This window comes from Pelobates fuscus, chromosome 7, assembly GCF_036172605.1.
Source record: "Pelobates fuscus isolate aPelFus1 chromosome 7, aPelFus1.pri, whole genome shotgun sequence".
NCBI lineage: Eukaryota > Metazoa > Chordata > Amphibia > Anura > Pelobatidae > Pelobates > Pelobates fuscus.
Window position 1 is genome coordinate 142,642,307 of NC_086323.1, and position 235,558 is coordinate 142,877,864.

The following is a 235,558-nucleotide window of genomic DNA, read 5'->3' on the forward strand; positions in this document are numbered from 1 at the left end:
CTTCCGGGTTGGTGCACGTAGTGCTCGGCAGTGTATAGAAGAGCATCGGAAGCCTTCAGGCAGGTTTCTGATGCTCTGCTTGTACTGAGTGCCTCGAGGGGTTGAGGCACTCAGTAATAGTAAAAAAATAAAATATGTTTAAAATATTAACCCCCTACCCTCCCTCCCTCTCCCTGCCCATGTACTTACCGATTGCCGCCGTTCCCCCGCGGCTATCGGTCGTCTTCTGAGCTCAGACAGTCCCCCCTCTACTCTGTAGGAGCTGCCAGCAGGGGAACTATCTGAGCTGTCAAGCAGTCCCCCACACTGCTAAAAAGTAAAATAAATAAATTATATATATATATATATATATATATATATGAAAAAACAATACATGTAGCTGCACTCACGGTTGGAGATTAAAATCTTCAATGCTTTATTTCTTTCATTTAAAAATAGATCGACGATTCAGTCCAGCTTGTGGACTTTCCTCAGGTTCAAGACACATCGTGTCTTGATCCTGAGGAAAGTCCACAAGCTGGACTGAAACGTCGATCTATTTTTAGATGAAAGAAATAAAGCATTGAAGATTTTAATCTCCAACCGTGAGTGCAGCTACATGTATTGTTTTTTCCTGGATAATTGAACCTTGGCTGGCACCCGGCAAAGTATTTTTTAGGGGTGCTGTGTGTGTGTTGGGGGTAGGGGTGCTGTGTGTGGGGAGGTAGGGGTGCTCTGTGTGGGTAAGAGTGCTGTGGGGGGGTAGGGGTGCTATGTTGGGGATAGGGGTGCTGTGTGTGGGGGGGTAGGGGTGCTGTGTGTGTATTGGGGGTAGGGGTGCACTGTGTGGGTAGGGGTGCTGTGTGTGGGGAGGTAGGGGTGCTGTGTTGGAGGTAGGGGTGCTGTGTGTGTGTGTTGGGGGTAGGGGTGCTGTGTGTGTGTGTTGGGGGTAGGGGTGCTCTGTGTGGGAAGGGGTTCTGTGGGGGGGTAGGGGTGCTGTGTGTGGGGGGGTAGGGGTGCTGTGTAGGTAGGGGTGCTGTGTAGGTAGGGGTACTGTGTGGGAGAGGGGGTGGTTAAAAAAAAGTATGCTAAATCTGTATCCCCCCTCCCTCCTGCTTACCTTTAATGAGGGGGGGGGGGGGCACAGCCATCCCTGGTGGTCCGGTGGTGGTAAGTACTGCTTCCGGGTCGGGAGGCAGGGGGAGGGATCTGTGAAGTAGCTCCCCTGTCGTCCTGCGCGATGCTGTGTGGTGCGTTGACATGGTAATGCGCGGCAACGCTCCACACAGATTGCTCGCGGGAGGACAGGGGAGCTGCTTCACAGAGCCCTCCCCTTGCCTCCCGACCCGGAAGCAGAGTAGGCGCCTGACGTTTTGGGCAGGCAGGTGCCTACTCTGCATTGATGGCAAACCTATGGCCACGTGCCCACAGAGAGGGCCCGACGTGCCATAGGTTTGCCATCACTGCCCTAGGGTGTCTACTTTTCAAATATATATGGTTTGATGGGGGTAAATTACATTGGCCGGCTTCAAAAATGTCCCAAATAGGACATGGGTGCATGATGACCAGCTGTGAAAATTCCAAGTTGGGAAACGGGAATGCACACCCTCCAAATAAGGTATTTTAGCCCCCAGAGAACCCGACACACCTATACATGGGTGCTATCACTGTACTCAGGAGGTGTTGCTGAACACATATTGGGGTGTTCTTTGGCAGTAACCCTTAAAGTCCTCCTTACATGCATTCTTAAATTGCTGGGTTTGTCAAAAAAATCACCAATTATTATTTTATTATTTTTAATTTGGCATAGATTGGTGGTAAAATGGTTGCATGAAAAGGGTCAAAATACCCCAAGTTAGATTCTCTTCTTTTAAAAAAATATATCCATGTGAAGGGTTATTCAGGGATTCCTGACAGATATCAGTGTTACAATGTAACTTGCGTTAATTTGAAAATAAATGTTTTCAAAATAGCAAAGTGCTACTTGTACTTATAGCCCTAGAACTTTCCAAAAAAAAAAGAACATGTTAACATTGTGAATTTCTAAACTCGGGAAAAATTTAGAGACTATTTAGCATGGGTGTTTTTTTGCGGTTGTAGATTCGTAACAGATTTCGGGGGTCATAGTTCGAAAAAGTGTTTTTTTTTACATTTTTTCATCACATTTTATAATTGATTTTTAAAGTAAGATATATGTTATGATGAAAATAATGGTATCTTTAGAAATACCATTTAATGGGGAGAAAAACGGTATATAATATGTGTGGGTACAGTAAATGAGTAAGAGGAAAATTACAGCTAAACACAAACACAGCAGAAATGTCCTAAACGGTAAGAAAATTATAAAGTGGCCTGGTCACTAGAGGGTTAATGCCATCTCTGTATAAACATCTAGTAATCACTAGACTTTCTATCTTGTGGTTTATAATGATGCCTCCATGTCTTCACGATGGCTTTATTTTCCCTTTTCCCATAATAAACATTATACCTCTTTTATATAGACATTATATGTTTTTTATTATACAATATGTATGTTATTTCAGTAGTCAGCGCATGTTTCCTATTGTTGCACTGCATGGTGCAATGTCACACGATCAATATTAAGACAGACATTCTTGTCCCAGGCTGACTGAGAATAATGGGGGTCATACTGTTTCATGCTATTGTCATTTGGCCCCCACCCAGAACTCATGATTCTATAGAATTCCTTAATTTCATAATTTGATTATATTTGGTTCATCATCATGCATCCTATGTATATGTTCATATAGATATATACTATATCTCATTCCACTTTGTCCAGCATGCCACAACTTAGTTCCCATTAGTGGAATTAGAGCTAAAACGTATACAAACTACCTCTACACCCCCTATATTTGATTTCTGCATACCTACCACTAGCAAATGCTTCTACACAGCTCTTACTATTCTCCTGGTAATATTTGGCAGTCTCATGGTGTAATTACACCAGACATTATGGGAGACAGCCCTCTATACACCCCATTATGTTGCTGCCTGTACTGTATTATATATACACATTTGCCACTTACTCTGTGTATCCTGCAAGCTCCCTTTATATATACATATATACAGCAGTCTCATGCTTAATCCATGAAAATTACCCCCTTATCTTCCTGTAGACACCTACCTACCTGCCTCCCTCCCTACCTACCACACCTTGCAGGCTCTCACACAGCTGCCATTATGTTTGCTCACAGCTCACTCTGTGAATGGCAGTCTTATTATTAAATCTATTTTAGGCTCTATTTAATTTTCTGTCAGTGGTGTATCCCCTGCCCCCTCCCCAGAGCCAGCCTGACCCCCCCGACCAGCTCTCTCCAGCCCCAGGGTAAGGTGCCAGCTTCTGTGATTATGAATGACCACAATGCATTTCCCAGCAGAGCCATGTTACCTCGAAGCCACGCCCATTTTGCGAGAGACACTCCCACTCTCCGCTCTCCCTATGGCTCCATGCTGCCCTGTAGCCACGCCTCCCTCGCTCTAGCCCCTCCCAGGTAGTGCTGACATCAGCCCTGGGCAGGGAAGGATGGAGAGGCTGGGCTGCCACTGACTGATACACACAAAGGGCTCAAGGCTGTGCAGACGTGTCCCTCCAGCCAGGATCCCAGCCAGGTAAGCCATGTGCATGCCCATTACCACCTCTGCCGGGTGTCCCAGCCCTGCTATGCCATCCATGGCAAGCTTCTGACTCTGTGCCCTTGCCTGGCTTGCTTACAGGTGTCAGTCACCACTTCCCAGGCTGGCTTCTTAAGGGATGTCCCTTTAATCTGGGGATTTAATAGGCTGGGACCTCTGGGTGTCCCTGCTGCACCTGTAATCCACACTCAGTGCTGTCCTCCTGTCACTCACTCCTCTGGCACTGTGGCTGGAGGATTGTGTTTCTTTTTGGTGAAAAGAGGTTGTCACATGGGCAGACAGATTTGTGACTGGCTAGAAATTAATCCAATTGGCCCATTTATATTGCAACCCCTGTAGCTTTAACATATTATAAAGCATATCTTATTATGCATGGGGGGGGATGAGAAGGCAGCTGCAGAACCTCTTTGCTGATCCAGTCTGCCTGTCAATGTGCTTTATTTAATAATGAATAGGATCCAGTAAGCAGATCAGCCATTAATAGCTGTACTGTATCTTTTCCTGTACTGTTCTAAGTGATGAACAAGTGGTATTCTATGGTGGGAAGGGAGGGGGATGAATAAATCATTAAAATCAAAGCAGCCCAGAGGTCAGTTGTCTCCCTGCCAGCAAGTCTGCAATGGCTATTACTGCTGACAGTTGAACCCATAGTGCATCCATAGCCTCAGGCTACATTATCCTAATTTCCTGAATTAACTCTTTGTTAAGATCAGTGTTGCTCACAGCAACACTACATATGTACAAAATATACCTCTTCATAGGGCTCTGCCACTTTAAACCCCAGAACGGCAATCGATCCTGTTTTGTTTCATTTTCTTTTTTTGTTTTTTTTTTACTTTGGCACAGTACATTCACAGCCTTCTTTTAGTTGTTTTAAAACACAGAATTATCAATATTGTTAAATGACACATATATTGTGTATGCCCTTTAACAGTAGTATACATTATTATATATGCTGTATTGTAATGTATCTTGTTTTAACTGGTACAGGAGAAGAATAGAGCTACCTGCAAATTTGTAGTTAAAACATGAAATAATAATATCTGAAGGAATGTAACATGACTAACTAGGTTTTTTTTTTGTTTTATTTGTTTATTTTGTAACAGAAATGGTAGCTAGAATAGGAGTTAATTCAAAATTGAATTTACCTATTTTTTTTGCTGAACGAGTTGTAGATGCACGGAATAGCATTCTTGCAGAGTTGGTAGTGGTGACTAAATGCAAAAGTTTAATTTCTAAGAATAGAAACAATCCTGTCTTGAGCAGAAACCGAAATCAAGCATAAAACTTGTTTTTGATATGTTGTTCATAGCCCAAATTGGCCAACAGGTTTTTGATTTGTCATCCAGATCTGTGTCTGTATATTTGTCAAGTCTGCCGCTGCCCAGAAGTATTAATGACTATGCTATAGATCTGGAATGTGGGTTAAGACAGCCTGTTGTTAACGCAGTCTGATGTCTTTAACCCCTTAAGGACCAAACTTCATGTGTCCTTAAGGGGTTAAAAAAAGCTTGTCTCAGGGCAATAATTGAGTATGTTCTGCCATTTCTACTGTAGTAGCATGGCTAGCTGTCTAATTTTACACAAAGTTGATTCTGCTCATGCATTGACAATATTGGCTTGGTTTGGGGTCAGTGGTACTCAAGGGGTTGGTGTGGTTGGATTGCCCTGTGTGTGTGTGTGTGTGTGTGTGTGTGTGTGTGTGTGTGTGTGTGTGTGTGTGTGAATCTTGTATATAATTTTCCTCCTTTTCCGTGAGCTTGTCGTGTGATGCTATGCTACCCAGTCTATAATAATCACCACTAATTGGCAACTACTGCACAGATGTCTTCCACAGCTGTTTTTATCTTTGCGATCCAAAGAATAATTTGTTTTGAGATGTCATTAAAGGTAGTTTTATTTATTTTTATATAATTTTTTTTTTTCTACTTTATTTGATCTGGAAACAGTTTACTGTAAATATACATTGGCTCAGACTGTTCTTTTAAACTGTTCATGTAAAGTCATTTAAAAAAAAAATACTAATTAGCTAGTTTAGTTTTTGTTAATGGAGGGATCAAATTTGTTTTTCTGAGAAATTAAGATAAAGGTGTGACGCTTTTTAAATAGCCAAGCATTCGTTATCGTTGGTGGTTTTTTATTTTTACGATGGAAACTGCAGAGAATTAATAAGGGAGTTTAAGATTTGTGGCCAAAATATCGGTGCCTAAAATATCCAATTCTTCTGTCAGCCACTCACAATTCCCAGGTTAGGGAATAAATCTCATAATTACTTCTGAATGGGGTTAACTAAATCCTGAGAATTTTTTTTTTTTTTTTTTTTTTTTTTTCCAGTAGACAACATCTCCGTGTTCATAACCCACACAGTAATTTTCATTCTACTGGAACTGGTGCTGATGTTTTGTCTCCTGCTATTTTATGTTGTCTGTCAAAAGCACTTATATCCCAAGGTATGCCAGCTAGTTAACTATTTATCCATGAAGCCTAAGTCAAACTGTGGGGATCAATCTTTCAGGGTAAAAAGAAAACTAGTTAAGTGCGCTCATAAAAGTTTCAAATTATTTCTTGATTTGACTTGAAAAGCATGACCCATGGAATCTATTTACTAAACTTTTTTTTTATATATATTGAAGCACAATAAATAGAATTTAAACATTTTGACTAAAATATAGCCAGACTATACATTTTGCAGTAAGTCCGTTACGTTTTTAATTTCTTTAATTACCAAAGATTAGACCACCTCTAGGTCTAGTTTTAAACAAAAACCAGAAACCCACGTAAAAAGTTTACCAACATGAACAAGGACAAAAATCTTAAATTCTCACTCCCATAGAGACTGCAAGTGCTTTTGATCTCCCTTTTTGAAATGTTATGTGCTTTGTGGCTCCAGTTACACCATTTAAACATTTTACGACTGGCTGCAGTAAAGTCCAGAATCTAGGCAACTATGTAACTGGACAAAAACATTTTATGTCCAAACCGAGGAGTTAAGGCGTCTCTGTCACCGCCTGAGGTAATTTGCAAGGCCTCCGGACTTTGATTTAGCTCTTAGGTGTCTGGTTGCCATGGGGTGCAAGGCAAGGTGCGTTATATTTGCCTGAACCTGTCCCTCGTGACCGCATCCATGCTTTTCCTGCTGGTCCTCTTCAACTCCTAGTACTCTTGCGCATGGCAGGTGAAGCGCAACACTGAGGTCTGTGTAGGATCCAGCGATGCCGCAGTCTTTTCCCCCTAAGCTATTACTAGAGATGGCTGGGGCTTGACAAGGTTTGAAGGAAAAAAAAAATTTGCTCCGCCTTTTTGTCAAGTGTAGTAAAAATACGAATTCAAATTAGTACATGCTTTGTCTTAATATATCTTTTGACTGCGTCTAAATTTTAGTGTCGCAGGCGTCTCCCTTCCTATGGAATAGCCTGCCTGCCGCTATCAGACTCTCCCCTGGTCTTCAATCCTTTTAAGAAGTGCCTTAAAACCCATATCTTATGCTCTTAAAGCTTATGGCTTCCCAGAGTGACCTTTACCTTACATCTGTCTCTTGCTCTATCCTAAAGGGCAGCACTCTACTCTCTCCTCCAGCTCTGCTTCACTCCCACCTTATTTGATTGCTATTTCCTGTCCTAATGTGTTTTATACCCCACCTCCTATAGCAGGCTTCCCCAAACTCCGGCCCTCCAGATGTTGCTGTACTACAACTCCCATGATTCTATGAATGAAATAGACTGAGAATCATAGGAGTTGTAGTTCAGCAGCGTCTGGAGGGCCAGAGTTTGGGGAAGCCTGTCCTATAGACTGTAAGCTCGTTTGAGCAGGGTCCTCTTCAACCTATCGTTCCTGTAAGTTTTCTTGTAATTATCCTATTTATAGTTAAATCCCCCTTCTCATAATATTGTAAAGCGCTACGGAATCTGTTGGCACTAAATAAATGTCCATAATAACAATAATGTGAATTTTATCTTTACGAAATACTAATTTTGGAGGGGGTGCCGCTTTAATGTAATATTGACAGGCAGGGTTTTCACTAAACCTAAAAGAACAAAGTAAGCTTTGCTAAAAATGTCAATATCAAAAAGGTTAACTCACAATCTTTATAACCATATAGAAGTAATTGTGGTATAAAGCAAAAATTAAAACCAATTTTTTTTTTTTTTTAGTCAGATTAACGATTGGCTGTCAGATATCTGTTTGTAAAGGTCACTTTTTTAGCATGCGAACTGTAACAGCCTTAAAGGACCACTATAGTCACCCAGACTACTTCAGCTCAATTAAGTGGTCTGGGTGCCAGGTCCCTCAGTTTTTAACCCTTCACATGGAAACCTAGCAGTTTCAGAGAAACTGCTATGTTTACATTTGGAGCTAATCCAATCTCTAGTGGCTGTCTTCCGGACAGCCACTAGAGGCGCATCTGCGACGCTGGAGGCATATTATGCCTCCATTGCGCAGAGCGTCCATAGGAAAGCATTGAGAAATGCTTTCCTGTGGACACTTTGAATGCGTGCGTGGCACTTGCCGCGCATTCGGCTCAGCTGACGTCGGACGGGGGAGCTGACGTCGGCGGAGGAGGAATGGTCACCAGCGCCGATGGAGCCTGGTGCTGGATTAAGGTAAACTGCTGAAGGGGTTTTAACCCCTTCAGCGCCACGGGTGGGGCAACCTCAGGGCACTAGAGTGTCTGGAAAACCGCTTTGTTTTCCTGACACTATAGTGATCCTTTAAAAGTAAAATATCTTAATGATGTTGGTCTTGTTATGAAAAGTTCTGCCCAGTAATGCGTTCTGAAATTTACCGTGTAAACAATAACTTTGATCATGAGAAGTTTTACATGTGTATGACTTGATAAATAATAGACACCCTGTAATACAGGTTGTGCTTACTTGTTGAGTGCACTTGGGACAATCACACTGATAAGAGTTCCTCTCCTTTTCCTCTGTTAGGATGTTGCAAGGTAAATAAATATTCTAACCGCATATGTGCAAATCTGTCAGGCATGTCCACTGCTCTTTTCAAGCATTCCTAGGGATAGGACACAGATTGGTTAGGTCAGTGTCCACCCTGGAGTGGGTGTGGAAAGCCTAAAAAAAGAACAAGCAGTTAAATAGGACAATAATCATATTTACCTATATTATTATTATTATTATTATTATTATTTATTATTATTATTATTTTATTTTATCTCTCCAACCTGCAGGGTGAGGATGCCTTTGAGTGAGACAGTTGTCTGAAAGTGATGCATGTAAATCTGGGACAGTTCACACATTACTGCATAGACTTACAGCTGTTGCTGAATTACAACTCCCTTGATGTTTTGCCAATTCTGCAATAGTTGGGGTTGAGCTTATTGAAGTGGTGTAGGTGCAATGTACCTGTCCCCCTTACCCTTTGTAATGTAAATATTTGCAGTTTTTGAGAAACTAAGGCTGCTCTAGGAACTATCAATTAGACAGACACTAGAGGCACTTCCTGCTTACTTGACCACGTTTGGTCGCCTAACTGATGCTGGACGTCCTCACGCTCTGCATGAGGACATCCAGCATCTGTTAAATCTCCATATGAAAGCATTGCAGCAATGCTTTTCTTATGGGGAAGGTCTATGAGCTCACATCACTTGATGTGCATGCGCATTAGCCCCCCTGTCGGGTGATCTCGAAGGAGACGGAGCGCCGAGTGAGATCGATTTTATACTCTAAACACCCAATTGTAGAGCATTCCAAAACTTAGGTAGAAAGTACTTCATTGGAAAAATGAACTGGAGTTTGAGTGAATAAACCTCATAGTAAAATGTGAAATGTTATCCTGCAGAGTTTTAAGATAAATCTTTCCTGTTTAAACCGCTAAGTAGCAATTGAGAACCACACACACATAATAGGGAGGGTGTGTGGTGTTTTATTTAATAGTTTTCTATTTTAAGTCAAGGCTGAGAAATGGAGAATAAAAACCCTGCATTCTATCTCTAAAAATAGAAAAACTTTAGCTGTTTGCACAGTAGCAAAGATGTCCAACAGACCAAACATCCACTTTACAAATTTACTGTGTCTCCCAGATGGGAGAGGTATTATTATTGTTGCATACCAATATGACATACATAGGGATTTATATTTTAACCCTTGCATACCTTGGGATATAAACACTGTTTGCAGGAATACATGATCCAAAAATGAGTGAGATTTAAAAAAAAAAAAAAAAATTATTTTGTTTTTAGCTTTACAATAAGTCATGTATGAATCCTAAACCAGAAGGGTTTCCTTCTTGGTAAAACTCTGCACATACCGAGATTAACTCCTCAGCTGCTGTAGGTGTAACTCCACCTACAGCAGCATCATAGGCGTGTACTCAGCCAGCTCGGAACTAGTCAGCTGAACCTCTCAGCAAGTGATTGCTGACGCTCACGACTACCGGAAACATGTCACTGGACCCCTAGGGAGCATTGGAACTATGCAAGCACCTAGGTAAGTGGTCAAACTGTTCTAAAGTTACTCCTGGCATCATAACCATTACACCAGGCTATGATACTTGGAATAACCCTTTATTCTGCAGCACCAACATTCTACCTCAAACTGAAGGTAGAAAAGCAAATGGAGGACACTCCAGTGGTGTTGGGTATGTTTTAAAAGTGATCTGTCTTTTGATTGAGGGTAAACTCCTGTTTGTAAATTAAGATGGTTGGGTTTTTTTGTGTGTGTTTTTTATAAAATGCTATATTCCAATGTGACTTTTCTGGCACTTTTCCTATTTATGTCCTTATTTGCACCAAATTCTTCCCAACTGTATCTCTTCATCACACTTTCACATTTTATTCCATTCCATGTTAATGCTTTTCTCCCACAAATTTGTCTTTTCCAAGGTAAAAAAAAGTGTAAGTCCGTCTGGTTTTGGGTGGTGGTAGTTTTATTTTTTTGTTTGTTTGTTTGACATCTTACCACTGCTGTCAAAGTGTTTGGTTTTCCATGGCCTGTAAGCAGCTCTAATATTCTTCCTTCTTGTTTAATGTATAAATAATGTTTACATTTAAAATGTGTTAAAAATACAAACTGTATTTCTAACATTAGAGGGATCTAGAGGGGATTTCGATTACAGGGGTTTTTCCAACGCTTTCTCCCCCGTTTGACGTCAAGGAAACCCATGCAGAGATCCAGTCAAAGGCCTCTCATAGAGAAGCATTCTTAGAGCACGTGCACACGTTCTGATCTGGTGACAGGGAATAGGGAGGGCGGCAGTGTAAGTGCTTTATAAATTCTGCCTTTTGCTATTTAAAGTCAGCAGGGACAGATGATTTGCCCCAGAACCTCTACATCAACCAGTAGTAGTTCTAGTGCTTAGTGTCCCTTTTAAAGAACCACTCCATTCTGGGGGGAGGGGGAAATAAAAAGAATCCCCCCCACAGTTTAGTAGATATACCCCAATTAATAAATGTATGTATTCATTGAGTGTTCAGTCTAAAACAGCTTGCAAAAGCTGCAGTACTTCTGACTGCAGCCTTTGTAAGCCCCTCCCCTTTTTCACAGGAAGTGACTTTCAGTCACTTAAGAAAATTGTCCAATCAGAGTCCTCCCTGCGTCAAAGCCCCCTCTTCTCCCTGTGTCAAAGCTCTTTTCCTTCCCCTCCCCTCCATGTCAAAGCCTCCCTGTGGGAAATCCTCCCTCCCCCCCCGTCCCTTCCTTTCTCTGTGGCAAAGCCTACCCCATGCCTCCCCTACCTGTGTAAAAGCCTCCCTTCTCTACCCAGACTGACGAGAAGTGTCCCAGTTCTCGCAGGCACGCTCTGTTAGAACGTGCCTGCTACTTCCATTGGCTCAGTGGAGCTAACGGAAGTAGGAAAAGGCATTTCTTTTTTCAGATGTAAAAGTGAAAATAAAATTGGCACGTTTGATAAATTTCTGATTTTATAGTGATACTCCACAGCCATATAGTAATTCAGCAAGCTGAAGTGCTCTATGGGTGTGGTGTGCTCCTTAGGTATCAGTTTTTATATTTAAAAGGACACTATGAGCACCAAAACAACTTTAGCTTAATGCAGGGCTCGACAAATCCCAGGTGCCAGGTCGCCAAACTTTGTCCTGGCGCCTGGGATTGGTCAGCCCGTTACCTCCTCCTCCTGTCTCAATCCCTGTGTACCTCTCTGGGTGCGGGTGTACCGGAAGGAAGTGAAGGGAACTGTAATTGAGACAACTGAGACAGCGCTCTGGAATGAAAAGCTGGCAGGGCACCAGATAAAGAGTGCTCTGCTCTGCTCTGCTTGCTGCCTGCTCCAGCCCACCCCATTCTGCAGAGCCGGCTGCCTGCCCTTTTCTCTGCTCGGTCTCAGCGCCGGGAGGAAGTAATTACAGTTCCCTTTACTTCCTCCTGGTGCACTAAAAGCTGCACAGGGCTGGAGAGACAGGAGGAGTTCAAGTATGTAACAGCAGAGCCAGCCATGGCGAGACCGGGAAAAATGGTGAGCAAAACGCCTTTTCCATGCTACTGGAGGTAACGCAGTTTTTGTTCTAATTTTTTTTTTTTCCAATTTATAATTTTTGAGTTATCATATGTGATATACATAATTTCCATTGTATAGGTAATCAGTATGCATATGTCCATTAATCAGTCACTTTCCTGGGGCAATTTTGCGGGGAGCTCGCTATGGGGTCTACCGGTGGCTATTGGGCAGGGGCGTGTGTCTGTGTGGACACAGACGGCTACCTGGGCTCAAGCTGGCCTAGGGGATGTTGTGGTCTCTTTGTCTGTGGTTCGGGCAGGACTGGTTCGAATTGTATGCTGTAGTGTCTGGGGTCCAGCGCCCTGAGGCTCTTCCTCGTTCTGGTCTTTTCAGACTCTGTACTTTACTGGGGCCGGTCTTTGATCCGCCCACTTGGTGTTGCTTGGAGGGTGGCTCTGTTGCGTGCCGGGGTGGCAGTCCCAGGGTTTTGTAGAACGCCTCGGGATCGTCTGTTGACGTCAAGGTGTGGGATGTGTCCCCCACTGTCACTTCTAGGGACCCCTCCATTCCCCATCGGTACTTTATGGAACAGTCTCTAAGTTTCCTGGCCACCAGTGCCAGTTTCCGTTTCTCCACCAGTACGGAGAATGGTATGTCTCCATAGATGGCTATGTTGCTGCCCTGGAATACCATAGCCCCTTGCGCTCTGGAACGGCTCATGATTGCGTTTTTGACCCTTACGTTGCGTGTTACCGCTATGACATCCCTGGTGGTCCCTTCTGGTGCTGCTGGGGATTTGCGGACTCTGAATGCCGAGGTTATTAGCGGTGGTATAGCACCCCCCTCAACACCCAGGGTGTCTATGAAGCTCTGAGTGTATAGTAATAGCCTCTCGCTTCCAATCTCCTCCGGGATCCCCCTGAGGCGAATATTTCTGCGCCTATGTCGAGCTTCCATCACTGTCACAGTGCGATTTAGACTCTGTACCTGTGTGATTAGGTCCCCCATTTTTGTCACGGTCTCTTGTAGCTGTGCATCTCTGGCATTCTCTTTCTCTTCCAGAGCTCGGACTTTGGAGTGGACTGTTCCCACCTCGGCCTGTACTACTTTCAGGTCCTCTCTCCACACTCTCCTAAGATCCAGCAGGAGTTTCTTTATGTCCCCCTTCGTGGAGGGTGCTGAGTCTTCGTCAGACTCTGATGCAGTTTAATCTCCGCCTGACCGTTGCGGCGTGGAGGGATCCTCTTCCTCTGGAGACTCTTCCGACAGTATGTTTTCCTCTCTGGCCTCGGGCGCCATCTTAGCTGGCATCCGCGGTATGGGCCTTTCAAAGGAGAGTCGGATGTCGGGTAAGCGGGTTGTCTCTGTGTTCGGAGCTTTCCTGTGTTTGCGCCCCATTGTTTCCTCTGGTGGGGGGTAGTGTTTCTGTCCGGTTGTTTTTAGTTTTAACGGCCGAAATTGCGGTTTTGCTATAGTTCGATCCGGAGCCTCTCACTTAGGCGTCCGCTCAGTCTCTTGGTCGGCCACGCCCCCGTTTTTGTTCTAATTTAAGTCCACCCAACCTCCCTACCTTTGGGAGAGTTGGATTGGATCCTTTCCCTGGGGTCCATTGGGACTGCTCTCTACAGTAATCTTTGTTCCCTTACGTGCTGTTTAGTGATGCCGGGACCAGAGTGACGTCATATTCCAGATCCCGGTATCACTAAGCAGCGTGGGGGGCTGATTTAAAACTGCAGGAAGATTACCACTCACTCGCCGCCTCCTTGCAACGTCTCTCGGCCAGCCGGCTCTGCTGAACAGGCTGTTAACCATCCTGCAATTTGTCAAGCCCTGACTTAAATCACTTTATGAAGCTCTAGTCACACCTGCCCTGCATCTGACCTACAGTCTCATACACATTTCCGGTGAAGTGATATCTCAGGTTCACACTTTCTTTATTGCACATTTTGTTTAATTTAGAATTTATTGTCTCTGTTAATAGCCTGTCAGAGCCTGCAGTAGTCTACTTTGTGCACCATGGTATTTTATGTTGCCTAAATCACTGAAACCTTTTAGGAAGACTTATTGCTGGTGTTGGAAAGAAGAACCTTGAATTGTAGCCAAAGTTGAGATGGATACACTTTTTTTTTTTTTTTTTTTTTTTTAAGAACCTTTTCCACCTTCACATTTAATATCATCTCAGTTGAGTTCTGTGATGGACCAATCAGAATGCAGCCAGTTTTGACATCCCTGGTGGTCCCTTCTGGTGCTGCTGGGGATTTGCGGACTCTGAATGCCGAGGTTATTAGCGGTGGTATAGCACCCCCCTCAACACCCAGGGTGTCTATGAAGCTCTGAGTGTATAGTAATAGCCTCTCGCTTCCAATCTCCTCCGGGATCCCCCTGAGGCGAATATTTCTGCGCCTATGTCGAGCTTCCATCACTGTCACAGTGCGATTTAGACTCTGTACCTGTGTGATTAGGTCCCCCATTTTTGTCACGGTCTCTTGTAGCTGTGCATCTCTGGCATTCTCTTTCTCTTCCAGAGCTCGGATCTTAGCTGGCATCCGCGGTATGGGCCTTTCAAAGGAGAGTCGGATGTCGGGTAAGCGGGTTGTCTCTGTGTTCGGAGCTTTCCTGTGTTTGCGCCCCATTGTTTCCTCTGGTGGGGGGTAGTGTTTCTGTCCGGTTGTTTTTAGTTTTAACGGCCGAAATTGCGGTTTTGCTATAGTTCGATCCGGAGCCTCTCACTTAGGCGTCCGCTCAGTCTCTTGGTCGGCCACGCCCCCGTTTTTGTTCTAATTTAAGTCCACCCAACCTCCCTACCTTTGGGAGAGTTGGATTGGATCCTTTCCCTGGGGTCCATTGGGACTGCTCTCTACAGTAATCTTTGTTCCCTTACGTGCTGTTTAGTGATGCCGGGACCAGAGTGACGTCATATTCCAGATCCCGGTATCACTAAGCAGCGTGGGGGGCTGATTTAAAACTGCAGGAAGATTACCACTCACTCGCCGCCTCCTTGCAACGTCTCTCGGCCGGCCGGCTCTGCTGAACAGGCTGTTAACCATCCTGCAATTTGTCAAGCCCTGACTTAAATCACTTTATGAAGCTCTAGTCACACCTGCCCTGCATCTGACCTACAGTCTCATACACATTTCCGGTGAAGTGATATCTCAGGTTCACACTTTCTTTATTGCACATTTTGTTTAATTTAGAATTTATTGTCTCTGTTAATAGCCTGTCAGAGCCTGTAGTAGTCTACTTTGTGCACCATGGTATTTTATGTTGCCTAAATCACTGAAACCTTTTAGGAAGACTTATTGCTGGTGTTGGAAAGAAGAACCTTGAATTGTAGCCAAAGTTGAGATGGATACACTTTTTTTTTTATTTTTTTTTAAGAACCTTTTCCACCTTCACATTTAATATCATCTCAGTTGAGTTCTGTGATGGACCAATCAGAATGCAGCCAGTTTTACAGCCATGGTCAAATAACCACAACATGTAAACATATGAAATTTTAATTGTTTCTCTCGTCTTTAAGTTATTCTGAAATACAAATCTCTTGAATAAATAAAATGTAAAAATAGGCAACTTCTTTAACTTTTTTTTTTTATATATACATACATTTTTTTAACTGCTGCCTGTCTCTTTAATTGTATCAGATTGTGATTGGACAGGCTGTCTTTCTTCAAGACATGTGTCATATGTCTTTGTTCACATATGGTGTTTATCTTTACACTGAAATTATGAGCCATTTTACTATTAGTAAATGTAACTAAGTGAATTTCTAGCACCCCAGCTGCCATATTGGCAGGATCTCCGGAATCTCTAAGGGCAAATGCTACCGTGTAACAACAACAGGTACAATTCCTTCTGACTAATAATGTACTTTTATTCAAGAAAAATCAAGGATGTTTATTTATTATACTTAGAACTGGCAAGTGGATTACAAATTGTGCCAAAATATCTTCTACAATGGAAATATAACAGATGAAGCAAGAGAGATTATCTAAAAGAGTTGTCTGTGAATTAAAAACATTTAAATAAAACTACCCAATCTGTGACTATATAGCTGACTTTTAATTAATTTATTTTTGCATGTTTTCATTTCACAAAAAATGCTATTTAGTGCATACATCCCAGTGTTTGGGTATTTATATTTTTTTGTGTTTTATTTTTAAATTTTTTCTGAATGTTCAATGATGATCAGTTCATGATCAGTTCAATGATCATTTGCGAGTAAGGAAGCAGACCATGATCTAGTAATTTCCAAATTCCTGTCAGAGTTCTTAGGTGGCACTATATTGATCAACTTCTGAGTGTAGACTGAAGCGGGATTGAATTTTTATAGGCATTTTAATGTTGCTTTGTTTGTTTGTCCTTAAGTGGACTGTAGTCTCGGATGATGACTGAGGGAGGGTGGGTGACAGTATACAGGAAGTTTTTAAGACTGAGATGTTGCTTCAAGGTCATTAAAAGTAGCCAGACTTCTTTATTACAAGTGTTGTTTTTAAAGGAAAACTGTCATATTTTATGATAAAAGGCTAGATGTAATATAGGTATATTATCATCTTCTAGTGCATCTCCTGGCTTACACAGGTGTCCCGATTTCAGTGGGACAGTACCGATTTTTTTTTTTTTTTTGATCCTGTCTCAACTGGGTTCCCTGGTGTCTCGCTTTTAGGGACACAAGGGAACTTTCCCCGACAAGAACATCCATAGACGTGTTGGACGTGCTCACCCTCTGTTCAGGGAACTGAAACTGTAGGGTCTGCCCTGCGCTTGCTTTAGATATGTGTTTCTCATCCTCTTACAGAGAAGTACCAAAAAGTCAAAAACATTTTCCAAAGTAACTTCTATGGACTTAAATAATATCAGTGTCTACACGTTTCATTTGGAATTTATGTTAATCTCCTGTTGGAGAACAAACCTGATTTAAAGGTAATGAAGAATATTTTTCAAAATAATATCTGAATCTGTATGGTGTGTGCGTACACTGTATGTAGTGTGGTGTGTGCTGGATCTCCTACTCTCACCAACCCCTAAATCAAATCGGGCTATTTCAGTTTCAGTTCACAAATGGAACTTTTAAAAAAACTATTTTTTTTAAAAATAGACTATTGCTGCATGTATTTTGCACTATTGCTTAACCCCTTAAGGACAGACGACGGATATATTCCGTCATGATTCCCTTTTATTCCAGAAGTTGTGTCATTAAGGGGTTAAAGACTTTTTTTTGTTAAAAGTGCCTTGCCTTTGACATTTCAGTTTTTGAAAAGCGTTCCCATCACAAAGTCATGAAACAAAAAGCCTCATAAATTCAGTGGGGAGCTAGCCCAGCACCATAATATATGGCCCAAATGGAATGTGGGTAAATCCTGTTGGCGTTTACTTGTTCCTCCTCCTTCACAACCCAAACCTAGTTTCTAGTCCTCTTTCCATCACAAACGGTCAGTTATGTAAAATAACAAATAGGCCACCCTATACTAATCCAGTTCAGGATGTAGAAGTCCATGGTTTCTGTAGTACTTCACTACTTTTTAAGACCAGGAACAAAATCCATGTTGATGCTGTTATGAACCAACTGTACCCAGAGTCGTACGCTCGTCTGAAAATCTCCAGATTCCTGTAGGTTTCCAGTGAATATAGCGCTCGCTCTCTCGCATACCCAAACATCAGTCAAGGCTTGATGAAGGGTACAAAATAACTGGTTTTATTGAGGCCAGAAATTATATGGCTGCCAATATGGTGTTCAGATGTAAAATTCCCAGCTTCCTGGCCACACCCCCAAAATAATTAAACTTTTTTGACCATTTGAAATATTGGAAGTTGCTCAGTGAGAAAATGGTTAAAAAATAATTTACCGTGGGTAAATAAGGAATTATTTACAGTCTACACTTACTAAAGTGATATTCCGGTTTGGAGCGCTTACAATGAAGCTACTGTTTTGATTGCAATATTTTCCTGTGACATTTGCCAGGAATAGATGAGTTGTACCTCTTATCTGCATGGCTCATTCTGCCATGTTCACAGCGTCTATTCACTTTGTAGCAGTAAATAGATTTCAGCAGAAGTGCTTTATTTTAAGATGCTTTGTGTTAAATCAGTTGTTTTGTGTAAACCACTTTAAAAGAATCTGACAACAATTTAACCCATTTTCAAACCCGAAATACACATTTTCACTTCCCATTACGTGAAATACATACTGGCTTAGAGCCATTTAGACCCTATGCATTGGTTCCATCCTGTCTCTCAATTCCCTTTTCCCAACCAAACTTAACCCCTTAAGGACCAAACTTCTGGAATAAAAGGGAATCATGACATGTCAGGCACGTCATGTGTCCTTAAGGGGTTAAAGGGGAAGATTTATAAAAAAATGATTGTGCATGTTTTGGGTCAAACATGAATGCTTTTGTGTACAGTAAGATCTGGTTTTATATTTTATCTGTGTTAACCCAATATTTCACAGCTCACATTCATTTAGCCCCATTTGTCTTTGATTCCTGGATATTCCTGATTTGGAACCCCATTACACATTCTTGGACCATCATAGAAATGTCCTACAAAATGTTAATTGTTAAAGGAACACCACAACAGCCTGCTGAGGCTAGCGATGGGTAAACCCCATGTAAGTTGTCATACTGTGTGCAGGTGGTACCGCTACTTACCTGGGAGATGGCCAGGGCACTCCTGCTACCATAACTACTAAAGAAGGCTTTAATGTTTATGGCGCTTAGTGTTACTTTAAATACAAGCATAGCTGCTTGAGGCATGCAGTTTCTTCTACATTGTTGCTCTTTAATTGGGCATCCCTTATTGACTAGCTGTCTTTCCATTTTTCAGGTGTGCCTGCGGCCACACACCTACGATGACACGTTACACTTTACTAATGCCTAGATAAGTTAAATCTGCAGCTAACCTCTTAATGTTTCACAGTCTGTTATTATATCAACATTATCTTATGTCACTGAGGGCTCTATTGATCAGTATTGTTAAGTCCCTGACAGTATGGTATGTATTCTGCTGTGCATCATTGCAAATGGCTGGCTAATGTAGGAATAGCTGACTTTAATCGCTGTAGAGTGCAACAGACTGGCAGCATTAGTTTCATCAAAGCTGGGTGCTGTTAATGTCTCTAGCAAGGTAGCTTGGGTGAAGTGCTTGAGAGGTCTCGAAGCCTTGCTGTGTCCCATTACTAATCTGTTGTATCTTGAACTAGATTATTGGTTATTTAACCTCGGACCTACATTAAAATAAACAAAATATAAAACCCTTGTATTGTTTTACAGTTTAGACACTGTCTCTTTAAATTGAATAATGCCATTACAGATTGACTTTAAAGGAGCACTATAGGGTCAGGGAGACAAACATGCATTCCTAAACCCTATAGTGTTAAAACCACCATCTTGCCCTCCTAAATATAGTAAAATTTTTCTTGTGTACAAATCTGCAACTGCTGGCTCTGCCTCTGATCTGCCTGCTTGGCTGACCTCATTAGAAGTGTTGTTCTGAGCCAGTCACAATGCTTCTCCATAGGATTGGCTGAGACTGTTAAGGAGGCAGATCAGGGGCAGAGCCCAACACAGCCCTGGCCAGCATCTCCTCATAGAGCTGTATTGAGTCAATGCATCTCTATGGGAAATGTTCACGGTCTCCAATGCAGAGGGTGAAGACACTGAATGGCAGTAAAACACAGTGTGCAACACTGCCCCAGGAAGCACCTCTAGCAGCCATCTGAGGAGTGGCCAGCGGAGGTATCACTAGGCTGTAATGTAAACACTGCATTTTCTCTGAAAAGACCGTGTTTACAGCAAAAAGCCTGAAGGGAACGATTCTACTCTCCAGAACAAATACAATAAGCTGTAGTTGTTCTGGTGACTGTAATTTCCATTTAAGTAATACAATCTCCTTAAGCAGTTATCATACAAATAAATGAGTACGATAGTAAATCGCTTTAGCTTTTTAATTTTTTTATTTTTTTGCTTTAGATATTCACTTAATGCAATTTGCTCTTCTACAGCACCACAGACCTGATCACAAGTTTATGGATTCAAATGTAATGCCTGATTCTGCCTATGTCCAACTGGCATATTATTCTATCCAGCTCCCCCCAATATGCTGACTTCATTGTTCTGATGCTAATGACATACTCATCATAGGAATCATCACCGTGACGACTACTATGCATTTTCTGTAGCTGCTGCATTGGAAAGCAGGAGAACCACTGGTATGAGGGTTCTCCTGCTCTTCTGTCTCTCAATTCCCAGCCTTGAGGGCTTTATGTTTAAAAAGGCTGTACATTCGCTAGCACATTTAAAATAATGGACCAGTATATTTTAAAGTATAGTCTTTGTACAATGGCCGATGCATTTTAAAACCTGCCGTATCTGATACAAGTAGAGCCACTTGCATCCTTTTTAGTGGAAAATTAATGCGAAATGTTTGCATTAGTGAATAGAGACAGATGATGGCTTCCATTCACTTACACAAATGCTGCTCATTCATTATTTTCCATGCTTAAGCTGCAGGTATCTCTGTTTACACAAGTGTGTGGTACTGTATTTTCCCTATCAATCCTTTAAATAAGGGGCATTCAGAGGTGAGTGACGTGTGTTTTTTGTTTGTTTATTTTTTGTGTTTGAATTTTCTAAAAATAATGTGTAATTAACCTATAATGTTGCGTATGGATATTGCAGTGTGTGTTTTTGTCTCTGAATGGACATGTATTGTGCATGTGCAATTGTAAACCTCCTCCCTACAAGAGGTTTGCAAACAAATACATCCAGAATTTATATATTTTTTGTGTTTTCTGGAAAGTCATATTTTCATTTCAGTATATTTTGGGTAGTACAAAAAAAACACAAATTTTAATTTGACAGAAAAACTTTAAAGGAACACTGTCTTGCCCCCCCTACCCCCTAAATATAGGGAAATCTTACCTTTTATTCCAGTCTGCTGGTGCTGGCTCTGCCCCAGGAAGCACCTCTAGTAGCCATCTGAGTGGCAACTGGAGGTGTCCCTAGGCCAGGAGTCGGCAACCAATGGCATGTGTGCCATACATAGCACTCGAGGTGCCTTTGCACGGCACTCAAGGCTGCCAGAGCCAAACAGGCTCTGGCCTATCTTGAGTCCCAGTGAGACTTCAGATATCTGATAATTCAAAAAGGTGGTGAAGAACAATCCTCAATTTATGCATTGCAGCACGTAGAGGAAGTGATCTTACTACCACACTGTAGTACAGCAGCCCGCAGCTGCTGTTGCAGCTCCTGTCATTGAGCTGTGCCGGGTCCCCACTGGACCCCAGGGAAGCCACCCATACTGCTAGATATACACAGAGCTGCAGATTAACCCTCCCCTCATACAAAAAATACGAACAGCCCACACACAAACATACACAAACCACCATCTTGCCCTCCTAAACCCACACAAACTCAACACCACTAACAATCCACATATCCAGCCCCACACATACACAATGTGACATATCCATCCATACACAGACCACATTCAGGTACACAATACCACAAACTACTCATGAACATATACAATATAATAGCTCAAATATGATACAAAGCAACTGCAGTATAAAGAACACAAGCAGCAACATACACACCTCAATAAAAAAAAATAGGACCTGCACACTACAGGACATCGCAATCTTATTTCGGCACAGTGCTGCTAAAAGGTTGCCTACCCCTGCCTTAGGCTGTAATGTAAGCAATGCCTTTTCTCTGAAAAAAACTGTTTATTGCAAAAACCATGGAATGAGTATACTCCTCAGAACAAATACAATACGCTGTAGTTGTTTTTGTGTCTCCTTTTAAATAATGTACTAAATAATAAAGTTACAGGCAAGGAAACTGTGTGTAAACAAATATAAATGTATTGCATTGCTGGCCTGAGTGAGTGGCAGGAAAACTAGTGTGATTTCAAGCCAGGTTTGCCTGCCTATTCTTTGGGCAGTACTAGTAATTTGATTCACGGGGTGGTGATGATGGGTGGGGGGGGGGGGGGGGGGGGGAGGTGGTGTATGTTTTAGGCATGTTTCATTGAGATGTGCACGTATGTACATACTCTGACACACGCTCAGACTCTCACAGATACAACTGCCAGAAAAACATGCACACAAAGAAACACATACATGCTGACACTTACTGCTCTTGCCCTACTTTCTGCCAGTCCCCCATGAGCCACTTTCTGATTACCTTCTTCTCTGCGGCAAGAAGGGAAGATGAACACTCTGCTCAGAACCTGCAACAAGGATCCCACTCCCTAATATCATGTCGCATCATCTCAGCACTCTGTGAACACAGTACACAATGAGTAGAGGAGCTGTTGCAGCTCTCTTTATCACCACCTCCTTCGCAACACCAGCTCTGTGTAGCGCTACATACAATCTCTTTAATCTCTCTCTGTAAACAGCTCTCTGATGCTCCCAGCATCGTGGCTCCTGGTGCCGAAGATCTGTGAGCTGTAAAGTAACTATTTCCAGGTTTGTGTGCAGCTGACCTCGTGTACACAATGCCTGGGTATAGATACATGTATGGGGAAATTGTGTATACACTGTTCCTTTAGTGAAGAGGTTAAAAGAACACTCCAAGCACCATAATCACTACAGAACACTTTATTGGTTATGGATCCAGGAGTGCCATCCCAATGCAAATAGTCTAAATTTTTAACGGTTTTACTTCTTACCTGGGGTCTGAATACAGTATCATAACTATTGCATTTCAACAGTAGTTGGAAATAATTCTGTGTAATATATTGCTGCATGTGTACTGATATAACTTTATTAGTGTATGTACATTTTGTACCTGTTTTGGATACACTTTGATTTCTGTGGTATATGGCTTGTGTTCATTTTATTTTTCTGTGTACCAACAATAGCTAGACTAGGCTATACTGCTACCCCATAAAAGAGACTGTTGTGTTTAGAAGGGGGGAAGGGGGCGGGAGAGACTCCTGACACCATACCTAGTGGTATGCCGGTGGTACTATAGGAAATGGGGGCACAGAGTTTGATCCCCAAAGAGCATCTGTCTGTTTTTTTTTCTTTCTTTCCCATTTTTTTTCTACTTTGGTTTTCTCACAGCACAGCTGTAAATTCTCAGTTCCAGTTTTTGTCCATTTATATTTGTTTTACATTTGCAGTACACTTGCTTATTGCCCTTCAATACATTTATTTTTATTTTTTTTTTCTCCGAGCAATTCCACTAACTGGGGGTCCTTCCAGAGTACCTGACTGCACCACTTGGAGCGAGCTTTTTTTCTTCACATACATAGACCAATTCTGTGTTGCTGACCGCACACCTAGAAAAGGCTTTCTCTCATCCTACAGGATAAGTAGGATGGAGCTAAATGACTTATCCCAGCAAGTCCAGGTTTATGAGATAAAAGCAGACCCCACCGGCTAGATGAGAGGTTCCTGATTGATGTTGACATTACATTTTATGTAGGAGAAAAAGGTTACTCATGTTTGATGTTGCAACTTTAGTACAATGTTCCCAAGTTTGACACATTATTTTATTGCAAGGGTGTTGGCTGATACATGGCCAGCAGGTGGGCATGTTGGTGACACAGCATTATGTCTGCCCACAAAGGGGGTACATCATCATGGCGCATTGTCAGTGCAAGATAACCCATTGCCTGGCACAGAAGCCAGTCAAGGCTGCCCATCAGGGCCGTCTTTAATATTGAGTGGACCCTTTGCAAGAATTTACTTGGACACCCTGAATCCCGCCCTTCTTCTCCCTAGTATGCAATCACGCCCTCCACCCCAACATACACACACAAAAAAGCGCACACACCTTGTGGACCAGTAAACTTAAATAACGTAAATGTAAACCTTGCTCCACAGCAATACAACTCACAGTAATGTGTAGCATATCGGTGTATCATATGGCTCCACATCGATACAACTCACAGTGATGTGCAAGTACATCACAGATCACCTCAGCATAAAACACATAGGAATGTGCAGCGTGTGAGTGTATCACAAGCTCTACAGCAACTTAACTAACAGTAACGTGCAGTTTGTGAGTGTATTACAGATCACCTCATCAATACAATGCACATGAATGCGCAGTGTGTGAGGATATCTCAGCCAATCCACCACTTTCCCATAGGAAAGCATTGGGAGGCTATTGTGCATGTGTGGCAAAACACTGTGCTACACCAATCCGCATCTCCTCATAGAGATGCATTGAATCAATGTATTTCAGCGTGGATGCCAGTGCTGCACGTTGTGCAACACTGGACTAGGAAGCACCTCTAATGGCTATCTGATGAGTGACCACTAGAGGTATTCCTCGGCAGTAATTTTCTGTGAAAAGGCAGTGCTTACATTAAAAAGCCTACAGGGACATATTATAGAAACCAGAACTACTACCTTAAGCTGTAGTGGTTCTGGTGACTATAGTGTCCCTTGCATATTCCTGTGTACATAAGTTAAACAGTAGCAGGGATCAGTATTTCTAAATCTACATGGCTCACTTCTTAAGTAAAAAAAAAATAGCTGCTAAACAAGTGTCACTTGCTTGAAAATCCTTAAAATGATGGTGCTTAGAGAAAAAAAAAAAGAGAAATCTGCACAAATGTATGAAATAAAATAGCTGTATACTTATTCGAGAAATAAAAAAAAGACTAGATGAGATATATATATATATATATATATAATTTTTTTTTTTTATTTATATATATATATATATATATTTTTTTTTTTTTTTTTTTTTAAAGCCTAGCTAGATTTTTGGCACTTCTGACACAAAAATATTTTTTTTTTTTATGCAGATTGTACTGTACTAACCCCCCACGCCCCCTAGCACCCTCAAGCAAGTAATAACTCCCCTTATTCTAGTTAATATGAATTGCATACTTACAGTTGTAAAGAGACCAGCAGTTCGCTCTGCCGTTCTGGGAGGAGACTAATGCCGTTGTGCTATGACCCGGACCTCACCCTAGCGGTGCCATGACTCCGCCTTCGCGTGACATCACAGGGTGCTCGTATGCTGCAGGGGAGGTCAGGAGGAGGAGCAGGTCTGTCCTACACTATGCGGTGATGCCGCTTGCATGGTAAAGGATCGGGAGGCAAAATATTTAGCAAATTGTTGTGGCCAGTGGCCACAGGGCTGAAGAGGCAGCTTCCTTGCGCCCCCTAGGAGCAACTGGGCCCGGTGCAGCTGCCCCATTTGCCCCGCGTTAAAGACGGCCCTGCTGCCCTTATGGTGAGCACTGCTACAGCACTCGAGTGTGGGCATAAATGCCCTGAGACTGACTAAAAGTGCAGTGTGAGTGTTGTCATTGGGTCACAAAGCCAGTCTGTTGGGCAGGCTAAATGACTGAGAGAAATCAGATGTCCACCCTCCCCTGGCGAAAAATTGAATACCCACATTGGCTGTGTTGGAATTTTCGTGATAGTCCAACGTAGTAAAAAAGTATCATGAGACATAGTAGGGACTTCTTTTATCTAATGCTTTTTTTCCTACGCTTGACAAAAGGCAGAGCTCCTGCTGTCAAGTTTTTGTTAATTTCTTCAGCCGTCACTAGTGACCACTATGAGGAAAGGGCATTTTCTATGGCGGCTTCAGCCAACTTGTGAGATCCTACCTAAACATGCACGAGAGTCCAGCACTGACCTGGGCTCCTGGCAAATGAAATGCTCTGAGCCGAAGAGAATGTTCCTGGTGGATATGGTGGCATCCTCAAGGGACTGCTCAGGTAAGTAAACCATACTTTTCCCTGCACTCCGTATCAACTGCACACCAGTCGGCGATGCCAACATCCATATGCAAAGACTGTAGAAATTGACAAAGCCGCTTTAATAGGTCTGAGTTCACAATAATCTGCAGTACCAATGTTGGCTTCAAGTGTAATCATTTTGGAGAACCCGGTGTACTTTGTAGTGTGTGATATTTGTATATATTATATATATATTTTTCTTTCTTTTCATTTTGGAGTCCTTCTCTTAGACCTGCATTATCACTGCTGTTGTCATGGTTACCTGCGAGATGTAGTTATTTAAAACAAAATATAGCTGATTAAATCTATTCTGGAGAAAATGAGAAGTCAGATCCTGAATTAGCTGAAATGGAGATTTATATGTATATAGTGAGTGTGCATTGTACAATATAAAGCAGCATTGTATTTTTAATTTGTAAAAAATCTTTCTAGAATTAAAGGGACTGTCCGAGCACCATAGCTACTACACCTCATTGTAGTGGTTATGTTGCCTGGAGGCTTTAGATACAAATCTCTGTATTGGTACATTTCACATCTTTTATTCTTCATATTTGTACAGATTGGCAGGATTGAACACTGTTAAACCCATCAGTGCTGCCGGACATTCAAAGTGTCCCTTATAAGGATGGGCAGTCCCTATTTTTGGCCCAAACCCCTCTGTCCATTTTTCTTAGGAGCCCCATATTGTTGCTGTGTCTGAGTGTATAACAGAGCTCCACAGCAATAATACTCCCAGTAATGTGTCTTTTTTGAACTACAATAAATCTGCTTGGAAATCAGTCTGTGTAAATAAGACACACTCCTATTCTGTAGCCACCTAATATTTCTCAGAAAAGCTTGCCCCTCCCCACTCACATGCCTAAAAAGACAGTGTCACTCTTTCGCCATAAGAAATATTGTTGGGTACGTAATGATTAATCTCCAGACAGATCTTACCATTAATTTGGCAAAAAACTCTTGTCTCCGACATCACATTAATCTTTTTAAATTCACGTTAAAAAGACCAGGGTAGGCTGAAGCCTATGAACTTTACCAGAAAATAGTTGTAGATTTTTTTAGACTATTGCAAATTTATTTATCCCCCACCCCAACCAGTTCAGCCATTTTAGCTGAATAATTGCAGTTACCTGGTTAATTATCCACAATGCTTAGCTTTGTAAACAAAACCAAAGAGTGAGTTGTGAGTAAAGGTCTTGGGTGTAGGATCAACATTCTCCCTAATTTACCATAACAAAAAGCTTTGAACAGGAGAGAATACTACTAAAATTTGAATACTCATGAGAAGCATGAAAGGCCGTGTCGACGTCACTAATGCCTTCTTTCACGTAGAGTCTATAGCTTGAAAGAATTAGGTCTAGTAATGAAGCCGCAGGTATAAAGAGAATTCTTTACCCAAACGTGATTGTCATAGACAATAATTTGCGCATGCAGAACCTCTAGCATTTTTTTCTAGAAAGGTTATCCTTCTAGTTGTAGTCAAAAGTTGTTGCTGCCAAAGTATATTATGAGTTCTATGATTATTCTCTTATATGGTGTAGATCAGGGCTTGACAAATCCCAGGTCGCCACGGCGACTAGGATTTTTGTTCTGGCGCTCGGGATTTGCTGGCCTATTCAACCCCCGAGGTGGTCGGCTACCTGTGAGTAGAGTCGGGCGGCCAGCCGGCGCAGAAAGCGCTGGCTCGCTCAGGAAAATGTGCGAGCAGTCGGCCTGGTGAGTGAGAGCATGTGCACAGGCGGGAGGCTCCTGCAGCATTGAGACAGATGGGCAGGAGCTCGAGGGAGCTGTAACCTCCTTGCTCTGCTCCCTTGCGCCATCCAGTAATGCTGGGAGCCGGAATATGACGTAATTCCAGCCCGGCATCACTAAACAGCGCTCGCTCTATGAAGCAGAGCAGGTAGATGACCGAAGCCTCACTAGACCACAGGTAAAGCCAAACCACTCCAGCTCTCCCAAAGGTAGGGAGCTTGGGGTGTGTGTGTGTGTGTGTGTGTGTGTGTTTAGATGACTGGTCCCCCTCCAATCACATGGGAAAGGGTTTTTTACCACACTGTGCTGGTCTAGCCGAAGCTGGCCTTGCCTCCTTGACTGCGATCATCATTCTTGATTATTTCAGCCAATCCAATGCTTTCCCATAGGAAAGCATTGGGAGGCTATTGCACATGTGCGTCAATCAACATCTCCTCATAGAGATGCATTGCATCAATGCATCTCTCTATGGGGAACGTTCAGTGACTCCATGGAGACGTTAAACGTAGGTGCTGTGCAACAGTGGCCAAGGATGCACTCTAGAGGCCGTCTGAGTGATTGCCACTAAGTGTTGCTATGCAACAATATAAATACTTCCTTTTCTCTGAAAGGCAGGGTTTACATTGAAAAGTGCACAGGGACAGGCTATATATACTAGAACAACTACATTAATCTGTAGTAGTTCTGGTTACTATAGTGTCCTTGTTAAGAATTGCATTTTTGTTTACATTGAAAAACCTGGTCTGGCTCCTAGATTCCAAGCAAAATTGTCAACCTGGTGTAGATCATAGGTGGAACCAAGAAGCGGGGAGATACATACATGTACACAGGCCTCCCAACTTTTCTGAATCTGGAATGATGTAAGTGGTTTCAATGGGGAGACTTATCGCCACCACATTTACCCCGCCCCCAAGGACTTCCGAGCCAAGTTGCATCAGGAATCTATTTGTTTTTTTTCCATTTGTGCCCATTTTATTTTAGTTTGTAAGCCAACCAATCGGCGTGCAATGATGGTCAAGTCTCCCTTATTTGAGAATATTCTCTATTAATCTTTTTAGAGCCCCCTACTGCTGTGCATAGGTGAGGGATAGGGGGGCAATATTACAATTCGACCATCCATCTGCTGACCACCAGTTAAGCCCGGAAGCATTTTCCCACCCGCACTCATTTATTTTAATTTGATCCTGTACCCAATGACTAGGAGCTGCCAGTGGACATGCCCACACTCGCAGCATGGGGACATGGGGCAGGTGTTAAACCTCTCTTGTACCAATGTAGTGTGTTTTTTTTATTTTTTTTTTTATAATTTGATAAAAGGCTTATCAGGAGCTGATAAACTGAAAGTATAATGTATCAGGTGGATTGTAATTGAAGCTTGAATGAGCGATTTGACAAAGGACCTAGTTTGCATCTTGGGGAACAATGTATGACCACAATCAAATTAGAACCTATTTTATGTTTGCGTCCTGCCATGTTAAGGTATCTGCTACTTTTAAGCTTTTATGATGAGCCATTTTAAAGGCACAGTGAAGTTTACCGTTTTTGGTACGTAGCTGAAAATCCTTACATTGTAATTTGGACCTTGGTCTAATAATTGTTTTTAATATCTGCCAGTCACAGTGTGTGTGTCTTTAAGAACTACTGTGGGTATGGGTTGATCAGAACTGGTGAAGATAGTGTCTTTTTATAGTTTTCCTGTGAAATGTGAAAGCCAGACGTGAAGAAACTTGCTGAACTTGTTTTGTAGGCAATGCAAACATGGAAGTAAATATTGTTAAAGACTCTCTCAAAGCAATATCCACTTCACGGTGAGCAGCTTCAGTCTTGGAGTATACGGTTTTGTGTGATCGTTAGCTGAATACCTCTGAACTAAACGTGTTCCTGCAATGCCTTAATATATTATTTACTAGGAGGGGCAATTTATCAGTTAGAATCAGAACCTCTAGGAGAAGTACAGTTCTGGAGAAAATTACCTTTAGAGACAGCGAATTTATTCTCCAAGATCTGAAGGTTGATTTATTTTATTATTATTATTATATATTATATATAGTTTTTAAAGTTGTTTTTTTTTTTTTTTTGCACTGAATATATTAATAACAAAGTGTTAGACATCCTTATGTGTGATGTGTGTGTATGTGTGTGTATGTGTGTATATATATATATATATATATATATATATATATATATATATATATATATATATATATATATATATATATATATATATATATAATCTAATTGAGGGTTGTGGTTTTTCTTTTTTTTTTTTTTTTTTATTATCTATGTATATATGTGTGCATCAATGTGGTTTTATTTATTTATTTTTTTGTTGTATATGTTGAACATGCAGTTTGGAAACAGAAAACCAAAACCTACCTAATTGGATTAGATTTTCCATTAAAGGGACAAAATACAGAAGCACATTATATAATCCTGTCTTTATTATTTATTTATTTTTGTTGATGTTGCATGCTAGAGCAATGTCATAGTTATTTTGTAAACGGTAAAGCGTTGGCATATAGCCTTTTTTTTTTTTTTTTTTTAAATGTAGGTCTCCGCCTCACCTCGGATAGACAGAAGTGTTTAAGTGAGATGAGTTGGGTATGACTTGAAATGCATGCTAATTTACATGAAATGCACTTTTTCTGAAGGCAGGAATCTAACAATGTAGAACAAGTGTGTGTGTGTGTGTGTGTATATATATATGTATATGGAATAGATTACGCCATTAATAGCTGTGTTTTGTCTTTTATGTACATTTTTAAAAAACCTTTTTTTTTTTTTTTTAAGAGAAAAATGTAGACTCTTTCCTACAAATATCCAACTTATGTGCCATTTATTTTTTCATTATTAATTTATATAGGTTTGAAGTCCTATTACATCTTTCCAAAAAGTGTAAGGAATACCTTGCAAGATGCCTCTTGGAGATGATGGGCCAAGCTGGAAGAAGAGGGCTGAAGACATAAGAGATACTTATAATTTTCGTGATGTGTTGGGAACGTGAGTATGCTGAAGTGAGGAAAGTTTTGGGCTTGTTTTCGTGTTGGTTATTAGACCAGCATTCAGGTCTCTGCTAAAGAATGTAATAATGTGCTTCTGGGCAAATTCTTTCCTACAGTTTGATTGTATTGAGACAAACTATTTTATATACACACTGGTTAGCATATGGTCTTTCAATATATTGACCGCACCTCTTTGTTTGAACAGAATTTAGCATTCTGTATTTGGAAGGCTGGATGTTGTCACAGTTGTATAACTTTAATCATTTGCACATCAGATGGTTACCACCTCCCTAAGCAAATAGATTATAATACAGGTTTGATGATATCCCGTTAGGAAAGCCAACAGTGTTGGTTTTACTGTTATTTACGTTGCAATGCTGTTATCATTTATTGATTACAATTTTTCTAAACGGTGGTTTTTTTTTTTTTTTTTTTATAGTGTGTGTTTGTTTGTGAAAATTGCTTATTTTGGCAGCACTACTGGACAATAAAAGATATGTGATGTGCCAACTTCCCCACCCCCCTTTCTGCAGCATTGCATATGTTATGTTTTGGGCAGGGTTCGACAAATGCCATGTCGCCATGGCGACCAGGATATTTTGTCCTGGCTCCTGGGATTTGTTGGCCCATTCAGCCCCTGAGGTGGTCAGCTGTCTTTGAGTGGAGGCAGACGGCCGACTCAGAGCATGTGCGTGCGGTTAGCCTGCTAAAGAGGGAGTAGGCTTGTGGGCGGTCGTTCATCCTGCTTGGGGATAGAGTGGGGAGTGTGCACGGGTGGGAGGCTCCTGGAGGATTAAGGCAGGCACGCAAGGGAGCTGTAATCTCCCTCCCTCCCCTACCCACCCTGCTCCCTCGCGCGCCCTCCAGTAATGCTGGGAGCCGGAATATGATGTCATTCCGGCCCTGGCATCACTAAAGAGCGCTCTATGGAGCAGAGCAGGGAAATGACTGAAGCCCCACTCGACCCCCGGGAAAGCCTAACCACTAAAACGCCATGTAGGGAGGCTGGGTGGTCCCCTTAATGTGTGTCATTATTGCAGTGACAGTGAATATTAGTGAGTGAATGTGTGTGTTTGTGTCAGTGTGTGTTTAGGTGACCCTTCCTCCTCCAATCACAAGGGAAGGCGGATTTCCCCCCCCCCCCCCCCCACGCCCTTCCCTGACTGCGATCATCAATCTAGGAATCCTAGGAAAGCATTGGGAGGCTATTGGCGTGTGTGGCAAAACGCCATGCTGCACCAATCAGCGTCCCATCACAGAGCTGCATTGAATCAATGCATTTCTATGGGGAACATCTAGCACCTCCATGCAGAGCGTGGAGACGCTAAACATAGGTGCTGCGTACTGTGCAGCACTGACCCAGGATGCACTCTATAGGCCGTCTGAGTGACTGTTACTAGAAGTGTTACTAGGGGTCACGAACGCACCCTACTGTTTGTGTTCCTGACCTTATAGTGATCCTTTAACATATTAACAAAATCAACTCCTCAAGTAGGAGGTACATGCCATATGGCTGAAGTAAGCTAGTTTACATTGGAACTAGACATCCAGGCATCGTAAGTGTAGAATCTCACTCCCTGCAGAGCCTTTGATTAATCAAAGGATCAGTCCATGTTATAAAACATGATTTTGGGTATATACCACTTAGGTGGAACACGTTAATGGGTTGTGTTGGCAGTGCAGCTAGCTGTATGATCATGTTCACCCTGTTGTGCCCATATATTTTGGGAAACCAAGAGTGAAGTTCTGGCACATTTGTTTCATTTTATGTATATCAATATGAACCAGAACGTTCGTTTTTGAAATGAGGAAGTTTGAGACATATGATGCTGTTATCTTGAAATGTCCTGTTGTCTGATAAGCGGTCAAACTTTGCGGATCATCAGACCCTACTGTGTGGCTTTTTCTTTCCTTCTATTTTTCTTAAATCGTATGTGTTTAGATTACTGTGGTTTTCTCTCTCTACTGTATATATGAGGAGCACAGCTGTTTCCTATAAATAATGTTATAGCGTCCTGCAGAGTTTGGGGGAAGTCACAGTGTAACTCCTTGAAGACTGTCATGTCTAGAAATGTTGGTGATTTTTCTTAAATCAAGCTTTTCTAGGAAGACACCAAAGGCAGAACTGTGGCGACAGGATCTCCTTCAATGATTTGTCCTACTTCCTGCCCGGTTGCATGTGCAGCTGTTTAAAGATAGTGGAAAGTTTGTAAGGGAATGTGTGATTTGAGATCGCGTGCTTGTTTTGTTTAAAAAAAAAAAAAAAAAAAAAAAAAAATGGAAACAATAGCAGAAGTTCAAATCCGATTGTGACATATTTTTAATCTTTATATTATCCCTTTCTTTGTGTGAGCATCTTGGTAAATTGCGTTTTCTGTATCCGTGGTGCCATGGTTACATAATATTGGAATATCTGTAGGCGGTTTAGTGGACTCGTAGGAAAATCAATGAACCAAAAATTCTGTGGTTTTTATAGAAAATCTAACACTTTTTACAATAATAGAATAAAATTTAGAGATGGTAACTAATTTTAAATGTTCGTTGTGAAGGAAATGGAACAGTTTTTACAATATAAAGAAATTGTAGCATGTCCAAGAGCTTCAGAACTGGAAATGCTGGAATCGGAAATGTCCCAAATTCAGGATGACGCAACCCTGTTTCTTCCATACCCCAGGGAGCAGTGGGCGAGCATTGGACCCTGCTCTGCCAAATGAATTTGCGGTTCAACAGCTGGAGTGCAACAGACTAACTAACTTTTAGTAATTAGCAAGTAAGAAGTAAGAAAATAGATGAGTTGAAACATTTTTTTTATAAATTTTTTTTTCTTTCAATTTGCTTAGTTAAATTTGCAATTCCATTGTTCATTATAAACAGGGCCTCATTTAATCCTCCAAATAGTCTTAGTGTACACTGTCATGGTTATTCACCAGTGTGAAATGTCGGGAATTCATCATAAATTCAAGGTGAATAAAGTTGAATAGAAAGAATTATGGTCGTTTTAGTCCAAAATTAACTAGAGGCAAAACTGAACTCACTTGCTACATTACATGTGCTACTCCCTTTGTTCAGCTGACTGCCTGTAACATCTAGTATACGTATGTTAAAGGAATACTCTAAGCATTATAGCCAGTACAGCACACTGTAGTGGTTATGGTGCCGAGTGCATTGGCGCTTCCCCAAACAGTCAAACCATTTGCTAACAGGCAACTTATCTGTGGTAGCAAATGCAATGATCTGGTATTAGCAATATTAAAATATATAGAAATATGAAAATAGCAGAAAAATAAGGGAGAATAAGAACAGTATACACTTTAGCTCTAAAACTGGAAAGAAAGGATTTCACCAAATCCTACAGAGTATAGAAGAAAAATAGACACTAAAAAGTAAATGTCTCTATCGGTGCTGCCTTCAGGGACTCATGCTGCACTGGACGCTTAACAACCTGGACAAGACCCACTTCATATCACCGACGCCTTGATTCCTGGACTGGGGTGCTCCCAACATACACGCACAATAGAGACGACCACCCATGACATAGACGATCAGGTGACCCCACTATATGTGGGTGATTCAACGAGGTGGAGGTGGCTAGTGAACATATCTCAAGCTCTGCTATGGATGATTGTCGCGGGGGAAGGGTCGGCGCCCGCATTAGGACTTGGGTCCCTACCATAGGTCCTGCACGTGAACACATTGGGTGGAGGCTTCGAGACGTGGGAGTGTTGAGTGATGGGCCTATAACTTAACTTAATCAGTTCGGGGTACCTAAGCACCATTGAATAGATGCTAGTTCCTTACACGCGCACCCCGGAACGTAGATAGGATCCCACTCTTGACACTACCACATATATAGACGACTCGATGGGGTCATCGGCCGTAACCTACCACCCAATTCTCGCTGGCCCGACTTTACATGAAGCTACCTTCGAGACTCGCTGGTCTCATTTTCCTTTACTATATTATTTGACCTGATCCCTATCCTCTAAGGTGGTGACTGTTCATCTGATACATTTAACCCTGTTCTCCACGGGTGGGCCCCGGATATAGACTATGTCCAACCAAAAGCAGCAGCACGCTATGAGTAAACACTCATACATACTGTCAGGGTACCTGAAGCCTCTACCTCTGAGAGAGGTAGAGACTTAGAAGTTTATCCGTCCGGACGGCATGTCTCCTCGGCCCCTCGCGGTTCACTCGGTCTTGCTAACGCCGGCCGCGAGGGAGTCACTTCCTTTTATAGCAGGAGGACCGGAGGTCGACGTCATGACGCCAACCCGGAACGTCCTGTCACTCAAATCTCGGGAGACGAATCAGGACTCGCCGGAGGCGTGTCTTCTCTCCCTAGCCAGGATACTTAACAGTGGCTCTCTCATTTACTCATTGCCCTGTCGTGGTTCTAGTCCGCCTAGTCACACAGTGCTTTGTTATTCTCTTGCCTTTTGGTTCTGACCCGGCTTTGGTATTTACTCTCCTGTCTTTCTGTTATCCTTGACCCGGCTTGTCTCTCGCTTACCTGTCGTCTCGTTCCCTCGACCTCGGCTTGTCTCTGACCATTCTATTGTAGTTATACGTTAAGTCCGGCCATTCTAAGGACCGGTATACGTATCTGCTACTCTTTGTACTCTGCGTGTTGGATCCCTGACCCGATCCTGACACATACACACATACATTACTAAGGCACTCTAAGATGATGCTCGTTCCCTGCACCCACACCTAGCGGAAGGGAAGCACGGGACTCGTCAATTGATCAATACTCAGAACTCCAGATCTTAAAACGTTTAATTGTATTAGTCCTGTTTAAATTGTATTATATTGGTTATCGAAAATCTTATGCTCGCTTTGCCATATTTCGGAAATGTTGTCTCTTTGTCTGGCCTGCGAGCCAATTCTCCCCTGATTATTATGCCTTAATAAACAGATTTTATAAAAAAAAAAAAAAAAAAAGCGAATGTCTCCAGGAGCTAAAAAGTAATTTCTAAATAAATAAAGATAAAGATAAAAATAAAAATAAAATACCTTTTATAGGACAGAAAACTAAAATATAACCTAATAGGACCGACTAGAATTATAAGCAATAAAAAACACTAAAAGATAAATTATTGATCAAAATTAAACAGCATATAAATGAAAACTTATGGCATAGCATATGGATGGATCACTTATAAAGTTGTGACCAATAGGTTTATGACTATTGATTAGTGTATCTGTGGTACCTGTGGGTCCACTGGTCATCTCTCACCTCCTCTATCAGAGCCGAAAGGTCCCTAAGCTTGTTAGCTGAGGGTGATTAGCCAATGCTGTCCGCTAATGAACTGGCCATGTGTGGCAGGGTTTAGCCCAGGATAACCAACAAGCTCCATACAGGAGCTTGTAGTTCTACATAAAGGAAGAGACTGGCACTAAGCAGACCTTGGGTAAAAAAAAATCAAACCATTAGTAAACAGTTTGACTACTTACATTGGGGGAGCAGTTCACTCCTGGCACCATAACCACTTCAGTGTGATTTTTTTTTTTTTTTTTCTTGATGTGTGATAGAAAAGGGTTTAGCAATAAACGGTGGATGACTCCAGGCACCATAACTACTTAAATGGTTATCGTGCACGAAGGTTCCCGGGTGCACTCTTTCCTTAAGGGTTGAAGAGCTGTTTAACCTCAGTGTGCCTCCAGCGCCGATCTGCAGATTCTCTAGGTGGCACCTGGCTTTTGAATATTTGTTTCAGGAATCGCGAGTGCTGACGGGCATGGGTGCCGCTGATTGGCTTAGAGTGGTCAGCTGACGCACTAAGACAATCGGTAGTTTCTAATTGCTAAAAAGGAAACGTACCTGACAGAAGCTCATAGGAAAGCATTGAACTCACTCCTTTCCTATAGGGGAACTTAAATGTGTGCGTGACACATGGATGCGTGCACAGCGTATGCATCAGGTCCCCAATGCTTCTCTGAGGAGCATTGGATTGGACCATCACCAGAGGAGGCCATGCCTAATTAAAGATGTTGCAGGAGGAGGAGAGGTGAGCAGCGCTGAGCAGTTTAGGTGCAAAAAAAAAAAAGAGCGTGAAACCTTGTTTATTTTATAAATTAGAATGGGGAAAAATTGGATGTGGACAGTGGCGTACATACCAGGGTCGTGGCTGCGACCGGGCCTGGCCCACCATGGGGCACGGCCGCCCTGCAACCCGGTATGTATGCCAATGTGGCCAGCCTCTTCTCCTGGCCCTGCCGCCAGGTGTTGCGGCCCTGGCCCGCGCGGGGGGGCCCACGGATCAGTTTTCGCACCGCGGCCTCATGGGTTGTGTGTACGCCACTGGGTGTCGACCATATATACCTATAGACAGGGGCATTATAGCATTCCTAGTGGTATAGTGTTCTTTTTAATAATTTTCTCTCTGGTCATAGAACCTATCCCTGAAATTTTACATAAGCAGTGTAGGTATTGTGTGGGATTTTGGGATACAGTCTAATTCTTTCTCCTAGTTTTCCCAAGTCTGCATTCGGTGCCAAGTTTGTAAAACATTAAGCCACAAACTAAGATTTTTATTTTGTTTCCTCTCTAATTGCCAGCGCATAGTTGAGACCAGCTTTCATGAATCATGAGTCACTGGAGGCTTTGCTTGTTATTTTTATGGTTGGCCAATGAAACTTGGATAAGCGTCAGAAAATGAATTTATAAACGTGGATTAAACGCGAAGTTATTTTATCAACTGAAGGAAACTTGATCTAATATTGTGATAACTACGTGCACTTGACTTTGAATGAGTCATCTTATTTTATGTAATAAAAACCATACATAACAAGTGGAGTGCTGATATAAAACGTGATATACTGTATATATAATATGCACTGAAACAATATTTAATGTGCTAACAGTGTAAATGTTGCCATTTCCAAAAATAAATAAATACTGTTTTTAAAGGGACACAATAGGCACCCAGACCACATCATCTTAATGAATAAAGTTGGGTGCAGTGTAACTGTACTTTTCACCCAGCAATGTAAACCATTCTTCTATGATCATGTTAAAGCAGAAGCTTCCATTTTACCATGGCTACATCATTTTCGTTCAACTTTAAACATCATTTATTCACAGTGGCAGCAGAGGCCCTCCCAGAGTAAGTAATTAAACCTTTAAAGAACAGTTTGACAACTTAACGGCGATTCGCTGGGCAACTGCCACTGCCTCCAAGCTGGCGGAAGCTCCTGTCACAGAGGGCTGCACTGACTGCCTGAGCATCCCAGCAAATGTTCCAAACCTGCATGCCCGGGCTTGGCTCAATGGAGCTAATGGCAGCTCCTTGCAAGAGCTTCCAGCATCAAGAGAGGCAGCAACGTCGGTACCCACGTAAATTGTGAAGCCATTATTAAATTGTGTGACTATTTACACTGGGAGGGCACCAGTGTATTCCTGGTACCATAACCACTGCAGCGAGCTATGTTGGTATTATTGAAGTCAGAACTCTCAGGAGCTTATTTCTTTTCACTGTACTATGTGTAGCTCCATATTGATTTCTAATAGTTGAAAACCAGCAGCATGTTTCTCTAGCAATATTCGTGTAGGTAAACACGCACGCACGCGCGCACAAAAAAAACTCCCAGCATTCACTTGACTTATTCTTTCTGTTTGTATTTGTGCTGATGAATAATGTGATTAACCTGTTTCTGATTTGTGAGCTTTTCATTGCTAAAGCTGACAGATTAATGAATCTCAGATAACTACCCCCTACATGTTAGGACAAGAGATACAAAAAGGTTGAGTGTCATAATTGCATGATTTATTTACAGAGAGTTACACTAAAACACACAATGTGTGGCATGCATCAAGAGCCCCACAACCCTTAAATTCTCCATACTATAGAGTGCATACCTCAGATCTCCAAAGCAATACAACTTTCAGTAATATATTGTGTATGTATGGTTGTATCCCAGAGCTCCATGTAAAACTCCCTATGTGTGTAAATGTGCTTATACATAGTTTGTGTGAATACACTGTTTTGTTCTAAATACACAAATCTTGAATTCTTGTAATCACAGAATTATGACATCTCACGTTCCCGTGCTAGAAGCCACTTCATTGTTACTATCTAGAATGCTAGGGAAAGAGCGAATCTACTATTAAAGGGACACTATAGTAGCAGTATAGAGCATACCCCTGCTGTTTCACTGCTCAATTCTCTGCCATTTAAGAGTTAAATCACTTTGTTTATGAAGCCCTAGGCACACTTCCCTGCATGTGTCTTACACAGAATTCCTAAGTACTTCATGTAAAGAGTCATCTAATGTTTACACTTCCTTTATTGCAAATTCTGCTTAACTTAGAATTTCTTACCTGCTCAGATAATGGCTTTCTAGACCCTGCAGGAGCCTCCTGATTAAAGTGATTAAATTTACAGAGCTTTACCTTATAAAGCAAGTTAACATCTGACTGGAAATTAAACCCTTTTTTTTATGTTCTCTGTGTGAGTCAGACAGGGGAGGTGTGGCTAGGGCTGCATAAACCGACACACAAGGCCCAGAGGAGGCGGGCTGAAAGCTAGCCGGATAGGAGGCATGTGTGGGTGTGGTGGGTGTGGGTGTAAAATGGGTGTGGCATTTAGGTTAAGGGTTTGGGTGGGGCTGTATAAATAACGGACATTTTGTCCCCTTCACCTCAGCCATCTTAAAATAACGGCAAGGTGACAATCTCTCCCCCTGTTTCCTATCATTGTGTTGCTTTTGCTTACCCCACGGCCAGAAGCATGGATATTGACGGAATCCTTGCTGCTCTTCGGGCTGAGGCCCTCCAGGACGGTGGCCGGCACCTGCAGGCCCAGCTGGTAAGGCTGCAGGGTGCCTCCCTGGTAGCTGCTCCCTCTGTCGGCAGCCAGGGTACTCCGCGCCGCCGGGCGCGTCCTCCTACCCGTTATAGCCCCTCGCGGGAGGGTCGGGTGAGGGGTAGGAGCAGGAGCCCCGTTGCCGGCCCGCGCGCCAGGTCCCCCGCGGCCGCGGGCGGCAGCGTGTCAGTGCAGCCTGTCGCCTCCTCCCCGAGGCGGTCTAGAGCTACCCGTGCGGCTGCCGCTTCTCGGGGAGGTGATGGCCATCCCGCGCCGGTTCCTGCTCCTGTGATCTCGCGGGCCTCCAGGAGGTCGTCCGCGAGATCACTTTCCAGCACAACGATGGCGACAACCCGAGCACCTGACAGGCGCTCGGCTCATGGTGGATCCCAGGCGGAGCGCGAGCAAGTGAGGTCGGCGGCCGGCTCTTCTTCAGGAGTGGTGAGTAGGCCGCGAGGCGGCAGGGCAACCAGTAGGGGGTTGGGGGGTTCGGGGGGTCGGGGTATGGAGCCAGGTCCGGCTACTCGTGGGCACAGCCCCCCCCCTTCTCATCCTCCCCGCTCTGTCTCCCCTGGCCCGGCCACTACCACACTCCCATCAGCCTCATCCGTTCAACAGGCACTTCCATCAGCTTCATCCGGCCAGCATGCACTCCCATCATCCTCAGCCGGACAGCATGCACTCCCATCAACCTCATCCGTTCATCCTGCATTCTCATCATCCTCAGCCGCCCATCAAGCTCTTCCAACACTATCTCCTACCCATCCTACCCCCCTTGGCCCCCTCCCTATGGGTCTGATGCCCTCTGCATCTGCCCCGCCATTACCCACGGTCCATGCTGCCCCCTCTGGGGCTCTTTCTGCCATGCCAGTTTCACACACAGTCTTTACCACTTCTGCGGGTCCCCAGTTACCTGGGTTGGGTGGGCAGGGTTCTTTTTCACCTGTCCTGTCTTCACAGGTCACCCCTGGTCGGCTGACAAGTCGGTTCCCTGATGCTGTGACTGGTGCAGTGCTTCCTGCGGTCGCAGTTCCCTTGGGGCCGTTGCAGCCTGGTGGGCATGGTGAAGTCCCGCTACTACCTGCCAATTCAGCTCCTGCAGGTGAGTACTCCGGTATAACGGGGTCGGGTTTGGGGGGCGCTGGCGCAGGGGAAGTGCAAGAATTGGGTTCTGTACTCCAGGCTATGAAGCAGGTTTTGCTAACCCTTGAGCGGGGTTATCGCCCCGGGGCTTCCCCCCCGGTGGCGTTAGATAACCAACTTCGGGCGGGTTGGGCAGGTTCCGCAGGGTCTGATCCTTCTGCAGTCGCGGCGCCAATGCCCGCTAATATGACACAGGCCCCCATCCCCTCAACCTCGGCGTTACTGCCGGTGACGCCGGAAACTGCAGTGGGCACGGCCGGGGACGCCGCTGCTCTCTCGGGTTTGGGGGTTGCTCCGGCTGCGCACGGTGCGGCGTACATGTGCTGGTCAGGTCCTCTGGGCCTCCATCTCACGCTGGAATTGCGCGCCAAAATAGACAAGGGGGAATTTGTTGAAATTTTTTCTCTCCTCCCTATGGAAGATCTTCCCCGGGTTGACGCTGACGCTAAAGAGTCCGAAAAGGACAAAGAAAAGTTTCGGTACCGGAAGATTCCGAAAACTTTCGGAAACTGGATCCGAGCCTTTTCGATCTTAGCCAGCGTGATAGGTGAGAAGACTCCCGCCAAATGTTCTTCCCTATTCTGCTACCAGGACGTCATATGGACCGCTTGTCGGGTGTACGGCGGTTTAGGTTGGTGGCGGTATGATGAGCAGTTCCGCCAACGTTTAGCGGTTCGGCCTTCCATGGGCTGGGATCAAATGGACATTGGCTTGTGGTTAGCTATCATGACCCGCCCAGCCTCACATCAAGGGGGCCTGTCGTCCTTTCTTGGGGGGGCCGGCGCGGGTTCTTCAACCGCAGCGTCGGCCGGGCAACGTAAAACAGGCTGCTGTTGGCAATATAACGATGGCCAATGCAAATTCGGGTCTAGTTGTCGCTTCAAGCATGAGTGTTCGGGGTGCGGTGGGTCCCACCCCGCTTCGAAATGCTTCAAACGAGCCAAAACTGGCGACAAAGGGGACTCCGTGGGCGCTAAGAGCGAAGACGCCGGTGGACGTCGACGCGATGCGCCCATGGCTAAATCGTTATAAGAATAAGAAGGCGGCTGCCTTATTGCTGGAGGGATTTGGGCAGGGGTTTTGGATCCCTCACCGGCCTCGGCAGGTCTCCGGTTTTTGCAGAAACCTGAGATCTGTTTCTGAATATCCAGGGGTGGTCAGGGAAAAACTGTCGAAGGAAGTGGCGCTGGGCCGAATGGCGGGCCCATTTCGGGATTCGCCACTCCCCGATCTAAGGGTTTCACCGTTGGGCGTGGTGCCCAAACGGGAACCGGGAAAGTTCCGGCTGATTCATCACCTGTCGCACCCTCATGGGTGCTCGGTAAACGATGACATTGCAGCTGAATTATGCCGCGTTTCCTATGCGTCCTTTGACGCTGCTGTGGGCATAGTCAGGGCCGCTGGCCCCGGGGCACTCATGGCAAAAACTGATATCGAGTCTGCTTTTCGCCTCCTACCAGTTCACCCAGAGTGTCATCATCTCTTGGGATGTGCATTTGAAGGTCATTATTACGTGGATATGTGTCTCCCCATGGGTTGTGCAATATCCTGTTTCTATTTTGAATGCTTCAGCTCTTTTCTAGAATGGGTAGTGAGAATGGAGTCCGGTTACGATTCCCTGCTTCACTACTTAGATGACTTTCTGTGTGTGGGCCCCGCGCATTCCCCGATATGCTCCCAGATCTTACAAGCAGTGTCGGATGTGGCCTGTATGTTCGGCGTGCCGCTGGCACCTGACAAAACGATTGGCCCTTCCACGTGCTTGTGCTTCCTCGGGATCGAGATTGATTCGGTCGTCGGGGAATGTCGGCTTCCGTTGGACAAGTTGGCTGATCTACGTGGGGTGGTCCAGGAGGCGAGCTCCTTGCGGAAGATCACGCTGCAACGACTTCAGTCCTTGTTGGGCAAATTAAACTTTGCCTGTCGGATTATGCCCATGGGTAGAGTATTTAACCGACGCCTGGCGGCTGCCACGTCAGGGATACTGAAGCCGTTCCACTTCGTCCGCCTGACCAAACCGCTCAGGGAGGATTTAGCGGTTTGGGCGGTCTTTCTGGAAGAGTACAATGGTAGGTCTTACTGGCAGCAGCCCGAGGTAGCAAACTCAGAGCTGCACCTGTTTACGGATGCCGCGGGTTCGTCGGGTTTTGGGGCTATCATGGGAAAACAATGGTGCGCAGAACCTTGGCCAAGATCGTGGTTCGACTCGGGCCTGACCAAGAACATGGCGTTCTTGGAGCTTTTTCCCATTGTGGTGGCTCTCCATCTTTGGGGGCCGGAGATCAAGGACAGGCGTGTCGTGTTCCACTGTGACAATTTGGGCGTTGTCCAGGCCATTAATCGGTTGACAGCCTCCTCTCCTCCGGTGGTCAGGCTCCTGCGGAGCTTGGTTCTGCGTTGCCTGTCTTTGAACGTTACATGTCGCGCTGTGCATATTCCCGGTGTAGAGAATACCACGGCTGACGCCCTTTCTCGTTTCCAATGGCAGGTGTTTCGTCAGATCGCGCCCGAAGCAGATACGATGGGCCTTCCCTGTCCCAGAGAGCTATGGTCCCTTGGCCTGAGCGAATAAGGGAATGGATTCGGTCTTCAGTGTCGGATGCTACTTGGGCCCGGTACGGTAAGGCATGGGGTGACTGGGTCGCTCTGGAGCAGGACCAAGGTGGGTTTTCTTCATCTGCGGAGAGGGTTCAGGGGGTTTTACGGTTGCTCTGGTTTTGGGAGGCTAGTGGTTGTTCCCCAGCCACGGTAGCAGGGAAGCTATCGGGTCTGAGCTTCTGGTTCAACCTGACTCGCGTGCCGGATGTGACCAAAGATTTCATGGTCCGGCTCGCTATGCGTGGCTGGCGTAGAGGTCCGCAGCCTCGGGATTCCAGGAGACCGGTTTCTGGCGCACTGCTACTTGGTATCGCGTCGGTCTTATCCAGGGTCTGTTTGTCCGATTTCGAAGCGCGTTTGTTTCGGGTGGCTTTCTCTTTCGCCTTCTTTGGTGCTCTGCGGATTGGGGAACTTGTGAGCCCTAGCAAGCGGATTCCAGGCGGCTTGTTGTTCCATGATGTGTCGGTCGTGGATGATACGGTGCGTTTTTTGGTGCGAAAGTCGAAAACTGACATTTTTGGTAGGGGGGCATGGGTGTCCCTTCGCGCCATTCCCGGCTCGGCTGTCTGTCCCGTCGCAGCTTTTCAATCTTACCTTCTGTGTCGCCCGGATGTTGTAGGCCCATTGTTAATCCATGGGGATGGGTCTTTTCTTTCTCGCTTCCAATTTCTCCGGGTTTTCCGTCTGGCACTCGAACATCTGGGTATTTCGAGCACAGACTTTGGGGGTCACTCTTTTCGGATTGGGGCCGCTACGGAAGCCTCTCGTTTAGGTTTCTCGGACCAGGCCATTCAAAGGATTGGTAGATGGGAATCGGGGAGGTTTCGGTCCTATGTTCGGCCCACTCGGTTGATCGGTATTCCCCTTGTGTTTTCTCCACAGGGCCCGGCCGACGGATCTGGATAATCGGTCATTCCTACATCTACTGGGCCCACCTGCGGGCTGGGGTTCGCCCGGGTGGGACAAGGCTTGGAATACCTCGGGAGCTGGCGGAGGTCTGGTGGTTCGGGTTCCGGGGCATGAAATGGGGTCAGCTGTTGCCTGAGGTCGTGCAGTTATCCACGTTATTAGGAATCCCGGATATCTTGGTGGTGCATCTGGGAGGGAACGATTTAGGTTCGCTGCCCGCGTGGGGCTTAGGGGAGCTGATCAGGCGAGACTTGGCGCGCTTGCGAGTACTTTTTCCAAAAATTTGCTTAATATGGTCAGGAATAGTTTCCAGGAACTATTGGAAGTGCGCACGCGATCAGGGTGCTATGGAGCGCTGTCGCATAAAGATTAATAAGCGGGTTTCCAAGTTTGTGCTAGGTATCGGGGGCTTGGCAGTTCGACACCGTACTTTTGAGCGGGAGGCGGCTATCTTTTTCCGCCCGGATGGGGTCCATCTCACTGATGTCGGTTTGGACTTGTTTAACCTAGAGCTGCAGGATGCGTTGGAGCAGGCCATGGCGTTGCTTGGGGGTCGCGCCCGCTGATTTAGGCGTAAATGCAGCGGGGCTAGTGGCGGGTATGGTCCTTGCCGAACCAATTGGGAAGAGGAGTACAAGAAAAAGAAGGATGCTGGGTCGGGCCCCCTCCCCTAACCTCGGGAAAGGTTTGGGTATTTGCGCGTGCCCTCTGTGCCAGGAATGGTGGCCAGGGGTTGGCATGTGGTATTGGAAGGCCAAGGTGAAGGCCAGGTATCATGGACGAGGGGGGAGGGCTGATGCCTCGGTAGGGCGTGTACCCTAGAGGGTTGGTGGTACGGTTGGCAAGGACTAGTTCAAGTTAAATAATGCTTATACCTTGTTTTATTTATGGTTGGTTTTATAAATATGTTTGATAAATTATAAATAAAAGCTGTGGCCTTTTTTATACCACACATTTATGTTTCCTAGTTTTGATTGGGTTATGGGTTTGAATGGGGGTGATGTATTGTGTCGCACCACACGTAACCGCTACCTACACACAAGGCCCAGAGGAGGCGGGCTGAAAGCTAGCCGGATAGGAGGCATGTGTGGGTGTGGTGGGTGTGGGTGTAAAATGGGTGTGGCATTTAGGTTAAGGGTTTGGGTGGGGCTGTATAAATAACGGACATTTTGTCCCCTTCACCTCAGCCATCTTAAAATAACGGCAAGGTGACAATCTCCCTCCCTCCCTCCCCTTTTTGCTGTTTTTGTTTCCTTTCTCTGTAGGTGTTCAATATCTTGTCACAGCCGGCGGGTATGGTCCTTGCCGAACCAATTGGGAAGAGGAGTACAAGAAAAAGAAGGATGCTGGGTCGGGCCCCCTCCCCTAACCTCGGGAAAGGTTTGGGTATTTGCGCGTGCCCTCTGTGCCAGGAATGGTGGCCAGGGGTTGGCATGTGGTATTGGAAGGCCAAGGTGAAGGCCAGGTATCATGGACGAGGGGGGAGGGCTGATGCCTCGGTAGGGCGTGTACCCTAGAGGGTTGGTGGTACGGTTGGCAAGGACTAGTTCAAGTTAAATAATGCTTATACCTTGTTTTATTTATGGTTGGTTTTATAAATATGTTTGATAAATTATAAATAAAAGCTGTGGCCTTTTTTATACCACACATTTATGTTTCCTAGTTTTGATTGGGTTATGGGTTTGAATGGGGGTGATGTATTGTGTCGCACCACACGTAACCGCTACCTACACACAAGTGATTTCACTCCTAAATGGCAAAAATTGAGCAGTTAGACTGCACAGACATGATCTGTACACCAAAACTGCTTAATTAAAAGGACACTGTAGGCACCCAGACCACTTCAGCTAATTGAAGTAGTCTGGGTGCTGTGACCCTTTTGCACTTAGTGCTGCAATGTTTAACATCGCAGTTCCAGAGAATTGCAATGTTTACATTGCAGCTCTAAGTCTGCCCTCACGAACCTCCAGCACCAGATTTTTCCCATAGGAAAGCATTGAATAATGCTTTCCTTTGGGGAGGTCTAATGCGCATGCGGTCATTGCCGCGCATGCACATTAGATTGCTGACTGGGGGGGTAAGCATGGGCGGAGCCTGACTCAGTGCCGAGGGCTGTATTTAGGTAAGGGGTTTTAACCCCTTCAGTCCCACGGGAGGGGGTGACCTATTAACCCTATAGTTCCAGGAAAACGGATTTGTTTACTGGCACTGTAGGATCCCTTTAAGCTAAAGTTATTTTGTTGCCTATAGTGTCCCTTTAACCCCTTCACGACGGGTGACGGACGAGGTCCGTCATCCTGGGGATGCCCTTAACGACGGGTGACGGACCTCGTCCGTCACGCGGTAAAATTAACCCCAGATCGCCGCAATCGCGGCGATCGTGGGGTTAATGGTGCTCCGGTCTGCCTCTGCATTAGAGGCAGACCGGGAGCACCGGATCGGGCTGTCAGAGTACATGTGCCCGCTCTGACAGCATGCCAGAGCGGGCACATGTGCTCTCTATACTCACCTCCGCCTCCCTGCACTTCCGGGTTCAGTGTGAAGTGCAGGGAGACGGATCTTCAGTGATCCTGCCCCCTGCTGTTAAAAAAAAAAGTTAAATTAAAATCCCACCCCCCCCTTTACCCATATTAATAAAAAATTAACCCCTTCCCTGCCAATTGATCACTGACTACAGTGATCAATTGGCAGGGATTACATTTTAATATGATCTGATTTTTTTTTTTAACCCCTCAGGGTTAATTCTTTTTTTTTTTAACCCTCAGGGGTTACATTTATTTTATTAATTAATTTAAATATTTTAAAATTATAAATTTAGCTAGCTGGGGAGGGTGGAAGTTAGTGGGGAATTGGGGGATTTAGTGTTAGGCTAACTAGGGGTTAACGTTAAAAAAAGTTTTAAAATAAGCTTTAAAAAGTTAAAAAATTAAGTAAAAAAAAAGTTTTAATAACGTTTAAGTAAAAAAAAAAAAAAAAAATAAACCCTTTACCCAGTCCAAATAAAAATTAACCCCTTGCCTGCCAGTCTATCACTGCCTACAGTGATCAAAATACAGATCACAGTATTATACTGTGATCTAATTTTTTTTTAACCCCTGACGATTAACTTTTATTTATTTTTTAACCCTCAGGGGGTAAATTAATTTAATTAACTAATTTAAATATTGTATAATTCAATATTTTGCTAGCTGGGGTGGGTGGGAGTTATGGGAAAATGGGGAATTTACTGTTAGTGCTGCTTACTGCTAGTTAGGGGTTAACGGTAAAAGAAAAAGCTTAGAAAAATGTTAAATCTGTAAAAAAAAGTTTTACGAAAGTTTAGGAAACTTTAAAAAAATGAATAAGCAAAACAAAAGTTTAAAAAATAGTTTTAAAAAGTAAAAAAAGTTTTAAAAAGTAAAAAAATACATTTAATAACGCTCATTACCACTACACCTGGTACAAGCTAGCGGAAAAATTATCCCACACTAATTTTCAAAATATGCCTTTTGAAATACCCTGGGATGTCTTCTTTAAGAAATGGTATGGCTTTATGGAGTATTTGGATTATATAGCCTGGTAAAATACTCTAAAATGGGACATGGGCACAGCGTAAAAATGTAAAGTTTGAAAAAAAATGGAATGGCTGTGTCCCAAATGTGCCCCTCCGATGTCCACATATACCTGGCAAAGGTACATACGGGGGTATTTTTGTACTCAGTCGACATAGCTGAGCAACATATAAAGTATTATAGACAGGGCCGGATTAAGAGCACACTGGGCCTGGTGCTGACAATTATGATGGGCCTAATTACGGAATCTTATTGACCAAAAACATTAAAACAATCATACCTCCCAAGCGTCATGTATCTGATGGAGATGGTGCTGGAGGGAAACTCATAGGATGCAGCTATAAGAAAACACATACTCTATGCTAATCTCTCTCTAATTTATATCTTTCATCTTTCAATTAAATCCATAACCCTTAACAGCAGTGTCCAGTGAAGCAGGCAGTCAATGGGCAGGGTAAAAGGGTGGCCACTGGTGCGAATCACGTGACCAGACCTGCCAAAAGGCGAGGACATGCCCAAAAAGGGGGCATGTCTGTCCAAAGAATTTGAAGGACAGCCTGACATGAATGCATGTCAGGCTGCCCGCTAATCATGCAGGCTGTCCAACTAAGGGCATACTATGCAGGCAGCACCCTGAGCTTAACATAAATGCGTCTAATGATGCGCTCACTCAATGCTTTCTAAGGACTGTCCCCTAGCACTCGCTGGTCCACTTGTCTCCTTACCTTCTTACTAGCAGGCAGAAGTTCCTGGTATATAGTCTGAGACAGAGAAAAGGTGTATGTAGTGAGTGTAGATGAATGGGGACATGCCAAAGTGTTAGAGAGACCAATGTCTGCATTACCTAAACTAATTGTATTGTCAGCCAGTCCACACAAGTTTTGTTCCCACACATCCCTCTTAAGCTTCCAAACTTAAAGGGACACTATAGTCACCAGAACAACTACAGCTTATTGTATTTGTTCTGGTTAGTAGAATCATTCCATTCAGGCCTTTTGCAGTAAACACTGTCTTTTCAGAGAAAATAACTCCACTGGCCACTCCTTAGATGGCAGGTAGAGGTGCTTCCTGGGGCAGTACTGCCTAGTGTGCAGCACTGCCATTCAGTGTTTCCACCCTCGGCATGCAGACACTGAACTTTCCTCATAGAGATGCATTGATTAAATTTATCTTTATGTGGAGATGCTGATTGGCCAGGGCTATGACTTGTGCTGGCTCTGCCCCTGATCTGCCTAGTTGACAGTCTCAGACAATCCTATGGGGAAGTATTGTAATTTGCTCAGACCACCACTTCTGATGATGTCAGCAGACAGTCAGTTCAGAGGCAGAGCTAGCAGCTGCAGACTTGAATACAAGTTATATTTTACTATACTTAGGGAGGCAAGAAGGGGGCAGGGTGGTGGTTTTAACATAATTGGGTCAGAAATACATGATTGCGTTCCTGACCCTATAGTGCTACTTTAAGCAAGAGTATGTGAAGAGTAGTTAAGGTTGCCACCTTTCTTGGAACAAAATACCAGCCTTAATCCTTTGTATAATCACAAGGAGTGACATCAGAGAAAATTCTGTAAAATCACCAACAAACTACTCACAGTTTGATTCTGCTGTATAGATGGATTGCTCCCAGTGTCTCAGTCTCGCAAGTCTCTCAGTGTCCCTATGTATCACAGTGTCAGTTTCCCCATGTCGCCCAGTCCCCTAGTCTCCCAGTGTCTCAGTGTCCCAATTTATCCCAGTTTCTCAGTGGGTCCCCATGTCACTAGGACACTGAGAGACATGGGGACACTGAGAGACATGGGGACACTGAGAGACCCGGGGACACTGAGAGACCCGGGGACACTGGGAGACATGGGGACACAGACATTTAGGGAAACTGGGAGAAATGGGGACACAGACACTAGGGACACAGACACTGGGAGACATGGGGACATTGAAACATTTGGGGACACTAAGACACTAGGGACACAGAGACATGGGAACACAGACACTGGGAGACTATGGGACACTGGGAGACTATGGGACACTGGGAGACTATGGGACACTGGGAGACTAGGGGACACTGGCTGGGAGACAGACACTTGGGGACACTGGGAGACATGGGGACAGTTGTGGACTTAGACATGGTGACACTAGGCACACAGAGACATGGGACACAGACACTGGGAAACTTGGGGACACTGAGACACTGGATGGGGGACACTGGGAGAAACAGCGTCCCCATGTGTCTCAGCATCCCCATGTGTCTCAGTGTCCCCAAGTGTCTCAGTGTTCCCAGGTCTCCCAGTGTCTGTGTCCCCATGTGTCCTAGTGTCTGTGTCCCCATGTGTCTCCTAGTGTCTCAGTGTCCCCATATGTTCCCTAGTGTCTCAGTGTCCACATGTGTCTCAGTGTCCACATGTGTCCCCTAGTGTCTCAGTGTCCCCATGTGTCCCTGCTGCCTTTCCCCCCCGTCCCTCACTTATCTGAGCTGCAGAGCTGCTTTCTGGACTCTGTGCTGTGTTGCTGGTCCCCACAGATCAGTGAGTAGTACAGAGAGGCAGGGATATGCATGGACATAAAATACTAGACGCCGCATTGACTGCTACTTCCTATTAGCGCTGATGAGCTGCAGGGCCGCCATCTTGGATCGGTCACAGTGTGATCTGTAGCATAGACATATATAGAATATATATGTCTATGATCTGCAGAGCAAGGTCCTCAAAGTAAACATGGTTAGTCTTAAAATCCACCTGGAGGGTGTATAGATCCAGTAGCATGATGTTTAATCCTGGGATATTAAATAAAATTAACTGACATTTGCTGCTTTAAGACCTCTGTGGTTATTTACGTTATCGACTAAGTTTACTCAATACATTGAAATTATTTGAATTTCCAGATTGAAACTATGCGTTGCATTTGGATTTAGGTTTGCTAAAATTATAAGTTTAGTGAACTAACCCCACAATCTATCATCTTAATATACATGTTTTAAACTGGGACTGGATCTTTGCCTGATTTGTAATGTATTTACTTTTCACCTATTTTTAACTAATATGGATTTTGGAACTGTGCAAAATAAAATGTAGATATCTACAACTCTTTATTATTGTGAGCTCTGTCTTTTGCACTTTGAAGTCCGCATGGAGATAGCATAAAGAGAATAGGAGAAATCAAACAATCACATCACTATTTACTAAAGTGAGATTTGTCACTAAGGCAAAGTAAATTAAAAAAATTAGGGACAGAAGTCCTAATATATAGACATATAATACCACACCGGGTGCCCGCATTTCATGGCCCCCCGAGGTCAATGCGGCGTCTAGGTATTATATGTCTATGGGGATATGCTGTAACTTCCTATCCCTGCCTCTCTCCACACACAGTGACCCCTACTGGCCGGTGCTGGTATTGCAGAGTAATCTCCACTTATTCTGAGAAAAATACCTGCATTTGTATTGCCAGTATTACTGCAATACCGGCACGGCCAGGCAGTCTCAAATACCGGCTGTGCCAGTAAAATACCAGTCAGGTGGCAAACCTAAGAGTAGTGTGTGTAAAAAAAAAAAAAAAAATGTAAAAAAAAAATTTTTTTTTTTTTTTTTTTTTTCAATGGGCCTATTCCATGGGCCTGGGCCTGGAGCTGCAGCTCCATCAGCCCCTATGTTAATCCGGCCCTGATTATAGAGTGGTGGTACACATAAGGTTTGCTAAATATACTGTGCAAACTCACTTTGTGTGTCAAAAAGGCAGAAAAAACGCTTATTACCACTACACCTGGTACAAGCTAGCGGAAAAATTATCCCACGCTAAGGTTCAAAATATGCCTTTTGAAATACCCTGGGGTGTCTACTTTAAGAAATGGTAGGCCTTTGTGGGGTAGTTTGAATTTAAAACTTACGAAGATGCTTGGAAATTGCACATAGGTCCAGCGTCAAAATTCAAAGTTCTGTAAAAACTGATATGGCTTGGTCTCCAATATGCCACTGTAGCTTCACAAAATAGTGCCAAAGACATTCATTGGGGATGTCTTTTTACTCAGAAGACTTAGCTGAGCATAATTTGGAGGTTTTGAACTTAGTGGCACATATGAAATATACAAAATGCCCAGCAAAAATGCAATCCGTATGTCAAAAAATGCACAAAATTATTTTTTACCACATACTTTGGCATATATTGGTGAATAAATGGGGGCATGCTAAGGCACAATATGCACCTTATGATATACCCTGGAGTGTCTACTTTTACAAATGGTAGGCCTTTGTGGTTTTTTTTGAACAGTCAAACTGTTATAATACCCCAAATGGAAGCATAGGCTCATTAAATCCGTCTCTCAAAATTCTACTGTGAATACTGAAAAGGACAGGTCTCCTGTATGGCACTGTAGCTTCACGAAATAGTGCCATAGACATACAATGGGGGTGTCCTTTTACTCAGAAGACTTAGCTGAGCATAATTTGGAGGTTTTGAACTTAGTGGCACATATGAAATATACAAAATGCCCAGCAAAAATGCAATCCGTATGTCAAAAAATGCACAAAATTATTTTTTACCACATACTTTGGCATATATTGGTGAATAAATGGGGGCATGTTAAGGCACAATATGCACCTTATGAGATACCCTGGAGTGTCTACTTTTACAAATGGTAGGCCTTTGTGGGGGTTTTTGAACAGTCAAACTGTTATAATACCCCAAATGGAAGCATAGGCTCATTATATCCGTCTCTCAAAATTCTACTGTGAATACTGAAAAGGACAGGTCTCCTATATGGCACTGTAGCTTCACAAAATAGTGCCAAAGACATACAATGGGGGTACCGTTGTACTCAGCAGAAGTAACTGAACACATAATAAAACTTTGTACAGGAATAGCACACAACAACTTTACAAAATACACATGAGAAGTTCTTTGTTATACGTTTGTGTGCGAAAACCCCCCAAAAACACAATTTTACTCCAATATTTAGCAGAGGTTGGCGGTAAAATGGCTACGTAGAAAGTGTCAAAACAACCTTAGGTAAATAGCCTGTGATGTCTACTTTATATAAATATATACTTTTGTGTGGCAATTTTGTTTTATTTTATGGCTATTAGGCTTACAAGACAAACATACCAAATTCTAAAATCGCTCCATATTAAAATTGTATTTTACTCCTTGTGCTTTGTGACCTGTAACTACCAAAAAAAACTTAAAATCCCAGACACATTATATATTCTGTAAATCAGAACAAATAAATGAATTTATTTTTAATTACTTTCCTTAACCTGCACTAATTATGCACACATTATGATTGCAAAAACTGTAAAAAAAACAATATTTTTCATTTTTTTTTGCATTTTTCTGTATTTTTTTTATAATAAGTAAGCATTTATATATTTATATGTTATATCAAATTATAGCCCTTTCTGTCCTTTAAAAAACAGTATATAATATGTGTCGGTGCAATAAATGAGAGAGATGCAAATTGCAGTTGAACGCAAACAGCAAGAAAATGCAAAAATTGCTTGTGTCATTAAGCGTAAGTCAAGCTTCTGAAGCTCTGTCCTTAAGGGGTTAAGGATCTTAGTAAACATTTATAGGTGATCAAGATTTGAATTAATATTTGAGTTCGCTGTTGAAAAAAAACCCCGTATATCATATTCCCAACTCGCAAAAAAAATCTTCAATTTTTTACCATGTACTATGATTTATTGCAGGATCTACTACTTGACACCAGTAGTAACTAGAATTCTCGTCTGTGACTGTCAAGCCATCCGTGGCGTCATAAGTTCATGCAGTAACGCTGCTTCTGTTGAGACTCCAAACATTTACTTAACAGTTTAAAACAGTTTATCCTGATCTCAAAAACAGATTCTTTCTCATTTTCTTTTCCAAATGCTCATTACAAAAAGATGCCATTTGCTGGCTGCTAACATTCTGACTTTACTGCCCCAACATGTTTTCGGGTTTATCTTTCATCTGTTTTAAAGCTGCTACCAGCCATAATATTCAACGAGGACACGTGCTTTACATTTGGTATTTATTTTGGTAAGAATTGGAGAGATTTCTTAATCACCCTTAACATGCCTGTGGTAAAAAATAGAATAACTCAACAGCCATAATCTGTTCCTTAAAGGGATACTATAGTGTCAGGAATACAAAGCTGTAATCCTGGCATCCCTTTCCCATCCCAATATTTTCTTACCTGATCTCAGCACAGATGTTACTCGGCGCTGGGTCACGGCACCGCCTTTCTCGACGAGTGACCGCTAATGCACATGCCGCGCACTCTTTAACCCTCTCCATAGGAAAGCATTGAATCAATACTATCCACCTGGAAGTAGCTGACACTGGAGACAGACTTAGTGCTGCAATGTAAGCATTGCAGTTTTTCTGGAACTGCAGTGTTGTACAGTGCAGCACCAGTTGAAATGGGGACCGTGTATTCAGACCACTTCAGTGAGCTGAAGCGATCTGGGTGCCTATAGTGTCCTTTTAAATTGTATGCACCGCAACAAACAAATGTCTAAATTTGTCTGATCTGTTGCTGGGTTTTTGCCATAATCCTTGATACAGTAGTTTGAGCACACTGACTCCTGCTAAACCCCTTTGGATATGAAACTGTATCCTAAAGTTACTCAAGGCACCATGACTACTTCAGTGAAATGCTGCGAATACTGCAACTAACTCCTAGGATGCCAGCAGTCCGTGTAATGGGGTGTCCTACACCAGCACCGAACTAGAGTTCTGGGCTGGCTAGTGTCAGATCTGTAGAGTTTTTTTTTATTATTTTATTTATTTTGCAGTATGCCATTTTTTGAGAGCAGTCAGCTGACACTCTTAGCCGATGAATGCCGGAATCTTGTCATCAACGAAGAGACGACCTGGGGAAGGTGGGGGCAAACCAGGGCCGGACTGGAAATGAAAAGCAGCCCTGGAAAAATATTCTGTACCAGTCCCGTAATGCAGTGTGCCAGCATAGTGTGCAGATATGAAAGCGGAAAAAAAACAACAACTTAAAACTGAAAACTACCACTCAAATGTGAAAGAAAGCACTCATAGGGCTTCAAAATAAACAAAAAGGCGGATTTATTGTAAGCAGACGTGCATTTGCATATAATCAATGTTTCAGTCCAACTGCCTTGACATATTAAGGAAAGTTTCGTAATTGGACTGAAATTGTGAATGTATGCTATTGCACAGCAGTAAAAAAAAAAATTTCTTGCTCATTTTGAAGTAACAAGAGTGTGCTCTTCACTTTGGCTTACAACTGGATGATCTCAGTCAACGCCAATTTAATTCCCATAGGAAAGCATTGAGAGGCTATTGCGCATGTGTGGCAAAACGCTGTGCTTCACTGCACCAATCCGCATCTCCTCATAGAGATGCACTGCAGCGTTCAGTATTCAGCACCTCCATGCAGAGCGTGGAGATGTTCAACATAGGTGCAGCACTTGACTAGGAAGCCGCTCTAGTGGCTGTCTGAGTGACTGTCACTGGAGATGTCCTAGGCAGCAATGTAAACATTGCCTTTTCTCTTAAAAGGTAGCATTTACAGTGCTCAGCCTACAGGGACAGGCTGTAGACACCAGAACCACTACATTAAACTAGAGAAGTTCTGGTCACTATAGTGTACGAAGTCTTTCTCTCACCGGTCGACTCTGAGTTACAGGGAAAGCAGGAGACACAAGTGAAGATGCATTTTGTTTGTGTTTTTCCCAGGCCGCAGCACCTCTATGTGTCTCTTTCCACACCGCTCCTGTGTGTGTCTCATTCTCCCCTTCCCCAGTCCCTCCGTGTGTCTTTTGTTCGGCTTTCTTAGCCCCCCTCTTTCTCCCCAGACCCCCCCCCCATGTCTTTTTATTTTATTTATTTATTTTTTTTCTATCTCCACAGACTCAGTGTGTCTTATTACTTCCCTGCCCCTCCATGTGTCTCATTAGCCCCCAGCCCTTCCATGCATCTCATTAGTCCCCCATTTGTCCCATTCACTCCCTCCCAGCCTTGTATGTGTCTCAGTAGCCCCCCAGCCCTCCATGTCTTATTAGCCCTCCCTCTCAGCTCTGCATGCTTCCCATTAGCCCCCTCCCAGCCCTGTATGTCTTATTAGCCATCCCATGTGTCCCATGAGCACCCTCATGTGTCTCATTCGCACCCAGCCCTCCATGTGTCCTATTAGCCCTCCCTCCCAGCCCTTCATGTGTCCCACAATCCCCCCCCCCCCCCCCACCAGCCCTTCATGTGTCCCATTATAGCCCCCCTCCCCTCTCTGTAACTTGCTGTAGCGTGGCCGAGCAGGCAGACTGCGGTAGATGAGTTACTGTTCCCCACCCGGTCTGACAGGAAGCAGTCATGGGCTCTCTGTGAGCCCTTCCTGTCAGACCGGGTAGGGGAACAGAAGCTCCTCTACCCCGCGGTCTGCCTGCTCGGGTACACTACACTCTGTGACCAGCAGGAGGGGAGCGCATCCCCTCCTGCCGGTTACTGTGTAATTGCGCCGTGCGACACGCGTTGCGATTTCCCGGTATCCCAGTGGGCCAGTCCAGCTCTGGGGCAAACTGTACTAAATGGTTTGCGCCATTACTGTGGAACCAGGCCAGACATTTTAACCACTACCCTTTAACTGCTGCAGGACCAGGGTTTGGCAAATGCCTATCAAGGCATCCCTAGCACATCATCTGTCATAGGTTCTAAAAATAAATTCCTTGATGATCTCAACAGTTTATTTTTTTATTTTTTTTATTCTGTTAATGAAATGTCTGTAAGAAAAATGTTATAACTGTTTTTTCAGCTCTAGGATTATAAGTGGTTCCCACAGGGAAAGGAAATGGGGGAAATCTTTGGACGAAAAGGAACATGGACAGTTTTAAAAAGAATGAGGCTAGGCAGTACCATGGAGGCTTGCTCAAGTGATCAATTTTGGTTTCAGACCCTGAAAATATGACTTTCCTTTGTTTGATTTCCTTCCAGCTTGTAACAAGAACCTATTTTCCAAAATGGAACATTATGCATGCATTCCTATTGGATATATGCATTTTATTTTAATGTAACTGATTTTAAAATTAGTATTGAAAAAACTATATTAAAGTGACTTAAATAGCCAAATTAAAAAAATGATGTAACTTTTTTTTTCTCCCCAACCACTAGAATACTATATAGTCCACTACTACTACTATAGTCCTCTTATACCCCTGACGTTATTACACTATTAGTCCTCCCCCCCCCCCCCCCCCTCCATTTTACAGCTTAATCCCTACATCCCAACAAAGGGTAGGTGTATCTATAGTACACCTTACACGTTCCACTTCTCTGGTTGGTGTATTGTACACCTTCCTTTTTTTTGATTGTTTTCTCTCGCATGTGGGGTGGAATGGGGGGATATCCACCTGAGTGTAGTAGCGTGTGAACTTGTTATATTTTTAGAACTGTACCTAAGCGCCTATGTATTCACAGAGCACATTGTGTTTTTACCAGAACACTGCTTGTTTACTGTGACTGTTTATCTTTAGTTGTTTTTTGGAGGTTTTTTTTTTCTTCTTCACCAATTCATGCATGCACAATGACTTGTGACTTAAAGAATTTTCCATTCTGAAGAAGCAATTGCTGTTAGACTGACCAGGAACAGAACAATAATCCTTTCAGTTTTCATATTCTGGTATCATCGCAATGACTGGAGGGCAATTTGATAGCGAAAGTCACTCTTGCTCCAGCACACAATGCCAGTGACTGGCTAAGAGTCTTATAATGGATTATTGTGTTAATTAAAGATCATGGATCAGTCTGGAACGATTAGCGGAATGCAGATCAATGCAGAGCTACAGCTGTGTTATTCAACTCTGAATTCTGGTCTCTGTATCCGCTTCTGCCTGGAATATAGCCCTGGAATATTTTATTACTAGGTGATTTTATTTCCATGGCAACCAGTTGAGATAGCCAGGAATGTCTTTATTAAGAGTTGTGGGTAAATAATACGAAGTTTGTGGTTCTTCTGTAACTGCTGATCTTCTGCCAGACATTAGTGACTAACGAAAATAATGACCTGTTGTTACATAATCCAAGTAAAGTTTTTCCTGGCTGGGTCTCCGAGCGAGAGCACAGTTTATGCGTCCGTTATGTAAAAAAAAAAAAAAAATGCATGACTGATTCATCTTTATCCCTTTAATTTCACCATTCGTTTGACTGGTTTTATTCATCTATCATGGCATTATTGCCCATGTGAGAGTTTAGTTCCCAATTTCGATTGTTTCACATCAAGCTAAAGGGAACTTGGTGGTGTTTAATGTAAACTCATTCGAGAGAGATGTAATGTCGGATTACGCATACCTCCCAAGTGTCCCTATTTAGGAGGGGCAGTCCCTATTTTGGGAACAATTCCTTATGTCCCTTTTTATATCCAAATTTTCCTCTTTTCATATTGTTGGTGTGTCTGAGTGTATAACAAAGCTTCACCAGTGTCTTTAAACTATGATAAATGCGTTTAAAAATTAGTCTGTGTACATAAGATACATTGTTCTTGTTCTAAATTACATATTCGTTGCATAAATTGTTACCAAGTCATACAGAAGTTGTCACAACAGCCCTGCCCTCAGCCACACCCCCACTCACCCACTAAAATTAAAGGGTCTCTCTTTGTCTATTTGAAATTTTGGCAGCTGTGTTGTAGAGAGATGTGGGTGACCAAGCACCATGAGGGAGAGGTGTATAGTCTACGGCAAACTGAGTCCGCTTACCCAGCACTGATCTAGAAGTACAGGGTATTAAATTACCTTTATGTATATTGTGCTATCCTAAAAAATACAGCTTCCCAACTAAAGCTGAAACATCAAAGTACTATGCTAAAGTGCAGGGATGGATATTTATTTATGGTAGTGGATCAAAATCCAAATGACAAAAAGTCAACTAAAGTAGCCAACCTGGGACTATAATTAAAGGGACACTATAGCCACCAAAACAACTTTAGCTGTATGAAGCAGTTTTGGTGTATAGATCTCACAGTCTCACTGCTCAATTCCCTGCCATTTAAGAGTTAAATCTTTTTTTCTTCTTCTATTATTAGAATGCCCTAGGCACACCTCCCTGTTTGTGACTTACACAGCCTTCCAAATTACTTCCTGTAAAGAGGCATCTAATGTTTATACTTCCTATATTGCAAATTCTGTTTTAATTTAGAAATTATCGTTCCCCGCGAATAACTTGCCAGACCCTACAGGAGCCTCCTGTGTGTAATAAAAGCTTTACAAAACAGGAGGTCAAAACTTTTAAAGTAAGTTACATCTGATTTGAAGAAGAAATCTGTTTTGTGTTCATGCAGGCTGTCAGTCAAAGCCAGGGGAGGTGTAGCTAGGGCTGCATAACCACAATCAAAAGTTATTTAACTCCTAAATTGCAGCGAATTGAGCAGTGCAACTTCATATGCATGATGTACACACAGAAACTGCTTCATAAGACTAAAGTTGTTTTGGTGACTATAGTGTCTCTTTAACCCCTTAAGGACCAAACTTCTGGAATAAAAGGGAATCATGACATGTCACACATGTCATGTGTCCTTAAGGGGTTAAGTTGGGAAGTCTTTCTAATTGGTTATTGCTGCCTACATTTAGCCATTCTGATTTCCAGTTCCCGTGATTTAGAGTGTAGTTAAGAACCCCTGTTGTTCTTTAGAGCCTTTCAGTCACTAACAGCATGGCAGAGTATAAGCGGGACAAGACTATGGATGTTGTGGACTCTACTATGTACAAAGATATGACACACAGGAAAATAAAATCCGTCTTTGTCATTATGTTGCTAGGATACATTTCTCAACTTTCATTTTTTAGCAGACCCATCCCCTCTAGAACATCTGGTGGGGGATAGATTTTCAAGCAATGGATTGAAATCTATTTTGCCAGAAACTGCTCCCTCCACTATGTACCAAGCCATCTGTGACCCTAGGGACATTTCAGGAAAAAATGGTACAAAATAACCCTAGCATTGAACAGAGAGTTTGACGTAAGATGTATCTGCTACCATAGCAACTGCTGTTAAGTGTATCCATATGTAGGGATTCCTCTCTGAAGTCCAACCCATCTTCAGCTGCAGGAGATACATAAACAGAATATTTTTAACAGCTGTTGTTTGCACCAAAGCAGTGCAACTCCTAGCATTCGAGTCTTGTCAGTATTGGTCCATCATACTTCTACTTCGACATACTTCTAATTGTTATGTTTTGGTTATTTGTGTTGGTTATATGTTTAGTTTTTTTTTTTCTTCTCTACCTTTTTAGTGTTTTTGGCCACTGTTTTTAAAGGACCACTATAGGCACCCAGACCACGTCAGCTTAATGAAGTGGTCTGGGTGCCAGGTCCAGCTAGGATTAACCCTTTCTTCTATAAACATAGCAGTTTCAGAGAAACTGCTATGTTTACCTATAGGTTAATCCAGCCTCTAGTGGCTCTCATTGACAGTCGCTAGAGGTGCTTTCGCACTTCTCACTGTGATTTTCACAGTGAGTAGACGCCAGCGTCCATAGGAAAGCATTGAGAATGCTTTCCTATGGACTGGCTGAATGCGTGCGCGGCTCATGCTGCGCATGCGCATTCAGCCGATGACGAGGAGAGTCCCCCGCCCGGCGCTGGAGAAAGAGGTAAATTTAACCCCTTCCACTCCCTAGAGCCCGGTGGGAGGGGGGCCCTGAGGGTGGGGGCACCCTCAGGGCACAATAGTGCCAGGAAACGAGTATGTTTTCGTGGTCCTTTAACGTACTTGGCCTCCTATAATGCAATACTGGTAATGCCTTAATTATACACATTCCAACTGATTCTGCAGCTTTGTATACCCAGGATAGCTCTTATTTAATTTTATTTTTAATTTATTAACTTTTTGTTTTTGTTTTTGTTTTTTTTAACACTTCTCTTATTCACTTCTTATTCCGTCTGTAGATATAAGAATATATTTATTGAAATAAGTTAAAATAAATTTGTTTGTATCTTCAGAACACTTGATGCTTATTTTCACCCAGCTGGCATGAACCTGGGACTGTGATGGGACGTCAAGTCTTATGCTTTTCCGCTATCCTACTATAAGAAGAGTAGTGTGCCTTTGGGTTGCTGAGCATCATGGGAGCTATACTTTCAGAACATTCTGTATAATGTCCTATTTAGTCCTGTGTAAAATCAGAACGTTATATTTGCCTATATTAAAGGCTAAGATTGCAATACTTTGAAATTGGGTCATGTGAAACCGCACACCATAACTCAAAGTGAGTTGAATATTATCAGGGACAGACATTCCACAATGAGCTAGAAATTATGCTACGTCTGTAAAGAATATAGAAAAGGGGGGTCCAGCCAGACATGCCGAGTCTGGATCACAATATCTGCATGGCGGGGAAACCATAACATGCACTTCTCTGGCCATTCCACCATTGAATAAAACTATTGAAGATCTGCTGTGGCTTTGAAAGTAGAGGTTAATAAACGTTTATAGTTGGGTTTTCAAACTTTTATTTAGTGGCAAAAAATGTGGTTCTGCTTAAAGCACGTAAGTCCATTTTTGATGTGTTGAGAGCAAGGGAGGGAGAAAGGAAAATGGCTCAGCGAGTCAGGGATTTTAGTTGAGTAGTTTGTTTCTATATGCCAAGCTGCGCCCCCAATATGTTGTTGGGGCAACGTGCATATCCCATACGTACATAAGACATGTCAGCAGAACGTTACTGGTCGCTATAGCTGAATTCTGAAATGTAAGGAATTGCTAGATACATTCATGTGAACACCCCACAAATTGCAAGCCCTGGTAAATGTCCCCTCATTTTTACTGGTCGAAGACTGCAAAACTGCAACTGGCCCCTCTTTAAAATTGTGTTTATGCTCCTAAAATATTCAGTGTACCTATATAAAACCCAGTGTTTCTGTCTTGATTGTTACCTGTGATGATAGATACATGGTTTATGGGATTTGAAAATTAAAAAAGGGAAAGTAATCAAATTTGCTGTTGGGGAATTTTTATTTCAAGTTTGGTTCAGTGAAATGACTACCATAAAAAAGTGAATATATAATGATTACCACAAAAGCCTTATATCAGTTGCCTAACTGTTATCCCAATGAGTTTTGTGTTATCTGCTGTAAATTGCCATGTTACACATTTCAAATTGCTCTTTCTGGCAAGCAACATATAAAGGGGTTTGGGTGGCAACCTCACAACATTCTTCTGCATATTAAAGGCAAAGGTTGTTGGGTTGGAAGGTTTGTCTTTACAACCTGCAGTAGTGAGGCAGCAGGCTGGATTATACATTTGCCAGCACATCACGGTGTGAGTCATGGGCTGACCTCCTGCAGTCTGTGTTCCTCTGGTCTGCACTCGCCCACTGGAATATTTCCTGATGGTCTGCAGAATCTTATGTTTACTAGACTTCCTGAATATGATGAGTTTGTAGGATCCACCTAGAGATGTTTACTAGTGTTAGAGTGAGAGAAGACTGCTCATAACATTCTTAGCAAACAGTCATTGGTGGCAGTGGAGTTGCAGGAAACAGTCTTTGTCTACACAGGTCTCTGTGATTACTCTGTTATGCTGCGTAGGTCATACCGATAGACGTTGCAGGGCTATATGATGTCACACCTCGCGACTCCAGCAGCCTCCATCTGTCAAATTTGTTTATTGCATTCTCAACACAAGTCCCAGTGTTCTATAGGTGGATGGATGTTCCTACTTGTGTGCAAAATGGGACCATTCATTTGTACTTGTCAACCAATAAGCCAAAAGTTGTCAATCATCTGCTGTATACTGCTCTGCCACTATAAAATTAGTGGTGCATTCAATGTTCATAGAGGTCCTTTCAAAGGCTGACCTGTTATGACCTAATACATCCGCATCTGAGCCAAAAGACCTTTTTAATCTTTAAAGTCTTACTACTCCTTGCTCCGTAAGCTGACACCTTATATTAACAAATTTCACTTAACCAGCAGTTATTTTATGTGACTACTTTTGTCACATTTTTTTTTCCCCAATTTTTTCTTGCATTTAACTGACGAGGATTTGGCAAGGTACAGAAGGCAGAAACATCACCCATCACTTGTGATGGCTGATGGGAATTGCCATATTTTCACATGAGGCACAGTAAGGCCTATGGCATCCCATTGGGAATACCAGAGTTCTATGCAAGTTCCAGCATCTCTGTTTTCCATAAACTCATATTTTGTGCACCAGTGATGCAACTCTTGTTGTCCTTATTCTTCCGGACCTGGGCATAGAGCTGAACTGGCTTGAAGATGGCCTGGCGGAAGTGAGATCTTCAAGTAAGGGTGGGAAGGGTTGTCAATCCAAAAAAAATAAAGTGACCACTCTGCTTTAATGAGGGGATCATTAACCGCGTTCTTTAAGCGAAGATGTTTTTCCAGAAGGCACATATTTGACGTAGTGATCGTCCTTTCACTGTGGAAAATATGCGTTGATATGTTTTGTGCTGCTTTGTTTATGGGATGGTTAGGATGTTGTTCTTTTTAGTAGACTTGGCCAACATGACAAAGTTAATGAATTCTGGCTTGTGTTATAGCTTCCCGTTTACAGAATTAGGATTAACTGTTGCATTAGTTGTGGTGTCTAAAGACACTTAAATAAAAACATTTTTAAATTATCTTCCCAAAAAGATTTTACTTTTACGAAAATTCTCCTGTTGGGAGTATGTTCACATAAATATGAATTGGGCCTTGGATATCTATGGCTGTTTAAAAAAAAAAAAAAGTATTTATTCTCCCTTTCCTTTAACCCACGATCTCATAGGAATATGGGCCTCCTGGGAGCTCCTTGACCGTTGACCTATACAAAGGATGTAGTTTGAGATGGAATGTCCCAATAACTTCCTTAAAGGGGAAATTTCACTTGTGAAATGTATATCATTGAATAAAACTTTAAAGGATCACTATAGTCACCAGAACTACAGCTTATTGTATTTGTTCTGGTGAGTAGAATTCTTTTCAGGCTTTTTGCAGCCTAGGAAGACCTCCACTGGCCGATCTTCCGATAACTGCTTGAGGTGCTTCCTGGGGCAGTGCTGCACACTGTGCAGCACTGCCATTCAGTGTCTCCACCCTCTGCATGGAGACACTGAACTTTCCTCATAGAGATGCATTGATTCAATGCTTCTCTAGGAGGAGATGCTGATTGACCAGGACTGTTTGCCTCCTTGACAGTCTCGGCTTATACAATGCTTTCCTATGTGAAGTTCTCACCTATAACTTATAGTTATCATCTATAACTTGTGTTACCCCTTTTTGTTAGATTCTCCATTTTCTTTGAAATGTATATTAAAGATCTAGCAAATTGCATCACAATCCAGTTTGGACAAAGCAAAGCCAGGTCGAATAAGTAGGAGAAATAGAAACCTTGTTTACTTCATCATTTTCTCTGTAGACTTTCTCTATACTAACTGCCAGGTGCAAGGGCAGAACTTATACCCATCTCTGACCGAACTGGAGGCACCCAGTTGCTGAAAAAGAGTTGTGGATTTTTTTACATTCAATTTTGTTTTTTCACACCTCACAATTACATATTAAACACTCGGATTAAAAAAAGTTTGAAAGGTTTCCCTTTCCCTTTTAAACTTTATTCAGTGCCAGGACCGGTTTCTCCCTGCAGCCCAAGTCGCCTCTTGTGGTGCACTCATACTGATGACTTGTGTTCAATCAGATGCTTCTCATAGAGAAGAATTGTGACACACAGCTCATGCACTACAATCACCGCAGTCCACCAAAAGAGCTTCTTGGCTGTTAGAGATCCTTCCTGGGTCATGGCTGCCTAAAATGCATCCAAACATTCAGTATCTCCTCCCTCTGCATGCAGACACTGAACTTTCCTCATAGAGATACATTGATTCAATTCATCTCTATGAAGAGATACTGATTAGCCAGGGCTGTGTTTGAATCATGCTGGCTCTGCCCCTGATCTGCCTTTTTGTCAGTCTCAGCCAATCCTATGGGGAAGCATTGTGATTGGATCAGGCTACCACTTCTGCTGATGTCAGCAGGCAGTGGGCAGGTCTAAAGGAAACGGAGCCAGAGCTAGCAGCTCCAGATTTGAATACCAGGTGAGCTAGATGGTGGTTTTAACCCAATAGGGTCAGGAATACATGTTTGTGTTCCTGACCCTATAGTGCTCCATTAAGATTCATCAATAGGAACACGCAAGTAACCCCTAAAACAATTTGTTGTAGTGGTTATGTTGACAGGAGTTTAATGGAGTGTGCCCCATCCGCATGGAAGTAGTCAAACAATTAGTAAATGGGTTTACTACTTAAATGGGTTTTGCCACAGCAATCCTGGCAGAACTGTAGTGGTTATGGTGCTTGTAGTGCTTCTTTAAGAACCAAATGTGTAACCCCTTTCTAGAGTTAATGAAACCTCCAAGCAAAATTTGTGGCAGATAAACTGGTCTATGACCTAGTTTGTTTATGATGAATGGGATGGGTTCTCACATTCTTAGCCTTTTATCTGGATGTTCTACAGAAATGTTGCTCTTTTTTTCTTTTTTTTTGCTTTTTTTTTTTCCAATGACTTTGTTTTGAGAGTTGAACATTTAAGGGATAACACATGTAACTTTTTTTTGTTTATTTTCTTGTACTGGGTACATAGCAGAGCTGCCAACCTATGTAATACCATATTAAGGTCTTCCAAAATTGTTAACACTTTTTTAATTGATCAGAGCAATTTTCTCTCCTTTTGAGAGAAAATGACTGACAAATTCTAGAAATCAATTGATTGATTTAATCTATGTACATCCAAAATGCAATTCTTCGTGCAAACATAGTTCCCTTTCAAAATGATTTACTTATTGAGACCTGCCATTCTCCATTGGTTTACCCATGTCTAATTGCTGACTTGCTGTAATTTTGTATGTCATGTTCCTATAAGCTATTGCCTCCATGCCTGTCCAAAACAAGAAGCCAGAGGGAGCAACCACGAAGGCAACTCTGAGGAGTTCACTTCCTCTTCAAATTTGGGTGGACTCCCTGTTGCTGTCAAATCCAGAGAGAATAGTAGCCTGGATTCATCCTCCGTTCGATTTCCAATCCAGCATAAAATAAATCTATACTTTAGGTCCTTAATGCTACAGCTGTTAATTTAAAACACGCTTTTACCTTTTCACCGATACCATAGTGCCAGTCCATCACCAGGAGGTGGCGTCCAAATTATCTTGCTAGAAAATGATGTCCAAACGTAAGCATGTCCTTTGATACCCGTGTGACCAAAACGGCATTGGAATCCGGTTGGACTTGTTAAATCCTTAAACCTGCTGTCACTGAATGACACCGATGCTTACATGCAGGAGGCTTTGGCCTTGCTAAGGTGAACAAGTTATGAACAATATTCGGCCCCTTGAACAGCACATATTTCATAATATAGTTGCAACACATATTGGACTTATTTTACTAATCAGAATTCTAGAATGCTGAATAAATTGTTGTTCAAGTAATTTACATATTTAAAGGGAACACTCAAAGCACTATAACTTCAGAACATCATTTTTTATGGAAATGTTATGGACTGTGTGCTCTCCTGGCACATATAGACCAGTACCTATACTGCCACTGAGAAAAAACAGCACTTAAAATCCAAAACTATTCCTGTATTATCTTGGTGGTAGCAGAATGCCAGACTGTGGTTGCTGGAAGAGCCACCTTTTTCTGTCAAACTGACTGATTTCACAAACACTAGAAGTACTTGACTCAAAGACTCTGTGGGTTAGAGCTTTGGTGATGTTACTGCCTTACAACCAGGAAACCCAGGTTTGACCACCTCATAAGTAACTGTCCTTGGGCAAGACACAGAAATAAATAGATTCGCCTGCATCACTCTAAATATCCTGTTTCTATAATTATAAAGCGCTGCTGAGTATGCTTGCCCTATATTAATGCTAATCATTATTACTATAAACTGCTTAGCATCAATTTAAATATGGCTAGATTTTTTTTTTTTAAAACATGTAAGTATTTTTAAATCTCCTTCCTCATTGTATACATATACCCCTTCCGCTTTACTTTACTTTTCATCACGTGCCATTCTTGAAGGATGCCAAGAGGACAGTTTACGGAACAACTTTTGGATCTGCACTAAGAAATATATTTGAGAATAACCTGAAGGACTTGCCCAACTACCTATCCGTGTATTTGTGACGATTTCATATTCTGCATATTTTCTATGAATTCTTGGAATTTAGCTTATTTTTATTTTTGAGGTTTAACTTGTTTTTACTGAAGAACTTCCTCTTTGTCATTACTCGTTGCACCAGCTATGATTTTATTATTTGTATACTTCCTCTTTTTAACTCCTTTTTGTTATTGTGGGGAAGGAGTGAGCGCTTTATTTATGTAAACCTTTTTAATGAATATTAGCATGGCGCCCTGTAAGTAGATGGTAATTGACTTTCTCGGACCCCCGAACTTTCAAAAATAGACCAAGGTTATTTATTACTGCATGACTTTGGTCAAAACAGAGTCCTTTATACAGTAAAATGTATAAATTTGTAAGTTATCCCAGCTTCACTATTGTATCTTCTGGATCAACCGTGTGTACGGTTTTGTACTTTGGCATGTGTGAACCAGACTCCAAGCAGGTTGTAACAAATATTTAAAGGCACCCAAACTACTTAATCTCAATTATGAGGTCTGGGTGCAGTACCCATTTGTTTTAACCCTGCTATGCAAAATGTTTTGTAGAAACTACTGTACACACATCTAGTGTCTGTCTTCCTGATCGCAACTAGAGGTGCTTCTGCTGTGAGAACTTAGTCAGACTCTGGTCTCAATCAAATTCTGCTCATAGAGTGTTGAGCCAAAGTATGCCCTTGTTCTCCGGGCAAAGTTCCCCACCTCCACTAGAAGTAAGAAGACAAACCATTCTAACGATTAAACTACTTACAATGGTAGTGCACGCTAGGCTATAATCCTTGTTTACCTTTAAGCAAATATTTAATCCATACTCTGCTACATTCCACAGTTAGCCAGTCATATCATTGGCATAGCCATGATGTCCCTAGAATCTGCAGGAGAGCGGAAAAATAAACCTAGATACCTAAGAAAACTGCCCCAGATGAAAATACTCTTTAAAGGTGCCGTGTGCACACCTTTTTCCTTTCCTTTCCTTTTTATTTATAAACATTTTCTTGGGGCTCAGAGGTAGGCATATGTTGTCAATGTACGTATTTCTTTTAATCTGTTCATTTTCTGCCTTCTTGCCTGGACAATGCATAGGTTAAAATGTATGCATGCTTTGAGGGGAACTACAACATCCACATATTTTATGGATGAGTGTCTCTTTAAATTGCTCAGAGTGTGCATTGTAAAATCATGTTAATTGTTGAAGTATACTGTACAAGTGTACAATAATTTCCAGTATCGCTTACACTGGTGAAACTGTGAAACTCTACGGTTTGTTTCTACTTCTGCTTTCTGTGAGCCTCACAGGAAATTGGGGGGGGGGGGGGGGGGGGTACTACGTGGAGAGAGAGAATAATTTTAAGTTATGTTTTTTAGACAATGATGACAAAACTGTCTTGAAAGAAGAGCATAAGTAATTGATGTACAAAGGAGATGGTGATGAGTTGGGACTGTCACAGTAATCCTTTTATACCTGGAGCAATTGGTTATTGTGGACTTCAATATATGTGTGTAAAACGCATGACCGCTTTTGCTTGGTTTTTGCAGTTGTTTTTTATGTAGGACCATGCTCATTTAAAGAGAAACTGTCACTTCTCTGGAATTTACAACATCTCTAACATGTATTAACCTTTTTCATGAGATGCTTCCTCTGTACTAGAAGGGTGGAACGCAGATGCTTTATCAAATTGTCAATTTCTCTTGAAATCTTCTAAAAAAAAAAATAAAAAAAAAAATGAGAAAGCGATGGGTTGGAAGTGGTGATGTGATAATCTCTGAATCGTGGGCTCATGCCTGTGGAGTAAAGATGAAGGATGCAGAGGGGTGGTCTGCTCCAGTGACCAGCTGTAGGGGAGTGACATGGCATCACCATGAGAGGCCAAGGTTTAGTCTACAAATGGCTTGTCCCGCATATGCCCCATTGTAAAACTGATATTCAATTTTTAATTAATATTGCCAGAGAGGTAGTCTGCAGCACCGACACATTAATAAGCACAGGACCGAAAAGAGCCTTAACTGTGGTCTAAACTGATTGTTAAAGTTATTATTAAAGGGACGCTATAGTCACCAGAACAACTACAGCTTAATGTAGTTGTTCTGGTGAGTATAATCATTATATGCAGGCATTTTCATGCAAACACTGCCTTATCTCTCACACACACACACACACACACGACAAATCGACTGACACACACCAGACAAATCCACTGACACACACACACACTCACAAGCTTACTACAAACAAGCTCAGTGACCCACACACTCGCAAGCTCACTGACACACAAGATCATGGAAACCACACTCACTACAGACACAGTACATAAACCGTACCTGGCACTGGAGGCTGTGGGAGAAAGTTTTCACTGGGAGGCCATTTTCAGGCCTGTTCCTGCAGCAAGATCCGCTGCTTGAGTACAAGGGGCAGGGCTTCCAAACGAGGCGGAGCTTACATGCTGGGCCGGGGCATACATGCTGAGGAAGGTGCTGGGAATTAGGAATGGAAACTCTGTGCTCCCTCCGGCTGTCAGCAGCCTAAATGTGGCCGCACCAGCCTTCTGAATTTCTTTGGACTGAGGGAAGCTCTCACAGTCCAAGGGGAAAAATAATTTAAATAAAATATTAGGGCTTCCTGCCAGCCCCAGGTGCCGCGGCTCACCGGGAAAACTCCCGGTGGGCTAATCAAGCCCTGGTGTGTACACCAACATAAACCCTTTTACCTGGAGTTACCTCCAGTAGGAAGGTGGTTTCTCTCCAGCAGTACTATTGAAAGGATTTGAAAGGTGACATTATTGCATTAGACTGTGGTTTGCATAGGAAACTGGTTCAAAGGTGTGGGTTTATCTTATCTTTTAGATCAGAAAGCATGTGGCTCAGAAGTCAGGAGTCCTCATCACTTTTAGACTGGGGCATGTGAATGTGCTTGAAGTTGATATCGTGAACGGAAGGATCTTTGTAACTCAAGCTCTTTCTGTTCTGTGTTCTGTTTATGAAGCAAAAATAACTTTTCTTTATTTATTTTCTTTCTTTAATTGTTATTTTAAAAGACCAGACTTGGACAATTACCCTGCCACTGGTCCTACTATAGTAAACGTGAAATGCCTAACAAATTGTCTTTCAATTCAATCCTCTACAACACCGTTGCAGGTTTAATGTATAATAAGACTGTCAAGCTGATCTACTAAAGTGTGAATTTCAAATTTAAAGGGACACTATTGTCACCAGAACTATAGCTTATTGTATTTGTTCTGGTGAGTAGAACCAATCCCTTCAGGCTTTTTGCAGTAAACCCTATATTTCCAGAAAAAATTCAGTGTTTACATTACAGCCTAGTGATGCCTCCACTGGCCACTCCTTAGATGGCTGCTAGAGGTGCTTCCTGCGTCTCCACCCTCTGCATGCAGACACTGAACTTTCCTCATTGAGATGCATTGATTCAATGTTTCTCTATGAGGAGATGCTGATTGGCCAGTGCTGTGTTTGGCTTGTGCTGGCTCTGCCTCTGCCAATCCACTGTGATTGGCTCAGACCACTACTTCTGATGTCTGGGGCAGAGGCAGCAGCTGCAGACTTGAAGAAAAGTAAGATTTTACTATATTTAGAGAGGCAAGGGGAACCAGGGGGGCTTGGTGGTGGTTTTAACACCATTGGGTTAGGAATACATGTTTGTGTTCCTGACTCTATAATGGTTCCTTTAAGGCCAAAGTAAATAATCTGAGAGCACAACTGAATTGAAGAGTTTTTTTTTTTTTTTAATTTCAGCTACTTTATTTTAATATATGTATACTTCAGATTTTTATGGAGGTGAGTGCGCAAAAATAGTGTCAAGCAAATGTTAGTCATAATACAAATGTACAAAAAGGATTAAGGCAACTCTCGTCAAGTGCACAAATAGTAATCTAGTGGTTACTTAAAGACATGAGTAAAACCAATTGAACAGTGAGCCCTATTATCAGTGTTGAACTAACGGTGCTTAGTAATGAGTATTGCAGAAATGGGGTCAACTGATCTAGAGATGCACCTATGTCTAGGAGTTGATGGCTCTACTGAGGTAAAATAATCTCTAACCAAGTGGATTTGCAGCGGGGAGGGTAAATTGTAGCTAATATGCACTTACGGCTGTAGTGACAGCTGTTATTGGGGTGTAAGTATGAAAAGTAAAGAACAATATTGAGAAAAACAAACAAATAATGTGATTATTAGATAAAAGAGTAAAAAAATTGGCAATGTAAGTGTACAGGTAACTGAAGACTGTTCTTCTCCTCCTCCTCCTCCTCCTCCTCTTGGAACTCTTCCAGGATCCCAATCATGTGAATTAGAAGAGAACTCTGTACATCTGATGGGGAGGCCCAGTGCCTGGAGGAAAGTCGTGGCCTCAAAGGGTGAGGACAATTGCAATAGGAACTGTCCATGTTTATGGTCAAGGATATTCCACCTTTGCTTCTCGGAGTTGATGGGTGATTGGGCCAAGAGATCTCCTGCACTGCGGCGTGGACTGATGCAGGTCTTGGAAAAAGGAAAGTTGAGGATGCTGTGAGAGATTTGTTGATGGAATAGAATCCAGTCAAACACTATTCTTCTCACCAGTGTAGCGAGTAGAAGAGACTCGAAAAGATGCCTTGGATAGTGGAGCAATTTATCTGATGTGACAGTCCGGTATTCTTCAGATTTTGGTATTTGCCCTCTGCTGTGATCATCATGGTGTCATATGTCACTAATGTCCTACTCAGTTGCCTGAAGGCTAACCGTTGATGCTTGGACGTCAACTTTTTACCACCTCTAGGTCTGCTGCAAAGAGATTTTTAGCAGGTTTTGGATGTCCTGCGTTGTAGTCGGTACTTGTGTATCCCCTTTTGCCAGTACTACAAGGGTCTGCATCTCCATAATCTGGTTCTCTGAGTTAATCTCCAAGCTGGAGCAATAGGTCTCCTGTTCTGCCTGGGTGGGGGGTGGGAGGTGGAGGGTGGGGGCAAGGTCAGCCTGGCTTGTATGCACGCCACGCTGCCTGCCAATCATGAAAGGCCAGCACACTGAGGGCAGACCATTCAGGGGGCAGTGTTTTGGAACATAGTGTTGGCGTTTATAATGATGTGCTCGCCTGTTGTGGACAGTTCCCTGGTGTCACAAAAAGTGAAACACCAGGAAGATGAGTTGGAACAGTGGGAGAGCAACTGAAAATCGGGTCTGTTACCCAAAACTGAATGCTTTGGAGAACTAATGTTGTAGATCTGTAAATGGGATTCTAGTTTTTTTTTTTGGGAGGGGGGGGTTCTTCCTGGCTCAAAAGTAGCCATTTGCTGACACATTGTTTTGAAAAGTGCTGTGTGAAGCTAGCTATCAAAGTATTAGGTGTTCTCTTTAACTCAATGATAATGGATGCCAAACAATTATGTAACAAACAAATGATATGGCAAATTGCCATTTAGTAGCTCCTGTGGATCACTGTTGTGTCTTGGTTTTGGTTTCCTCCTTGATCATTATTTTTATTTATTTTTATCTTAAATTGTTCACCCCGGGTAAGAACCCTCCTCTCCCTCTCCCCCCTGCTATAGCAGGTACCTGACAACTGCAGGGGATTCCACGTGGCAGGTGTCTGCTCTGTGGTTGTTAAATGGGGGTTTTGGGAAGCGTGGGAGCTGATGGGTTCTATCTGCACTATTTCTTTCAGCATCTCTTGTGCCCTAAGCTAATGCTGGCACTGGGATATGACATCACCTCGGCCCTGGCATCAGTACCATAAGAAATTGGAGGCTGGGTGACCTTCACTGTAAAAATAAATAAAAATATTATGCATATGAAAATGCCTGACAACACTCACTCAAAATGTTACAACAACCCTTTGTTATCGTTGCTGTAATTTTCTTGATAGTTCCCTATTGAGTACTGGTCAATAGACCCCCACCTCTTTGTTCTTTTATAGTGGATTTTGATAGAAATAGTTACCTGGAACCCAGAGTCTGGCAAGGGTCTTCCACGCCCAGGGCTGGTGCCAGGATTTCTGCCGCCCTAGGCAAAGATCCATTTTGCCGCCCCCCCCCCCCCCTCATGTCACACACTCACTGACACGGACACTCACTGACACGGACACTCACTGACACGGACACTCACTGACACGGACACTCACTGACACGGACACTCACTGACACGGACACTCACTGACATACGGACACATACACACACAGGCAAACACACACACTTTTACTGTCAGTCAAACACTCACCTCCCTGGGGGTCCAGTGTAGAGCAGCTCCTCACTCCAGCATGCTGTTTAGTATGCCAGGGCTAGATTGACGTCATATTCTGGCTGCCGGCATCGCAGATGGCGCGCAAGTGAGGAGTAAGAGACAGCAGCCTCCCTCGCCGCCTTCCTTCTCCTCCGGATACTGGGATTTGTTGGCAGAGCAGGCACCTGCCAATAAGGTAAGCAGGTGCCTGCTCTGCCTTGCCTAGCGCACAGCTTTGGGGGCAACCTAAGGTGGCCAGATGGCCACCTCCTTGCCCCCCCTGTGACAGGGATCCTCTTGGCGTCCCCACCTTTGGGTGCCTTGAGGAACGGCCTGGTGCTGGGGAGGGCGGCTCGAGAGCCGCTCGCCCAGCGCTGCGGACCCAGACAGGGGCAGGCAGCCCACCAGGAAGCGAATGCCTAGCGGTGGCATCGGCCCTGTCCACGCCGCATCTGACATCAAATGCTTCTCACAACACATGGAGAGAATAAGTTTAACAAAATTACAAATACAGGGAGAGAGGGGCGGGGTTCTGAAGCTTCCCCTTGCAGGTGCTCTGGCGACAGTATTGCTATAGGGCATCCCAAAACAGAATTCCGGGATGACTCAGATTCCGGAACTGTAACTAGCCCACGGCACAAAAGTGCAAATTTTCTTTGAATGTGCATCGTTTCAAGCAGAAACTCTGCATGTGAAGATTCTTACCTCCATGACCACTTCTAAAAGCCAAAGTGAACATGGGGATCAGAGTAACCCTTTCAGCTATAACCCAGTAAGTGTACTACCTTACGGCATGCCTGGGATTATTAAATGCCCATTTAGAAATGTGTGCTGTCTGTTCTTTTGTTTTTGGAATTCTAGGGCTCAAAACAGCTCCCCTGGCAGCTTGAACCCTACCCTAGGCAGTTGCCTACCACATTAGTCAATTTACAGGCCTTCCGGGCCTGTTATTTCAGATTCAGCCAGCACTCTTTATCCCTATACTATATTTTATGAGGTAAACAAATATATATATATATATATATATATATATAACAATTGGTATATCACCATATTGAATAATAGTTCACATATATTTGATAATTGGATATTTTATCCTTGTTAATTCACAAATTTTAATAGAATTATTAAAAGTTATATTTTATTGATAGGACACTCATTTCTTGTTTGTTTATCGCTCTTGTCTATGGGTTAACCCCATAGAGTGTTCCTTTAGCTTCCTTTCTCTTTCCTTTTTTTTTGTTCTTTTATTTTATGAGGTTTTTAAGATTTGGAAACCCATTGCTGAGGGATAAAATGCAAAAGGATAGTTGTTGTGGAGAGGGACGTTTTATTTAATTTATCACAGGACAAAGACTCAAGGAACCAACCAAATAAATAAACTTAAAAAATGACATTGCCTTCTGTTTTTTTTCGGTTTACGGCTTCTTCCTAATAGCAGAGATGTCTATGCATTTCTGAAAAACACCTCATCCATGTGTCTCCTGGGCCATATCCATGACATGACCCCTTGTAAGAACAGCTTGTTTTGAGAAAAAAATTTCCTTCTGCAGTTTATCAAGCTTTAGGTATGTGAGAATTTTGACACCCTTCACCTCTATACCTCATTGCTTTATTTATTTTTGTGTGTGTGACTTTAGCAGCTAAGAGATGCTCTTATGAAATCTGCATTAACCCTTTTCTAGCTTACTAACTATTTTTAATCCACCAAGTGACGGGCAGATCTTCTGTAGACAGATTTTTTAAAAAAATGTATTTATATTTTTGGCTTAATATGCCACATGTTCTAAGACGATGACAAGAAATTCCTTTAAATACATTGGAAATTAGATTTTAAAATATTTATACGTTGGCCAGACTTTAAGCTTGCCAAAAAAATATGTGGTATGAAAACACAGTGTACCCTAGAATAAATATATTGCTTAACACTTCATTAAGGCCTCCCACCCAAACACACTGTTCTTCTAAACGCACGTCTTAAGATATGCGAAGCTGCCATCACGCAGAAACTGAGAAATTGAGGGGTAGGATTTAGCAAAGCGTCTGCGTCTTGGCATGTAAACGGAACTGTAGGTGTTTAGATTTTTTTTTTCTTCTCATTTATTTAATGGGACAAATTGGGTAATATATAAATATATATTTATTTTTTTTCCTCCCTGATTTTAATCTCCTTATGCACATGTGATGTAGTTGTTTAAATTGGAATAATTATGCAACTTTTAAAAATTTTTTTTACTGGGATAGCTATTCTGAGCTTCAATTTACAATTCACTTGTCAATACCGGAGAACTTCAATTTAATCATATCTATACAATCTGGACGGGTGGAGGACCACCAGCAATGCCCACAATGGATGGACCTGCCCGTTGAAGGCAACTGTCAGCCCGTCATCAACCAAGGCCTGACCCAAAATCAAGACTCGTACGTCTAAAGCGGGACTGTTGGGAGGCAGGGTTTAATGACTTTGAAAGTAAATACATGGGGAAAGCCTGGAAGTGGGCTAGATTAAGGCTCCAGTAGGCCTTAAATCCAACTAAAACAAATGTTAAAATGATATCCTATTTAACCATTAAAACCTCTGATAAGGGTGATTTAATATCTAATAAAATATTTAAAATACAGAAAATTGAGCTATAGATATAAACATGTTAAGATTTACAGCTGTATAACCTAGGGGTGTGAGCAGCTGTTTAATTTTAAAGCTGAGAAATAATTGAAAGGAAATCAGACAAAAGTTGTCTGGAAGGTAACATTAGATTCCCCAATTAGTGCAATTATAATGTACCTTCATCTTGGCAATGTGTCAGAGATGCAATCATCACCCGCTTGTATAACTGCCAAGTGCCCTTCTTTTTGAAGAATGTCCCTCGTTTGGGCTCTTTCTCTACTTTCAGAGAATTTATATTTTGCTTTGTATTTGTTTATAACCCGCAGCAATGTGTTTTTAAATTACAGTAAATGTGTTTGTAAAAAAAACAAATTACCCTTTGTAAATAAGTGGATTTGGTATTATTCTAAATCTATATGAAACATGTATTTGCCTAGATCAGTACAGGATGTGCTGGATAGATCTGTTATTTTAGTCCTAGGTCAGTAGGTTATGAAGTTGCCTAACATGTCATGAAATCGCTTCTCCCCTGCATACACCTCCTAAAATGCCTTTAGCCATTTGAAATGCCAGCGGGTGGCCACTATGAACCAATAATATGAACTGTTCTCCCAGTGTTGTTTGGTGCTCCAAAAAATAAATCCTATGAGATGCTATCAGAGAACAATTAAGATCCCACAGGGCCACATGCAGGTTACCACCCACCACTCTATGTATATGGTTGAGAATGGTGACAAGCATCTTCGTGATTCCATGGTCCTGCTCAGTTTCCTTATGGTTAATATTGCAATGGACTTAGCGAGATAAGAAAATATATTCTATATATCCGTACCATCCAAAATGAGTATTTAAGTTTGTTTAACTGAAATGTTCACCTTTCACCTCTTTATATTTGTTACTAGAGGGTGCTAAGTGTGGACGGCTACATGCTCTCAGAATGCTTCGCACACAGTTGTATTACCTGAAGCGGGTCAATGGACCTTTACTGTCATCCTGCGATGTGGAATTATTTTGTGCTTTTGACCCACAGTGCGTCTGGTATATTTCAAGTCTCTAAGCAAGCAGTCATTATCATAGGCTGGTTTCTTATCAAACTGTACACTTGACAAGCCCAAGGTGTGGGGTAACAGAAGGTCAGCGGATGGTAAACTTTAAAGTCACAGAGAGCTTTAAAATTAGAACAAGTGGGGGATTCTTAAGATATTTTCCCTAGTGTTGGTTTTTATTTAATTTTTTTAAATGGTCTCCCTGCAAGGAGAATTTGTTTCCAAAAAGACACCCAGGTATCGGAACTGGATCCATTGTTTTACTATGGGTCCACTGTATTTGAAGACTCGAAGAGCCACATATTGAGGTACGATAACCTAAACCTGCACTAACCGGCTTATTCACTCAAGTGAGAATTGTTGGTATTTCAAAGGGAGATTCAAATTTCAAGTTAAACCTAGTTAATCTGCAAAAATTCTCCATCTCTGGTTTTACCTCCAGTTTGGTTACTTTGTCCTTAAACGTTGAATTCTCTTTGAATTTACTTTGAATTTCAAACCGGAAAATCTCTCTAAGTCGGCGCTGTTTTCAGTTCCGCTACCTTGGCCTTACATTTAAAAATTTACATTGAATTCTCACTCTAGGGAATAACTTTGGAACACAGTTACCCTGGTCTCAAGAACTGGATATGTACAATGTTTCAGGAAAACCCAGCATATCCTTGTTGAGGTTTTAAAAAGCTGTTCTTTCACACCTTGCAGTGTTATTATTTAATGTTGAAAAGAAACCTGACACTCAGCAAATATAAATACTTTTCTCTCTAAATGTGTTATACCGGGGAGTTAGAGAATTGTTATTAACCTTATCCTCACTGATGGTTATAAACTGGTTCCCATAAAGAGTGTGAGTGTCTTAATAAAGACCTAGGAGGATCAAAATATATACATGACCAGTATTGCACTTTAAATACCTGATTAATTTAGCTTTCATTCCTTACTTTGTTAGCACAATTTATATATTTATTTTAATTTTGCCTGCCCCTGCTCCTCTGCAAGTCATCTCCTCAACCAATGTTGGTCTGTGCTTTCATTACAGTCGAGTTGCTTAGCAATCCCCTGATCGCAGTTTATTACAGGGAGTATATCAGGAAGAAGATTCCACTGCACATCATAATTATTACATTCTTATTGCTCTGTACCACCTCCCCCCGACATACACCCCCACATCTGTGACTTAACCACTTCAGTAGTAGAGTACAGAAACTCATTGCATAGCAACACATAGCTCACAAGCACTTATTTTGACCCCAGTGTGGCAAGCTTGGCCTGTTGCTTTGGATGGAGAGCAGTCCCATTGAGATTGATTGACCTCGCTCATTTTGATCCTTTATATTTTGCCATTTATTCTTTGTGGATTTAATGCAAATTATTTTTTTTCTTTCTTTCTTTCTTTCAATTTGTGTGTATATAGATATATAATGTATAGGCATCTGGTGTCATGCATAATGTAGCCCCACCAAAGGGGGGCTTCAGAACATCTTAGAAAATCTTATATAGCATCCCATGGAGTCTTGTGGAAACACGTGACTGTGCTCAGTTAGACAATATAAACTGAGTCTCACAGATTTTTGGGTGGTTCTTGACATTTATATAGATCTTTGGGGCCCAATCAGACGTAATGCCTGACTAAGATTTTCTACTTAATGTCGCTAAACCAAGTTACATACCTCCCAAGTGTCTCTCTTTAGGAGGGAGAGTCCCTATTTAGGGCCCAAATTCCAGTCTTTTTCTAGGAGCTCCATTGTTGGTGTGTCAGAGTGTATAACAGAGCTCCACAGCAAAAATACTCCCAATAATGTGTCTTTAAGCGATTATAAATATGTTTAAAAATCGGTCTGTGTAAATAAGATAAATTGTTCTTCTTATAATTCTATTTTAGTTGCATGAATTATTAGTACGTTACCTGAAATTAGTCAGGTACATGAAATCTCAAAATGTGATAGTGCCCCTGGGACCCATATTTACTGTGACAGTACCCCCCAATTTAAATTGAAGAAGGTGTTAACGTTTAATGGGATATTATTTCAGTTGTAAAATTTACCTGTGTTGAGTTTGTTGGTATTTCTTCTTTTTTTTTTTTTTTTTTCTTTTAATATTCTTTGAACATGTGTGCATGTCTGATATGACTAAAGGAATGTCCCATCCCAAACCCAGCAAATGGTTAATCCTGTTATTATTACAGCCTCTGTTACATTTTGTGACGCATGTGTAACAAGGGCCTTCTAGGGCATCTCTGCTACGCCATGCCTTCAGATGCATTGGATTCATCCTAATGCTTTCCTAAAATAAATGAGAATTATACTCAGTTACCATGGAGGCAGATGGCTTTGTCAGGCATCCAATTCAGCAGAACTTGGAGGGGAGAGGCAGAGCAGGGTGTAAACAGCAGCTAATCCAGTAGAAAGGAGGACGGGGAATGGGAATCTGTATTAACCCTTTAAATGCCAGACAGGTGCGCAACTTGTCAAGCTTTCACTTAAAATTAAATAAAATCCGTTCATTTTTGCCGCTTTGCTTTTAATTGTCAGCATCAGCTATGAGAACATATGAGCTCCAAATTCTTGCCTGCATTATTTCAGACTGTTTGTCCTATTCGTTTCGTGTTCAGTTTTAAAGTAAACAAGACTCATAGACTCCTCTACAATTGATTGGTGTCTCGGTCTTCGTTTACAAATACTTTCTGGTGTTTCTACAATTACTTGCAGAAGTAATGTTTTGCTTGTCTCTGGTTTACAAGGCGTGCTGAGCGCTTCAATTATTCTGAGATTTACAGAATAATTTTGCAGCACAGAACAGGTTAAAGTTATTTTTATAACCTATTTTATATAATGCATAACTTCTAGATTAAATCTAGATATAATTATGTATGTATTAGACTTGTGTTTGGCAAAAAAGTCAGTTTGGCTACACCATTTCCCCTAAAACAGAACATTTTGTTAAATTTTTTTTTATTTTTTATTTTTTTTTACATCCAAACTGCAGTTATATGCCAGTTCCATCCGATGAACCATTAAACTGGGAAAATCAGTGTAATAAAAAATATATACATAATATTATATAGAATTGTATTTTGTCTCCATTCGGTCCCCAGATCAAGTGAGAAAAAGTAACTAAGTAACTAACAGAGGAAAACAGCAGGCGCAGATAAAAATAAATCTGTAGTTATATGTTGTATATTTATAAAAAATATATAGATTTTATATATAATTATTGTTTGTTTCTGCTCTTCCTCCCCCCCCCCTCTTTTTTTTTTGTTCACTTTTTCTTAATTAGTGAATAAAATCAACATTCCGTTACTGTCCCCTAGCCATCAATTATTGATTTTGTATTTGTTTAATTTAATCCTGCCCCTTCTCAAATTTGGCAAACTTGTAAATGTTGGCATCTATGGTAAAATTCAGTCGCCTACTTGAATTACTTCAAGAGGAATGCAGACAGGACAATATAAAAATTCAATCTCGTCTGTACATTTTCCGGTCACTGACCGTGGTTTGAATTCAATTCCAATATAGTTGCCAGTTTAACACTAGTAACGATCTTGATCGGCAACAGTGTTCCTGCACATCTTAATTTTTTTTTACCAAGGGTTCTAATCTGACCTCAATCCAGGATATATAAGCAAAGACTGGCTGTAGTGTTTTCTCATGTCTCTGTATCTGTGCAATTGAGGTGTGAGACATAGGTGTACACAGTACATTTTATTAGGGTGTGTACACTGGAATATGTTTTAGAAGGCTGTGGGAGAGAGGTTACATTGTGTAGGTTTATGTGCAAGTGTGGGGTGGCTGTAAGTGTGGTGTCCGATGTTTGACTGTGTGTGAACTTATTAGTGATATGTTTGGGTGGAAGTGAGTGATGTGTGAACTGTAAGCTGGCCATCGGGCAAACCGGGCAAACACCCAGTGGGCCGCGATGGCAATGGGCCGGTCCATGCAGAGCTGGTGCTATCTGAGATGCTAACATGATTAGTAAAATAGAGAATGATGGTGAGAGCACTCAAATTGAAAGACAGATAAAAAATCAGATAATATTACCCACTTGTATGATACACTAAAAGGGAGAGAGAACACAACATAGGGTAATAACGTCAGATTAAAATAAACTTAGAACAAAGGAGGCAAATTGCACTCACAAACAGGGGGCCAATTAGAAGCTGGCCCAAGCTACACGCCTTGAACAGAAGAAATCTCCCAGAGACTGGAACAGGGACGAATTGTAGAGGGTGTCTTCCCAGGGTAAGTGCAACACACAGGAACGCAGGTTGTAGATTGCACACCAAATTTAATATAAATTACAAACAAAATAGACGAAATAATTAAAACGGAAAGTCCCATAAAACTTGCAGTAAATGTCCCAAAAACGTCCTCCGGGTCCACCTTACGCGTTTCGGCACAAAGCCTTCATCAGAGGTGCTATCTTCTGTTCTGTCACATAGTCCTTTATAAGTCCTATTCTTGGCGCCGTTTTCGCCGGTCATCTGCATTTCTCTTCCGGGTTCCGGCGTCAGGACGTCCTGCGTCATCACGTCCTGACGCTGCTGCTGGTTTCGGCGAGAAGGACGTGTAGGAAACGTCCTCCATTAAAATCAATACAATTACAACTAAAACATCCCTCAATTTATAAAAAAAGTCCCTCAAACTTCAAAATAATGCAGGGGGGGGGGGAAGAGAAAGGGACATATATACAAAAAATTATTTGAGATGGGGCGTGCTTGTCACTGGGGATGACCAAACACACCCTATCTGGCCCGCCCCCTTTTCAGTTTTTTCCAAGTCTGGCCCTGGCTGTAAGTGAGTAGTATTGCTGTGTTTGATGTGTCTTGCTGTGTGTCGCTACCTGTGCGTAAATAGCATTGTTGTGTGTGTGTGATGTGTGTTGCTGTGTTGGGTAGCTGTGAGAGCAGTGTGTGTGTTGGCAGATGAGTGTGCTGTGAGTGAGTGGGGAAGCTGGGATGGGAGTGATAATAATGGGGAAAGTTAGGCGTGTGAGTGATAGGAGTAGGGATGGAAGGAATAATTGGGAGTGATAGGAGGTTGCTCATAAGAAAGGATAAGTTGGAGGGGAAACACATTGAAGAGAGCTGTAGTGATCAGAGGATGGGGAGAGAGGAAGACATATTAGTAGTAAGGGAGAGATGGTAAGTGGGAGGGAGAGACGGTTGGGTGTAGTAGGATTAAAATGGATATGTATGGGGTGAGTAGGAGTGGATGTGATGGGAAGATTAGAAGTAGGGGTGGAATAAGTGAGGGTGATGGGAGTATGGGGTGAAAGGGAGTGATGGCTGGGTGGCAGAGATCGGTGTATGGGGCGAGGGGAGAGGTAGGGATGAGATGGAGAATTAGGGAAGGATTGGTTTGGGGTGATATTGGGATGGGAGGAAAATGGAGTTTGGTGAGAGTGGAAGCCATGAGTGGAAGTGCAGAAGGGATTAGTGGCCAGATGGGTGTGATAGGAGGAGAGGAAGAGATTAGGTGGCAAAAATAAAACCCTGAGCCTCACATTGCAAAATAAAATAAACGATTCAGTGATGTGAAGCCATGTGCAGTGTGTCAAGAGTGATCTGGCACCCATTACAGCCTCTATCCCCCCACTATAGCACCTAATATTACACTTTGGCCTCTATCCCCTATTTCACCGCAGAGCAGTCAGTGTGCCAATGATGACCCCTATCCACGGCCGAAAGCACCTGCAATGGGGATGTGAGCATCCAAACTGGACAATGGAGCAATGGAAGAGGGTTGCTTGGTCTGATGAATTACGTTCTATTTTAGATCTAAAGGATGTCCAGGTGTGTTGTGTTGTTTATCTGGGTAAGAGATGGCAGCAGGATGCACAATGGGAAGAAGGCCGTGTTATGCTCTGGGCAATGTTCTGCTGGGAAATCTTAGGTCCTGGCATTTATGTGGATGTTACTTTGACACGTACCACCTATCTAGAGATTGTTGCAGACCATGTACACCCATTCATGGCAATGGTGATCCCTGATAGCAGTGGCCTCTTTCAGCAGTATAATACACTTTCAACACTGAAAAAAATGTAGGAATGTTTTAAGGAACATGACAAATAGTTCAAGGTGTTACTTTGGCCTCCAAATTCTCCAGATCTCAATCCAGTTGAGCGTCTGTGGGATGTAATGGAATAGCAAACCTGATCCATGGAGGGCCCCCTCTTTGCAACTTACAGGCCTTAAAGGATCTACTGCTAATGTGTTGCCACAGGATACATTCAGAGGTCTTGTGAAGTCCATGTGTCAACGCATCAGAGCTGTTGACCAGGTGGCTTTAATGTTGTGGTATGATTACAACAAATGCAGCTAACATTTCTAATAGAGAAGCAATGGATTGATAGAGCTTAGCAATAAGTCATGATTATTTAATTGAGGGATGAGTGGCTGTCTTGGCACTTCATTAACTTTAGGTTATGGTAACAGTAGTGGACTGGCACTCCCCCACTGTAAACAGTCAAACTATTTTAGAATGGTTAGATTGTTACATGGTGTACACCAGGCACCACTCCCCACCTCTGCTACAGTTATGGGACAGCCATAAGCTCTTGCTCCTGAGCTTGGTCCTGCACTGGTCACTCCTGTACTCCTGTAGCTGTGGTGGAGGCAGAAAGCAGCCCCAGGTGGACCCCACATAAGAAATCAAACCGTTCTAAAATGGAGTACTTGCATTGCTACTGGCAACATACGAATTAAACAGTACCATGCAGTGTAGTAGTTATGGCGCATTGGAGTTTTCCTTTTTAAAACCCTATTTATTTATTTATTTATTTATTTTTTCCTTGTTTTATTTATATTTGTTTTTTTTTTTTTTTACATTTAATATGTACCCATAGTTTCAAAATTGAAGCCAATGTAATACATTTGAAAAATTATGGGTTCTTGAACTTTACTCCTTTGGAGTTGAGTATTTTATTTATTTATTTTATGTATTTATTTTTTTATGGAGTATTTGCATCTTGCTGGTTTTTCTGGATTATTGAAGTTTTAGCTGGTTCATGCTTCCGGGAGTTTAGACTGGTGGCGTTTGTAAATGGAAGACCTAGTCTGCGTTCTGCAGAAAAGATCTTCTCCTGGGGCTGACTGTATCTTGGTGATAAATTTCTGTTTTCATATCCAGTCTATATTAAGATCAAACTCTGGAGGCTTGCCATATCTTTCCAAGACACAACTGAGATATCAGAAGGGAAAACATTTGCATTATCTATGTGGCTTTTAAAGCAGAATTCTCACTTTTCATTTAATTCAGTTTGTATAGTGCATTTATTTTCCACACATATATAAATATATATATATATATATATATATATATATATATATATATATATATATATATATTTTGTATTTATTTTTCCTGACTTTGCTATAAATACCCAGTCTTTGCAGGTGATGTAAGGAGTACTGTCCAGATCACTTAGTCAGTCATTATGTGCCCTGCTCTTTCTGTAGCAGTGGTGCATTTATCTCATTAAGTCACTGCACAGCATGGTCTTTGGACAAAACCAGAGTCTCTGTGACTTTTAGTTCAGTTGTCGGCTTTCAACCGTTTTACAAAGCACCTGACGCACAAAGACATATGCTGTGCCATCTTGTAAAAATGTTATTGCTGTAGTTTTGAGGGGAAAATGCAAAACCGTCAGTTTCGGATTGAGGGGAGTTTTATGGTGCAGTGCTATATATATATATATATATATATATATATATATATATATATATATATATATATATATATATATATATATATACACACACACGATCCAGCGCACTCTCCTATCTACTAAACAGCAACTTCAATGTTGACAGCTTTTATTAGTTTTATTAGTTTTTAAAAGTTTTTTTTAAAAACACCTAATCTAGGCAAAAAATTAATGGGGATTTAGTTACATTATATGATCATACATTGCATAAGCCTGCCACAACGTCAATGTACCCCATCTTTGGCAGGTCCTACATATATATATATATGGTCATGGTGCAAGAAACTAATATGTGCAGTATTTCCATAGCCCACACTACACAAACTGAGATATTTTGGGTAGCTGGTGGAGATGTAACTCAACCTCCGATAACGTCATTAGCCAGGTCGGAACAAGAGTTCTGCGCTGGCCAATGTCTTTTCTGTTAACGCTCATTCGTTGGCTGAGAGTGTTCTCAGCCAATGAATGAGCAGCAGGATTGGCATCTGGATTCTGCAGCTGTGCAGCAGCCAGAAGTGGTTCCACTGCCATCCAGGTGGGAGCCAGGTAAGAGGTGATTCTATGCAAATAGGCTTGTCATACTAGCGGGAAATATTTACAAAACAGAAGCGGGATTGTGCTCCTCCAGAGAACAGGGTGCTTAACTGAGCCAGAGCCAGCACATCCCTTGCATATATACCAAGAAAGAGGCTTCAGGCACTCACTGTGTTTAACTTAAACCAGTTTATTGGGTCATCATAGGAACAAATGTTTTGACCTCCACTGAGATCTTTGTCAACCTTGTCTGGTTATGGTTACCCATTTAATGATGGATGCAGAGTTGTAGCTTTTACAAATGAGCTATGCTTGCCTGTATAGAACCACTAACCGCATATCTTGAAGGGGAATGCCAGTCCAATAACTATAAGACCATGTAGATAGCCAGATGTTGTTGCTGTAGCGCTCTATGCGTGGTCTTAATGGCAGCACGGTCTTCATGTTCTTAGATGTGTGATCCCATGTAGTCTTGCGGTGGCAATTCGCTGATGTCAGATGCAGGGCACCAGGGGATAAAATCAAGATGATGAGACAAGACCTTGAAATAGGAACTGTATTGCCAGAAGTTGGGCAGTGAGGCTTACAGTATCATTTTTGCGAATCTGCATGGTTAATAAAACATTTTTTACGAAGTGCTGTCATTCAGTGTCTAGGGGTTTTGGACTGAAATAGATTCCATTTTTGAATCTATTTCACTTCCGATATGCGCATGCAAAGTACGCTGTTGCTGGATATGCTCATAAGGAAGCATTGGATTAATGGACTGTGGTATTGATTGCAGTGTATGAACTATATGTCTGCAGTGAGTTTTAATGAGTAGGAATGGATTGGACAAGTCATCAATCTTTATGGTTTCACAGTAGGAGGAGAATAAGGCTGAGATAAAGACACGCTTAATTGGGTTTGGGGGTGGAGCGGGCTAGGTTATTATTTATTTTTTATGTATATATTTTTGATAGACTTGGTAACCTAATCTAACATTTTGAATTTAAATTCTAGTGTTCCTTTAAAGCAAAAAATCTTAACTCTAATCAAAGTATAAAAAAAAAAGTGAAATCCGATTCTAAATAAAGCAAGACTTTGTTACTCTTCCCATATGGCACGATAGTGGGTTTTTTTTTTTTCTTGTTTTGTTTTTCTGCCTCCTCATTTTATGAAACAATCTGATGCTTTGCCAGGAAGATGGGGAAGGCCCAAGGCAGAGCTAAAAATCTGATGTCATGGGAATACCAGCAGGGTTTATATGTATTGATATACATTTGGTAGCCTGCTGCCTCAGTGTTGCCAGACAGCCGACTGTCTTCATTCATAAGCGCGTATTTGTGCTAGAGCAACTGGGCTTTGTGTGCTAAGCATTTTTGCAAGTTCTGTCTGGATGTTTAACACTGTGATTACATTTAAACTAAACGGCCAAAACCTATATTTACTGTCAATATTTTATTTTTTACTAATTTCAACGATGTTCAACATACTGACATCTTTGTCAGTTCTAAACCTCGTGCTTAAAGGGGTGCATGTAAAAATAAATGCAGTTCTGTAATAGAAATTTTCAATATTATTTTCTAACTTTGGTACTGGAAAGCAGCTATAACCGTACATGCATTCTAACTATACTGAAAGTTTGATTAGTGTATATGTGTTTGTCCAGTTGTAAGTTCTGTAATATCATGACTGTAGGTGGAGTCTCCCTAATAAGCTGTACGCTCGTCTGACATCAAAGCAAATCACACAGCAAGGAGCCTATTAAATGTTATGGCCACAAACTGCACACAGCGTAGACTATAGCCTACATCCCCCTCTGTTTTGCAGTTTATTATTTTTAGCATCCGCATAATTCCTGATTTTGTGAACTATACAAGTGCTGGCCTGTGTCTTCTAAATAAGTGGATATTCAGGGCTCTATAAGGTCATGGTTGCTACCAATTTGTATGATAAAGCCTAAGAAACTAAACCCACTGCTGGCTAAATAAATCCACATGTTACGCACATTGGTAGCATGCAGCAGGCGTGTCCCACTAACCTCTGATTGGACAACGCAGTGGTGAGTGACTGAAGCTTTGCATGCACTGGTTGAAGCAATTGGTTTTTGGAGACATCTGGAGACCTCCCCTCGCTACGTATCCCTGATCTGGAAGACCTGGCTAGCCCCCTGCTGAGATGATCTAGCCTGATTGTCCCAGATATTTCTGCTTTGGAAGATCAGACCAGCCCACTGCTATCAGGCTTCTCTTGTATCCTCTGCAGACCATCCGTCACCGGAGGTGGATGCTGGAATTACATTTAATATTTAGGCATGAGGCATCTTAAATATAATTAATCAGAGCATAATGAAATATCAGATCAGATTGGTGCAATACAACCAAAATATATTTAGCAAAATTTAGATCCTTAAAGTGGATCTTTCAACGTCTTGGGTGACATTACTGCTCGGGCCCGATGGCGGCAGAGCAGGCAAAGTAAAATGTACTTGCATGAACCTGTCCCTTTTGGGCATCGCTGTCCTCTGCCGGCCACTCTTCAGCTCATGGCATTTCATCCAATGTCTGTGCTACACTTTTGCAAATGCGCGAGAGTACAGCATTGAGGTCTATGGAGAAGACCACAGCATCCCCCATCAAAGAGCTTAATTTCTTTACAGCTATCACTAGTGATGGCTGGGAGAAATGGCAAGGCTTGACGGGGGAAAATATTTTGACTGGGTTGGAATTTCAGTGAAATTCCAGCACAGTCAATCTCTGTATTCCATAATGAATCTAGATTTATAAATTACACTTTTTTAGAGGTAGGGAGGTTACAAATAGAACATTTGAGGAAAATTGGAGTTTAAAGCGGCTTATGTTTGTAACAAGCCATCATCTGAGATCTGTGAAGATACATCTTGACATTGTGTTTACAAATTGGATTCTAACTTTTAGTTAAGCTTCTGAGATCAACATAAGTTATGCCATCAAAGGACATGTTTAAAGATTATCTGAGTTAGCTGGTCGGTTTCACTTTCATCATTGAACGGGTTATGGTGCAGAGAGTACCCTGCTCCCTTTCCATTTCCAGAGTTGCTTATAACTGCAGTAATTGACAAAAACAAAATGCTTCGGCTAAGCCGTTTCTCTTGATCTGTAAATTTAATTTCTTCTTTTTGCCATCCGAGATCCATCTGACCTATGTGTGTAAGTTGGGGGGGAAATTTCTCCTCCCCTCTTTGGCCGCTCGGAAATTAATGCATAACATTGTAAGCCTTCTTTTCATTGGATTCATCAGTTATTGGCTTAATGCGCACTTCCATTCATCTTATGTGATGATTGGAACTGCGGCTGGGGGGCTGAATTACTTATCCCATAAATCTGTTGTACCTATCCATGTTTAGAAAGGGGGAAAAAGTGAGAAAAATCCTCGGGATATATATAGATTATGGGGGAGGAAGGGTGTGGGGAGGTTTATTGCAGTGCAACTGAATGTCCAGCAGCATCTTCTGTTTTGAATTTTTTAGATTTTTTTACTTTTACTTCTCAGGTTCTACTTTTCATAAGAAATGGGGAAGTAACCAGGAACTCTTGTTCTTAGGAACCATGGGTTTATTTTGCATAAGCAGCTAGACTACTTGCCCTCAAAACAATTGCTGTTAGACGAGTGTTTTTCTAAAAAAATATTTACATTCCAGATTTATTTACCATTTGGGGTTATGTTGTAACCTATTTGTAACACATTTATATTTCATTGCGTTGTCTAGTACAGTGTTTCCCAACCCAGTCCTCAAGGCACACCTACCAGTCCAGGATTTAAGGATTACCCAGTTTTGTCTAAGGTGTTTTTTAGAAAAAAAAAGAAAAAACACCTTAGACAAAACTGGGTAATCCTTAAATCCTGGACTGGTAGGTGTGCCTTGAGGACTGGGTTGGGAAACACTGGTCTAGTATATCTGGTTTATTTTTAGGGCATCAACAAATACATGAAATACAGTGTCCACGTTTCTAGTTATCCAGTACTGACCTACCACATGTGCCTGGCGTGCTAAATAACGTACATTAAACCTCCTTGCCAATTCAGATAAAGACTGACCTGGGGTCAGCAGGAAAGCCTGAATTTGGGGCACCTGTACTACCAGCAGTGTCCTCCACCAGCTCCCTCTTCATTTTCATTTTCAGATACACAAGATCAGTTTTACAAAGAGGTTTACTTGTTCCTTTGCACAGAGATCTGAATGTGGAAAAGCTAAGAATGCATTACTTGAGCAGATTTTACTATTTCTATTGCTTGCAAGTTATTTAGTCCTTTTCCACCTATACAAAAAAGGGAAATTCAAACAATTTTTTTAAATTGGTTTTTGTTCATGGTATTTCTTATTTTTATTTATAAATCAATAACGTATTCCACTGCAGTTGGATTTTTGTGTGGGCGTAGAGGACAGGCAGGGTTTATATTCCAGTTATAGGAGAACGCCTCCATGTCTTGTAGGGAAATACCCTGAACCGTTTTGATATAAGAAAGATGTGTTGGGACATAATTAAAGAGGAACTGTCATTTCTTTAGAATTTATTCCATTGAGTAACACATTGAAAAGTCCCCTATAAATTGTGTATGCTTTCTATATGCTGACTCCCGCGTGTAAAGGACACCGCTTAATGTAGTTGTTCTGGTGAGTATAATGAGCCCCTGCAGGCTTTGTGCAGTAAACACTCTATTTTCAGAGAAGAGGCAGTATTTAAATTGCTGGCTAGGGACACCTCTAGTGGCAGCCAATCAGACAGCAACTAGAGGTGATTCCTGGGTCAGTGCTGCACAATGCGCTGATCTCAAGATTCAATGCATCTCACTACGAGAAGGTGCTGATGGGCGCAGCATGTCGTTTTGACGCGTGTGCGCATTAGCCTCTCAATGCTTTCCTATGGGAAAGCATTGAATTGTCTGAGATCTTCAGAATTGATAATCTCCTCCAAGGAGGTGGTGTGGGACGGGAGGGTGGGATGGAGGTTCCCAGTTGTAGGAGAAGAAGGTGGGGATTTCTATGTTTAAGTGTTACATATCACAAGATACACATGAATCGCATGAACGGGGGGTTAGGTAAAGGCATAAATACGTCTTAAAAATATATCTTGATAGTTGATCGTTCCTCTATAAAGACTTGGCTATATTTGTTTTTCTGGAAAGGAGCAATACGAGTAATGTTTACTTATGTTTGATTTCCCTTTTCTATTTCAGGGGGGCATTTTCAGAGGTGGTTCTTGCGGAGGAGAAAGCTACACAGAAGTTGGTAGCAATAAAGTGCATTCCCAAGAAGGCATTGGAAGGGAAGGAAACCAGCATTGAGAACGAGATTGCTGTATTGAGGAAGTAAGTGCAGCCCCTGCTGCAGTTTTCCACTGTAAACCATGCTCGTTACCATTCTTACATCTTGAGGTCACTCTGGGTCACTTGCCTTCAAAGCCTGTTTGAGTCTGTGCACGTCTCCCAAAGACTATGCATGCCGGCTGCTCATTTCCATCTTGCGCACAAGTGTTCAATGAAATAGAAATAAGTGATCCAGTCGAGCGTTCAATTCCTGACACCGATACCATGTTTACACTGTGCGTGCAAGGTTCTTAAAAATAGTTTTTATATGATATGGGTCATGTTTAAAGAGCAATTCTGGGTCAAATTACTAAAAGTGGAACAATACTTGCGAACATTCCACTGGTTACCATAGTGACTGATCCACATTTAGAACTTTACTTTAGCCTACGTTTTTATACCTAATCCCCCACTGTACCAACATAAATGGAACTGTATAGATCAGTGGCCTGGAACATAAGCTTTGAGGGCTGCAGACACCATGTGATTTCACAGTGATACTCTGAACATATACTAATTCTATTTCAAATTTTAACATGTGCTTTTTAATTGGTTATATTGGATAATTCTAATACACATGTTTTTTGTTTTTAATTTCCTCGGATATCTTCAGTGTCCACCTTACAAGTTTCTTGTAATGATCTAAACTATAACCTTTCTTTTACCACCTTACTTTAAGGGCCATTAAACTAAATTTTAAACTAAATTGTTGGTAGAGTCCAGTGACAAAGCACCAGCACTAATGTTTTAATACCAACTTGATTGAATGCCACGGACAATTTAATAAGTTACGTCTGCATCACTTGCATTAATTTCATGTGCATTTCCCATCATGCTTCTGTGTAGATTTTTAGTGTCATGAATATCTGACATCATCAAACGCGATTCCCCTTATACCCTACTGATGTTCCCATCTCTAACAATGCAATATGCATGGTCTTTTTAACCAATAATTGTTGAGTGGACTGTGCCTAGTTGACCACCTACTTTTTGCTAATTGTCCGACCAACACAGAGTTTAAAGTGCCCAGCGGTCATGTAACAGAAAGAAGTAACCAAACATATATATATATATATATATATATATATATATATATATATATATATATATATATATATATATATATATATATATATATATATATATATATATATATATATAGAAGTAAAGTAGTACATGCTCCCTTGACAAAGGCTATTTGCCGAAACGTTGAGGGTATTATCCTTTTTTCTCTTTAGTGACCTGTAGTATCTTCCTCTTCTCTTAGCAATTCATATCTATATTTTTCCAGTTGACCTATTGATTTAATATGTATCATTTCTTTGTATATTTGTTTATATATTATCATGTTTTCCCTCATTTTGTAATTTTATTTTCCTTTTTTTTTTTTTACTTAAAGCGGCACTGTCATGCCGAATTCCGTTTTTTTTTTAACCCCCCTCCCGCCTCAACTACATCCAATCGACCCCCTAGTCATCCCCAAATGCCCCTATGCCCCCCACATTACCTATTTTTTATTCTTTATTTTCTGCCCGATCTTTATTCAGGGCGCCGCCATCTTTGTGTGGGTAGGTGAAGTCCCTATGGGACACGTCATCTACCCACACTACACAGACTGTGAGATTCCCGCACATGCCCAGTGAAACACCTGGACATGCGAACGGGAATTTCACCTATTCATTCATTCATCAGACAGACTAATGAATGAATAGAAAAAATCAGACGAACAAACTAACACTGTGTATCAGTGTTAGTTTGTTCGTTCAGTTTATTACAAGGAGGGAGCTACCGGCGTGCAGCTCCCTCCTTGTAATATGTAACTATAGAAGCGGCAGGGAGCAGAGCTCCCCACCACTTCATAAGCCCCCCAGGTCCCCCCCTCACTCTATGGGGGTCAATATGACCCCCATAATAGCACAAGGGAGATTAAAATCTCCCCAATGCCCCTACTCGCTATATCGCGAGTAGGGGCATGTCCACTAAACAGTGAGCAGCCTGTGGCTGCTCACTGTAAAAAAAAAAAAAAAAAAAAAAAAGGGTAATAAGGGGGGGACGGGGGGCCTACTGTCCTCCCCCGCCGGCCCCCACCCCTGGACGGCGGGTGGGGGCCATAATGGGAATGAGGGGGGACCTACTGTCCTCCCCTCAGGCCCCCACCCCTGGGCGGCGGGTGGGGGCCATAATAGTAATAAGGGGGGGGGACCTACTGTCCTCCACCCCCCGGCCCCCACCCCTGGGCGGCGGGTGGGGGCCATAATAGTAATAGGGGGGGGGGGGGACCTACTGTCCTCCACCCCCCGGCCCCCACCCCTGGGCGGCGGGTGGGGGCCATAATAGTAATAAGGGGGGGGGACCTACTGTCCTCCACCCCCCGGCCCCCACCCCTGGGCGGCGGGTGGGGGCCATAATAGTAATAAGGGGGGGGGAACCTACTGTCCTCCAGCCCCCGGCCCCCACCCCTGGGCGGCGGGTGGGGGCCCTAATGGAAAAAAGGGGGGGGGGGGACCTACTGTCCTCCCCCCCGGCCCCCACCCCTGGGCGGCGGGTGGGGGCCATAATAGTAATAAGGGGGGGGACCTACTGTCCTCCAGCCCCCGGCCCCCACCCCTGGGCGGCGGGTGGGGGCCCTAATGGAAAAAAGGGGGGGGGGGACCTACTGTCCTCCCCCCGGCCCCCACCCCTGGGCGGCGGGTGGGGGCCATAATAGTAATAAGGGGGGGGGGGGGATCTACTTACCTTCCCCCCCCCCGGCCCCCACCCCTGGGCGGCGGGTGGGGGCCATAACGATAATGGGTGGGGACCTACTGTCCTTCCCCCGCCCCCACCCCTGGGCGGCGGGTGGGGGCACTAAGTAAATTCCCCCCCCCCCCATCAAGGTGACTAGGGGTGCCCAAGCCCCTAGTCACCCACCCCCCACCCAAATAAAAAATGCCCCTACCTACCCCCCTCACCCTAAAAAATAGTGAGGGGGGAATAAAATTGCTAACCTGTAAAGTAAAATTAAACTTACCATTCGACGTCTTCTTTTTTCTAAAATCTTCATTTTTCAGCCCCAAAAAAGGCCAAATAAAAAACCATCATAGCCGTCGAACTAAAAATAAAATAAAAAACCCGAGCGCAAAAAAAAAACCCGACGAAAAAGAAAAAACCCGAGCGCACAAAAAAATAATCCATCTTCACCCATGGAGGGCTCCGCGCAGACTGAGCTCCGCAGGGCGGGGCAAGGCTTATAAAGCCTTGCCCCGCCCTGCAATTAGCCTAAGAACACTCTGATTGGTGGGTTTAAGCCAATCAGAGTGCTCTTTGTCATTTTACAAGCGTGGGAAAGTTCTTTGGAATTTTCCCACGCTTGTAAAATGTCACAGAGCACTGTGATTGGATGGCTTGAAATCCATCCAATCACAGTGCTCTGTGTCATTTTACAAGCGTGGGAAAGTTCTTTGGAATTTTCCCACGCTTGTAAAATGACACAGAGCACTGTGATTGGATGGCTTTAAATCCATCCAATCACAGTGCTCTGTGTCATTTTACAAGCGTGGGAAAGTTCTTTGGAATTTTCCCACGCTTGTAAAATGACACAGAGCACTGTGATTGGATGGATTTCAAGCCATCCAATCACAGTGCTCTGTGTCATTTTACAAGCGTGGGAAAGTTCTTTGGAATTTTCCCACGCTTGTAAAATGACACAGAGCACTGTGATTGGATGGCTTTAAATCCATCCAATCACAGTGCTCTGTGTCATTTTACTAGCGTGGGAAAGTTCTTTGGAATTTTCCCACGCTTGTAAAATGACACAGAGCACTGTGATTGGATGGCTTTAAATCCATCCAATCACAGTGCTCTGTGTCATTTTACAAGCGTGGGAAAGTTCTTTGGAATTTTCCCACGCTTGTAAAATGACACAGAGCACTGTGATTGGATGGCTTTAAATCCATCCAATCACAGTGCTCTGTGTCATTTTACAAGCGTGGGAAAGTTCTTTGGAATTTTCCCACGCTTGTAAAATGACACAGAGCACTGTGATTGGATGGATTTCAAGCCATCCAATCACAGTGCTCTGTGTCATTTTACAAGCGTGGGAAAGTTCCAAAGAACTTTCCCACGCTTGTAAAATGACAAAGAGCACTCTGATTGGCTTAAACCCACCAATCAGAGTGTTCTTAGGCTAATTGCAGGGCGGGGCAAGGCTTTATAAGCCTTGCCCCGCCCTGCGGAGCTCAGTCTGCGCGGAGCCCTCCATGGGTGAAGATGGATTATTTTTTTGTGCGCTCGGGTTTTTTCTTTTCGTCGGGTTTTTTTTTTTGCGCTCGGGTTTTTTATTTTATTTTTAGTTCGACGGCTATGATGGTTTTTTATTTGGCCTTTTTTGGGGCTGAAAAATGAAGATTTTAGAAAAAAGAAGACGTCGAATGGTAAGTTTAATTTTACTTTACAGGTTAGCAATTTTATTCCCCCCTCACTATTTTTTAGGGTGAGGGGGGTAGGTAGGGGCATTTTTTATTTGGGTGGGGGGTGGGTGACTAGGGGCTTGGGCACCCCTAGTCACCTTGATGGGGGGGGGGGGGGGGAAATTTACTTAGTGCCCCCACCCGCCGCCCAGGGGTGGGGGCGGGGGGAGGACAGTAGGTCCCCCCCCCCATTATCGTTATGGCCCCCACCCGCCGCCCAGGGGTGGGGGCCGGGGGGGGGGAGGACAGTAGATCCCCCCCCCCCCCTTATTACTATTATGGCCCCCACCCGCCGCCCAGGGGTGGGGGCCGGGGGGGAGGACAGTAGGTCCCCCCCCCTTTTTTCCATTAGGGCCCCCACCCGCCGCCCAGGGGTGGGGGCCGGGGGCTGGAGGACAGTAGGTCCCCCCCCCTTATTACTATTATGGCCCCCACCCGCCGCCCAGGGGTGGGGGCCGGGGGGGGAGGACAGTAGGTCCCCCCCCCCCTATTACCATTATGGCCCCCACCCGCCGCCCGGGGGTGGGGGCCGGGGGGTGGAGGACAGTAGGTCCCCCCCCCCCTTATTACTATTATGGCCCCCACCCGCCGCCCAGGGGTGGGGGCCGGGGGGGAGGACAGTAGGTCCCCCCCCCCTTTATTACTATTATGGCCCCCACCCGCCGGCCAGGGGTGGGGGCCGGGGGGGAGGACAGTAGGTCCCCCCCCCCCTACTACTATTATGGCCCCCACCCGCCGCCCAGGGGTGGGGGCCGGGGGGGAGGACAGTAGGTCCCCCCCCCCCTTATTACTATTATGGCCCCCACCCGCCGCCCAGGGGTGGGGGCCGGGGGGGAGGACAGTAGGTCCCCCCCCCCCCTTTATTACTATTATGGCCCCCACCCGCCGGCCAGGGGTGGGGGCCGGGGGGGGGGACAGTAGGTCCCCCCCCCTACTACTATTATGGCCCCCACCCGCCGCCCAGGGGTGGGGGCCGGGGGGGAGGACAGTAGGTCCCCCCCCCTCATTATCTTTATGGCCCCCACCCACCGCTCAGGGGTGGGGGCCGGGGGGGGGGACAATAGGTCTCCCTCCCTTATTTTACTTTACGGCCCCCACCCGTCATTTAGGGGTGGGGGGCAATATTTTTTTTATTTTTTTTCTACAGTGAGCAGCCACAGGCTGCTCACTGCTTACTAGACATGCCCCTACTCGCGGTATAGCGAGTAGGGGCATATTATTTACTAATACCAAGTCATTTTTACTTGGTGTTAGTAAATTTGGCTGAAAGACCAATTCAGGTCTTTCAGCCTTTTAGTAGATAGCTCCCTGATACCGTGGGAATTAGGGAGTTATCTACTAAGCGGCTGCAAGATGCAGCCACAGCAATGAATAGGATCGGAGTTTCATTCATTTGAATGAAATTCCGATCCGAACAAAGTACCGAATTGCTTCCTAACACCAATGGAGAAACGGTGCTCATTCTGTTAGGATGCAATTCGGCAGTTTTGCCGGCGTTCTGTCTAAGTGACAGGACTTTCGGCAATACTGACAGGAAGTATTGTGGGAACTGGGAGGAAAGCTAGGGATCATGGGAAAATTGCTCTGACCAGCGGAAATGAAGCACACTTTGCTCCTCCGCTGGTCAGAGCTGGTCAAGCGGAGGAATCCCATAAGACAAAGAGTCCCTACTTTGTCTTATGGTTTTAAAGAAAACTAAAGAAGACAGGAAGAAAAGAATAACAGATCCTGAGAGAGGGGGAGAAGAGGAAGAGATTGAGGAAAGGTAAGTTCGGCATGACAGTGCCGCTTTAAAGCATTAAACTTTTTATTTATTTATTTATTTATTTTTTTATGTGGTGAATTGTCTTAACTATTGTATGCATTGTGAATAACGGTTTATTGCCCATGTAGAGGTTGGGGATATTATTGGTTTGTTTTTTTTGTCTTTGGTGTTTTTATATTTACTGAACATTTGTAATAAAAATGTAGAATTTTTCATTTGGGTACTCCTTTAAATATCTGTATATGTTTGACTCTAAAGGGATAGGGTTATTTAGTGAGCACTTACCGTATATACTCGAGTATAAGCCGAGGCCCCTAATTTTACCCCAAAAAACTGGGAAAACGTATTGACTCGAGTATAAGACTAGGGTGAGAAATGCAGCAGCTACTGGTAAATCTCGAAATAAAATTAGATCCTAAAAAAATTATATTAATTGAATATTTATTTACAGTGTGTGTGTATGAGTGCAGTGTGTATGAATGCAGTGTTTGTGTGTGATGCAGAGCCTTGGTGGGGGTGGGCATTTTAATTTTTTACAGAATACAGAAAGGGAGCTGACAGGAGCTGCAGGAGAGGTAAGTTACAGCTCTCTGCCAGCCCCCAGTCTGTATTCTGGCAATGTAAATTGCCATAATACAGACACTGACTCGAGTATAAGCAGAGTGCTGAAAAACTCTGCTTATACTCGAGTATATACGGTATTTGATATTATATATATATCATTTCATTTGCTTGTTGAGACCTATTTAATTTCAGTGCCGTCCTGCCTAATTGTTGTTCTAATAAAAGTAATAAATTTTAAACCGTTTAGACTGGTTAAAAAGATCAAAACATATTTCGGTAGTGTCCTTTTTAATATATGCTTGTCTCTATCTATCTATCTGCTAACCTTACACTCCTAAACCGCACAGTACCAAGTGATTTATGGTAAACCACGTTTAGTAATTTAGCTATAGATCTTCCTTGTCTAATGCCAGAGTATTGTATTTCTATTATGCTGACTGTAAAAATAGTTCCATTCAATACACTTTTCTGAACTTTTCCTACAATTAGGTTTGCTGTCTATTAGCTGATTTTCCAGCGGCTTCTGTGAATGCTATATACAGTTTGCTTTGTTTTGGGGAGTTTGTAACCATTTTCTCCTGGTGATACTCTTGCTAAAAATATACACGTCAAACGGGCATTCTAAGTGGCCTAATTGGCGTGTATCTGCTGTCAACATTTCGTGAGGTTTATTCCCTAAACTGGGAATTGTGTAGAACTGGGAAAAAAAAGTTTAAATGGCAAACTGTTTCATCATAGCCATTTATGGACCCCTCCCCCCATATTTTGTCTTTCAGTGTGCAAGTCTCCTGTCAGTTCACAAATCCCTATAAATAATTATATATTGTAAAATGTGCACAAAAGTCCTATGAAAGGATCGGACAAGATTTTTCCGGTGTTCCAATAAAGTGCCACATTTTAGACTAAGATTGATTTGTTACATTACTGCAGTACTTTAAAATGGCGTTAACAGACGTAAAATCTCCATTTAATCGGATTCCCCAAGATCAATAAATGCTCAGTTTGGATGTATTGAAATCCAATACATAGTGGTTTCTTTATAACAAGGGAGCAGCATCTGAAAGATGAGCTGTACATGAGATGATGGGTTGTTGCTTGTTTCACTGTGTAAAAGCCACATGGCTCTGTGAGATACTGATTTGATACACACACACATACTGCTGTCCTGTAGTCTGTTTCTTTGGGCACCAAAAAGCTCTCTGTTCCTTATCGCTGTGGTGAGATAGCCGCTCCAGACCCAAGCTATTGGCAGTTTGCAAGTTACCATGGCAATCTATTAACCAGTGTCTCCAGGCATCACAGACCTGTACTGACACTGCTGGCCTTATGGCTCCACACGATATTAAACCGACACCGAGTAATTGCGTGCTGTGGTATCAAACATTTATTTTTCTAAAGAACCTTTTCTTTCTTTTTCTTATTATTAAACGAGAAATGCATATTCTTATAGGGTTACAAATATCTGATGGTTTTAATTTGATGATCTTTACATTGTTTAGTTGTTTGTGTTTTTTTTAAATGTAATTCAGCTTTCTTGATTTTTATTTTTTTATATATGTAAGGTATACTAGGATGATAGAGGGATGTTATCAGCAGCAATCCTTTTGATGTTGTTTATAGTAATACAACTCCTGTTTTTTCTGTACCAAATAAGCATCAAGTTCTAGAGCCACATTCGCAATGTCTAGGGGGAAGCCTTTAGGCTACGGAACGGTCCTTCTTATGACTGCTTTGAAAGAGACCAATGACATCCACTTGTAAACTCAAATTGTGGTGCCACCCTGTATGCACTATGTGCCAGAGAGGAATCAGGGGATCGAATCCTATGCTTTTTTTTTTTTTCTGTTCGCATACTCCTTCAACAAAGATCACATCCCTTTGCTTGTGGAGCATATTGCCTCAATCGAACTCCAGCTAATGCACTATTGGCATCTCTTACTTGTTATGTATAACTCCATGTTTAGATTTGCTTCTAGCACTCTGCACAGCGGTCAACGAGATCTACTTTTAATTGTCCTTTTTTTTAACCTAGGCATCCCAATCCCTGGCCCACTGAATATTGCTGAACTACAATGCCCATGAGTCTCTCGCCATCTGTTGCATTCAAAGAATTCTGCAAGTTCTAGGCCATTATCATCTGAGGGGCCAGAGTTTGTGATTTCATTTTTAATTCTTAGGAATATCAACAAATATAATTTTGCGAATGAAAAGCAACTTTTTTTTTTTTTTAAATACTATACTTTGCGTGGCTTATTATTTGTACAGGCTGCTCCCTTGCAGGTCCTGTGCAAACTATATACAAGTGAAGATTCACTGTGTTCAAAACACATACCCTAGCCACTGGTGCCGGTAAAACCTGAATTTTCAAATCCAGCAGACTAATAATAGAAGTGACATCTGCACAACATTTTTTTTTTTTTTTTTTTAAATCTCCATCCCACATGTACAGCTTCCTGGACCTGTTATCTGCCTCGGGATCTCTACTGCATTTCACTTGTCTAAACCCGAGGATGATTAAGAAATCCCTTATTTACCAAAGCAGAGTAATGACACAAATGAGTCTTTGATTCCCTCTAATGCAGGGATTTATAAGGATTTTGCTTTCTCTCCCTCTTAGCTGGTGGTCCATATCCACCTGCCTCTTCTCCCATAGTGCATTTCTTTTCCTGTATTTAAAACAGTCTCTTGTCATCTGTAATGAGAGTCACATGTTGGATATATGTTGTGAGCATTCTTCTTTTGTTTATTTGTTTTTTTTTTCTTCATTTTCCTGTGCATAGTTTAAACAAACTATAAAAATGTCAAATCTTTGAAAGCCATTTATAATTTCTCTTTTTGTGATCTGCATCTTAGTATTCTCCAAACAAAGCCGGCTTTTCCTTTTTTTTTTTGTCTGTATAGTGGTATCCTCGAAGTGTTTTTTCCATGAGTTTTCCAATATCAAAGAGTAAAATCTTTCTATCCACCAGACTAAGATTTATATTCGGTACATTTAGTTCAAACTGCATCATGTGGTTGTGATGAAGATTCATTTAATTGTTTAACTGTTCGTCTGATAACAAAAATTCTCTTTTATATGGAACACTGTGGACTTATAGAAAGTAAAGGCATCAGCTCTGCTAAGATGCTGGATTCTTGGTTGATATGGGCAAGTTCTGGAGCATAACCAAGATTTTTATTTTGTAACCAGGGGTGATGTTCCCAATGTTGTGACCGTTCCTGTGACCTCTCTGCCCCTGGCAGATGCTGTAGGCTCAGCATCTTGCACTAGGATACATCTTAAATTAGGATACATATATAGTATTATTTTTATTTTTTATCTTGTCCTCCAAAAAGGAAGATGAGCGTATTCTTTCATTAGCAAAGGGGTCAGCAATGAATCCTTAGTTTTCCATTCCACTGAAATGTTTAGGCAGGCTTTTGTTTTTCAACTACGATGACTTTTGTTTCTGGATATAGAGAACACTCGTTACTTACAGAATACAGGTCTCTAGTCAAACATAATTATCTTTCTTAATTCTAGTTAAACAATGCTTTGAATTTGTGACGCTAACCCTCAATCCCCTGATACCCAAAGAATTTATCAAGTTTCCTTTTTTTGTAATATGGCTTTTTAACTTGGCACAGAGGACCAGTCTGAGCCCCAAGCCTTGGGTGTTAACTCTTATAAACTGCCAACATGGCTTATAATTTTGAATAGTTGAATGATATTGGCAAGATATCAGATCTTGACAATTTTCCTTGTAATTTTAAGCTCTGGCTCCAGCATTCTGAATCAAACAAGATTTTCATTAATAACCAACGCACATACGTAACTAGCCATATTATCTCACACACCTTGTTATTGAAAGTCACGAACTTAGATGAATGTGAAAGAGTTTCAGACATACCAGTTAAGCCAGTCTCTTACTTGCATTCATACAGAGTATCTCACAAACCTGATTAGCCAAAGACAAACACGGAAAGCCACTCAGACAGACATTCAATAAGCCAAAATCTCTGTCCACCTCCCACCTATAAGAGATATTACTTAGGTCCTTATTGCTAAATAAAAAGGTCCATGCAAACCAAAGCAACAAGTATAGCCTCTGCACCCCTTTACTTACCACGTGCCTACTTGCAATGTCTAGGTGTAGTTGTTATGACAGCAGGCACAAACCGGTTTGTTTCTAACATTGACCTGGTAAAATCTGCTGCTTCCCCATGAAATGACCAACTTTGAAATGACCACCTTTTTGGATTTGGGTTTTTAAAGAGCCTAATTGTCTGTCTGCTATTGCCGCCTGCTTGTCATTAGATATCCTCTTATGGTCCAGTTTGCCCAAGCAGGCTTGGCTCCCAGTTTATGCGCCAGTGTTTTCGAGTTAGTTTGCTGTTTTTGAAAGAATGTAAGTTGTTATAAACAGGACCTTTGCAAAAAATAAGCAATTAAAGTTTTTAGAAGTAGTGAGAAATTTGAGGTGCAGACACTCTCCCCTATAAGGTGTGTGTGTGTGTGTGTGTGTGTGTGTGTGTGTGTACGTGCACACATGTTTTACATGCAGTGCACATACATTTTATTGCCCAGACAGGCTGTAGGCCGTGGCAGTCAGGAGTGGGGCTTGTACTCTCTTATGAGCACTGAGAGAGCTGCCAGTAGATCTCCTGACCGTGCGGTGTGCGTAAGGGAGCCCAGCGCAGATTCATGAGCAGCCAACCCAAGTCAGAGCAGCCTGTATAGCCAAGGAAATGCAGGCAAAGCTAAATAATTGTAGGCATTGTGGCATGTGCAGTCAGTGTGGTATAGATGATCATGTGGGCATTAAAAAAAAAAAAAAAAAAAGGTGGCACGTGTTGGCATAATAAATTAGAGTCGAACTGAAATACTGTATATGTAGGCAATATGGCATGTGGGCATAATTTAGTTTAGTATTTGTATTCTATTCAAACATGGCAATACAGTTTTCTAAGCCTTGAGATCATGGCTGTGACAAAATTTATCCTGAAGCAAAAATGTAAGGTTTACATTTGCACAAGCATTCCGTGTGCACATACTTCTTGTAACAGGCCAAAAAAACTTGCACAACAACATATTTCTGCGCACATCAATTACTAAAAATGATAGGGTACGGAGTGTTCCTTGGATAATGTTTGCCCATGAAATTTTATTTTTATTTTGTGCATTGTTATACATTTCAATATGGGTTTGAATGAAGTGAAATCTAGACCAGACTTTCCCTAAATTCCATCCCAGCTGCTTATGTTCTTTATCAAGTCAAACACCCTTACAGCAGGTGACTCTAGGCAGAATAGGCCACTCTTCGTCATTCTTGATCTGCTCGGTGTGGGCAGCGTGTATCTAACCCTGACTTTCTGCATTTGTTTTAAATGTCCCTCCTACACTTACATATTATTGTTCTGTTTGATTTATTTATTTATTTTCTTCTATTAAATGCCTCTTCCCCACCTCCGCCTCCTCCTCTCTTTTCCAACTTTCTCATCCGTGGGCAGGGAATAGAATAGCCAACCCTTGCATGAAGATACATGACTCAGAAGTGCAGTGGCTTTACATGAAAACACACTATGCAGCATTACAGAATCATGTCATCTTGTGTGTTTAATATGTGTGAATAATTAGCAATGTTTTTACAATTGTGTTTTTGGCAGTGTCCCTGCAGTTGTGATTTGATTTTCAAGCAACCTGAATTTTTGGAAACCTTTTTCAGTTTGGATTTTATTTTATTTTACAACTGCTACCATTTAAAGAAACACTATAATGGTCCGCGGTTTCTCCCCCCCGCCCCCACACCCCCTTCCATGGTAATAAAAGGGTTAAATAACGCTTTTTCCACGCATTAGACCTTCCCCATAGGAAAACATTGAACTAATGCTTTAATTTTTCATGTTATCTTCACTTACCCCTGTATTTAGCAATGATATGTTTGCACCCAGAGTGCCCGGAAGTTGCACCCAGGAATGTCCCTGTAATGTTCCTTACTTTTACCCTGGAAATTGGAAATCTATATTTTACCTTCCGGTCACTCATAATTCGAGATGTTGCCATTTCCTGCCATTAGACATGGTAACGTTGATTTATCTCTCACACAAAGTATTTTCCTCCTGATTTGCATTGTGTGCCCTGGCTGTGCCTGGACTGAACTGGATTGTGATGTCACGTGTTAAATCTTTAATATGAATTTAAACAGAGCACCACATGGCAAAAAAAGGTTAACACAAGTTATAGGTGTTTTTTTCAATCCTTTATTTAATAGTCTAATTTTCAGAGAAGTGATGGTTTCCTAAAAAAATTAAAATGAAAACTTAGATTTGTAAAGCCATGATCCCTAACTTATTATTTTTATTAGAAACTTTACACAAGACGATAGTGACTCTGATTGCAGCATTTGTATTTCTTGGACTTGTGACTCCTCTCAAAAACACTGAATTAAAAAAAAAAGTATATTAGAGCAAAAAAATGATAGGCTGCAATATGTAAATGCATCTGCCTGTGCAACTTCCACTTACTGTGACATTTATTGCAGACATCTAACGAACCCTTTCTTGAATGACCATCTATAGTAGTTCTAAGAAAAGGCTACAAAGTTGCTTTTAAAACTTCCTACCAATCACGCAGGCCGAATACATATTGGTAAAGAGAGAAGACATTAGAAACTAGTCAATTGTAAACCTTAACCTCTCATCATGTTAAAAAATATGTATATCTGTAGGTTTATATGTTGCATGTATTCGATAGGATTTTGATCAACATTGATCATTTGATAAATTTATAAAAGCAATACGTGTGCAATATTTTTGCCAGGGATGTTAACGGACACCTCCTTTACTTTCTTTTTTTTCTTTTTAAGGATAAAACATGCAAACATTGTATCCTTGGAGGATATTTATGAGAACCGGAGTCATCTATACCTTATCATGCAACTGTAAGTGTTGAACAAACTTAGCTTATGGTTCATATTGTATAAAGCTATGTATTGCTGCCCCCTTTTGGTGTTTACATCTCATTGCAGAAAAGTAGTTTTATCCTGTTTTTCTGACTACTATCTGCACCAATTTGCCTTTCACTCTAAGGCTATACTGACTTGAATTATCTTGCTGCAATGTCCAGAATATCTCTATGCCACTATAACCCATTAATGACCGTGGTAAGCCTAGGGTCTGTGATACAATGTCACCCCGGTGTGGACCCTTCCTGATTACAATCAAACCCTGCTCCTTTCTTTATGTACACTGTTCAAAGTCACTCTTTTCAGTGTTGTTCTAAGGACCCACGCAACATTCACTAAACTCTGAATGGTCTCTACTTTTGTCCTGCAGCATCACCACTTGTTCCCTCACATCTCTCTGGCGCTCTGTCTCCTTCTCTTGCTCTGCACCTTACTAAAATATCCAATCTCTTCCTCTCCTCTGGCATATTTTTTTCATCCTTCAAGTACACAACAATCACCCAGATTCACCCCACCAAAAAAAGCCCAACCGTGACCCTAACTCCACTGCTACTGCTTTATCTCGCTCAAGGCCGATCCTGGGCGGGTCCACAGGGTGCACCGCACCCAGGTGCCCGAAAGTTAGAGGTGCCAAGAGGATCCATGTCGCAGGGGGCCCAAGAGGCGGCTGGCTGCCCAACTTAGGGCGCAACCATAGTGGCGCTTGTTAAGTAAGGCAGAGTACCTGGATGACAGGTGCCTACTCTGATGGTATATGCCGGGGGAATGAGAGAGGAGACAGGCAGCCAGCGCTGGCGGGGACTGCTGATCTTGCAGTTCCTCACTCTTTTGCGTGCTCTGTGATGCCAGGAGCCAGAATATGACACCATTTCGGCCATGGCATACTAAACAGCGTGTGGGAGTAGTGAAGAGCTGTGAGATTACGGTATGCCCCACACTGGACCCCATGGAGAGGTCCCACACCAGCTCTCCCAAACATTTCGGTCCACACAGAGGCCTTAGAATAAAGGCTTCTGTGTAGGCCGAAACGTTGCAGTTTTTGTTTCAATAAACCGGTCTTCTTGCAGCAATCCTGCGTGCCTGGACCTAATTTATTTTCTCTGTCAGTGAGTGTGTGTCTGATTAGAAAAATGGTTGGGGAGTATAGATGGAGAGGTGGAGTTTTTTCCATAGAAACATGCCTAGACATTTTCAAAGAGGAGGAGTTGGTAAGATTAACACACCCAAAAATAAATTCTGCACCCAGGTTTCCGTGACCCTAGGATCGGTCCTGATATCGCTACTACTGTTTCCCTCCCATGATCCTCGAGAGAGTGATGTATGTCAGATACCAAATTCCTTGAATACAACTCTCTGCTCGACTCTCTTCAGTCTGGATTCTGCTCTTGTCACGCTGTCGAAACTGCCCTGGCCAAAGTATCCAGTAGTTCAATTGCTGCTAAATCCAGTGGTCACTACTATCTCCTAATTCTCATTGACCTTTCTGCTGCTTTTGATACTGTTGATAATCAATACAATCCTCTCATTCTCTGTAAACTCTGTCTACGAGTGCTCTAATCTGGTTCTCCTCCCACCACTCCCAGAGCTCTTTCAGTTTTCCTTTTGCTGGCTCTTTTTCTCCCTAATCTCTCTGTCGATGGTTCCCTACTGTTCCTGATTTATATCCCTGCCTTTTGGCTACCATTATCATTTCTTTGTGGATGACACCCAAATTGATCTGTCCTCTCTTGATCTCTCCCCGTCTCTCTTGACTCGTGTCTCTGCTTGCCTCCTGCTTTTTCTACCTGGATATGGCTGCTCATGTTCATAAACGTAACCTGTACAAAACAGAACTTCTCGTCTTTCTACCCATAAGTGTTGCTACTCCCATGTCTCCCTCAAAATCAATAGCACTACAATTAGCTCTGCCTCGCAGGCTCACTGGCTAGGTGTTCTCTTTGACTCCAACCTCTCCTTCATGCCTCATGCACAGTCACTCGTCGCTGCTTCCATCTCAGAAACATAGCTCACATCCAACCGTATCTAACACCGGATGCAACTAAGGTGCTTCTCCATGCCACTGTCCTCTCTCGCCTTGACTACTGCAATCTGCTTTTCAGTGGTCGTAGTTAGTCTATAATGCATTTGGTGGCAAGGCTCACCTTCCTGTCTGCCTATACTTCCCATGCCTCCCTTCTCGTCCGTCCTTACATTGGCTTAGTGGTGTATGGACAAAACGACAGGCTTCCTGTAATGTATAGTGCTCAATTTAAAATGCTGGTGCTTGCTATCCTCACTAGTAGACAAGCATGTCCCATCCAGCCCTCTATGCTCTGCTAAAGATATGCATCTATCCTCTGGTCGAACTTGCTGCTCTGATTCCCACCTTCAATACTTCTCTATGGCTGTGCCATTCCTATCGTACTCTGTTCCCTGCTTCATTAGACGCTCGACCAGTTCCTTCAAAAGATTAGTTTCAAAAACTCACTTCTTTAATAAAGCTTATCAATTAAAATGTTCATGGTGTTCCCTCCCCGAACTTTGGTTACCCACCCTGCTTCTTCTCCTGCTCTTGTGTCATCCAAATAACTATCCCTTCATTGTAAACTATGCTAGTAACCTACTTTTCCCATATATGAAATAAACCATACATGTGTCCAGATTTCAACAGGGCAGAAAATTGCCAGATGGATAAAATCCTGCCCTGGGTGTTTAAAATGTATTTTTTTTTTTTTTTATTATTATCTAAACTATATGTCATCTGGAGGAGGTCAGGAGCAGGGGAGTTTCTAGTTTACAAAAGAAATAAACTAATGTGCTCAATTCCTGTAGAAACACTGCTTAACATTCAGCGACACACATATAAACCGCATCCCACACTATTCCAGAGACATAGAAACTTATACGCATGTTTCCAGACACACTTATGTTGGGTATTTTAAAGGGACACTATACTCACCAGAGCAACTACAGCTTAATGTAGTTGTTCTGGTGAGTAAAATCATTGCTTTCAGGCATTTTTATGCAAACTCTGCCTTTTCAGAGAAAAGGCAGTGTTTACATTGCCCCTAGGGACAAATCCAAGTGGCCATTCCTCAGAGGGCCACTGGAGGTGCTTCCTGGATCAGTGCTGCAGAGTAGGCAGCTCTGCCGTTCAGTGTCCCCACGCTCTGCATGGGGACGCTGAATTTTCCGCATAGAGATGCATTGATTCAATGCATCTCTATGAGGAGGTGCTGATTCCACATGGAAAGCATTGGATTGGCTAAAAATCTGCAATTTTTTATGATGTCAGCAAGGGGACTGAGCCAGCAAAAGCGTGGCACTGGAAATAAGGTAAGTTTTAATTCCTTTTAAAGGGGGCTAAGGGGGAGGCAATCCACCTAAATGGTGGGTTTTGCACTATATGGTCAGGAATACATAGTGTTCCTTTAACTATTTGCCTGCTGACTGCTACTGCTGCGAAGTCACAGACCTAAATTTATTTGGTATTTGGCACTTATTGAAATCTAGACAGGTACTGTATTTCTGATATTTTATTTAAGATTTGCGTATGAAAATTAGTGCTTTTAAAACTGACATAGACCGGATTTAGCTTTGGTGAATACGAGAATTGGTGATTTCTAGCCATTTTAACAAAGTTTTAACCAAACTGCTGTTTTTAATGAATAACGAGAGGTGAGTGAATGAGGAGAGAAACGGGTCTGTAGTAAGGGAGTTTCTAATTTCCAAAATAAAAACGTACAGGGTTATTTACAGCTGTGAGAATTGTGGAGAATTGTGCATTTTAAATTTAAGGTCAAAATATCCAAGAATTGGAAAACTATGTCCGTCAGTAATGCCTTCAGTTGTGCTATTTTGGTCTAATATCTGAAATTCACCTTGATTTCACTTTGAATTAATTACAATTTTTGTTTTAGTAACAATGCACATGTGTTCAAAACCCTGAGAAATACAGAAATACATCCAAGGACCCACATACAAACTGTAACCTAAGACACACTCGTCCAGAAACGTATACATGCATTGCAGACACTCATGGAAACTAATGCAATGGGAATACAATAATCTTTATTTACTACACTATTGTCTAGTGTTCAGTGTGTAAGGCTCTTTTAAAATTGAAAACGTATTGATATCTCTATTAAAATGGCAGCCTGACCTTCTGCTCTGTAAATTGACTGGTAGCTAAGGGAATTCTGTTGTGGATTTTACAAGATAAGTTGTAAGAGGGGAAAAAAGATTCTTGTCTACAAGTTGTAAGCTAATAGCAATCTGGCGGTGCCTTAGTTGGCCTTCAGGACTCGAAGACTGAGTAATTGCTACATTTACAGAAACTAATTTGAAAAATATGGCACACTAAAAAAACACAAAATCTAGACAAAATGGATGTAGAATTTTATTATGCAAAAAACAAACCACAACCGATCTGCTTTAGTATTGTATTTAGTATTGTATGGTCCTGAGTCTGTAATCAGCAGCACAAATTATGTTCCAGCATATTCCATGATAAAAGATGACTATTTAAGAAATTATTTTTGAGGTGTGGAAGCTTCTCACAGCTGGCACGCGGTGTGAAAACTAACATCAATTTCCTGCTGTCACAGAGTTTCAGGGGGTGAGCTTTTCGACAGGATTGTAGAAAAAGGTTTCTACACGGAAAAAGATGCCAGTCAGCTCATCAAGCAGATCCTGGATGCTGTGAAATATCTTCACGACATGGGCATTGTACACAGAGATTTAAAGGTAACGTACTATACACACACCGAGGGCAGAGTTGCCTATAACTGCAGTGATCTGCAAAAATGAAGGCCGAGAAAATTCTGCCCGTTTAGTGCGAGGCGCCTGAAGCAAAAATGATCACTCCTCCTCTGCCCTCATAATTTTTACAGGGGGCACAGGGGATCAAGTCTCTACATCCCCTGACAGACCTTGCAGCAAAGCCCAAGGAGCAGATGCAAGCATGCACAATCTTGAGATGGGATTTTAAAACATAATGAGATATATTCCCAGCGTTTGGTTGTAATGACTGAATGTGCATACTGACAATAATTTTCTGTTTTCAATATGGAAGTTCTTCTAGACATGTTAGTCGGACAGCTACTAGATGTATGGAAGAAAATAAATATCCAGGCACACCTGAGGATTCTTCTCAAAGGGCAGTCTTTTATTTTTATTTTATTTTTTTAAACGAGAAAGTGGAGACAATGTTTCGGCTCCTCTCTGAGCCTTTATCAAGTTTTGATAAAGTGGAGAAGCGTTGTCTTGATAAAGTGGAGAAACGTTGTCTCCACTTCCTTGTTTCAAATAAAAAAAGACTACCTTTAAGAAGAAACCTCAGGTGTGCCTAGATATTTCTTTTCTTCAATTTGATGTCTTCAGGGATGTGCTCTCCTTTTCTGGAGCACCCTGCAGGAAGTATTCCCCCCTTTTTTTTTTAGAGTGCATTTTATTCTTGTTTTTGTTATTTATTTATTTATTTCAAATAGCAATATTTTACATTGATGGCCATCTGGAATTTGGGTTTATGCAGCCACCAATACCACTTTATTGTGGTAAAGTATGTTGGTTTCTAAGAATTTCTCTTGAAACATTTGCTACTTGCGTAGAAACGTATCGGGACATTAAAGGAGCACTATAGGGCCAGAAAAACAAATTGGTTTTCGTGGCACTATAGGGTTAAACCCCTTCAGCCACTTACCTTAATCCAGCGCCGGGCTCCCTCGGCGCTGGTGACCTCTCCTCCCCCTTCTGACGTCAGCTCCGAATGCGCATGCGTGGCCAGAGCCCTGCGGGCATTCAAATCACCCATAGGAAAGCATTCCTCAATGCTTTCCTATGGACGTTGGCATCATCTCAGTTTGATTTTCACATGGAGAATCCCGGAAGCGCCTCTAGTGATGTTAGGGAGAAGTGGTCTGGGTGCCTAAGGTGGCTGAGTCACTTCCTGGTTCCATGAGAGCTATTCTTTTTTTTTTTTTTATGGATACATTACATTTAGTGAATTGTGTGCAAGAAGAACTTACCTATTAATTTATTTGCTGGTTTTAGCCGGAGAACTTACTTTATTATAGTCTGGATGAAGATTCTAAAATCATGATCAGTGATTTTGGACTGTCGAAAATTGAAGGCTCAGGAAGTGTTATGTCAACGGCCTGTGGAACACCTGGTTATGTTGGTAAGTATATACAATCATACTTGATGACTAAATTTGTATTGTCATATTTCGGTCTATGATTACCAGTCAGAATCAAGTTCATGATGTCTGTACTTTCTATGTACTCTACAAAACACAGGTTAAAGAACCGCACACAGACCAATACAGTTTTACATTTTACAAGGCTACTTACAATCCCGTATCTCCGCAAACAAATATTGGGATTCCGTTCCACCATATGGCCATGTCGTGTTAAGCCCACCACTACTTCACAGTACCCCAATAACTGTGGGTTATTCACTAATTTTAACGTGGGAGACAAATTAAATAGTGCTAGTGATAAATGAACTAACATGTACTTAATTAATCTGTTGGAAGGTGATAAGTAAAATTAGTAGTCATTTTTTAACATAAATTTGAGTAGGTTTTGGATAGCAGTGACATTCAATTAATAATATTAATTTTTCATTTGCTATAGAGTAGCCATATAATATGCATTTTGACTATCTACATCAAAGCACTATCTGTATTTGCTTAGTTTTAGCACTGTATTTGTTTTAATTGTGCCTTAGATCACATTCATTTTGCATTGTATATGACCCACTTTTAGCTTTTGGCATTTGTTTCTGAGACCAGCAGAAAAATTAAGATGCAATGTAAACCAAAGAAATGAAAATTTGAATATATTCATCCTGGTTAAAAAAAAACAAAAAACAAGCAAACACTTTATGAATAAAAATATATTGTTGTATAGGGATACGTTTCTCAGTAAAGAAAGGAAACCTTTGGATCAAGTAAGGAAGGGGATCATGACTGCAAAACTCTGCATGTCAGTCATGATGTCTTGCAAATATTGATTGGCGTTGGATGTAATAATAATTCTAAATACTGCTTGTTAATTGGATGCAGCTGATGGCTTATTACAATATTATGTTATGCCGGTTAACAAAGCTGTGCCCATAACCCACATATATATGCCAGTTTAATTATGAGTTGGAGTATTGTTTGGGGAGTCTGGTCCTAGCTCCATAAAGCCATGATATTGATGTGTTTTTCCTCTATACTGCTTGGTAACATTATCAAACTTCATATTAATAAAAGTATTTTGTTTGAGTTCTTTCTTGTGCCTTTTTTGCCAGTCTATGTTCTATTGTAACACAATCCTGTTTTTCCCAGCTCCAGAAGTTTTGGCTCAAAAACCTTACAGTAAAGCGGTGGATTGTTGGTCTATCGGAGTAATCGCCTACATCTTGTAAGTATCAGTACAATTTTTATTTGAAAATAAAAAATAAATATTTGTCTTTAACTTCACTGCCCCATTATGCCTTGGTCACAGTCAGGCTTCTAAATGCCATACAACTGCATGCATGGGCAAGCCATTCATTCGGGAGTGCTGCATGATACGGCATTGCATGGGATAATCTGATTTGCATGCCCAAAAAAATACAGCAAAGTAGTGGAGTACAAAAACAATAAACTGCAGACCTACTGCAACATTTTATTAAAAACATTTGGAATATACACAGACGTCCCTACTTAAATAGAAGAAGTTTACTGATCACCCAAAAATGAATCACATACATTTTGATGCTTTTGGGCCCCCCCCCCCCCCCCCCAAAAAAAAAAATCCATTGAGATATTCTTTAGACAGGACCTTGGTATGTTCAGCATCTCTGGAAACCATATATACCATCTACATGTCTATTTGTAATTAATCATCTGCCTAGTTTTCAGATTTAATTTATTTGTTTACTGGGGGATGGATCTGTGAAACAGTTCCCCTGTCCTCCCGCGAGCAAGCTGTGTGGAGTGTTGCCGCGCGTTACCATGGCAACGCTCCACACAGCATCGCGCGGGAGGACAGGGGAGCTGCTTCACAGATTCCTCCCGACCCAGAAGCAGTGCTTGCCACCACCGTACCACCAGGTATGGGGGATACTGATTTACTATACTTTTTTTTATTTATTTTTTTAAACACCTTTACCCCTACCCCCCACAGCACCCTTACCACTCCTACCCCCACACACAGCACGCCTACCCCCCACACACAGCACGCCTACCCCCCACACACAGCACGCCTACCCCCCACACACAGCACGCCTACCCCCCACACACAGCACGCCTACCCCCCACACACAGCACGCCTACTCCCCACACACAGCACGCCTACTCCCCACACACAGCACGCCTACTCCCCACACACAGCACGCCTACTCCCCACACACACAGCACCCCTACCCTCCACACACACAGCACCCCTACCCTCCACACACACAGCACCCCTACCCTCCACACACACAGCACCCCTACCCTCCACACACACAGCACCCCTACCCTCCACACACACAGCACCCCTACCCTCCACACACACAGCACCCCTACCCTCCACACACACAGCACCCCTACCCTCCACACACACAGCACCCTACCCCCCACACACACAGTACCCCTACCCCCCACACACAGTACCCCTACCCCCCACACACAGTACCCCTACCCTCCACACACAGCAGCCCTGCCCCACATACACAGCAGCCCTGCCCCACATACACAGCAGCCCTGCCCCACATACACAGCAGCCCTGCCCCACATACACAGCAGCCCTGCCCCACATACACAGCAGCCCTGCCCCACATACACAGCAGCCCTGCCCCACATACACAGCAGCCCTGCCCCACATACACAGCAGCCCTGCCCCACATACACAGCAGCCCTGCCCCACATACACAGCCGCCCTGCCCCACATACACAGCCGCCCTACCCCACATACACAGCCGCCCTACCCCACATACACAGCCGCCCTACCCCACATACACAGCCCCCCTACCCCACATACACAGCAGCCCTACCCCACATACACAGCAGCCCTACCCCACATACACAGCAGCCCTACCCCACATACACAGCAGCCCTACCCCCCCACACACAGCAGCCCTACCCCCCCACACACAGCAGCCCTACCCCCCCACACACAGCAGCCCTACCCCCCCACACACAGCAGCCCTACCCCCCCACACACAGCAGCCCTACCCCCCCACACACAGCAGCCCTACCCCCCCACACACAGCAGCCCTACCCCCCCCACACACAGCAGCCCTACCCCCCCCACACACAGCAGCCCTACCCCCCCCCCCACACAGCAGCCCTACCCCCCCCACACACAGCAGCCCTACCCCCCCCACACACAGCAGCCCTACCCCCCCACACACAGCAGCCCTACCCCCCCACACACAGCAGCCCTACCCCCCCACACACAGCAGCCCTACCCCCCCACACACAGCAGCCCTACCCCCCCACACACAGCAGCCCTACCCCCCCACACACAGCAGCCCTACTCCCCACAGCACAGCACCCTTACCCCTGCCCAGCACCGCACAGCACCCCTCACACACACACAGCCACAGCACCCCTCACACACACACACACACACACACACAGCAACCCTCACACACACACATACACTACACCCCACAATGCAGTCTGTGTGCGTGTATTCAGCGGACTGTGTGTGCGTGTATTCAGCGGACTGTGTGTGCGTGTATTCAGCGGACTGTGTGTGCGTGTATTCAGCGGACTGTGTGCGCGTGTATTCAGCGGACTGTGTGTGTGTATTCAGCGGACTGTGTGTGTGTGTGTGTATTGCATTTGTTGGAGATACTAATAAATATAAGCTTAATTTTATCTATATATCATTATTTAAAATTTGTATAATTGAACTCTCCGTTGTTGTGTTCTTTTAAAACAAAAGTTGTTAATTAGTTCGGACAACAGTACGAGTTGTTTTTTCTAAACTTAAAAACCTCAGTATTGAGGTTTAATTGCCGTGTTGGCACTTTAAGGAAAAAATAGTTGGCATGTATTGCGGTTTGGGAACTCGGTTTCAAAAAGGTTCGCCATCACTGTGATAGACTGTCGAAATTGACAGGGCTATTCACAAAATTGTGAAAAAAACAGGAATTTAAAGTTAATTTAAAATTTCAGGCCAAGGAAAATCGGAAAATCCAAGGCTGCTCTGTACTCAGTTCAGCTATGTTGACCTAAAGCGTGAAAATCACTTTGAATTCTTGAAAAGTCACATTTTATTGAATAGCCTTGTAAGTGAAATAGTTTTAACCCCTTAAGGACACATGACATGTCATTATTCCCTTTTATTCCAGAAGTTTGGTCCTTAAGGGGCTAAACAAAAAAAAAGAAAAAAAAAAAGTACTACCTCCTGGAAGAAACAAAGAAAATAGCAAAAAAAACTAACCCTAACACTGTGTTCTCTGAAATATATATAATCAATGATAATACGCATAATTGAACAACATGGAATGTAATTATGTTGTTTCATGCAGTTGGGAAAACAGAGAAAAAGCATGTAGTTCAGAAATGCAACAAGAATAGGCAAAATCTTTATAACTCACCCTGTGGCAAGCACCCACTTGGGTCTTGAACGTTTGAATTATTCTCTTAATAATGAAGCTGCAGGGAATAAGCGTGACATTTTCATTCTCCAACCTTCACTGCTCAGTGTTTTTTATCCTGTAAATTTCTGTTTGCTTCCCCCGTGCTCTTTACAATTTTGTGTTTTTACATTTTAGGCTGTGTGGTTACCCCCCCTTCTACGATGAAAATGATGCCAAACTCTTTGAACAGATCTTGAAAGCAGAGTATGAGTTTGACTCTCCCTACTGGGATGATATTTCTGATTCAGGTAGTATTGTCTAGAGAGAACCCCTATCTCTGGTTTAATAGAGACATGAATAGTAAACTAATCACTACGTTTTGATGATGAATTGATTTTAGTCCGGCATAGAACCACTTTGATTATGTTTTTTAAACTGATCTATCCAGAAAGTAGTTCTATAATGGATTAATGTATTCACCACCAAACAAATTGATTAGTTTAAAGAAGAGTGCAACAAATGTGCATGTCTACTGAATATCCTATACCCTAAAGAGGAGGTATCATATCGGTCACGTTAGTTTAAAGGTATGAGTGATTTTGTTCCCTCCTTCAGCATACTTTGATAACTTCACTGAAAAATGACGTAGAGCATATCAGGTTGCTACAAATTTTCTGCACAGCTAACAGGGGCTGAATGCTGTTTGTAGAATACTCTGGGAACACAGCAACTCACACTAGAGGGAGGTGACTTAATAGATAACAGATTGTAAGCGTGTGGGCTATCGAGCTAAATACTTTGTATAAAACCGTTTTAATTGCTAGATCTCAGTACAACATAAACAGATTGATACAAATGGCAAGAGAGCATTTCCCGTGAGCTGTCTTTATCCCCAATTACCACGTTGCATAATTGCATACAGCAATTCAGAATTTGTTAGTGCTTAATAAATGCAAGTAATGGTGATAATAACAGAACCCCCAAATACCTTTCAAATGAACTTGTGGTAATCATCACAATGTTGCCAAATAATCTTTTAGTACTAGGGATGTGCATGGGGAAAATATTCGGTTCGGGACTTCGGCAACTTTGGAATTTCAGAATTTCGGGACTTCTCTTGCAGCCGCTTAGTAGATAACTCCCTAATTCCCACAGTATAAGGGAGTTATCTACCAAAAGGCTGAAAGACCTAGATTGGTCTTTCAGCCAAATTTACTAATACTAAGTAAAAATTACTTAGTATTAGTAAATTATGCCCCTACTGGCTATACTGCGCGTAGGGGCATGTCTATTAAACAGTGAGCAGCCACTGTTAAAAAAAAAAAGCGGCGGGTGGGGGCCTTAGATACCAATAAGGGCCTATGGACCTATGGTCTTTCTTCCCAGGCCCCCACCCCTGAGCGTTGGGTGGGAGCCCTAAATTAGAATGGGGGGCTTTCCCACGCTGTGTAAAATGACTCATAGCACTCTGATTGGATGACTTGAAATCCATCCAATCAGAGTGCTCTGTGTCATTTTACACAGCGTGGGAAATAGGTCCCCCCATCAGGTTAGAAGCCCCCACTTGCGCGGAACATTCTTCAATCTTCCACTGGGTAGATATATTGGTACTTCGGCACTTTGACACTTCGGAAATTCGGCTATTCGGAAGTATCCAAATGTCCGAATTGCCCGAAATTCGTGCGAATTGACATTCGGAACGAAACGAATTGCACATGTCTATTTAGTACATTCTAAAAGATATTGAAAGTTTGTCCATACATAAAGCACACAATGTTATAATGTTCTAGCAGTGGTTAAACATACATTTAGGTTTTTAGTTAACCAGCCAAACTTTTCGACATGCTAAAATAGCTTCTTGCCATTTTCATAACCTAATGGCAACATTTAGACTAAAGTGTTCGAATGGGAGAAAAAGTTGATATTTTTTTACCTAATATTTCATGCAGTAATGATTACAGTTAAATGGGTAAATTCTAAATGTTAATGGATTTCCTGTTGATCCCACAGCAAAAGATTTCATCCAACATTTGATGGAAAAAGACCCTAACAAACGCTACACGTGTGACCAAGCCCTACAGCACCCATGGTAAGATCAGAGTATTAAGATCACTGAAAGATAAACTGCATCCTCCTAGAATAAAAATGTTTAACCCCTTAAGGACACATGACATGTGTGACATGTCATGATTCCCTTTTAATCCAGAAGGGTTAATCCATTGTTTTTTAGCTTAAAAAAAATATATATTTTTTAAAGGATGCCCTATTTGGCATTATTAACTCGCCCTAGAACTTAAATTTCATTTAAAAAGTCTGATAACGTAAGCATAAACATACCTGAAATTCACCACCTTGCTGGTTCATTCACTGTCTGCCTTTACTGCTGCCTACCCCATAATACATTCAAATGCTTATTCCAGAAGTTTGGTCCTTAAGGGGTTAAAGAGGAAATGGATTGTTCAAAAAAAAATAATAATAAAATATTATTTATATATATATATATATATATATATATATATATATATATATATATATATATATATATATATATATATTTTATTTTTTTTTAAAGGAAAGGAGGCTGGGAGGAGTATAGAGGGAGATCACATCACGCAGTGGAGGATGGCAGTGGTGACTTTGGGAACGATAGGGGGATACATTAGATACCACAGTCTAATTTGGCACTAATCATTTCCACTGGAGGTTGGGTAACATGATGCCACTGGCTGTCTGTTGCCAGCATGCTGGTGTCCGACAAATTTGCACCGAATTCACATTAGCCACCAGAAATTCTTGTTCATGGCTGGCTAATGACACATCTTAATTTTGGTCTTTAAACGGTTTAGTTGGCAACTCTCCTATTTGCTATCTTTATGTGGGATTGTCATATTTAAGGATACCAAACTAGGAAGCCATCTACTAAACACACACATTTTCAAGCACACAGACATATACACATACATGCACACAATTACAGATATACACGCTCCTAAACACGCTTATAGACCTACTCTGCTAAGACTGTTAGTGGCGCACCCCCATGAGCACTGGCATCTTGGTCTTGGTGCTCAGGAGGGGAGCAATGAACAATCTCTGGTAGGAGGGGGAATTTCCCTCCTTCGCTCCCAGTAGTAACGCCATAGGAGGGAAGGGACATACAAGCGTCCACTTTCAGGTATGTTGCCTGCAAGGGTAGAAGCTGATTACCAGCATGCAGTGCATGGTTTTGCACAGAATAAACACTAATCAGCCCGCCTAAGTAATGTGTTCTGGGGCTAGCCTATGGCACAGAGATATCTCTGTGCATTGTTTCAAGAACGTACGTATATTAAATTGTAAGCTCATCTGATCAGGGGTCCTCATCAGCCTAGAATTCCTTTAAACAAATTTGTAATAGTTTGCCCATTTGGTGTTCAAGTCCCCTTAGTAATATTGTAAAGCATTCTATAAATGCCATTAATAACTTGTATAAAATGTGTGTGTGTGTACAAAAAGGGTGCAAGTTATTCATTTTTTTTTATTTTTACTTTTTGTTCCCCTGTAGGATTGCTGGGGACACGGCACTCGATAAGAATATTCACGAATCAGTCAGTGAGCAGATCAGAAAGAATTTTGCCAAAAGCCGATGGAAAGTAAGCTGTGTTTTTGTGGTTTCTGTGTCCGCAGGGATACATTCCCCCTTGAACTTGGTACATATATCCTGAATATTTAACCTCAACAGCTATATGTTTCTTTTATTGGCGGGGGTCTTCTGCCTATACGTACTTATTACAGACAGTGTTTGTTGTAAAATTATATTCTTGCTTCACTTCCATTAACCAACAGAGGGCGCTGTTCTTCTTTAAGCAGTCATTCTGTAATTGGCTTTGACTAGAAGACACCCGTTTGTCTGTCTAATCTTTTCTTCACGTGTGTGTGTGTGTGTGTGAGTGTGTGCGCGCATTTGTACTCCGCCATGTTTAAACCATTCATGTTTAATGTGTGAACTTAATGCTTTATCTTTTGTTTGCATGTTACATTTATTCTGTAGTGCAGGAGCAATGTTTTCATGTACAGCATTTTTTTTTTTGTAAAACAAATTTCAAAATTGATCTACCATAATTTTTTGAGCCCTGCGAATGAAGTTAGTTTAGTGTCAAGTGTGTCGCAAACACTGATATACCACCCCAGCTGATCTAAAAAGGTGGAGAAATCCCAAAACATATGATTTCCTACCCATCATCCCAAAATTCCTCATGGAAGCTTTAAATTTGCAATTCGAAGGGTTCTTTCTTAAGTATTGATATCGTTTTTTATTTATTTATTTGTCTTTTTTAAAAGCCATTATTACTAATTTAGCAATTTTTGAAAAACATTTTTAGTATTATGTGTAGTGTGTGCTTTGTTAGTGAATGTGCATTCGATTTTGGAAGAATTGACTGAAAATTATGGTTTTCTAGTCAAAGAAAGAAAGAGAAAAAATGCTCATAACCAAATGTCGTTGATTTAGTCAATTCCTTTTGACCACAATCACGGACCAATCAATCTGCAGGGTTATTTTGCAATTGATTGACAACACTTACTATTCTGGCAACTCTTTAAGTAATGTTAGAAAAGTGGATTGGACAGACAGCAGGTAAAGCAGGACACTAGGACTTTGTAGTGAGTGATTGGGGAGCCAATATGGTGAAAGCTACCAGAGTGGGATCTTATCAGTGTGTGCTGGGCAGCCCAATATTTTACATCTGGTGGTGAGAAATGCACTTCCCATGCCATAGAGGGTGGCAGATTGTGTAGCGAAAGATGTTGAAAGATTGCTGGCACTTCCAACGTTGAGAGAGCATAAAGAACAAGCGGGTTTGCCACAGCATCATATTTGCCAAGATGTTGTGACAGGTTGGAACTCCACTTTGGAGATGATGAAACGTATCCTCAAGCACAGGAAGTGATACAATCTCTACAATCAGATTTGCACATAGGAGTGACATGTACACTGAGGAGAGAGGAATGGAGAGCTATAGATAAGATGGGGGCAGTACTTAAGCTTTTTAAGGTTGTTACAGACCATTTAAGTCAAGCCGCAGGGAGTCTTGGGCAGGTGATTCCATTATTCATTCTCCTAAAAAAACTAAATGGAATCCATCCTAGAGAACCATGAGATTAAAAATGGCTGCATCCAGACGTTGCAGGTTTTGTTAGATCGTAGGAGGAACTGAAAGGTTGCATACGTGAAATGATGGACACCACTCCAGAACTAATGCTGGTCTCCATTTGTGACCAAAGAGTAAATGGCAATCTGGCTGTGAGGAGTAATACCCTGGCAATGGGAGAAGCAACAATTCAAACAAGTATTTAAACTCCTTAGTTGCATAGACCCTCCTCCCTAACTGGTGTCTGTGTTGCTAAAGGCAAAGGCCCGTAAAGCACTGCAGTGGTCCTTTAATATTACCACAGGACCCTGCAAAAAATGTAAAGTGACTCCTGAAACAAGTGCCAGTGTGCCACCTCTGTCCCTGGATTCAAATTCCAAGTCTTACCTTGCTGTGTTTAGCAGTGTGCGCAGTGTGCCACACTTATTTCAACAGTCACCAGTAGACAGACATTAAATATCATTTTTTATTAATCTTGTCTCTCTTAATTCCTTTCCAATCGAGATTAACGATTGACCAAAATTAGTTAATTGAACGACTTTCTGTATAAATGGACAGACTACTCACTGAAATATGAAGAAATTACGACAAACAGCCCAAATCTCTCTGTGCATGTGTCTAGTTGCAGAGTGGTGTAGGTGTAACTTTGCATATTTCGACACTTTGAAATCTAAGTGACAAACCAATTATGTATGCTAGAAAATTTGAAAAACCCTCAGATGTAATATCAAACCTGTATTTTAATGTGTTAATATTGTCATAAAGTCTGATATGCTTATACATGTCTGACTCATGGACCCCACCTATGATATAGTTGTCTTTAAACATTCGAATGACCCTGATTTTAGAAATACATTGCATTGTATTGTACGTATTGTGCCCTGTGTGAGCTTCCCTTTCCTGCTTTATATTTTTTTTTTCTTCCCCTTCCACTTTCTCTGTGTTATCATTATTCTTTACATATCTTTTTTGCAAATAAAGCATTATAGAAAGATAATGTCTTCTAACAGCAGTGTCACTGTCCAACTGCACAGACTACTTCTCTCCAGGGTTGGTATCATGTGTGATAGGTGACCCCCGACCATTATCGACTTTAAAGTGTTTTATGCCTGTGCATCTCTTTCTGCAGCAAGCTTTCAATGCCACTGCCGTGGTGCGGCACATGCGGAAACTACAGCTAGGTAGTAGCCAAGAAGGACCCGGACAGACCACTCCTACCAGTCCGTGTCATGGGAATCTTTTGGTGCCAGGAGACCACCATGGTGAGCCCCTTCAAATTGTTTATTTTTTTTATTTTATTTTTTTAAAGCACTAAAATGTACTTGTTTGACCAGTTGAAAAAGCATGTGGGATTTTCGATCTGTAATTTAATGTTTCTTCCAGTTTAGATTTAGGTAGGAAGTTATTAATCTGTTTATCTATAAGGTACACATGATGACGTTGATATATAAACCCAATAATGATGACCTATGACTTGATACCTAGATCATTCAATGGTTGCAGCCTATCAAAAGGGCAGTATGTTGCATACTTTACCTAGGTTCTAGGTTTGCTAAATTAACTGTGTTCTCTCGGAAAACGCATCACTCCTACATTCCGATGGACTATATATGAAAAGCACTGTAGCAGTGGTGTACCAAGGTTTCAGTGGTGGAACTACAGGGGTCGCTAAGGTTGCAAGTGTGACCTGGTCATCTGTGTTCTGCCTATCACATGGGTTCCAAAGAGGTGGCCGGCTGAAAATAGTGTCTGTTCGGGAGAATGAAGGCGGGTGGCAAGGGAGTGCTGATGTTTCTGCTCCTTCTCCCTGCTCCCGTGTGCACTCTGCGCTTAATGCTGTGATTCAGGGATATGATGCCACTTCATCACCATTAAACATCATGCGAGGGAGCAATGAGGATCAGTATGAACACACCAGCTCTCCCAAAAGGCATCATTAGGGACTTTATCCCTGCCTCCAGTGGTTTGCTGCTGGTATCAGTCTATACACTGAATGCACAGCTCCCTGCAGACCTGTACTGATACCTGGGCTGGGGTGATGTTATATCCTGGTTTTCAGCAGTAGTACAGGGCAGCAAGGGAGCTGTACAGTCAGAGCAGAGAGTGATGCCAGCAGATCACCTGCCGCGTGCGATGTCTGACTCTCCAGAGCATGCACTTGCTGCATGGGAACCTTTACTGGTAAGCAGTTGCCCTCTCTGGTGACAGCAGGTGCTCTGTGTACTCCCCTGCTGCCTGATTTAGTATGCTGCTGCATTGCAGTGCACCATATAAAGTACACATACCAAAGAAGAGAACTCTGTGCATAAAGAAGGCTTCTAGAAGTTCAACTTCTCAATTTTTGAATTGATTAAGCTTTTGCAGTATCTGAAATTAGCATATTTAATGGCATAATTGTTCATGTCCTGGACAGACGTTTAACCCTGCTCACCCCAAAATGAAAGCATGTTAAAGCCGACTATTTTCAGGTTGACATGTCTAACCCCCTAAGGGGTTAAACTATTTTTATACATATATAATTTTTTTTTTATGGATCTATGTGCACAAAAGTATTGTTTTATATGTTAAAAAATAACTCCAGAATCACTTGTTTTCCTCAGAAGTTTCCAACAAAATAAATCGATAAAAACTCTCAGTGTATGTACTCCAGTCCTGAAATTCATTAAACTAGGGTAAATGTCCAGCTTTCATGTTATTCTTAAACCTTTAGTGCTTGAAACCCATAGAGTAGTCAACTAGAGAGGAAGGTCTCTGTTGGTCTCTGTAACAAGGAGGCATTTACCAATTTCATGTCTTTCCTTCTGAATATCAATGTTTTACTGGTTGGATGGTTTTTGGACAATGTGCTTTTCACGGTCGCTGTTTATGATGGCAACAGGGCTTGGATCTGATCTTGTTGTCTTGGACCTCAAGAAACATTTTGAAAAGGTTCCACATCAGAGCTTTATCGCTCGAATCAAGAATCTTGGACTTGGAGGTAATCTAGACCGTAGAAATGAGCTGGCTTCACTTAGACAAGAGCTTCTCAACATTTGTCCTCAATGCCACCCAAGAAGTAGGCTGTTTAAAAGAGCTTTTTTTTTTTTTTTTTATACATTATTTATACTAATCTAAGAATAGCATTGCTAGAACACTTTTCTTATCACTCCTGTGAGGTGATCTTAAAGCCTGCAATTGGGGCCATTTGAGGACTGATGTTGAGTAGTAGTGTAGACAATATGATGCTGTGGCATGCTGTCACCAAGTAGGAGATATTGGTGCCTGAGAAGTTCAGGTAGTCCTGATACATTGACAACGTCCCCAATTTTTAATAAATATTGACTGTTCTTTTTTGATTTAAAGTTGGATTTTAAGTGGTCAAGCATATAAAATTAACTTGCACCGAGGAACAATGGAGCTAACTGACTTGGCAGTTATCCAAATAAGCTCAAGTGAATTCCACAAAAAGATGCACAGTTCAGATTATGAAGAAAGGATTTTTTTTTTCATAAATCAAAACTAATGGTATATTTAAGTTAATTTGACAGGTCACATTCTAGTAATGACCTCATGGTGTGTGTTAACCCAGAAAGATATGTAACCCAAGCAACTGTCTTTATTGTTGATCATCACTCCTATGGTATCATGTAACATGTAATGGAAGACAAAATGTACAGTATTCAAGCGGCTGTTGGTAATTCTCAAGTCCTGCTTTAGAATGTGCAAATACCAAGTGTGCACAGCTTTGGTCTTAGAGCTTTTTTTATTTTATTTAATTTTTTTTATATTGCACGGAATTCATTTTCAGCGGCTGACCTTAATATAATGCAGACATTCTTGTTCGTTGCTCAGACATTACCTAAGCCTCTTGTTCAGCCTCACATTGATCCTCCTCCGCTGAGCTGTTTCCTACATCATTCTACACTCTAGAACTCTTGACATCTGACATCAGAAGTGATGAGATCAGAGGAGTTATTCTATTTATTTACTTTTAATAAATCCCATGCACACTGTGAGAAGTTACAAACTCTATTTAAAGTTCAGATTCTTACAAAATTATAAAATGCCCTTCTCTATATAGTGTGAAATGAGTGTAAAGTGAATTCGAAGTAGATTTCCTATAATATGCAAAATGACTGATATGTAACATATCTACTAGTCTGTTATACTTTCAGTTTGTCTTCATTGACCTAATATTTAAAGTTGGCTTTGAATTTATGCTAATTCACACTTGAGTGTATTGCCACGTAAAAAAATGGACACACAAAAAAAAGATGTGTTCTGGTGCGTTTTGCAGGTTATAGCCCTCAGCTCCGTTTTTATATATTTCTTTCATTGTAATGCTCACTGTTCGTGTTCCTTCTACAAAGCGTTAAAATAATTCTGTGGAGCTTATATAGATAAATGATGCTTAGTATTTCCGTGCAGTGATCCATCAAACTAGGCCAGTGCTACTTTGAAATTGTTATTTTTGGTTCTGTTCACACAGTGCTTTGACATCCGTATCTTGAATTTTCTTGAAGAGCTGTAGGGCCAAGATTTAGGAGTGTGTTACGGATATCATATGCCATACAGACCTTTAGAATCTTGGACTTTTCAGAAATGCTTTGGTTTTCTTGTTGTGGACTAAGGTGTGTGTGTGTGTCTGTGTGTGTTGGGCTCTGCATGTCTGTGTGGAGGCTGTGGTTATTGTTGTGTTGGGGGGGCGGCTATGGATCAGATTAGACATATATAGTTTTGAGCAGTTGCTGTGCCGTGAAAGTTATTTTTTTGATACATAGTCTGTAAAAGTATTTTTAACTCAAATTTTAAAATTTCTGGCTTTATAATAAAAAAGCGTGTAGGATTTTTTTTATGTATGGTTGTACTGGTTATTTTTAGTTTACCTATTTCATTTATTTATTTGGGGCAATTTAATACCTGTGCATCATAGGGCAATAGGCCATCTAATGCTCAGGGCAGAGAGAGAGGAGTATTGTTCTAAACCCTTAATAGAGAACATGTGGGGGGCTGCACTGTAACATGACTGTGTAATACAAAAGCAAATTTCCATGTTTAACTTTTTTGTTTTAGTATGGTCTTGATTTAACCTGCTTGAATGAACTCCAGGACAAAATTTATGTCTTGTGATCTTAATATGCCCCTTGTCTCAAGGGGTTAAATATTGTAGACTTGGCAAGTTACCGCGGGATTAATTTGCCCAGTGCTAATGTATAAATCACTTTTTGTTCTTTAACTGTGAATCCAACTGCTTTGGATTCTTTTGATTTAAAATCAACTGTTCGTGTTTTGGGAATGGACTCTTGGAAAAACACCAGCTATGTCAAGTCTTGTATCTGGTTCAGTCGAGTGTAACACGATTATAATGGCATCTTGCCTTGTATATATTTTCCCATGTATAGGAGTGCTGGATTACAGTTGAGGTTTTCAGCAAAGGGAGTATCACATTTGTTCAATTCCAAAGGGAGAGCGAGGGAAAGAAATACTTCATTCCTCCCCCTCCACTGTCTATACAATAAGTGCATATGTAGCTCTGTTATGAGTCTGCTGCTTGCTCAGCTGCTATCCTGAACTAACCTTGGTAAAGGCAATCCTTAAGCCTTTGTATTTTTATAATGCTAGATTAAAATGATATGTGATTTGTATTGTTTGTTTGTTTTGAACTGTATGCCCCATGATATATATGAATATTGTAGTCACTCCCTATGATCAGACTGAGACCAATGACTTTATTTTAATATTTGTCAGATTGGAGGCCTTCATGACTGGTGGCTTATCTCTCATGGGATAGAAATGGATTGCACATATTATTCTGAGGAACACAAATCTCTGTCCTAAACGGATATCATCCTAGTCTCAGCCTCTGTTATTTCACATTAACACACCACAAGTATTGAATCCATTGTCGTTTCTGACCCTGCCCCCATCATCTTAACACTGCAATCTCCAAGTCCACAACTTTACACTCCATGCTGGAGATTTTCTGTGTACTTGGCACAAAACCGATCCTTTCAAACCCAAATAATCCTGGACTCCCCATATTTCACTCAAAGAGGTGTGAGACAGCGTTGCCCTCTTCCGCCGCTCCTATTTAACAAAAGACTAGGTCCCTAACTGCGAACCATAGGAGCATCGCCACACCACCATGGCATATTAATCGGCAATTCCGCTCTAAACATCTTGGCCTTCAATTAACCAAACAACCCCAATCTCTCCATATCCTTAATGCTTCGACCTTATCACAGCAGGTATCAAAATTAACTGGAAGAAATCCGCAGTTCTATACTTACAGATGTGCTCCCCACCCACCATTACTTTAAGCTCTCTTAAATAAAAAAAAGTTTGCCAATTGATATGGAAATACCCCCCATCCGGAATTAGCCTAACCAATCTCCTACAACGAACATTTTCAGCTTGTTTATATTCACCCTTTGCCCAGGAGTATGGTTTGGCATCACAAAGTAGATATGCTCTGGATTTACTGGGCAAACATTTACATTTTACCATGACCGCTCTCAATGGCACATCCTATTGTCTTGCTACACTGCCCAATTCAAATCTTGCCATCCCACATAACAACAAACCCACTGTTGACTGCAACGATTAAAGTTTGGAAGCAATTGACATAAATTAGGGACTCCACTTTCCTCTGCTAAATACCCCATGTTCCAGGAAGGGAGAGCTGGTATGTGTCTGTGTATGTATGTGTGTGTGTGTATATATATATATATGTATGTACGTATGTATGTGTGTGTGTGTGTGTGTGTATATTTTTTCTCAAAGCAGCCGCCTATTAAAAAGATATTACAGCGCAATGCGGAAGGGATGCTGCACCTTCCTCCAACTTTAGAGCCTCTTCTGAAGAGCCCCACATCTCTGGCTTCAGCCCCCGAAGTCAACCCTTCGTAATGCCTATGTATCGATGTATGCAATTTTTACTTTGGTCTAGCATTGCTGCTTTAAAAAAATACCTACAGAAAAGATCATAGGATTTTCTGTGTATCAAATTGTCATTTGCAACATATGTGCTTGATTTTGTTTTATTTTATGAGGATTTTGGTGGACGTCCACTTTCCTAATTTAATCTCAATTGTGTGCCTGCCAAGTCTTTTATGATTTTTGTTTTCATTTTATACAATGGAAAATTTATTTCATTTTTTTTTTTTTTTATGCCAGGATTTCTATTTAAAAAACTGAAGTTAAAAACCAGATGTTACACCATTGTTTGTCTTCCCAGCATGGTTCTTTCTTTACATGTCAGAAAGATTGTTTTGGGGATTACTTTATTTTGCCCAGGAGGCTTTGATTTGAGCAAACATTTGAAGGCCATTAGATGATTAATGCTCATATGCACATGTGAATGGTATGAGGCCGTTCTGCTCCACATTTTAATGTAGCAAGAAGCCCTGTATCTTAAAGGAAGCTGGTAATGAGAGCGGGAAATAGGGAGACAGGGAAACCAAATAGAAGCTGTGATTGGGTGAAGTTAGAATTTAAATGTTGGTCAATGACCGGGAAATATACATACACATGAGAATGAACTGATGGCAGCTCCCAGTCTCCTAAAAAATGATATTTTGAAGAAAGAAAGTTATATTTAGAACTTTGATATCTTTCTTATATATAGTCGAACTTCTTTAATCCCTTAAGGACACGGACAAGGTAATAATGACAGAAAATTTCTGTCATATATCCTTAACCCCTTAAGGACCAAACTTCTGGAATAAAAGGGAATCATGACATGTCACACATGTCATGTGTCCTTAAGGGGTTTAAGGTGCTATATATCTATTCTGTTAATTAGTGTAACTTATTACAGTCTGTTCTATTTGCTTAAATTGATTAGGGGTTTGTGTGCCTCCCAGCCCCCTAAAATGCATCGACTTTCTCCGTTTCAGGACTCTATTATTGATTTTCTTTTGGTAAAATGTTAATGATGTTTTTCTATTTTTATTGTAAGTGCTGGCTTTGGTCTTTCGAAGTATTACTCAGAGTATATTTTAATGACTTAAATGTACTTATTTTATTATTTAAGAGAGAATTAATTTTCCACGTTTTTTGTTTTGTTTTGTTTGTTCTTTGTAGCATAAGGAAGCGTCCTGAAAATGCTTTAGCTGGGGATAGTGCCAAAAACGTTTAAACATAACTAAACTGATTAAATATTCAATGTAGATTCAGGTCCTGGCATGCCCCAGGTACTACACAGGATAGCTAAATCACATAAATTCTGAGAAATTGTAAATGCAATTAAACTATGCATGTTCTAAATCCCCATGGGGTTTATTCACTAAATACTTATTAAAGGAACTCTCCAAGCGGCATAACCACTATAGCCCACTTTAGTGGACATGGTTGTGGAGTGCCTGGTGACCTCCCAGTGTAAGTAGTCAAACCATTTGCCTATGGTTTGACAACCTAGCTGGGGTCCCGTAGTGCAGGAAGTCAACAAAATGAATAAAGTATATTGATAATAGGTGAAAGCACTCCGCCAAAGTGCCGGCTCAGCACTGCCGGGCCAGTTCCACAGTAGGCACTTGGCAGACCACATCTAAGTTGTCAAACCATTAACAATGTTTTACACACTTACCCTGGGAGAGTGTCAGGGTGGTTATGATGCTTGTATCGAATTGATGATTTAGCAAAACGTTCCAATTCAGTTGTAGTCACAGCTTGGGGGTATGGGGCGGATAACATTAGCTAGTATTTGGTTTACTGATGTTGAATACGGGAAGGTTTAGCTCAATACTCCGTTGCGTGCTTGATGGCACGGTGCTGAGCTGACTATCAACACGTTGCAATACCATATATAATAATCTTATTGGCGTGCTAAGTGTGAGTCAGTAGAGATTGTGTTTTAGTTGTGTATGCATGCCAAAAGGCTTTTAGATTGTAACCATGCCAGGCAATATGATTGATACACTAAGTAAGTATCCTATTACTTTTTATTCATTATTACTGTATCCTCAAGGCCCAGGTCTTTTAGGACCGTCATGAATACTTTTACTCAGATCTTAGACATCATGGAAGGAAAACGTGTGCAACATCATTCTCTGTTTACTTTTGCTTTTTGTTGATCGGTTGTGTATCAGTTTACTGCTTTAGTTTTATAGTTATAAACTTTATTTTTTTCTTTTGTATGTTTTAATATAACGTTTTACTTTTATAACTTTGATATAATTGGAAGTTGTGTTTAATGCAATCTAGCCCTGACCTTTCTTTGTTCATTTTACATTTCCAGGATCCCTTTCCGAGAGTTGTCAGGACTGCTGTACCCAGAAATCAACAGAAAACAACTCGCTGAGCTTCAGTACTCACCACTGCCCTCAGTCTAACCGGGTCTAAGGCCGGACGATGTGTATCTGGGGGTTTTGGCATTACTGGAAGAGCCAGCTGCAGCCCTGGGTTCGTGGCCTTTGAGGGGCAGACCTTCAAGCAAGGATCGGCCATATCAGACCTGGGGGGTGGGTGGGGGTGAGGGGAGAAAAGGGAAGAAAAAGATAGAGAAGCAGGCCTGTGTTTATTTTGTTAGTGTATATTATATAAACAAACTCCAATATATAATATGAAAATTCAGGCCTGACTGGGATAAAAGGAGCATTTGGAAATGTAAAAGGCCTTTCGTTCTTGTTCCTTTGTAACATTTTGCCTGCTCATTGTATGATCTGTAGGGGTGGGAGTGTTTAATTTTTCTGTATTAAGGTGAAGATGTAAGGCTCCGGCTGCTCTCTCTATATTTTTGTTGGCGTCTAGCCTGCAGTCTGTACGGGGAATATTCCTGGTGCTTGTTAGGAGGGGAGTAGCTGCTGCTCCCTAGCAAATCATTCCCAGCTGGCCAGTAGACTCCACAGCATTTCTGTAGCAGTGGAGAGGTATGGCAATCAGTACGCAAGCACCAGAGTGTTGTAATATATGTAATTTTTCTTTTCTTTTTCTTTTCTTTGTTTGTTATTAAGAATTTCTGACAGCAGCCTGTGTTTAAAGGGCTCTGCTAAATGCTATGGAGGGGCTGTTCAAGCAGGGTGAAGGTTTTCTTGTTCTAGCCCTCAGGATTAACCAACTCTTGAAAATGGTGCAGATTTTGTGATGCACTGTGGGAGTCCATCCTTGACTAAAGGTGGTTCATTCCAAGCCAAGCGCTCCCCAGGCATCTTGCAGTGCATTCTGGGTATTTTTTTACAGCTTTTGAGAATTTTGTTTTATTGGTGGGAATGTATAATGGTCTCTTGGGAAATCTGGTGTCCACTTTTTATCTGGTAGGTCACGGGTAGCTAATCTTTGGCTGGCTGAGGATCATGCAAACTGGAATGCCATAGGTTAACCACCACTGTACTTGATTTAACCAGTTTTAACAAGTAAATTGAAGATGAAAAAAATGCAATGCTGCAAATCCCTTTTTGCTGGAACTTGTAGGGAGAAACTACTTCCAAGTATCCCAAATGCCATTGAATAAAGATCTATTAAAATATTTTCTATATACACATTGTACGTGCCCAGTCTGGGTTTAATTAGATAATGATGCTGACAGGTAAATGAATGCTTTTAATCTCTGAGTAAGTAACGGTTAGCGACAGAAGGTACTAGGAAATATTCATTCATTCAACTCGCCAGAACCAAAACGTTATACTAAAATTGACAAAAACGATTTACTGAGTAGAAGATGTGGGTAAGAACGACAGCAATTTTAACCAATTTTTTTTTTTTTTTTTTTTTTTTATATAACATTGAGGCTTGGTTGCTCCATAGTAATTTAGGATAAAAGTCTATTGTTCATAAAGTCCCACTTTTCACAAATCTCTGTTTCTGCTGTTGATACAAAAGAAGGCAAAACAAATTTGAAGCAATTTCCAATTTTTGCTACAAAATGGGGGAAATAAAAGTCCAAAAAGGAAATTGATAAATCTCGGAAACTGTTGCCCCACAAATTTACAACGTGTGTATTTTTTTTTTTTGGTAACAAAATATTCTTCTGTTAAATGTATTTTTCGCCCATTTTACTTTCTTGCATGTGATTTTGCATGTTTGAAATATTTAATATGACTGCACATTTGCCATTATAGACAGGAGAGGCTATAAAAAGAATAAATACCATGTATCTAAATAAACCAAATATTGTAAATTAAAGTTTACTGTTGGCACTAAAGGATAGACGAAGGACACAGTTTGTTACCTTTTCTTTTTCGTATTATTTTCATCTCAAAGATAGACATTTCTTTTTCTAACTCAGTGATTCAAATTGACTTCAGGAATTGAAGAATAGACATATTAAAAAGTGAAATTAAGAAATAGTTCTCTAATTTCCAGTGCTTCTCAGGGACCATTTAAAAATAAAAATTAACAAAAAGAAAATTAGCCAGTTAAAAAAAATAAAATAAAATAAATCCATAACTAACGAATAACAACCTTAAACCTCACACCCCACCCAAAAATGAAAAGTCTTGCAGGCATCTCATAGGTGCACCTGCGCACTCATTTGGGAGGTAGCTAAATCTGTCAATTAATGTATACATTACCAGTGTTTCATTTAAATGCATATGAATCATCATGATTTGTGCATGGCAAGATGACTTTAAGTACTAAAGTCTATAAAGGATTTTAATGGCCTGGTTACCTGCCAGTGGAATTCAGATTCTGTTTAAACCTGTTTCTGGGTGTATATTTGGCCCTCCAGTCTGCGAAAATATACAAAAATGCATAAAATGAAGCATTCCATGCTTACTAGATAATGCTAACACATAGTAGCTCTATTATTACTCCTGCATTTCACAGATGTTACTTAATAAGTGCAATGTTCTCTGCTCTATCCAGTAGTCAGACTCCTTATTTGTTTAAGATGCATCAATTAGCTCTCACACCTGATCAAAAATATCTTAAATTCAAGACGATTCAAAAACTACACTGATATTTCTTTTTTAATGGCCAGGTCTGATTGTTATTACATATAAATTGCATATAAATAAAGTGTATGTACCCCAATGTAAACCAGAAAAATGAAAAACAAGTTATGGAAGGATGGAGTAAAAAAAGTAGAAGGTTTGGAGAGAAGGGTGATGTGGAACTAGAATTAAAAACCTTACTAGGGTCCCTTGGTGGCTTTAAGTGACCATGTGTATGCCATGATTGGGCAGGGATGTTTGCCCCAACCTCCAGCTGTTTGGGCATCTGTAATACTACAGTGAAAACTGGCTACGCACTGCTTTATGTGCACTTAATGATCGGAAAGGATTTTTACTTAGAATTAGTAAGATGGAATTAGAATTTAGAGTAATCTTAGAGTTCTTCTCATCATTCTTATTTTGAACTGTACATAAAATCTTCAGTGTTTGTTTATTTTGAATTACACCCAAGCCCTTTGAGGTATAATTCTGGTGTTTTTCTATCCCTCTAAAAATAAGTTCAAAGTGAATTTTGAATTTAAGGCCAAAATAGCCAAACTGTAATAATTCTCTAAATCGGCTATGCTTTCAGTTTGATTACTCTTACCTTAAATTTGAAATTCTCTTGCAATTCACTTTGAATTCTCACTTTAGTGAATACCTGTGTTAACGAAAGACACCTGTGATAGGTGCTTAGAGGGGGAAAGGACCACAATAATTTTATTTTTGCTGTACTGTCCGTTTCGCTTTTGCAGGTTATTGCATGATTATGTTGGTTAATGTATAGTGGCCCATTTTCTGTAAAACTTGTTAAAAAGCCAATATTTTATCATTAAACCCTTCAAAATCATTCCCACTCAGGCTCTGCTTGAAAAGTGCTTGGGTTTCGGTCTATTTTAGCATACATATTTCTCAACATTCATTTTCCCCCTTTCATATAAGTATGTAACAATTCTAAATATCTGATTTTATTCTTCTTGATATTTCATTTTGTTTTCATCTGTGGCTTATTTAATAAACACTAAATTGTAGTTGAAAACTGAATTCTAAATAACAGCCTAAAATATCCAATTTCTGGCTATAGCAGAATTGAAGAATTTTTCCCAAAAACTAACTTTTGGACGTTTTGCAATTCTGTATTCACTAGTAAATGGTGTTAAATAAACTCTACCGGTGAGTTGTATATTATGGTTTATGGAGGGAATCAATAAGGACCTTTCACATTTTGCAACTTTATTTCTACGTTCTAAAATATTAGAGGCTTGAGCCCAGCCAGAGCCGGCCCAAGATATTGTGCTGCCTGGGGTGAAGGAAGAAATGCTGTCCCCACCCCCCTTCAACCTTGCACACATCCAGGAGATGCAGTGTGTGTGTAATGTATGCAGTGTGTATAGTGAATGCCTTGTATGCAGTGTGTATAGTGGATGCAGAGTGTGTGTAGTGGATGCTGTGTGTTGATGCAGTGCAGTGTCTTTGTAGGGGATGTTGTGTAGTGGGTGCAGTGTCTGTGTAGTTGATGCAGTGTAGTGTGTGCAATGTATGTCTGTGTGTAGTGGGTGCAGTGTCTGTGTGTAATGGGGCTGCAAAGGGTGAGTTGTTGTTTTGGTGTTGTTTTTTTTTTTTTTTTAAAGTATGATTTAGTGAATTTCGCTCTCCCTGCTGTGTCCTGTGGAGAGGGGGCCCAGTGATCTGTTTTTCCTAGATAGCGGGGGCCCAGAATTGCATATATACATATAGCGATATATATATGCATAAGCGGCCCAGGCCACACAGCAGGCACTTTACAGTGTACAGGGGCGGCCAAATTCCACCCCTGTAAAAGTGCCGCCTGGAGCCGTCGCGCCACTAATGCCAATAGACAGGCCATCCCTGAGCCCAGCAAAAAACATGACTCTTTTTGTCTATGTGAGTTTCAAATGACTACAATTCACTGTTTTGAGTCATGTCATGATGAGCAATTTAAAATAAACATATACATTTTACAGGAAATATGGAAACCGAGATTTTAGGTTCTATCCAATAAAAAAATGATTGTGATGAAACAAACAGAATTGCAAAATTCGAAGATAGTGACTGTAGATGTGCTCAGTAAAATTTCCAAACTGGCTATTTAGGGCTGGAGTTTGCTATTTGGTTTTCAGTTTACTGAAATCTGCGATTTAGTGAATAAATCTTTTTTGTTTTTGTTTTTTTTGTTTTTTGCTGTATCCATCTTTTTTTACAGGTCCAATTTAATTGTCATTAATGTATATCCATTTGAACATTTCTGGGGTAAGATGGATGTTTATGTGAATGGTGAAGGGTTTGAGCTGTTTACAGTCATAACTGGTTCTGAATTCCTGTGTTTTATCATGTTTCAGCATGTTTAATGAGGATTTTTACAAAAAATTTTAAAAAGATATATGTAAAAAAAATGTGAAAATAAAACCTTTTTCTCTTTTGATTTGTTTGTGTATAAATACTTTGCTTTTGCATTGGTTTCAGGATTTATTGATGAATGTGGTTATCTGGAGGAAGCCTCTATGTATGTGTGTGTCAGGAAGTGAATTGTAGAAAGTTTAAAGGGACACTATGGTCACCTGAACAACTACAGCTTATTGCATTTTTTCTGGTGAGTAGAATACCTTAAGGCGTTTTGCTGTAAACACTGTCTTTTCAGAGAAAATGCAGTGTTTACATTACAGCCTAGTGATTACTTCACTGGCCACTCCTCAGATAGCTGTTAGAGATCCTTCCTGGGTCATGGCTGCCTAAAATGCATCCAAACATTCAGTGTCTCCACCCTCTGCATGCAGACACTGAACTTTCCTCATAGAGATTCATTGATTCAATTCATCTCTATGAGGAGATGCTGATTGGCCAGGGCTGTGTTAGAATCATGCTGGCTCTGCCCCTGATCTGTCTCTTTGTCAGTCTCAGCCAAACCTATGGGGAGGCATTGTGATTGGATCAGGCCACGTGTGAATTACTGCATATTTTCTCTTTGTTTGCATTTCATTTTCCTTTTAGTTTACAAATCATAAACTGTGTGGTTGCTTTGTCACTGGACCATGCATTTCTGTTACACAGAACTCTGGGGGTTCTGTGATTATCTGCAACTGAATTCCAAGCGGCCTGTTCTGGGCTGCACTTTTGGAAATAATTATATTGAAGACACAATGAAATATAATTAGTTATTTGGCTGTAGGCGGTCCTGTCTGGCTCCATATACAAATTTATTTTGTGTTTTGAAGAGAAGACCCATACAAAGGTCATCTCTGAATATGAATTCATGATGTATTCATTGAAGTTTTATGGGTGGATTACCCCCTTTATTAGTGAACCAGCCAAGCAATGCTGATTAAATCCAGTTGTTTGTTTTCTAACACAAACTGTATGAATAAGACTCCTGGCGTCCCACACATCTGGATATATATATATATATATATAAATCTATCTAACTTTTTTTTAGATCAGGGGTAGAGCCAGCACAAGCCAAACACAGCCCTGGCCAATCAGCATCTCCTCATAGAGATTAATTAAATCCATGAATCTCTATGAGGAAAGTTCAGTGTCTGCATGCAGAGGGAGGAAACACTGAATGTCAGTCACACTGTGCAGCACTGCCCCATGAAGCTCCTATAGTAGCCATCTTAGGAGTGGCAAGTTAAGTTATCACTAGGCTGTAATGTAAACACTGCATTTCTCTGAAAAGACAAAGTTTACTGCAAAAAGCCTGAAGGTAATGATACTACTCACCAGAACAAATACAATAAGCTGTAGTTGTTCCGGTGACTATAGTGTCCCTTTAAGTTTATTGAGCTCTAATCCATATTGTGATTAATCCTGAGTGAGGCTCTGTGAATCATTAAGTCATGCCCCCATATTACTATGATTCCTTGTTACTGTGATGCTTTGTGCTACATTGCCAAACCCAGTTTAACCGTCATTCTTATACATGATCATACATTCAGACAGGGATGGAGTTACCTACCTTGCTGCCCAAAGGACAATTTTCTCAAAGCAACCACTCTCCCCTGTTAGTTGATGTGTTTGAATTGGTTAATGATTGGATGTGTGAATGCGATGAGTTTGAATAGTAATTGTGAATAGGTCGGATGAGTGGGAGAAGGTGTGTGTATGTTTGTGGAGACGCTGCTGGTGGGTTATGTGTCAGTCACACATGGATGGAAGACCCACACAAATACACATATAAAGAGAGAGCAAATTGTACTTTACAATAGTAAAGAAGATTAGCTCTAAAGTGTCATCCTCTGATAGCTCCTCCCTGCTCAGAATGGTGCCTACAAGCCATCCTGTCTTGCTTCCCTGCCCCATGTTACACCCCGACCCTCTGTAATATGCCAGCTCCCTGTAAAGTAAAAGATAACCATTCCTTACATCAGCTGAACATCTTTGGAGCCTCACTCCCGTGCGGTCCTGGTGATTTTTGGTGTGCATTCAGGTCTCTAGGTGGACTTAGCCCATTCTCATGCCACAGGGGCAACTGGTGATGGGTGACATGGCTGGTAGCGATATCAAAGATCTCTATCACCTGCCTGCTGCCACGAGATTGTGGCCTTGTTGGAAAGATAACCATGCATTCAGACATGCCCCCTATTACTGCACATTTTTTAGAGCTGTGGAGCTCTGTGATACACTCTTACAGAATAATGTAATGTAATAACACTCCAAACAGACACTGTCACGAGATGCGGGTCTCATCGTGTGTACATGCTGTAGAGATCAGCAGTTTGTTATGGTGGGTATATTTCTTGCCAGTCTGGTAGTGGAAGAGTTATATAAATGAAATAATAAATATGAAATCCAATTGTAACAACCTTGGAATAAAAACATTGCTGTTTATTTACCCCCTCACCACATTTACTAGGATCCAACAAGAGATTCCAATGATAGGAAGTGAACAGGTTTACATGCAACAAGTCTATTAACAGACCACATATTTTCAAACATTGAAAAGGAAAAATTGGGTTAAGAGACTAAAAAGTACATATTTTTCTCCAAGGCAACAAAACTATCAAAAATTGTTGAGAAACAGAAAATGTAGCTGATGGAAGTAATCTATAAAAATAGCTATCAAACTCTTTATATGCAAAGTTCAATCTAAAACTAAACTTTCCTTACACGTACATTCATTTAGATTTATTTAATTTTAATGCCGTTTTTACCGTTTTACTGAAGTGAGCATTGTCAGGAATTCAAAGTGAATGCCAAGTAAATTGTAAGGCCAAATAAGCTGAACTGGAAACAGTCTTTGAGTCATCTATGCTTCCGGATTGACTGCTTTGGCCTTAAATCTAAAATTCACTTTGCACTCGCTTTGGCTTTCTGACAATTGTCATTTTAGTGAATAACCCGGTGTAGTATACAGCTGTCTTTAACCCCTTAAGGACACTTTGTGGTGGAATTTCAGTGAATGTAAATTTAGTCCACGTGGCATATGTGTATGTTGTGTCAGTTAGTTAGCTACACGTAGCTAGGATACTGTCATCAATGTACTGAGCATGTGCAGGAATGCAGGAAATTAAATTACACGTATTTCCTTTGTCTTGGATGAGCCATGTGGTCTGACCAGATGTACAAGTCTATACTCTGCTCATTGATTGGTTAAAGGTATATGTGGGTGTAGCTATTAATGGGAGGAGTTATAGTGCTATATAAGGAATGTACACCATGTGTTGGTCTCTCATATATTTTTGGAACAGGAGTTCATCTGAGGCCCGATCGGTATGTTAATAAAGACTTCTTACTTCCTGAAGACCTGCATCTATTTCTCTGTGTTTGGCTTCTGTTAGTTTACTCGGTAACAACATGACATGTGTGACATGTCATGATTCCATTTTATTCCAGAAGTTTGGTCCTTAAGGGGTTAAATAGAATATGCAATTGTTTATATAAAAAATAGATTCTAGTGAATCATGACTGATTAATTAAACCTTGACATAGCCATGCCTAATGGATGGCTGAGCACCATGTGAAGTGCAGAAGGGAGATATCAGGCAGGAGTTGTGCATGGTTTCTGCTAAGAAGTAATATCTGGAAAACCTTCAGAAGCACCCATTTCCCTTGATTAAAACCCTGTGGACCAATACACCTAATTTGCCAAGATCTTGAGCAGTGTTGGACCACTTGCAGAAAGATCAATGGGTTTTGTGTAGAAGAACAGGTCACTTATTTGCACTTGCTACCTGAAGTTACCAGGCCAGCCCTCCCTGGAAGATGGTGATGAGCCATTTATGCAAGTGTAACTATATTATTGTAGAATAAAGTGTGCAAAATATATTTTGTAAAAAAAAATAAAAAATAAAATATATATTTTACATTGATCAGCCACAACATTAAAGAGATACTATAGGCATCAAAACAAATTTAGCTTAACCCACTAAGTTGTCAGATGTCAATTTGCTTTAGAAGTTTTTAGCTCCTGCTCTGTAAATTGAGCTTTAATCACTCACAGGAGGCTCCTGTATGGCCTAGAAGGCTAGTAAAAGAGTAGTGTGAGTTTAATTTCTTAATTTCAATTAACATGGACTGTGCAATAAAGTTTAAACATTATATCTCTCTTTACAAGAAGTGTCTAGGAAAGCTCTGCAAGTCACATGCAGTGAGGTGTGACTAGGGCTGTATAAACAAAGTGATTTAGCTCCAAAATGGCAGAGAACTGAGCAATGAGAATGCTGGGGTGCTTGTTCTGCACACCACTTTGACTAACTTATTTGTACACAGGTATCTTATCCATCAATCCCTCCAGCCCCTCTGGCTTTACCTCTTCCTCATCGATTGTAAGCTCATTTGAGCAGGGCATCTTTACCGCTTGTCTCTGTTATATTCTAGATTTGTAAAGAACTGTGCAATATGTTGGCGCTCTATACATGCTGCTAATAATAATAGCAGTTGTTAGGGGGTGGCTTTGGGGCTAGAACAATGAATTCACGAAGTGCCAGAATATAAGAGGTCTAGAGAGATGGTAAGAGAGAGCTATATATATATATACAAACAGGGATAGGGTGATGGGGGTGGCAGTGGATAGAGACCCAGACACATGGTGAAATAGGGAGCTAAAGATACACAATGTGGATAAGGAGATTGAGGCAGGATATGGGATGAGGAATTCAGGTCTGTAGGGTTAAAGGATAATATGGGGTTTTAGCTACTGTGATGTAATTCCAGTAAAATACAAGTTTAGCAGGCTAAGATTGCCACAAGGCATATGTATGTATATGTGTTTGTAGTATCAGTTAGTTAATAACACGTAGCTAAGATACTGTCATCACTGTACTGACCAGGTGCAGGAATGTAAGAACTGGAATTACGCGTCCCTCTCCTTTGTATCAGATGAGCCACGTGGTTAGACCGGATGGATGAGTTTAGACTCTATTCATTAAATAGGTTAAGGGTATGTGTGGGTGTAGTTAATTGTGGGAGGAGCTACAGTGCTATATAAGGAATGTACTCTATGTATTCAGTACTCAGACTTTGCTGTATTTTGGTGACGCTAGTCCCTCTGAGTCCCGATCGGTGATCCAATAAAGAATCTCTTCCTTCCTGAAGAAACCTGTGTCCATCTCTCTGTGCTTGGCTTCCGTCAGTTTCTCCGGTATCATTTGGTGCATTGGCCGGGAAGCTCATCGTTCAACGGTAGCTGAGAGGCAGAGGCGTGAGACGGTCTATCTTTGCCCACGTTCTCTACGGCTGCACCCCTGAACTTCTGCGTGGACCTCCCTTCGTCTCGGCGCCACTGGTCTGTTGTCCAGGAGATCATCGGCCTCTACGTGAGAAGTGCTGGGGTGTCCCCGTCGATGAGTGTGAACTCAGGTTCAGGAACGAGGAGGTAAGATAACTGCTGTTTTAGACGGCAGGACCCGCTAGGGGTATACCGATTGTGCGGTAGGCCCAAAGGGGTTTTTGAATCTGTATCTGCCCCCTCTGTCGGAGGGAAGGAGCGAAGGCGCACCGCTCGATCGAACGCTCTTTAGTCAGACCGTTTGATTTGGTTAGTCAGGCGGGGTCCTGGTGTAAGATAGCCCTAGCCGGACACCGGTGTCTTGTCTAGACTAGCGTTCTAGGGTGTATATTACGTTCGCTAGGTCGGAGGGACCGGGAGACTAAGCGGCGCCTGTGTAAATTCGGTTCGCTAGTTCTCATCCTATCTGGGCTAAGTGGGAAGGCGTGTAAATTTGGAACCCACTAGACTTTTGATAGTACGACTAAGAGGCGCCTGTGTAAATTCGGATCTCTAGCTCGTTGTATAGTGCGACTAAGAGGCGCCTGTGTAAATTCGGATCTCTAGCTCGCTATGTATATGTGGTGATTGGGCAGTGTGGCTAACCAAAACGGGTGTATATAGTTTTAGGTAGTCCATTCAAGGTACTGGCCAATAGTTTAGTTGGGAATTGTAAATGTGTTAACGATTGTTTTAGTAAAGTGTATATCTTGTTAGATAGCGCGAGCTCAGCCGTCTAGCGAGAGTGTTAATAGTGTGTTGCTGTATTATAGTGCACGGTACCATAACCCTGTATATTTACTGACATTATATAATAAGTACTAATCATTGTCGTCCATTGCATGTTTAACACCATAACCACTAATAATTGTATTGTGACCTTAACTTGTGCTTTGACCTATGCTAACCGTACTGTAACCGCTATTTGTAAAAGACGATGTTACTGGGGTGTGTTATAGACGGGTAATTCGTATATAGAGAATTATAGCGTGGGTGACTGTGTAGTTACGCCAAAGGGCATAATATTGATTATATAGTGACTGGTGTAGCAGCTGTGTGTGTACGGGAATTCCCTGAGTGTTTATTGTTATGGTGTACGTTTCACTTGATAACCGTACCACGTGGTGCTGTTGCCAGAGGAAACGGGTGTGACTGTTGAATAGTACGCGTGTATAGTAATCGTTGTCGACGACGTTCCACTGTTAAGTATGGGTGCGTCGCAGTCAACGATTCCGGATCCCTTAGGATGTATGGTTAAGAATTTTAAAAAGGGATTCAAAGTTTGTGATTTTGGGGTTAAGATGTCCCCTGTACGTTTGGTCACTTTGTGCACTAGGGAGTGGCCTACTTTGGTTGCGGCATGGCCGCCACGTGGCAGTTTGGATCCAACTCTGGTACAGCGCTTACACGTGGCTGTATCAGGTAGGCCTGAACTTTACGGCCAGTTTCCTTATATTGATTGTTGGAGACAGGCCGTAAATGACTCGCCAAAATGGCTCCGGACATGCCACGAGGAACAGTGTCGCCTCATGGTAGCTAGGACTTGTTCGTCCACTAGGGCTGGTGTTAGGCCCATTTTGGACACGCCCCCTGAGTCCGAGATCCCTTTGCCGCCCCCTTACTTTCCGTTAAGAAGAAGTGACGCAAACGCAGGAAGTCCTGTAACCCTTCCCTCACTACCCCCATCCACTTCCGCTTCCTCCTCCAGTGCAGGATCCACTCCCCCTCGTACTAAATCCCCCCTTCCGGAACCAGATAGACCAACCTCCATTAAAAATGAATATCCTGATTTGGCGCCACTTCAGACTTCCGGTCAAGCTTCATCTAGCTCGGCCCGAAGTGTTCTATTCACTACCTTTTCCCAAAACCAACCTCCCACATCCCCATACCCTATCTCTCCCCGACCGGAACCCATGACTGACGCTTCCCTACGTAGCCCCATCCAAACCCGACAGTTGACTGGTGCCCAACAATTAAAGCACTATCAGATGCCTCTTCGCTTAAATCCCGGGTCAGCTTATATCGATGCCGCAGGTCAAATGGCACACGCTGACCCTGTCTTCGTATATGTCCCTTTCACCACTACCGACCTTTTAAACTGGAAGACCCATAATTCCTCGTATACTGAGAAACCACAAGCCATGACTGATCTGTTCACCTCAATAGTACAGACGCATAATCCGACATGGGCTGATTGCCAGCAGTTACTAATGACTTTATTTAACAATGAGGAAAGGACAAGAATAAATCAAGCAGCCATTAAAGCATTAGAAGATAGAGCCCGTGCTTTGAACCAAGCCAATCCAGCAGCATGGGCCGCGACACACTATCCCAACACCGATCCCGATTGGAACGTAAATGGTGCTGATATGGTTCAACTCAGAGCCTATAGAGACGCTATAATTGCTGGCATGAAAGCCGGAGGAAAGAAAGCCATTAACATGTCGAAGACAGTTGAGGTGATCCAGAAAAGCGATGAAGCGCCCAGTGTCTTTTATGACCGATTATTGGAGGCGTACCGCTTGTACACCCCCTTTAATCCGGAAGACGCAGACAATTCCCGAATGGTTAACTCCGCCTTTGTCAGCCAAGCTTACGGAGATATTAAGCGCAAGCTACAAAAGTTAGAAGGGTTTGCAGGTATGTCAATCTCCCAACTAATGGAGGTAGCTAATAAGGTCTATATGAATAGGGAAACAGAAAGCAAGAAAGAGGAGGAGCGCAAGATGCGTAAAAAGGCTGATATGCTAGCGGTAGCGATCGCAGGCGTAGATAAACGGGGCCCAGATAGAGGCAATAATAGATGGAGTAGGGAGCCTTTGAGTAGGGATCAGTGTGCGTATTGCAAGGAAGAAGGGCATTGGAGGAACGAATGTCCGCAAAGAGAGCAGTACGAGAGAGACCAACCCAGGGCAGGCTACGGAAACTTTAGAGGCAGAGCGAGAGGTAGAGGAGGTCCCGGAGGGAGTAATGGTTATAGAGGGAGTAATGGGAACAGAGGAAGTGTTAGGGAAGACAGATATATTCCAGCAGCGCAAAGGTCCCGCGATAGAGAAGGTAGGGACTTCGTAGGATTGGCTGACACGGTCATGGAGGACTATTGATACCGACCGGGCTCCATCCCCCTTGGTCGAGCGGAGCCTATGGTCGATGTATCAATAGGGGGGAAAAGGAGTGCGTTCATGATCGACACTGGTGCTGAACATTCAGTGGTGACTAATCTAGTTGCTCCTCCATCTGGAAGGACTATTACTGTGATAGGAGCAACTGGAAGAAGTGCTGAAAGACCGGTTCTTAAAAGTCGACTCTGTACATTGGGAGGCCACGTAGTAAAACACCAATTCCTTTATATGCCTGAATGTCCAGTCCAATTGCTGGGACGTGATATGCTATCCAAATTACAAGCGCAGATTACGTTCCTACCAGATGGAACAACATCTTTAAAGTTTAATGGACCTTCAGGTATTATGACTTTATCCGTACCAAAGGAAGAAGAGTGGCGACTTTATACAGTGTTGACTAGCCAAAACCCTAGGAGTGATGAGACATTGTTTAACATACCAGGAGTTTGGGCAGAGAACAACCCACCAGGACTGGCCCGCAATATTCCACCAATAAAAATTGAACTGAAACATGGGGTTTATCCAGTGAGCCTAAGACAATATCACATTCCGCAGAAGGCTAAGAAGAACATCCAATCCTATCTGGATAAGTTCATACGGTATGGTATCCTAAAATTCTGTACTTCCCCCTGGAACACCCCATTGCTGCCTGTTCAAAAGCCCGGCACAGATGAGTATCGACCTGTGCAGGACTTAAGAGCAGTCAATGATGCGGTTGTTAGCATACATCCAGTTGTACCCAATCCATATAACCTGCTTGCTTTAATTCCGGGCGGGGCTACTTACTTCACAGTCTTAGATCTCAAAGATGCCTTCTTTTGCCTCCGAATTGCCGCAGAAAGTCAATGTATTTTCGCTTTCCAGTGGGAGAACGCTGTAACGGGCTCAAAACGCCAAATGACTTGGACAAGACTGCCCCAAGGGTTTAAAAATTCACCTACCCTATTTGGTTCAGCTCTAAGTCAAGATCTACTGGATTTCGAGTCTATCCCAGGAGAATGTGTATTGTTACAATATGTAGATGACTTGTTGATAGCAGCAGTTACAAAAGAAAAATGTCAGCAAGCAACGCACGATCTACTACACATTCTCTGGAAGGCAGGATACAAGGTGTCTAGAAAGAAGGCTCAGTTGTGTTTGCCAACTGTCAAGTATCTAGGATTCCATATCTCTGAAGGTCAAAGAATTATGGGGCCAGAGAGAAAAGAAGCTGTCTGCCAAATACCAATACCCAAGAATAGAAGACAAGTGCGAGAATTCTTGGGGGCAGCAGGCTTCTGTAGGATATGGATTCCCAGCTATGCGATACTAGCAAAACCTCTGTACGCAGCTATCAAAGGTACAGAGCACGACCCCTTCTTATGGACCCAAGAACAGCAAACGGCATTTGAAGATGTGAAGAAGGCTTTGATGAGTGCCCCAGCATTAGGTCTACCTGATCACACACGACCATTCTACTTATATGTACACGAGCAAAGAAGAATGGCTGTGGGAGTATTGACACAGTACTTGGGATCATGGCAAAGACCTGTTGCCTACATGTCTAAGCAACTGGATGCAGTGGCCAGCGGACTTCCACCTTGTCTAAGAGCCGTAGCTGCAGCCGCCCTGCTAGTAGCTGAAGCCGATAAACTCACTCTGGGTCAAGAACTTTATGTACGAGTCCCACATGCAGTACAGACGTTGTTGGATTACAAAGGAAATCATTGGTTTAGTAACAGCCGTATGACCAAGTATCAAGCAATGTTGTGTGAAAACCCAAGAGTGCATTTAGAGACTGTAAACACCTTAAATCCAGCTACCCTTTTGCCACAACCTACTGAAAGTCAACATGATTGTTTGGAAGTAATGGATGAAGTATTCTCAAGTAGACCAGATCTTCGTGATTTTCCCATCCAGAACCCCGATGTTCAATATTACACCGACGGCAGTAGTTATGTGAAAGAAGGGATCCGCTATGCAGGATATGCAGTAACAACCATAGACAAGGTGATAGAAGCTCGGCCACTGGCGAAAGGAACATCAGCACAAAAGGTAGAATTAATAGCACTAACACGAGCGTTACAATTGGCTGAAGGTTTAAGAGTAAATATCTATACGGACTCTAAGTATGCGTTTTTAACCACTCATGCCCACGGAGCTTTGTATAAAGAAAGAGGACTACTGAATTCAGAGGGCAAAGAAATCAAGTACGCAGCTGAAATCCTACAACTATTGGAAGCAGTGTGGGAGCCGAAAGAAGTCGGTATTATTCATTGTCGAGCACATCTGAGAGGTGATGGTGATGTAACCAAGGGAAATCGGATGGCAGATAGTGCAGCTAAGCGTGCTGCTGAATCAGGAAGACAGGAGTATGTGGGGCATATAGCTGCTCTTATACCAACTCCACTAACCCAATGGACTCCAGTTTATACAGCTCAAGAAGAGGAGTGGTTAAAGACTGAACCGGGAAAGTATCTGGAGAACAAGTGGTATCAGCTAGAAGATGGAAGAATAGTTATACCAGCATCGCTAGCGGTAGAAATTGTCCAAAATTATCACAACGGGACACATTCTGGGAGAGACAGTACTGAAGAATCTCTTAGAAAACATTTCTACATACCAAGATTGTCCAACTTGACTCAGGCCATTGTACGCAGATGTGTAACGTGTGCTAAGAATAATGCAAGACAAGGACCAGTAAAGCCACCAGGAGTCCAGTTTATGGGGGGACTCCCCATGTCCGATCTACAAATAGACTTTACAGTAATGCCTAAATCGGGTGGACATCGTTACCTGTTGGTAATTGTGTGCACCTATTCAGGCTGGGTAGAAGCATGTCCTACTCGTACAGAGAAAGCAGGAGAAGTTGTAAGATTCCTGCTACGAGAAATAATACCCCGATATGGACTACCCTGTTCTATAGGATCGGACAATGGTCCAGCTTTTGTTCATCAGTGCCTACAACAACTGACTCATATGCTTGGTATAAAGTGGAGGCTTCATACTGCATATAGACCCCAGAGTTCTGGTAAGGTAGAGAGAATGAATAGAACTATAAAGAACCAGTTGGCTAAAATGTGTCAGGAAACCCAACTTAAGTGGAACGTTCTCTTACCCATAGCTTTATTGCGAATCCGCAGTACCCCTACCAGAAGGATGGGCCTCTCTCCTTTTGAAATCATGTATGGGCGACCACCTCCCGTACTTGGTAACTTAAGGGGGGACTTGAGTCAGTTGGGAGAAGGAATTACCCGGCAGCAGGTTGTAGAGTTGGGTAAGACTATGGAGGAGGTACAGAAATGGGTACAAGATAGATTACCTGTGAATATTTATCCCCCTGTTCATAGTTATCATCCAGGAGACCAAGTGTGGATTAAAGAGTGGAATAATGTACCGTTAGGGCCCAAGTGGAGAGGTCCTTATGTTGTTCTTTTGTCTACCCCTACAGCGATAAAAGTAGCCGAAGTAACTCCGTGGATACATCACTCCAGGGTTAAACCAGCAGCAGTCGATTCTTGGCAAGTTACAGCAGATCCAGAGAATCCCTGCAAGATCCGGTTAAAACGCACTACTCAGTCGGAGTAACGAGGAATTATTGTGGATTACAAATTTTATTGTTACAGGTGTGAGTGAGAAGGCCATAATAAAGCCTGTCCGCTTACCATCACATAGTGTATAAGCCAGGAAAGTCTCGAAGGGACACCTGTGAAGACGAGCAGAACTCCATTCCCTGCAGCCCTCACATCCTGGAAGCTGAGGTTCCATCGCACGGACGAAGACTGAGGATGACGGCGAAAGATGTGCTTTTGATTGTGTTTATTTATATGTGTTTTTATATTCAGGAAGGTAGAGGTACCGACACTCCTAGCTGTGAGGTATGCATTAAGACTACGAGAACAGGTAACCATATTTCCCAAACCCTAATTTGGCATTCACAATACGAATGTAAAGGAGAGGTATCAAGATGTAGATACCTAAATATAGACTATAGTGTGTGCCATTTAGGAGTAGGAGAACCTAAGTGCTTCAGTCCAGAGTATCAACCTCGTACAATTTGGTTGACTCTCAGGAATGGAGATCCTCAGGGGACCCTAATTAATAAGACGGTGTTAGAATCCGTACATTCTTCGGGTGTTCTGCTATTTGATGCATGTAAGGCGATATCAAGTGGTAGAAAACCGTGGAATGTATGTGGGGATCTTAGATGGGAGAGGACGTATGGGTCTAATGATAAATATATTTGTCCCAGTAGTAAAAATAAATATGTGAGTCCTAGATGCCCAAATAAAGACTATAACTTTTGTCCATATTGGTCTTGTGTGGGGTGGGCGACTTGGGGACAGACAGTAGATAAAGACATGATAGTGACTAAGTTGCCGACTAGCCCTTATTGTAAGTCTATGGAATGCAACCCAGTCCATATACTTATTAATAACCCCGACAAGTTCCTAGATAAGTATGGAAATTTATTTGGGTTTCAGATATACGGGACGGGTTTAGATCCTGGGACATTATTGTTTATAGGAATAGAGACTGATACGGTATCCTCCCAGACTCATCAAGTATACCATTCCTTTTATGAAGAGATGAGTATAGATAATAAGATCCCCCATAACGCTAAAAACCTGTTCATTGACCTAGCTGAAAGTATTGCCGGTAGTCTTAATGTTACCAACTGCTATGTGTGTGGAGGTACTAACATGGGAGACCAATGGCCTTAGGAAGCAAAGGAGGTAATGTCCGGTTCTGAGGCAGTTGACCAACTAATATCTACACAAGCCGATTATCATTTGAGTGTTAGAGGTAAATCTGAGTGGAGATTAAAGACCTCCATCATAGGTTATGTTTGCATAGCAAGGAAAGGAATAATGTATAATACTTCTGTAGGAGAATTAACTTGTCTAGGGCAAAAAGCTTATGATGATGATACAAAGAATACAACTTGGTGGTCGGCTTCAAATGTCTCAGAACCATCTAACCCGTTTGCTAGATATGCCAGTTTAAAGGATGTGTGGTTTGATTTATCCATCACATCTACCTGGAGAGCCCCAGCAAATTTGTACTGGATCTGTGGTAAGAAAGCCTATTCGGAGTTGCCACAGGACTGGGAAGGGGCATGTGTGTTGGGTATGCTCAAACCATCCTTCTTCTTGTTACCGATTGAAACAGGTGAGACTTTAGGTGTTAAAGTGTATGATGTGAATCATAGGAAGAAAAGGGGACCCATAGAGATAGGCGCCTGGGAAGATAATGAATGGCCTCCCCAGCGTATTATAGATTATTATGGGCCAGCCACGTGGGCTGAGGATGGTACCTTTGGTTATAGAACCCCTATTTATATGCTCAACCGTATTATAAGATTACAGGCGGTGGTTGAGATTATCACAAATGAGACATCACAAGCGCTCAATCTTCTAGCGAAGCATAACACCAGGATGAGGACAGCAGTCTACCAAAATAGATTAGCCTTGGATTACCTTTTGGCAGTAGAGGGAGGTGTATGTGGGAAGTTTAACCTAAGTAATTGCTGTCTTCAAATAGATGACGAAGGGCAAGCAATAGCTGAGCTTACTAGCCATATGGTTAAACTAGCGCATGTGCCTACTCAGGTATGGAAAGGGTACAATCCAAGTAGTTGGTTTGGTAGCTGGTATGAGTGGTTTGGAGGGCTTAAGGCAGTGGTAGGTGGAGTCCTACTGATTTTACTGTTGTGTCTACTCCTACCGTGTCTTATACCCTTAGTAGTTAGGTCTGTGCAAAGCCTGATAGGAAGTATAGCAGAGAGGAAGGCTGCTGCACAGATAATGGCGATATATAAGTATAAGGCTCTAGATCAGGGAGAACCAATGCAGGAAGATGAGTGTTAAAAGATTCACATCATAAGATAAGTCTGGTCTGGTTCATGGTAACCTGAGGTATATGCAAACCAAGGTTAAGTGATGCCTCAAGTAATTGTGAAATATCAGAGGCATCAAAGGGGGGAATGTGATGTAATTCCAGTAAAATACAAGTTTAGCAGGCTAAGATTGCCACAAGGCATATGTATGTATATGTGTTTGTAGTATCAGTTAGTTAATAACACGTAGCTAAGATACTGTCATCACTGTACTGACCAGGTGCAGGAATGTAAGAACTGGAATTACGCGTCCCTCTCCTTTGTATCAGATGAGCCACGTGGTTAGACCGGATGGATGAGTTTAGACTCTATTCATTAAATAGGTTAAGGGTATGTGTGGGTGTAGTTAATTGTGGGAGGAGCTACAGTGCTATATAAGGAATGTACTCTATGTATTCAGTACTCAGACTTTGCTGTATTTTGGTGACGCTAGTCCCTCTGAGTCCCGATCGGTGATCCAATAAAGAATCTCTTCCTTCCTGAAGAAACCTGTGTCCATCTCTCTGTGCTTGGCTTCCGTCAGTTTCTCCGGTATCACTACTACTTTGAGAGAGGGGTTATCAAGTTGCGGTTTGGGCTAAAGCCTCTGGTGGATTTGGAATCTAGCAATTTCCCTGAATGCAGCATCGTTACACTATCTGTAGAATGATGCCTGGCTGACATAACTCCTCAATTTTTAAATTAAATCAATAAAACTAACCTCAATGGTAAAATATAGGTCAGATAACACTGATCTCAACATGTAACAACAAACTTTTTTTTCTCTATGTACTTATATACTGTTTATTTTTGGTACAGAGTAATAAACACTATTGTCATAGAGCAAAACCAAAAGGATTTGTCTCAGCATTGAATTACTCATTTCTTTTAACTTCCTTCCTAAATACCTTTTCAGCTCATAACATGTTAATGGAGGATAAAAGGAATTCCATCTATGATCCCAAATTGATACATTGTACAGCACACTTACAGGACATGTAATGCAGGAGTATGTTAAACATATGATCCCATTGCTTGTTTATACATCAGTACAAAGAAGACCACCCTGTATTTCTACAAATGCTCTTTCAACGCAAAACACACAACAAAGGAAAAATTCAAAGTGAGTTTCAAAATGAAGGTCAAAATAGCCGAACTAGAAAATCCCTTTAAATTTAAAATCCACTTTGAATTCTCATCTTAGTAAATAACCCCGACACACACACAAAAAGCACACTTTAATTGTAAATTTTTAGCAAATCCTGGTTCAATGTTTTTTTAAATTCTTTATTTATATCATTCCACATTTGAGTATATCAGCAGTAAATATGATTAGTAGCAAAACACAGACAAATTCAAGTATCGACATAATATCATCAAAGGAAAACGTGCAATGGGCATGTGGGTATGTGTAGATGGGTCTCTAGTTTCGAGGAACTGCGCGCTCTATAAGAGTTGCCCTGGTGGGTAATTAGGAGTTGTTTAGGGAGTCCCCACTTGTACTGGATGTTCTTTGAACGGAGTAGCTGTAAGAGTGGTTGTTGGGATCTGCGCTACCCGATGGTGCTTCTAGTAAGATCTTGAAACAGAGCCTTTAAATAGCAAAGGGATCTTCCCATGCGCTGCAGTTATAATAAAAGTCTTGTCTTGTAGGGATTGCAAGCTGATGATTAGGTCAGCGTGTGTGCCCGATCGTGAAGTTACTGGCTTTGGTATGCGTAACATACTGTCAAGCTTCACCACCTTGGCTAGTTTCAGTAGTGACAGGAGGTTTATCTGCTGTCAGACAAAGTGAGGTGCCTCAGAAGGGCCCACAGAATCCGGTATGCCCCGGATGTTTAAGTTTTGACGCCTTCGTTAATCCTATATGGTGTCTATCCTGTTGGTACAGTGAGGGGAAAAGTATTTGATCCCCTCCTGATTTTGAACATTTGCCCACTGACAAAGAAATTATCAGTCTATCATTTTAATGGTAGGTGTATTTTAACAGTGAGAGAAAAGAATAAAAAAAAAAAATCCAGAAAAACGCATGTCACAAAAGTTATAAATTGATTTGCATGTCAATGAGTGAAATAAGTATTTGACCCCTTCTTAATACTTGGTGGCAAAACCCTTATTGGCAATCACAGAGGTCAGACATTTCTTGTAGTTGGCCACCAGGTTTGCACACATCTCAGGAGGGATTTTGTCCCACCTCCTCTTTGCCTCCTCTCCAAGTCATTAAAAGGACACTACAGTCACCAGAACAACTACAGCTCTTTGAATTTGTTCTGGTGAGTAGAATCATTACCTTCAGGCTTTTTGCTGTAAACACTGTCTTTTCAGAGAAAATGCAGTGTTTACATTACAGCCTAGTGATAACTTCACTGGCCACTCCTCAGATGGCTGTTGGAGATCCTTCCTGGGTCATGGCTGCCTAAAATGCATCCAAACCAGGGCCGGACTGGGAAAAAAATTAGGCCCGGGCATTTTTCAATCAGAGCGGCCCCCTAAGAAGGGGGCGGGGCCAGAGAGGGTGTGTTTTGTCATCACTAATGACAATCACGCCCCCTCTCAAAGTGAGCATGTTGGTTCAATACACAGAGCCCCGCTGAAGAGCTCTGGCATTAGAAAAAGGCCCTGTATTTGTTCTGCGCAGGGCAAGCAAATGTAATAACATGCTTGCGCTGTGTTTGCTTTTAAATTGTCTCTGGTGTCTCCACAGGTGAGATACCAGAGGACAAAAGGGCCAGGAAAGTGTATGGTCCATGTGGGATTGCATGTGTGTAGAGTGTGGTGTGGTATTGTGTAAATAGGTCAATTTAATTTGTGTTTGTGGTGTAATATGTGTGGCATGGGGCTGTAGAGAGTGTGTGTATAGGGGGCATAGTGTTATAGGGGATGTAGAGAGTGTGTGCATACGGGTTGTAGTGTGTGTGTATAGGAGACGTAGTGTGTGTAGGGGTTGTAGAGAGGGTGTGTTTAGAGAATGTTGTATGTGTTTGCTGACAAGGAATGTAGTGTGTGTGTAGGTGGTGCAATGTGTGTGTGTGTAGGAGATCTAGTGTGTAAATGACCAAGAGTATGTATAGGAGATTTTTTTGTGTGTGTGTGTGTGTGTGTATATAGAGGATTAAGAGTGCATATAGGGTAAGGGATCTAGCGTGTATCTGGAGCGTAATGTGTGTAGTGGTGCAGTGTGAGGGGTGCTGTAGTGTGTGTGTGTGTGTGTATATATATATATATATATATATATATATATTTGGACGTATTGTATGTGTGAGGGGCGCAGTGTGTGTGTATGTAAGAGGGGTGCTGTGTGTGAGGGTGTTTTTATCTGCCATCACATTCTAATTTTCTTTGTCTTTTAACTCACTGAGGGTTATTTTATATAATATATATATATATATATATGTGTGTGTGTGAGCGAGGGTGATGTCTGTCTGAGGGTGCTGTGTGTGAGTGAGGGTGCTGTGTGTGTCTGGGTGCGCTCTGTGTGTCTGGGTGCTGTGTGTGTGTCTGGGGGTGCTGTGTGTGTGTCTGGGGGTGCTGTGTGTGTGAGGGGGCTGTTAGTGTTATTTTTTTATTTAAATGCAAGTATTTTTTTTATTAAATAAAAAAAATCACACTAACAGCCCCCTCACACACACATCACCCCCAGCCACACACACATCACCCCCAGACACACACACATCACCCCCAGACACACACAGCACCCCCAGACACACACATAGCACCCAGACACACACACAGCACCCCCAGACACACACAGCACCCCCAGACACACATGTGGTGCTGTGTTTGTGTCTGGGGGTGCTGTGTGTGTCTGGGGGTGCTGTGTGTGTGCCTGGGGGTGCTGTGTTTGTGCCTGGGGGTGCTGTGTTTGTGTCGGGGTGCTGTGTTTGTGTCTGGGGGTGCTGTGTGTGTGTCTGGGGGTGATGTGTGTGTGTCTGGGGGTGATGTGTGTGTGTCTGGGGGTGATGTGTGTGTGTGTCTGGGGGTGATGTGTGTGTGTGTGTGTCTGGGGGTGCTGTGTGTGTGTCTGGGGGTGCTGTGTGTGTGTCTGGGTGCTGTGTGTGTGTCTGGGTGCTGTGTGTGTGTCTGGGTGCTGTGTGTGTCTGGGGGGTGATGTGTGTGTGAGGGGGCTGTTAGTGTTGTTTTTTTATTTAAATGCAAGTATTTTTTTTATTAAATAAAAAAATCACACTAACAGCCCCCTCACACACACACACATCACTCCCAGCCACACACACATCACCCCCAGCCACACACACATCACCCCCAGACACACACACATCACCCCCAGACACACACACACATCACCCCCAGACACACACACACATCACCCCCAGACACACACAGCACCCCCAGACACACACATAGCACCCAGACACACACACAGCACCCCCAGACACACATGTGGTGCGGTGTTTGTGTCTGGGGGTGCTGTGTGTGTCTGGGGATGATGTGTGTGTGAGGGGGCTTTTAGTGTGATTTTTTTATTTAAATGTATTTTTTTTATTAATAATTTTAAAAAAAAGTTATATCCCCCCCCTCCCTTCTTACCTTTATCCTGGGAGGGGATGGGGGGATCCGTGCTGCCGTGCTGCCATGCTTCCATGCTTCCTTCCCTTGTGGTCCAGTGGTGAGAGTGAACTCTAGCCCCTGCAGGCTAGAGTTCACTCAAACGAGATCTGAGCGTTGCCGCGGTAACCGCGGCAACGCTCAGACCTCGCGAGAGGACCCGGCGGAGCTGCTGGATAGAGCTCCGCCGGTCCTCTCTCCTGCCTCTCTCCCCCACACCCCAGCAAGCGGCCGCCTGGAAGTGTCTCTGGGTCGGTAAAGGGAGATCTTTGATCTCCCCATCGGCCCATGGAGACACACAGCAGGGCCGGCGCTCGGATAGCGCTGGCCCTGCAGGGGCTGGCAGGGGAGATCCTGTGATCCTGTGATCTCCCCTGCCGGCCTCGGCCCCACGGCCATCGCGGCCCACCGGGCATTTGCCCGGTATGCCCGATGGCCAGTCCGGGCCTGATCCAAACATTCAGTGTCTCCTCCCTCTGCATGCAGACACTGAACTTTCCTCATAGAGATGCATTGATTAAATTCATCTCTATGTGGAGATGCTGATTGGCCAGGGCTGTGTTTGAATCATGCTGACTCTGCCTCTGATCTGCCTCTATGTCAGTCTCAGCCAATCCTATGGGGAAGCATTGTGATTGGATCAGGCTACCATATCTGCAGATGGCAGTAGGCAGGTCAAAAGGAAACCGTGACAAAGCCAGCAGCATCGGGCTTGAATACAAGTAAGATTTACCATATTTAGGGAGGCATGAGGGGGGCCAGGGGGGCTAGATGGTGGTTTTAACCCTATGGGGTCAGGAATACATGTTTGTGTTCCTGACCATATAGTGATCCTTTAAGGTTTTGAGGTTGATATTTGGCAACTTAAACCTTCAGCTCCCTCCACCGATTTTCTATGGGATTAAGGTCTGGAGACTGGCTAGGCAACTCCAGGACCTTTATGTGCTTCTTCTTGAGCCCCTCCTTTGTTGCCTTGGCTGTGTGTTTTGGGTCATTGTCATGCTGGAATACCCATCCACAACCTATTTTCAATGCCCTGGCTGAGGGAAGGAGGTTCTCACCCAAGATTTGATGGTACATAGCCCTGTCCATCGTCCGTTTGATGCGGTGCAGTTGTCTTGTCCCCTTAGCAGAAAAACCCTCCTAAAGCATAATGGTTCTACCTCCATGTTTGACGATAGGGATGGTGTTCTTGGGGTCATAGGCAGCATTCCTCCTCCTCCAAACACGGCGAGTTGAGTTGATGCCAAAGAGCTTGATTTTTTTTTTTATATATTCTTTATTTTTGAGTGCACATGTTTTACAGATAAGCTTTCAATGCCCCAACAGCACTGACTAGGCAGTTAGTTAGACATCGCGTATATTGGCTACAAGGCATTTGAGTATTCTGCACATTTTTCTTTTAAGCAGTGTAAATTACAAGCTAAGCAAAGCATGTCTAGGTTACATATTAGACAAGATAAACTAGTCGATTCAAAATCCTAGCCATGTTGATAGAGGTGTGGAAACATATTTAGTAGGACAGGCTAGCTTAGTGTGCAAAGAGCTCGATTTTGGTTTCATATGACCACAACACTTTCACCCAGTTCTCCTTAGAATCATTCAGATGTTCTTTGGCAAACTTCAGATGGGCCTGAACATGTGCTTTCTTGAGCAGGGGGGCCTTGCATGCGCTGCCGGATTTTAGTCCTTTACGGCGTAGTGTGTTACCAATTCTTTTCTTGGTGACTATGGTCCCAGCTGCCTTTAGATCATTAACAAGATCCTCCTGTGTAGTTCTGGGCTGATTCCTCACCGTTCTCATGATCATTGAAACTCCACGAGGTGATCTTGCATGGAGCACCAGACCGAGGAAGACTGACAGTTATTTTGTGTTTCTTCCATTTGCGAAGAATCGCACCAACTGTTGTCACCTTCTCACCTAGCTGCTTGGTGATGGTCTTGTAGCCTATTCCAGCCTTGTGTAACATAGTAAAATAGAAACATAGAATGTGACGGCAGATAAGAACCATTCGGCCCATCTAGTCTGCCCAATTTTCTAAATACTTTCATTAGTCTCTGGCCTTATCTTATAGTTAGGATAGCCTTATGCCTATCCCACGCATGCTTAAACTCCTTTACTGTGTTAACCTCTACCACTTCAGCTGTAAGGCTATTCCATGCATCCACTACCCTCTCAGTAAAGTAATACTGATATTATTTTTAAACCTTTGTCCCTCTAATTTAAGGCTATGTCCTCTTGTTGTGGTAGTTTTTCTTCTTTTAAATATAGTCTCCTCCTTTACTGTGTTGATTCCCTTTATATATTTAAAGGTTTCTATCATATCCCCCCTGTCTCGTCTTTCCTCCAAGCTATACATGTTAAGATCCTTTAACCTTTCCTGGTAAGTTTTATCCTGCAATCCATGAACCAGTTTAGTAGCCCTTCTCTGAACTTTCTCTAAGGTATCAATATCCTTCTGAAGATACGGTCTCCAGTACTGCGTACAATACTCCAAGTGAGGTCTCACCAGTGTTCTGTACAATGGCATGAGCACTTCCCTCTTTCTACTGCTAATACCTCTCCCTATACAACCAAGCATTCTGCTAGCATGTCCTGCTGCTCTATTACATTGTCTGCCTACCTTTAAGTCATCAGAAATAATCACCCCTAAATCCCTTTCCTCAGATGTCGAGGTTAGGACTCTATCAAATATTCTGTACTCTGCCCTTGGGTTTTTATGTCCAAGATGCATTATCTTGCACTTATCCACATTAAATGTCAGTTGCCACAACTCTGGCCATTTTTCTAGTTTACCTAAATCATTAGCCATGTGGCTTATCCCTCCTGGAACATCAATCCTGTTACATATCTTAGTATCATCAGCAAAAAGACATACCTTACCATCAAGACCTTCTGTAATATCACTAATAAAAATATTAAAGAGAATGGGTCTAAGTACAGATCCCTGAGGTACCCCACTGGTGACAAGCCCAAGCTTCAAATATATTCCATTGACTACAACCCTCTGTTGCCTGTCACTCAGACACTGCCTCACCCATTCAACAATATTGGAATCCAAACTTAAAGATTGCAGTTTATTGATAAGCCTTCTTGTGCAACAGTGTCAAAAGCCTTACTGAAATCTAAGTAAGCAATGTCTACTGCACCACCCTGATCTATAATTTTAGTTACCCAATCAAAAAAATCAATAAGATTAGTTTGGCATGATCTCCCTGAAGATGTTCAACAATCCTATCCTTTAACATGGTTTCCATCACTTTCCCCACTACTGAAGTAAGGCTTACTGGCCTATAGTTGCCTGACTCCTCCCTATTACCTTTCTTGTGAATGGGCACAACATTCGCCAACTTCCAATCTTTTGGGACTACTCCTGTTATCAATGATTGGTTAAATAAATCTGTTAATGGTTTTGCTAGTACACCACTAAGCTCTTTTAATAGCTTTGGGTGTATTCCATCAGGTCCCATTGACTTATTTGTCTTTACTTTTGACAGTTGAAATAGAACCTCTTCCTCTGTAAACTCACGTGTAATAAATGACTCATTTATCCTTTTTCTTAACTGAGGTCCCTCTCCTTCATTTTCATCTGTAAATACCGAACAAATATATTCATTGAGGCAGTCAGCTAGACCTTTATCCTCATCTACATACCTTCCTTCTTTTGTTTTTAATCTAACTAATCCTTGTTTTACTTTTCTTTTCTCATTTATGTATCTAAAAAAAGTTTTGTCCCTGTGCTATTTTCTCTTCTGTGTGTGATTTGGAAGCTCTTATAACTTGCTTAGCCTCTTTCTGCCTAATCTTATAGATCATTCTGTCTTCCTCACTCTGTTTTTTTTTTTTTTTTTTAATTCTTTATTTTTCTTGTGCATGGAGAGACAGGTTACATTTTCTTGCGATGCCACAACAGCATTAGCAAGTATATTAGGAACATTAGATTTAGCATGGCATGCGATATGACAGCACATTTTTATATTAAAGATATGAGTTTAAGCTATTGATTCTGGTAATACAAGCATACATGAGGTTAATAATAAGCATTTGCGCCAGTATACTTCAATGTCGCTTTGGATCCTTAGAAAAAATTAAATAACAGAGCGCTTAAACATGTCAGGCTACACTAGACAAAGCAGCGCTATGAGGGTTAAATGTTCCCAGGCGAGAGGTTTGCATTTTATGTACCAGCAACGAACCTGGCCTTTGATAGTTCAGGTTAGGTATAGCTTTGAAGCTCAGCTTATGTGTGTTTGGTCCCCTTGCTGGGTGCATAGGTGATATACAGTCCAGGTAGCGTGGTGTATGGCGTGGGCGACATTAATGTGAAACAACTGATGAGCTTGTTTCATGCCTTTAGTGTTAACCGCTTGGGGTGTAGAGAGGACTTCACCGCTTGTGTAGATGGTAGGGGGGACAGGAGTCAGTCCCGCGGCCCAGTTCCTCAGGGGTAACCCCAGATGGTACAGGCTTACCCGAGTCCCGATCTGCATGGAAGGTGGTGAGAGGGGTTAGTGTGCCTTTCGGTTGTAGTCCCTTGCAGCTGCCCAATCCTCCCCAGGGGGTGATTTAGAGCACTGGGGTGTCCGATATGGCAGCAGGGTTGTCGGCGCTGTGTGGTGTGCGGTCGGGTAGCAGATACCGGCTGTATGTCACCGCTGGGTTCCTGGTTCCCGCATGTTTGCAGGTCGGGTGTAGCTGTCTAGGGGAACCCCTCTGCCTGTCCGTCATCCGCGGTTTCCTAACGGTGCTGATCTGCTTTGCTCTGGTGCTTCCTTTCTTTGCCGCCATTATAGTTTTGCTCCATAAACCGCCATGTTGGCAGCGGAGGTTCCTCCTCACTCTGGGTTCTTCTGGCCACGGGAACAGTCCCCTGGGACCGGGATGACCCCCACCGGTCCAAAGGGGGGGGAACGAGGCCTCTACCACGTGGCTTCAGAGGTCCGAGTGGAACCCACCGGGCAGGATAGCAAGGCGGCGGCCGTCCACCTCACTCACCGCCCGTGTAGGCCTCAGATGTGGCTGTGCCGATGTGCCTTTTCCAGTGTCCGATCGCTTGTATTTAGATTGGCCTCAGCACCAGCGCCTCTTTGCCCGCAGGACCGCTTCTGCCAGACTGCAGGTAGGTCGTTTTGAGCTTTTTACAGGCTTTAAAGACGATTTTCTGCAGGAGCTCGCCTTGTGTGCGACCTCTCGGCATGGCGGTCCGGCCCCGCCCCCCACTCTGGTTTTTTTTATAATTACTAAATGCTAACTTTTTGTTTTTTACTATTTTGGCCACATCTGCGGATGTACATCTGCGGATGCACATCTGCGTACCACAGTGGTTTCTTCAATTTTTTGCTTTTACTGACAAGCCTAATGCAATTTTCTGTTGCCTTCAGTAGTGCAACTTTTAAATAATCCAATTTCTCTTGGACTCCATTTAAATTGCCCCAGTCTGATAATGACTCCTTTACACATATTCGAATTTTAGAAAAGTCTGTTTTTTTAAACTCTAAAACTTTTGTTTTTGTGTGGTGTGACTCAGTCACTGTTCTTATATTAAACCACACTGACTGATGATCACTGGATCCTAAACTTTCACCTACAGTAATATCGGATACCAAATCTCCATTTGTTAACACTAAATCTAGTATGGCCTCTTTCCGAGTTGGCTCCTCAACGACTTGTTTTAGAGACAATCCCAGTAGGGAGTTTAGAATATGTGTGCTCCTGGCACAAGCAGCTATTTTTGTTTTCCAATTCACATCAGGAAGATTAAAGTCACCCATGATGATAACTTCCCCCTTCATTGTCATTTTAGCTATTTCCTCAACTAGTAGAGTATCTAACATTTCAATTTGTCCTGGGGGCCTATAAATCACACCTACACGAATTACAGTGTGATTGCCAAATTCTAACGTAACCCAAACGGACTCTATGTTCACCTCACTAACTTTTGTTAGGCTAGATTTTATGCTTTCCTTCACATACAGGGCAACCCCTCCCCCTTTCCTGCCTTCCCTGTCTTTTCTATATAAAGAGTACCCTGGTATTGCTATGTCCCAGTCATTTTCCTCATTATACCATGTCTCAGTAACAGCGACTAAATCTACACTATCAGTTGCCATTATTGCCACAAGTTCATGGATCTTATTCCCTAAACTGCGAGCATTTGTAGACATGACTCTAAGCTTATCATTTTTTAACACACTTGCTACAGGCACCTTCTGTCCTTGTTTTGGGGGACAATTGGATTGATGTTTTATCACCCTTTTGCCACCCTCCTAGTTTAAATACATCCTAGCAAAACCTCTAAACTGTTCACTGAGAACATTTGTTCCCTTTTGAGAAAGATGCAAACCATCTTTTTTGTACAGTTTATTTACAGTTTGTACAGTTTATTTTGTACAGAGCCACCATTCACCAAGCCACAAGTTAAAGTCCCTAATACGCATCCGCCTGTCGTTCTGAGTGTTATGCACAGGCAGAACTTCAGAGAATGACCGTGTGGAAGCAACCTGCCGTATATCATTGGCAAAAACACTAAAAACTTCCTTAACCTCTGAAACCTCATTGCAAGCCAAGTCATTTGTCCCTAGATGGACAAGTACATCCAATTCCCCTTCCTGCTTTGCTCGCTTAACAATATTACAGATACGTCTCCTGTCTCTGTGAGCAGTAGCTCCGGGAAGACACCTCACAAGACCACCATTGTCCATCTCCACACCTCTTATGATGGAATCCCCCAACAACAACTGCTTCCTATTAGGCCTCACCATAGTTTCCAAGCCTCTCTCCACAACACCACTAGCCTCAGTTCCTTTCTCCACAACACCACTAGCCTCGGTTTCTCTCTCCACAACACCACTAGCCTCGTTTCCTCTCTCCATAACACCACTAGCCTCAGTTCCTCTCTCCACAACACCACTAGCCTCAGTGCCTCTCTCCACAGCACCACTAGCCTCAGTGCCTGTCTCCATAACACCATTACACTCTGAAAGTGCAGAAAATGAATTATGTAGAGCAACAGACTGTGCAATGTGCCTTTTATCCACAAGTCTACCAGATCCTACAGTGATCCATTTGCCATTCCTATTATGTCTCTGCGACAGTGGCTTTGCAGCAGTTCCAGCCTGAGCTTGTTTACCAGATAATGTACAAATCTCAGGCTTCAAAAATACAATCTCCTGCCGCAAGATGGAGAACTGTCTACAGATTAGACAACAACCACACCTCCAAAAAGTGGAACAAATGCATAGCAACTATTACACTGAACTAAGTCTGCCATTCCAATGAGGTGAATAATTTAAATCAAACTAATTTTAACTTTTTATTTATCCTCCTGAATAACTCAGATTACCTCCAGTTTATCTCCAGAATATCTCCAACCACACACACTTAGAAGCAACACTTAGATGAAGCAACCAAGGTCTACGATCTTGTCCCTGACATCCTTGGACAGCTCTTTGGTCATGGTGGAGAGTTTGGAATCTGATTGATTGCTTCTGTGGACAGGTGTCTTTTATATAGGTAACGAGCTGAGATGAGGAGCACTCCCTTTAAGAGAAAGCTCCGAATCTCAGCTCGTTACCTGTATAAAAGACACCTGGGAGCCAGAAATCTTGCTGACTGATAGGAGATCAAATACTTATTTCACTCATTGACATGCAAATCAATTAATAACTTTTTTTACATGCATTTTTATGGATTTTTTTATTCTGACTCTGACTGTTAAAATACACCTACCATTAACATTATGAACTGAATATTTCTTTGTCCGTGGACAAACGTTTAAAATCAGTAGGGGATCAAATATTTTTTTCCCTCTCTGTAGATGCATGTTGGTGCTTCACAAGTTCCTTGAGTTTGTGTTCTACTGAGGTTAATCTCCAGTCTTGTGTGCTCAATGAGACCTCCAGCATGGCAATGCGAGAGGTGGCTCCCTCCATGGCATCCTTGAAGAAGGCCATGTCTGATGCGATATCAGCGAACATGGTCTTGAGCAGGCTTGCAGTGACTGGCTCATCTGCAGTGGGTTGCCTGGACTTGGGACTTGTAGGAAGGTCGAACTAAACCCCAGCACCCTGATCAAAAGGGCTTTCCTCCGAGGAATAGCCCTCGTCCCCCATCACCATTTTGTCCCCGATTTGTCCCGAGTTCTCAGATATCTCGGGAAGATGTGCCTTTGTCGGCTCTCTGTTTTATGATTTTGCTCCCATGACCACCCGTCTCAGCCTAGAGAGGGGGAGATGAGCAGGTGAGTACTTTTACCATCTTAAATCAGTCGATTTTGTTATTTGGAGGCACAGAACCTACAAGAGCACAATTTCTCCATTCCTCAGCTGGCTCGGCCCCCCTGGTTCAATTGTTTTAGGTTTTAAAACCCTAAATATGCTTTGTACTGTGCTGCAGAATAGAAAAGGTTGGTGCTATATAGGATAACACAATTCAAGCAACGTAATTGTATAACTTTTTCACACCCAGTAAGAACCAGCAAACCCAAGCAGTGTTATTGAGTTCTGGTGTTATTCATTCCGCACAGTAAAATATTGCAACTGAGAGCTAGCTTGCTTTTTTTATATATATTTTTTTTAAATATATTTTTTTGTTTTTAGTTCTCAAACAAAATCTGGATTTTTCATTAAGAAGAAAAGAACTGAGCGAATGAAAGTAAGAATGCAGGATTTAGTATAATAAAAACACCATGTTCTTAAAAAAAGAATAATAGTTTGAATATACAATTTTGAATAATTATGTGGAAATAATGTTTGCCAAAACTGCATGGAAAACTAAAGCAATGATCTGTTGTTTAAACCTCTTCAAAGGAATTTATTTCTCAGGCTGCCTGCAAATATATTTGGGAAACATAATCTGTTCAAAATCCAAACCTGTAATTTTTAAGTGAAAAGCTATTTCCAGACTGTTTTCAATTCTAGGTTGCAATTTAATGGTAAAGCGAATTTAGTCTAGAGTCAAAAATGATTCTGTTGACACATGTATCCTCACTAATACATACACTGACAGACATACAGTTATTGGCACACACACTGTTTAACTCACATACACTTACACTGACAGACATACACTTGTTTGCAAAAAACAAGCAAAAGTAAAATGCACACACTAAAACAGGGGGAATACTTCCTGCAGGGTGCTCCAGAAAGGGAGGGCCAATCACTGAATACATTAAACGGCAAAAAACAAATATCCAGGCACACCTGAGGTTTCTTCTAGAAGGCAGTCTTTATTTGAAACAAGGAAGTGGACACAACGTTTTGGCTCCTCTCTGAACTTCATTAAGTCTTGATCAAAGCTCGGAGAGGAGCCAAAACATCTCCACTTCCTTGTTTCAAATAAAGACTGTCTTTTAGAAGAAACCTCAGGGGTGCCTGGATATTTCTTTTTTTCCATTTGACAGACGTACACTGACACACCCACTCACTTACAGATACACACACCCTCAATTATTTGACACAATCTTGACAGACACACATATTCACTAACAGTCACGCACACATTTACTGATTTGACACATGGATTTGACACACAAACTCACTCATAGACACACATATCCTCACTGATTTGGCACACTCTGACAAACACACACACACACACACACACTGACACACATATTCACTGACAGACATACAAATTTACTGACAGACACACTCACACATATTTTCTCATACACTTTTTTTATTATTTTAATTTAAGTCCACCCAGCCTCCCTATCTTTGGGAGAGCTGAAGTGGATTATTTCCTTGGAGTCCAGTAGGGATCCTGTCCCTGGTGTCCATTTGGGGTTGCTCTTATCTTTTTCCTCAGCTCCATTGCGTGCCGTTAGTGATGCCAGGGCCAGAATGATGGACCATATTTCGGTTCCCGGCATCATAGCAGGGCTCGGGAGGTAGCAGAGCAATAAGAACACAGGAATCAGCGCTCCCTTGCTGCCCACCTTCAATGAGCATAGCTGCCACCTCTGGGGAAGGCTAACAAGGCACCTGATTAAGTTGCAGAGGCAGCCTTTTTTGCAGCCCACCTGGAAAGTGCCACCCAAGGCCTTGTTAGCCCTCACAGTAAATTCAACTCAGATTCCGGCAATCCTTGATTCCGTGGGCAGTGCCATTTTGGGGTCCAATCTTATAGTCATGGCTCATTCCTGGAATGCAAAGCTGATTTAGAATCAATATCTGATTTAGATGCAAATATTTTAATATGTTTTTTTTTGTTTTTTGTTTTTTACAGAGACGTAAGCACAAGTCACTTAACATGTGAGTAGAAAAGAAGTGCATAGTAATAGGAAAACAAAATGCACTGTATTTTTTCTTTTTATAGAACACTACTCTGTTACATAACCTTAGCATGCACTGACATTTGTAATACTGTCCTTTAAATATAGTAACATATCTTTTAGACCAATATAATAGTCTGTTTGGGTAAAATTGAGATTCTTTAAAAAAACCTCCTATTTTTCTCTGTTAAAAACATTGAAATCATGCATTAAATTATGTTACTAATTTGTTTTAAACAGTATATGGGCCTAAATCTTTTCAGAAAAGTCTTTGCTGTATGTAGCGCCTGACGATCTAGCGTACTCCTGAAAAGAAACATCCATAGAACAGTACCACAGCAAGATAAAATGAAAGTGGCTCAAAAGAAAACAACATAAAAAGCACCTTAAATACAAAAAAATGTACGTATAAAACTACCCTGTTATATAAAAGGATTTTTTTTAACTAAAACAGAAATTGTGGAGAATTAACTAAGGGAATCTTAGGCCAAAAGAGTCAAGCTGGAAAAATAGCAGACATGGAGGATTTTTGTAATTTGGCTATTTTGGTCTTCAATGAATCTCTTCACAATCCCCAGATTAGTGAATAAACCCTATTATTTACATGTAAAAACTAAATATTTTATGATCGGATCCGTTTTGAACTAGAAAACTGGGTTAAGCACTTCTGATCTTTTTACAACCCTTTAAAACTAGCCTTGTTCCATCTATGGTCATCCATAATCAAAGCCTAATCCAGTTTGTTTCCTGTCTGTTTATTGGCTGGTCTAGCTTGAACCTTCTTGTGGTTGTCCTGCTTTGATGCACCTTGGGCAATACTTTTTTCCTTCTCCAGTTTCTCCAGTTTCTTAGCCTCTTTCTTATTCTCCATGCTAGCCTGACGCAAAGAGCGCTTGAGGTTCTTCACTTTCTCTCTCAGATGTCCATTGGCTTTCTCCAGTATCCGCACTTTTTGAGACAGGTTCTTCACACGTTCCTCTTCCTCCAGAAGGGCTTTCTGTACTGTGCTACAAAGCAACTGCAATAAAATATGGGAGAAAGGGAAATTAAAATACAATTTGGTGCATCAGATCTAACCCTGGTTTTGAGAAAGCTACAAAGAAATAGAAGATAATATTTGTGGGTATTAGTTTGGAATTGTTTTACAGGTCCTTTGGTTTCAAAATGTACACATTGATGATCTAATAAAAGCAATATTATAGTTGGGATTTGAGTGCATATTCATTTGTTTGCTACTTAAGTATGTTTGTACAAATGTACACAAAATAGCAGGTTTTGGAGAAGTACTCTTTGACAGAGCTCCCGAGTGCCATGTCAGCTTCCTAGCGACTACCTAAGGCTTTTGGAGCACTTCAGACCCAGTCGTCCAAGCTTGACTGGGGACTCTGAGGACCTCTACCACTAGACCAGGCTGCAGTGAGAACTTCTCTCCTGTAAAGCAAAAACTATAGTTTTCACCCACACATTAGACGAATGCAGGGTGTAGAACTATTTTATTGCACATCACGCAGGTATTTATACACAGCAATGTTGGCTCTCTCTGCAGAGGGTGCTCCATACAAAGCCAATTTCTCTCCTTGGTGCCACTCTGTCTGGGGATCTAATAACAGTATCCACAGCTAATGCAAAAGGCTCTCTGCTGTGCCCTCATAGCCCTAGAGGCATAGCACACAAAATGTCCGCCTCAAACCCCCAGAACAGTATATATCCCTGCAAAGCTCATTACCAAGTTCTGGTGGATTAGGCGCTCACTATATGTTTTAGGATGATATGGCAGCAGTAACCAATACAAGGAACCCCAACCTTGTAGTGAATAAATGTGAAAGAGAAAAAGAAGGAAACCGCGCCCTCAATATAAATACGTAAAAATATGTAAGTATACGTACACAAAGGTAATAGCAAGGAGTCTTCTTATACAATTGACCTCAAAGAAAACATAAAACATAAAAACAATAATAGTGTGGTATGTCAGGTATAGTGGGTGGATAAATAGTGGTAAGTGATCCACACTCACATGGCCCAGAGCTAACTCAGAGCTCAGCTGTTAGCACGCCTGGACGGAACAATCCCCGTCTAAGGATATGTGGGTATCTTTCACGATCTCAGATGGGCGATATATGAAAAAATAAGAGAACTCCAAATAGTGCAGTGTGTATAGATAAAATATGTGAATAAATAATAAGATATCGTACTCACATTTGCTAGAGCAGAACTTGCTCTAGTCTTAATGGCATAGGTGGTATAATCCCCACCAAGGAACAAGTTGATGATCAATTGACCTCAAAGAAAGCATAAAACATAAAAACAGTAATAGTGTAGTATATTAGATATAGTGGGTGGGTAATTAGTAATAGGTAATCCACACTCACATGGCCCAGAGCTAACTTAGAGCTCAGCTGTTAATACGCCTGGACGGAACAATCCCCGCCTAAGGATATGTAGTTGTCCTCACAGTCTCAGATGGGCGATATATGGAAAGATAAAATAACTCCAAATAGTGCAGTGTGTATAGATAAAAATATGTGAATAAGTAATAAAGTGTTGTACTCACATTTGCTAGAGCAGAACTTGCTCTAGTCTTAATAGCTTGGGTGGTATGGTCCCCACCAAGGAACAAGTTGGTAGCCAGGAATGAAAAAATAATAAAAATCCAAATATAATAAAAAGGATAATTTATTAACAAAAATATATTAAAAGTAGGTAAAATATAAGTATATAGTCTCTAGTAATCCACTTGACGCGTTTCACCTGTAAAAGGCTTCCTCAGAAGTGTGGAGAATGTCCTGGTACCAATCGTTTATATAGGAGTCCTAATAATGGTAATTACTTCCTGCTTTGTGTAATTGATGCTTCCTGTAACTACTGGTGAACCGCACGCGTCATACCGGAAGTGACGCGGCGCAATGTGTTTGTGGTTATATCCGTGTTCCATATATGGAACACACACAAAACTATATTAGTGATGCTGTGTTCCATTGGGATAGATAAGGTATAGAGTCCATTGAAGAAATGTGTAAATCTTATTTCCAAGATATGCACGTTGTAAGGTCTTTCGGGTGCGTCTGACGTAACTTCCGGTGTCGCCCCGGAAGTGACGCGACGTCAGGGACCATGAATGTATTATTCACATATTTTATCTATACACACTGCACTATTTGGAGTTCTCTTATTTTTTCATATATCGCCCATCTGAGATCGTGAAAGATACCCACATATCCTTAGACGGGGATTGTTCTGTCCAGGCGTGCTAACAGCTGAGCTCTGAGTTAGCTCTGGGCCATGTGAGTGTGGATCACTTACCACTATTTATCCACCCACTATACCTGACATACCACACTATTATTGTTTTTATGTCATTACCAAGTTACCTCACTTTCCAATTAGCTCCCTGATGGAGAATCCGAGCCAGAATTAGAGTGTTAAACTTTTACTGGGTCTATCGCTGTGACAAGTTCCAGGCGTGCGATGGCTTAGTCCCTGCCTTCCTTGCCTGTCCAAACCCCCTACAAACAGCACTCTATTTGAGGGTTGAGGATCCGAGCAGGACCCACTTGACGATTAACTGGACCTCGGAACAGTCCCAATCCGAAGAAGAGTTCCAGATGTTTTCAGGGTATCTCCCGGTCAGGCTTTTGATGTGTAAAATTAATCCAGGCAATCTCCAGAGATCCTCAAGTCTGGCTGGGAAGCACAGTATGCCTCCAGGGCCCCCATACCTACAACATTGACAATAATCCATTGCTGAGGGCTCTGAGACCAGACTCACAGTATGTGGGGACTCACAGTCTGTGGGTTGATGGTTGGCCTTCAAGCTTCATCAAATGTCTGTGGCACGGGAGTTTACGTCACATTCTCCAACTAAGCTGTAGTCGAAGCTTGGCTATTTTGCCTGAATTATGTTAACCATGTTATTGGATTTTTTTCTTTTTTCTTTATAGAACGTTATATGGAACTTAGTGAATGATCCTGGATTTAAATACACTTTAACTTACATTTAAATTCAGAACAATTCATACTTCAGGGAATGACCCTGATAGAATCATTGCTAACACCACCTAGGAGAGGTCCCTGTTACTAAAAATGTAAAACAGAACAAGATTTGATTAATTTCTAAGAAAAGCTTGAGTTTTTGGGCACACGATCATAAGCAATTTGTGAGTGGTTGGATAAAATCTTACAACTAACATAGGAGTAAATTTTGTCAAATAAATTGTAATCGTGTAGTGTTATGCTAGGCACCATAAACACTACATCACACTGTAGTGGTTATGGTGCCTACACTGATCCTTTAAGCAAATGTTTAACATTTGCATTTAATGGGACCTTCAGCAGGAGGTGGGTATCAAAAACCAGCACCACTGTTCTGTCTCACCCTGTGGTCTTCTTGTACTTCCCAGTCCGGAGTGTAGATTTGAGGATCAACTCCAATGGAACAGTTTGAGAACTGGAAAAGACTGGCGAACATGCGGTGGTTTTCTGGAGTGTCTGAGAAAATGGCATCCTGAAAATTCACCCCATGTGGAAGAAGGTTGTAATTTTCATCCATCCTGGCGAGGAAACACAGGAAATGAATATTAAGTTGAGAGGACAGTTGGTAAGATTTAACAGTTTATTCACTAAAAAGGCAGGCGTGAGAACCAATATGCAAACTTTAGGCAAAAATAGCAGAGTTGGACAAAATCACCAGCTTGGTTGAACTGTAGAGTTTATTTAGCTCAGCGGTTTGGGCCTTAGCTTTGTAACTCACCATGCATTACACATGATAATGTGCTGGAACTGGAAATGATAGGTTCAGCAAGGACATGCATGGACTGAGTCTGGAAATGGAGTAGAACTTGGAATTGCTGGGCAAATAACATGTTTGGGACTTGGAAGCAAGGAACACAGCCGTGACTTGGGTTAATGCATCTCTTTGAGGAGGTGCTGTTTGTCCAAAACAGTGTTTGGCCCCGCCCCTTGCCAATTTTAGCCAATCCAATGCTTTCCCCAGGGCTAAATGGCTAAAAATCAGGCATTTTGATGATGCCACCAATGGGGCGGGGCCAGCGCCGGCAGTGGAGAGCTGAAAATAAGGTGCGTTTTAACCTATTCTGAGAGGGCTAAGGAAGGGGCAAGCTTTTATAGAAAAAAGGGTTAATCCTAGCTGGACCTGGCACCCAGACCACTTCATTAAGCTGAAGTGGTCTGGGTGCCTATAGTGGTCCTTTAAAAACAGCAGTTGCTGCCTGAGACCTGGAGCCCACAATGTACCATTCACACAGTGTATAACAGTTCTAATATCTCCCACGGTGCAGGATGGCATTTGAAAACATAACCTGCCTACTGAAATAATTTATTTAGTACATGGGTACATGCTGTTAGAAGACCTTCAACTGGTAGACCAGAATTGACACCATGCTGAAGAGACCAAAAAGCTCGAAACTATACAGTCTGTGGCTGGTTTCTGGTTGTTTGGTCCTTTTTACTCACAATCTATGCCTGGGTTTAAAACGGTGTCCATTGATAAGGGCCATTAAAAAATGCAGGTTAAAGTCTAAACCATGGTGCCTGTCTATGCTCATTTGCATGTTGAGCTGGGAATTCTGGGAAAACTGAGGAAACATGATTTTTATTTGTAATTGCTGTGACGGAGGCAGACTTTTTCCATGGGTCTACCTGAGATACACAGATGATGCACACAAGTACATTTTCAATTTACTCAAACAACTAGTAGATTATAACTAGCTAATAGTATTTTCACAGGTAAGGGACATTCAGTAAGCTTTACACAAAGTATACTGAACTGCTACATCATTTAAAGGGGGAACAGAATAAAAAATAAACCTTGTTTCAATCATTTGATCATGCATACTAGATCTGGCATTTGATTTCCTCTCGTCATGCCAGTCCGGCCTATAATTCACAGAAAACTAGCTCACAAATCTTTTACTCCTTGTTTCTTGGCTATTTCAACTATGAGTTATAGACTTTTTGCTCATTGAACCTTTATATTTTGCCTGGCATTAAAACTAAGGATAGAATAAAAAAAAACACAATAATAGACAGACACACAGCGGCTTTTGTGCACTTTTTTAACTGAGTTAAAAAAGAAAATGTGTTCCGTATCAACCTGCAACTCATAAGCAGACCTAGGGGATAGCAGATTGCAACTTCCTGCTCAGTCTTTTTAGCGTTTTCAGTAATCAAATACTGATGGCAAAAGATATTTGAGAAGTTCTGAAACACAAAGAATAATACTTAGAATAATGTACTAGTTGTACTGCATTACCATATAGGTTATAAGTTCCTGGGCCTGCAATAAGAGCAAGATTTAAATCCTAAAATATTTGTGTTTATTAGACTGCTCCCAACAATATTTGTGTGCTTAGTTATTTTTGAGTACCGGGTGAATTTGTTATCTTCACCTTACTTGTGATAATCATATCTTAAAAGGTGATGGAATTAAAGGGACACTATAGTCACCACAACTACAGCTTGTTGCATTTGTTCTGGTGAGTAGAATCATTCCCTTCAGGCTTTTTGCAGTAAACACTGTCTTTTCAGAGAAAATGCAGTGTTTACATTACAGCCTATGGATACCTCCACTGGCCACTCTTCGGATGGCCGCTAGTGGTGCTTCCTGGGGCAGTGCTGAACATTGTGCAGCACTGACATTCAGTGTCTCCACCCTCTGCATGGAGACACTGAACTTTTTGATTCAATACATCTCTATGAGGAGATGCTGATTGGCCAGGGCTGTGTTTGGCTTGTGCTGGCTCTGCTCCTGATCTGCCTCCTTGACAGTCTCCTTGACAGCATTGTGATTGGCTCAGACCACCACTTCTGATGATGTCAGCAAAACAGGCAGGTCAGGGACAGAGCCAGCAGCAGCAAACTGGAATAAAAGTAAGATTTTACTATATTTAGGGTGGGTGGGGGGCAGATGCTGCTTTTAACATTTGTGTTCCTCACCCTATAGTGTTCCCTGACATATTCTTACCTTTTTTTTTAAAGATGCAATGAAAGTACAATGGATCAAAAGCGTTGTTCCCTCTAAGTATATTTTTGAGTGGTCCAGCTTCAAAAATGCTCATAAATCAATGTTTATAACAACCACATCCTGCCATGTGAATAAAATCATGTGTTTATAGCTTAGATATTAATCTATAAAATAGAACAAAAAAAGGTTGCGCCTAAAATATACAGTAAAACATATAAGAGTGTATATAATAAATAATATAAAATAATACAATTTAATATAGAATATTAAATGAAATATAAATGGATAATTGGCAATAGTCCAGAGCACTTATCATAAGTCCATAATGGTAGATGCCGTGTATAAGAACAGGGATCCTGTTTTTTTACTATTATCTACTTGAAGAAGCCCTTGCGGCGAAACGCGTTTAGATATTATTTTGATTATTTTACAATAAAGAAAATACTTTGGCATAAAACATTTTATAGCCATTTTGATTTCTTTTTCCCTGGACTATACATATACTATCTACCTGACGAGAAGCCTAAAGAATCCTTAGGTGGGGATGATACCACCCAAGCGCCTACATTGAGCAGTACAAGCCTGCTCTATATACTGTGAGTAGTATATTTATTCTCTTTTTATACCTTTTAATTACTATACAGAGAGCACTATATACTTTATTTTATCTCCCTGGGTCGAATAATACCAACTTGGACGTTGAATCTGAGCCAGATACTCGCCAATCAATATTACGCCGCATATCCTTGAGTGGGGATTATTCCACTTCACGTGCGTTATATCAGAGCTAGGTTCTAGCTCTGAAAAGTGTGAGTAAGACTACTTTTATTTTATTTTATTTAACATTTTATTCATCTATATACTGTGCCATTGGAGTTCCTCTTGTTTTTTTTTTCTTCACATATTACCTCACTGGATTGCAAGTACCCATTTGTGAAGACACACCCCATTTTACGCCTCAGGATCCCTGTTCTTATACACGGCATCTACCATTATGGACTTATGATAAGTGCTCTGGACTATTGCCAATTATCCATTTATATTTCATTTAATATTCTATATTAAATTGTATTATTTTATATTATTTATTATATACACTCTTATATGTTTTACTGTATATTTTAGGCGCAACCTTTTTTTGTTCTATTTTGCATCATTTCTTATCATTAGGGGATTATAGGGGACTCCCCTTTAAGGATTGCAGCCTTACTATTATTTTCTTGTGTGGCAATCTAGCGCTGATTTTTTCTCTTTCCATTAATCTATAAACCCCGGAGATTATTAGGAGCCCCTTGAAATACAAATGACATCAACTTTTGTGTTTTATCCCCCCCCCCCCCCCCCCCCCTTGTTTGAAAACTAAGGATAGCTTTTAATTTAATTTGTACTGCTGGCTGCTGTCAATGGTTCCGTCAATTTTACCATAAGCTCTGTCTTATAATTCTAGCCTCATCCACCATATATACATTTACCTTATGTGTACAGTTAGCCTTTGAGACTCTTAACTGTAAAAAATTAGAAATGTATGTTTTGTGCTCTCTATATTGAAAAATTCAGTCCAGATTTGGGAACTGAATAGAATATACTCTTTATATTAAACCATAATGTTTAGTAAAGTTATTGAAATTATGTGCTATGTATTAGTTAGACTTTCTGCATATTTTTTCAGATATATTTTAGGGTTATGTACTAAACTGTAAAGTGTTTGAAATTCAAACTAAAATGTTTTTTTTTTTTTTACCAAAACAGCTGGATTGAAGAAAAACAAATCTCCAAGTCAACTGTGTTCTCAGTTCAGCTATTTGGGTCTAAAATTACAAATTAATTCTGAATTCCAGACAATTTACATTTAACTCTAATTCACTCTTTATCTCTGCCCTCTTTGCATTCCCTGGTATAGTACCTGTGGCTGATAACCCCCTCCTCCTGCTAGTCTCCTGATTCTCAGATATGTTGGTAGTTTCATGCCCAGTGGGCTGCATGCACCTCAGTGGGATTATCGCCTGTGCATCTGGATAGATAGTCTGCCATGTGCACCCTCCAGGCCTGGCGGGTGGATTATCCTACATTCCTAAGGGATTTATGACCCATTTACTTTCATACGTTGGTTTAACTTTGATCCTACGTATTGATTTAAAAAATTAAGGCGAGCAGTGCACTGTCAGCTGGACTTAGTGTTTGCCCTTCAGAATGCGTGCATACTCCCAGCAGCGCTGTATTTATTATGTTCTTATTCTTCAGCTCACTTTACTCTAAATATTATTTTTTGCTACAGTCTAACAGATGTAAAAATGGTTGGAGGATGTGAAGCTCTAATCATCAGAAGAGTTAAAAGAACACTCTGTGGCTCCCATTCTGGGCCGGCGGTTGAATTACACCTGTAGCAGCAACGTTAAAATATTGAAGTAGGTAAATAATTTCATACTGAAACACACTGCATATACAGGGTCCTTGCACCATGACCACTTCAAAACACTGACGTGGACATGGTGCTTGGAGAATCCCTTTATGTATGAAACAATCCCTATATGCAACAATTAACATAGTGGTGATGATAGTGCTCGGTCCAAGTTGTGTGTACATTGTGTGCTCCCTGCCTGAACAATACAGACAAAATTGAAATAGAAGGCTCGGAGCTGTCCAGACTGTCTCATTGACACATCTAACGAGCATTCTCAAAATTTCAGCCATTTTTACAAATCGCCCAGGTAACAAGCCATTCTCACTTGTTGTTATCATGGATGGACCGATATTGATTTTTTTTTAGAGCCGATACCGATACTGATAATCTGTGAACTTTCAGGCCGATAGTCGATAATTTGCCGATATTCTGTACATTTACCATTTTGAAAAAATAAACTATTTCTAAAGGTAAATGCACAAAATATACATGCCAAATGTAGTGGATGCAGTGTGTTTAGACAGGGGAGCTGTGTGTGTTTGTGTAGTGGATGCAGTGTGTATTTGTGTAGTGTATGTATATAATGAATGCACGGTGTGTTTGTGTAGTGTGTATATATAGTGAATGCAGAGTGTGTGTTTGTGTAGTGTGCGTAAAGTGAATGCAGAATGTGTGTTTGTGTAGTGTGTGTATATAATGAATGCAGAGTGTGTGTATATAATGCAGGGTGTGTGTGTGTGTTTTTGAAGGGATGTAATTTGTTTAATTTCATTTAATTTTAAACATTTTATAATTATTTATTATTTTTTTTTAGTTCCCCATCCCTGCTTGTTACCTGGCCAGGGAGGGGGGACATCGCATTCCCTGGTGGTCCGGTGGCATTGACTGTGCATTGGGGGCCAACAGCAAGCTGTTACTTACCTTCCCAGCAGCTCCCTTGAATCTTTCATGAGATTTAGACAGGGGAGCTGAAGGGAGCTGCTGGAAAGGTAAGTAAGAGCTTGCTGCGGTCCTGGTCTATATTATCGGCAATATCGGTATCTCTATTTGCTGATACCGATATTGCTGAAAATACAGAATATCGGCCGATAATATTGGTAAAACCGATAATCGGTCGATCCCTAGTTGTTATGGTAGTTAGTCATCCTTTAAATGTGTTAAAGTGTGGAATAGATAGGGTGAGATAGGGTTTTGTAAAACACTAGAGGAGCCATTGATAATATATTAATTCCCAGATTTTACTATTAACATGACGTAAAGTCATGATTTTATTAAAGACACGGAGGCGAGTATTATGCATAACTCTTTCTTTATTTCCTCAGCAGCAAAGATAGAGGAATATGAATATTGTAAAAAATGAAGAAAAAACAGTATAGATACACAGGCAACCAATCACATAACAGAGGAAGTGAGTATATAAGGCCTGTGTTTCCCACAATCCCCCTCTTTCTTGCGAAAACCGAAGATCAGGTAAGAAGAACGAAATCCAACTTGTCCAGAACAGTAAATGGCAACCAACCGATAACATCAAGCTAAAAGAGAGAGAGAAATATGGTAATATCCAAACTCCAAACTGTAGACTTACCAAAACAAACTGTAGGCAAATCAATGAGAGAAAACTTGAATCAAAACACAATGTCGATATCTCCAATCATAGAAAACTGGGATCTGAAAAACATAATGAAAATCATTAATATAACATATAAATGACATGCGTAAATCACAACAAAAGACAGACCGAATTGAACTTACCCAAAGAATCCAATAGCATCTCATCCCAAAAACTCACCTCGGGAGGGTGGGAGGGAATAATACTCGCCTCCGTGTCTTTAATAAAATCATGACTTTACGTCATGTTAATAGTAAAATCTGGGAATTTTATTAAAGACACGGAGGCTCCTATTATGCAAGTTTAAAGCTGTGCTATCACTTGAGATGCGATATGTTCAATAGGTCTGAAATAGAAGTTGCGGAAGGTCGATTCCCTAGACCAGTCCGCTGCACGCATGATGTCCTCCAGTCGACAGCCGACCGCGGACGCCTTTGAGGCCATGGCACCTCGAACGGAGTGAGGCGTAAAAACCGAAGTGTCAATACCCGCTGAAGACAAAAGCCAGCGCACCCAACGCGCCAGGGTCGGAGTTGACACAGGTCGATGAGGCGCTTTAAAAGACACGAATAAAGGATGTAGGTCCAAGGAGCGGATAGATTGGGTAGCATCCAGATAGGCCTTCAGGCAGTCAACCGGGCAAAGAGCCGGACACTCTGGGAACCTAGGGTACACGAACGATTTGGATGCCGATTTTGTCCTTCTGGATATGTTGAAAGCGACACCTTCTGGGGTAAAAGCAATAGCGTCCCAATCCAGGGCTCTAACATCAGACACTCTTTTACACGATACTAAACAGAGAAGCATCACTAGTTTTGAGGACAATTGTTTGAGGCTCAGTTCATGATTAGGGTACCATGAAGAGAGGAACTGTAACATGATGTTGACGTCCCAGAAGACCGAGAAACGGGCTCTAGGAGGGCGAGCGAGGCGGATACCCTTGAGGAGACGACATACAAAGGGATGCCTGCCGACAGGCGAACCATCCAGGCCACTATGGCCGGCCGAAATCGCCGAGCGGAAAAGGTTGATCGTGCGGTATGCCTTGCCCGCATCAAATAACAACGTGAGGAACTCCAGGATCAGATGGAGAGGGGCAGATACGGGATCCATTGCCCGTTCCATGCACCAATTAGACCATGATTTCCATGAAGCCCGGTAGGCTGATCTTGTACCGGGAGCCCAGGCGTTATCGAGGAGCAGGAGAGTTGACCTCGGAACGTCCGGGACAGTCCAGGTTCCCCTGAAAGGAGCCACGCTACCAGAGGTAGTTGCTGCAGGAGCACCAGACCGTGCGAGTTCCCGTCCGGATCCAGAAGCAGATCCGGGAAGCTCGGAATCAAACGGGGGTAGTCTATCGACAACTCCAACAGGCGTGGGAACCAAGGCCGTGATCTCCACAGAGGAGTGACCAATGCCAGGCAACAATCGTGGCGAGCCAACTTCGAGATCGTTCGGGCAATCATGTTGAACGGTGGAAACGCATACAGGCATCCCGATGGCCAGTCTTGGAGAAATGCGTCTGTCGCCACAGCCGCCGGGTCCGGCCTCCAGCTGTAAAACTCCGGTAGTTGAGTGTTCAGACGGGACGCGAACAAGTCCATCCTGAACCGTCCCCACAGCTTGTCTAAGCTTTGGAATACCGAAACGTGCAAGTGCCAGTCTCCCGAGTCTCTCAAATGTCTGGAGTTCCAATCCGCGTCCGAATTGTCTAGACCCGGAATGTGTTCCGCTGTCACTGAGACATTGTTGGAAAGGCAAAAATGCCAAAAATCCTTTGCCAACAGGGCTAACATCCTGGATTTGGTGCCCCCGAGATGGTTTATATAGCGTACTGCCGAAACGTTGTCCATCTTGAGGAGAACGCAGCAGTTCGCTCGTCTTGGGGTAAGACTGCGAATCGCGAATGCCCCTGCTAAGAGTTCCAGGCAATTGATGTGCAGGGATCTCTCTATCTCGGACCATCTGCCTCCGGTGGAAACGCTGCCACAGCGAGCACCCCAGCCGTGTAAGCTGGCATCCGATTCGATCACCACGTCCGGGACAGAACCGAAGATGGCCCTTCCGTTCCATGCTTCCATGTGTGCCAGCCACCACGCCAGCTCGTCCCTGGATTCCTCGTCCAGCTGTACCCGAGATTCGTAGGAATGACCCGACCGGAGGTGTGAACCTTTGAGCCTCTGGAGGGCACGATAATGTAGCGGGCCCGGGAATATTGCTTGTATGGAGGCCGCAAGGAGGCCAATAATCCGTGCCAAATGCCTGATGGACAGGTCTGATACACGAAGAGCCCGTCGCAACTCCTTCCGAATTGCCTTCACTTTCGAGTCCGGTAGGTATAGAAACTGGCGGACGGAGTCCACCTTGAAACCCAAAAATTCCATCGACTGAGCGGGTTCCAGGACTGATTTGTCCCAGTTGACCATGAAACCCAGGTTCTGAAGCAGATCGATCGTCCACCTCAGATGTACCAGGAGATGGTCTCTGGACTGGGACATGATTAGAATGTCGTCCAGGTAAATGATCAACCGCACTCCACGGGTGCGGAGGAACTCCATTACAGGCTTCATGATCTTGGTGAAACACCAAGGAGCCGAGGAGAGGCCAAACGGTAGGCAGGTAAAGCGCCACCGCCTTCCGTGCCAGGTGAAGTGTAAGTAGTCTCTGTAGTCCACCGCTATCGGGACCGTGAAATATGCGTCCTTCAGGTCCAACTTGGCCAGCCAGTCTGACTGTCGAAGGAGGTCCCTGAGGCAGTGGATACCTTCCATCTGAAAATGTTGGTAGCGGAGGAACGCGTTGAGAGGGCGGAGGTTTATCACTGGACGAACTCCGCCCCCTTTTTTCGGTACCAGGAAGAGATTGCTCGTAAAGCCCGGGGCGGCGAACGGCAATTCTTCTATGGCGCCTTTGGACAACATCTCCTCGACCTCCGCGGAGATCATCCTGTCCTGATCTGGGGGAAGAGACAGTTCCCTGGGGACATAAGATTGTACAGGTAGAGAGACAAAGTCCAGGTGATAACCTTTCACACATTGTAGGACCCAAGCGTCCGAAGTAATACATGTCCACTCTTGGTGGAACAGAGCCAGCCTCCCCGCTACCCGCCCGTGAGCGACAGGGGAAGAAAGGGTACTCACCATAAGGGCGTCTGCCCGAAGCGGCACCGCGGGGGTATCTGGAGCCCCAAGATCTCCCTCTGGCCGGGAAGAAAGGAGGCGTTTTCGAGTCCTGAAATCCCCGGGACGGGAAAAAGGAACCTCTGGAGGTACGGAATGAGCCTCGGTAACCACGGCCGGGTGGACGGTTCCTGCTACGCCCGGCCCCTCCAAAAACTTTGGGCGCGAACATGCGCTTCATGTTCGCCTGAGCCTTGTCTATGGCCGTAAAGGTTTTAACGTAGGACCCCAGGTCCTTAACAAAAGAATTACCGAACAGGGCCCCCTCTTCGGAAGGGCCCGGCTCCGCTACCGTCATGGCAGCCAATTTCGGGTCAATTTTGAGGAGAATTGCCTTGCGCCTCTCAGAGGACATGGCGGTACTAGCGTTCCCCACTAGGCATATAGCCCTTTGTACCCAACCGATGGCTACATCCATGTCTAAAACCGAATCGCCAGTTCTAGTGGCGTCCAGCAGCTCGTAGAGCTTTGTAAGTGGGCCCAGGGTATCCAAGATCTTGTCCTGACAGCCCTTAAGGGAGTAGTCTAGGCCCTTTTTGGATTTCCAGCCTGATTTATTCAGGAACTGGGCAATTTGGGGGTCAATATCGGGAGTCTTGCAGGCCGAGCCCGGGAGGGAAGGCCTGGGGCATTCCGCCCGCAGCTTATTGCGACCTTCCTTAGACAGGGGGGTACGCATGCGTCTGGCCACATACTGGGCTATGTGTTCTGGGGGAACCCATTCAGCCGACCGGGGATGGCGGAGGTCGTCGGGGTCGAACAGGGGGTTACCCTGAGGGTCAAATAGCGTTTTACTATCCCCAGCGGGGTCCTGAACGAGGCCCTTAGTAACGGTAGAGGAACCCGAGGGGGTTACGCCCGTAGGGGGCAAATCCTCTTCCGAGCCATCCTCATCATAGGAGTCATACTCCATAGCGTCAGACTCATTTTCCACACTCCTGTCGGAATCCGACATATCATTGAGGGCTCTAGCCCGTTTCCATAATCTAGCCTTTTTAGCCCGGCCAGGGGCTCTTTTGCGCGTGGTATGCGCGCTGTCTGTGACCGCGTCAAGCGAGTCCATCATGGCAGGCATAGCCTGCATCGGGGAGTGGGAGCTGACGTGTTTAGCCTTAGCCCTTGCCTTACGGGCCCCAGGCATGGCGGGGGCAGGCGGGGGGGTCCCATCACCCAGGGGGGAGGGAGCCGCCAACGAGGGCAAAAGCATACTCTGCAGAGATTGGGAAAACGATGTGGACACCGCTCCCATGGCAGAGGCAAAGGCCTTTTGCAAGGATGAAGCCATAGTGGCGTCCAAGAGGGCATGGAATTCTTGGGAAGCTATATTACCCTCTGGAGCATCCTGAGAAAAGGTGCCAGTAGGGCCTACTTGCCCTTCATCCTTGTCTTCCATAATGGTAACAATTACTCACAGGTGACGTTGGAAAAGGTATGTAGAGCAAACAGGGTTGATTAACCCAACGAGAACAGAGAAAGATGCTGCTAGGTGTGCCAGGGGACCCAGGGAACGGCAGAGGCGGACAGCAGGCAGACCGCGAGCCGCAGAAAAGCAGTGGTGTCGGCCGCGAGTGAGCTCCGCCTCCAAAATGGCCGCCGCACGAGGAGGCCGGCGGATAGCTCTCGCGGTCCGGACCTACTGGGGGAAGGGGCGCGTGCACCCTATCCCCGCGGCACGTATGCAGAGAGGGCGAGAGACATGCAGCCGCGGTCGGAACAAACAGACCGCGGCAAACAGCCGCCCGTGGAAAGATAGCGAGCGAGCACCCAGCGGGGAAAAAACAACCGCAGGGGAAGTAAGGAGGAAAATCCCCTCCGCGGAGAAAAATAGTAATAGAGGGATGGGAAACCCACTAGGCACACCAGGAGAGAAAATGTTAAATGCACAAACAAACGAGCAAAGTGCAAACAGCAATAAAATTCAATAAAATCAATAATTGCTGAGAACATGTAGAGCAAGGTAAAATACTTAGCTGATCTGAGGAAGCAGCAAAGAAAGAGGGGGATTGTGGGAAACACAGGCCTTATATACTCACTTCCTCTGTTATGTGATTGGTTGCCTGTGTATCTATACTGTTTTTTCTTCATTTTTTACAATATTCATATTCCTCTATCTTTGCTGCTGAGGAAATAAAGAAAGAGTTATGCATAATAGGAGCCTCCGTGTCTTTAATAAAATCGGAAGTTGTATGAGACAGGACGTCACGCTAACAAATTGCTACCTAATATAAATCACATTACTCACAATGTATATGATGGATTTCTTTTAAATTTATACCAGATCCCAACAAGTAAAACTCAGTCTGCCAGAGTCTTAACACAGCACTTCCTGTGGGATTAATAGATACTCAGCCTGTCAAACAGAGTCTTTACTGGATATAGTCCATTACATTTGTACAGTTAAAGTTTTATGATCTCATCCCATCCTACTGGCTTGTATAGTGAGTTAGATAATACAAGAATTGCTCTTATGATTTGTTTCCCTCCGGATAGAATGCCCATCCGTCTGCTGCCTAGAAGCCAGACATTCATGGAGATCAAGGTCATCTGAGGGCTTTCTCATGGTTTTATTTATTTTTTTATTTGTTTTTAGAAAGATTTATCCCAAATTCTATGTATTTTTTTCAGCCTTGTTCTAACTGTAACTGTGAAGACTGGTAACGTTTGGTATAAATGAATGGGCTTTTTACATACATAACTCGAAAATCCCATATCTTAGGAAATATTCCAGTGGGTCTGCCACAGCCTGGAGACCGTTGACATTTTAAGCCACTGACCCGTGCACTGGTGGACTAGCCGGGGCCCTGCATAATTCCCACCTGGAGTACTCTGTCAACAGATATCGCATCACATCTCCAGTTTAGTTTTTTAAAATTCTTCATTTGTGATGTGGAATCAAACAGAAATATTAAGTATAGACAAAGTTATAACACGTTTTGTGAATAATAAAGATCATAAATCCAACCAACTTATTGATCTTTTGCAAGTTTCAGTAAGAATCTTCATTTTTATGGGTGTTTGGAAAAACCACTGCCTACATCTGACGAGCCCTTCACACACACATCCATTCACTCCTGCTCTCTTCCATACTCCTGGGGCTTATCTCCCCCCTATTCAAAGACGATTAACGAGAATCGGGCATCACTTAATATGTAACTAGTTTCTGCGACAACCTATGAGCCGCTCTGCTGAGCATCACAGTCTATTAGTGACTCTGTCTGGGCACAGCAGCACTGCAAAGCTATAGTGCCAGAACTATTTTAGTGAAGAACCCACAAGCCCTCTCCACCCCCTCTGCTCACCAACTCTCTTACATACCCCTGTTCTCACTCATTTACAGCGCTATGAAATCTGATGGCGCTATAAAAATATTAAAATAATAATAATAATAATAATAATTTACACACTCACTCCTACTAACCCCCGTATACCTTCAGACCAAGCGAGAGGCAAGGACTAGCAATAAAGAAAACGAGTAACAAATCTACACCTACCAAGTGGGCACTTAATGCAGAGTGTCTGCAATAAAGCATAACATAAAACATAAACATAGAATCAACGATTACAATAGTAAAAATAAACAAAACGCAAAAAATCCATAATTGAACGGGTGTTGTTCTTAGAAGGACCCCAATTGGGCACCACATCTCCAATTGTTTTTAATCAGCAGAAGAACAGTGCCTCCAAACCAATTAGGCTATTGGCCTATAGGGCAAAGGCCTCTTGTCAACCCTAACCTAATGTCAGTCCTATAATGTCCGATGCCCCCCTAATGGGCAAAATGTAAAGTATGATTAACATAGTGCTCAGTTCATGAAGGGTGTCTTACAGATCACAGTCGATTAAAAACATAATATTATCCCAGCAGTAATGTGGTTTGTTCTAGGCAGGGCCGCCATCAGGGCATGACAACCATAACAGTTGTCATGGGCCCGGCGGTCCTGGAGGGCCCCGAGCCCCACATACTGCTACAGTAAATAATGGCTGAGCTGGGGAGTTAAACAATCTCCCCAGCCAGCCTGCACTCAGCAAGGGGCCCGCACAGCCGTCCGCGGGCCCCTGCTGCTAAAAATGTTCTCCCTCCGTGCAGGGCATACTGAGGGGCAGCTAAGGGGCCTTCCAAAGACCCCACTAGGCTGCCCCACAGTGTGCCTGTCTCCAAACACAGCCTCACTGAGCTGCCTGTAACACTGCTCAGGGCAGCTCCGTGAGGCTTGTCTTGCAGGAAGTGACATCACCAGTCACAGTGAGCTGTGCGGAGCTGCCCTGAGCAGACTTACAAGAGGACCACCAGAAAGGTAAGGTTTGGGAGGGTTTTGGGAGCCACTACCCCCCCTTGCTCCCACTGCATCCCCTACCCCCCTTGCTCCCACTGCACCCCCTAACCCCACTGCACCCCCTACCCCCCCTTGCTCCCACTGCATCACCTACCCCCCCTTGCTCCCACTGCATCCCCTACCCCCCTGCTCCCACTGCATCCCCTACCCCCCTTGCTCCCACTGCATCCCCTACCCCCCTTGCTCCCACTGCATCCCCTACCCCCCTGCTCCCACACCCCCCTGCTCCCACTGCATCCCCTACCCCCCTGCTCCCACTGCATCCCCTACCCCCTGCTCCAACTGCATCCCCTACCCCCTGCTCCCACTGCATCCCCTACCCCCCTGCTCCCACTGCATCCCCTACCCCCCTGCTCCCACTGCATCCCCCTACCCCCCTGCTCCCACTGCATCTCCTACCCCCTGCTCCCACTGCATCCCCTAGCCCCCTGCTCCCACTGCATCCACTACCCCCACTGCTCCCTCTGCAGCCCCCACCCCCCTGCTCCCACTGCATCCCCACCCCCCTGCTCCCACTGCATCCCCTACGCCCCTGATCCCACTGCAGTCCATACCCCTTGCAGCTCCTACCCACTGCAGCCCATACCCCCTACAGCCCCTACCTCCCACCTCCCTCTGCAGCTCCTAACCCTTGCGACCACTGCAGCCCATAACCCCTACAGCCCCTACCTCTCTGCTCCCTCTGCAGCCCCTGCTCCCTCTGCAGCCCCTACCCCCTGCTCCCTCTGCAGCCCATACCCCCTACAGCCCCTGCTCCCTCTGCAGCCCCTACCCCCTCTGCAGCCCCTACCCCCTGCTCCCTCTGCAGCCCCTACCCCCTGCTCCCTCTGCAGCCCCTAGCCCCTGCTCCCTCTGCAGCCCCTAGCCCATACCCCCTACAGCTTCTACCTCCCTGCTCCCTCTGCAACCCCTACCTAATTCAGCCCCTACCTCCCTGCTCCATCTGTAGCACCTACCCCTGCTCCCACTGCAGCCCCTACCTCCTGCAGCCCCTACCTCCCTGCTCCCACTGAATCCCCTACCCAACTGCTCCCACTGCAGCTCCTATTACCCTTTGCACCCACTACATCCTGTCCCTCCTCTGCACCCACTACAGCCTCTATTCCCCCCTGTACCCTCTGCAGCCCCTTCCACTCACACCCTTTACAGCCCCTTCCTTTCGGCACCCTCTGCAGTCCCTTCCCCTTTGCACACACAAACATAAAGGGACACTATATAGTTACCAGAACAACTACAGCTTAATTTATATTATACAGCTTAATGTAGTTGTTCTGGTGAGTATAGTCTACCACTGCAGGGTTTTTGCTGCAAAGACTGCCTTTTCAGAGAAAATGCAGTGTTTACATTGCTGCCTAGGAACACCTAGGCGCTTCCTGTGTCAGTGTTGCAAAATGTGCAGCACTGACATTCAACATCTCCATGCTCTGCATGTCGACGCTGAACGCTTGTCATAGAGAAGCACATATATATATATATAGAGAGAGCGATTTTCGCACTACACACACTACATTCACTATACACATTGTGCTCTACACACACACACACACACACACTACATTCACTATACACATTTTGCACTACACACACACACTACATTCACTAAACACACTCTGCACTACATTCACTATACACTCTCTGCACTCACTACAAACACTACATTCACTAAACACACTCTGCACTACACACGCACTACATTCACTAAACACACTTTGTACTACACACACGCACTACATTCACTAAACACACTTTGTACTACACACACACACTACATTCACTAAACACACTTTGCACTACACACACACACACACTACATTCACTATACACACGTTTCACTCACTACAAACACACTACATTCACTACAAACACACTACATTCACTATACACACTACATCCACTACAAAAACACACACTCTGCATGCACTATACACACACCTACATTCACTACACACACACTCTGCATCTAATGCATGCATACAAACATTACATACATTACACAAAACGTACAATCTGCATCCACTATACACACTGCATCCATGACACACATACTGCATCCACTATACACACTGCATCCATGACACACATACCGCCTCCACTATACACATTCTACATCCACTATACATACCGCATCCACTATACACACACACACACACTTCATCCTTGTGGGCGGACTCGGGGCTGGCCCCGGGGGCCCAGATCTTGAGCTGTGTCAGGGGCCCTAAAATTTCTGATGGCAGCCCTAGTTCTAGGCTTAATGTTACTGCAGCGTTAGGGAGGTAAAGTAATTGCAAGCTCTATAAATAGATAAGAACCTTTACTAGTGTCAAGTTGTAAAATACAGAGACCTGTGGAAAAGAGATGTCACTGGTTTTACAGGCAGACTGAATTATAAAGCATCTTAGCATGTCATAATATGAGAAGGGGACTGTTTATCTCCCTGTGTGGTCTTGGATTCTTTCAGAGTTATCTCAATCAGTGAATAACTCCCGGGAGACATGGCTTCTAAAACTGGACACAAGGCTCCTGCCATTCTGCTTGTTGTGGTTATGTCTAAGGGGATTCCGCTCTTTTTCCTATAACCCATTTTGCACAGTTGAGTCCTGGAAAGATTAACAATATGAAGCAAATGCTGACATAATTTAGCTTTGTCCATTCATTGATTTGTGCAACAGGACAAGCTGGTGTGTCAGCACTCAGAAGCCATGATCATACTGTATAAACGTACTGAGTGTGAGAAGGTGCGGTACCCAGCATACAGGGTGGGCCAGGATGTCTTACAGTGTTTAGATTGCCCACTCTTGGTTCTACAGACCCATTGGTTAATGGATAAAAAAATGATCCTGCACCAAATGTTACTGATGGGTATAATTATAGTGCAGGTGGTGAGATTCTTCTGAATACCTCCCAAGTGTCCCTTCTTATGAGTGTCAGTCTCTATGTTTACGATCAAACCCCTCTGCTCTGCTCAGTATGTAAACTTATGAATGACGGCATGTAAATTTAAAAACAGCCTCTTATTCACCTCCATAAGGCTACTAAAATCGACAACTACAGAAATACAGATTGTGAAGAGTAAATGGAAAGTGTAGACTTTAGTTTTGCTTTGCTAAAACTGCTGTAGATGGATTGTGAATGGTTTCCATATTTCTGCATTTGCTGATTTTAGTAGCCCTACAAGGTTGAATAAAAGTATGTTTTACTGGGAGTGTGGAATTTATGCATTCTCATTCATAAGTTTTCTTACAAGGATTCCTACGTGGAGGGACAGACCATCGCAGGGAGAATTTAGCTTAATGCGTTTGTAGTTAAGTTTTTATGTCACTATGTATCACTATGTACACCACAAAACTGGCAAGGTTCATGGTGAAAGTTGTCTGTATAATATTTCCCAATCTTTCTACACCTTTTCTTATTCCATTTTATGGCAAGGGTATAGCATACGGTATCATAAAAAAAAGCGTGTCATGTGACAATGTAAGTGACAATTTAAAAAAAAAAAAAAAAAGCCCAAACTATACATAAAGGGGTACTGCGATATGGGTGAGTCAACTTTCAAAAACATCCAAAATAACACATACAAACTTATAAGACTTAATGAGGGCACATTCTATGAACGATTGATAGGAACGGAAAGCTCCCCATAAGTAGAGGGAATGTTCACTAATCCATAAATTTGGGGTTATTAACATGTACAAATATGTAATAGAATACAAATAAAAGGGTGGGCTGTACCTTTAAAAATGTTAAGTGCAAATTAGTGCATCAAAATAGTGCAAAAGGAGTGTGTATTCAATATAAGCACACTCAAAGTAACATATGTGCAAAATTGCAAGTGGATAGTGATAAATGTTAAAATAATAACTTACAACAGGAAAATATGTCTCCTTTGATGCTCCAATCAAGTTAAAACATATATAAAGAAAAATACAACAAGGAAAGACATAGTATAATGTTGTTGAGGAATAGGTATTAAAAATAAACAAAAATAGGAATATTACTCACAAAGGAAGAGCAGTAAAAGTCTGCTCTAACTTGTCCAGCTTATTAGTTCACAAACCGGGACTTGAATGGTGGTGCAAAATAGCAGGATGCCAGCTCAATCAGAAATAGAAAACCTTTATTGCTTAAGTAAAATCCAAGATCACCGTTCCTATTTGGAAGTATAATAACCATACATCAGTGTTATATGAGAGATATCTACCAGAACCATACGAAATTCGACACTGCAGGTTACACTTCCTGGAACTCAGAGTTCCGTCCGATCACGTGATGACGTGATGACGTAATTAACGTGATGACGCGTTTTGCCCAATCGGCTTCCTCAGATCACGTCCTGATGTAGCTGGTCCTGCCTTTTAAAGCCCATACCTTGGGCGTGGAGTCGATTAGTTGGTTGAATTAATTCCCATAGTCTCGTTCATAAAAACGGGGTAGATCCACTAAATGTCTCAATTGGGAAGTCCCATAAAGCATGTAGAAATTGATGAAAATAGCCCAAAAATAGCAAAAAATAAATAGCAAAAATAACAGCAAAATAAAGAAATAAATAGATCTATTTCATGAATGTCCATATAGTCCATATAGAATGTCCATATAGACAACAATAATAAAGTCCATATAGATATTCACAACAATAATAAAGTGTATGGTGTTTTGTGACCTTGTACAAATGTAGGTGCTGCTCTACCTTTATTACTTCAATATTTGCACTAATATTTTATACTTATAGCGCCTTTTCTGCTTGTTTGTTTTTTAACATTTACAAATATGTATATTCATAAGTAAACCCACATCTCTAGATTGTAAGCTCATTTGAGCAGGATCTGCATCAACCTATTACTCCTGTAACATTCTGTAAATGTCTCATTTATTGTTAAATCTTCCCCTCTTATAATATTGTAAAGCACTACCGAATATGTTGGCGCTATAAAAATACCATACCAATAATAACAATAAAGTCAAAACATAAAATGTGTCCCAGAAGGTGGAGAACATTGGGCATGTCTAGGAGATGACATACGTCCATATGGCAAAGTTTGCACATCAATCTCCTGGGAGCCTCCAGTTTAACTTTGTGAACCACCTTCCCATGGAATACTGAACCATTATGGGTGTATCTTCATCCAGTTTGTATCCAGAGATGCTGGGTTAAAGCCACAAAAAAACACATCAAAACAAAACAGAATAAGGGCAGAGCAGATTGATAAAACAAAACTATAAAAATATATAATTAAATCTACACCAAATGGCTGAAGCAGAATAATGTTTGTGCTGTATATTGGTCAGATGAAACTGAATGTAGCATCACCTGAAATTAACATTCATTATTGAAAAGGAACACTCCATTGCCGAAAAGAATCACTGTTTAGAAGATAAAGCCCAATGAAGAAATGCATGCATTTATTATAAATTGTTTCACTGGGGGTATATCTAAAATCGACTTGAAAAACCTGCAGATCTCTTGTCAGAAGCCATTGCAAGCTCTCCCCTTCTTCCCAGCCCAGACTTTATGTGGCTGTCCAATCACACACTTCCCAATGCAACTCAATGAAAAGTATTTTCAAGGCAGGTGCTTTGACCAATTGTCTGCCTCTGCAGTTTATCTCCACTGAGCTATCCAAACCAGGAAGTAACACGACTGTTGTCTGATTGACAGCTGGGGGAGTGTAACAAGGTTAATTTATAAAAGTGCTGAGATCTACACTTTCTGTAAAATAAGAGGAAACACTCTTCACAAATGAAGCACTTCAGCAAATCAAAGTGCTTTAGGGATCTGGAGTACCCCTTTAAATAATTCTTATTAGATTCTTTGTCATCAGGCAGAAAATGAGAAAGTTCAGCACATAACATTGTTGAACAAACAATTGATCAAGTTTGACCCAAAAGACCCAAGAAAGGTAAGAAGAAGAAAGAGAAGAATAAGAAAGCCGTAGAGTTGAAACTACAGCCAACAACGGATTTCCTAGAGGTCCCAAATGACCTTTAATCAATTTCTTTTTAGGAGAATAAACTAAAATATCCCCAATCACAAGAAGGATTGATCAACTGGTTCAAGACAAATTTGGTAGCGGCCATTGGTGCTAAAGCAGGGGCCACCAGTTCAATAAACATATGTTTAATCCAATGGGAGGTTAATACATTGAAATTCCAATGCAAAAATATAAGGTAAAGTAGGGACTACTCTTATGGCCAATGTAAAATTGACAAAAGGCAGAGCTTCTGTTATCAACTTTATTTGCCAACTGAAAAAGGCACCTTCTTCATTCTCACACTTTGTTCTGTAATCCTCTGTTTTGTATTCATTTACACCTGAAAAAGGACACTGAATGGAAGAGCTTCTGGTAAGAATATCTCCCATTTACTTCTTCCCATTCCCAATACCAGCAGCCATGCAGCCTTTGGAAGTAGTGGGGGTCTTTACAACTTCTGCAAAATGAGTGTTCCAATTTAAATTCTGGGTTGAGATTCTGAGTTGGATCCCCTACGACGACTGAAAGGGGTTCATCATATTAATAAGGTGCCAAGCAATTGCCCAATAGCAAAGTTAATGTAGCTGCTTTGCCTTCTGCTATGCTTCGGAAACCTAATACAACACTGGCAACAGTCTAATGAAGGAGTTTTGCTGAACCGATGATGAATGGCCCCCTGGGATTTATAATTAAAGAATGGGTCGCCAAACTTGTACCATAGTTGTATGGTGAAGATTAGGTTGGTTAATTGAATGCAGGAGTATACAAGATCCTTCACGAACCTACTCTAACTACTAATCAAGATCAGAATGAAGTACATCAAGTACAAGGTTTGGTTCACAAGAAACAGACTAAAACCAGACTCCAATATTAAAGTGGCTCTATCAACCTACCCCCACCCAAAATGAATTTTTCATACAGATAAAATCTTTATGAAATACTCACATTCACCTTGTTGGCATTTCACAGAAATTCCAACCCAGTCAGAAGATATACTGAGACAAAGTAGAGACCATTTTGTTTTCAGCATTTTTCCTACACCTGATCACCATCCATAGAGATAGCAAAAACCCTATCTCTATGGATGATCCCATGATCTCTCAGGATCCTCCGTAGACCTCTGTTCTGTACTCATAATGTCTCCTCCTGGCCGTGGACGCACCGGGAGCTGAAGAATGTGCAGTGGCTCAAGATGGCGGTGCCCGTGAGTAAGAGGATCAGGTGAGTAAATCACACCTTTCCCTGCCCCCGGCCACTGGACTCCTGCCAGTGATGTCACCAACTCACCATCAGGGATCTTTGCAAAGTATGTAAAAATCCCAGACCGTGACAGAGACGCTTTAATTAATGCATTATTAAAGCAACAAAATAGAAACTGGATTTAAAATTTGCAGTTCCTGTTAGTATAATTAAAAGCATGTACATTACCGGAAGACTGATTTTTTTTTGGCAAATTAAGGCTCTCTAGCTGCCTATCTAACACCCAGGGCCAGATTAAGAGCCCAGTGGGCCTGGTGCTGACAATTATGATGGGGCCTAACTACAGAATCTTATCAACCAAAAACACTAAAACAAACACACCTCTCAAGAGTCATGTATCTGATGGAGTTGGTGTTGGAGGGAAACTCAAAGGATGCAGCTATAAGAAAACACATACTCTATGCTAATCTCTTTATCTAATTAAAGTAAATCCATTCCCCATAACAGCAGTGTCCATGGGCGGGGTAAAAGGGTGCGCCACTGACGCGAATCATATGACCAGAACTGCCAAAAGGGGCAAGCATGCCCAAAAAGGGGGCATGTCTGTCCAAAGAATTGGAAGGCCAGCCTGACATCAATGTCCCTATGTACCACAGTGTCAATGTCCCCATGTCGCCCAGTCCCCTAGTCTCCCAGTGTCTGTGTCCCCATTTCTCCCAGTGTCCCCATGTCTCAGTGTGTCCCGTGTCACTAGGATACTAGGGGACACTGAGAGAAATGGGGACACTGAGAGACCTGGGGACACTGGGAGGCATGGGGGCACTGGAAAACATGGGGGCACTTGTGAATACAGACATGGGGACAATGGGAGACATGGGGACACAGACACTAGGGACACTGGCTGGGAGGCATGGGGACACAGACCCTTGGGGACACTGGGAGACATGGGGCACTTGTGGACATAGGCAAGGGGTCACTGGGAGACATGGGGACACTAAGGACACAGAGACATGGGGACACAGACACTGGGAGACATGGGGACACTGAGATACTAGGGACACTTGCTGGGAGACATAGGGACACTGAGATACTAGCTTGGAGTCATGGAGACACTGGGAGACATGGGGACATTGAGAGACATGGGGACACAGATACTGGGATACTAGGGGACACTGGGAGCCATGGGGACACAGACATTTGGGGAAACTAAGACACTAGGGAAACTGAGAGACATAGGGACACCAACACTAGGCACACTGGCTGGGAGGCATGGGGACACAGACACTTGGGGACACTGGGAGACATGGGGCACTTGTGGACATAGACATGGGAAAACTGGGAGACATGGGGACAATAAGGACACAGACACTGGGAGACATGGGGACACTAGGGACACTGGCTGGGAGACATACGGACACTGGGAGACGTGGGGACACTGAGACACTGGCTGGGAGTCATGGGGACACTGAGAGACATGGGGGCACAGATACTTGGAGACCAGGGGACACCCGGAGCCATGGGGACACTGAGACACTAGGGACACTGGCTGGGAGACATTGAGACACTGTGTCCCTAGTGTCTCCGTGTCCCAATGTGTCTCCCTATGTCTCACAGCGTCCCCATGTGTCTGTGTCCCCATATGTCTCAGTGTCCCCACGTCTCCCAGTGTCGCCTAGTGTCTCAGTGTCCCCATGTCTCCCTGCTGCCTTTCCCCCATTCTTCACATACCTGAGCTGTAGTCTGTCTCTGCAGGCTGGGAGCTGCTGTCTGGACTCTCTGTGCTGTGTAGCTGCTCCCCCGCAGATCAGTGAGTAGAGAGTGGCAGGGAGATGTTGTAACTTGCTATCCCTGCCTCTCTCCATACACAGTGACCCCTACTGGCCGGTGCTGGTATTGCAGAGTAATCTCCGTTTATACGGAGACAAATATTTGCATTTGTATTGCCGGTATAACTGCGATACCGTCACGGCCAGACAGCCTCCAATACCAGCTGTGCCTTAACCCCTTAAGGACACATGACGTGTCTGACACGTCATGATTCCCTTTTATTCCAGAAGTTTGGTCCTTAAGGGGTTAAAATACCAGTCAGGTGGCAAACCTAAGAGTAGTCTGTAAAAAAAAAAAATATATATATATATATATATATTTTTTTTTTTTTTTTTTTTTTACAATGGGCCTATTCCATGGGCCTGGGAATGGAGCTGCAGCTCCATCAGCCCCTATGTTAATCCGGCCCTGGTAACACCTTAATGCAAGCTACAGTAAATTTTGCTGAGAGCAATGGGAGTTGCAGTGTATTGTTACCTTCTAGAAGTCTTCATATTAACCAACTCTGCCCTGCCGATAATTCCACTGCTGAATAAATGTAATATGCCACGTGTACTGCATTTTCTATCTTTTTTTCCCCTCAGTTGACATTTCAATAAGATTTGTAGTAACATTTTTGAAAAACGAGATAAAGACATACAAAAAGCAAACGATTGAGAATAGCTACCAATCTAAAATAAAACTCTAAAAGAGTATAAAACCATTAGAGGGATATAAATTTAGGTGGAGCCTAGAGTGGGCATATTTATATAAGGAGGAAGGGGAGGGGGGAAGAGAGAAAAGAATAAAACACTTGTTATGAGTGCTTCTGATATACAAGAAAAGTGTCACTTCTGACCAAGTTTATTATGGGAAGAGGACTGTAATTACTTTCTCTTTTTTTTTTTTTTTTTTTTTAACACATGACAGTAATAATAACAAAGTATTTAACCCGGAAAGGTACATTCAGACGACTCTGGTTTCCAAGTACGTCCTGGGGTTATTAGACATGTTGGGCATAAAACATCAAAGTAATTATAGATAGCATATACGCAGACTGCTAAGCAATATATCATTTTATAACAGTAAAATAAAATAATAATCTCATTAATCATGAGTCTAGCTCAGTTATATGGTGACAGTACTGTGCCCCAGTTGGAGAAGGGTGAAATGCTAGGCTGTCTTTTGTACAGTCCCGGTCATAGTTCTACCTATGCCCTCCATGGGCTGAACAGAATCCCACCCAGTGACAGTCAGTCACACTGTAATTACAATCTTTTTAATAGCATTATCAGTTTAATAAATTATCAGAATAATAATTCCACACTAGGCTGCATAGGATCAGGTGGGTCAGCATCCATAAACCCTTGGCTGATGATGTTAAATCATTACTTCTCGAGTGATGACTCCCTAAAGACTAATTTCCAGTGTTACTCAATGTACACCTATATTCTACTCTTATGGGCAATGTACAACTGACAAAAGGCAGAGCTTCTGTTATCAACTTTTGGTATTTGCCAACTGAAAAAGGACACTGAATGGTAAGAATATCTCCCATTTACTTTTTCCCATTCCCAATACCAGCAGCCATGTAACCTTGGGAAGTAGTGGGGGTCTTTACAACTTCTGCAAAGACCCGCAAAGTGACTGCGCCGATTTAAATTCTGGGTTGGGATTTCGAGTTGGATCCCCTACGACGACTGAAAAGGGTTCATCATATTAATAAGGTGCCAAGCAATTGCCCAATAACAAAGTTAATGTAGCTGCTCTGCCTTCTGCTATGCTTCGGAAACCCAATACAACACTGGCAACAGTCTAGTGAAGGGGTTTTGCTGAACAGATGATCAATGGCCCCCTGGGATTTATAATTAAAGAATGGGTCGCCAAGCTTGTACCATATGTAATTACAGTTAGTTGTATGGTGAAGATTAGGTTAGTTGATTGAATGCAGGAATATACAAGATCCTTCACGAACCTACTCTAACTACTAATCAAGATCAGAATGAAGTACATCAAGTACAAGGTTTGGTTCACAAGAAACAGACTAAAACCAGACTTCCATATTAAAGTGGCTCTGTTTAACCTACCCCCACCCAAAATGAATATTTCATACAGATAAAATTATTGAATAAGACCACCTTCCAGTTAAGTACACCTCAGAATAAATGTCCTTCATCTATTTGTAAAGGAATCATGGGAGTTGTAGTTCAGTACTAGCTGGTGAATCAAACTTTACCAATCTCTATCTCTGTAGAAAATCTGACTTGTTTTTAAAATATTCACACCAGGACCAAAGCAGTTTAATAGGAAAGGCATGCACTGAAATTCATTCTGTGGGGAAGCAGTGCAACAGAAAATACCAAATGGCAAATTTAACTTTAACTGTTTCAATGCTTGGGGGAAGACATTAGAAGTAGCTCTGGAGTAATCCTGAGTCATATGACAGAATTATTAATTGTGTTCCTACATTTGTACCAACCCCTGGATGTTAGGCTAAGGTATCACATACTTGAAAACCAGAACAATCTGAATGTACCTTTCCGTGGTTATTATTATTATTATTATTATTATTATTATTATTATTATTTGCTAGTCGAAAAAGATTGTGGGAAAAAAAAAAAGAATCAAATAATTGTCATGTGTATTTTGACGTGGCCACATGGAAGTTCCATCAGAGCCTTACGTAGCATCCTCTGTAATCTGTCTCAAGAGCAAAGCATTTTGGGACAGATAACTGTAAGGGACAAAAGAGCACATCGAACTCTTATGTGACTCTCTCAGCATACAGTTAACATGGTGTAATGAATGAATCCCCATAAGCCATACATTAAATATATTTTGGAATGGATTAGTGGTTACCTTAAAAAGAAGTAATAGGAATTATTTTCCATCACAGTGTACGAGTGGCAGGGAAAATAGCCCAGTCCTGTTATATTAAGCCTGGAACCAGCAGGAACCTCAAGCATGCTCCCCCAGCCTTGGTCGCAGACCAGCTCAATTTCCGCAGAGTAGAAGAGGTCCGAGTCATATTGCCAGGGCAAGTAGTTGTACACACTGTAACTGTCCTTGTGAATTGCTAGTACTTTGGCAAACATTATAGTTTCCACCAGTTCTGCCCTGCAAGCTTCTGTTTGTGGTCTCCAGTCTTGGGGTAACTGGCATCCTTTTAGAAGACCAACCACGCCAGCCAGAAAGATAAAGCCAGAAACCAACATCTTAAACAGTGAACCAACCAATGCCAAAAATACGTACTCTTCTAAATATCTTCTGAATAGCTATCGACTGCTTCTGTTAGCCCATCCAAAGAAATCTGCGAGTAGCCAAGGACCAGCCAAGATTAAAAAAGCTTAAAAAAATGATTCCAGACCTCAAAATCCCTGCCAATATTAAATCTCAGGAAAATGTAACTCTCAAGATAACAAGACGTCTTCCAGCACTGAACCTTGAGGAGATGGTGGAGAACCTTCCAACTTTCTATGAACGACTTTGTTTTTATTTCCTTTTCTTTTTTAAAAACATTAAAAACAATTCAAAGACTTAAAAAAAATTAAAATTTCTTTAATAGCAAGCCTTCAACTAAAAAGAAACAAAAGGTTCCAGGATATTGGTCTCTTTGTGCTCCAGGTCATTCACTGTGGATTTTTTCCATTACTCTTCACGCCATCCTTCTGCTGGGAATGCAGAGCTTGCAAGCTGTATGGGATAGGAAGATGCTTGTGGTTAACAGCGAACCCTTGGTTGAGGCTGTGTGATGTTGAAGCTTTAGCTATGGGCAAAGGCTGACACTCAGTGAATTAACTACAAATTCCTGACAAAACACAGCAAGGATCAGTTTACAACTGTGTGCAGCTCAGACTCAGATACAATCGTTTAGTGCACTGTGCATCTTGATGTATAAGAGTTTTCAATTCTCTCTTCTGTCCCTTTCAAACTTTTCATGCCCAGCTCCAACTCACCCTATATCAATTGCAGAGACACCTATTAAAGACTAACCTGTCTGGGTGTTTTGATTTTTTTTTTTCTGCATAAAATTTCTTGTATGTCCTGTAGGGGGGAAAATCAAAAAAGTCCATTGAAAATTCAACATTCAGAAACCCCAGATGAGCTTGGCCATGTGATCCCTTTAAAACGTCAGTTCATAATGTTACAAATGATTTTAGGATCTAAGTGAAATCAGAGCTTGAGTACACCCCACCCCCTCCCCACTTTGAAACATGCACATTTTTCTGATTAAAAAAAAAACTGGTTTTGTATGTTCCTCCAGACGCTGCTGTTGCAGCTGCAGGGATTTTTGTCTGTGTGCAGTTTCATAAATTGAAACCATAGCTTGCAAAGAAAAGCAATTTTAAATCTATTTTTTTGGCATTATAATTGTTGGTGTATGGAAAGGTAGCATTCATTAATTTGCTTCCAAATATTCTATCTGAATAGAATGTCAATTTATTTATAGAGTTCACTAGAGTAACAGAGAAACAACTAAAAAGAAAGTGTTTCGTGATTATAGCTCGCATCGGACAACCCATGGGCTAAGCAGAGAAAAAGCTTTGCTAGGGTAAAAAAAATAATGGGTTGTGAGCCCTCCAAAAATGTGGTGCTTATGCCTAAGGCACCATCTTTGACCCCAATTCCACTGCTTAACACGCCTTTTGGTATAATCACACTTCTTTACAGACACACATAGATACACATACAGACGGATAGACACACACACAAACATGCACAAGCACACACAGGCAGTCACAGACACACATACACAGAAATACAAAGACATATGCACATGGACACAGGCGCACGCAGAGACAAGCCCAGAAAGGTATAGACTACATTCAGACACAGACAGGCACACAGACAAGCACATACAAACTCAGACAGATACATACAGACAAGAACACACAGGCATACATATACTCAATAAATAAAAGATGGCCCTGTACCTTGGTTGAGGGAAAAGCAGGCAGCCATTCAAAGTTTCAGCATGGCTGGTGGCTGCAATCCTTCTGTGATAGAGACACATAGGAAATATGACACTCTATCACATTCATAATTACATAGTAGTCTAGGTTGAAAAAATACTAAAGTTCATCGTCAACCTTGAAACCCTAGACGAACGACTTTCAGGAGATAGGAACTACTGACTGGGGGGGAGCATTTGCTCCCTAAAAGCCAGGGGGAGCATTTGTCTGGTGTTCGCAGAGGAACCCCCGAAAGTTGACCGGCCATGGACCTCATTTTTCTGGAACTGTTGTGGAACATCACTTCATGGCTGGACGGTCGGTACTTTACCCGAATTACAATTCCGTTCTACTGAATAGATCTGAGCACTATTTGGACAACTTGGACGCTCAGATCTGGGCTATGGGGGCATGTGGGGGGGGATATAAAACTTGTGAGGTTCCTGTGAATTATGAATATGTTTTGGGGGTGTTTTACGTATGTTTAATGTCGTTTCCTGTAACTGGGAGATAATTGAGTGAATCAGTTTTGACTCAATTTTCTCCCAGACACAGGGACGCCTAGAAGGGGCTTGTGTATTTTTGAATGTCTGTGCATAAAAGGTTGAGTTTGTGTGGAATAAATCAGTTGTACACCCAGAACTGTGTGTCATCCAGTTACTGGGAGGGATAGAGCTATTTACTTCATAGCGCCTTGTTCCAGAATTCCTGTCTTCACAGATCCAGCTGAGGAAATGTCCTTGTCAGGACTAGCGTTCCGCTACATTCGGTCAACCAAATAGAATGGTCAGTCCAAATTCAGTCAATGATTATTTTTGAGAATTCAGTTGCATATTTTAAGCTCGGCAGATCCCTGGTTTATTTCTTATTTATTTTATTTCTTCAATTTATTTTCTTTATTTGATTGTGTTGCTGTCCCCTGACCATTTTTTTGGCACCACAGACGGAATACCAAATCACAATACAAACAAATCTGTTGGCTATAGTCTGTCATTATTTCCCGTTTCCTGAAACGTACATGTCGCGCTTTGGAGTTAAAGAATTTAGACGACCCACTGACTGGCTACAATTCAAACAATTTGAAATTTGTTTGAAACCGAATAAAATAGTCTAAATGAAATCATTATAATTGGCAAGGACTACCTATTAAAAGGTTCATACAAAGAAACAATGGCCAAACGTAGACATTATTTGGAATTGATGGAAAGTCTCCCTACTCCACTGCATAAATTGATATATTCTGTGTCAGGGTTCTGTTCCTGCCACTACATAAAGGATATACAACTATTGCTCGACATCCAAATTGTATGTATATAATGTATAATTACACATATACTAAAATTATACCATGGATTGAAAATTATTATTATCGCAATTTATATAGAGCCAACAGATTCTGTAGCGCTTTACAATATTATGAGAAGGGGGATTTAACTATAAATAGGATAATTACAAGAAAACTTACAGGAACGATAGGTTGAAGAAGGCCCTGCTCAAACGAGGTTACAGTCTATAGGAGGTGGGGTATAAAACACATTAGGACAGGAAGTTGTACTAAGTTCAGCATTTCCAAATACGTACTCATTACATTGATTTGGATGGATGGACACAACCAACACTCCTTATTACAACTCATTTTCTTTCTAGAAATATGTGTTTTATATCTTGTGACTAAGCTCCTATAAACTGTCTTGTTATTTGAACTGTTAAGATTTTGTTAACAGATCACTCTTTCTAGGATTAGGAGATTGGGAACAGTAAAATGATTGATTAATATAAATATATACATATTTTATTTTTTACAGGTATTGGGTTTCTTTTTAAGAGAAATGTTTGGAAGACAATGCCTGGATATATTTATGGATGGAGGTAGGAGATTTTATTAATAGTTTGATGGAAGCCTTGGTACCCGAGGATGAGTTCCTAATAGTTAACTAGGTTGCAGGAAAGAATAGCCGCATTGGGAGAGAATTGTTGGAAGAGATCCATTGAGCTTATTTGATTTTTCTAGACAGGCTGTTTAGCTGTAAACCTTGCAAGACAGTGATCAACTCACCACAATCTAATATTTCATGAATAGATTCCAAAAAACTAGACTTTGGTGGTTCCTGTAGCGGCTGGAATTCATACAGACGTTGTTGATATTGTACCTGTTTAATGCCATCCTGCCTCTTTCGTTGTACCTTATGTTGCATTGTATGGCATAGCCACAGGTTGCTAGAGGAGTGAATGCCCACATTGGAGAAGATTTACCAACATCTAATGTTCTAACAAGTAATGTAATGTACTAAATAGATAGAAATCACCATGGAAACCAGTGGAATCAGCAGGCGACGTTCCATTGTTGACTCCTCCTTCTTTGTATTTTTGCACCACTTTTTAGAACTGAAGACTAAAAGTCTTTACTACTGTATCTGTTTGTGAGAGGAACTGACCTATGGACTGAAAAGGAACGAGGCCAATTGATCAAAGAGTAAATGTGATTACAAATCAATTGTTGTCTAGAAAAAATAGTCTGAATTTACTTTTAAGGTACATCTTGGATATCTTTCCTGCACCCCACAGCCACCACATTTGCATATGTATGTATATGTATAAGTGTGTGTGTGTGTGTGTGTATATATATATATATAGAAGGCTTGGCCTGTAATTGTGGGAGGCACTTAATTTCCCTATTTAAACCCAGTAAGCCCCTGCTTACCTGTCTTCGACGATCTCGGAAGTGCTTCAGTGTACTTCCGGTTTACAGATCCGTGACGTCAGTATTCCCGCCGCCGGCAGCCCGGTTCAAACGCCCTGCGGCTGTATTCGTGAGTATTCCGCTTTTGCCTCACACGGACGGCATCAGAATCGTAAGTTTAGCCCTGTCGCTCACGGGCTCGGATTCAATCCGCTCCTGCATTTTCTCGGTCAGTGTAACACGTTCAGTTACACTTACACCTCGTAGTCTCGTTCAGCCACACCGGGTTGCCATACGTTTTCGTTCAGGGGGTACTTTATCTTCATTCTGTTCCGTATTCTGGGTTTCGTTCACGTTTTAAGCTATGTCTTAATAGTTACGTTTTATATGATAGGGGTTTAAGCGGTTTTTAGTAGTGCCCAGTATTCTTAACTTCTGTGTTTAAAGTAGTTGTATGGTCCCCTTAGTGTCATAAATAGCTAAATAGTGTAAATAGGGGGTTTGTTGTTCCAGTGTGTTAAATGGCTGTTCCTGTCCTGTTTTTGTTGTAGTTCTTACTAGTACTGACACTTCTCGCAAGTGGCCCTCCGCGGGTGTACGTATTCGCAGCTTTGTTAAAGAGGTAGGCCTCGGTGTCACCCAGTTCTTGTGTGTATGTTGTAGTTAAATAGTACATTTCATAAATAGGTCACGTTTCTTTTCCTTTAGTTCCATTGGTTCCCTGCAGGATTATACTTTATTAGGTCAAATAAAGTTTCCTTCCTCAGCAGGTATGTTATTGGTGTGTCCTGGCAGGGGGGGGGGGGTTCGAGGACTAGTTGTAATTCTCCCGCCAACTTAGGTATGTTCCCGTGGGCTCTTTGCCTATAAGGTTAGAGGTCCCGCAAGGCATAGGTCAGCCCTTACGTTCGGAGGTTCAGGCCAATCGTCCCAACGCATAGCTATAGCCTTGCCTCAAAATTAGTTAGGGCCTCACCAGTCACGGCCAATCGTATTGCTTCTTTTTCATGTCACCGAGAGGCCAACTCCCCGCCACCCACCTCAGTGGCACCAAGGCCCCACGCGCCAAATCATAGTTAGTGCCTCTCATAGCCACTTGGCAAGTAGTTAGGGCCTCATCTGCCACCAACGAAAGCTAAGCTAATACAATTTCGCCTATGGGCACTAGCCTAGTAAGTGGGGTCCCTCCAGCTTTTTATTTTTCAGTACTAAACTCGCCCTCTCTGCCCCTTAGAATGTCCAACGCTTCGGTGTTAGAAGACAATCTATCGGTTACCAGCACCCCGCTCAGGTCGGGCACGCAGAGAACGCAACCAACCCCTCCAAGTCCAGCTTCCAGCTATCGCTCCTGGACTATCCCTAAGATTACCGCTGAGCTTAAAAAGAGAAATATCCCTTATCCGGCTTCAGCTAGGAAGAATGAACTGTTTCGTTTATTGAACTCTACTGAGGATAACGAAAGGCCTGGCCCTAGTTCACAGGTTAACGTACTTAATAGCCTGGCTGAATTACACGCCATGATGGCCTCCCTAGTGTCCTCAGTTGCCACCATCAATAACAGATTGGATAACCTGGAAGCTAATAACGTTCCTTCAGTCCCCGAGATTCCCGGGCCGGTTCTCCAACCCACGCCCGCTCTAGGAGGTAACAGTGACCCTCCACCGGCTAGGAAAGTTTCCAACGTTATTAATCCTATTCACCTGATACCGCAGTCTCTCAGACGTGACATCATAGAGGGAAAGGATGTTAACTTGGCCTCGCTACTGATAGCGGCTCAAGACGTGGTTGAAAACAGGGCATACACGTTTGAGGACCTATCAGTAGTGATGAGGGCCAGGGACCCTAGGTTGAATAGGAAACTTAACATCCCTGAGTTTGTCTTGGCGTTTGGCCTATACAGAGACGTTATCTGTACTGCTTTTCCCCTCCGCAGAGAGGAGCTAGATTTGTACCTTCACAAGGTGATAGAGCTGGCTTATAAGTACGGGGGCTTTGCCTTTTACGACTATCACAAGTCGTTCTCCGCTAGGTCAGCCGCTTCGTTGTCCCAGTATAATACAGTCACGGACTGGGGTCAGTTAGATACAGAATTGTTTCTTATGCATTTTGCAGGTCTCAAAACCCCTTCCTGTGCCATTTGCTCGTCTGCAGCTCACTCTATTAATTTCTGTCCTGAGAATGTAGCTATCCCCTCTACCAGCAACGCCAACTCCGATCTTCAGTCAACTTCCAACTAGAAGGAGATTAGAGATAAATTAGGCAGGCCAATAGTGTTCTTGGGAAAAGCTCAGGTCTGCAATAATTTTAATGCTGGGGGTTGTAGTTACAGTGCTTGTAGGCTGCTGCATGTGTGCTCGCTTTGTTTCAGGGCACATGCCAAGACGATGTGCCCTAACAAATTGTACCCTAAAAAGGCTTCTACTCCAATAAACATACCGAGTTTGCAACGTTACCTGGCTAATCATCCTTCTTTACATCTGGTGGAATTTCTCACGTCAGGGTTCACTCACGGGTTTCACACAGGCTTTGTCTCTCTCCCCTCAGGCATCCTGGAGTGCCCCAACCTTCAGTCAGCTCTCACAGACCCCGATACCCTACAAGTACTCTTACAGAAAGAAGTGGATAACGGCTTCATGATAGGCCCTTTCACTACTCCTCCTTTCTCCTCATGGAGGACTAACCCTCTAGGTATCGCCACTGGGAAGTTTAACAACAAAAAGAGACTTATTATTGATTTTTCTGCACCACACGCCTCTCCCACACCTAGCCTGAATGCACTAATCCCGTCAGAAGATTTTTCTCTTCAGTACGCTAGAATCGATGATGCCATTCAGGCGATTATTAACTCCGGGAAGGCAGCCTGGTTAAGTAAGTCAGATATTACCAACGCCTTTAAGTTACTTCCCATCCATCAATCACTCTGGCATCTGCACGGAGTTAAGTGGCTAGACAACTACTATTTCGCTACCAGGCTTACTTTCGGCTCCAAAAGTAGCCCCAAGTTATTCGACCTGTTCGCCGAAACCTTGACATGGCTTCTCCTTAACTTCTGCAGATGCCCAGTTGTTATACATTATTTAGATGACTTCCTCGCCATAGAACCTCACCACTGCACTCCACGCAGCCTTCATCTCTTGCTCACGCTCTTCAAAGATTTAGGTGTCCCCGTAGCCCAGGACAAAACTGAAGGTCCCAAAACCGAAATTACTTTTCTGGGGATTACACTCAATTCTGTCACCATGCACGCCAGCCTGCCCCAGGAGAAAGTAGACCGTATTCTATCTTACATTAGCACCTGCATGTCACTAGGCACTTGCACCAGGAAACAGCTACAGTCACTTTTAGGCTCACTTAATTTTGCCATGAGAATAATTCCACAGGGTAGGTCTTTCATTTCCAGGATCCTTTCACTTTTGCACGGTCTCCCTGACGATGACTCCACTACAACCCTAGACGAGTCAGCTACGGCTGACCTGAGAATGTGGCAGCTGTTCCTTTCCTCGTGGAACGGCAGGTCGCTGTTTGTTCCCCCCGTTTCCGACGATTCCCCAGTTCTCTGGACTGACGCTTTAGGTGCCTTAGGATATGCGGCCATTTTTGGAGACGAGTGGCTATACGACTCCTGGCCGGTCGAAACCACATCACTCGAGAGATTCAGTACCACCTCCTCTCTTTTTGAGATCTACCCTATCGTAGCAGCAGCTTACACGTGGGGGGTAGAGTGGAGGGGGCAGTCAGTCAGGTGTTTTTGTGACAACTTAGCTACCTGTAACATCATCAACAAGGGCCGCTCTCAGTCCCTCACGATCATGAACCTAGTCAGGAGACTCACCTGGCTAGCAGCTAATCTCCAGTTCTGCATATCCTGTGTTCACGTCCCAGGTATACAAAATACTGCCGCTGATGCTCTGTCACGCTTCAATTTGCAGGAGTTCTTCAGACTACATCCTACAGCTTCCCAGCAACCCAGGGTACCTCCAAAATTCGAAGACCTGGTAATGCATTAAGCTCTCTCCTACATCTGAGCGGCACGCTTGCTCAGGCGGGTTTATCCCTCAACACGAGGAAAGCCTATTACAGAGCATATGAACTGTTTATGTGTTTCATTCGTAATTACTGTGTAATAAATGTTTTTTCTGTTAATCTTTTCTCTTAATCTATCTTACAACACAATCAAGCTCTACTTAACGGGAATCCAACACTACATGTTAACCTCCTTTCCCAACAAGTCTCCTTTCCTATCTTCCTACCCTCTTAAAAGTGTCCTCAAAGGCATTCATAACTTGTCAGTACACATACCCACTAAACGCCTTCCCATAGATAGTAAGCTGTTTAAGAACTTGTCCGATATACTCGACACGTCCCCTTTCGAACATACCACAAACCTCGTTGTCAAATCAGCGGCTTATCTAGCCTTTTATGGTTTCTTGAGACCCAAGGAGTTCACCGTAGAGAGAGCCTCTGATTTCAGCTCGTGCCTCCAAAAGAAACACTTAGTTAAAAATCTAGATCACTACACTCTGTCCGTTACCCGCACCAAAACAAGCCAATCAGGCCCACCAGTGGAAATTAACTTTTATCCCACTTCAACCAAATGGTGTCCCGTTCGTGTATTGGATAAGCTAGTAGCAGCCCAAGCTAATTCCGCTCCCGTTAGCCCACTTCTAGATATTCTAGGGAAACCCCTGACCACAAAAATTTTCATGCTTTACATACGCACCCTTTTACTCCGTTTGGGACAAAACCCACGGTCATTCTCGGGCCACTCTTTTCGCATTGGAGCAGCCACAGCTGCCTCAGGTAATCTTGTACCGACACACATAATTAAAAACATGGGGAGGTGGAAATCATCCGCATACAACAGATATATTCCCAATCCAGAAAAAGAGATAAGGATGGCTTTCTGTGATATGACTAAATGATGTACCGCTTAATAAACGCATTTTGTTTTAAATGGTTATTATTTTTGCCCTCTTTTACAGGCCTAACCTTACGTCAGTTTCGGCACACCTCAACTGACTTGCTATTAAGGAACTACTTATTTTAAACCCTGTTTTCCTTACGTCCTCGGTATGTGCCGTACACAAATAGAAGGCTTGGCCTGTAATTGTGGGAGGCACTTAATTTCCCTATTTAAACCCAGTAAGCCCCTGCTTACCTGTCTTCGACGATCTCGGAAGTGCCCCTCCCACCGCACCCTCAATTTTATCATTTTCCTAGGTGGGCCCTCTTTTACAGGCCTAACCTTACGTCAGTTTCGGCACACCTCAACTGACTTGCTATTAAGGAACTACTTATTTTAAACCCTGTTTTCCTTACGTCCTCGGTATGTGCCGTACACAAATATATATATGTTGTCTACCAATTATAAATCATAGTTGTCTATGAGGAATGATTCAAATTTAAGAATGCATTTTATATTCCACCTGAGGGTAATTTTGATTGAATGTGTGTGGGATGAGCTACCAGAGGTACATTTCACTTGTAGTTTTAAAAATGAAACCCTAGGTGGCGATATCACACCTTTCAGAAATGTAAGATGGCTGGAACATCTTCCCTTACAATAAAAAAAAAAAAAAACCATAATGGCAATGCTTTTTATCTTATTGAAATGAAGAAAAAATAATGAACTTTCATACAGATGTTTAATCCAAGTTGAAATTCATGACACATGCTTAGGTTAAGGGAATTTTCACCATAAAATGAGTTGTCAATCAACTTTCAAAATATCGGCTAAAATAGCAAAGCTGGGGAAAAAACAATTTTTCTCACTTGACAATTTTTCTCACTTGACCACTTGGTATAGGAGCAGTGTAGGGCAGTCACCCCTATGTATACAGTTTGCAGTACATTGATAGGTGCAGTTTTGTGCCATATGGTTCACAGATCAAGTGAGAAGAAGTAACCATTAGAAAAATGGAGGAATGGTAATAAATCAATATTTAAATATCTTGAAATGATCACTCCTTTTATAATATATCTCAGCATGTTCAATTTTTATTTATTTTTCATTTTCTCTGATCACCTGATTATTTTACAATTTAAGGACAAGTTTTGTTCATACAAAGTCTTTTTTTCTTATCACTCAAGGTTTCTGAATCACTGTATAAGTACGATATACACAAAATTCCATTCGCATTGATGGCGGTTGCATGGCCACCATTTGTAGTCTTATACAGAATATATATATAAATATAGTTTTGTGTTTTTATTGCTCTTCACTTTTTTCCCTTTTTTTTTTTTTTTGGTCACTTCTCCTTTGATATGTGAATATAATCAAAATGTAATGTCTGTTCTCCATCCATCAATCAAAATTTTATTTTATTCTATGTATTTATTTATTTATTTATTTATTTTGGTGCCACAGATCGTTCAATGAAACAAATGTAATGGTTCATCCATTGTCCATTTTGTTTCTTCCATGATTCATCCATACAGTGTTTCAGAGTTCAGGATTTTGGACAAATCGCATGTATACAAAAGTCAATAGTTTGCACTAGTAACTAGAGGTATACAGAGATGTTATGTTTTTTCAAGAAAAAAAAAAAATCAAGTTAAGCCAGCCTCATGAATAAGCATCTATATAAACCTAAACAGGATACTGGGATTAGATTTGCATTAGAGCTGGGTGCACCCCTTGTGCAAACCTATGAACTCCAATATTTTTTTAGATACTGTTATTTGTAGAAAAAAACAACAAAGCAAAAAACAAAAATCCTCAAGAATGATGTGAGCAGCAATTTATTTGTTATACATTTTATTATTTAGTGAGCATCTTTTGACATGAAAATTATGTTTCCATTAAACATACATTGTATAAAATGTTATTTTAATATTTCATATTATACAAATTACATTTGCAACATAAATAAAAAACAGAAAGATTATTGATATTTATTTACTTTGATATATAATTATATATAATTACATTATATACTAAAAGTGCTATTTTTGTTTACATATTAACAGTTTTTTTGGTTTTATAAACAAGACATATTAGCATAATTATATTGTAGACTAATTTATATACATTTCATATAGATTCTAATAATTTGCTATTAGTCTATTAAGTGATGGTTTAGAAAACATTTACCATTAACCTCCTTCGAGACCAGAGTTCGGTAAATCCTTGGTTATTGGGAAAATCTTGATATGCCATTGGTCTTGAAAGGCTTAATTGGCCTATAAATTCCCATTCTGATATAAAGACAGGAGCAGGAATGGCCCATAGGAAGATTTGTCCAAGACTATTAGCCTTTCATTTTAAGGATTTTTTTCTCACATCTTGATGGTATCACTCACTTTATCAGTATACTTTGTTACTTTTTCATTTTCTATGAAGACCTACAACATGTAGTCTAACTTAGAATGTTCATTGTCCTTGTCTATACACATGGGCATGCTATCCATTCTCAGCTAGAATTAAGACATCAGGACGTAGGCCTGTTCCTAAGATCAAAAAGTGCTTCCTTAAACTCCTGGCTGTAGGTGTAGCTATCAGGTTTTTTGAGCTTATGGAGCATGGGTAGTAGAGAGCCTTCTTCATCAAAATAGAGCAGCATACCATTGTTGGCTATGGGTGGAAAGTATACTTCTCTCTCCCAAGGAAAGTCCCATAGAGCTGAGCTATCAAACTGGGTGCTCTGATCAGTAGATGCGTTGGATACAGAATTTCTTTTCTTTAAAATTGATGGTTTAGGTGGAAGATTTAGATTGCCCCCTGGGACAGAATGACGTCTTCGCGGTGTTGTTATATTCTTGGTGTCCAAGAACGATACCTTGGTTTGTTTTGATTTATATAAATTATTCGTCAACACTGGAGGAAATCTAGAAGTTGCCATCGGCTTCTGATTTTTGACCTCAGCAGTTAGACCTTTTAGCACAGATCCAGGGTTTGTAACGAAGTCTGTCCCAATTTGCAACCTTTTTCCATGACTTGGTAACTTAGGGAGAAAATTACTCCAATTGTCTTTTTTCAATTTGTCGAACAGATGAGCTGATGTTTCTTTTTGCCTTTCTGTCACCATAGTAAAATATTCTCCAATGCCAGAGAAACACAAGAAGCCTTCTTCTTACTGTGCAACTCTATAGTTTGTTCTTGTAGGTTTCTCGGCTCCTGTCTGTCTCTCTCTCTCTCTCTCTCTCTCTCACTCTTTCTCTCTGTGTATGCCAGCTCTATCCAAACCCTTATGTACCATTCGATCTCAAGTCTAACTACCATTCTCCTGCAGCTTGTATGGCAAGATAATGAGAACCTGTCAAAATGAGCAATGTTGTGTTCTTAAAATAGCAGACAATGGGTACCTGTAAATACAGATGTCACATGGGGTCTAGAATTCTACCAAACAATATTAAAACAAGCATAACAATGACATTACATAAATCTGCTTATGAAAGGTGTTTGCTGTTATATATGTACTTGTTATTATAGCTTTAATTATTTTATATCTATATTTTTTGTTTGCCGCTTTTGTGAATTGTGTGTTGATAATGAAGTGCAAGGCAAGGATGCATTGCCATCTGATAAATAGATAACCTTTACTTGAATATCTAATATGGTAAAACTTTGTATTTTGGGTCCTTAAAAACGTGATAATCTCTTCGGGCCCAGTAGGTTAGGGTACCTACTGATTACATATGTATCAGACTCTGTCCCCCTCACCACTTGTACTGAGTCCTATTCTCCTGTAACACAGATTCAAGTTTGGTATTAGACTATTAGCTAAACGCAGTTAAGATTAGATAGATTCCACCCAGAATGCAAATATAGGTCAGAGAAAGGAAACCGGTAAGGGAGGTGTAGGGTCTGTACCGTAGAGTGATCAGGCATGACAGAATGCTTGGAAGAAGGTAAAATATTACTTTACTTCATTTGGTCATCCTGTCTAACTCTTGAATGGAGCTAAACATTTTTTGTTACAAAAAAATTGTACTAAAAGCCAATTGCTGAAAATCTGTCGGAATTTCTGAAAATCTGTATTGATTAAATGAGCTGAAAATATAACAATGGAAAACAAGTAAACACTTTATACTGTATTTAGAGGTCACAAGAACCACCAAAGAGCAATGCAACCCCAGCAGTTCCTGACTTCATCATTGATGCCGGCTGGCACTAGTCAGGTCTAAATCGGAGTATGCAGCGCTTACCATTGGAATTCTGATTATTATGTCGAGCAGTGTGGAATATGCTGAATGCCGTGGCAGTGGGGAATTAACTGCTGGTAGGGGATTGAGGGTAACAGTAAATGGAGTTTACAAACCCACAACACCTGATGAAGGCAAATAGAGACTATAAAACCCAAGAACCGAACACACACGGGATATGGCTGTAAATGTTATAAATCCATTGTGTGCCTCTCACTCTACCCTTTAGGTTTACTACCTACACATGTACCTAGCACTGTTGTAGTGTTTAGTCCTGCTTCACAGTTTACCTGCATATAGATCCACATTTGCTGCTTCCAGTTCCTGTTTGTTTGTTTTACAGTCGCCTGTCTGCAAAGGGCACCGATCCTGAGTAAAAAAATATATTTTCTTCTTTTTACACATATTTTCTTATATTTATTACTTTTGCTACATCGTAATCGCATTTTTTTCTGGATTGATGGATGCAAGCAAAAGAAAACTTTTTTTTTGGGGGGGGGAGGGGGCGTTTCAGAATTTAGTGCCTACCGGGCTATGATGTAAATCCAACTCTCTCTCTTACTTGAAGGGACACTCCACTGCCAAATACAAAATAAATAAAAACCACTGTATACTATATATACTCCAAATGAAAACATGCATGCATTTATTTATGCATTTTATCATTGGGGGTATATCTAAAAACAGTTTGCAAAACCTGCAGTTTTCTTGTCTCCAGCCTTTTCAAGCCTTCTCTTCCTAAACCAGCCCAGACTCTCTGTGTCTGTCCAATCACAGACTTCCCAATGCGGCTCAATGAGAAGTCTTTGTAAGGCAGGTGCTCTGAGCAATCCGCCGCTAGCCAGTACCCTGCAGTTTTTTACTCAGCCATTTGTCCGCATCCCGACAGTGTCCGCCCTGCCCACCCCAGCCGTCCGGCCACGTGCACAATCCAGGGCGCCCACAGCCGGGTGTTGGGTAGCTCCCCCGTCAGGGACTCCATCGCAAAGATCTTTTCTACCTTTGCCATCCATTTTGGCAGTGTTGGGATGTCTTTCGATTTCCACTTAGAGGGGATTAGGCTTTTGGTGGCGTTGAGTAGGTGTCTCGTTATGGTTTGGAGCATGGGGAGTGGTTCGAAGGGCATATCGGAGTCTAGTATTTCATTGAGTTTGTTGTGGATCTGCTGCCAGATGTGGAGGTCCGTCCTCTCCTCCGCCTCGTAGCGCCAGCATGTATTGGTCAGCATGATCCCCATGGCGTAGAGTCTGGATGGGGTTCTGTACCAGCCGGTCAGCTCTTGTATTTTGGAGCTGAGTATTCCTTGGTAGGAGAGGACGTGTATCTTTTCCCACTGTTGTTCCATGAGGGTAGTTCCAGTGGCCTGTTCCCATTTACAGTGGAAGTGGACCGGGGGGGAGTAGAGCGTATAGGGTTGAGACCCCTCAGGGTATGTGTTCCTTGCGATCACAGAGCGTTTCGTACTGTGTGAGGTCCCAATGTATGAGTTGCTTCCCCTGTAGGGCCGTATAGGAGCGTTGTACCTGATGGTATCGTTATCTGAGGATGCCCGTCACCCTAGGCTGGGACAGCATGTCCTCGAATGGTCGTAGCGTGTTGTTGGCAGTCCGTGTGCGGAGGTGTTGAGCCTCCCTCCCGCCGAGACCCTCGATGTCTCGCAACGTCAGGCCCTCCGCGATCTCTGGGTTGTGAATGACCGGGGTCAGAGGGGACAGGTTTGTTGTGAGCCTCAGTTTATACCTGATCCTCGTCCAGATCTCCAGTGTCGCCCCTATGTAAGGGTGGTTCCTCAGGTCTCCATGTCGGGTTCTGGGTCCATATTACCGGTGGTATTTGGCCGCCGACTTGTTTTCTTTCTATGTGTACCCATTGTTTGTCAGTCGTGGGGACGTGCCAGTCTATGATCCGCAGGAGGTGGGTGGCTTGGTAATATGCTCTCATGGATGGAAGTCCCGTGTCTCAGGAGGGCTTGTTGTGTTTGTTTAATTCTCGGGGGGCCGGCCGACCAGATGAACCTAGTTAGTGCGTATCCCAAGGTGCGGAAGTATACCAGTGGAATCGTGATGGTTTGGAATAGGTATTATCTATTAATTTCTCTGTGTCTGCTTACCCCAGTGCTTTGTCAATTCCTAGTGTCTTTAATTCCCAGCATCTGGATCTCTCAATGTCTTCTCCACTGTTTCTGTATTTCTTACTAGCCTTCTCATTGCTCCATTTCCCCTTCAGCATCTTTCCATAGTCACAATCACATATGGTAACCCACCCATTGCCTGGACTTACTGTTATGAGCCTTTTGAGGGTTCTTAGAGGTGTGGATACAATGTTTAAAGATCTGCATAGCAGGAGATGTGATCAGATAAAGACAGACACTCACTGTGTCAAAGTGAGAGCATTTTCCCCCCAGCATATTTAGTTTTAGTGCTAACACATGTATTGGTGGTGTCTTAAGGACCTGTTTTTGAGATCTATAATTGAGTGTCTTGGTTGATATTAAAGTGTGGCTTTCTTGATGTGATATTACTATGACAATTTAAAGGGCTGTGTGCAGCTTTCAATTTTACCATTACAAACAGGTCATCATTCTATGTGTGGTCACGAATTTCAATCCCAGCTAACAGTGGGAACCATGCTCGGTATTAAGATATGACACAGTCACTGCTGGTTCAAAAGCTGTATGATGGAATTATTATGCCAGGTTAACCCAAGGGTTCCTTTAGCATGGGGTTTCTTTAATATGTGTACCATCTGCCCATAAATGGTTGGAGAATTGCATTCCTGAGCAAAAAACAGCTATTTATAGAAATCCCGGGTGACCTGTCAAACTGTTTACAAGCGGCTTGACACTTTACTGGCTTTGTCAGGCTACCATGGTCATACTGATCTGAACGAATGTTCTCACTCAGTAAATAATATCCAAAGTTGGGGTCTCATGGAACCATAAACACTACAGTTTGTTACAGTGCTTCAACTGCTCCTTTAATGGTGGTAGTTGAAAATAGAAGCTTGCACCATGCGAAACAACTCCTGCTAGTCACGTGCATGCTGCTCTGAGATTATGAACCCCACATGACATCACTCACTTTTCAGCATGATATTTGAAAAATACCACATGTCCATTGAAATTCTCTATATTATAATGAATTTTACATTGATATAAAAAAGTAATGAAATGTGAATATATTTCACATTAATAAAATGAAGTGCAATCCTATCATCTGACCTATCAATACAACCAATTAATTCATGGCTATTGTAATTGCATGCTGCAGGTCAACATGGCGATTATACTGCAGTGTACACAGTACTAAGCCTAACTACACCATTAAATGATCGCCCCTTGAATGGTGCACTGGTAATATTTTAAATACTCATGTTAACTGCTCTTATAATGTTATTATATAGTTTCAACAGGCCACATCTGGACCATATTCTTTATCTTTTTTACGGTAAATGTCACTGTTTTGATTACATATGATAACCTAGAGAGAGAGTGTGTAGAGTTTAAGTTGATATGGTAACAGTTCTAAAAGAATCGGTATGGAATGTGGCCTCCAGCATTGGAAATTCTTCTAATTATAGGTGATTGGAAGCAAAGGGTCAGAGACTGAGGCTGATGTTTTTTTTGAACTTGTTTAAATAGTTTTATAAGCTACTGGACTGAATAAAGAAAAGAAACCAATAATTATACACGACATGAATAATGTGCTTATTTTCCCCTGCACTATATAACTGCAGCTAAGTATAAGGAATACAAAATACTTTTTTTTGTAGTTTAGTTTGTAGCTGTTACTAGGCAATATAGAAACAATCGTGGTATAAGACCCTACACATTACATTTGCTGTCAGTAGTATAAATTGGTGATCATCGATCCTACCAGTTGGCCAGCTGTCTACTCTGATAATCAATAAGTTATTTGGTACATTGCACATCAACATTCTTCCAACTCACCTACAGAACCGATCAACAGGACAGGATTTGAGGATATCAACCGCGTCAATGAAAATGACTGAGCTAATGATTGACAGATCTGTGCTACAGAATATCATGACATGATGTTGTGTTGGTGGCTCCTTAGAAAGGGTTTTAAGAACCTACTAAAGGAAACAATTCAAGGTAACTGTGTTGGGACCCTCTGACTTTAATTAAAATGCTGTGATAATTATATTGAATGCACAGCATAATATTTACAATATCTTACTTTGTGAAACTAAATGGTTACTGGGTTTATACCATATATTGCCTAAAAAAAAACATTGTGTGTGATCTAAAAAAAAAAACAACAATATCATATGTACTGGTCTACACTTATTTGGATTACTTGTTGGCTGGGAACTTTTTTGGCTAGGTCATAGATGTTTTTACGACCCGATTTAGGACTAATTTTAAAAAGTCTATTGTGCATAATGTAATATATTCAGTATTGAGCAGATGTACAAGAGTTTACTTGCTATTGAGGTTTTGTAATGAACTTACAAAAAGAAAATGTGTTTTATTTTCTGGAGTAGTGCATTGATCGTTAGAAATCTGTGACATTTGACAAATATATGTGTTTTGCTCCCTATGGCAACGTGGTATTCTCACAAATGAAGCAGGTAAGAATAATGCTGTAATTTGCAGAATTGGTGAAAATGACTATATTGATATTAATTGTAAGATATGACACAATTCTAGAATAATCAGGTTCTTTGGCAAACAAAGCATCAAGTGCAAAGCTGCATAGTCAAACGCAATGACATTGAACATGTTGCTATAAATTACAAGAGATGGCACACTTGCCAGACCCAATGGCAGAGACATAACTTGGCACTCGGGGCAAAAATCTATGTTTTTCCCCTCAAATTTTGATTTTTTGTGTTGCTTTTGCACCCAGTCATAGCTTTGTGTGTATCTCTTGACTCTTGTTCTGTGTTTCTCCTCATATCCCTTTCATGGGCGTGCGCAGCCTATTGCATTAGGGTGTACACCCTAAAGCACAAACACACGCCGCATGTATATGTATGTGTGTGTGTATATATATATATATATATATATATGCATACATACGCTGCTGGGTGAGGGTGGTGTGAGGGTGCTGTGTGTGTAAGGGTGCTGTGTGTGATGTGTGTGTGTGAGGGTGTTTGTGTGTGTGTTTGTGAGGGTGCTGGTAGTGTGCTGTGTGTGTGTGAGGGTGTTTGTGTGTGTTTGTTAGGGTCCTGTTAGTGTGCTGTGTGAGGGTGCTATGTGTGTGAGGGTGCTGGTAGCGTGCTGTGTTTGTGTTTGTTAGGGTCTTGTTAGTGTGCTGTGTGAGGGTGCTGTTTGTGATGTGTGTGTGCTGTGTGTGTGTGCTGTTTGTGTGCTGTGTGTGGATGTTGTGTGTTTGTGAGGGTGCTGTTTGTGTGCGGTGTGTGAGGGTGCTGTGTGTTTGTAAAGGTGCTGTGTGTGTGTGTGTTTGTGAGGGTGCTGTTAGTGTGCTGTGTTTGTAAGGGTGCTGTGTGTGTGTGTGTTTGTGAGGGTGCTGTTAGTGTGCTGTGTTTGTAAGGGTGCTGTGTGTGCGTGTGTTTGTGAGGGTGCTGTTAGTGTACTGTGTGTATGAGGGTGCTGTATGTGTGCTGTGTGTGTGAGGGTGCTGTGTGTTTGGAGGGATTGTGGGGTTGGAGGTATGTATGTGTGTGTGTATATATATATATGGAGGTATGTATGTGTGTGTGTATATGTGTGTATATATATATATATACATACATACATGTGCTGTTAGTGTGCTGGGTGAGGGTGGTGTGAGGGTGCTGTGTGTGTGAGGGTGCTGTGTGTGATGTGTGTGTGAGGGTGCTGTGTGTGATGTGTGTGTGTGAGGGTGCTGTGTGTGAGGGTGCTGTGTGTGCTATGTGGGTGAGGGTGTTTGTGTGTGTGTTTGTGAGGGTGCTGTTAGTGTGCAGTGTGTGAGGGTGCTGGTAGTGTGCTGTGTTTGTGTGTGTTTGTTAGGGTCCTGTTAGTGTGCTGTGTGTGTGAGGGTGCTGGTAGCGTGCTGTGTTTGTGTTTGTTAGGGTCTTGTTAGTGTGCTGTGTGAGGGTGCTGTTTGTGCTGTGTGTGTGTTTGTGAGGGTGCTGTTAGTGTGCAGTGTGTGAGGGTGCTGGTAGTGTGCTGTGTTTGTGTGTGTTTGTTAGGGTCCTGTTAGTGTGCTGTGTGTGTGAGGGTGCTGGTAGCGTGCTGTGTTTGTGTTTGTTAGGGTCTTGTTAGTGTGCTGTGTGAGGGTGCTGTTTGTGCTGTGTGTGCTGTGTGTGTGTGTGTGAGGGTGCTGTTTGTGTGCTGTGTGTGGATGTTGTGTGTTTGTGAGGGTGCTGTTTGTGTGCGGTGTGTGAGGGTGCTGTTTGTTTGTAAGGGTGCTGTGTGTGTGCGTGTTTGTGAGGGTGCTGTTAGTGTGCTGTGTTTGTAAGGGTGCTGTGTGTGTGTGTGTTTGTGAGGGTGCTGTTAGTGTACTGTGTGTATGTGGGTGCTGTATGTGTGCTGTGTGTGTGAGGGTGCTGTGTGTGTGTGTGGGTGCTGTATGTTTGGAGGGATTGTGGGGTTGGAGGTGGGGGCAGATTAGTAAATATCCCCCCTCCAATCTTACCTTATGTAGGGAGGGGGATCCTTGCTGCCATGTGACATCCCTGGTAGTCCAGTGGAGAGTGAACTCTAGCGAGATCTGAGCGTTGCCACAGCAGGTGTATATATACAATCATCTGGGTTGGCAAGACATAACCTTACATATTACATGTGACAATATATGGCGCAATGACTTATGGGTCTGGCATAATTTTTTTTCCAGGGCTACTTTGTATCCCCAGTCCGGCCCTGTTAGTAGTTCTCCCTATGGGAAAAAAATATTAACTGTATTTGTGCTAATCTCTTGTAATAGAATCTAGCCATTGGTTAGCTGTTGGGTGGTATTAAATTATTATTAGTTTCTCTGATGGTTGTTGGAGTAAAATAAAATAAAAAACAATTCAATCATTATTGATTTTAAATATTTGCCTTACAGCAGAATTGTTATTTGTCACATTTACAATAATTGTAATTTACTGTGAAGTGTGAACTTTCAGAGAGCCACAAGCGCCTATGGTACCATGGAAGAAATGCTCAACTATTCGCCTGTACGGCATTTCTCTGCAGATGTGAGTATGCACCTGGATGATCATAGGGAAATGTCATCACCTTAGACACAGAATTGTCTCTAAGGTGTTTTATTTTCTATTTTTTTTTTAAACTGTACTGCTCAGCCCGCTAAGCAAATTGACAAAATTTAAAGCTTTAAAAGGAAATGCACCCAGACCACTTCTTTTTTTTTTAAATTCTTTATTTTTGTTGTGCATGTTTTAACAACGAGCGTGTGTTGCCACAACAGCAGTCACACGCAAAATAATACATTTTCAAACATGGCAAGTAAAATGTCCAGGGCCGCCATCAGGGGGTGACAACCGTGACGGTTGTCACGGGCCCGGCGGTCCTGGGGGGCCCGGACTGCTTTGGCAGTCCAGGGCCCCACAATTACTTTCTGCACATATATAAAGCGATCATCGCTATATATATGTGCAGCCACGGGCCCCCCCCCCCCCAGCTCCCTATACTTGCAGAGGGCGCCCAGCGGACTGTAGCTGTACTTTACAGCATATCCCTCGCTATAACTCCCGCGAGACGTGCGGCCGTTAGAGCGTTGCCATGGCCCAAGCTGGGGGCTGAGTTATGCAGGCAAGGAGTCCCTCAGCCCATGCCTGTTACGGGCATCGGTAGCATATACATTTGAACTTGGCAACAACTTAAGTAAGGACAACTAACTAACAGACAGTAAGTCAGAAACAGGCATCAGCTCAGTACTCAGTTGTGGTAGACGATATGCCTCCCTGTCCGTCGCGGACGCGGGTCTGGATTGCGTCCATAAAAGGTAAAAAAGAGTGGTCGGTAGTCGCAGAAAGTTCGGCAACAGTTAGGGAGCGCTAGGGGTAGAGGATCAGAGAAAGTTAGCCAATGCCTCTTGTGGGCCACTGCTGCCGGCCTCCATCCAGATCAGCCATGGGGTAATTGCAGTGGGTCGAGCCTCCGTAATTTCCAACGTCTGTTTTTGACTAGTGATGTGGTGGAGTAAGCCCTTTGGCCCCAGACCCGTGCCAAAGTCCGCATCTCCAAGCCGCCAGCCGAGGGCTTTGCATAGTCCAGGCCTTTCCCTGTATGGGGAAAGTGGGGCCGGGTCGGGGTCTTGCGTTGCCGTGTGGGTAAAAAGCTCCGCTTGCGAGGTCGGTGCCGGAGAGCTGGTCGTTTGGCGACCCTTTTGGTGACCCCCGGACCGGGTCCAGGTTGGTGGTTGCTTCCTGTGGCGGGTGCTGGGTTGTTTTGTGTGCCGCTTTGTAATCCGCTGCCATTTTGTGCTCTCCACCTCTGGTTTTTCGCCTGACGGTCCCGTTTGGAGCTTGCCTCTTTTGCCGTCAGCTTCGCCCAGAAAGCCTCCAGGATGGCATCAAGTTTTGTCTCCAGGCTCTCCTGAGGCATCGGTCTGCTGTGTGCGCTTGTTTGCAGGGCTCGGCTGTTGCAGAGGAGTGTGTCCGCCATCTTGTGTATGGGATTACTCTTTGCTGCTCCGCTGCGTTTGCTGCCCGGAGCCTTCAGCTCTGCTGTCAGTGGAGTGTAGACCGGGATATCCCCCCCCCCGGCTCAGAGGGGGGGGAATGGGACTCTTTGTGGTCCTGCTGGGGGTACAGGCAGGGGACGGGAGATCGGCCCTCTCTCCCGCCCGGAGCTGCCACCAGGCCGCAGCCGCTCTTTCACGTTTTGGACAGGCGGTATCTCTATTTTCCGGGCCGGAACACTCCAGCCATCATTCTCGACAATTAAGTCCCTCTTCTGTGCGGTTCGTGAGTGGCAGGAGCCTCGGTAAGACATTCTAGGAGGTAGTTTGGTATAGAGCTCCTGCATGTTGCGGCCGTTCGCCATGCTGGTCAGGGCCCGCCCCCCCACACACAGACCACTTCAACTTAATTAAGTGGTTTGGGTGCAGTGTCCCTGTACTTTTAACTATTCATGTTTTGTAGAAATGGCAATGTTAAACACACCTTACGACAGCCCCTAGAGGCGCCTTAGCTGTACCCACTGAGTAAAATTTGGTGACCTTTTATGTCCATGAGGATGTTGAACATCATCAAATGTAGCTCAAATGAGCATTGAATTCAATGTTTTCCTATAGGAAGCGTTGGATTGGATGTGCTCATCGTGCATGTACATCTTGTCCCCAAAGCTCCTCTGAGGAGCAGTGGATTGGACCAGAACCCTGATGATGTAATGGGGGAGGAGCGGTCGACAGCACCAAAGGAGTCTTGGCATTGGAGAAATGGTAAGTAAAATTATTTTCAGTTTGCTTTTTACTCCAACCTAATCAGGCACTAGGAAAGTATAGTGTTCTAGTACCTACAGGTTTGTATTCCTAACACTATAGTGCTCCGACAAGATTACCTCTGTGAGTAACATGGGGGTTGCTGCCTTTTGTTACCAACCCAAATCTCTCAGCATTAATAGAACTATATATTGTTATTGTCATTATTTTTGTACAGAGATCCCGGTTGTTTTCACCATGCATCAGAGGTTCACAGACACGCTAAGTATTAGGTTAGTTAACAGGGTTTTGCCTAAATAATTGACACCTTTCAAAAAATTGACAGATGGAAATTTCAGACAGGTTACTAATGTAACAGATAATTAACTGCATTTAATACGTCTCCGAGCAGGGTACGTCTGCTGTATTTTGTCACACATGTGAGTATAGTACTCTAGGCAAGAGAACAGCCGAAATTGCCATACGTTTTCACAGTTTGCACAGCAAGGATCTTTTATAAAATCTAGAAAAAAGGGGGGTGTACTAGCGCTAATTTAGTGATTGTGATATAAGTGAATAAGCTGCTTCAACATAAAATTCTTATCTTTAAACAATAGTGGAACAGTGAGATGTAAAGTGAAGCGCTGTATATTTAAACAATGTGAGGTATATAAATTAAGATAATACCTTAGTTTCATACATACAAGTCCATATGTGACATATAGTACCTTGAAATAAAACACAGATAAAAACAAAATAGTGTATCCTGTGATATACAGAAATAGGTATAAAACGAAATAATTTCCCACTCACACTTTTAAGAGCTAATGGATATAGCTCAATCAAATCGCTTGTAGGATCCGTAAAGGCGATCCTAATCCCTTCTTTTTTGGTGGGAGATCTTCCTCTTCCTTGGTTTCTAAAATCAGGAGAGGTATATGGTGCAGTACCTTAGATAGTGTATCTTAAAAGGGTAAAGTAAAAGGGTACTTACAAACCCAGAGCCATCCAAATCGGCTCTGATCAAGGGCGTATGTGGTTAAGGACCACAATCCTTCTTTGTGCAAATAAAAGCAGCAGGAACAATGCCAGTGGTGTTTAAAAATATATATAAATACTTTATTACATAAAACTATATAACATTATAAAAACACTTGACTAGGCATTAAAAAAGTCCAATTCCGGTGATTTCCAAATTCCCAGGACGCGTTTCGCTATATCAGCTTCATCAACTGGATGTGCAAAAATGGAAAAGTCTTCATTTTCCTCCTTGGACCTGTTCCTGCTTATATACTCTTCTTAAATCCGTAATGTCAGTCCTGCTTGTAAATTCGCGGGTGATTACCATGGAAACGGTGACGCCCTGCGTTTCAAGTCTCACTTTCAGTCCATTTCCTTGGTTTCGCCGTCATTTCCGGTCACATGGGGATATGCCGATATGTCATGCGTTCCAATTTGCGGTTCATTAGGACCGCATTTCCGGTAAAACATAATGTATAAGTGAGATCGTGAAAAGAACAGCCTTTCTAACAATTATTCATAACTATGTACAATCATTTTGTTTTAACTTAAATCATAGAAAGTGGTTCCACCCCAAGCCATTACATTATTTCACCATATGGCTATCGATAAAAAGTATAGTGGCATATTATATATGCATGCAATTTTATATCTTGTAGAAGAGCAAATCATTTCATTATTTCGGCATATAACTTAGTATAGATATAGTATATAGGATGATTTCCTATACATACAGTAAATATTAAAGGGATAGTATAAAATATATTCTTGTAGACAGAGAGTGAATCCTAAAGTGCATAAATCTTAATCCATTTAAAAAGGCTAAATATAAAAAAAAATTTAAAAGTAAAAATTGTGTCATTTAAGAAAAAATAAAAAGAATTGAAAAATAGATGAAAATCTAACTTTAAAATTCTATTTTAAAAAATGGCACATCTCGAAATCTGTATTAAGACCATAGGGAATAAGTGTATTTAATTTAAAAATCCATTCCATTTCATTTTTGCTTAATTTAGTATCGAAATCTCCTCCTCTCCAATCTTTTTCTAGTTTTTTTATTCCCAAGAATTTCGTATCTTTCATTTCACAATTGTGGTATGTTTTGTAGTGAGCAGAGACACTATGATTTTCAAAACCCTTTACTATGTTTCTTCCATGTTCTTCGATTCGAGTATGTAATGCCCTTGTGGTTTTACCAACATATTGTAAACCACAAGGGCATATCATTAAGTATATAAGATTATTTGAATGGCATGTCAGAAGTTCTTTGATTTGATACTCTATTCCCTCTCTGCTAAAGAAATGTTTTATGTGTCTTTTCTTATTTACGGTCCTCTTACAGGCCAGGCAATAACCGCACCCAAAAAAGCCTTTTTCCGTGTTTAAAAAAGTGCTAGTTTTTCTCTTCTCTTTTATAAAACTTGATGTGAGGGCGGTGCGGAGATTGCTGACTCCTCTATGTATAAAACGAGGTCTTTCTGGGAGAAATGTTTTAGCAATAGGGTCTTGTAAAAGAATGGGCCAGAATCTTGAAATTATTTTTCTAACTTTATAATTTTCAGTGCTAAAGTTGCATACAAATGGTATATCTTTGAAGTCTTCTTCTTTTTTCTCTTTATATTTTAGTAAATTTTCCCTTTCTACTTCCTTTACCAGCTTTCTATCATTTTCTAATTTTTCTTCTTCGTACCCTTTCTCCAAAAAGTCTTGTTTAATTTTGTTTGATTGAGTTTCAAAGGTTTTAGAGTCGGTGCAATTGCGCCGTATGCGCAGGAATTGACCTTTGGGGGCATTTTCAAGCCATGGGGCAAAATGGCAGCTATCTCTCCCTATGTAGCTGTTGGCTTCTACTGTTTTAAAATAGTTTTTAGTCTTTATTTTATTGTTCTCTATATATATATGTAAATCCAAAAATACAATCTCTGACTTACTCCAGTTATTAGTGAGTTTTATTCCCCATGAATTGGTGTTTAGATAGTTTAGAAATTCTTTCAGATCACTTTCTTCTCCCTCCCATATGAAAAAAATATCATCAATGTACCGGCCATAGGTAACCAAGTTCCTCCTCCAGCTATGTTGCCCATAAACAAACGATTCTTCCCAGTGGGCCATAAATAAATTTGCATAGCTGGGGGCGAACTTGGTTCCCATGGCCGTTCCATTTGTCTGGAGAAAAAACTCCTCTCCATACCAGAAGAAATTATTTTTGAGAATGAGGTCTATTCCTTCCAAAATATATTCTATTTTTACTTCCGTCAGATCTGAAAAATTGTTTAAAAAGAACTTTACTGCATTTTGTCCATAAGAATGAGGGATATTACTATAAAGTGCAGTGACATCACTAGGGACTAAAAAGCAATCTGGATTCCAAGTGCATTCTTTTAAAATATTTAAAATGGTAATCGTGTCTTTTATATATGAGGTAGTTGCTTTGACGAGGGGTTGTAGATGGATGTCTACAAAATGGGATAGTCTACTTGATACTGAGTCTATCCCAGCCACTATAGGTCTTCCCGGGAGGTTGTTAACATCTTTATGTACCTTTGGTAAAAAATAAAATACCGGTATTTTAGGGTGTTTGATATTTAAAAAAACGAATTCTTTTTCATTAAGGATTTCGAGTTCTTTACCTTTATTAAAAATTTTTAAAAATACTTCATTTATATCTTTATTGGGGTTATAATTTAGTTTTTTATATGTCTGTTCATCTGCTAGTATTCTTTCGGCTTCTTTGCAGTATGATTCCTTGGACATTAAAACTATCCCCCCCTCCCTTATCCGCTGGCTTTATTACAAGGTTAGTGTCTGATTTTAAATCCCTGAATGCTTTTCTTTCCTGAGTCGTAAGGTTATTGTTAAAATTATCCAGTTTTTCTAATTTTTTTATTTCAGTTAATACCATTGTCTCAAATGTCACCATTTTTTCTGAGATCATTTGTTTTGGGTAAAATGATGATTTTTCTCTCAATTTTGTGTGTCTCGATTCCTCTTCCTTATTGTATTGGGTTTCTACTGGATTTTTTATAAAAAACTTTTTTAGACAGATATTTCTTTTAAATTTGTTCAAGTCTATATAAAATTCAAACTGATTCAAAGGTTTATTTGGTGCAAATTTTAATCCTTTTGCTAGCACTCTTTTATGGTGTTCAGTTAGAGTTTTTTTGGCTTAAATTAAAAATACCTTTTATGGGATTTGGCTTCTCTGTATTCGCTCTCTTTTTTCTTTTTTGGATAAGTTTACCTCCTCTGGTTCCTCTACACTCGAATTTCTCCGTCTTTTGTATGGTGTCAAAGTGTTTGGAATGTTTTCTCTTTTGTACCTCTCTTTTCCCTTGCTCTTCCAAAAATCCTGATCTTCGAATTCATCTAGAATTTGGAATCTGTTGCTAGTGGGTAAAGGTTCATCCTTTCTGTAGTAAGTGGGTCTTTTATACGGGGTCCTGTCTCTATTTTCTCTTCTATTATTTCTCTCTTTTGGTCGTACTTCCTCAAATCTGCGTCCTTCTCTATTTCTTTCCCTTGATTGTTCATTGTACATAGATCTCTTTTTATAGTCGTTTCTTTCCCATACCTTTTCTTCATATATGGGTTTCCTTCCTTCTCTCTCTTCCCCATGATTGTCCCTATTTCTAAAATTATATGTTCTGGGTTTAAAATTATCCCAATTTCTAACAGGGTTTTGTTCATAGTTTTTCCTATAGTTGTGGGGTTTGTAATCCCTGTATTTTATATGGGCCCTATTATCTATATTCTCTCTTTGATGGTATGAGGTAGTTCTATGGTTGAAAGGTCCTTTTGGGTTTTCCCTTATTTCAGGATCTTTATTTTGATGGTTATATTTGGAGAATGTTCTAACCTGTTTAGTTTTGTAATCCTTAATATCTCTCAAGTATTTGCTTTTTGTTGTATTAATAATTTCTTTCTCTAATATGTCTAGATTTTCTTTGATTTCTTGTGTCATATCATCAAATTGTTCCTGGTTTAGTTTATTAAGGATAGCATTTTGATTTTTATTTATCTCCAAATCTAGTTCCTTTAGGTATTCCTTCCTTCTTTTTATTATAAGGTTCATGGAGGTTATGGAAAAATTTTCCAGCATGCAGTTCCACTCCTCCATGAAACTTTCCACATCTTTATCAAATGTTGGAGTCTTAAAGTACCTTAAACCCCTAGGAGTTATGCCTTCTTTTAAATATTTTTCCAATGTAGCTATTTCCCATTTTATTTTTAATTCTTTTTGCAATAATTTTTCTAATTGCTCATCATTATATGCTATTTTTTGTCTAATGCATTGTGGATCTGTCCATTTTGCTATTTCTGTTTCCATATCTAGATATGTTTTGTTCCTTGTGTCAAACAGTGACATATTTAATCTAAGAGCGGCTAAGTACGAATAGTAAAAAGATAAGAAAAATTACCACAGTTCAAATCTAGAAAAAAGGGGGGTGTACTAGCGCTAATTTAGTGATTGTGATATAAGTGAATAAGCTGCTTCAACATAAAATTCTTATCTTTAAACAATAGTGGAATAGTGAGATGTAAAGTGAAGCGCTGTATATTTAAACAATGTGAGGTATATAAATTAAGATAATACCTTAGTTTCATACATACAAGTCCATATGTGACATATAGTACCTTGAAATAAAACACAGATAAAAACAAAATAGTGTATCCTGTGATATACAGAAATAGGTATAAAACGAAATAATTTCCCACTCACACTTTTAAGAGCTAATGGATATAGCTCAATAAAATCGCTTGTAGGATCCGTAAAGGCGATCCTAATCCCTTCTTTTTTGGTGGGAGATCTTCCTCTTCCTTGGTGTCACGTCTAAAGCTGGTGCGGTCAGATTAAATAGGCAGACCGTGTCATAAAGAGGTGTGGCTAGGCTCCGTGGAACCAGGAAGTAAGGGAATACCGTAATTAAGGCATGACAGTATCCCCTCCTTAATGAGCAACCTCTGGGTGCTATTGACTTGGTTTAACAGGGTAACGTTTGTGGAATTTAATTTGTCAGCATGAACGACAGAGGAGTTTTCCCATGTATCTTCATCAATTCCATATCCTTTCCATCTGATGAGGTATTGTAAGGAGCCACGATGGATCCTGGAATCCAGTACACCTTGAATTTCGTATTCTTCTTCACCTTGGATCAATATGGGATTAGGAGAAGTAGAGACATTTCTGTGGAAAGGGTCAGGATGATGAGGCTTCAGCAAGGATACATGAAAAACAGGATGTAGCTTCACTGTAGGTGGAAGTTTCAATTTAACAACATTACGGTTGATAACCGCTGTAATTGGAAAAGGACCAAGAAAAGGAGAACATAGCTTCTTTGATGGATGGTTTGTAGAGATATTCTTTGAGGAAAGCCAGACAAGATCACCGTTTTTATAGGAGGGTGAAGGTTGTCTTTTTGAATCAAAAAACTTCTTTTGATTGGAGGAGGCCAATTCTAGATTTTCATGCAATTTCTCGAATAAAGAGGACATTTGAGAGATTCGATTCGATTCGAAGAGATTAGATGAAGAAACTGATGGTTGATGATGGACATGTTTCGATTTTTGACATGTAGAACAAGATTTGACATAAGATTCAATGGTTTGATCTTGACGAGGCCACCAATAGTATATTTTAGACAATTTAAGGGTCTTTTCCATACCTGGATGACCTGCCAGAGGAGAATCATGAATAGTTTTGAGTACTTTGATTCTGAAGGAGGGAGGAACGTAAATCCGGTCTTTAAAATAGTAGAGATCGTTTTTCTTGGATAATTTAATTGATTTTGGAAGTTCAAGAGCATTTTCACTGAGATCCTTAATGTCGTCAATAAGAGAAGATAAGAATTCAATAAATGGAGGCAAAGGAGGTTCAATTTTAGTGTCCTTATGAACCCTGGAAAGGGCATAAGCCTTTTTGTTTCTAGACCCAGGTCTAAAGACGATGTGGAAATTGAATCGAGAAGAAAAAAGATTCCATTTTACTTGTCGAACAGACAGTGTTTTATTGGAGTGAAGGTTTTCGAGATATTTATGGTCAGTATATACGATTAAAGAGTTCTGAGCACCTTCAAGAAGGTGTCTCCAGGTTTCTAAAGCCACTTTGATACTTAGTAATTCTTTTTCCTTTGCAGGATAATTCTTTTCGGCAGGAGATAATGTTCGTGAGAAGAAGGCGACAGGATGAAGAGGTTCTTGAGGATTTTTCTGTTGAGAGAGGACAGCTCCAATTGCAATTTCCGAAGCATCCGTTTCAAGGACATAAAAATATGAAGGATTTGGAAGTTGAAGAACAGGAGCTGTTGTAAACTTTCTCTTCAGTTCATTAAAGGCAGTTTGAGCCTTCTCGTTCCAATTAAAGGGATGTTTTTTACTGTTAAGTGGTTGAGCTATCTCAGAGTAGTTCTTAATAAATTTTCTGTAGAAGTTGGCGAACCCAAGAAATCGTTGTAACTCTTTTACTGTAGAGGGAACAGGCCAGTTAATAATACAATCGACTTTTGAGTTATCCATACTTGAGGCATCAGGTATGAGGTTTATAGGACAATCGGAAGAACGATGAGGTGGAAGCGTTTCAGCTTCTTTTTTACTGGATATGTCTGAAAAGTCGGAATAACAAGAAGGTATAGTTGGTTCTTTGGAGATCTGAAGAATAGGAATTTGCTGTAAACATGTTTCTTTGCAATAATGTGAGTTAAAGGTGAGAGAGAATGGAGACCAAGAAATTTGAGGGTTGTGGTTCCTTAACCAGTTGATCCCTATTATAACGGGATATAAAGGTGATGGAATAACATAAAATACTAGAAATTCAGTATGAATATGATTGGTGGTTACCTTTAGAGGGATGGTTTCATGAAGAATCGGTCCCGATGAGATAAGGGAGCCGTCAATCACTTTGATAGGAACAGAAAAGGATTTTCGAACACAAGGAATTCTGTTCTTTGCTACAAGAGTTGAATCGATGAATACTCCATTTGCACCAGAATCGATGATAGCTTCAGTAATAATTCTCACTTTGTCCCACTGTAGTACAAGGGATATAGGAGTGAACTGAGCAATTGGTGTAGAAGGGAGTGCACTGAAGATCGCAGAGGTATAGGCTTGTCTGCCGGCCTTTGTCCGTTTTAATAAGGGACAATCAGAAACCAAATGATCTTGAGAAGCACAATACATGCATAGGTTTAATTGACGTCTTCGGTTCTTTTCTTCAGGAGTGAGAGGACTTCTTATTACCCCTATTTCCATAGGTTCACTTGGCAAGGAAGTCTTTTCAGGAGCTTTTGAGGGAGTGAAAGGTTTGCGGTCTTTAGAATGTAAGAAGGCTTTTTCGGCCTTTCTTTCTCTTAATCTTCTATCAATGCTAATTGATAAGTGAATTAGAGCGTTCAAAGTAGTAGGGAGTTCTGCTCTAGAGAGTTCATCTTTTACAGCTTCAGATGAACCAATTCGAAACTGGTTGCGCAATGTGATGTCATTCCATTGCGTTTCAACAGCCCATCTTTTGAATTCAGCAATATAATCTTCAACGGGTCTATTTCTTTGCTGTAGTGTTCTGATTGTTAAATCAGCTGTAGCTTGTTTGTTAGGATCTTCATAGAGAAGAGACATGGCTTCAAAGAATTCATCCAGTGAGCCTAAGATGGGGTCATCATTGTCCAAAAAGGTATGGGCCCAGAACATAGGTTCACCTCTTAGAAAGGAAATAACTGACAAACCTTAGATCTTTATGTGGGATAAGATCTAGGTTTTAAAGCAATCAATAGTTTGCAGGAATAAAAAAACTCCTTATATTTGGAACGATCACCGTAGAATTTTTCAGGGTTACATACAGCAGGATCGCTAGCCGAGAGCAGAGTAGTATGAGGAGTACGAGTTTGTAAATCTCTAACATAAGTGAGAATTCTTTCGTTAGTGCCTTGCAGGTCTTGCACACCTTGGGTTAATGTATCAACTCTTTGATTTAGCGAAGTTATCGTGGAATCGAAATCTACTGGATCCATTACAATGGCTGGATTATTCTGTCACGTCTAAACATTTGATATGAAGGAACACAACTGTAGATTTCGTATAGTTTGAAGTTTTTATTATAAAAGGTAAAAGATAATGGGACGTTAGTCCAATTCACAGGCACTGTAGCTTTAATTAGAAAACGATAACTGAAGTCCACAATTACAGACACTGTAGCCTTAAGGAATAAACGATAACTGAAGTCCACAATTATAGGCACTGTAGTTTTAAGGAGTAAACGATAACTGAAGTCCACAATTATAGGCACTGTAGCTTTAAGGAGTAAACGATAACTGAAGTCCACAATTATAGGCAGGGCTGCCATCAGAAATTTTGGGGCCCCTGACAAAGCACAAGGTCTGGGCCCCCCCTCCCCAGCCCCCTCCCTCCCGGGCCCGCCCACGCCCTACCTAGTCTGCTGACAATGATGCGGGACTGAATGTGGTGTGTATAGTGGAAGTGAATTAGAATGTGTGTAATGGATGTAGTGTTTGTGTGTATTAGATACTGTTTGTGCAGTGAATGCAGAGTGTGTGTTTGTGTAGCGGATGCAGTGTGTATAGTGAACGCAGAGTGTGTTTGAGTAGTGGATGTAGTGTGTGTACAGTGATGTAGTGTGTGTTTGTGTAGTGGATGTAGTGTTTGTATGTACTAGATGAAATGTGTTTAGTGGATGCAGTGTCTGTAGTGGATGTAGTGTGTGTATTAGACGCAGTGTCTGTGTATAGTGAATGCAGAGTGTTTCAATTTGTGGTGGATGTAGTGTGTGTACTGTGAATACAGGATGTTTGTGTAGTGGATGCTGTGTGTACAGTTAATGCAGAGTGTGTGTCAGTATAGTGAATCCAGAGTGTGTGCATAGTTTAGTGAATGCAGAGTGTGTGTTAGTGTGTAATGAATGCAGAGTGTGTGTTAGTGTGTAATGAATGCAGAGTGTGTGTTAGTGTGTAGTGAATGCAGTGTGTCAGTGTAATGAATGTAGTGTGTGTGTTAGTGCAGTGAATGCAGAGTGTGTGTAAATGTGTAGTGAATGCAGAGTGTGTTAATGTGTAGTGAATGCAGAGTGTGTTAATGTGTAGTGAATGCAGAGTGTGTGTTAATGTGTAGTGAATGCAGAGTGTGTGTTAATGTGTAGGGAATGCAGAGTGTGTGTTAATGTGTAGGGAATGCAGAGTGTGTGTTAATGTGTAGGGAATGCAGAGTGTGTGTTAATGTGTAGGGAATGCAGAGTGTGTGTTAATGTGTAGGGAATGCAGAGGGTGTGTTAATGTGTAGTGAATGCAGAGGGTGTGTTAGTGTGTAGCGGATGCAGAGTGTGTGTTAGTGTAGTGAATGCAGAGTGTTAATGTGTAGTGAATGCAGAGAGTGTTTGAGTAGTGGATGTAGTGTGTGTACAGTGATGTAGTGTGTGTTTGTGTAGCGAATGTAGTGTTTGTATGTACTAGATGAAATGTGTTTAGTGGATGCAGTGTCTGTAGTGGATGTAGTGTGTGTATTAGACACAGTGTCTGTGTATAGTGAATGCAGAGTGTTTCAATTTGTGGTGGATGTAGTGTGTGTACTGTGAATACAGGATGTTTGTGTAGTGGATGCTGTGTGCACAGTTGATGCAGAGTGTATGTTAGTGTAGTGAATGCAGAGTGTGTGCATAGTTTAGTGAATGCAGAGTGTGTGTTAGTGTGTAATAAATGCAGAGTGTGTGTTAGGGTGTAGTGAATGCAGAGTGTGTCATTGTAATGAATGTAGTGTGTGTGTAAATTTGTAGTGAATGCAGAGTGTGTGTTAATGTGTAGTGAATGCAGAGAGTGTGTTAATGTGTAGTGAATGCAGAGAGTGTGTTAATGTGTAGTGAATGCAGAGAGTGTGTTAATGTGTAGTGAATGCAGAGAGTGTGTTAATGCGTAGTGAATGCAGAGAGTGTGTTAGTGTAGTGAATGCAGAAAGTGTGTTAGTGTAGTGAATGCAGAGAGTGTGTTAGTGTGTAGCGGATGCAGAGTGTTAATGTGTAGTGAATGCAGAGTGTGTGTTAGTGTAGTGAATGCAGAGTGTGTTAATGTGTAGCGAATGCAGAGAGTGTGTTAGTGTAGTGAATGCAGAAAGTGTGTTAGTGTAGTGAATGCAGAGAGTGTGTTAATGTGTAGTGAATGCAGAGAGTGTGTTAGTGTGTAGCGGATGCAGAGTTTGTGTTAGTGTAGTGAATGCAGAGAGTGTGTTAGTGTGTAGCGGATGCAGAGTGTGTGTTAGTGTAGTGAATGCAGAGTGTTAATGTGTAGTGAATGCAGAGAGTGTGTTAGTGTGTAGCGGATGCAGAGTGTGTGTTAGTGTAGTGAATACAGAGTGTGTTAATGTGTAGCGAATGCAGAGTGTGTGTCAGTATAGTGGATGCAGTGAGTGTGTTAGTGTGTAGTGTATGCAGAGTGCATGTTGTATTAGTGAATGCAGTGTGTGTATTGTATTAGTGTATGCAGTGTGTTTGTTGTGTTAGTGTATGCAGTATGTATGTTGTGTTAGTGTATGCAGTATGTATGTTGTGTTAGTGTATGCAGTGTGTGTTGTATTAGTGTATGCAGTGTGTGTTGTGTCAGTGTATGCAGAGTGTGTTGTGTCAGTGTATGCAGAGTGTGTTGTGTTGGTGTATGCATAGTGTGTTGTGTTGGTGTATGCATAGTGTTTTGTGTCAGTGTATGCAGAGTGTGTGTTGTGTTAGTCTATGCAGAATGTGTTGTGTCAGTATATGCAGAGTGTGTGTGTTGTGTTAGTGTATGTAGTGTGTGTGTGTTGTGTTAGTGTATGTAGTGTGTGTGTGTTGTGTTATTGTATATAGTGTGTGTGTGTGTGTGTGTTGTGTCAGTGTATGCAGTGTGTGTGCTGTGTCAGTGTATGTAGTGTGTGTGTGTGTGTTGTGTCAGTGTATGCAGTGTGTGTGTGTGTTGTGTCAGTGTATGCAATGTGTGTGTGTGTGTGTGTGTTGTGTCAGTGTATGCAATGTGTGTGTGTTGTGTCAGTGTATGTAGTGTGTGTGTGCTGTGTCAGTGTATGTAGTGTGTGTGTGTGTTGTGTCAGTGTATGCAGTGTGTGTGTGTGTGTTGTGTCAGTGTATGCAGTGTGTGTGTGTGTGTGTGTTGTGTCAGTGTATGCAGTGTGTGTGTGTGTGTTGTGTCAGTGTATGCAGTATGTGTGTGTGTTGTGTCAGTGTGTGTGTGTGTGTGTTGTGTCAGTGTGTGTGTGTGTGTTGTGTCAGTGTATGCAGTGTGTGTGTGTGTGTGTTGTGTCAGTGTATGCAGTGTGTGTGTGTGTGTGTGTGTGTGTGTGTTGTGTCAGTGTATGCAGTGTGTGTGTGTAAATGTGCTGGGGTGTGGGGGAGGGGGGGGGAATTTTAACATAATTAAAAAAAAAAAAAAAAAATTGTTTCTCCCCCCTCCCTGCTTACCTGTGTCTAGGGAGGGGGGAGATTCCATCCCTGGTGGTCCGGTGGCATGGTGGGGCCCCCGGCTTCCCAGTTACCGCAGAGGGGGCCCAGGCAGCACACAGCCTCCTCTCTCCTCCAATAACTCTCGCGAGACCCGCGGAGCGTTGCCATGGCAACCGGGTCTCGCGAGAGTTATTAGCAGAAACGAGAAGAAGAGAAGCTGTGTGCTGCCTGGGCCCCCTCTGCGGTAACTGGGAAGCCGGGGGCCCGGGGCTGCACACATAGATAGCGATATTCGCTATCTATGTGTGCAGAGAGGGAAAGTGGGGCCCAGGACTGCCAGAGCAGTCCGGGCCCCCCAGGGCCGCCGGGCCCGTGACAACTGTCACGGTTGTCACCCCCTGATGGCGGCCCTGATTATAGGCACTGTAGCTTTAGGGAGTAAACGATAACTGAAGTCAACAATTATAGGCACTGTAGCTTTAAGGAGTAAACGATAACTGAAGTCCACAATTATAGGCACTGTAGCTTTAAGGAGTAAACGATAACTGAAGTCCACAATTATAGGCACTGTAGCTTTAAGGAGTAAACGATAACTGAAGTCCACAATTATAGGCACTGTAGCTTTAAGGAGTAAACGATAGTAAATTGCAGATACTGAATCAAATAAAGTCTCTTAGTAGAATTAACGGTTTAGGTGATAAGTAGTTACAATAGCTGTTCCATAACTTTAACTGAAGCAAGACTGATGCAGATAACTGATATGCAGTATGAGTTGAAGTTAGCTGTAACGGGGTTGGTTTTACCGAAGGACTTTGGAGACAGGTAATAACAGCTTTTAGATGCAACGCTTATCACATTGGTTTTACTTAGCTTCCGGCACATAGAACACTGGTTCCCGAGATCTCCTCAGAGGCGGATGAAGAGTGTTTAAGCTTTAGTCGTGGATGAGGAGAGGTGAAGGGAACTTTGCAGAGTCTTTCAGTCCGGTCTGGAAGCAGAGGCTTTCACAACGAAGTTGTACCGGTTGGTAGGTACGGAACGTAGTTTAATAATCCAGCGTCGATCAGCTGGTGCGGTCAGATTAAATAGGCAGACCGTGTCATAAAGAGGTGTGGCTAGGCTCCGTGGAACCAGGAAGTAAGGGAATACCGTAATTAAGGCATGACACTTGGTTTCTAAAATCAGGAGAGGTATATGGTGCAGTACCTTAGATAGTGTATCTTAAAAGGGTAAAGTAAAAGGGTACTTACAAACCCAGAGCCATCCAAATCGGCTCTGATCAAGGGCGTATGTGGTTAAGGACCACAATCCTTCTTTGTGCAAATAAAAGCAGCAGGAACAATGCCAGTGGTGTTTAAAAATATATATAAATACTTTATTACATAAAACTATATAACATTATAAAAACACTTGACTAGGCATTAAAAAAGTCCAATTCCGGTGATTTCCAAATTCCCAGGACGCGTTTCGCTATATCAGCTTCATCAACTGGATGTGCAAAAATGGAAAAGTCTTCATTTTCCTCCTTGGACCTGTTCCTGCTTATATACTCTTCTTAAATCCGTAATGTCAGTCCTGCTTGTAAATTCGCGGGTGATTACCATGGAAACGGTGACGCCCTGCGTTTCAAGTCTCACTTTCAGTCCATTTCCTTGGTTTCGCCGTCATTTCCGGTCACATGGGGATATGCCGATATGTATGCAACTTTAGCACTGAAAATTATAAAGTTAGAAAAATAATTTCAAGATTCTGGCCCATTCTTTTACAAGACCCTATTGCTAAAACATTTCTCCCAGAAAGACCTCGTTTTATACATAGAGGAGTCAGCAATCTCCGCACCGCCCTCACATCAAGTTTTATAAAAGAGAAGAGAAAAACTAGCACTTTTTTAAACACGGAAAAAGGCTTTTTTGGGTGCGGTTATTGCCTGGCCTGTAAGAGGACCGTAAATAAGAAAAGACACATAAAACATTTCTTTAGCAGAGAGGGAATAGAGTATCAAATCAAAGAACTTCTGACATGCCATTCAAATAATCTTATATACTTAATGATATGCCCTTGTGGTTTACAATATGTTGGTAAAACCACAAGGGCATTACATACTCGAATCGAAGAACATGGAAGAAACATAGTAAAGGGTTTTGAAAATCATAGTGTCTCTGCTCACTACAAAACATACCACAATTGTGAAATGAAAGATACGAAATTCTTGGGAATAAAAAAACTAGAAAAAGATTGGAGAGGAGGAGATTTCGATACTAAATTAAGCAAAAATGAAATGGAATGGATTTTTAAATTAAATACACTTATTCCCTATGGTCTTAATACAGATTTCGAGATGTGCCATTTTTTAAAATAGAATTTTAAAGTTAGATTTTCATCTATTTTTCAATTCTTTTTATTTTTTCTTAAATGACACAATTTTTACTTTTAAATTTTTTTTATATTTAGCCTTTTTAAATGGATTAAGATTTATGCACTTTAGGATTCACTCTCTGTCTACAAGAATATATTTTATACTATCCCTTTAATATTTACTGTATGTATAGGAAATCATCCTATATACTATATCTATACTAAGTTATATGCCGAAATAATGAAATGATTTGCTCTTCTACAAGATATTATACATCTTTACTATCCTTTTAATATAAAATTGCATGCATATATAATATGCCACTATACTTTTTATCGATAGCCATATGGTGAAATAATGTAATGGCTTGGGGTGGAACCACTTCCTATGATTTAAGTTAAAACAAAATGATTGTACATAGTTATGAATAATTGTTAGAAAGGCTGTTCTTTTCACGATCTCACTTATACATTATGTTTTACCGGAAATGCGGTCCTAATGAACCGCAAATTGGAACGCATGACATATCGGCATATCCCCATGTGACCGGAAATGACGGCGAAACCAAGGAAATGGACTGAAAGTGAGACTTGAAACGCAGGGCGTCACCGTTTCCATGGTAATCACCCGCGAATTTACAAGCAGGACTGACATTACGGATTTAAGAAGAGTATATAAGCAGGAACAGGTCCAAGGAGGAAAATGAAGACTTTTCCATTTTTGCACATCCAGTTGATGAAGCTGATATAGCGAAACGCGTCCTGGGAATTTGGAAATCACCGGAATTGGACTTTTTTAATGCCTAGTCAAGTGTTTTTATAATGTTATATAGTTTTATGTAATAAAGTATTTATATATATTTTTAAACACCACTGGCATTGTTCCTGCTGCTTTTATTTGCACAAAGAAGGATTGTGGTCCTTAACCACATACGCCCTTGATCAGAGCCGATTTGGATGGCTCTGGGTTTGTAAGTACCCTTTTACTTTACCCTTTTAAGATACACTATCTAAGGTACTGCACCATATACCTCTCCTGATTTTAGAAACCAAGGAAGAGGAAGAACTCCCACCAAAAAAGAAGGGATTAGGATCGCCTTTACGGATCCTACAAGCGATTTGATTGAGCTATATCCATTAGCTCTTAAAAGTGTGAGTGGGAAATTATTTCGTTTTATACCTATTTCTGTATATCACAGGATACACTATTTTGTTTTTATCTGTGTTTTATTTCAAGGTACTATATGTCACATATGGACTTGTATGTATGAAACTAAGGTATTATCTTAATTTATATACCTCACATTGTTTAAATATACAGCGCTTCACTTTACATCTCACTGTTCATCTTTTATAAAATGTTCACATCTGATCTCGTTTCCCAATTTAACAGTGAAATCTCGTGCAGTAAGCATTTATATCTCAGGGAACAGGGATGTATGTGGTCTGGATACGATATCTCCTCCATTTACTGATTTTTGAGGATTAAATGCATGTTGTACAAAAGATGATGCACACAGAAAATAAACTGGGCTGTCATACAGCTAACCTCCCAGACAATTGGTTTAGAACACTCCAGAGGCACACAGAGTGACATTTAAAGGGCTGACATGTTTTGGATGATGGGGCAGAGGATTATTTACTAAACCAGGAACTGTAGATAATTGACAAGGGAATTGCAAACATTAAAGCCAAAATAGCAGACGTAGGAAACCAATATAATATTTTTACAAGACGTGTACACAATTTCCATTTAGTAAATAAACCTCATAATTTTTATATAGAGATGTATATATCTTCATCTCTATCCATTTATTGTCTTTTAGCACACTTCAATACATTTTGTACATCTCCAAATACATGCTTAACGTTCCCCAATATAAATATACTGCTTAATACATTTCCCCTTGTTTTCCAAATCTGAATCGGTGTTCCCACTGATACGAAAACCAAATTGCTAAATTTTGGCTAAAAGATGGGATTTGGAAAAATTATCCAACTCCGCTACAGTTTCAGCTCGGAAATTTCAGCCTGAATTGAGTAAATTGAATTAACTACAGTTCACCGTATTACTGAATAAGCCACCACACTATATAAGATTAACGGGTATAATGACTAGAACTAACTCAAATATTACTTCCATACGGACAGGAAGTCATTAAAAGAACCAGGTGGTGAACCTACATGTGAAAAACACTGCAGAGTGTTTATAGTGGCTTGCAGAAGCTATAGCAGATTGCAAGCTTTAAAGCCCAGACTGCAGGACTTCAAGCAAACTGGAAGATGTTTTGAGTGGATACTCAACAAAAAAAACCAACAAAACAGCCGAAAATTGTAAATTGATATATTTTCTCAAATCTATTTTTTTAGGCATCACTGCTCCATGACCCTGATATCCACTGACAGTCAATGGGGCAGGGGGTATAGCTGTTGGCTTTGCATGGAGGATGCAAAAAAAACATCTACAGCATTCCACTGTTGGTCGTAATAATAAAGTTCCAACTGGTAGCAGTTATTGGAATAAAATAATTATTTCAAACAGGCCAGCTCCAGTGGATACATAAACAATAGGACATGTGGGATTCATAACGTTCTGTATATTAATGTATCTATAGAATTCCCTAAGCCCCTCATTCCTCGCATATTTCTTTTGCATAGATAAGAATATTTTTGCACGTGTACTTGCATTTTTCTCATTCTCTTACCTTTCAATCTTCATGTTCGAGAGAGAGAGAGGGTGGTGTGTGTGTGTGAGAGTGGTGGTTTCACATAAATGCTTTAAAGGTAATTTTTTGCATCCATCTTTACATATAGCTGTTTTATTGCTATTTTCTGTATATTTTGTAATTTTAAACCGGTTAATACTGTTAATATCTATTACAAGGCAGATTACAAACAAACAATATTTCATTTAAAATGTAAAAACTGCAGGTTTACATTTATATTTTTTGATCGTTTATTCTCAATACCCCGGCGGGGAATGCAATTAATTAGGCTGGGCCGATTATTACCTATTGATTAAGGAAGAAATTTGATTATTTGAAGCCTTTTGGACAACCAGATAAAAACATAAACATGTCAGTGTTCAAACTTCAAGAAGATTAAAATTAACCCCTTTAATGAGGTCATACATCTGTCCAGCCCTTGTTACAATGCTGCTGCCCATCCCATGTGTTCCTTATTAATGGTTAATAAGTATGTAGGGGTGTACATAACAAATACCCCTCTCTGTCTCATTAGAGATCTCTTTGCCAGAAGCTCAAGGAAGCAGGCTGAAGGGTCAGTGTTAGGACCCGCTTAGGGGGGTCTGCCTTGACGTTAGCAGGCGGGCATTCCCCCCAATGGCCATTGGAGCAACTAAATGACCTCCATTTGTCTAAATATACATAGGGATTAAGGAGAGAGCGCAGGTAACTTGTTTTTCTTTGGTTTTTACGATTATTACCTATTGATTAAGAAAGAAACTTGATTATTTGAAGCCTTTTGGACAACCAGATAAAAACATAAACATGTCAGTGTTCAAACTTCAAGAAGATGAAAATTAACCCCTTTAATGAGGTCATACATCTGTCCGATCACTCTGCTCACACAAATTGGAGAATCCTCGTAAAATACTGACATCTGGATATACACAAGTCATGTCATGTGGGGATATATACAATACCTGGGGCACATATTGCTTAGAAAACGAAAACTAAAATAACATTTTACCCTCGTGCCATATTTCTCACAGCACCTGCACTTTTGCCAGATGTAACTTGCTAGAAGCCTGAAACTGTACATATTCTATAGATAAATCAATTCTTGGAAAAACCTAGGCATGAATGATTACGTGTGCTGTTTGTTATTTTTTCATATTGATGCAACTCAAAGAAATTATTCCACTGATCCAAAACAGCATACCTTTGAATATTGTATAAAAAAAAAAAGAGTAAAGAAACACAATAATGTTAAAAATAAAATAATTTTTACATTAGTATTCATTGTTTTCTTGGATAGATGTGTCCTTCATTTTAAATTACAGAACTGATTGCATATATGTATAATATAAGTGTAATTATATACAAAACAAAACAAAAAACAGATGTACTTACCTTATATCTCACGGTACGCTAGTCTCGCCACTGCCGCCCTACCTTTTTAGCTCAGATCATCAATCTTGATGATCTTAGCCAATCCAATGCTTCCCCATATCCTCTATCCCATCAAAATAGAGAAGCATTGGGATGCTAGGACGCATACACTGAGACCACTGCATATAATTGAATAACCAAGTTTGACTGTTATTTAGTGGAAGCACCTCTAGTAGAATGCTACTAGACATGTATTAACCCTGAAAAAATATTACACTGCAGGGCTAAAAGCACAATGTTTTACATTGCAGGGCTAAT

At 42.0% G+C, this 235,558-nt stretch overlaps 2 protein-coding genes across 2 annotated transcripts; one reads left to right on the forward strand and one right to left on the reverse strand.

Moving 5' to 3' along the window:
• Positions 1-3,529: 3,529 nt before the first annotated feature.
• CAMK1 (calcium/calmodulin dependent protein kinase I) lies at positions 3,530-133,710 on the forward strand. The gene is made up of 12 exons (XM_063426734.1): positions 3,530-3,612; positions 30,374-30,510; positions 89,913-90,044; positions 103,664-103,738; positions 108,349-108,487; positions 109,793-109,919; positions 111,075-111,150; positions 114,482-114,594; positions 116,297-116,375; positions 117,831-117,918; positions 120,545-120,677; positions 128,633-133,710. The coding sequence occupies exons 2-12, from the start codon at positions 30,425-30,427 to the stop codon at positions 128,734-128,736; spliced, it is 1,152 nt and encodes a 383-aa protein (XP_063282804.1). The 5' UTR covers positions 3,530-3,612; positions 30,374-30,424; the 3' UTR covers positions 128,737-133,710.
• Positions 133,711-162,975: 29,265 nt separating this feature from the next.
• LOC134568844 (coiled-coil domain-containing protein 3-like) lies at positions 162,976-195,273 on the reverse strand. Its single transcript, XM_063427532.1, has 4 exons — positions 195,215-195,273; positions 193,140-193,973; positions 167,179-167,353; positions 162,976-163,824 (listed from the first exon to the last, which is right to left on the reverse strand). Exons 2-4 carry the CDS (start codon positions 193,493-193,495, stop codon positions 163,537-163,539), a joined length of 819 nt encoding a protein of 272 aa, XP_063283602.1. The 5' UTR covers positions 193,496-193,973; positions 195,215-195,273; the 3' UTR covers positions 162,976-163,536.
• Positions 195,274-235,558: the final 40,285 nt, after the last annotated feature.

Bases quoted from the DNA above. Each gene is read 5' to 3' on its own strand.
- CAMK1 (XM_063426734.1), top strand. From the start codon at position 30,425: ATGCCTCTTGGAGATGATGGGCCAAGCTGGAAGAAGAGGGCTGAAGAC. The intron at 103,739-108,348 runs GTAAGTGTTGAA...CTGCTGTCACAG, and splicing joins CTATACCTTATCATGCAACT to AGTTTCAGGGGGTGAGCTTT. The intron at 120,678-128,632 runs GTGAGCCCCTTC...TTACATTTCCAG, and splicing joins GGTGCCAGGAGACCACCATG to GATCCCTTTCCGAGAGTTGT.
- LOC134568844 (XM_063427532.1), bottom strand. From the start codon at position 193,495: ATGTTGGTTTCTGGCTTTATCTTTCTGGCTGGCGTGGTTGGTCTTCTA. The intron at 167,354-193,139 runs GTAACCACTAAT...TTTCCTCGCCAG, and splicing joins TCCTATTACTTCTTTTTAAG to GATGGATGAAAATTACAACC. The intron at 163,825-167,178 runs GTGAGACAGAAC...ATTTTATTGCAG, and splicing joins AAGTACAAGAAGACCACAGG to TTGCTTTGTAGCACAGTACA.